Here is a 288358-nt window from a genome sequence, read left to right as displayed (position 1 = left end):
GTGCTAACTAAAATATATATTGTGTTTGCATAACACTAAGACAACAAAACACCACAATTTTCGTGACTAAATATTTGGGGTCACACTTACCATGTCATGGAGGGAATTGACTATATTTATATATATTAAAATACAAATTGTCTCATGTCAAAATACTGCATGGATTTAGCACATAGGTTCCTGTCAGTCTAGTTTCTCCAATGACGACTTTTGATGGAGTTCTTCAATATTTTATTAATATTTTAAAAGATGATACCCTGGCCATTTCTGAATCAAAATCTTGGGTTATAATACATCTTTTGTAGACTCAATTAGCCTTAGAATATCAGCTATTTGCTAAAGGGAAATAAACACCACACCTAAGAGTAAAACCAAATTGTCAGACACCAAAGAACACTCATTGCCTCTCACCATGCTGTTGAGATGACCCTTAGAGGATTAAGATAGAATCATGACTTTCGAGCTATAATAGGTATAAAAGCACATTGCTTTTCTAGATTGGGAAATTGTGGTCCTTGAAAATTGGAACTGTGACTTACCTATGTAGTTATACAATTTAGGACTGAAAATCCAACCTAAACAGGCTTGAGCAGAAAAAGGCTTTTCACTGAACTAAAAAAGTTCAAAAGTAAGGCTGACTTTGAGGTGTGGCTGGAGGTAGGTGCTCAAATGGTGCTAGCAGCGCATGATTTCTTTTTTTTCTTCTTCTCTGGCACTGCCTTCTGCTCTCTTGGCTTTCGTCCAAGACTCCATGTGGTGGGAAGCAGCTGAAACCCCACCCAATTCCAAGCCCAGAGGAAAAGAAGATGTATTTCCTACACATCTCCCCAAAGTCTAGGATTCATTTGGATGGGACCATGTTGGTCACTTACCTACTCTGAACTCTTCACTGGGCCGGACAATAGAGTGTGATTGTCTTAGTCCTGTGGCACAAGATACACCCCTGAAATTGTGAGTAGAGTCCCATCTGGTACACACAGACAGAAGATGCGGAAGGCGTGGCTCCCCAAATGACAGTTGGGGGTTGTAAGGCTGGTGGCGGGCACCCCTCCCTTCCCTAATGAAAAAAGAAGAAGCCCCTCCTATTCCTCAATACCTGCCCTAAAACTGAAACAAAGAAATTCCCCATTCTTCACACCAAAACCTTCCCTCCAGAGAAACTCCCATCCCCCAGCCCTAAAAACGTATATAAACCCACTCAGACTTCTGGGTGGGGCGACTTCTCTGGTCCCACAGTGGGACTGTGAAGCTCGCCCGGGTCCCTCTCTTGGGACTCGTTACCCCCACCCAGGAGCACCCCAATAAAGCTTCTTTACTTATCCCTTTTAACTCTGCTCGTCTTTCTTTCTCTGGCACGGGCCACTCCAAAAAACCTTACATTTGGTGCCTAAACCCGGGAGGGTGCTTTGACTTTCGGCTGCACTGCCTCTCCCGTGGACTCCGGTCTTAAACCTTACAGGGGTTACTGAAAGAAGGGGGAAGAGATACTAGGGAGACAAACATCTAATGAGTCCTATTTCTGCTCTTAATCACTTCCACCTAAGGCAAGCCAGCTCTTTGGGCCTCAGTTTCCTAATCTGTATTTGAGTAGTCGTCTCACACACATCAGCCACATCACTGGGCAGATTTGAAGATCAGAAGACTTAAAAGATTTACATAAAAGAAAAACATAAAATGTAAATGTACATACACACACACACACACACACACACACACACACACACACACACACATACATAGAGCCCTATGGTAGAAATGTGGGAATTTTGCAAAAATACTTGAGTTTGTAAGCAAACAAAATTAATCACTTAGTCTTCATAGTCATGAGTCAGATTTCACACAAAAATAAAAATATTACTTTATTTAGGTGTAACCTACATAGAAAATATATAAGACTCTAAGAAGGAAAAGCCTAAGGATGCTACACTTTTTCCCAAGGAACAGCTCTTATTTCTATGTTTTCTATTTCAGAGAGAATTTAACTGCTTACGTGAGACAGGAAATACTCTTAAAGAAAAAAAATCTTTAGAGTGACAGGGAGCAGAATTCTAGGCAACACTAAGCATGAGTATATGTCTTTTCCTGCTCCAAACAAGAGTGACTATAAACCTCTTCCCACCTCAGCAAAGCACAGTGTTCACAAGTGATCACAGGCAAAAGGCATTCTTTACAGCATCTTCTCACTTTGTCATTTCCTGCATTATTTACATTTGTGCAATAACAAGTGGGAACGGAAATAGCCAATGCAATAAATAGATAGTAGTTGAATTCTAACTGACGGTGAAAGATTGAACTCTAACCAACTAAAATTGTTCTATACTGAGAAAAAACATTCTGACACTGAGAAGCTATTAGTCCAGTGAAGGATATGATTCAACATAAAAGTAAAAGGACAACTGAAAAAAAAAAAAAACCCTCAAATAATCTTTATCTGGCTCAGATCACAGAATATCCACCAGCCCCTTTCAAAAGTAAGCTGCTTGAAAACAAGAACCACAGCTTAGTTAGCTTTACATTCACAATAATTAGCACAGAACAGTTTCACTTAGTAAATGTTTAATAAATATTTTTTAAATATATTTGAGTTAAATGAGCAGAGCTGAAATGAAATGCAGACACTACGTTACCCCTTCTGACTGAGTCATTGCCTGCCAACCAGCCCCAGGCCCCCATCCTGGTCCTATCCATCCATCTACCCATCTATCTTTATCTATCTTTGTGCTCTTTGCACTGTTCTGGGTAAAGTTCTTTTCAACTTTCCCTTAACGGCAGCGGTCCCCAAACTTTTCGGCACCAGGGACTGCTTTCCCGGAAGGCAATTTCTCCACAGACGGGGTGGAGGCCGAGCTCAGGTGGTGATGCGCACCCGGTTCCTAACAGGCCACAGTACTGTACCGGACCACAGCCCAGGAGCTGGGGACCACAGCATGACAGTACTTGTTGACTGTCAGTCTTGTGTGGTATTTAGCCTTAGAAGGAGGTTACCACCCACTCTGGGCTGCATTCCCAAGCAACCTGACTCCAGGAAAAACCGGCCCAGTGCACAGGGCTGCTACTGGCCTCACACCATCCACCGGCTGGGCCTAGATCAGAAGGAGTTTAGTAAAATAAATATAGTTAACTCTTTATTGTCCATTGCACATTTCCCAACCAATCTTTTGTCTTTCAAAATCCTGAGTTAAATGGAGCCCTTTAAGTTTATTGTTACAGAAAGGTACCAGAACCCAGTGGACCAAATCCACATTTTTAATGAAGGCCACATAGTAATTAGGCTTTGAGCAGAAGTGACAAGCAGTCATCCTGACAAAATTACGTGTGAATAGGGGTTTTCTATTCATCTGGGTGAACATCTTACAGGACATGTAAAACAGTTACAATACGTTAGGGTGAATTCTAAAGTCAGCCACCTAAGCCAAACACTTCAGGCAGAACTGCTTCTTTCCAATTCTGTGTGTGTGATAGATATCTCCCTAAGAATAGGAACTCTAAAACCTCAGATACCCATACCCCAGAATTCCACATGCCTCTGCTTCAAATTCCACAAAGAGACTGTTACCTCCAGTTCAGAGCGGCGTGGCACATAGAAGCAAACCAAAGATACATTTAAGGAGGGTAACGTTCATGTGGCCTTTCTACTTGGAGGCCAAGAGGAAGAACCTAGAATCATCTTGATAGTTTTTCACACTTTCCACTCATTGCATCAACCTCTGTGACACCTGAATAAAGCCAGGATAGGCTGGATCACAAGTCACAAGTCTATTGTGCATCTGTTTTTGCTCCTGACCCTTAGTACTAAGATTGGTAAATATAACGGACAGTATAGAGTCCTTGAGGCAGGTGCAACAGCAAAATATAATCACGATCTTTCAGGGAGCAGCTCAACCACCTTTAGCTCTCATATCACTTCAAGCCATGTCTCACCAAGGCTCTGGTTCTAAACGTGCCACAGTCATCAGCTTGACCCGCGAGAATCTGGGTTCTGGTCCTGGCACCACCCGGCTGGCTGAGTAAGCTGAGGAAAAACCATTGACTATCTTGTGCACTAAATTTCCTCCTCTATAAAACAAAGAGGTTAGGTTGATGATATCTGTCTTTTAGCTCAAACCCGACCTCATGTTTTCAATGTCAGGTTGATATGGAAGCTGAAAGGAGATTAGAGTAGTTTAAAACAAGTAAACTATGTATTTTCATAATAACTAACATTTATTGGGTGCTTAATATGTATCAAGCATTGTTCTAAGCACTCTACATGTTTTGACATATTTAATTTTCACAATGCATATAAGGTAGGTTCTACTGTTATCCCCATTTCACAGGTGAGAAAACTGAGGCACAGAAATGTTAAGTAACTTGCCTATGGTGATGCAGCTGATGGGTCTGGGATTTAAACACCAGAAATTCGATTCCAGAACTTGGACTTCCAAATATTATAGTATACTATCTTTTAAGCCACTCCTGTCATTACTATCCCCTCAGTCGGGAATACTCTATCTCCTTCATTTCGACATTTCAAGAAATATTTATTGAATGTTCCAGAAACTGTGCCTGGAGGTGGAGTTACAATGGAGAAGAAGAAAGACAAAGTCCCTTGCCTCACAAGCTCACCTATAGTGGTGAATACAGATTAGAAAGTACATATATACTAAATAACTGGATATGATACAGAATTTAATTATTTTTATATTAATATAAAATATTATAACATATTATTTATGTATTTTTATATTTCATATACCATGAGATTATCAATTATTGGTTGTTATTAAATATTATTAATGTACTATACCATGAGAGCAAATAAGGGAGACATTTATCTCAGACTTGGGTCGTCAGGAAAAGCTAAGGATCTTCTCAAGTGACACATGGAGAATGAATATTTAGCCAGACAGAGGACAGCTCTGGTGAATGCCCCAGGGGAAGACAGAGCATGGCAGCGTCAAGGAACTGCAGGAAACGGAGTAAGGCTCAGCCAGAGGAAGCAAGGGGAGAAAGTGATGACAGATTGAGCTGAAGTTAGCAAAAGCCAACTCATAAGTAACTATATTAAGAAGTTTGGACAAAGGAAGAATTGCCTTAAAGCTAATGAAGCTTAAGCTCCAAGGCCCCACTTCCCTGAAACCTTTCCAAGGCCCTGGGAGGGGCCCTAGCAAGGTGTTCACATATTCTCATGTTGTTGCAAATTTTAAAAGAGAAAGATCCTCTCACTGCAATTGGTAAAGAGAGCTATCTTTTCCACTCTGACTTCCTCCTTCAGACTTCCTCAAGTGTCAGTGGTGGAGTGGCTAAGGCACTTTCTGGGTTCTAGCTAAGGGAAGTAAAGTGGGCTATACATCTAGTTTGAGTTTAGTATTCACAATCACCTCTAAGAACTCATTGCAAGCCATCTCAGTGTAAGAAAGACTTTTTTCTTTTTTTGATGAGAACGGCATGTTTGATAAAGTTCAAACCTACAATTTTTGTTGCCGTTTGGAAAGACATTTGCATAAAACAAGTGAGGAATTACAGATTACTAATTTGGGTATATATGAACAGTACCATCTCTCATCATTTTTAAATTATTTTTAAAATAATTGATAAATTTCAGATTCAAATGATTAAGTATAAAATGAAAGCAAAGATAAGGAATGAAATCAACAGAAATTATTCTGATATTGAAAAGCAACTTGCAACAAAAAGCTTTCAGATCATATCAAATGAAATGATTAAGAGGAAAAAATAAATTTTGAATAGAAGTAATGAATAGGCTTTTAGATATTTTATTAACCTACTTAATGAAAAGGAGTGAATAATGTGAACACATTGGGAAAAGGCTTAAATTTCTTGCTGATTTTACATGAAAATCTTACTTCAGCAAAGATAACAGTTAACTCTTAACACTCTGCTGCAAAGGGGACGTCATTGACAAATTGCTTAATACATGTCATTAACTCTACCAGTACTGAAGAGTCATCACTCAACAAGAAAATGTGAAATGGCCTGAAATCTTAGAAGTCATATTTGGGAGAAATTTAACAGAGCTTTCTCCAGATTTGACAACAGTATCAAATATGTACATAGCATACAAATAATGAGCTGTGAAACTGAAACTTTTCTTAAAATTCAGTTACGTTTTTAAAAAATCACATTTTATGTATGTATACACCCATCCCCTTCCCCTCCCCCGGAGGGGGGGCAAGGGCAGTATACGTAACCTAAACTTTTGTACCCCCATAATATCCTGAAATAAAATAATTAATTAATTAATTAAATTTTAAAAAATCACATTTTAATTACCATGCAAAAGAAAAGATTGAATTATCAGCCTACATTCTACTCTCTGTAGAAAATATTACAAAATCATTGTCATGTGAAAACATCACAAATACCCAGACCAAAAAAAAAAAAAAAAATGAAGAAAATCAAGTATTCTAGGAGTGAGGCAAATACACAATTAATAAAAATATATATACATTTTTTCTAGATTTGGGGATATTTGTGGTATTGGTCAGATTTTTTAAATTGTGTTATTTGTTGTGTTTTCTTTTCTCATTCATAATTATTCACTTTTGTTCTCAATTTTTATAGTGAACGTTTTGTGTTCTTTTTCTTAAAGAAAAATTTAAGAAAATTGTATATACACTGAAATGTGCCCTGAGTTTGGGCATTATTCTAAGACATTGTCTTTCTCTTCTACCGAGTCTACTTATCCTTTAATGCTCAGCCCAAATACCACCTCTACACCACAGTTCTTTATGGTGATGTCTTTTTTCACAAACAAAAGAAGGAACCAAACTATCTTAAGCAACTAGTCTCTGTTGGACATCATGTTAGTCATTCTATGATATTACCTTATTTAATCATATACATTTCTTGAAGGCAGAGCAATTGTTTTCTATCATATTTCCCACAAATCAAAAATAAATGCCGGTTATAATAATTCTTGCTCTCTATGAATGCTATGGTGCTAATTATATATCTTAACAAGTCCTTCTTATGTGTGCTGGTTAAAGATAACATTTAACCCTTTAGGTGGCCCATTTTAAACTCAGCCATAGTTCCCCAAAATGCAGCTCCAAGTAAAAAATGCAGTCTGTGGGCTCTTTGTCCATAAACATAGTCCTTCCAAATGTTACAGTTGGACAGGCAAATGGTTCACTTACACTCCAGATAACCACCTGCCTGTAATTACATTTAAAGTCTTGGGATTTTGGTACACTCCATTTTCTGCACCTCACCCTGCCTGAATATATTCCTTTCCAGCTCATCATAGTCTGTGCCTAACATCCCCACTGAGAATGACACTCTAATCCTCAGGGATTACATAAACACTGCCCCTGGTCTTCAGCATTATATTGTTAATCCATTAGGATTTACACAAGTACAATTCAAAAAAACAAGGAAATAATTCCATTTCCCATAATTTAAGATGGTAAAATCAGATCAATTAAGGCTGCCAACATAAGATATAATTAACACAACCATTGTGTGGAGGGTATTGCAGCACATATGGTATGATATGTAAAACCAAACAATGTTTTTTATAATGTGTGAATATAGATATTATAAAGTTAAAGATCAAGTAGAAACCTCTTCCTTAGCTCTTCTTCGGGCTGCATTTTTAGCACGACCCTGACTGTATCAAGTGTCAATTTTATATATGATGATGAAATTATCTATTGAAATAGAAAGTTATAACCAGTGTTTTTTACTTTATATGTCAGGTTCTTAATAGTTTCCTAAATAACAAGGAACACTCTTAGTCAGTTGGCATTTTCCAGTGTTTTAATTGCCTGCTGTGATATAATTATTGTGACATTTTGGGATGTTTTTAACATCCTGAATTAAATATTCTGACATCCCACAGAGCACTTCATGAAAACAGTCAAACTGTATTCAAGTCATTAGCAGTCTACAGCTGTCCTTTAATATTAAAATTATTTTCCAACACAAAACACAGATGAAAATTAAAAGTATTTAACAACTTTGAGCTTGGGTTAGATTTGAGTCCTATAATACCCTAATTTATCAGGTAAAGGAGTCAGGGTAACTCTTAGATTCTTCCATTAAACTTTATCTCAGGCAGCAAGTGAATTGGGGTCACCTCGTGATAAAAGATAATGAACAGAATGTACTTATTCTACTTATTTCAAAAGCACAATTGGGCCTGGATTGCACAGCCACAAACTCTACATTAGTGATAATCGCCAGAACACTACAGCTCTTTCTCAATTGTCCTGGAAGGCTGGCTTGCTTTATTTTACCCACTTATTTATCTGGCTGTATATTTGTTTCATATGACATATTCAAATAAAATCTGACACAATTTGGATAATTGATGTATTTTAAATAACAGATCCTGTACTGTACTTCTTGTGGCAAGATTCTAATGGATATCCAAAGGGAAGCCTGGCTGGATGGACCAATGATTAGCACGTGGATAACTCACCATCTTCACCTGGATGTCTTATAAGCTTCTCAAATTTACAATGTCTAGAAGTAAACTTTCTCCTTCATTCCCTTACCCTCGCCTCCCTCAGCCTCCCCAATCTCGGGAAGCAGCAACTCCACACTCCTGGCTGCTCAGGCCCACAAACTTGGTATTGACACTGATTCCTTTCTTGCTCTCACACATAAAAATCTAAACCATCAGTAAATCCCATTGGCTCAACCTTCAAAATATATCCAAAATCCAACACTTCCCACCACCTTCTCCTCTGCCTCTTAGTTCAAGCCACTGTCGTGTTTTCTTAACTAATTAATTAATCATCAATTGTGGCAAAATATACCTAAAATTTATCATTTTAACCATTTTTAAGTATACAATTCACTGGCATTATGTACATTTACAATGTGGTACAATCATCACCACTATCAATTTCCAGAACTATTTCATCATGCCAAACAGGAACTGTGTACCCATTAAACAATAACTTCCCATCCCCACCCCTCTCCCCACACCTTACCCACACCCCCCACCCTCTGGTAACCCCCATTCTACTTTCTCTTGTTATGAATCTGACTATTCTAGGTATCTCATATCATCAGAATCATACCCTATTTGCCCTTTTGTGTCTGGCTTATTTCACTTAGAATAATGTTTTAAAGGTTAATCCATGTTGCAACACGTGAAAGAATTTCCTCCCATTTTAAGGCTGAATAATATTCTATTGTGTGTCTATACCACATTGTGTTTATTAATTCATCTGTTGATGGACACTTGGTTTGTTTCCACATTTTGAGTATTGTAAATAATCCTGCTAGGAACATTGTTGTACAACTATCAAAGAATTGAGTCCCTGCTTTCAATTCTTGGAGGTATATACCTAGAAGGGGAATTGCTGGAGCCTACAAACAAGGATGCTATTATTCTACCTGGACCCCTGGCTTCCACCCTTGCAACTCCACAGTCCATTATCCCCACAGCAGTCAAGGTGATATTAATACTTTTAGAACTTTAACCGTATCATGTCATTTTCCTGCTCCAAGCCCTCCAGGGGTGTCTCATGTCGAATAAAATCCGAAGCACTTGGGGATTACCAGGATCCCCAAGACTCCCCAAGATCTGATCCCCGGACGCCTGTCGGATAGAGCCTCCTGACACGCTGTAGCACTGCACACCTCCCTCTTATTCCTCAAACAGCACATGCCTTCTTCTGCCTCCAGTCCTTTGCACAAGGTTGACTTGTCTAGCCCCCTAGTGTGGCCTGCAAGTACACACATACATAGTACCAATCATTCTCTATCTTCTTAACCTGCAATACTTTTTCCATAGATCGTATCATACCTGACACATTATATATTTATTAATTTATAATTGACTGTCTTTGCTCACTCTTAATAGAATGCAAAATTCCTGAAGCCAGGAACATCAAATTGTTCACTGTGGTGTTCCAAGACCCCAGATGGATGCTTAGCACTGACAGGTGCTCAGTAACCGTTGCTAATGATTCTATGTTCACTGACCTTCCTTCTGTTCTGATAGAAGGTTCTGGGTTATATCTGAAGGGTCCTGAACGTCAGGGATCCTGACCATTTGCAGTCAACAGTGGTCTCACTGGAAGCTCTGATTTTCCTAATGATTTTGACTTCTCTTTCTTTGGGAGACGGGGAGAAAAGGGAATAAGACCATTTTTTTTTCAATAACTTATTTTTCCTCATTACAAAAGTAACATGTTATGTTTCTTCTAGAAAGTATAAGGAATCTAGATAAGCACACAAAAGAAATTAGAAATCACCCATAAAATCCTAACCTAAGCATTGTGATTCTTAATGTTCTCATGCATATTCTTCAAGCCTTTATGCTATTCATATTCATCTTTTCTAATCATGGAATCAAAATATTTTATATTCCACTTTTTTTGCTAAATAATATATATCACAAATAGCTTGATCACTAAGTGTTCTAATACAACATCATTCCTGATGGCTGCAGTTATATACATTGCATATAAGCACCATAATTTAATCCTATATATTGGATATTTAAATAGTTCCCAATTTTTCTGTATTATCAACAAGGTGATATTTTTACAGTTAAATCTTCTAGCCTGTTATAGAAATATCCTTCTGACAAATTCCTAAAAGGGGGATTTGGAGGTCAGCAGCTATGCAGAGTTTTAAAGAATTTCCTAGGCTCTGTCAATTTACACTCTCCTGGGCAGGGCAGCAAAGGACAAGTTTAGGGGTGCCTGCGAACTGCTGTTGTCATCTACAGCTACCATAGTCACTCAGTGGAATAAGCAGGGCTGCCCTCAGGAGTGAGCTCATGTGGGTGGATTGGGAGGAGCAAGGGTACGGGAAGTCAGGCTGGAGGGAACAGGCACTCCTGGGACCTGGGTGGAGGGCAGGAAGTGGATACTAAAAACAGACTTCCCCTTTATGATTTTTGCCCTAAACTGACCAAGGTGGTAAACAGTAGTATTGTAGGGGTAGCATAAACATATTTTAAGCATTTTTACATTATCTTGCTCTTCAAAAAATAATCACTATTAATTTTAATGTGTGCAATGCATTATGCAGTCATTATGCATTGATTATATTCTAAAAGCCTTGGTTTATTACTTTGTGACACGGCAATTTGAAGATTTGCTATTGAGTTCAGTTTATTTCAATATGTGATTTTAATGAATTTATATCTTTGTCTATGGCGCTAGAAAATATAGTTCACAAAGGCACAATATATACACAATAAAAAACAAATGGGACAAAGTTTGGTAACACTGTTGGTAACAATAGTGGATGAGATTCATATTTCAAATTGTTGTGATTGTTCCAAGTGTTTTGGCTAACTTCTGGTCAGGTCAAACCATTGTTTCATCATTGTAATGTTGACTGACTGAGAACTTATACCAGAAGGGGAGGAGGTGTTTTCTTGTTCTTTGTAGTTAAATTACTAAAATTCTCTTTGATAATGCAATTTGTTTACAGTAGTATTTTCAAGAAAATTTGTCCATTTTTTGAAGGTTCATTTCATTAAAGCCTGATAATGTAACCTATGGAATTTCTTACACAGGCATAAACTGGAACATACTACATTTTGCTGGAAGTGAACAAACTCACAAGTTCAATACCACCATCTACCCTCTACTTTGTGAAACTCCCACACTTTCCCCACATCACCATACACACTGTTCATGAAAAATCTTCATGGACCAGTGGAGAGCCCCACTCTCAATCCATACATCAAAAATTGGCAAAGCTGTCTTCTTATTACTAGATGAAATTAATATCTACACATTCTAATATTTATTCTTATATCCCACTTTGAAAATCACTGTTTTAGGGAAAGAGCTTGTTATGCTTTCAAGAAATAAAATCTAAATATAATATTCAATTTATAGTTTTCAAAGGACTCAAGTGTCTAGGAAGAGTTGTCCAAACTCACTATCATTGCTCCTCACCATTCATTCAGTCCTCAGCTCCTTCTAAACACCCTTCTACGTTTCTAAGGAAGGTCTCCTTTTGATAGAAAAAAACACAAAGATACTTCTTAGTCTTCATCTGTCTCATTCCTTCTTCTACTGTCAACATTATTACCATGTCTTCTTCTTTTTCCTTTACAGTTGAGATATAATTTCTTTGCCATAATATTCATCCTTTTTCAATGTAAAATTCAATTCTTTTTAGTAAATGTACACAACCATTCAGTCATCACCACAGTCCAATCATAGAATATTTCCATCATTTCAAAAATGTCCCTTGGGCCCATTCATTCCTGTTTTCTTAAAAACTCCCTTTGTTTGGCCCTGTGACAGAACAGTCTTAGTTTTCTTTTCATATATTTTTTTACTATTCTTTCTTACCTTCTTGGTCTATCCCATCTACTCTTTTTAACCTTTAAATATTGATTTTCCTTACAGTGTAGTCCTACATCCTCTTTTCCCTAAGCCACCACACTCATTCTGTGACTTTAGTAACCATCCGTTCTACATCAAAATCTATTTTCCATCTAGACCTCTTTTTTGAGCTCTGAATCTTTATATATTCACTGTGTACATGTTGTCTCGACTTGTATGTCTCATGGACACCTCAGATTAACATAGCTGAAAATAAACTTAGGGTTCTCTGTCTACCCCAAAATATTCTCTGTCTGCTCATCCAGTGTCCCATCTCTTAGTAAGGACCCCATGATCACATCCACTCAGTAGCTCACACCAGAAAACCTGGGCAGCATCCACACCCTTCCCTTTCCCCAAGCAACCACATCCAACACAGCCCTTCTCTCCATCCACAGATACCTCCCTCACCCCAAAGCACAAGCATTTCTTCCCTGGACAACTACAGTAGTCTCCTAACTGGTTTTCCTGCATCCATTCTGAACTCCTTCTAAACTTTTCTTCTAAACTTGTCTCAGTGATAAACACTGCTATCAGAGTCAGATAAAAAAGGTCTTGTAATCCAAATCTACTAAAAATGTTTCAGCGGTTTCTACAACTTTAGAGTAGATTGAAAGTCCCTTTCCACAGCCTGCAAAGCCCTGCACAATCAGACTCCTAAAGGTCTTGCGAGCGTATCCACATCCCTCTCTGGCTCTTGCTCACTGACATCCCAGAACAGCCTTAAGGCACCAAACTCCTTCTTATCTCAGCTTATTTCCTTTTCCTGAAATGTTCCCCCCTTGAGTCTCCCTGTCTCACCCTCACTCATGCTCAGTTCTCAGCTCACAGGACCCCTTCCCAAGAGAGCCTTCCTTCCTCGACTCCACATTCTTCAGTTGCCCTGCAAGGCTCCCTCACGGTACCAAAGAAAAGCCAGAGCCAGAATGTAGTTAAAGGGGTGAAAGCAGATTTTATTCAGAGCTATTGTAATAGGGGGAAAGAAACCTCAGTGCAGAACTGTGCTCAATTCCAAATGCAGCATGGGCGAGTGGAAATTTATAGCCAAGGAGAAGGGTAGGGGTCGGTGAACAGAAAATTACCAGGAGGAAACATCAGTCATAAGGGGGATTCTGGCTAAACCAACTTAACAGGAGTCTTGCTGAAGACAGGCTAGGGAGATCAACCATCAGCTGGGGTGGTGGAGGAGGAGTAGCCCAATTAGATATCAAAGTGTAATCAGGTATGGAGGATGGGGGAGGTTCTTGCTAAACTGACAGCAGAATTCTTGCTAAAACTGGACTTTACAAGGAAGTTAATGGATGTAACCTAGAAGCCTAGGAGAAGGTTCAGGAATGTGATCAAGCAAAGAATCTTTGTAGCTATTACTCTGCTTTTTTACTTGAAGCACTGATCACAACTGTAATTAAATAATAATCTGGATAGACCCTGTTTCTAAAAATAAAGTAATCTTCATTACATCTGTTTCCCTCCCTAGACTGTAATCTCCATGATGACAGGGACAAGCCAGAATTGTTTCATGGATATACCCTTAGGAGCTGGCTCAGTGATGGACACACAGGAAGCACTCAATAAATACTTGTATGAAGACTGCATGGTTTTGTTCAGTCTTTATAGCAATGCTGAAAGGTAATCAAGATCATTTGCACTGCATAGGTAAAGAAACCAGAATTCAAAGAAGGTAGGTAACTTGCCCAAGATCAGTCACAGAGGATTTTGGAAGCATAAATAGAATAATACATTGAGCAATTTAGAATGTCTATTTAATCAAAGCTGAGTAATTATTAATGATGCTCATTGTCATTAATACTGTTCAGCTTTGAAACAAGTCTTCCAGCCAAGGAATGTAAGTTAGTGAGCCTAAGGAAATACCTTAACTATGTATCTAATTTCTAATTCTCCAAAAATGCTTGTGAAGTAGAAATTAACATACATTAAATTACTCCATCCCAGGAAGGCCTAATTCATGACCAGTACACAGCATACGAAGATGACTGGTAAAACAAACCCAGAGCTTCTTCCATTGCTGCACTCAATCACTGCATACTGAATAAACTGATGTCAATCAAGGACTCGCTGGATGCTAGATAAATAGTACCACACCTAATGAGTATGTTATAGATGTTCGTCGACTGGTTAGAGAAATGAGCCAAAATGAACCCCAACTTTCTGATTCAAATTTAACATGTAACTTTTTGAACTTCCTTGTATAATAGATAGGGCTTTATATGAACTAGCTCTTGAATACTACTATCTACCATAACAACCTGCCTCCATTAGTGCTAAAGGAAAGACAATTAATTCATGGTTGGAGTCAGGTGGGTCTAACCAGCATCAGCTTTGCAGAAGCAAGATTTAAAGGAGAAACATGAATCTGCAAAAAGTTCTGCCCTAACAGTGGCAATGAGTGATGATGGAAGCCATCTTTTTGCATGTTTTTTGAGCAAAATCAAATTTGTCTGACTGGAGAAGTATAACCGTTTGTTCCTGTGCCCCAAAGGCAAAGTCAAAATGGACACAATCGTGCTAACTTAAATGACATCTCTGAAATGACAACTTCCACAGAGAGTATTCCTCTCTCATCTCTCTACATGCTATCTAGTAAAGCCAGGGATGTAAAGTGCCTGTATGTTAATTCACTGACTATATTAATAATAAACATTTGTTTTGAACTCTATTTTAAATTAGCAATGAGACATTTAGATTGAGAGCTCACTGGAAGCCTGTGTTTGCGAATAATGCTGGTTAATCATTTAACCATCCTATGAACTTACCAGGTCCTATATAGAATAAATATGTGACTACAGTTTGCCCTTTAAGCCTCTGTGATAGTTAGCTAATAGCAGAGGTCTGAGAGCACGTTCTTATAAATGGTAGAATAAAATATACAAAATAACAATAAGACATGCAAAAAATCTTAACAGATGAAGACATGAAAGGTTAAGGTTGACATTCCTTCTTTAAAGTCATTGTGATGGGGTGAGAGTACAGAAATGTCAAACAGAACGGAGGTAAAACAAATTAAATTTACCACTGTAGCCTGCTTATGTCAAAATCTCAAAGGTGACCAGAAAGGCCTTTCAAGTCTAAATAAAGATGGGCAAATACCAATAATTATGCCTTCTATTTATCAACTTTGAGGAACTGGAGACATTTTACAAACTTTAACTCATTAATCCTCACAACATGACTGTGAGTCAAGTGGATGGCAACTGCTCTACCTTGATTCACAGAAAAAATGATGAGACCCAGGGGACGAGAGGAGTGGCAGAGTTCTGCACCACACCTGTGGTGAAGGGGAAGAGAACCCAGCACTAGCGAGCAATCCTAAGCTCCAGACATGAAACCCACAGAACTCAGGCCCCCGAAAGAAGTCTGCTATTACAACACAATCTAAAATTCTAAGATGGGAAAGCCATTCTCTTATAATGAGCCGCCAGGACTATAATTCTCTGGTCTGTTCTTTCCAGATGTTAATGAGAATTTTTCTTTTTCTTAGAGAATCTTGATGCTGTCAGTAATAAACATGGAACTAAAGCTTTAAGACCCTATGTCATTAGATGTGAAAAATGAGGTCCATGTATTATCCTATACCTATATCACCCTCAAGAAGTCTATATTACTGTTAAAAATATTTGTTGTCATTACCTGAAGAAGACAGAAATCAGGCATGATCTTGTGACTTGTGTTGCCTCTCTGTGAGACAGATATCCCTGCCCCGTGATGTCAGGTTTGACCATATAACTGCCATTAACCAATGAAATGTGAGCAAGAGTCACTTTTGTCACTTTTGAAAAGAAGCTTTAGGAGTTCACACATGGTTAGCCATGTGTATTTTCCCTCTGCCATGAGGCCCACAAGTGCACATAAGAAACTGCTCCAACAGTTTGCTGAGGGTCACACAGCTGGAAATGGAAAGGTCTGGGATTTGAACCCAGACATTTGGGCTCCAGCACCTGTGCTCTTAACCATTATTCTATACTTTTGCCACTATAATAATGTGGCCTGAAAGAATCAGGGTGAACTGTTATGTAGAAACTTTATAATCAGCAATTTCTTTAGGCACTGGAGAGAATCTGGCTTAGAAAGGCAATAATTAATTAAATGTTTTTATTCTCTGTGAATATGTTTGTTCAAGGTCTTTATGCAATAGGTATATTTTTAATGTTAGGTAGAAGCCTATTTACGTTTTGAAAAAGAAATGACCAATTCTCAATCTAATAGGCTAATACCTGCCCTCAAGAGTTTCAATTCTGATTCTTCACACCCAACAATAATCTGACTTCTCATCAGCGCCTTTGTTTCTGCCAACCAACAAGTTCCTGGTTCCAGCTTCCTTTTTGTATAGCCTTTCAATAATAGTTACTCCTTGCTATTAACTGAATGTTTGTATTCCCCCAAAATTCAAGTGTTGAATCTCTAACCCACAATGTGATAGTATTTAGAAGTGGGGCCTTTGGGAATTAATTAAGTTTAGATGAGGTCATGAGAGTGGAACCTCCATGGTGAGACTAATGTCCTTATAATAAGAGGAAGATACCAGAGCTCTCTTGCTCACTCACTCTCTCTCTCTCTCTCTCTCTAATGTGTGAGGACACAAGGAGAAAGCAGCCATCTACAAGCCAGGAAGTGGGCCCTCACCAGGAACTAAATTTGCTGGCACCTTGATGTTGGACTTTCCAGCCCCTAGAACTGTGAGAAATAAATGTCTGTTGTTTAAGCCAACCAGTCTGTGATATTTTCATTATAGTAGCCCAAGCTGACTAAGACATGCTTCCCAATGAAGTGTGTCCTTTGTTCCTCAATTTTTCCTAACCTGTAAACAGAGATCCAAACTACAATTTTTTAATACAGGACCTTACCCCAATCTGCCACATCCCCAGTATTCCCCATCTCAATAATCAGCACCTCCATTAACCTAGTTGCTCAGAACCCACATCTGGAGTTATTCTTGATTCCTCTCATTCCCACCCTTCATTTAATTCAACAGCATATACTGTCACTCAGTTTCCAAAATATATTCCTATGTTCCACTATTTCTTACATATTCTGCCACTATTCCCAATCCCTGAGCCAGCATCAACACTCCCAGGACTATAGCAATAGATTCCTAACTGGTCTCCCTGCTTCCACTCTTGGTCTCCTACAAACTGTTCTCCAAGGAACAGCCAGGGTGATCCTCCTAAAAGGTAAATGAGATTGTGCCACAGTCCTTCTCTTACTCCTCCAAGAGTTTCTCATCTAGTGATATGCTGATCAATGTTTAATAACCAGCATGAAATCATTAAACATTGGCTTGGGAAGAGACGCTAACAATCAGATCTCATGAGTGGTGTTAACCAGCTCCAGGACATCACTGTTCCCATCACACTTAGAAAAAAAAATCCAAAGTCCTTACTATGAACTCATGCTCCATATGGTCTTTCTCGGCTGCCCCTCAAAGCTCACGACTCCTTTTCTTGTTCACTGCCCTTCAGCAGTGAACTAAAGGGAAGAAGAGAGAATCAAGATCAGAGAAGAACAGGAACTAGGCCAGGTCTGGACCTCTTGAGGCAAGAATGCAGCATAATAGTACCACCAGTATTTGCAGTTTCAGTTATAATGTATACTGTACTTAATGTGTATTAGGTACATTCTGAACCCTTTAGATATTCCAACTTATTTAATTCTCACAATAGCCCTGTGAATCAGCTACTATTAATGACTATTTTAGAGATAAGGAAACTGAGGCATAAAAAAGTTAAGTAATTTTCCCCAGCTATGGTCACTTAAACCATAGGAAACATATCTAGCTGTCATCACCTAAACCATAAGTAACTTGCCCTAGCTGTGATCACTTAAACCATAAGCAGGAGTTTAAACCCAGGCTAACTGGCCTAATGTCTCTACTCTTAGCCACTCATTGTACTACATGGCTTTTCTGACGGATAGTCACTTCAGGGCCATAATTAACTTTAGCCATTTTCCTCCCTTTGTGTTATTTCACCAGGACTCAAATTCCCAGGAGAGGCACCACAATTGGAATGGCTTCGTCCCGTGCCCAGCCCTTGGCCATGGGAGATCATGTCACTTTTCTGACAGTGCTCCCTTTTACACAGAAAAGAGCAAAAAGAACTCCCTTAAAGTAAATCATGGTAGCATCACCTAAAGCAACAGGAGGGGATCTTGTCCAACCAAATACCAAAATTCTTTACCTTACCATTTCATTTAATTTTCTAATTAAGTTTTCTAAGATTTCCAAGATCCCTCTCAGTCCACGATGTGTCTGTGATTTTCATAAACTCTCTAAGAGTCAGGCAAGAAGCAGCACAGGACACATACACTTTACAGGAAAAAAAAAGGACAAGAAAGAAAATTAAGGACTATTTCCTGACCTTTTAATGTGTATCAGAGCACTGTGCTATCAGCTTTACATATAATCTCATTGCGTTCTCTCAGTACTCTGGGATATTTCACATATGAGGACACTGAAGGTTAGAAAGATCTAATAATTTCCCCAAGGTCACACATCCAGTAGAGCTAAGACTTAAATTACAATTCGTCAGATTATAATTTTAATTTTCTTAATTTATAAGATATTAAGATATGCTTGACTGTATAAAAATTGGAACAGTTCTTTTGGTAATGAGAAAACAATTCTAAACCTATATAATATGCATAATAAGCAAATTATTTTATAATAAAAACCACAGAAGATTAAATTAGATCATAAATGTGGAAATATCTTTAAAGTTAAAAGCACTAATCAGATGGAATATATTATGCTATAATTGCTGCAAGGGTGTTAAAATCATACATTGATTATAAAATGTACTGACCCAGTAAAATAACAAAAAAGAATTGTTTTTATAATAAAAGCATCATAACCTTGAACTTTTTAAAAAATCTCACATTTTAGGTGTTGACAGTTCTGTGATTCTCCTTCCGAACCCAGGGAAGGAGAATGGGGTAAACAATTGAGAAGGAAAAAAGGCTGAATATTGATGATGCCTTCCAGTCTCCCTCAAATCAGGTGGGTTGTCCACTCAATTTAACCCTCCATTTCCCTTGCAAGAAAAAAATCAGATTAGAAGAAAAGATCAGAAAGATCAAAAGGTTTTGCAGGCAATATCAGTTTTCTGTTGCTTCAAACTATTTCTTTAAGTGAAAAGGAGAATAATGCAGGAAAATTTATTTTCTTCTCAAAATACAGCAAGGAAACACCAAAGACAAAGATACAAATAAATACACCTATAATTAGTCTTACAGATCAATACACATTTGTTTATTTGTTTATTTGGGAGAAAGGGGGTGCTATTTCTACATATACATTATCTATACAACATACAGAATAGAAATATACAGGCTATCACTTTTAGCCACAAAAAAAAACAACAGGTAAGCCAAGTTAAGTCATTAACTCATTACATGATTCTGGACAAATGATTTGATTTCCCTTTGCCCTTTAGTCCACCCGCTAGTTGGGCACTACACAGAAACTCCCTGAAAACCACATTACATGAAAGTCAGTGTTTCCTGGAGGCCAGCCTTGCTGACTTTTTTGAAAAGCACTAAATTTAGAAGTAGCATGCAAATAACATTGTTCAGATTAAACTCGCTTATTAGTAGTCCAGATGATAATCAAAGGCAAACAGATGGTCGCTTAATGAATGTTATTGGAAGAAAGGCATCTTTAAATATAGGATCTATGTGAAAAGTTTGCTTTTTCTTACAAGTCATTTTGATGATTATATTAGAATGTTGGCATCATTTTTCAGAATATAACCTTGTGGGGCCTCACGTAGGCATGTTGAGCCAAGAGCAAAGCTTTGGATAGCCAAAGAGAGGTTTCTCCAAGTCTAGTAAGCAAAACTATGCATTTAAAATGAAGATCGAATGCTTAACAGAAAGCATATCATTGTCAAGAGAGCCAGAGTATATATCTTAAGGAATCAGAAATATCAAGTATACTCTGCTTTTTAGACACCTGACTTGTGAAACCAAATCTATCCCAGTGCCAAAATTGGGAATGGTTGTTTCTTCTACAAAAGATTTATGACACAATACCTTATGACCCAAAGTATCCTAACATGTTTAAAACAGGATTTGATTTTTTTTTCCAAGAAACATGTGTCATCCTCCTTGCTCAGTAAAAATATAGTTAGTGGCTGCATCTCATTTCCTTCTATACAAAGGACAGAATTATAAATGACATTCTAAAACAGGTGAGATCACATTCCACACATGTCCTGGAGATGCAACCAGCATCAACTCTTGTTACTAATGTTAGCTAATGTTAGTAACACAACTAATATTAATTGAATATTTCCAAAATTCTAGGTGTCAGGCAATTTTTACAAAAGATATTTGTCAAAGAAAAAATTACACATATGTACCAGTTTTCCTAGAGTACAACTGGGATTGACAGATAACAACAACCCTACAAGGTTATTGAATCATTCAACATCCATCCAGAACAGAGAAACCACACCAGTTATTTAAATAACTACTATGAAATGAATATGTAACTGAAGGGATAAAAAGAGAACTCTTAAGTAGTGGTGGGCTGCTAAGTGTTTACAACCAGCTCTCTGGTTGGGGAATCTTTACTTGTAGCATTGGCCAACTTCCATGGTGTAAATCCTCCCACCATGGCTGATATCCAGCTACCAGTGGTTTAACAACTACTTGTAAAATTCCTGAAAATTTTGCAGGAGACAGCTAACATCCCTCAGGGCTGGAGAACAAAAAAGGCTGGAATTATTAAAACATAGAAGCATGGAGGAGTGGTCCTGCAGAGGTGAAACTCTCAGGGAGGAAGGAGTGCTGCTCAGCTGGTACTGGTGACAAGTGTTGAGAGAAGGCCCCATGGGCCTGAGACACAGACCTCTAAAAGATGAGGTGTGGCTAGTGCTGGTAACCTGGAAGCAGAGCACAATATTAGCAAGCACCAGAGAAACCGCAAAGTGGATTCAATTCTTACTACAGGAAAGCGCTCCTGGTGCCAGGGTAGAAAAGCACCGCTAGAGTGCAGCTCACAGGAACAGGAAGCAGATCAGAATCCGACAGGAAGCAAACAGGAAGGATCATGCACCTATTTCCTACTCCACTCGCAATCTTCCTCTAGTGCCCCCAAATGGAAGAGTAAGGGAAAACCACTGACAAAGCGGAAATATGCTTTGTAAAGTCCCAGCCCCAACGTTGCAAAGCAGAATCTATATAGAAAAGAGGATTCGGAGTGGAAATACAATAGTTTAATAACTGGCACAGTTAGAAGAATAATCCCTTCTACCGTGTAACTCTTTACAATTGGCAAAGCTTTTAAAAATTCATTTGAAATAATAAATAGCATTTACTATTGAATATTTACAATGTGCCAGGAGCATTGTTAAATGTTGAACATAACCATGCTAAATGTTATACATATCTCGTTCATCAATCTCATGGCTACTCCCAACTGAAAGGGAGGCTGGGAAATGTGTTTTTTAGCTGGACGTATTGCCAACCAATAAAAGAGAAGTTCAGTTAGTTTGGAAAAAAAAAAAATATAGATGTTGGTTTGTCAATTAAAGGTCAATCACAAAAGATAAGTAGCAATGGTGGAATCAATAGCTCATCACCCCTTTACTTTCTGTTGACTCTGTGACCCAGACTTCCCAAGGCAATCTCAGTTAAAAGTATTCCATCCCTCTGTCTCTATAAACACCCTCATACTTGCTAGCCCATGTGTCATGACTTTGGTTTGGAAAATATGCATCAGTGTAAATTGCTTACTTGTTTTCTGGTATATTCTTCAACAACTCTTCAGTTTCTCTTAATTCTCAATTCAGGTATAGCTTACTCTAAATCTAAGGTTCCAGGAAGTTGCCTTGCAGTTTTTCTTTCTTTCTTTTTCCTTCCTTCTTTTTTTTTTTTTTTACCATTTTATCAAATGTTTGTTCATTTTGGTAATTCAGTTTAACATTTGGGGGAGTTTGGAACCACTTTTGGTCCATACTGAATAGCATATGTCAAGAAGACACAGTAAATCTCATATGGAAACATCTCCTTCACCAGAGTAGCTACTCTCCTTTCCATCCAAGGCAATGGCAAATTGAAGAGTGAGGGTTAGTTAGGAGATCCTAAGAGTTTGGACTATGAGCTGTTTACTTTCTCCCTCACTTTCTTTTTTAAGCAAATCCTTTCAGATCCTGAAATCTCTCCCTCAGTCTTACTTCATACTATCTTAACCGTAACAAATACAACCTTAAACAATGAGTCAGTTTCAAGAAGATGGAAAAGTGTTCCAAGCAAACACAGTACCCAACAGCTCCTCTCCTCCCTCTCCCTCCCTCCGTTTCCCTTTCTCTCCAAGAGATCTTGGCCATGAGAAACAGTAATCAAACTCCAGTGGACAAAAACTTACAAGGAAGATATCTGAGATAAGAGGCAGGTGACACATACTAATTACTATGCAATATCTTACCCTTCATTTTAGCAGATTGTCATAAGGTGTTGATGTGTGTGTGTGTGTGTACGTGTGCGTGTGCACACTTAATTCTACATACTTATATAACTATAGCAGGCCCTTATGCCTTCTTCCTTTTCCCTTCAGTTTTTTAAACAGGCTTTTGTAAAACAGTTTTAGATTTACAGATAAATTGAGCAAATAGTACAGAGGTACCATATACCCTTCTTGGCACACAGTTTCCCCTATTAGTAACATCTTACATTAGTACAGTACTTTTTTTGTAATTAATGAATACGTATGGATACATTATTATTAACTAATGTGTATAGCTTATTCAGATTTCCTTAGTTTTACCCAATGTCCTTTTTTCATTCCAGGATCGCATCCAGTATACCACATTTCATTTAGTCATGAGGTCTCTTTAGGCTCTTCCGGCTGTGACAGTTTCTCAGACTTTCCTTGTTTTTGATGACTTTGACAGTTTTGAGGAGTACTTGTCAAGTAGATTGTAGGATGCTCCCCTGTTGGAATTTGTCTGATGTTGTTCTTATGATTAGGCTGTAGCTATGCATTTTGGGGAAGGAGACCACAGAGATAAAGGACCATTTTTTTTACTACATCATATTCAAGGAACATACTGCCAACATGATTTATCACTGTCGACGTTAACCTTGATCACCTGGCTGAAGTAAGGTTTGTCAGGTTTATTCACCGCAAAGTTACTCTTTTTTCCTCCTTTCCATACTGCCTCTACATTTTGGAAGGAAGTGACTACATGAAGCCCACTCTTAAGGAGTGAGGAGGTATGCTCCCCGTCTTTTAGGGTGCAGTATCTACACAATTTATCAGGAATTCTTCTGCTTGGGAGATGTGTCTCATCTCTCCCATTTATTTATTTATTCAATCATTTGTTTGTATTACTATGGACTCAAGAATATTTTATACTTTGGGCTATAATTTAATACTATTTTATTGATCAAATTGTTCCAACTTTGCTATTGGCAGCTTTTGTAGTTGGCTTCTGTGCCCCTTTGACATGCACACATCAATGTGGATTTGTGTTTGGTTTTTAGTACTTCCTTACTTTTTGGCCCTACAAGATGTCCCAGGCTCACTGTGTATTATTTCCTGCCCCAATCCTAGTATTAGCCATTTCTCCAATTATACTGTATTTTCATCTTTACTATCAATTTTAGTTCTTTCAACAATTCTCTATTCAATAAGTAATCATAAGGTTCCTCTTTCCTTTCACTTCCAACAAAGAGATGAGAGGAAGACACAACAAAATAAGCTCAAAAGCTGTAGATTACTAAAGGGAGAAAGAAGAGGTTTTGCATCTCCCTTTCTGTGCTGCTTTCCAGCAAGTGAGTCCATAGTCTCAGGCTACCAAAGGGACAAGCCCATCTGCAGAAGAAAGTCACTACCTGGACTGCCTCAGAACAGCCATTGAGCGAGCACTCTCCCTGGAGAAGAACCTCGGCTTTCTCCTTCCTGCAGGAAAGTGTCTTTGCATCTCACCTGGCAAAGAGAGGACAAGTATCCAGCACATCTGTGTGCACCAGAAATGGTTCAAACTCTGGTGCAAACAAAGAGAAGAATAAAAGGAGCTCAGAGAAAGTCTTTGATAAAAATGAAAATATCCACAATCTCTTCAGTTCAAATGCCCATATGAGAGGTGCCAGCATGTATTAAGTGACCCGTGGATCTCTCGTGAAATAGTCTCAAGCAAGAGGCAGTGAGTGCCATTTCCTAGGGGCACCAGAATGACATTGGTGGGGTTACCTTCAAGAAAGGAGACATAGAATTGTATGTGTTCCTGAAGGTGCCAACAAATGCATGGAGTAGAAGAGAGCCAGAACTACTGATTGACATTTCCTGCTGATGGTTGTCATAGGCTACTTCCTTTAGAAAGCCCTCCCTGGTCCATGGGCCAGCCTTGACTGGGAATCTGTGATCACCTAATGCTGCAAATGCTCATTCACTTATCAATAAAAGTTTTTCAGCCCCTATTATGAGTCAAGCACTGAGCTAAGTGCCAGGGATAAACAAATGAATTGTACTCTGAGGTCTCAACCTCACATACCAGGGGATGGGAAAGGAGGTGGGAGGGATCACAAACATATCAACATGCAATTACAATACCTGTGCCGTGATAGGTGACAACAGGCAGGAGAGAATAAGAAAAACTACCTAGGCAAAGGAAGACTGATTGCATAGATGAGGAATCAGGTAAGCAGAGATATAGAGGATGACAATTCCTTAGACATTTCCATTCTTCAGCCCTTCTTCATACAAGCTATTATTCTATTATCACACTCTTCCTTTCCTTTATTAAGCTACTTTTTCCTCTTTGGCTACTCTTATAGTCACCTTTTTGACTGGCTCACTGTATTGGTCAGGGTTCCACCAGAGAAACAAAGCCAGCAGGATTTGTGTGTACGTGTGTGTTTATGTGTTGGGAGGGAAGAGATAGAGTGAGAGAAAGAGAAAGAGACAGAGAGAGATTTATTGCAACCAATTGGTTTACCACATTGTAGGGCCCTGTTAGGCAAGTCTGAAATTCATAGGGCAGGCTGTCAGGAAGGGAAGGCTGGGAACTCTCTTGTGGTAGCTGATGCCACAGTCCACAGGTAGAATTTCTTCTTTCTCATGGAAACCTTGGGTCTGTGCTTAAGGCCTTTCAGCTAATTGGATCAGGTTCACCCAGATTATTCAGAACAGTAACCCCTTAGAGTCAAATGATTGTAGATGTTACTCACATCTACAAAATACTTCCTCAGTAACACCCAGATGTATGTTGGATTGAATAACTGGGGATTATAGTTTAACCAAGTCGACACAAATGACTGACCATCACATTTACCCATCTCTCCTCCATCTGCCCTGAGTGTACCATTCACATGAGCTCGCAATGAGATGTGTTCTCCCGGGGCTTGTACAATGTGGTAGCCCTCCATCCTGCTTCCCCTCCTCTCTCCCACCCCACCACTCCTGACTACACAGACCCTTTGCCCGGGCTCAGGCCTGGCCATAGATGTCAATCTGGGCATGCCCGGTACACAGATTAAACATGTCCTGGATAAAGAACAAGAGAAAGGATGCCACATAGTCATCTAGAAATGAGGTAAATGGATATAGAAGTTTTTGAATCCAGAAAACCAACAAAGAACTTCCACATCTAACCCTTCCTTCCTTTTCCTGTATTTAGATATACAGAATGGAAATTAAGTCCTCAGGCCCAGTAATCAACTATATTTAAAATCTATGTTATAAAATCTTTGGCAATTTCATAATCACTGTGAATCTCAGTTTCTTCATCTATAGCATGGGGAACTAATAAACCTTACTTCAGAGAGTTGTTAAGAGAATAAAGTAAGAAAATACATGCAAAAGCACTTAGCACAAAGACCATATTATAAAGTTTGGGTTTTTTTTTTTTAAGTTGACTATTGTTATCATTAAGTACCTGCTATGTGCCTGACGGAGAAGAGAATACTGCAATACATAACTTATGACCCCTGACTTTGAGCACCCTAAAATCCAGTGAGAAATGTCAGGCATGTAAACAATTGCACCACAGTGTGGAAATTCAATAAAAGACAGTGAAGTAGAGAAAGAAATAAGTACTCCATCCAGGGGATCAGGAAAGCTTCATTGTAAAAATCCCACATGAGCAGGACTTCCAAGGACCAGCAGTGCTTTCCTGAGCAGAAGAGCAGGGAAGGGCATTGTGAGCATAAGGAATGGTATGTGTAAAGAGGCAGAGGCATAGAGGAGCACAGCACGCCTACAGAAGGGCAAGCAGTCCAGTGCGAACAAAGCATCAGGGTGTGTGGCAGGAGAAGGAGAGAGGAGGTAGAGAAGTGGGAGTGTGGTAAGAATAAAGCCATCTTCTGAAGGCTGATGTGATATGCTCCGGAGCTTGGCCTTTTATCCCGAAGGCAGTGAGAGGCATAGTTCCAGTTCTGCTTTTGGCCACAGAGCAACTGTACTGTAAATTGATAAAGCAGCATTTGTATTCAGTTGTCTACAAGCCAGACATAGCAAATGCACACATCCCCATGGAAATGTTCCTCGCCAGGATCATCAGTAATCGGGGCAAAGCAGGGTCGGAGGGGGGATTACACATCCCAAAAGCAAGTCAACCATGGCGCCCAACCCAGCCCATCACCTTACATCACCACATGGCTGAACTTACAGAGGGTTTGCGAGTGAAGAAAGCTTTCTTAGCTGAAAGAAAGGAATCTATCCCCAAATATTTCTCTCTCCTCTCCCCTTCATGCATGCCAGTTCTGCACCTTTTACACGGTTAACTATTCCTTCCTCCTTCCAGCACTTGTTTCTCTTGGCTTCCAGAACACCCCATTCTCCTGGTTGTCTTCCTGCCTCTTGGAATAATCTTTCTCAACCTACTTGTCTGGTTTCTCTTAATGTTGGGGCCCCAGGTTTCAATCTTTGGACCTCTTCCCCAACTTCACTCACTCTCTCGGTGATTTCATCCAAACTTATTGCTTTAAAAACCATCTATGTGCTGACAATTCTTAAATTTATATCTCCAGCCCAGACCTCTCCCTTGGATTCCAGACTCTTTATCCTATTGCCTGCTCAGTGTTTCTACTCAAGATGTCAGGCATCTCAAATTTGGGATGGACAGACTTTTGGTCTTTCAAGCCAAACTTGCTCAGTAAACATAAATCACATTAATCTTTTTAAAGCATACATCATATCACCCCATTCCTCTGCTCAAAACTGTCCAATAGCTACTCATTTCATTCACAGTAAAAGCCGATGTCCTTACAATCTCCTACAAAGCCCTAATTATCTAATTCCCTTTCCTTTACCTGCCTGAAATTGATCTCCTGCCACTCTCCACCTTGATCATTCCACTCCATCCATACTGGCTTCCTTCTTTGTCCTCAAATATGTCAGGCACCCATTAGTCTCAGGGCCTTTGCATCTGTCATGCCCTCTGCTAAGGATGTTCCTTCCCCAGATAATCTTAGTTCAGATATCACTTTCTCATAGAAGTCTTCTCTTACCACCTTATTTAAAATATTAACACCAACATTACTAATACCCTTTCCAGAATAATCTTCCCTGCTTTATTTTCTCCATAGCAGTAATCACCATCTAATATGTTATATTTTTTGCTTGCTAATTTGTTGTTATTCTGTCTCCTCTGCCACTATCATTAAAAGGTAACAAAACACAAGGATATTTTTTTCTGTTTTATTTGCTGCTCTAATCCTAGTGCCTAAAACAGAGCCTGGCACATAGAGCTCAGTACATATTTTTTTAGTTAATGAATAAATCTAGGGAGAAAGCCCTGGATTTAGAGTTTGAATACCTAAGTTTGAATCCAACCTCATTGGATTATTTGTATATCCTCTTTGGCCTCAGCTTCCTTGTCTGAAAAATGAGAATAATAATCTCCATTTTACATATATGTAGCAACGATTAATTAAGATTATGTATGAAAACAGAATATAGTAGATACTCAACAGGTGATTATGTACTCACGTATCTTATTTAATTTTTCTGGCAAATCAACAAGGCAACCCTGTAATAGAATGAGAGCTTTACCCATTGCTGGCAGTTATTACACAAAATATAAATTGTAAAAACTGAGTTTAAAAATATACATTTTAAAACACTATTTTTCCATGCTCCATATTAACTCCCTAAACTTCAATAGGAAGTTAGGTCCAGATATATTTTTTAATTAAAATTATAGATTAAAATAATAGGCTGCCTATTTTATGTCAGATATTCATTCATAAAATTATTTGTTTCACAAAATTTATTAAGTACATACTATGGACCAGGCACTGTTCTAGGACCTGAAGATAGAGCAATGAACAAGATAAAGTTGCTACTTTCATGGCATTCATATGCGCTATGGAGGAAAAAAATAAATATATTGAGATAGTAATCTGTTATGAAGAAAAAACAGTGTAAGGGGTCAGAGTGATAGTGAAGACAGAGATGCTATTTGTTATAGGACAGTCTGATAAGTTAACATTAGATTAGAAGCCTGAATGAAATAAGGAACTAAGCCATGGTTCCAAATAAGGAACAGCAGCCCACAGCCAATGAAACGGACAGAACATGCTTGGAGTGCTTCTAAAAATCTTCTTTACAAGATAGTTATCATTATTTGACCTGTCTGGAAGCTCCCTGGAAGCCCGCCACGCATAGGACTTGTCTGTGTTTGACCTTACTTGGACCTCGATTAATGTGAACAATCTTTCCCCCAGATCATTCGTTGAAAAAAAAAAATCAATGGTAATTATTTAACATGACAGCTGTCTGAGTTAGGATTAACAGCTGGGACAAGCAAACAAGAGACTAACTAAAAACTTTAATTTTTATTTAAAAGCTAAGTAGAAAGTGTCCATAGGAGGCTTTGAGAAAGCACCACAAGGCTGTGCACAGGCCCAGGAAAGAACTGAGAAGGCTCTTATCTCTGACCTCTGGTGGAACCTGAGACTCTGTGCAAGCAGGAAATGGAGGCTAAGGCAAAATCATAACAACCAGAATGTTGAAAGTGTGCCAAAACAGGCACACAGAACCCTTTGGCAAGGGCTGAGAGAACCAACAGGTTTGAAGCATTCAAGGAAATCCCTGTAGAATCATTAACTGACCACTAAGCTAACTGAGCAGACACTGAATTGGCTACATGTGACCAAAAAAAATACTGACCATACAGAATTCGTTCAGGAAAATCACTACACAAACAAACAGCAACAAAAGCAAACATAAACAATAACAACAAACCATGGAGAAGAGGGGAGGAGGAATCTAGTTTCCAGAGTTCCCACATTACATTTTTTAAAATATCCAGTTTCAGTTAAAAATTATAACACATGAAAAGAAATAGGAAAGTATGGCTCATACATGGGAAAAACAGCAGTCAATAGAAATTGTCCCTGAAGAAATCCAAACATTAAACATACTAGATAAAGACTTTAAATCAGCTTGTGTTGAGGGTCCCCAAGACTATACTCAGGTTCAATGATTCACTAGAAGGACTCTCAGAACTCAGAAGAACTTTTATGATTACAGTTTATTACAGAGAAAAGATAGAGATCAAAATCAGGAAAGGGGAAAAAAAGCACACATAGCAGAATCCAAGAGATACAAGGTCCAAGTTTCCAGTTGTTCTCTCCCAGTGGAATCATACAGTCAGTATTTAATTCTCCAAGCCAAGATCTGTGACAATGCGTACTAAGTATTGCCAAACAAAGAAAGCTCACCCATGGCTTGGAGTCCAAGATTTTTATTGGAAGTCAATAATGTAGACTGAATCATGTGACTGACTTTAACTACTTAATCTCCAGACCCTCCTCCTCTGTCACAGTGGTCAAATGACACAGCGTAGCCTAGGGCCCCAGGCAAACAAAAGCAGGCATTCACCATAAAGCATATTGTTAGCATAAACTATCTGGATTGACACAAAGGCCCCCGGTATACAAAGACAATTTTATCAGTCAGGATATTCTGAGGAATTAGAGATTATCTCCCAGGGACCAAAGGCCAATCCTTTCCCTATAATATACAGCGTTTAAACATCCCAAGTTTACCAGGTTAACTCTTTACTACACACAGCTCAAAGGGTTAAAGGAAATCATGTCTAAAATCCTAAAGGAAAGCATGAGAACAATGTTTCACAAATGGAGAATATAAATAGATTAAAACTATAAAAAGGCACCACAGAGAAACTCAGGGGTCATAAAGTACAATACATTAAATGAAAATTTACTAGAGGGGCTCAACAGCAGATATTAGATGACAGAAAAAAGAATCAGAGAATTTGAAAATAGATTAATTGCAATTATTCAGTGTGAGTAACATAAAGAAATACTAATGAAACACCATTGAGTGTATCATCATACACATAATAAGAGTTGCAGAAGGAGAGGAAAAAGAGAAAGGGGAAGAAACAGTAGCCAAAAAAACTTCTTGAAATTAATGAAAACCACTGATCTACTCATCCCAGAATTTCAATAATCTCTAGGTAGTATAAACTTAAAGAGATCCACTCTTGAACACACCATTATCAAATTATTAAAAGACAAAGGCTAAAAAGAATCTTGAAAGCAGCAAAAAGCAATTTATCATATACAAGGGATCCTCAATAAGATGAACAGCTGATTTTTCATCAGAAATCATGGAGGCCAGAGGGTAGTGAAATAATATATTCAAAGTGTTGAAAGAAAAAGAATGTCAGCCAAGAATTCTATAGCCCTTAAAACTACCCTTCAAAAATGAAAGTGAAATAAAGATATTCTTAGATAAACAAAAACTGAGAGAATTTATCATTAGCACATTTTCCCTAAAAGAAACACTAAAGAGAGTTATTTAGGCTAAAATAAAATGATACTAAAGAGTAGCTTAAATCCACATGAAGAATTAAAGATCACTGCTAATACTTGTAACAAGCACTGACCATTTAATCAATAATTCATAGTAATTATTGCATAGTTCAATACTCCACTTTCAAAATAGGAAAACTAGGCAAAAGACCAACAAGAAAATACAAGACTTGACTTAAACAATACTATAAACTAACTAGACCAAACAGACATCTAAATACAACTCCATCAAAAACATTAAAACACATATTCTCCTCAAGTGCACATGGAACATTCTCCAGGATAAACTATGTTAGACCATAAAGCAGCCATCAATAAACTTCAAATAATAAAATCATACAGAGTATGTTCTCTGACTACAATGGAATGAAATTAGAAATCAACAAAAGTAGAAAATTTGGAAAATTCACAAATATATGGAAATTAAGCAATGCACTTTTAAATGTCTAATGGTTGTAAAAGAAATTACAATGGATATTACAAAATACTTTTAGATTAATGAAAATAAAAATGCAACCAATCAGCTAAAGCAGTGCTTAGAGAGAGATTTATAGCTATAAATGGCTATATTAAAAAGAAGAAAAATCTCAGATTGAATCCTAACTTTCCACCTTAAGAAACTTAAAAAAGAAGAGCAAACTAAATCAAAACAAACACAATTGTTAAAAAGAGTGGAAACAAATGATACAGAGAATCAAAAAGCATTAGAGAAAATCAATAAAACCCAAAATAGGCTCCTTGTAAAGATCAACAAAATTGACAAAGCTTTAGGTAGACTGAACAAGAAGAAAAGAAGATTCAAATTGCTAAAATCAGTAATAAAGAAAGTACCATCTCTACCAAGCTTACAAAAATAAAAAGAATTATAAAAGAGTACTATGAGTTCTGCACAGCCAAAGAAACAGTCATGAGAGCAAACAGACAACCTACAGAATGGGAAAAAATTTTTGCATGCTATACATCCGATAAAGGACTGATAACAAGAATCTATTTAGAACTCAGGAAAATCAGTAAGAAAAAATCAAACAACCTTATCAAAAAGTGGGCAAAGGACATGAATAGAAATTTTTCAAAAGAAGATATAAAAATGGCTAACAAACATATGAAAAAATGCTCAATATCTCTAATCATCAGGGAAATGCAAATCAAAACCACAATGAGATATCACTTAACTCCAGTGAGAATGGCCTTTATGATAAAGTCCCAAAACAATACGTGTTGGTGTGGATGAGGAGAGACAGGAACACTCATACACTGCTGGTGGGACTGCAAACTAGTGCAACCCTGGAGGAAAGAAATATGGAGATACCTTAAGCAGATACAAGTAGACCTACCATTTGATCCAGCAATCCCATTATTGGGCATCTACTGAACAGAACAAAAGACATTCTATTACAAAGACATCTGCACCTGAATGTTTATAGCAGCACAATTCACAATTGCGAAGATGTGGAAACAACCCAAGTGCCCATCGATACATGAGTGGATTAATAAAATGTGGTATATGTATACCATGGAGTACTACTCAGCTATAAGAAACAATGGTGATATAGCACCTCTTGTATTTTCCTGAAAAGAGTTGGAACCCATTCTACTAAGTGAAGTATCCCAAGAATGGAAAAACAAGCACCACATGTACTCACCATCAAATTGGTTTCACTGATCATCACCTAAGAACACATTTAGGAATAACATTGATCAGGTGTTGGGCAGATGTGGGTGGGGGAGGGGATGGGTGTATACATACATAAGGAGTGCGATGCACACTGTCTAGGGGAGGGACACGTTTGAAGCTCTAGCTTGGGGAGGGGGGAGCAAGGGCAATATATGTAACCTAAACTTTTGTACCCCCACAATATGCTGAAATAAGAAAAAAATAAAACAAAATAAAATTTAAAAAAGACTAAAAAAAAGAAAAAGAAAATTAAAATAATTTTACTTAGAATAGCATTAAAACAAATAAAATACTTAGGAAGAAATTGAACAAAAGAAGTGTAAGATTTATACACTGGAAACTGCAAAATGTTATTCAAAGCAATTAAAGAATATCTAAATTAATGGAAAGTTACAGATTTGGAAGGCTTAGTATTATGAATGTCATGATAATACTCCCCAAAGTGATCTACAGAGTCAATGTAATTCATACCTGAAGCCCAGCTGCCATTTTTGCAGAAATTGATAAGCTGATTCTAAAATTCTTATGGTAATGTAAGGCACCCAGAAAAGCCAAATCAATCTTAAAGAAAAAGAACAAAGTTGGAGAGTTTCCTGATTTCAAAACTTAAAATAAAGCTACAGTAATCAAGACAGTGTGGTACCAACATAAGGATAGACATACAGATCAATGAAATAGAATTGAGAGTCCAGAAATAAACTCTTATATTTATGGTCAATTGATTTTTGACAAGGGTGCCAAGACTATTCAATGGGGAAAGATTAGTACTTTCAACAAACGATGCTGGGACAACTGGATATCCACATGCAAAAAAATGAAGTTGTACCCTTCATGCCATATATAAAAATTAGTTCAAAATGAATATATATATACTTTAAAAACACAATACATGGACTGAATAGCATAATGAATATGGCTGAAAATAAATATGTGCGTTGGCAATTTAAGTCCACTTATACTCCCAGAACATAGTACAAAAGGACAAAGAAGGAATGTATAAAAGAAACTTCTAGAAATATGTCAACTAGATTCAGAAGTTTAGAACAAACTTAATACAATTTTCATAAACCATAGCAGAGAGAATGGAGAAAAGAAAACCAACAAAATAAAAGATGAAAATTTCCTAGAACTAACAAAAGATATGAATGTTCCAATTCAAAGAGTCTAAATACATATATTGAATTTTCAGGATTCCAAGGAAAAGAAAAAATCTTAAAGCCTCCCCCCAAACAAAGAGTGGGAGGAATTAATACTACAAAAGACTGAGATTTATAATGGCATAAGAATTTTCATCAATTTTAGATGACAGAGGTAAGGGAGCAGGATCTTCACAGTTCTAAAGGGAAACGATTGTGAGCTAACCAAGCAAGCATTCATATTATTCTAGAATAGTCACATTTACATGCTAACTGAATATTTATAAAATATCACAAACTTCTCAAGAACATAAAACAGAACAGACCAATAAAATGGGATTCATTTAAAAATTAAGGGACACTATTTCCCTTTATTCAACATACATGTATTAAACTCCTACTATATGCCAGAAAACATTACTGTCACCAGTGACACACAGGTGAACAAAGGACAGTCAATCCTCATTTATTCATGGATTCCATATTTGCAAATTCACCATCTCACTAAAATTAATTTGTAACCCCAAAACTGATACTTGCAGGACTTTTGTAGTCATTTACAGGCACGAGCAGATCAGTGAAAAATTTGAATCCTACATTCCTAGCTGAGGTCAAACAAGGCTACACTCTACCTTTTTACTTCAACTACCATACGATAAACAAGTGTCTTTTTCATGGTCTATTTAGTGCCACATTTTTCTCATTTTTGTGGGGTTTTTTTTTTGGGGGGGGGGTAATTTCACTGTTTAAAATGGTTCCCAAGCATAGCACTGAAGTGCTATATCTAGTGCTCCTAAGCGCAAGAAGGCTGTAATCACGGAGAAGATAGGTATGTTAGATAAGCTTCATTCATGCATGAGTCATAGTGCTGTTGGCCATGAGTTCAAGTTAACGAATTAACAATATATATTAAATAAGATGTTTTTAAACAGAAACACACAAAAAACAAGGTTATTGATCAGTTGATGCAAATGTTGTGACCAGAGGCTCACAGGAATATAATCCTGTATATCCCCAGAAGTAATGATTTAGTGTTTGTTAACTGAGTGTGTGTAGTGACTTTATAGAACTTTACTATGAATAACAAAAATTGATTCTATCTTATTTGTTCTTATGTAGAGCACAAATTTTTAAATAATATATAATTTTTCCCAAATAAAAACAACTTAAGCCATCTAAAAGCCTGAAAAATATAGTTCCAACTATATTCTTTAAACTTGACCAGTTGCTTTCCCTATTCTTTTCATATCTAAAATATTCTAAACACAGTCTACTAGTTCTAGCCTCCTTAAATTTCCAAAAAGAGGGGAATCAGTATTTATGTTATGTCAATATTTTTTTCTGGGTATTAAATCACACTTTATTTTTTAATTAAAAAATCACTATTTTTAATTATTTTCCTGGATACTTTTGAAATCTTCTTTAGAAACCTCAGTGTGATGGTTAATTTTAGGTATCAACTTTACTGGATTAAGCAATAGCTAGAGAACATGTAAAGTATTAACTTTGGGAGAGTCTGCGAGAGGGTTTCCAGAGAAAATTTGATGTGAGTCTAAGTAGACTAAGTGGGGAAGACCCGCCCTCAATGTGGGCAGGCACCATCCAATTGGCTGAGGCCCCGGATGAACAAAAACAGAAGTGAGGTGAATTGGTCACTTTCTCTCTCCTGGAGCTGTGATACACTCTTCTTCTCCTGCCCTTGGACATCAGAACACTAGGCTCTCCCGCCTTTGGACTCCAGGACTTACATCAGCTGTTCCCCAGGTTCTTGGGCCTTTGGACTTGGACTGAACCACAACACTAACATCCTAGCATCGCCAACTTGCAGATGGCCTGTTTTGGGACTTCTCAACCTGCATAATCATGTAAGCCAATTCTCCTAATAAATCTTTTTTCAAATATCTACATTTATGTCTATATTTATCTATCTATATATGTCCTGTTGGTCTGTCTGAAGAACTCTGGCTAATATACTCAGTACATCATCCACTTCATGAGGGGGAATATCTCTGTTCTTTAATCAGAATAGTCAACCTTTCATACTTGTTAAATAAATTTTCTTCTTTTATAAATTTTCATCTTTTTAAAGTCATTTTCATCTTTTTTTCAACAGATTTAAGGGGTACAAGTGTTTTGTGTTACACGGATGAACTGTATAAATGCTGAAGTTGCGGCTTTTCATGTATCCATCACCAGAATAGTGTCCATTGTACCACATTTTCATTTTTTTAAAATAAATTCACCTATAATTAACCAGTAAGAGGTAGAAACACACAAAAAATTAAATTAATGGAACAAAAGTTTAGTAACAAGAAATGGTGAACTTAATGAAAACTGTGAAAAATGTTAAATGCTTTGAAAATATGTATTCATACTAATTCTTACAAAATCTTTTTAAATTAAATTTCTTTTTTGCTTTCCTTAAGAAATAAAACACATTTATCTTTAAATAAAAATAACTTATATTGAAATTATTCTCCCTTATTTGCATGTTTGGCAAGACTTTCTTCTGTCAACCGCTTATCTCATAATGCTGAGACATTTGAGAGAGCTAAAACACAAAAGTTAATGCAAGTATCACTCTAACACATACTGAAAGGCATTTCTTATTTTTGGTGTCTTTGAACAGGAAAACAACTAAGGTTGCATGCCATTTTGCTAATACAAGGAGTCAAAGTTCAAATGTGAGAGAGTAGAAAAGGAATTCTAGAACTCTTCAACTGTTCTAAAATGTACCTTACTGAACCCAGATCCTGTTGTCCCTGTTCTTTCTATAGAATAGGTTTTTTATACTTTCTTAAATAAAACTCACTTTCATTTTATACTGTTGACTCACTCCTAAATTCTTTCTTACACAAAGCCAAAGACCCACTTAGACTTCAAGTGACTACCAACATTGAGAGACACTTTCCTGTGCCAATGATAAATAGGAAGGCCATGATTGAATCTAAGTTTTTTAGGGGCAGACTGTCCAGTATATACCAGCATAATTCTTAATAGCACTTCTTTCATTGCCAAAAGTGTCTGAGCAATTGGGGACTGGTGTGGAGGGGGATGGGAAAAGGAGTCTCTTTCCTGCTTCACCTTCCTTTTGGGTGGTCACCTTCTCCATGATCTGCCATTGTTTCCTTCTGGCCCAAAATATCACAGAGTTTTTTTTTAAATCCTAATTCAAAAGCTGCTTCTTTTTACTTAGGAGTTAACTGGAAAGATTTCATCACTTCATGTAACAGTAGCAGAATCAGTTTTTAGTTCATTCTGATATAAAATTATAAGATAATTTTTTTTGTTTTCTGGATCACTGAATCTTAACTATTATAATATTTTATAAGACTTTAACAGCAATTGCAAAAATAATGGTAGAAACAGACTTTTGTATCTTGTCTCATCAACAGCTTGGTCAAAAGGAAAATTTGGTCATCTGTGTCAATATGAGAATTGAGGCTTTTGGGTGCAGACTAAAAATAGCACCATGGACTACAAAGAAACCACAGGTTTCCAAAGTCGTGACCAACAGGAAATTTGGGGTTTTCTTAAAGCTTTATTTGAAGTGCTGTTTTAAATTGATTGATTTGCATTTTATTTAAAATAGTTGATAATATTCCTTGTAGAAGAACAGGCAATAAGGATTCCTTTTCTATATTAAAAAGAATAATAATAATGATAAAAAACACTCCATGTGATGGTTAAAAAAAAATGAATTACTTACACTCAAATGAGATTACATTATAATTATCACAATCACATCTTAGCTACATGTAGAAATAATAGTGAATACATGTGTGAAAATGTGTTTCTTTAATCTATAGTTAGGTTCTGATGTAAAGTGATTTGTATTCACTAATCTCTTGCCATAAATTTGTAACCCTTTTAATACTCGGAAGACCAAAAGCTGGGAAACCACAATCTGTAAGAATAAATACAGGAATTAGAACCAATAAACTCTGGTTTCACTTCCAGCTCAGCTTCATTTGCTGAATTTGGCCCAATGACCTTGACCCTCAGTTTCCTCATCTGTCAAATGGAAGTGCTAGTACATTCCTTACCTTACAAATGAGAAAACAGATGTGAAATCAGATTGAAACTTTAAAAATACTATACAAATTATTCAAATTGCTTATTATTTGAATTCATTATTTCATTAACTGTTTATTGCCTAATTTTAACAAATAAAGCAATACTTGCTAGAAATACATCCAAAGTGAAGATGCGTGCAATTTTTAGGTGTTTTGCAATAAACTACTTTTATCAAGAAATTAGATTCACTGTGATACAGTCTTCAAACACGAATAAGAGGCCCTCATTATTTTAAGTGAATGGAATTATAAACTGAAAATATAGGGTTAGATAGCACTTCATAACACTTTCTTGATACTTACTCATTTTCTACCTTACATCATGGATAAAAGTACATGTCTTAACTCCCATTCAAATCATAATCTCTTTGAAGAAGAAATTCCTGTTTATTCCACCTTTGCAACCTTCACAGAGCCTGTGCACATAGCTGAGAGCACAGTAATTGTAAGCCTCAGGCATCCAACAGAAAGTGAAGCAGCTTAGTTTTAAATCCAAGTCTATTTAACATCAAAGTCTTGTCCTTTCCCAATGCCATCCCAGCACCACAAACAAATGAGTCACTCATTTTGTAAAATCAGTATTGAGGGTTCTATGGCAGCAAGTTCTCCACTTATATGGAAGATATAAATTAACCTATACACTTGGCTTCTAGGTTAGAAATAATCTCAGCTCTCGAACTTGTGTTCCTGACTCCTGTTTCTCTCTCATCCCACCACCATTGGCCCCATCATCTCAAACCTTTGCCTCCTTGGTTCTCATCCACAAAGAAAAGATACTTGGAGCACTTTAACCCTGGATAAATAAATAATAAAAAGTACAAACTCAAATGTTAGATAGATAAGCAGAGGCAGATTAGTTAGCCAGTCTGAACCTCAGTTATTTCATTGTAAAATAAGCATAATTATGGAGCCCAATGTATAGGTTATCGTAAAAGTTATACAAAAATGCTTGACACAGTGTCTAGCACACAGAAATCAGTCAATCTTAGCTTTTATTGTTAGCCCAATCCCTTATTTTCCAGAAGATAAAAATGAGACCCAGACAACATAAAGGATTTGTGCAAAATAACACAACTCATTAGTATCAGAGCCAGAATTTTAACTTATATCTCCCAATCCCAGTCCAGTTACTTTTCTACCATGTCATAACAACAAAAAAATAAGAGTGGGAAAAAGAACTTGAAAAAAAATAAGACTTGATATACAATGGAACTTTAGATTAATATAGCTGTAAGAAACAATTGGCTTAAGAATCTAGAAACCTACTGAGTGAATGAAATGGTCACATTCATGAGGTTAGGCAGGATGGCCATACAGAAAACACTTCCGAGTCATATTTTGATGAAAAGTGGGAAAGATGGAGACGAAAAGGCAGCCAGTGGGAAGAAAAGATGAAAGCAGAAATTTGAAGGCTCTAAACAAACTCCATGGCAAGACCAGAAAACAAGTTTCCCTGCCCACTATGTAGAGTTTGGGACAACCTGGAATAAAGATATTCAGCATGTAATGAGGACCTGCTATGTGTCAGACATTATTCTGAGCTCTTCCCAGTGTTCTCTTTTAGTCCTTGCAAGAACCCAATAAAGTAGGTATTAACTATAATCTTCATTCCCAGGTGAGGAAACAGGCTCAGAGTGGCTGAATATCTTCCCTATGGCCAAATACTCAATAAATGACACAGCCAACAGTTAAACCCCGGTGGTCTAACTTCAAAACCTGAATGAGCTGTTATGGTAGAATGAAAGAGAGGGGGAAGAAAAAAGCAAGGGATATAATGACTTCTAAATGTGTTTCCTCTTTATAGGCTTAAAATTAAAATATTATACTAAAGATAGAGAAAATATGTTTTGCATGTATGTAAGTACTATATATGTACATCTAAGTAACTCATTGCATACATGATTTTTATCTGTTTTCTGGTAAATATTAAGAAAACCATTGAAGTTATTGTGCAAGATTTTTTAAGTCAAAACAACTAAATTGTTTAAAAAAGAGAGAGATTCCTATGGTTTATAAAAGTTCAATAAACTTTCTAATGCTAAGAATCATTCAAATATTCTCAACATAATCACAGTCTATTTTTGAAAATAGCCATATCTGACTGCATTTATAAATGGCGAAGTTCCAGTATCATGAAACTTTAAAGTGGTACAAGGTACAAATGAATCAATAGCAAAGAAAATGATTGGGGTGTTATATCAAAAGGCTTCACAGAATTAAGAAATTCCACTTTAAAGCGTATATTAAAATATGATTAAAATATGGCTGTCTTGCCAAACTTACTAACTCTGGTGGGTGGTTGAGAGCATGGCTTCTGGAATCCTAGAAACATTTACATCCCAGATCTGCAACTTACTGGCTGTGTGAACACAGGCATATCATTCATACTTCATTTTAATAAGTTTTAGTTTCTTTGTATACATAAGGCAGATAATAATATTATCTATTTTCCATACAATAATATACAGAGTGCTTATCCCAGGGCCTCTGCCAAATAGCAGACATCCAAATGAGTGTTAGTTATTATCACAACATAAGTTATATTTTGCTTTGATATTTATAATTTTTTTAAACACTACCAATGACAAATTGAATACATTATACTTAGTTCTTATTCTCCTTGAACACTTCATGATTCATTTGACCCTTCACCTTTTCCTTAAACTTCGCTCCTTCCTTAACATCTATATCATTGAACTATATCATCTTTCCACCCACTTTTGTGAATGCTGTTATTCATTTCTTTCTTTTATTTTCTCACTGTGGAGTAACCCAAAGATTAGCCCTTGCCATTCTTTTCTCTCTTATACTCTCTCTCTCCAGCAAACTCATGCACTGTCATAACTGCTTTAATCACATCTAGGTAGATAACAACTAAATCCACCTTCACTCCTGACTCCTTGCACTTATCCAGCTGACTCCGGGCTTTCTGTGTGATTGCCATGCTATTTGTTTTGTATTCATCGTGACTAAAATGCCAGTCATTGTTGACACCACATCATCATCCACCTTTCCAAACAAAAGAAACAAACTCTCAACTTAAGTAGAAAATGAATTGATTGGAAGATGTGGACTAGCTCAGAGGATCGGTGGGAGGACTGGGGCATCAACCTCAGAAAATAGGCAGAAATCTAGGGGAGCCAAGACATAGCTACAACCCCACCACAGACCTGGGCTGCTGAGGATGCTGCCCTATGTCAGCACCACCAAACATTGACTATCATACTGCTGGACTGTCACTCTGCCACAAAAAATAATTGTTGATCATCCGCTGCCCCTTTTCATCACTCCCTGAAGAACCAAAGTTCCAGACGGGAGCATCGGAGATGCCCAGCTTAGGTCACATACCTAGCTACTGTTTGTAGAAGATTGGAAAGAGATTATCTGCTTCTGGTAGAAGGTAGAGGGTAGTCAGGATTCTCCATAGAGCCAACAGGACATAAAAATGTATATGGCTTGGAAGTCCCACAATTTGTTGCCACAAGCTGGAGACCCAGTGGTGTAGTTCTAGGCTGAGTCCAAAGGCCTAAGAACCAGGAACACTGATGTTATAAGTCACAATCTAAGAGCAGAAAGACTGATATTTCAGCTCAGTCAAGCAGGGAGAAAAAGAGAATTCTCTCTTCCTTGCCTTTTGCTCTATTCAGGCCCTCAACAAATTGGATGAGGCCCACCCACAATGGAGAAAGCCATCTGCTTTACTTGATCCCTGATTCAAATGTTAATTTCACCTAGAAACATCCTCAATGACACACCCAGAAATAGTGTTCAACCAACTATCTGGGCACCCTGTGACCCAGTGAAGTTGACACACAAAATTAACAATCACAATAGGACCATGACTTCCTACTTTGGAATCCTTCTAAAATATGACAGTGTTTGGGTGATGGTCAGCCAAAACCAAGAAATGTTTCTATACCTCCCTATAAAACTAGCTTCCCCTCTCAACCACCTTGCTTTTGTCATCACCCTCAAATCACTCATGCGCATAACCTCACCATCATTAATTGTCTTTTGGGCACTATCAAAATTTTCTCAAAGTATCTCCTTCACCCAGGGTCTTCCCCTAAAAATTACTTTTGAGCTTAAGTTAGTTTTCAACCATAACTCTCTAACAAAACACTATCAAACTAATTTTTCTGAAATGCCTCTTAAATTATATCACTATTCTGTTCAAAAGCTTCCCATAAGACAAATATGAAACTGTTTTAGATATCCTCCAAGGCCATCAACATCATTGTCTCAACATACCTGTTATGGATTTAATTGTGTCCCTCCAAATTCAGATGTTGAAGTGCTAATCCCAAGTACCTCATAATGTGACTTTATTTGGAAATGGAGTTGTTGCAGATGTAATTAGTCAAGATAAGGTCATACTGGAGTAAGGTGGGCCCCTAATCTAATATGACTATTGTCTTTATAAAAAAAGCACCATGTGGAGAGAGACACATACAGAAGGAAGATGATAGGAAGACACAAAGAGAATGCCATCTACAAGGAATGCCAAAGATTGCCTGCAAACCACTAGAAACCAGGAGAGACACATGGAACAGATTCTTCCTCACAGCCCTCAGAAGGAGCCAATCCTGCCAACACCTTGATCTCAGACATCCACCTCTAGAACTGTAAATTTCTGTTGTTTAAGCTGGCAAGTGAGTGGTGCTTAGTTATGACAACCCCTAGAAAATAAACACACTATCTTTCTACATTTAAGCCCCACCACTCCCTTACAAAAATAATTTTCTCCAGCATGAAAGACCATTTACATCCTCACATCTGTGCCTGTTACCACGACATCCATCTTGGGATTTTTATACCGTTATTTTCTTCAACCTAAATCCTACCCAATCTTTAAGACTTAATTCTTACCCTATATCCTATATTTTTATCCTATACATCTTTCCCATCTCAGCCAAGCTTCTCAAAGAAATAGTTTATGCTCACATATCTACATCCATAAATTCTATTCACCCCTCAACCTACAGCAATATATCTTCTGTACCATCATCCCACTGAAACTACCGTCTCTACTATTACTCTGTGCTTTGCACACGCACCTCCCACTATGTGGCATCAGTCCAAACACAAACTTTCTTCTATATTTTTTCCATCTTTCCTGCATTCTTTCCTCCTACCTCTTCCTCATTTTGTGTGAGTTTTGTTAGGATCATTGAAAGTGATACAGCCAGACATTATATTAATATGTATCATGAACTTGAGTTACAGTAAGACTTTAGATCCGAAATTTGAGGGATAGAGAAATAAGGTAAAGGATACCCCAAGAAGCAATTAGACATATATCTGAAATATAGGACATTCTGTAGGACAATTGATATGGTTTCTTCCAGAAATCAATGACATAGAAAAAAAGGTGAAGGAACTCTATAAATTAAAGGAGACTTAAGAAATATAACAACCAAATGCAATATGAAGACCTTATTTGTATTAATATCTTAGATGTTAACAGATCATCTGTAAACAAAAAAGGGGGAAGGGGGAATTAGGGAAATTTAAATATGGACTGTGTATTAGATTTTATTAAGAAATTATTCTTAATCTTGTTAGTCATAATATGGTATCTTGGATATAAAAGAAAATGTACCCTCTTTTAAAAAGATTCTTCCTGAAATATTAATATATAGGACAGAAATGTTAGGACATCTGGAATTTGCTTTAAAATAAATACTTCAGCAATGAAAAAATAGGGAAGCAATATGGGAAATGTTAGTAATTGTTAAATTTAGTTGATTGATACACTGATATATTCAATATACTATTCTCTTTATACTATGTATGTTAAAAATTTTTTATAACAAAAAATTTTTTCTCCATCTCAATAGATTTTTTTCTAGGAACTTAACAAGCTGATTCTAAAATTTATATGGCCAAATAAAGGCCCAAGAATAGCAAAACACCCTGAAGAAGAAAATTACAGTGTGGGAAACTGCCTTGTCAAACACCAAGATTTATTAAGGAGTTATTTAATCTCTGTGTCTTATGAATACAGAGATAAACAAATTGATCAACGGAACAAAATAAAGTGCCAAAAAACAAACTCCTGCACATATGGAATCTCGACTTCTAGCAGAGACAATCGTATAGGTAACTGGAATAGTAGACTTTCAATTAATGATGCTGAGACAACTGGTTATCTATGTGAAAAAAATAAAAGCAAACATTGAATCCCTACTCTATGCCATATGTAAAAATCAAATTATAATGGATTAAAAGCATACATGTAATGATAAAACTTTAAAAGTTTTAGAAGAAAAATATAGAAGAATATCTTATGACCTTAGGCTAATAGAGGATTTCTTAAATGAGACACAAACCATTAAGGAAGAAACTTATAAATTCTGCTATAATAAGATTAAGAACTTCTTTTCATCAAAAGACTCTGTATTGTCTATTCATACTGTCATAATAGCATACCATAGACTGGGTGGCTTAAACAACAGAAATTTATTTTCTCACGGTTCTGGAGACTGGAAGCGTGATACCAGGGTGCAAACATGGTTGAGTTCTGGTGAGAGCTCTCTTCCCAGCTTGCAGATGGCTGGCTCCTTGTTGTGTTCCCACATGGCAGAGAGGCGGGGGAACGAGAGAGAGGGAAGAGAGAGAGAGAGAGAGAGCGCGCATGAGCACACACGCACGCATGTGCCCGAGTACACACTCTCTAGTATATGTTGTTGTAAGGACACTAATCTCATCATGAGGGCCCCACCATCACTACCTTATCTAAACCTAATTAATCGAATAACTCAGTAGAAAAATGTGCAAAAGATATGGACAATCATTGCACTGCAAAGGAAAGCTATCAATTCAACACATGAAAATGTTGTCAACTCCATTAATAACAGACAAATGTAAAGTAAGCCCACAATAAGGCACATGATATACCCAATAGATTATTAGAAATCAGAAAACAGAGGAGGGGCAAGATGGCGGAGTGGAGGTGACCTCCTGGATTTGTGCTCCCGGAAAGGAAGGCGTGGATCTCGACCTGCCACAATGCTAGAGGATTGCTCCTCCACAGGAACGGTGGGGTGAACCCACGGAGAATCACCGTGGGACACAGGGAACAGGAAAAAACAGAGGCGAGTGGGAAATCAGACCGAGATAATTTGGAGAGTGCGGGACGGAAAACAGACAGCGAAGTGCGGGACGGCCGTCCCTGCCTCACCGGACAGTGGGGCGGGTTCAGCCCCACAGCAAAGCGGCTTGATCTCCCCACTGACCCCCACATCCACTCGGTCAGGGATCTGGCTGAAATTGGTGCAGAATCACCGCGGGAGACCTGGAGCTCCGAGGACAGGTGACATAGGCGGGAGAGAGCTTGGACTCTGGCGGGTCTCCTTGGTGCCCTATCTCTTAAAGGGACAGACGCGGACCTGCACCGAGGTGAGGGGCCACAAGCGCGAAATATTAAAGCGGGATTTTTTTTTTTTAATCTCTCTCTTTCTTTCTTTCTCTTTTCTTTCTTGTTTTCTCTTTCTTCTTCTTGTTATTCATATTGTTTCTCTCTTTTTTTTTTTTCCTTTCTTTTCCTTTTCTCCTTTTTGGTGACCCTCCAGCCCAGGAGCTACTGTATACTCCTGAGTGCTGCAGACCCCCAGCTCTGATTCCTATCGGACCCTGAAAATTACCCCCCAGTGCCAGTGATCTGCGGGTGGGCAGCAGCAACTGTGTGGGCCAAGGTCTAACTGCTGCAGAGCCATAGGGTGCCAGGCGGCTCCCCAGGAGGCTCCATCCCCTGATCCATAGACCCTCTCCAGGTCCCCTTCCCAGGTGTGAACACTGAGTGCTTCCCCAGACGCAAGAGTGTGGAGCCCGGACCTTGGGAACACTGGGACAGGGTAGACCTTTGCCCGTGGGAGCTGCAGCAGCTGGGGCACTGAGTGAGTGAGGGCACTGCCTCCTCCGCCTAGCCAGTGTCTTTCCTGCAGAAAGAGACAGAAACCACACATCCAGAGGAAGAACCAAAAGACAGGGGGGAAAAAAAAAGAAAAAGAGAGGGAGAAGAGGCTTTCTGCTTGCAAATAGTGTGAATCCTGCCTACTAACTGAAAAGTCCACAACACCATGATTTAACTTGCCAAACTGGTCTTAGGTCAAGCCAACCCTCTGGGGGTGGACCCATCAGAAGCAGTCCCCCAACTGAGATAGAAAAAAACTCTAAACAACACACAACAGTCTCTCCCTCTAGAGAAAGAAAGCAACATACCTAGACTGTTTCACAGCCTAAGAACAGAGTACAAGACGTGCTGTTAACTAGACTAAAGCTGTGAGAAAAGATCTAACGATAGAGCCAGATGGGAAGGGCTCAGCGGAAAAATATGGGGAGCACAAAAAACCAAATGGAAACCTCGCCCCCAAAGAGAAATACCAACTCTCCTCCAATTGGCACAAGCCAGTTTCAGAATACCAACATGTTAACAGAAGAATTTCAGTCTTGGGTTATAAATAAGCTGAATGATATACAAGAAAAAATTGATATCCAACGCAAAGAAACCGCAAAAAAATTCCAGGATTTGGAAGAAAAATTCACTAAAGAAATAGAAATATTGAAGAAAAACCAAACTGAACTCCTAGAAATGAGGGATTTATTCAGGGAGCTACAAAACACAGTGGAAAGTCTCAAGAACAGGGTAGATCAAATAGAAGACAGAATCTCAGAGATCGAAGATAACTCTTTCCAATTAAATAAGACAGTCACAGAGATAGAGCAAAGAAATAAGAAAAAAGATCAGAGTCTTCAAGAAATGTGGGATTATGTGAAGAAACCTAACGTGAGAGTTATAGGCATCCCTGAAGGTGAAGAAGATAATAAGCAAGGGCTGGATAAACTATTTGAAGACATAATAGAAGAAAATTCCCCAGGCCTTGCTAAAACTTTAGATATACAGGTTCAAGAAGCTCAAAGAACCCCTGGTAGATTCATAGCAAATAGGAAAACACCACGCCACGTAGTCTTCAGACTGACCAAAATATCCACTAAAGAGACCCTTCTTCGAGCTGTAAGGAGAAAGAAACAAGTAACATACAAAGGGAGACCCATTAGAATTACGCCAGATTTCTCAACTGAAACTTTACAAGCAAGAAGAAGTTGGGGCCCCATTCTCACTCTTCTGAAACAGAATAATGCCCAGCCTAGATTCTTGTACCCAGCTAAGCTAACCTTTCTATATGAAGGAGAAATTAAGACATTCTCAGATAAACAAGGACTGAGGGAATTCACCAAGACAAGACCACCCCTCCAAGAAGTACTCAAAAGAGAGTTACACATGGATCATCACAAAAAGACCCATGCATGTAAAACCACCCAAGAGCTAAAGATCAAATTCTAGCCACCACAATGGCTCAAGAGAGAAAACATAGCAATGAAGTTCTACCCAATAAGATAAACAGAAATCTGTCCCAATTATCAATTCTCTCACTAAATGTCAATGGCCTGAATTCCCCACTCAAGAGACATAGACTGGGCCAATGGATAAAAAAACACAAACCAAGTATCTGCTGCCTTCAGGAAACTCACTTAACCGGCAAAGATGCATTTAGACTGAAAATAAAAGGATGGAAATTGATATTTCAAGCAAATGGTAGCCAAAAGAAAGCTGGTGTGGCAGTTTTAATTTCCAATAACTTAGTCTTTAAACCAACAAAAGTAATAAAAGACAAAGACGGTTACTACATACTGGTGAAAGGCACAATTCAACAAGAAGACATAACCATACTTAATATATATGCACCCAATCTAGGCGCACCCAGATTCATAAAGCAAATCCTACTCGATCTAAACCAAATGATAGACAACAACACTTTAATAGTTGGAGACTTTAACACCCCACTGACAGCACAGGACAGATCCTCCAAGCAGAAAATAAGCAAAGACATAGTAGACTTAAACAGAATGCTAGAACAAATGGGCCTGACTGACATCTACAGGACATTCTACCTGAAATCCACTGAATATACATTCTTCTCATCAGCTCACGGGACATTCTCTAAGATTGACCATATCCTAGGACATAAAGCAAGTCTTAAAAAAATTAAAAAAATAGAAAGTATACCCTGCATCTTCTCGGATCACAATGGAATAAAAGTAATAATGAACCCTAACAGGAACTCTCATTCCTACTCAAAGTCATGGAAGCTAAACAACCTTCTCCTGAATAACAATTTTGTAAAGGAAGAAATTAAGTCAGAAATCAAAACATTCTTTGAATTAAATGACAAAGGTGACACAACTTATCAAAATCTATGGGATGCAGCTAAAGCGGTCCTGAGAGGAAAATTCATTTCCATAAATGCCTATTTCAAAAAGACAGACAACTTACAAATAGACAACTTAATGAATAGACTCAAAGAGCTGGAGAAAGAAGAACAGACTGACCCCAAACCCAGCAGAAGGCGAGAAATTATTAAGATCAAATCAGAATTAAATGAAAAGGACAACAAAAATACTATAAGGGAAATTAATAAAACAAAAAGTTGGTTCTTTGAAAAGATAAATAAAATAGACACACCACTGGCTAGACTAACCAAGAGCAGAAAAGAAAAATCTTTAATAACTTCCATCAGGAACATGAAAGGAGAAATCACAACTGAAGCCACAGAGATACATGACATTATCTATGAATATTACAAAAATCTTTATGCACACAAATTGGAAAATGAGGAGGAAATGGACAAATTTTTAGAAACACACAGCCTTCCCAAGCTCAATCAGGAAGAAATAGAATTCCTGAATAGACCAATATCAAGAACTGAAATTGAAACAGCAATAAAAAACCTCCCCAAAAAGAAAAGCCCTGGTCCAGATGGGTTCACACCTGAATTTTACCATACATACAAAGATGAACTGGTGCCCATCCTACATAAACTATTCTTCAATATTGAGAAGGATGGAATTCTCCCCAACACATTCTACCAAGCCAATATAACATTGATACCAAAACCAGGAAAGGATGCAACAAAAAAAGAAAACTACAGACCAATTTCTCTCATGAACGTAGATGCAAAAATTCTCAATAAAATCCTAGCAAATCGTATCCAAGTGCTTATTAAAAAAAATAATTCATCACGACCAAGTAGGCTTCATCCCAGAGATGCAGGGGTGGTTCAACATACGAAAATCTATAAATGTAATTAACCACATAAATAGAAGCAAAAATCAAGACCATATGATCCTCTCAATAGATGCAGAAAAAGCATTTGACAAAATTCAACACCCTTTTATGATAAAAACACTTAACAACATAGGCATAAATGGGACCTACCTAAAAATGATACAAGCCATATATGACAAACCCACAGCCAACATCATACTGAATGGGGAAAAATTGAAAGCATTCCCACTCAGAACTGGAACCAGACAAGGCTGCCCACTGTCCCCATTACTTTTCAACATAGTATTGGAAGTCCTTGCGAGAGCTATCAGACAAGAAAGCAGAATCAAAGGTGTCCAAATAGGGACAGAAGTGATCAAACTCTCACTGTTCGCTGATGACATGATGTTGTATCTGGAAAACCCCAAGGACTCAACCAAGAGACTCCTGGAATTAATTAACGAATTCAGTAATGTCTCAGGTTACAAAGTCAATACACACAAATCAGAGGCATTCATATATGCCAATACCATTCAATCGGAGAACCAAATTAAGGACTCAATACCTTTCAAAATAGCAGCAAAGAAAATAAAATATCTAGGAATATATTTAACTAAAGAGGTAAAGGACCTCTATAAAGAGAACTATGAAACGCTAAGGAAGGAAATTGCAGAACACGTAAATAAGTGGAAATCCATACCATGCTCATGGATTGGAAGAATTAACATTGTTAAAATGTCTATACTACCCAAAGTAATCTATAGATTCAATGCAATTCCTATTAAATTACCAACATCATTTTTCACAGATTTAGAAAAAATAATTATACACTTTGTATGGAATCAGAGAAGACCCCGTATAGCAAAAGCAATCTTAAGCAATAAAAACAAAATGGGAGGTACTGATTTGCCAGACTACAAACTATACTACAAAGCTGTGGTTCTTAAAACTACTTGGTATTGGCACAAGGGCAGGGACACAGACCAGTGGAACAGAACAGAAAACCCAAATATAAAACCATCCTCATATAACCATCTAATCTTTGACAAAATAGACAAAAACATACTCTGGGGACAAGAGTCCCTATTCAATAAATGGTGCTGGGAAAACTGGATAGCCACATGTAGAAGACTGAAACAGGACCCACAGATTTCACCTCTCACAAAAATCAAATCACGGTGGATAACAGATTTAAACCTTAAATGGGAAACGATTAGAATTCTAGAAGAAAATGTAGGAAAGACTCTTACAGACATTGGTCTAGGCAAAGAATTTATGAAGAAAACCCCTAAGGCAATCGCAGCAACAACAAAAATAAACGACTGGGACCTGATTAAATTAAAAAGCTTCTGCACAGCCAAAGAAACAGTCATGAAAATAAACAGACAGCCTACAGAATGGGAAAAAATTTTCACATACTACACATCAGATAAAAGACTGATAACAAGAATCTATTTAGAACTCAGGAAAATCAGCAAGAAAAAATCAAACAATCCTATCAAAAAATGGGCAAAGGACATGAATAGAAATTTTTCAAAAGAAGACATAAGAATGGCCAGAAAACGTATCAAAAAATGCTCAACATCCCTAATCATCAGGAAAATGCAAATCAAAACCACAATGAGATACCACTTAACTCCGGTGAGAATGGCCTTTATCAAAAAAATCCCAAAACAACACATGTTGGCATGGATACGGAGAGACAGGAACACTCATACACTGCTGGTGGGAATGCAAACTAGTGCATCCCCTATGGAAAGCAATATGGAGATACCTTAAACAGATTCAAGTAGACCTACCATTTGATCCAGCAATCCCATTATTGGGCATATACCCAGAAGAACAAAAGTCATTCTTTAACAGAGACACCTGTACCCAAATGTTTATAGCAGCACAATTCACAATCGCAAAGATGTGGAAACAACCCAAGTGCCCATCAATCCACGAATGGATTAGTAAACTGTGGTATATGTATACCATGGAGTACTACTCAGCTATAAGAAATAACGATGATACGACATCTCTTTGGTTCTCCTGGAGAGAGCTGGAACCCATTATATTAAGTGAGGTATCCAAAGAATTGAAAAACAAGCATCACATGTACTCACCAGAAAATTGGTTTCCCTGATCATCACCTAAATGCACATCGGGGAAGGATACCAATTGGATATCAGACTGGGATGGGGGTGGGGGGAGGGGATGGATGTATGCCTACATGACGAGTGCGTTGCACACCCTCTGGGGAATGGTCTTGCTTGAAGGTGCAGACCCAGGGAGGTGGGGGGGGGAGGGGATGGAGGTATGACTACATGATGAGTGCCAGGTGCACTGTCTGGAGAATGAGAACGGACACGCTTGGGACTCTGACTTGGAGGGATGGGCGGGACATGGACAATGTATATGATCTGAACTTATGTACCCCCATGATGAGCTGAAATAAAAAAAAAAAAGAAAAAAGAAATCAAAAAACATAATAATAACAAACTGACAAGAATAATGCTGGGATTATAACTTGGTGAAATTACTTTAGTGTAGAATGTGGCATTGTCTAGTAAAGTCGAACATGTACATATTGACAATCCAGCCATTTAACTCTCAGGTACATATTCTAGAGAAACCAGGAAACATGTACAAGAATATTCATAGAGGTGTTTTTTATAATTTAATAACAAAAATAATGAATATAACCAAAATGTGCAATAATATAAAGTTGGATAAATTATAATACATTGACACATTTGATTTAAAATTCAATGAACTAAATAAAGCTATAGGCAACAACAGGAATAAAATGTTAAAAACATAACCTTAAGTAGGGGGGACAGGGAAAGCAGGCTACGGAAGGCTACATTGAGTCTGATATATTATAAAGCTCATAAAGAAGCAAAATTGAATAATATTTTGTCTATGGACATATCTATGGTATTTATTGGTAATACAAACACAAGCAAAGGAAGGATAAACATTAACTTCAGGATAGTTTATCTGATAGTAGAAGAGTGGAGGCCCAGACAAGGAAGGAAAGGATCCTGGGGGAACACAGATGGTTCTAACAGCATTGGTAATATTCTGTTTCTTCAATTTAATGGTGAGATCAAAGGTGTTCATTCTATGAGTATGCATAAAATTGTACATATATATTGCATGTATTCTTTTTTGTATCAAATATTACCTAATAAAAAATTAAGGAAAATATTCCCACATTCTGAGATCAGATAGGCTGGTTTTACGGTTTCATTCCTTGCATTTACAGCATCAATACTTATGGGGTTTATTTTGCTGTATTACATAGACGTGATTCTCTATGTTTACTTTTTAAAACACATTTAATATATTAGTTTTTTATTACTGCCTAACAAATTACAAGAAACTTTGCAGCCTAAAATGACATCTGTTTATTAGCTCATAACTCTGAGGGTCAGAAGTCTAACCACAGTGTGACTGAGTTCTCTGCTAAGGCTCTCACACAGCTAAAAATCAAGGTGTTGGCAGAGCTGCCTTTCTTTCTGGAAGCTCTGGGGAAGAATCTGTTTCCAGGCTCAGTGAGGTTGTTGGCAGAATGCAGGCCCTTGTAGTTGTAGAACTGAGGTCCACATTTACTGGCTGGCTGCCAACTGCAGGCCACTCTGGCGTCCTGGAGACTTCAAAGCCAACAAAGGAGAATCTCCCTCAAACAGCATCCCGCTCACCCTTAAAATCTCCTTCCGGAAAGAGCTTAGTCCCTTTTCAGGCTCATCTGATTACGTCAGGTGCACCTGGATAATCTCCCTCTTTTTAAGGCCAACTGATTTGGGACTTAATTACATCTGCAAAATTCCTTCACAGTGGCACTTAGATTCAGCTTTGACTGAATAACTAGAAGAATGTTTGTCCATACCAGGAGCCACAAATCTTGGCAGTCATCTTAGAATTCTGCCTACTACAGTTGCCTAATTATCAAGCTTAATGTACTTAATAATTTCTCCCATTGCCACATTTTTAATGCCAGCATCATCATATTGTATATATTTATATATACAAAGATCCCATTTTAGGTCATTTATACTTTGATATTGATCAGCTTATATATTCTTGTAGTATTTCCATGCAATAATTTTTAATTATAATATTTATGATGTATTTTAATATCTAATATGGCAATTTTCCCTCCATTACTTGTTCTTTTCCAAATTTTTGGCTGCTTTGATATTTCATGTTCCCCCCAAATTAAAAAAGAATAATAAGTAGATATACAATAAATAATAAATAGTATTTTTGGAATTGTTATAATAATTGCATATTTTACAGATTTTGGACATTAAATTTGACAAACTTGGAAATTTGGTAGGAACTGAATTTGGGAACAATTGACATTTGTATTAATCTGAACTCTTTCCACTGCTGGTGAAAGAAATCCAGATAAAACTGTTAATATTTGTAAATCATATTAAATATCATCTGGCATATAGTTACAGTATCTGTTTAATAAATAAATAAATTATTATTTTGATCTCAGATTAAATGTTTTCTCATCAGATAGGCCTTTCCTGACATCCAAACTAAAGTAATCCTCCTTTCACTTCTGGCTCCATCATCCTTTTTCATCTTCATCACAGCTTTTATCTCGACCTAATATTTTGTGGTTTATTTATTTATTTGTTTATAGTCTGTCATTACCCATTAGAATCTAAGCTCAATGAGCAAAAGAAGACTTGTCCTGTATGTGTTAGACGTTCAATAAATGTTGCAAAAAATAAAAATAAAGACATGAGGATTTACTGGAAGGAAATTGAAATACTTCACAGAATGAATATAAATTGATAAAGTAAGGAGTAAAATAGATCTAGAAAGCTTAGTGACTGGACCCAGAAATTTGATACCTCTGGGCTTTTGCTGACTTTAATTTTTATCAATGCTTGTCTCTTTGGGCTTCATTTTCTACTATGACAGATTGATTTTCTCCAAATGGTAGGAAACATAGCTGACACGAGTCCCAGATTCACATTCTTTTGCCTCCAAGACCTGAAAACCAGTGAAATGTCTCTCCTAGCTTCAATTTTTAGAAATCCTGAGAAAGTTTCTGAATGCTTCAGTTTGGTTTGAGCACTCACATTTTGGACCAACTACCCCAGCAAGGGGAACAAAATACTATATTTGGCCCAGGATTGATTATGCCTCCACCTCTGCATGCCTACAAATTTGTGTGTACTAAAGCCATCCCATCCATGAACATGGTACATTTCTATTTAAGTCTTGTTTTTATTATGTCTCAACAAAGTTTTGTAGTTTTCTAGATGCTATACTTTCTTGTTAACACTGCTTTTAAGCCTATTTTTTATTGCTATTCTGAATTTTATTTTTTCTCTCACTAATTATTGCTGGAAATAAGGAAATTGTATTGAATAGTTTCTATATTTTTTTATTGGTTACCTTTATGAATTCCCTTATTTGGAATGCCATGATAAAAATTCTCCTGCTTTCAAAATTAAAAAATAATAAATCTGCATCTACTGCAATGATTTTGTTAAGACTTCTTCCTCATATACTTAATTTATGCTACCCACTTACAGTCTTCTATGAATTGTTTGCCCATTAATTCTCTGTCAAATTTTCACAAATTGTAAAGAAGAGGTGACTATAAATAAACTAAACTGACTTTTTAAAGCAAACATTCAAGAACGTATACTTTTAAATGAGTGACCATCTTCCCCAGAGCTATCACCTTGAAAGTCATAGTAAACATTTATGGGACATATAACCAGTATCTGCTTCCTTTCACTAAGGACTTCTCTCATACCACTTCACCCAAAGTATTGGCCTTTGTACTAGGTCAACTCTATTGTCCAACCACAGTGAATTAGATGAGAGTTGACATTGAATAAAGTGGACTACTGAGCTCTCTCTACTGGGAATTTGTCATTGAGGACCTGAGACAATGTACACACATTAGTCATCTGCAGCTGCTGAGTTTGTATACTGAGGGCTGGAACTTCATTTTGGGTCAGCCTCCCTTCCCCATTCCCTCACCCCTACCCCCTGGCCATGTCCATAAAAAAGCAGAAAAACTGAACAGAGAGTGAGAACATGTCTACTCCTATTTGTTCCGTGATGCATATCAAGTTCCAGAGTGCCTAGTATAAGCAGATAATAAATACTGCTTGAATGTGTGAATGCATGTCATCTTCTCTCCCCACTCTGCTTCATCTCCACCAAAATATTCCATTTTCATAAACTTGTCCTTGCTAACATTCTTACCACTTACACCTCACCACCATCATCTACTTCCAGACTCTGGGCCACTGTTAGTTAGTTTGGGCTGTTGGTGCACTGCATAAAGACACTATGCCCAGGGGAGGTGGGGAGCTGAAATCCAGCTTGTCCTCCGATCTCCTGCTGTGAGTCCTGGCAGGTGTCCACCCAGATCAGAGGGAGCATCCTTCCTAATTCATACAGACTATACACAGGCTTGTAGAGTTCTTTTCCTAACAGGACTCATTTCCGCTCTTGAACCTACCCCTTTACACTCTATTATGGGTTAAATTATTTACCACCCCCAAAAAGATATGTTGTTGAAGTCCTAACTTCCAGCATGTCAGAATGTGACCTTATTTGTAAGTAGAGTCATTGCCATTGCAGATATAATTAGTTAAATTAAGATGAGGTCATATTGGATTAGGGTGGGCACCTACTCCAATATGACTGGTGTATTTATAAGAAAAATACCATGTGACGACAAGGACACACAAGTAGAATGCCATATGACAATGCAAGCAGAGGCTAGAGTTATGCAACTGTAAGCTGAGGATCTCCAGAGATTGCCACAAACTACCAGAAGTTAGGAAGAGGCAAGGAAGGATTCTCTTACAGGTTTCAGAGGGGAAAAGGCCCTGTCTGTGCCTTGATTTTTCACTTCTAGCCTCCAGAACTGTTGAATAATATATTTATCTTGTTTCAAACCACCCAGTTCATGGTACTTTGTTATGGCAGCCCTAGGAAACTAATACACATGCCTAATATTATCTCACTTTGTCAGGTGAGGCTGATAAAGAAGAGAGTAAAAAGTGAATACCCTCCCCGCTGCCAATTAGCAATTACCTTCTCCCCGGCTTCATCCTTTTTTTTTTCTTCTCTAATTGAATAGACATCTGCTACTCCAAAGCAGAAACTGCAGTGAATTTAAGGGGGTCCTCTCTAACACAACCAGTGATAGCTGATTGGCATCTGAGCTTGCACAAAAGCATATTGTGGAATCACTTTTTTAGCCTTAGAAATTTGACTTTATGCAAAATTCCCTTCCTGCCTACTACATAAAACTACTCTTTCAAAACAAATCCAGAGATTAGATACTAATGGCTGTCACCAATATGCTTCCGCAAGCAATGAATAGCAAGCTTATTCCTGAGTTTTAAACTCTCAGGAATAGAAGCTTCCTAAACCTGAAACATTCCATGACAACAAAAACTTTCCTCACCCATCTGTAAGATCTTTCCAATTCTCTGTCATAGACATTCTTGGAGAAAAAATAACTAGTTCAAATACCAGTTAAAATACAAAGATTAATGGCCAAAGAAACAATGAGGTATATTCAGGCCAAGACATGAATAAAGACTTTATTTGTCCTCCAACAATAGTCTCCCACTGACAGACAGAGGAAACTATTTCAACAAAGCAAACAAGATGGTGAAGCCAAACCATACACTTTAAAATGGACATGCCACCATGACCATATAAACTTGCATTCCACTAACATTACTGAGATTACTGAATTACCAAATTCATCATTTTATAATAAGAAAGCTTTCAGAAAGAACTCAAACCAAGGTTGTTAAAGCAGCCATGCAGTTGGCCTCATTTCATGGATAGAATCCATAGTGCTGGCCCAGATGGCTTTTTTATTTTTCATCTTCGCCAAATCGCTTAATCAAAGAAGTTATTTTTAATAAAATTTACTATCTAATAATAATTGTTTTTAAACTTTTTAGAAAAGAAAATCATTTGTACAAATACTTTCCAATTCTGGAATGTTTACAAATCCAAGCTTAAACTGAAGCCAGTAGATGTAGTCCAACAAGCAAAGGAAAAAGTCACCTTTGTGGTTGAATTTTTCCATGTATTTCAGGCCAGTCTGTTCTCTTTTGAAGTGAGATGGTTGATAAAAATTTATTTTTTATGGCCTTTACAATATGAAATATTTTCCATTTAAGTTCTAAAGCAGCTGTACTATGAAGTCCTAAACTTTTCAAGCAAATTATCCTGCATGGTAATATTTTTTAGTGAAATAAATAATCTTAAATTAGTTTTCTATGTATTGTAAAGACAAAAATTTAATATATTCACTCAACAATTCCACTTAATAGGAGAACAAATACAGAGCAGATAAGGTATACTTTCATGTATGACTCTGAAACTGACTTAACTATTTAGGAGGAAAAAAAAGATAAATATTTTTAAAACTTCCAGATCTTTCCAAGTGTTCCTTTTTAAAAAACTATTTTCTTTTTATTCACTCTTTCATTCATTCATTTATGCAAATATTTATTGAGTGCTTGCTTTTTATGAGGCATTATTAGATGCTATTGCTTTGTTATTCTTTACATATGAGTTTATTGCTTAAATGTATATGATCTTTAACAAAAGTCTGGTATTTGCCTGTAAAACAAAAAAGTAGTGTTCCTCTCTAAAGGAATTAAGCAAATAATCTAAGGAAAACTATGGTAGTTTACCATAGTCATTGGTACTTGTGGTAGATTGTATGATTGGCTTATAATTTTTCCTTCTCTCCCCATAATCTTTGCCAAGGTTCATCATGGGCATAACACACATCCCACCTCATTGACAATGGCCTTGGCTGTGTAACTTGATTTAACCAATGACATGTTACCCAGTGTGCTATAAGGAGAGGCTTTAAATATTTTATGTTGTCTTGCTTGCCCTTGTGCACTTCTGCCATCTTCATGGTGACAACATGCCCCAGGTAGCCTCGGATCCCAAAATCAGACATGTGGAGTATAAATAAGCCTGACCTGCAACCTGGAGCCGAGCCTACTTGAATCTAGAAAGTCCACAGGTCTATCGAGTTGAGAGAGAGAAAGAGAGATGTTTGCTGCTGTCATAAACCACAGACATTTGGGGGTTAAGTATTACACAGCAGAACTGAAGCAAAAGCTGGCTAATAGTGCCCCAGGGCAAAGCCCTCCACACTCTGGCCCACCAGCTCATCTTAAAATATAGATTGTTATTAATAGTTAAAAAGCCCAGTCTGTGAACAAGTGTTTCCAACCAGTTTTTCTATTATCATTAAGTATAAGGGTATAACTGAGGATCACCAATCATTTAAGGCAACTGTAAGCATGAACATGGGGGATAAGATAAACAAATAGAGGAAAATGGGATCCTACACGGATCCTACAGGAAACAATTCAAGAAGGAGAAGTTAACTTAAAATAAATTTTAATTACTAACCTCAGACATATTTGAAAGGCCAATGTAACATAAAGCAAGAAAAAGATGCTATGAAAAAGGACAGTCATTGTATTACAAGGTACATATAGATATGAAATACAGTTTTGTCAAAGTAAAAAAAATTAGCAGAATAGTTTGGAATTTAAAAGAAGTATTCCACAAAGTAGGCAAAAGGACAGCAATGAAAAAATATAAAAGAAAAATGAGAAACAGAGAATGAATCCTGACTGTAAGGAGTATAAAAAAGGGAAAAGGGAGAAATAGAAAGGAGAAATTTTCACAAAAAATTTTCAAAAAAATTTTCACTTATATATATAAGTTCTCAGAGATGAAATATGAGTCTTCAAATTTAAAGATTCTTTTAAGTATACATATCATTATAAAATTTTAGCACATCAAGGATAAAGAAACATTAAGAGCTTCCAAAGATTTTCTTTAAATGGTTCTTGTTATGGTTTGAATATTTCCCCCAAAGTTCATGTGTTGGAAAGTTAATTCCCAATGCAATCGTGTTGAGAGGTGAGTAGGTCATGAGAATTCAGCTGTCATGAATGGACTGATGTCCTTATCACGGAGCAGTTTGAGTATAAAAGCTAGTTCAGCCCTCTCTTGTGATCATACTTTCTCTGTCTCTCTCTGTCTCTCTCTACCTCTCTCTCTCTCTCTCTCTCTCTCTCTCCTTAGCCCATGTGATGCCTTCTGCCACAGGATAACACAGCAAGAAGGCCCTTGCCAGATATCCAGATATGCCGCTTGAACTTAGCCCTTCCAGCCTCCAGAACTGTAAAAAATAAATTTGTATTCTTTATAAATTACCCAGTCTGTGGTATTATGTTACAGCAGCACAAAATAGACTAAGACATTCCCATAAAGGAATAAAAATCAGAATGCCATGAGATTTTTCATCAGCAATTCAGGATGCTTGCAGACATTGGAGCAAAGTTTTTCAAAGTTCTGTATAAAACATATAAAACATACATAAAGTAGAATAAGAAAACATTTAAAATCTAAAGACTGAGAAAATTTACTTTTCAGATATCTCTTTTCAGGAAATTCCTGGAGAATATAATCCTGCTACATGAAGGAGTACCCAGTCCATATCGGAGTAGGAGAAAAGAGGACTGCCAGAGGAGGTATCTAGAGAAAGCGGAAATTCAGGATATTTGCAAGTATCCTTAAAAATAACTTAAAGATTCTGTTAGGATTCATAGTGCAAGAGGGCAACAAGGCAATTGAAAACTTAAAGAAAATAAAAAATAGACTATTAGGCTATTCAATGAACATAGTCATAATGAGTAACAGCTTTTATTGCTTATCAATACTTAGTATCAATCTATAGATAAAGTATAGATTAAAATATGGTTCTGGAATAGATTCTAAATGTTATCAAACTTGATAAAGTACTTGAAAGTACAAAGAATGAAAAGTAGAACCTGAGAGGGTAAGAAAGAGCAAATGGAAAGGTAAGGGTGCTAAAAACCTTTCTCTTGAGAAATGGAGAATCAAATATTTTGTCTGTGGTTGATGAAACAAGCAATAAAAGCATAGTACATATACTTTTAAAATTTTAATCACTGTATTAGTTTGCTAGAACTGCCATAACAGAGAACCACAAACTCAGTGTCTTAAACAACAGAAATTTCTTTTCTCACAGTTCTGGAGGTTAGAAGTCCAAGATCAAAGTGTCAGCAGAGTTGGTTTCTTCTGGGCCTCTCTCCTTAGCTTACAGACGGCTGCCCTATTACAATGTCCTCACGTGGTCTTTTTTCTGTCAGTGCACATTCCTATTTCTTCATGTATGCAAATTTCCTTTTCTTATAAGGACACCAGTCACATTGGATTAGGGCCCATCCTAATGGCCTCATTTTAACTTAAGCACCTCTTTAAAGACCCTATCTCCCTATACAGTCACATTCTGAGATACTGGGCGTTAGGGCTTCAACATGAACTTTGGGGGGATGTATTTCACCCCGTAGCAATCACAAATGCATTTTAAAATATGTATTAAAATAGTGATATAACTATTTTGAAAGGGAGAAGAAGGGGAAAATGAAAAGTTTGATAATGTCTAAAATTGAAGTCAAGAAACAGTGGTAAATATACAATTTTGAGACACGGAGCTAATCGAGGGCTGCCACATTCAGTTTTGCAGGTTGTTCAGGTACAATTGAATATGGCAGTCCTAATTGACCAGAAGAATAGCCATCAGCAGTTTAAAAAGTTAAAAGTAGTTTGCTCTGGGGACTAGGACTGGGCTTGAAGAAGAAAAAGAGTGGTTTATAATTTATTCATTATAAACCACTCTACTAGTACATTCTTAAATCATGGGCATGTATTACTTTGATTAAAAAATATTTTAGACTCCAATTTAATAAAGTAAATAAATATTTTATTTCTTCTTTACCTTCTCTTTGTCTTGCCCTGTTACAACCTTGTAATTATTGGAATGGACAACGATAAAGACTTCTGTTTTCCTTGTCTCTAGGCTCCTCCGATCCATCCTACAACACCTCTACAGTATTCTGTCTCCAAATAAAAATATGGCCATGTCACTCTCTTGCTTAAAATATATCAGTGATCCTGTTATCCCGTGCAGTGTTCCTTAACCTGGAGGATAAGATCTTCTGTGATCTGTCCTTTGCCTATCTCTTCAGTCTCTTCACTGATTACTCCGTTATTCTCACTTTATGTCCCCCCTAAAATGAACTGTTTGAGGTTTTCCCCATTCATCATGCTGTATCTGCCTTTAGTCTTATATGATCTGGTTAAAATTCTATTTCTTCTTCTAAACTCCAACACTCTTTCCCCCTCAACCTAATTGCCTTCATTTGGCTTGCTTTCTTCCTCTTATCCTTTAGCCCAAGGTTACTGGCTTTAGACAAACTCATTACGGAGCTTGATTTCCCTCTCTCCTTTCAATGAGCTCTGTTCCTTGGTATTGGTTTTGTTTCCAGATCCCATGTAGTTGCAAGATGCTTGTAGCACATTTAGTGGACAAGAGCAAGGGTCTCTTCCCAGATCTCTCGGGGTATCACTGAGAGACATAGACTAAGTAATGTGTCTATTCTCCAACCAACCACTATGACCAGGGGATGCAATGTTCTGATTGGCCAGTCCTGAGGCACCTGCTCAAGTCTACAGTCAGAGGATGGAGTTAATTCCATAGGAAACAGATAAATTGAGAATAGGATAGGGTATGGTCTTCAGGGAAAAATCAAGATATAGTTCACAAAAAGAAAAGTCTACAAATGCAAGAAAAACTACAGACATACATTGTGATTGCAAGAGCAGATTCTGTTTCTTATCTCTGAAGACCCAGCACCTAGTACAGCATTTGACCAACATTAGGTGCCCAAAGTGTTCACTGAATTTTTATGGTAAGGTGTTGCTTTCTGACTAAAAGACATATTTTATGATAAAGTATTGACATTGACTTTTTAAAAATTAAATCCCCCAGTTCATACAAATGCAAGTTGTTTAGGATATGTCTGTGAAAAATGAACTGGATTTTTATAGCTGTATATAAATTCTAATCATACTAAATTTGCAAAATAAAATCCTGTCACATTTTTATATATACTGCAGTTTTGTTTGAACTGAGAAAAATCATGAAAAATCCATCCCAAAGTAGTTGACATTTTGGAGGGCTTTTTATTTTATTTTTATCTTTCTTAACCTAAGGAGTGCTCAGAAACCAATGCATTAAATGAAAATGCTGCTTTGGCAATAAGTTTTACATAATTCTCAAAGTGCCAAAATAAACTCTTGGATCAAGGGATTCATAATAGAAAAAAATACTTCTTTTAAAATATATAAAAAAGGACATCTGAAGATTTAGTCTCAAAAGTATGTGCAAGCAAGACTTCTTTGCGTAATAAAGGTGTGTTTACGAGTATTCTATCTTAGCATTTGAGAGTCCCCCAACAGCATGATGCAACTATTTCATTAGCTGCATGTGGGTAGCTTGATTCTTCTCACTCTCCTTATTCTTTGTAGAACCTATCTGGGCAGCTATTTAATGCTAACAAGCCAAATTCTTTCTTCACTTCTGCCTGCCAAGTAGTACCATAATTGTCATCAAGACATGTTCATCTGTTTCATATTGCTGTAACTCATGCTGAATGAAAGCACCAGTGTGATTTGCCATTTTATTTCAGCTCGTATTCTTGAAAAGTAGAAAATTGAAAAGTAGAAAAGTAGTAAAAAGAACACTTCTTTTTATTCCCTTTTCCAAATTATAAGACTGTGAATAAATTAACCTTGTCCTATTTGATGCATTGGACTGTTTTATTGGAGGAAGAAAGATAACTAGAATGGAAAGGGAGGATGTTTAAGAGAGGAAATTGGTAGAAGGAAGAAGAAAAATGAGGACTTCACTTGGTAGTCTATAAAATCTTTCCCAGTCCAGAACTGCTCTGCACAATATAGCCTCTATCAACTGAGACTATGAAATGTGGCTAATCTGAATTCAAATGTACTGTAAGTATAAAATACACATGACATTTCAAAAAGTACAGAAAAAAGAACATAAAATATCTCATTAATAATTTTACACTGATTAGATATTGAAATGTTTTAGATATATTGGATTAAATAACAAATACTCTTAAATTAATTTCACTTTTATTTTTTAAAAGTGGCTACTAGAAAGCTTAAAATTCCACACATGGCTTGCATTTGTGTCTTACATTATATTTCTATTGAACAGTGCTACTACACAGTTTACACACCAAGAAGTTAGAATGATCAGAGATTAAATAAAAGGAGATATGAGGTCATATTTGACAAGCATTGCCAATACTATTTTCTGTTTTGAAAGACTTATTTGGAGGAGTATTTGTCTCTCTAGTAGAGGTGAGAGTAAAATAGGTGATTTTTTTTTCAATAAAGTTGCTATTTGATTTTGCCTATCTGGGTATATGTATTCCCTTTTTCTGATAATGGTGCCCTGGTGTTTCCCTGAGAAAAGTGTCTCTCCTTGATTTCGAGACCATGTGGTTGGATGAGGCTGACCCATGATTCTGGAGTTGGGCATGTGATTCAGGCCTAACCAATCAGAATATTCCATTCCCCTGGTCATAATAATTGACTCAGGAAATTGATAAAAGTTAGTCAGCTCTAGGATTTTCAGTAACTACAGAAAAAGAGATGTTGCTATTCTGAGGGATTAAGTCTGCGACTACTCATGACCACTTTTTCCAGCACATGGAGAGATCTGACTAAGAATGGTAACAACCAAGAAGCAAGCAGAGGTAAGAGACAGGGGAAATTCCATAGTACACATATACCACATTTTATTAAGCCATTCATGTATTGAAGGGCACTTGGGTTGTTTCCACATCCTCTGTTGAGTTTCAAAAAAATAAAAAGAGAGAGAGAGAGAGAGACAGGGGAAAATAGGTTATTTTTGAATGCCTGGATCCATTCTGTGACTAACGGTACCACCTAGAATTTGTCAGAATTTTAATAAATTCCCTTCTTTGATCAAGCAAATTTAAATTTAATTTCTGTTCTTCAAAACTAAGTCTGATTAATATAGAGGAATTAAAAATGATTAAGTAAACAGTCTGCCTTCATACAATTCAATAAACATTCATAGAGTTTGTCTATGTCCAAGTAACTTAGTTGGGTGCTGGTGGAGGAAGGCACGAAGTTTATTATTATTATTCATTCATTCATTTTTCTCTCTGAAAATTTTTAGAATCTTCTCATTACTTCTGAAATTTCATAATTATGTGTCTTGGAGTGAATAAGTTAATCGAGAGGCTCATTTCTCTCAGTTCTAGGAATTTTATTATTGCTTTGATGATACTCTTCCCTCAGTTTGCTTTATTCTTTCTTTCTGAAAGTCATGTTAGTCAGATAATTGGACTGGATTGGTCTTAAAATTTTCATATCACCTATTATCTATCTTCATCTTTTTTTTTTTTTTTGGTGCTTCTTCGAAGAAATTTCCTCACCACTTCTTTTGAATTTTGTTTTAATTTCATCTGACATATTTTTAAACTTCCAAGAGCTCTTTCTTGATTTTTTCATTGTTCTCTGTTTCTATAGCACCCTGTTTCAAAGTAATTCTTCTTTCAATGATGCAATACCTTCTCTTATCTCTTTGAGATTATTAATTATAATTAATTGGAAATTTTCTTCTATTCCCTGCAATGTCTCTGTTTTTCTCTGAATTCCTTTTATCCATTTGTTTTGGTCTCTCTCTGTCTTTCAAGTTGGATGTTTCCCTCAAATGTCAATACATATGAGTGAAGTCCTTAAAGATTTATTGAAAGCTCTGTGTAAGTGGGTGAGTTTTGATGACTGGGAGGTTTTACTCAAGTGTGATCAATCAGAATGCCAGCTTTTCATTGGGACGACATTCAAATATCAGTATTTGTATGTCTTTTCTCTGAGACTGAGTTTCTCTTGAGAAGGATCTCTGATTTCCTGCTGAAAGGTATAAATCTGGTTATAGATGTTCCGAGAACAAGGCAGGGACAAGTCAGTACATTTTTACTTAATAAGCTGTGTTCAGTCTATAACGTTAGCCCTACCTTCTTCTATGCTTGGCGTCCTCAACTCCATAATCTCTTCAGTTCAATTTTCCACAGAATAAATTTCTCGCAGGGATTGGGATAGAAATGTCTGGCTGCATTATGGTGGAGACAAAGTCTGGAGGAGGTGGTGGGTTTCACAGCTCCTGATACAATATTTCAACCTATCCCCAGGCTTCCATCTCTGACTAGCACCCCTGTCCTCTGCTTTACAATTGTTCTAGTTCCTGGGATCAATGGAGAAAGAGACTGGGGGAGACCACTGATATTCACAATAGATTCAGAGTTTCATAGATTTCTTTTTCAAGTTTCAGGTTAAGAGCTTCATGACTTTAGTATGTAAGAATAAGATCAGGTGATTTTTGACTATTGAATTTGAAAGTCTGTTATAGGATAATATTAGACTGTTCTTTACCTTCCACTGTTGCATAAGTGATTATTAATTATAATTTAATCTTATTATAATTTAAATCTTCAAATATTATATAATTTTGACCAAGGTAAAAGGTACTAAAGCTTTATCAACTCCACATTTTCATTCACATCTTTCCTTTATAAGGGAAAAATCATGACACAATTTAACCTTTTCATTCTTTTCTATCTTTATTTCACATCTATTTCTAGGTGGATATTAATATGGGCCATTATCAGATTTTACAGTCTAAATAAACCTTCCTTATGGTAATATGTTAAAATAAACTTCTTTAACCCAATGTATTTCACATCAGAGCTTTATTGCTTAGCCTCTTTACCATTAAAATGCCTTTTCCATAAGGCATTTTAATAAATAAAATGATATGCTTTATTCATATAAGATATTATGACTTAGTTTGTATCAAGAGTTCCAACATAAAGAAAGGCCAAGTGATGTTAATTTTTTGGTTTGAAATATAACCTCTGTAAAATGCAATCATGTGATCTCCTTTTGTCACTGTTTTGACATCAGGGATGAAAAATAAGTTTGGGTTTACGAGTAGAGTTTGAAAATAGGGGTGGGGTCGGGGTGAAAGAAGTCTTATATCTTCCATGTTTACTTTTTTAAAAATCACAATTTGTTACTTTTTCATTTCAATTCAACAGAAGTTTGTTCGATACCAACCAAGTGTGGAATGCAGGTGTTCAGATATGATGACTACCCAGGCCTTGACTTCACAATCTACAAGGTGGTAGGCAGGAACAGTAAGAAATGTTCACAAATAATTATAATACATGGAAGAATATAGTAGGAGCATAAGAAAAAGTACAAATGAAGTGTTTTAAGAGCACAGAAAGTAGTAATCACTATCAGTTGAAATGTGCTGAATAAGCTTCATGGGAGTAACACAGCATGGAGTGTCAGATGAGGACATCAAAAACCCCAGTTTGATCAAATGACAGATCAAATACTGGGAGACCATAATTTTGTGTATATATCATTATCTTCCCCCAAAGATAGTGATATTATCAGTAGCCCCTTCTGCAAATCAGACAAAATTCAGGTTACTCAATTTCTGATTCCTTACCAGGCAGCTTTATCACTTTCTTTTCTGTTCTCTAATGAAAAGTAGTAGTTAAATTTGAAAAGATAGAGATTCAATTTCTAGTTCCACCACTAAGTAGCTGGGTGATGTTAACTTATTTAAGTTGCTTAACTTCTCTGAGCCAATTTATATTTCTTTCTCTCTGATATGGGGATAATATAATAATAAAAGTACTCAGGTTAAGGTAAAGGTTAAATGAATTAATAATGAGTGTAAGTGCCAAACTACTGACAACTCTCATTATAGCAAAGAGTCAAGATTAGTAATCAGGAAATTGATCTTTATTTTGGGTATGCTACTTATAAGCAATGTGACCTACATAAATTGTTCATCCTCTCTGGGCCCCAATTTTCCTATCTGCAAAATTAAGGGGTTGACCCAGATGATCCGTATTCCTTCTAAACTGTAGTAGTCTAGGTGCTATTGGTGACATTTGTATTTGACTTTGATACTGAACTGTGCAATTGGATCAAATTGGATCAAATTGCCATCATTAGCCCTCTAATACATTGGAATTTTATTAAAAGGTTGAAAATGAGAGTGAAAATAATGTGTTAGACCAGGGGAGTGATTTCAAGTGGACACAAAAAGAATAGTGATAATCAGGTCCTATTATCATGGCTGGGTGCAAGAGAAAGTGGCTGGTAAATGATATTAAATTCAGGCACCAAGGTCAAAGGTATATGATTTTGTTAAAAAAAAATTAGAAAACATGCTTATCCTAATTTCAGTATTAATTACCCTGACAGTTTAGGGCCTGAGTCTTCTTAATATAGTAAAAATTGTGCCCAACTACATGATATTTACTATGAAGATGGTAACAGGGTATAACAGTAATGTATAAAAAAACCCAATGGTTGAACTCAACAAAAAGCACAAAGAACAAAAATTTGAGTTGCCGCTGAGAGATGAATGACAAATGGGACTAGGACCCACTATCATGCCCATTCTTATGTACACTATTATAAAAATGTTGAATTTTTAGTTCAGATAGGATACAAAAGGTAGTCTTGGAATAGGAAGAATATAAATATTTATAATCTAAGAAATGAAGTGTATCACCATTATAATTCTGCCTCTTTGATTATTATTCCCTTTTGTAAAATTTTATCTTTGTTCTTACAAAATGTAAAAAAAGATGTTGATGGCATTTGGAAATACATCCAGAAGACAAAATCATCATCAATTTTAGATATTTCTAACTATTTAACTGTAGTATTATATTAATAAATAAATACATTAGCATGCATATATCTGATATGATGTTTTCCTTAAAGTCCATATTCCCATAAGAAAAAAAAATGGTGAAAAATCTTTGACTCATGCACCCATCCCAGATGACTCCTAGATGTTTTCATAAAGTTTATAGTATAATATGATTATGTGACTGACTAGAAATTTTTTGGAAGGGGGCTTTGTTTCATGTCTTAAATAATTGACTAATCAAATTATCTCTGATTTTTTTATCTCTGGTCAGTGACGTGTATTACAGTTCAGAACTAAAGGAAATATAGTAAAATATGAATTTTTAAAAAGTAGATAATAAAATTTTCTCAAAAGATACTTTCTCAGCATTTAAAGGTTTTTAAATTTTTTTTATTTCAGCATATTATGGGGGTACAAATGTTTATGTTACATATATTGCCTTTGCCCCACCCGAGTCAGAGCTTCAAGTGCGTCCATCCCCCAGATGATGTGCACTGCCCCCATTGGATGTGTATATACCCATCCCTTCCTCTCCCCTCCCATCTGCCTGACACCCAATGAATGTTATTACTATATATGAACATAAGTGTTGATCAGTTAATACCAATTTGATGGTGAGTACATGTGGTGCTTGTTTTTCCATTCTTGTGATACTTCGTTTAGTAGAAAGGGCTCCAGCTCTATCCGGGATAATACAAGAGATGCTAGATCACCATTGTTTTTTGTGGCTGAGTAGAACTCCATGGTATACATATACCACATTTTATTAATCCACTTATGTATTGATGGGTACTTGGGTTGTTTCCACACCTTAGCAATTGTGAATTGTGCTGCTATAAACATTCTAGTGCAGATGTCTTTTTTAAAGACTGTCTTTTGTTCTTTTTGGTAGATGCCCAATAATGGGATTGCTGGATCAAATGGTATTCTACTTGAAGCTCTTTGAGGTATCTCCATATTACTTTCCACAGAGGTTGTACTAGTTTGCAGTCCCACCAGCAGTGTATGAGTGTTCCTATCTCTCCATATCCACGCCAACATTTATTGTTTTGGGACTTTTTGATAAAGGCCATTCTCACTGGGGATAAGTGATGTCTCATTGTGGTTTTGATTTGCATTTCTCTGGTGATTAGAGATGTTGAGCATTTTCTCATATGTTTGTTGGCCATTAGTCTATCTTCTTTTGAAAATTTTCTGTTCATGTCCTTTGTCCACTTTTTGATGGGGTTGTTTGATTTTTTTCTTACTGATTTTCCTGAGTTCTATATAGATTCTAGTTATCAGCCCTTTATTAGATGTGTAACATGTGAATATTTTCTCCCATTCTATAGGTTGTCTGTTTACTCTTGTGATCATTTCCTTGGGTATACAGAAGCTTTTTAATTTGATCAGGTCCCATTTATTTATTTTTTTCCTCTACAAGGAGAATTACAAAACACTGAGGAAGTACATAGGAGAGGACATAACAGGTGGAAAACCATACCATGCTCATGGGTTAACAGAATCAATATTGTTAAAATGTCTATACTACCCAAAGTGATCTACAGATTCAATGCAATCCCTATGAAAATACCAACATCATTTTTCACAGATCTAGAAAAAATAATTCTACACTTTCTATGGTACCAGAGAAGACCCCTGTATAACAAAAGCAATCTTAATCAAAAAGAACATATTGGGAGGAATCAATTTACCAGACTTCAAGCTATACTACAAGGCTATAGTAACTAAAACAGCATGGTACTGGCACAAGAACAGAGACATAGACCAATGGAACAGAACTGAGAACCCAGATATAAAACCATCCTCATATAGCCATCTAATCTTTGACAAAGGAGACAAAAATACACACTGGGGAAAAGAATCCTTATTCAATAAATGGTGCTGGGAAAATTGGATAGCCACATGTAGAAGACTGGAACAGGATTTGCACCTTTCACCTCTCACAAAAATCAACTCACGGTGGATAACAGAGTTAAACCTAAGGCATGAAACTGTAAGAATTCTAGAAGAAAGTGTTGTAAAATCTCGTATAGACATTGGCCTAGGCAAAGGATTTATGAAGAAGATCCCAGAGGCCATCATAGCAACAGCATTTCAAAGTTTTTTAGTTCATTAATGTATCTAATAGTTGTGCTTTACAATTGTAAATATCTAATGTATACAAAATTATTTAGATTTTACTAAATTATAAAATGTATATTTTTGTGTTACACATTGATAATATATAATTTAGTAGGTATTTTACTATCCTACTCGTATATTGGATTTCTTTATTACAAAGTACAAGAAAAGCTTTCATTTTGGGTTAATATCTCAAAAAATATGATTCTAGTCATACCCCTCTGTAGTTTTATATTTCCCTATTATGGAAACATGAATATTTCAAACTAGTCCAATTTATTTGTATTTTTATATCATGTTCTCCTAAAATGTACCCCAGGTTGGAAGTTGACTGCTAAATGGTCAGATAAATCAATCAGCTATTCATTTTCCCAGTTTATATCTATTCTTAGCACTGCTTAAGAACTCTACAGATGTGCTTATCAGTTTTAGGTGAATAATAGTGAACTTGGATGGATATTTGTGGTAGTTTGATTGCAGAAATGACCCCAATTTGTTCATACCTTTCTGTATCCATGCCATTTGTTAGCCTCTTCTCACTCAGACTTTAGATTTGGCCATGTGATTTACTTTGGCCAGAGGGATAGTAGCAAGCAAATATGATGTGCAAAGACTTGAAAAGCACTTGCACATTAGTATTTACCCCTTCTTGTGGTTCACAAGCTGCCACTGTGTAAATTAGCTCTAGCTAGCTTCCGGACAATGAGACACATGGCTCAGTCATTCCCATTACACCAGCAAACAGGGAGCCAAACTCTACACCAGAGTGAAGCCATCCTAGATCATGCAGCTTCCAGCATTAGCAATCCCAGCCAAGATCTGCAGAGCCTCATAAGCAGAACAGCCCACCTGACATGTAAACTTGACAGTAATAACAAATGGTTGTTCTTTAAGCAACTACATTACGGATTGGCTTGTTATACATCAATAAATAACTGATACAACATGTATAGGAAGTAGATAGCAGAGTGAAAACATCTTTCCAAAAAACATTAACATTTTCATTTCATATACCTGTTGTCATATCAAAATCCTTTGTGAGTAATTGGACTATCAGTTCAGGAGAAATCTTGGATATGACCCTCTTTCTATCTTTGACTTGATAAATATCCCAAACATTTATCAAATCATTTAATAAATATTAGTTACCAACTGAGGGCCTGGTCCAGCACGAGAAGCTTAGAGTGCAATGATTAACAGCTAGACTTCTATTTTTATGTTCATTGGGATAATTGTAATATACTCTGTGATACTTGGTGTGGAAAATTCCTTGCTCTTCTAAGTGAAGCTGAATTCCAAAGTTAACTCCATTTGCATATTTCATCACATCTGTCCTTAATCTTTCCCTTCTAGAAATTCTAGAGGTGTGATATTCATTAGCTCTGTTCATATCTCTATTTCTCCTTCTTTTGGAGACCATGGTAACATTGTACTTTTCCAAATGTGATAGACTAGAAAAGTGGCCACAAATTATTTCTTTCCTTCTGTCCGAACCTCTTTGTCTCGTGACTCCCAGATCCTTCTATTAAGAGGTAGAATCTATTTCCCCGTATTGACTCTGTTTGGCCATGTGACTTGCTTTAGCCTTTGGAACTGGAGCAAATGTGACTCAAGCTGAGACTTGAAGAGTGCTTGTGCACCAGGGCTTGCTCTCTTGCTGCTCTTTGGAATTCTGTGTCTGTCACCATGTAAACAAGCTAGGGCTAGGTTCTTGATGATGAGGGATGCCTGGCCTGATGGCTCTGTTGTCCCAGCTGACCGTCAGTGAACCCTCAGAAACAGAGCTGCCTTGCTTACAGGCAGCTGACCACAAACACCTACGTGAGCCCAGTCGAGGCCAGCAGAAATGGCCAGCTGAGCCTAGCTCGTCATTCCACAGAATCACGAGCTAAATAAACAGTTGACGTTTTAAGCTATTAAGTTTTTTGGGGGGGTTGTTATGCCTGCAAAGCTATCTAATATATCACTCCTTTGAAGTTAGTCATGGGCATATAATTTGTTCCATCCATTGAAATGTGTCACTTCTGGCAGAAGCCATTAAGAAAGAGACTTGATTCAGCATCATCTTTCTCTTGTCATGGTGACTGGGGATTTTCCAGATGGCAGAGCTCCCTAAGTCTTGGTCCCTGAATGGACATGGAATAGTTCTTCCCATCTTTCCCCACACTGACCTTTGGAGAACAGATAGTATAGTGAGAAAGGAATCTTTGTATTAAATCACTGAGATTTGGGGTTTACTGGCTTTTGGGTTTGTTACTGAAGCATAACGTAGCCCATTCTGACTAACAGAAAATCTAAAATATGTGCCTTTAACTTAGAGGCTCAGTGGGTGGTGGCAGAGAAATTGTTGTTATAGGCTGCAAAGTTAGTGAGACTGTGGTAAAATATTTGCTAAAACTGTTAATGTGTGTCTCCCATTCTTCCCCTTTTTAATAGCAATGTTTGCCATGTGCTATGGCTTGAATTTTTCCTCCAAAAAGCACATGATGTCATTATTGTGGGAGTGGGTTCCTTATAGCAGGAGCAGGCTCTTTGCATTTCCACCATGGAATAACATAGCAAGAAGGCCCTTGCTAGATGCCCGCACCTTGATCTTGGACTTTCCAAGCATCCAGAACTGTGAGAAATAAGTGTCTGTTCTTTATAAATTACCCAGTCTGTGGTATTCTGTTATAGCAGCACAAAATGGACTAAGCCACCGTGGTTATTTTGTCCCTGTTCCACCAATATATGTTGAGTATGTGTGCATGTGTGTGATTAGGGAGGGTAGATACCGTTCCTTTTTAGGTCTTCATAACAAGAGAAGCTTTATCTAGTTCTAATATAGAGACTACCAAGCATCACCCATAGATGCTGGAGTTTTTGAGAGTAATGCCATTACGGAATAGAACTCTGGATTGTTTCACTTTGTGATGAGTGAATGTATTTTGTCACACAAGTAAAGTGAATTGTAAATTGGTGACTAGAAGGATGCATCACAGTAATCCTTGGTGTTATTCACTAATAAATTCTGGTTATCTTCCTTCTGGGCAAATACTAGCATTACACTTCCTTGCCCCCCTGAAGATAGATATACTGTATAATTGGCTTTGGTCAGTGAAATGTGAGAACTGACTTGTACCACTTTTAGTAAGAACCAGTTTTCTATTCTTTATCTTCCTTTTGTCTACCATGCAATGGGAGAAGTTCCAGAGAGTCTGCCCTCCCTAAGCCACCTCACCTAAGTTTGGTGAGAACCACATGGAATGAAGCTGCCTCCTCCTCCAGAGATGAACATGTAGATAAGGAGGAAACAAAACTTGTTTTAAACCACTGTGATTTTTTGAATCCTTTGTTACTTCACCATAGTTTGTGCCATCCTAACTAATGTAAATTACTATAAAAGAGATCAGGAAAGCTACAAATGTCAAGCATCTTGTCAATTACAATAATGAGGGGAATTGGTAACTGAAACCATCCACTGATAATTCCAAAAGCATGTTCACTAGTGATTTCACCTGCTCTCCAATTGCGACCATTCTAGAAAAGGTGGTTATGAGATTTCAAACTTCTTTATTTTTAATTTATGAAGGTGTAAAGTTACATCTTCACTGCTGAGGTAATGATGAACAATGAAATACTTTCTTATGGGGGGAGAAAGAAAGAAGGTGGACAAGGATAAGCTACAAAATAGGGAAGGTGGTACTAATCTAAAAATGTATAAGCTTCCAGTAAGAATTAAAACATATTTCCCACAGACTTGTGAATAAATTCACCGTAATACACGGTACTTCTCAGTAAACTTTGGGTGGCTTAGCTTTGATTTGATACACTGCTGATACATAGAAACAAACGCACAGTCACTCTGGTGCAAAAGTAAAAACTGTAATCGGAGTCGATATTTAATCAAAAGAGTCCTCTCTCTCTGAAGAAGTTATTTTTTGTAGCACAGCGTAGACTTCATTCTATAACATTTGTAAAGCGCTTAATCCCGTGTCACGCGCTGTACTGGGGGCTGGAGAGTGAAAGATGTCACGGTATAGAAGTCTCAGCGGGTCTCTGCCCTCCAGGAGTTTACCTTTTGTGAAGCATAAAAAAATTTCCCGTCTGCAGTTTTCAGCCAGCTACACTAAATCCCCCGTAAATAATTTTCGGTGAAAAGACCCGCATCTTTTCCCTAATTCTTGCAAATATTCTTCCTTTCCGAGATCTCTTCGCCTTGGAAGCCGAAGTCACTTCGGGATCTCTCTCTGGACATTTGGTAGTTACTTCAGACGCAGCCGAATGACCCGCTTGCCCTTTAAACTGTAGAGTGGCATGATGACAGTGACCCCAAAAAGTTTCCAGCACTTAAAACACAAAGCTTAGCCTGAATCCGCAGGGGTCCGGCAACTCTTGCGGCTTCCACTACCCTTCCGCTGCGGAGCCTAAAGAAGCTAGAGCAGCCGGGCCAGACCAGGCAACGCTGGCAGCGCACGGTCCTGGGCGCAAGGAGTGGGAGGATTAGAGCACAGGCAGCCCAGCGCCGAGAAATCGAAGGCCAGTCCGCTAGCCGAAGTATGCGAGTCGGAACGGTGAGTGGCCCTCTCTGCCGGACTACAGTGACCGGCATGCACAGCGCCAAGGCGTCAGGCTCGGCTTCGGGGCCTTGGCGCAATGGAGCTTGGGAAGTGAAGTCTCTGGACCGTCTCAGTCCCATCGCGAAGGCAGAAGGGAGGCGTTGCTAGTCGGCACGCCGGTTCCTGGCGGGGCTTCGGGGCTCCTGCTCCCACTCAGGGTTTTCGCGGGCGGCGGGAGCAGTATGGCTCGCCTAAGTAAACTCCGGTGGGAGGGGGCGGAGGGGCGTGGCTGGGGAGGCGGGGTCAGCGGAAGCGGCAGGTTGCTTCCTTCTCCTCCGACTCCCTCCCCGCCTCTCCCAGAGGGAGCGGTGGGAGAGGGAGGGAAGGGCAGAGGGAAGGTAGTGACACGTGTCAATCAACCCCCCCCTGGGGGGGGCGCGCGCTCCGGGGCTCGCGCTGAGGGCTCGCGCCCCTGCCTCGTGCCTGCGCCGCTCGTATGTAAATGAGGGCGCGTGACGCGGGACGCAGATGGACAAGGGAAGAGAGAGAATGGCCGCCGCCGCCGCTGCTGCCGCCGCCGCCGCCGCTCAGTGCCGGAGCCCTCGGTGCGCGGCGGAGAGGAGAGGATTCCGGCGGGAACTCGACTCTTGGCGCCACCGTCTCATGCACTGTGTAGGTAAGAGAGACGCGGGCCGGGGCCCCGGGCTCCGCGCGGCGACGGCTGCCGCAGCCCGAGGAGTTTGTGGCTGTGGGTTTAGTTGAATCTCCCGTTCGGGTCAGTTCAATGGGGGAGCGAGCTGGGAGCGGCGGCGGCTCCGGCGCTCGCCTTTTGTCTTGGGGGCTCCTCGGCCGGCGCGGTCCGCCCTCCTCCGCCTTCTCAGCTCTTGGGCTCCCCAGGAACTGTTAGTTCGGACCCGCCCGCCGAGCCCGGGGGAAAGCCGTTCGCTCGCGCTCTCCCCGAAACTACTGGGCACCGGTCGCCGCCCGCCGTCCTCCCTGACAGGGGGGAGAAAGCGGCCCGGCGGGTCGGCGCCCGGGCAGAGGGGAGCCGGCGGACACGGCGGCGGGAGGAAGGCGGGCTGGTCCGCGCCCCCGCCGAGCGCACACACACCCCCTTCTCGCCGCCGGGGGCTGGGCCGGACGAAGCGGCGGAGTTCCCGGGGACCCGAAGCGAGAGACCCCCCCCCCGGGTGCTCGCGGGGCTGGGGCTGCGGGTGGGCCGGCGGGGGCAAGGGGCGGCGGGGGCGTCGCCCGAGGGGCGGGGGGCGCCCCACTCTGCCCTCTCGCGCTCCGCGGCGGCGGCGCGGTGTGTACCCCTTTAAGAAGGAGCCGCTCGAGCGCTGACGGTTGGGATTTGAAGTTCTTCCTCCCTCTTTGGAAGTCTGGACGGATGGGGGGTGTTGCCATGGCAGCGGCACCCTTCCACCCCTCACCCCTTCCTTGCGGACGCCCCGACGACTCTGGTCCTTCTTCACTGTCATGTGATGGACTCTTCCCTGCACACGCACGCATCGCCCTCCCCGCCTCCTATTCCCGTTCAACTGCAGCCCCGTCCTCTCTTTTGGTGGGCTCTGAATCGTTTTGCTTCAAACTTCTGGACTTGGGGCTCTCATTCTGTGGGTTTTTTAGGGTGTTGGGAGGTGGTGGGTGGTGGGACTCCCCACTTTGCTGAAGTCGCTTTTTTTTTTCCCCCTGAGTGAGACGTGTGCATGGAGCTGTTACCCAGCAGGTTAGTTTAGTGGGTTTAGAGGGGCTAACACGGGTTATGGAGATGGGGCGTATTATGGGTGTTTGTCTTAGAAGGGGGTTATGGGTGGGAGTGTAGGGAAGGAGGTAGGAAGGTTGTATTGTGTGAGGAGTGGATAGTGACAACAGCTTGCTTTACTGTCGAGTGAATCTTGGCATTTGGAGTTGGGGAGTAACCTTAGTGCCTTAAGAAAACAGCTCCCTTACCTTATTTGCATCTGTTCTTGCGCCACCTCGCGCCCCTTCCCCTCAACCCCCAGATTTGTTTGGTTAATGCCTTGTGATCTTTCCTTTTCTCATTAGTGGGAAGGAAATCGTAGTAGGTTAAACTACTACAACTTCAGTTAAGAAATGTGCACTGCAGAATGCGATGAATATGGGAACATGTACAAGAAAAAGGTTGCTTTGATTAGGGGCATTTAAGTGATGTTTAAGCAATTTACTGTTTTTGTTTTGCCCTTATAAAATGTATTTTGGTCTTCTCTAAGGAAAGGTTTTGGGAAATAGCTTTAGTCAAGTAGTCATAAGTAGATTTTAGTTCGTAAAGTGTAAAAAACTCCTCACGGTTTTCTTTATATAATTTTTCAAAAAGCTAAATGTTGTTGTGCTTCTAATATACAAAATGGGACCGTTTTTATAATTGCTAACATAAAGATCTTTTCTACTGAAAACGAATTTAGAAATTGCCGAGTGCATTCAGGCAGAATCAGGTAGGTTGCATTGCTCACGATGTTACCAGTGTTAAGTTTTGTCAAAGCACACGGTGATTTGAAGATGTCTTTTGTCAGTTTTTATGTTTTAGAATATTTTGGGTTTTTTTTTTCTTGTCTTCTTGCTTATTTAGATACTTTAAGTATGGCTTTTCATCACAAAAATATATGTACTTTTGAAAAATAGTCAAATTTTAATTAAATGAAACACAAAATCAGATTTGATGGAAAAGGGAACTAGAATATCTTTTCAGCTTACGTACTTGGATACTCAAGTAGCATTAAAAGACATTGAAAATTGAGTTATGTCTAATACAATCTTTATGTTACACTTTTAATGTAATGTATAAGTATATTGTACCGTATGTGAAAAGAAATTTTTTCCCTGAGTTCTAACTGTATTTGAGAATTGTTTCCCACAATCCCAGTCCTAGTCAGGAGTCCTACTGAGACCCATCTCATGCTTTGTTTATGTCATTGTTATTTTTAAATAATAAAATCCTTTTGAACAAAGTGTCCACTTGTTGATTGGACTTTTTCAATTCAATATCCTAGGAGTGAAGTACTTTTTTTTTTTTTCTTTTGAGACAGTTGCAGTCTGTCGCCAGGCTACAGGCTAGAGTGCCGTGGAGTCATCACAGCTTACCACAACCTCAAACTCCTGAGCTCAAGTGATCCTCCTGCCTTAGCCCTCTGAGTTGCCAGGACTACAAGCATGTGCCTGGCTAATTTTTTTCTATTTTTGGTAGAGACAGGGTCTTGCTTTTGCTCAGGCTGGCCTGGAACTCTTGACCTCAAGCTATCCTTCTGCCTTGGCCTCCCAGAATGCTAGAATTACAGCCTTGAGCCACTGCGCCTGGCCTTGAAGTACTTATTTATAGCATGAATTGGGACGAAATGTAGTTTGTGTAATTATTTTAAGTTACCTTTTGCTGTTAATGTTTATGGTCATTGGTTTGTAAACATATTTACAAAAAAGCCATATTCTTTTCACTTTGCATATGTATACCTTTGTAAAGATATATACACATACATAGATATATTTAGTATATGTGTATTGAATATTCAGTGCTTTTATTGCTTAAAATCATTTTTATAAATAATATCCTTGTTGTTTGGGGGGAAGAAAATGACTCAGAAGTCTTATTTTTAAGTGAGAGGTGGAAATTGTAGACAGTATATCATGGTTGTGCAGCAAATTAGTATTGATCCCCTAGTGGAGGTTTGAATCTCAGTTCTTAATTAACTCTTTAAAGTAATCTGATTCATTTTATAACATATAATATTCTAATTTTATGAGGAGAAAGTTAGTTGTCATGACTACTTGTAGTTAGCTGAAACGCTAAAATGTTTAACTCTTTATATAGAAAGAGATATTTACCTTCCTCTAATTGTAACACTCATCTCTTTACCTTAGATTTTTGACTACTCTTCTGATTCATTCTTGGTTTTTTCCTTTTAATTGAAGGGTTGTCCTACAAGCCCTTTGTCCCAATAATAGCTCTATTTACAATGTGATACTTTTTATAATTCTGCTGTTTTCTATAATTATCCTATACTGTGCTATAGTTTTCGGTATGCTCATGTAACAAATGTTTGGGTACTTACTGGATGTAGTAAAGAGTATCCTAGTTCTCATTACGATATTGAGCAATAACAGATGAGATATAGTCCTGAATCTTATGAAATATATGATTAGTATTTGATAAATCATAACATTAAAAACAGGAAAGCCTAGACTAAAAGAAATGCATTAGTACAGTGTAAAACATTATTAGGACTTGTATAAACTGTTAGAATATTTGATTGGGAAGATAAGCCAATTTAAAAAAAATTTATTTTGATAATACTTCAGTCTTACAAATTGGAAGAATAGTACATGGAACTCCTATATATCCTTACCACATTCACCAATTGTTTTACATTTTGCTGTATTTGTTCATCATTCTTGCTCTATATCCATGTGTTTATTTTTTTTTAACAATTTGAGACATCATACTTCTTTATCCCGAAATTCTTCAGTATTTCCTAAAAACAAGAACATTGTCTTACCTAATTACAGTGTAGTTATTAAAACTAGAAGATTTAATGCTAATGTAATACTATTACCTAATTTATAATTTATATTCAAATTTTGGTTTTTTGTCTATTTTCTCTATAAGCTACCCTGCTGCACTCTGGGATCCTCTCCAGGATCATGCATTGCATTTGGTCATCATGTCTCCTTAGTGTCTTTAATTGGGAACACTTCTCAGCCTTTCTTTGTATTTCTTGACCTTGACAATTTTTAAAAGTACAGGGCAGCTATTTTGTAAAATGTACCTCAATTTGAATTTGTCTGTTGTTTTCTCATGATTAGATTGGTTATGCATTTTGGCAGGAATACCAGTGAAGAGATGTTCTATCCTTCTCAGTACATCATATCTTGAGATTCATAATGTTGTTTGTCCCAGTGTTGGTGATGTTAACTGTGAAAATTTGGTTAAGATGGTATTATTCATATTTCTTCCCAAAAGTTATTTTTTATCCCTTTGTTATTAATATGCAATTTGTGGAAAAATAATTTGAGGAATAGTATATTTACATAGTCTCATCAAAATTTTACCCACAAGTTTTAGCATCCATTGATGATTTTCTAACTTCATTCCTTCTGTAATTATTAGTTGACATTCTGTTGTAAAACAGTCTTTTCTATCTCCATTTATTGATTTAGTCAGTACTTTTTATCAGTATGAACTCATGGATTCTTATTTTATTCAATAGTTAAATCCATTACTGTCATTATTTTGATTCTCAAATTGTCCCAAGTTTTGCCAATGGGAGCCTCATCAATCTGTGTCCAGTATTTTTCTGCCATACCAAGATAATTCCAGGTTCATCTTGTATTTTACCTGTCCCAGCTCTGGCATCAGCTGTTTCTCCAAGGTGGCCTCCATTCTTCTGAGTGGAAAATAGATATAAACAAAACAATCTAAGCACTAGGTTTCAGGACTGTTTTTAAATTCTATTTTTCTGATACAGAATCTGATAATCGTGTAATTGTTTTGTCTAAGGTTACAGCAGCAAAACAAAATGATAAAGATTAGGGTAGAATCATTCTATGAACTCCACTGTCTTTCCTATGTAACAGTGTTGTCCAGTAGAAATGAAATGGAATCCAAATACACAATTTTGAATCTTCCAGTGGACACATTAAAAAAGCATATTTTATTTAACCCAGTCTATTCAAAATATTATTGTTTTAACATTAATCCATATAGAAATTAATGGTTAGTTTACATTTTTTAATATTAAGTTTTCAAAATTAGGTATTTTGTACTTGTAGCACATCTCTATTTGGATTAGCCACATTTTAGGTGCTTAATAGCCACATGTGGCAAATGGCTACCACGTTGGACAGTTCAGTTCTATACTTGTAGTGGCTTCAGCCAACTCTTGATTACCGTGATATCACTTACTTAAAATCTGTTGACAGTAACCAAAGCTATAGCTTATTTCATGTTTCCTCACATCTTTTAATTCAATAGTATAGAACAGTGAATAAGAATATAGGCTCTTGAGCTATACTACTTTTGTTTGAATCCTAGTGTTACCACTTACTAGTATAGGTAAGTTGCTTACCTCTTTATAGTTCATTTCCTTTATCTGTAAATTAGAGATAATTGGGTTGTTTGTAATTGTATTAATATATGTTGACATTAATATGTGTTTCCATATAGCGAGGTATTCATTAATGTTAGCTATTATTGATTTACATAGGTTATTAGTAGCTTTGTTTTTACTAGTAGATTCTTTCTGGTGGTAATGCTGATGAACAATAAAAAGATCATGGGACATGTTAGAGGAAAAGAGAGTAAGGGCTCGAATGAGCTGTATTCTAGGGCCATAAAACTCTAGAGTTTTAGAATCATAGAGTATCACTTAGTCTAATCTGGCTTTTTGTATTTGAGAAGACCAGAAGGCATTTGGTACCTTCCTGCATTCTAAGGAATCTTTTGGCTATGTGGTAACTGAATACAAGAACTTAGTTTTAGTTCGTTGAAAAAAATCAGTATCCTGTTAGATCTTCTTAAAACTACGCTTTGTTGGTATCTACTCTCTCTTTTAGTCTTCTTTTTAACCAACTTGATACTTCTTTCTGGCTGCTTCTTACCTCCTGCTCTTTTATCTTACTATTAACTTCTACCTCATCTTGTCACTGTTACCATGTAAATCCCAAAAGAGTAGATTTACTTAGAAATCTGGATTGCTGGGACTGGTATACATGGGTCAACTACCCAAAAACTTTGTACAACTAACTGTTTTTTCAAGCGCTAGCAAATATGTTTTCCATTTTAAAAGGTGAAAATTGTGGCACCATCTAATAATGTGCATTGGACAAATGGAATCTATGATGCTGATGAGTAGTTGGATGGTTAACATATCCATGTTTCTGTGTAAAATAGGCATATTGATGAATTTTGCATACAAATTTTGAAATTTCTCTGTACTCTTGGATCATTTTATACTTGGAAGGCTAAAATTTTGCCATCTTTAGGACCTAGCAGTGTGTAAATTTTATATTTTGTAGATGTTAGATATGGGTTACAGATCAGTCTTAACATGTCATAGCCTCGTTTCTGGGTAGTGCTGTCTCTTTGTGCTTCCTTGGCTGGCTACATGTGTGCGTGCACCTCTTCCTGATCAGCTGTGCACATGAGAAATTTTTGTTGTGTGTCCCCCACGTTCCTCTAACTTGTTTTATTTCCAACCTTGGTCTTCAGTCTTCTACCATGGTGCAATCTTGTGGGGAGCAACAAGGATATGAAAATTTTTTTTCTTCATTAGTAAGTCTTATCTTTGCATTATAATATCCTATATTTTGTGGGAGTGGAGTTGGTATCTTTTCTTTTTGAATAATACTCCTTCTTTTTGATATATATGGCTAACATTCATGGCAGATAGATAACAGAGCACTAAGGTCATAGGTCCAAAATTTTGGAGACCTGCTTAATTTTATTAGAGCCCATACTTAAGTTCTGAATCTATAATCAAGTAATCCTTTCAAGAGTTTTTATTCAGAACAGAATCTAGATAAGAGAATGTGAATGGGCTCAGACCAACCTACTTCTTCCCTACATGGCATTAACAAAATAATGCCATCTTTGTATTTGAAGAATAGTACTTTGTTCTTAATTAAAGCTAAATAAAAATTTTGTTTTGAGAATTTTTTGTGTTTGCTAGAAAATAAAGCAGAATGAGGAATTACTTTTCTGTATCTCATCTCCTTTCCTTTTGTGTAGTTTTCCTTTAATTGAAATCCCTATCCTGCTTGCTTGTGTTTGCTTATTTTCCTTCTTCTTTTTTATTTATTTATATCTTTTACCTTAATCTGTTGCCAAGCTATTATTACTTTCTTTACTGTATCTCATGGATTGTTTTTCTGATGCAGTAGGCACTTGGGCAGATTCAAACAAGATTCTGGTTCATATCAGTGTCTGCATTGCTGGTTTTACTGTCTTGTCTAATTTATAACCTACAGTAAGTCATTGTTTGAAATATCTGCTTTGATTTCATAGTTTACAAAGCAGTAGTAGCTCCCATTTGTCTTTTTTTCCCCATCAAGTAAAATCTCCTGACCATGTTGGTCATAGTTTAGCAGCCTGCTGCTTCTCTGTTTGTCTAGTTTCTTCTTTTGACAACCCAACCTTTTCATCTGCTTTTATTCTTTTTTATACACGTTGCCCCAAATTCTTCATCTTTTTAGTCCTATCTTCTATCCTGCATCCTAAGTCACCTTTAAAATTTACCTGCAACCTAGAGTCTTTTTCAAAGCATTTATTGAAAAACAAATTTGAGAACTTTTTCCATTTATTGAGGTTGGCCAGTTCTTTTCTGATGGGTATTTGCAAGGTGTGTACATAAGAAGTAACTTTGTCCATTAGTTCTCATATGTAAGTAATGAACTGTTTAGGGACAAAGGATAAGTCATCACAAGTGGTAGAAAGGGCTAAATGGAAAGACCATTCCTCTTATCCTCTGTCATTGTAACCTGAGGCACAAGTCATTTCACTTTTCACAGGTGGTGATCTATGAAACTGAGATAATATCTGTCCTAAAATGTTTGCTTTTTTAGTTTTTATGAAAGATGCTATAATATTTATGTTGTAATGATTTCTGGGCTGAAGGTATAAGTTAGGGAATTATCAGCATAAAGATGATATTTAAATCCGTGGAAATGGATGAGCTTATCTAGGGGTACAGGATGGTGTAACTAGAGGGGAGAAGAGGACTCAGTACCACACCTTAAGGAATCTTAACGTTCTTTGGGCAGAGGAAGAGGATCCATAGTGTAAGGCCACTGAAGTTGTACACAGAAAAGTAAGGCCATTGGCTGGGTAATAAAACTAAGGGAGAGTGGTATCACCAAATCCAAGAGGAGTGAAGAATGCTACATTAAAGAGGGATTGTTACATGTTGACTAGATGTCAAGAACCATGGAACAGGGAAGTATACATTGTTTTTGGCAACATGGAAGTTCTAGGTCAGGACTGGGAACCTGTGGCCTTCTAGGTCCTTAAGTGCGGCCTTTTGACTGAATCCAAATTTTGTGGAACAAATCCTTTTATTTTTATCAATACATTTTTGTTCACCTTTTATGTTTTTATTTTACGTTTAAAATGAACGTATTTAAAATGCCAAAGAATAAAATAAGTTTCAATGAAATAATCCTCCCAGATTAACCAGCACAATTAGAACATTAGTAAGCCATAATGGCTAAATTGATGACTCCTGTGCTCATGATTTAGTTCTAACTTCCCCTGCCCAACTGGCGCCACTACTGCATAAGGCTCGTTGACAAGAGTTTATGGGGGTCTAGAACACCAGTTTGTTATCAGCTTGTGACAGCGGTGTACTGTGTTTCTGTTTGAAATGGAATTTGTGAATAGTTGCACAGCTCGACAGTATTTTTTAATTCTGTCTGCTTAATAACCCGTCATGTCAAAGAAGACCAAGAGAATGCTAAAAGAAGAAACCAAATTTTTTAATGAGGATCGGGAATTGCAATATTATCTTGTTTCTGCCAAAGATAAGTTGATTTGCTTGCTTCGTGATACTGCAGTATCAACATTAAAGAAATTCAGTGCACATCAGCATTATAACACTCATAAGGACAACACATATTTTAAACTAGAGAGAGAGAGGCACAAAAGGTTGTATTGCAGAAATTAACAGATGAAAAACAAAGGCAAAGACAATTCTTTCAAGCAGCAGTAAGACCTGGAAATAATGCCAGTGAAGCAAGTTATAAAGTAGCTTATGTACCTGGGGAAAAGGGGAAGCCATTCACTGATGTAGAAATTGAGAAAGAATACATTGTCAAAGTTATAGGATGCTTAGACCCTGATAATGTTTCAGAGTACAAATCAACTGCCTCTTTCAAGGAGACCTATGACAGATGGGCAGCATGATTAGCCTTCACTTAACAGAACAACTTGATACAATACTTGAAAAGGAAAATATATATTATTCAGTTGCTTTGGATGGATCAACTGATACTACTGAGTTGGTGCAGGTTTTATACTTCATTTGGGTCATAACAGAAGATATTCTTTGGTAGGAAGAGTTACTTTAGGCCACTCTTGTAAGCAGAACATGGGGGATAGATATCATCAACAGCTTTCAAGGTAAGTGTCATGAAGTTGGACTGAATTTGGCAAATTTAGTGAGTGTGTGTCAGATGGTGCACCTTCCGTGACAGGAAAACATGAAGGGTTTATTGTACAGATAAAAAAAGTATTAACAGATCCAGATGCTCTCATTTCTTTTCATTGTATCTTGCATCAACAAAATCTCTGTGCTAAAGCTAATATTTTAAGTGACACTTTGCAACAAGTTATAAGTATTGCTAACTGTATTGGTGCAAATGCAACATAGCATGGTCAGTTTCATAGCATGCTAAAGTTGAATGGTGAGGTATTCAGTGTGGATTTGCCTTATTATTTAAAGTGCATTGGCTATAGCAGAGACAGGTGTTAACCAAAATGTTATCTCTGTGAGAACAGATAGTTAACTTTTATGAAGAACAGAATCAGCAATGTGAATTATTGAAAGAAGATTTCTGTAGGAATTCAGCATTTCTCTGTGATATCATGTCAAATCAAAATGACTTGAATATTTCTTTGCAAGGTAAAACTAAGTCTATATATGATATGTGGCAAAAAAATCCAAGCATTTTGAAAAAAACTTATCTTTTTTCAAAACAATTCTTCAAAAGGAAATTTCGGATGGACATTTTTCCCCATTTAGCAAAGGTCATTGATGAGCAGGATGATATATGCAAATCATTTGAAGAATACACAGCAGTTATAGACCTATTAATTGGAGAATACTGTGAAAGCTTCACTGACTTTGAGAATCATGACATCACACTCAAATTAATTAACATTTCTGCCTCACCTAGTTGATATCACCAAGGCACCTAAAGAACTACAGATAGAATTGATTGAGCTCTCAGTAGTTGACATTTTAAAATCATTGTTTTATGCCAAGAAAGATCCAATTGAAATATGGAAAAATGCAGTAGAATACCCATACTTTTGGCAACATGCTCTAAAAATGCTTTCTTGCTTTTCACCCACTTATTGCTGCACATCTACATTCTCCTACCTAACCAAATCAAGATGCCCTTAAGGTCACAAATGACTGATACCCATCTAGAGGATCAACTGAAATTGCAAACCTCCATGCTGCAACCAAATATTCAAATGCTTTCCAACAAAAAGCAGACACAACAAAGTCATTAAAATGTTAGTTAACTTTAAAATTAACAAATAGTTTTTATTTTTTGAAATTATTAACTACATAGTAGTTACATTTTTATAAAATGATGTACATTTTTAAGTGTATCTAATTGAAGTTTCTTGAATGCGGCCTTATTTGATTACATCTAAATTAATACGGCCTTCCAACATGAAAAGTTTCCCCACCCCTATTCTAGGTGACCTTGACTGGATAAATTTCAACAGAGCGATGGAGATGGGAGCCATATTGTAATAGGTTAGAAAATAATGAAGGTATATGCAAGTGGAGATAACATTTCTAGTAAACTGCTACTCATTTAAGAGCTATGTTTTGAGGAAGCACAAATAAATGGAGCACTAACTGGAGGCATCTGGGGTCTGGGGATGTTTGTTTTTTAGATGGGAGACACCGTTTACAATACTAAGTAACATGGGGAATACTTTTTTGAATCAGTGATATCCATGATTCTTTCATATGTGAATTTAATTAAGCTGAGAGCTGATAGCAAAATATTGAGACAGATATATTAGATAAAGAAATAGGTTAGGCTTGGTTTGAGTGTCTAAATATGAACTCTAAATTGATCATTTTTTCTTCAAAAAATGGTTTCCTAATCATGTTAATCACTAACACATGGTATGTGTGGCATTGATACATTATACATTTTAAAGGAATGATTTTTTTTCCCAATTAATTTACCGTTGTCAGTCAATCATCAAATATCTTGAGTCCTACTTTGTGACAGTTAATTAGGGTATAATTCTATGTTTTTTCCTTACTGGCTTCTAAACTGGAAATAGACTTAGAAATCAGGAATCAAAATTGTTAGCTTTTTTAATGGTAAGGCTACATTGAAGAACATGACTTGGAACTGGACCAAAATGAGACATTGGACTTCCTTAACTCCCCTAACCCCCTGAATTGAATTTAACAACCTATCCAGGACAGTATAGCTGAAGCTCCAGGCCTCTTCTAAAATACAAGTAAGCTTTAGTCCAATGAGTTTACCATTCAATTTTCTCATTGGTAGTAGTGAGCAGGAGCCTTGGCCATTAATGAAAAATGACTTTTAAAACATTAATCCATCCCACTAGGGACAACTATGAGGGTGTAGCCAATGTTAATTATTCCTCCTTCCTTTGGGAGGACTGACTAAGGGCTAAAGAGCAGAAACTTCTTCCGAAGTACTTACCCCAAGACTGTGAAAAGTGTTTGTGGGAGTTCTATTTTATGGGACAGGCAGGAACTGTGGGTTGGGTCAGAAAGCTTACTGTTTACACAAGGAATCGGGTTTCGACCTTACTTCTAAAGAGCTCAAAATGATCAGGGATATTAAGTATTAGACTTGGTATAATATAATGGAAAGATAGAAGAGGAAGCAATTAATTTTGACTTGAAGGTTTCGAAATGACTAGCCTTCAAAGGATTGAGTGAAAGCAGGGATTGGCAAACTTTTTCTGTAAAGGGCCAGATAGTAAATATTTTAGGCTTTTAGAGCCACCTGGTCTCTATTGCAACTATTCACCCCTGTGTTGTAGTGCAAACGAAATACATAAATGAACGAGCATGGTTGTGTTGCAATAAAAATTTATGTCTAAAAATAGGTGGATTTGGCCTGCAAGTCATAGTTTGCTGACCCCTGAGTTAGAGGATGCAGCAGGAAAGTAGGGTGGAGGGAACAGGCAGAGGACTAGTATAAGCAAAGATAAATAAGTCTAAATAATGATATATTCTGAAAATATTCAACATTATAGGGTCATTGGAGTATAGGGTGGGAGTAAGAAGTAGGACTTGAAGTATAAATTATGGTCTCTATAAGGAGGAATTATGAGCCTTTGAAGCTTTTTATTTTTTTTAAATGGGTAATAAGCATGATCAGATAAGTCAGCTTATTTTCATTTGGAACATCTGTTGTTGGTTCAGGTTTAAGGGTTTTTTTGTTTGCAATAAGTTTAAGAAGCTCAAATTAAAGCAGCCCTTTTAAGTCAAAACTGGGAAAATGAGCAGTCTTTGCTACAGTATATTAAGACATTAGATTGCTGAAATACTGTCAAATAGCATCCTTCTTTTCTCCCTGGGCTCTGAACAACTTGAGAAATAAAACAAGGAGAAAGATGCAAGCCAAAATATCCTCTATTACTGATACAGGCCAGATTTGAGGAATAGCTTTGTGGGAGAGTCAGGTGGTCTGGGATTGGCCAATTTATCCATCCAGTCCTAGGCACTCTAGAGAAGCATAGCAGAATATGAGTCTTTGCAAGTATGTTCTTCTTTGATAGCTCATTCTCAAGGACAAGAGGAACAAAACTGAGCTTTGTCTGCTCAGTTCTTCATTCCAAAATCATCATCAGGTAAGTCAACTTTACTTACCTAGGAGTGAAAAGAGATTGTGCTTCTGAAACATCCTTTCTCATAGAATCCAGGAGCAAGGAAAAAGTCTTATGCCTCTAACAATCAGGGTTAATTTTTGCAGGGTTGTATCTGGGGATAAGTATACTGGAAACTATACAATCATTATTGTACTGAAAACAAGTCAAACTTACATGTTCTGGATATGTTAAAAAAAATACTTAATTTTAGTGTTTGGAAGAGTTAGCTATATTTTTTAAACTCTCAAAGTAAAATTAGTAGGTTTTTTTTTTTTTCTTTTTTAAACTCCCTGGATTTTCTGTAGGTCTATGTAAGATACTTACGTAAAGTGCATGTTTGGCTAGAAAAGAAAGACAAGGCTTCCTTATGTATCATAATTTTCAAATGACTTTTTAAATTTAGAAGGAATTAGTATAAAAGAATAGAGTACTGTTTCTTTAAGTGGAAAAAAATGTGTATTTTGACAAATACATTATTCTTTTAATTAGCTCAAATTATAGGTGCTTATATAGTTTATTCGCTGGTATCTCCTTTTTCAAAATATCATCAGTTGCTCTTCAATGTCTTTTTCCTTTTTCTTTTCTGAACAATTCAGTACTAAAATTATTAAGTGGAACCAAACAAAGGTAGAGTTATCCATACTGGACAGGATGTGTGGGAGGCAGAGCCACGTTCTGCAGGAGGAGCGGGATGTCAGAGCCTGACAAGGTGAAGAGAGCATCCATGTGGGTTGATGGAGTTGGAAGGGGTGAGAAACATGTCTGCATAGAAGGGTATGCCAACACAGGATGTCAGAGTGCAAGCGGGTATGGTATCTGTGAAGGAGAGTGTCCTGGTGTGGCGGAGAGTCGGGTGGTTGAGCAAGGGGTGTCCAGACTGGAACAGGATCAGAGGATGAGGAGGGCATCTATTTGGGATGGGAAGTGACCCTGCATGAGCTTTCAGGGCCCCACAGATAGCAGGGGGTATTGGGATGTCTGCGTAGGATTGCAGTCTGGTGAGGGCGTATTGAGGCTCAGATGGGATGAGAAGAGAGTTCATGCATGAAGGTATCTGAGTGCAAGGCATCAGAGCCTGGTGGGGGGGCAGGGAGGCATCTTAGTGGAGGGTCAGCACGATAAGGGATGTTAGAGCCTGATTAGGGTAGGGAGGATGTTTTTGTAGGAGGGGTACTAGGCATGAGGGATATAGGGGCCTGAACAGAATGAGGAGATTTTACACATGGGGTAGGGGTGTTGGGTCCAAGAGGGGTGAGGAAAGGTTATCTATGCGGGGAAGAGGAGACAGCTATGATGAGAGATTGGTTACATACTGGGAGATTGATCAAAATAAATAGATATTAAAGGTAGTGGGAGCCAGGCTTCTTATTGTCTGAGAAGGGAATTACAAATACGGAAGTAGGGAAAATTAGAATGCTGTCTGTAGTGTTGGATTGGAAATGAAGTATTGGTGTAAACTTGTGGTTTTCATTATATATAGGTATAGAAATATAGAAGTATTAATAAATGTGTGTGTAGGTATATACGCACAGCGTACTGGTCACTGAGAAAGGGCTTAAGAGCAGTGATACCCCAATAGCAGTGAGCATAATGTGTCCTTGTTAATTTTCTGATGTTAATGGTTGTTTTGTAAGAAAATGCCTTTATAAGGAAATACTTATTAAAGAATTCAAGAGTGATGGGACATTATGTGGACCATTTATTCTCAAATGGTTGGAAAATAAAAGTTTTTCTTACTATATTTAAAAAGTTTTCTATAAGTTCAAGATTGTTACCAAAAAAAAGTGTTTAAAAGCAATTTCATTCCTCTACAAATTATGTTCTTGTGAATTAATGACTTTCAGCCCTTAAAAGTACATAATTAATAATATATAAATTGTCTTACAAGTTTTTTGGCACCAAGAATTGCTCTTTGAAATAATGATAGCTAATATTTATTGAGTTCTTACCATGTCTTAGGTATATGCTAAGTTTTTATGTGTATTATCATGTTTAATTTTCATGTATAAAATAGTAAAATTTTTATCTTCATTTTACAGATGAGGAAACTGAGGCTTAATGACTTGCCCAAGACTTTTCCACTTAGTAAATATGAAGGTAGAATTCACATCCAGGTCTATATTTCTATCTTAACCATTATACCAGGTCAAACGTGGTTAAAAAATTAGCAAGTCTTACCCTTCCTGGTCAGATTGTTTCATTTAAAAGTTTAGTAAAGCTGTTCTCATTTTATTTTAGAACCTTGAATTTCAGGGGTGGGGGTAAAGTATCCTGGATTTAGGTCTCCTTGGCCTTTTCTTCCTGCCCTGGAGTTAGAACAGGGGCTTATGTATTTGAATGCACATTAACAAAGTTAAGGATTCCCTTGAAATGGGTTAATCAGAGAATAATATCCCCAAATTTCTTTCTTGCTCTTACAATTGAAAATGGGTGGTGGTGAGAACGTGGAGTTAGTGGGACAAGGTTGTTCCACAGTAGATTGCTAATGTTAAGTTTTAGTGTGGATATAAAATTACGTTCTATCCCAATTCTAAGAATGATGAGCATCACCTTTTCATCTCTTTGGAACTTTCCTCAAAAATGGCAAATGATCAAATAAAATACAGTCAGATTGTGAATTTTTTAAAATATTGTCGTAAGGGATTTTGTCCTTATTTTGATATTTAGTTGGGATTGAATTGGTAGTTTTGTTAGTTTTTAAGCAGTAGCATTCACAGAAATGCTACTTTCCACATTCCATTCAGTGTAAGAGTTCTCTTTTATACCCACCCTATGCAAACCCTGATTACTCTTTCTTTGTAGAAGATCAAAAGCTTTCCTAGAAGATGTGGGCAGAATTTTTAAAAATCATTATGGAAATTTTTCAAATATGGGCAGAAATAGGAGAAAGCATAGTGAATCTCTGTTTCCGTGACCCAACTTTAATGATATAGCAAATTCTGGCCCAATTTTTAATGTAAAAATTATCAATCAAAACCAAACATTTTATACATTGGTTGTCTAATGTACTATATATAATTCATTCCGTGTTCTAATGTGAGTCAACCGAGATTACACATTTTCTTGCAGTTGTGAATTTACACCAGAATGGTAAAAAGTATTATCATGATGTCTATACTGTTGCTTTTAGCTTGATGTTGACTATTTTTGGTTTAGTTATAAACCAAAAAAGTTGAATGCTAGACCCTAGAAGCTGGGGCGGGGGAAGAGGGTCATAATGAAAGCAGCTTGTTTATGTTCTGTAGTTTGAATAGCTCTGAAACCAGTAAGAAGAAATCGTTGCTTATATCTGGGGTCTATCTGTCTGACATTTTATATTCATCTAGTAAACCAAAGAAGGTATCACTTACTAATAGATTCATTGCTTATGCTGAACAGCAGTTCATTGTTTTTCAAGCTTGTAGAGCCACCAAATTAACAGTGTTGTAGCTAATGTGTAGAAATTCCTCAGAGCATTCATTTTATTTGGTTGTTGTTGAAATAACAATAACTTAATAAAAATATTTTCATACTAGTGTTAAATATTTGTTGGCAATGGTGATAATTTGGTATTTATGTTTTGGATGTTCATTAAAGATCCACACCAAATTAATTTATGCCTTGGAAAATCTGAATTTTGGGAGATACAAATAGAGATATTTTATATGCGTGTGTGTGTGTGTATGTGTGTGTATATGTATATATATATAGATGTGTGTATAGGTCTATATCTACACACACCTGCATAATTTGTAGTTGGTAACAATTATGATGATTCTGGAAGACTTTAAAAAAAGTTTTTAGTTTTGTTTTGTTTTGTTTTGTTTTTTTTTTTTTTTTTGAGACAGAGTCTCGCTTTGTTGCCTGGGCTAGAGTGAGTGACATGGCATCAGCCTAGCTCACAGCAACCTCAAACTCCTGGGCTTAAGCGATCCTACTGCCTCAGCCTCCCGAGTAGCTGGGACTACAGGCATGCGCCACCATGCCCGGCTAATTTTTTCTATATAGATTTTTAGCTGTCCAAATCATTTCTTTCTATTTTTTTTGGTAGAGACGGGGTCTTACTCTTGCTCAGGCTGGTCTCGAACTCCTGACCTCAAGCGATCCACCCGCCTCGGCCTTCCAGAGTGCTAGGATTACAGGCGTGAGCCACCACGCCCGGCCTTTAGTTTCGTTTTAACAAACAGTTTTTTTTTTTTTTTTTTTTTTTTTTTGAGACAGAGTCTCACTCTGTTGCCCGGGCTAGAGTGAGTGCCGTGGCGTCAGCCTAGCTCACAGCAAACTCAAACTCCTGGGCTCAAGCAATCCTCCTGCCTCAGCCTCCCGAGTAGCTGGAACTACAGGCATGTGCCACCATGCCTGGCTAATTTTTTTTCTATATGTATTTTTTTTTTAGCTGTCCATATAATTTCTTTCTGTTTTTAGTAGAGACGGGGTCTCGCTCTTGCTCAGGCTGGTCTCGAACTCCTGAGCTCAAACAATCCGCCGGCCTCGGCCTCCCAGAGTGCTAGGATTACAGGCGTGAGCCACCGCGCCCGGCCAACAAACAGTTTTTGAAAAGAATGTCCTGTTGCCATTTATGTAGAGTTAAAATTATATAGAAAGTATTACATTGTGATGTTGTAGTAAATTGTGATTTTTGGAGTTTATACATTATGTTCATATTGTAGGTGTCGCTTGTTAACTATGTAACTCTGAGAAAATTATAAGCTATTCTCTCAAAAATTGTTACATACTGATTTTCAAATCAGTCCCTTTCTGATTCTTCCTTTCTCTATATATTGGACCTTGCTCTGCAAGATTGTTGATAGCCCCTTTCTTCTTGATATCTTTTCTGTTTTTAAGCTTCACATCTTTTTTTCATTGGATAATTTCCCTAAACTCAAATGTGTTCATATTACTCCATGTGTAAAAATCTCCATTGGTTGCCAATAACCTTAGGATAAATTCTTAAATTCATAATATGATTTAGAAAGCTCAACATAACCTGCTCCCTGTATACTGCTTTAGCCTTTGTTTCTCATGCTACCTTGAGCACCACCATCAAACAATATAGTAATAGTAGCATAGTAATAATAGCAGCTAACATTTAATGACTACCTGTTAATAACATATACCAGATATGAGCTTTACATGTATTATGTCCTTTAATCCTCACAATGATCTTGAATATACATATTGTTTTTAGCATTTTACAGAGCCATGCTGAACTCTTTGAATCCTCAAGCACTGTGCATCTGGGCTTTTGCATATTTATTTTCTCTTTCTAGATTACAATAGCTGCTGTTCCATTGCTGTTTTTGTAAACATGTTTTGTTTTTTAAAATGTAACTACGTAGAAAAAAGTATCAGATGACTAAACTTTCACCTTACTAAACAAAGTAAACATGCTATTGTAACTACCACCATATCAAGAAATAGAACTTCCCAGAAGTCCCCTTATATCCCCACCCAATTACTAATTCCCCCCCTCCCCCAACCAGAAATGTGAATAGTATTCTGACTTCTTAACACAATAGGTTATTTTTGCCTGTTTTGGGGAACTTTCTTTAAATGGGATTATATACTATGCATTCTTTTGTGTTTATTCTTTAACGCAAAGAAGTTATTTTGTTTATGTGGTTCATTCATGTGGTTGCCTATAGATATAGCTTATTCATTTTCAGTGCTCTATAATATTCTAATATATAAATGTAATATTCATCTATTCTTTTAAAGGGTATTTGGTTTTTTCCAGTTTATTACAAACAATAAAGTAAACATTTTTGTACATTATACATTCTTAATTTTGGTTCAACTCCTGGAATATTTTAAAACTTTATTGTAGCTGAGTAGATTTCACTTTTTCCAGGAATCCTTTTTTTAGCCTCTCTAGATTCGGGATTTGTACCCTTTGTGCACTGATATCACTCTCTCCTCTGTCATAAACATTTATGCTATTTTGTGTTAATAATCGCTTGCTTTTTCTCATCAAGTTCAAAGAGAAAGGGTGCATGTATATGTGCATGTGTGCATGTGGGCAAAGAAAAGTTATATTTTCTCCTGCCTTATCTTCCTGGCACCTGCTGAGTACTTAACAATTGTTGAGTGAATGAGTTTTCAATACATTCGCTCTTTCTATGCTAAAAAGTTAGCATAAATGTAAATCTAATGGAAATTGGGTAATAAACTTTCTATGCCTTTGTTCTGTTTGATTAGATGTGCAGAATTAACCTTAAAATGGGTTATTATCAAATTATGTAAAAAATTTTTAATGTGGCAGGCATCTGTGTTGTCCCTTTCGTACATTCATTCTACCACATAGCTATTTTATAAAGTATTTTTAGACATTTTCTTTATAATTCATGGCACATTTAACAACCTTATTTGTGACATGTTTAATATTTGTCCTTCAGGGGTGGTCTTGAGTTTTGGAAATTGCCAAAAGACATTTGGAACCAAGGCTGGGGAATTTTATGAATGAGAAACTATGTCAAAAGTGAGTTGAGATTTTAAGAAACTTTGACTCTCCTCCCCTACCTCCCACCCAGTGTGGCCTTAAAAACACTTTCTTTTTACAGAATTAAGTCACTGAATTTAGGTAAAGTTAAGTCATGGAGATAAGCCAGAGTGTATAGTATATTGTGCTTTTGAGTTTCATATGCCTTGAAAACTAATTACTCTTTCAAGTTACTTATCTTGTATAGTGATGTACCACATAAGAACATTTGGGTCACTGATGGACTGCATATACAATGGTGGTCCCATAAGCTATAATAGAGTTGAAAAATTCCTGCTACATAGTGACATCTTAGCCATCATAATGTTGTAGCATGATGCATCACTCATGTGTTTGTGGTGATGCTAGTGTAAACAGACCTACTGTCCTGTCAGTCATATAAAAGTCTAGCACATACAAGTATGTATAGTACATAATACTTGATGCTAATAAATGATTATGTTACTGGTTTAGGCATTACTATACTATACTCTTTATCATTATTTTAGAGTGTACTTCTACTTACTTTTTTAAAAAAGTTAACTGTAAAAGAAGCTCAGGCAGGTCATTCAGGAGGTATTCCAGAAGAGGGTATTGTTATATCATAGGAGATGATGACTCCATGCATGTTAGTGCCCCTGCAGTCCTTCCAGCGGAACAAGATGTGGAGGTGGAAGATAGTGATACTGAAGATCTGGACCCTGTGTAGACCTAGTTGTTAGTGTGTGTGCTTGTGTCTTAGTTTTTACAAAAAGTTAAAAAAAAATTAAAACTAGGAAAAAGTTTATAAACTAAGAATATTTAAAAAAATATTTTTGTACAGCTGTACGATGTGCTTGTGTTTTCAGCTACATCTTAAAAAAGTTTAAGATAATTAAAAGTTTATAAAGTAAAAGAGTTAAAGTACACTAAGGTTAATTATTGAAAAAGAAAACTTTTTAAAAAATAAAATTAGTGTCGCCTAAGCACGTAGTGTTTATAGTCTACAGTAACATGCAGTAATGTCCTAGGCTTTCACATTCACTCACCACTCACTCACTGACTCACCCAGAGCAACTTCCAGTCCTGCAAGCTCCATGCATGGTAAGTGCCCTCTACAGGTGTACCATTTTTTATCTTTTATTCTGTATTTTTACTATACCTTTTCTGTGTTTAGGTATGTTTAGATATGCAAACCTTACCATTGTTACAGTTGCCTACAGTATTCATATGATAACATGCTGTGTAGGTTTGTAGCCTAGGAGCAATAGTCTATACCATATAGCCTAAGTGTGCAGTATGCCATACTATCTAGGTTTATGTAAGTATACTCTATGATGTTCACACAATGAAAAAGTCATCTAACAACACATTTCTCAGAATGTATCCCATTGTTTATATGGAATGCATGACTGTAATCTGTATTATTTCTTTAATTTGTATGCATATTTTTACATTTTTAGCCCTATTTGTCCTGAATTTGTCTTCTCTGAAATTAAATTTTCCATCTGTTTTAACCATCATGTCCATTACTAACGCTTCTCCCTCACCTCAATTAAATAATAATGGTAGTGTACCTTTTACCATCTTTGTTCTACTTTCTCTTAGGCTTTAGCTCTTTTATTCTTGCTCATCTCAGACGTTGTATGTAATGTTTATTGATCTTGTCTACTTCTTTGTCTCTTTCCCACTAAACTATAAGTCTAAGGCAGTTATTTATTAGGAGCTCTAAAAATGTTTTCTTAGATATATGAAGACTTCCTTTGTTACCTGTTTTAATGTTCTCTAAAGCAAATTGTCATTTGGTACAGATGCTCATTTTTACATTAGTCATCTTTGTTATTATTAAAAACTGTTCTCCTTTATTGAAAAAGCATTACGTTAAGTATAGATGGTCCTTCCCTCTTGTCAGCCAAATCCTCTATCAGCCATAAAATTCAACTACATTTATTAGGTGTATTACTATCACTGTCACAGCAATACAGAGGCAGTAATATTGTTCTCTTTGTCAAGGAGCTAAAAGTCTCCCAAAAGTCTTAAGTTGTAAATCAAAATAGAATGTGAATATGTTTGGAGAGTGTGGTGTTGGTAACAATGAATTCTGACAAATAAGATTGGACAAGACTCCGAGATACCATTTAGACAGTACTTATTTATATACTAGGTCTTTGTATTTTATATATACTGTGAACAAAGTATTGTTTAATATAGTGAAGTAATTGTTAGCTAGTGATAAAACTGGAAGGAAATGTTTTAGATTAGTTTAGAAGACAGGACTCAATTGAACAAAGATGGGGAAAAGATATTTCAGATAGTGTGTGCAAAAGCTCAGATGTGTAAACAACATGTAATGGATTGGTTATTTCTTGTAAGTGGCATGTAATTTACTTATGATGGGATGATACAAAATGAGGTTGGAGAATAGGTAGGAGTTAGATCAAAGAAGGCCACGTATGCTATCTTAGAACATTTATATTATCTTGTAGGCAGTAGAGATCCATTGGAGAATTTTAAGCAGAATTAGAATAGTTTTCTCTTCTGAATGGTAAAAGTTGATTGGAACAATGATTCCAATATCCATTATAAGAGCCTTGATAATAAGAGATTCTTATAAACCTAAAATTTTCTGTTCTTCTGGGAATGATGTTCAACAGAGGTGAATCTTTAAGGTAACAAATTACTCTTTGGAATTATAAAACTTTTTTTTTCCTATTTATGAACTACATCAGGCCTCCAGAAGTTGTACAGATTAATATAATGTACATTCAAGCACCTTCTATCTTAAAGAATAAAATATGATAAATGAAATTGAAATCCCATCTACAATTTGCCAGTCCCGTTCCCTTTCCTCCATTCTGGAGATACATGTTTTTTTCTCGCTATCAGTCTTCTGTATAGCATTCACAGTCTATTTTCTAAGTTATTTCAATGTAAGGAATAAGTTATACTTTATGTACTAGGTATCTTTCATAAAATATACATATTGAGTGTTTCTGTGTCTGATTATTTTCAATGCTCAACAAACCTTTCATTTAAATTATTATAAGTTTCTTCTAAAGGCATATTAACGCCAGATTTTGTCTTTTCATTTTTATATAAATCTAGATTTTTAACTACTAGATTTGCATAAAATGAGGCCTATTGTGCTATAAATATCAATATTCTAGTATTATAGCTTTATAAGAGTAACTTATAAACTTAGTAAAAGATAAAGGGAAATAATATGAGCACAGCTTAATTAGAATATGTCTCCTGAATTTGTGCTTAGGTACTCAGGTAGAAGTAAATTTAGTTCAGACATTTGAATGGTGTATTTCCAATATCTGATAACATCTAGCATCTGTTTATCACCTTACATTTTACCAAGAAATTTCATGCAGAATAACTCTATACCTAGAACACAATGTGTTTTACTAAATGTTTTAATAAAATATATCTTCAATATATGAGGTGTTAATAATATTCTAAGTCTTATAGAAGAGAAATTAGTGATTTGTCCAGGATCACTACAGCTAGTACTGTGGCAAATCTGGGATCCAACCTGTCTTTTAACTTCATATCCATTACCAACTTATATTTTATGAGAGGGCAAAACAGACTTACATGAGATAAAAATCAGGGGATGCTAATGAGAGGGTCAGACTAGTTTCCTCAGTAGGTAGCAATGAAGAAACATTTAAATGCAGGGAAATAATTATTCTAGTGTCAAATCAACTGTGTTTAAGCTTTCAACAGGGTAACCATATATCTTGTACATGTGCATATTCCTCAGTAATTCTCTATGACTGGTTTGGTTTCCATTTGTTACATAAATGTAAATTAGGTAACTAGGTGAATAATTAAGGTGTTCCTTGGATTTTTCTCTTCTAATGTATATTGAGGTATGTTGACCCAATTTCTTTAACTCTTTATTTCTCAACTTTGACACTATTGACATTTTGGGCTGGACAATTCTTTTTTAGTGGGGGGTTGTTTCAGATATTTGGTGGCACCGTTGGCCTCTTCCTACAATTTGCTAGTAGTGCATGTTTGGGATTAGGCAGACTAGGACCTTGTAATAAAGACATCTTATTAATAGAGGCACCATAATCCCGAAGTCAATACAGAAAATATATCTGACATACACTTAAGGAAAGAACAGACCAAACAGGATAGTAAGAAACTGCTTAAGAGAGAGGTAGTAGTTACACTGAAAGTAAATAAATAGAAAAAGCATGAACTAAGCAAGATACAAAGATGGGTTGTCCTTAAGACAAAGTAGGATGTAAATAAATAGAGTACATGGCGATGAATTTCAGAAAGCTACTTGATGTGAAGAAAACTAATTATTAATAACAGGCAATTTTTAACTTATAAATTGGGCTGCATTCTTAAAGTTGTTTTGAAAGACTATACTTTCAGGGATCATTTCTATAGTCCGTTACTAAAAGTTGTTTTGAAAATGAATGTCTTAGGTCTCAGAGTGAAAATTTTCCTCATTTATTCAACATTTTAGTGCCTAACATGGGCCAGGCATTGGGGCTAGCATAGTAAGCATAATGACATGATCCATGCGTCCTTGGTTCTTACAGAATTTTGTGGCATTTATCCAATAAAAATATCAAATGAAGATTTATTTATGTGAAAATTTTTTCTATTACTCTCCTTTCCCCAGTGCAAGTTGAGGGCAGAATTCTTGTCTCTTCTTACTGATGGCTCCCCAACTTCTAGAACAACTGGTAGACATGCAAATATTTGTTAAATGAATAATTGATTAGTTAGGAAGAAGCATTAAAAAATTGCATGTGATTAAGTAGAGTTATGATTAGTACTCCAAAGGGAATAATACAAAATGTTATATACAACAAAACGTGTAACACTGTATCTAATCTAGTCTAAAGCTAGATCAGATTAGATGAAACTTTAAATTGAGGCAATGATTCTTACCAAGATTTTAAAAATGAGTAGGGATTGTCTGTACATGTCTTGGGACTGGGAGTGGGGCTTGGAATGTATTGTAGCTGAAGGAGTAGCTTCTGTGAATGCCTGAAGTGGAATACAGTGTGGCCTTTTGAGGGGTTTGTGTGTTAGCAGGGGTTGGTATGAGGGAGTAGCATGGTATGAGATGGAATATTAATTTTTCTTCTATTATGTACTGAAGTGCTGAATATTTATAATAAAATATTATGACAGTATTACCAATTAAAATAGAAAAACAACTTTTAAATGGTAATTTTAAAATAGTTTGATTCAGATACTTGAAGAAAACTTGTTATAATTAATTTGAGAATGAGGCTCCATCTTCTACCTAGGTTCTGATGACCTCTCAGTCTGTGTAATAAAGGCTTTTTTAATATGCAAATATTTCCTGATTTATTTGTTTAATTTATGCCCACATATCCAATCAAAAATGAACTTCTTTTGTATCTACCACTCAAAACAAGACAAAAAATCCTCATGAATTTTCTGTCTCAGTGAATGTTTATCTACTCTATGTCTCAAATACTTCTCTCACTGCCACCTTAAAAGAATGAGCTGTGTCACTAAATTATTTCCATTTAATTGTATTAATGCTGATCAAATTTATCTCCTTTCACTTAAGTAAAGTTATACTGCCTAAATTTAAGTTCATGTCTTTTCTCTGATGTATTTCTGCAAGCTTTCTAACCATCTTGTCTTCATTCTTTTCGCATTTCAGTCTGTTTGCCACTGCTGCTTGAGTGATTTTTTTCTGAATGCAAAGGTAATCCTGCTTCTTGACTTCTTAAAGGCCTTCTATGGCTCATTCTGGCCCTCAGAATAAAAATTAACTATTTGGCAAGCGTGCTAGGCTCTTCAGGATCTGTGTCTGCACATCTTTCCAGCCTTTTATATTGCCTTTCTTTCACATTGCATTCTTTACTCCTGCCATATTTTTTCAATTTTTAGACATGGACATTTAAGTTAATTAAAACTAAATAAAATTTTAAAATTAGTTCCTTAGCTACTGTATAGAACAGCACAGATTCAGAATATTTCTGTCATTACAGAAAATTCTGTTGGCTAGTGCTATTCTTGAGCATATCAAGTTCTCTTGTCCCTGTGTCTTTATACATGCTGCTCTCCTTTTCTAAAATATGTGATGTGCCCTTCCTTGTTTTTCCTAACTAACATTTACTCATCTGTTAAGACTTAAGCATCATCATTTCTGGAAAACCTTCCCAGGCACTTTCTTTTTGTATCTCCCCCAACCCTAAAGTCTGTGTTGTTACCTTTTGTTTTAATGTCTATTACATTTAAATCTAGGAGTCAGTATTTTTTTTTTTTTTTTTTTGAGACAGAGTCTCGCTCTGTTGCCCTGGCTAGAGTGAGTGCCGTGGCGTCAGCCTAGCTCACAGCAACCTCAAACTCCTGGGCTCAAGCAATCCTTCTGCCTCAGCCTCCCGAGTAGCTGGGACTACAGGCATGCACCACCATGCCTGGCTAATTTTTTCTATATGTATTTTTAGTTGTCCAGCTAATTTCTTTCTATTTTTTTTCAGTAGAAATGGGGTCTCGCTCATGTTCAGGCTGGTCTCAAACTCCTGGGCTCAAATGATCTGCCCGCCTCCACCTCCCAGAGTGCTAGGATTACAGGTGTGAGCCACCGCGCCTGGCCTAGTAGTCAATATTTAATAGCAAACTTCCAACAAAGCATTGAAATTTTATATAAATTATAATTTTACATATATTTACTATGGTGTGTGTATTTACCAGCATGGAAGTAAAAGAGACACTTAAATGGATTTATCATCCAAGTACTGACTGAAGCAGTACTTCATTAGATAAGTATGTGCTTAGGAGAAGACAGAGTCAGTTTGTTATGTAGGTTAAAGTTATCAGATCTACTACTTAAGTGATAATCTCATACATTTAATCACATTTTAAAACATAGAACTTAGAACTGAATCTGGCAACTCAAGAATCTGTTGAAAGGTAAATAGATAAATTTATAGGTAGGTAGAAAAAGCATCGTATCAGAATGATACAATGTAATGAAAATAAGATGAATTTCCATTATGAAAACACAGTATTAATCCCATCAGGTCAGCTTTAATAATTAGCATTATGATTAGCAGAGCAGGGAATTTAGAAAGCACATCAGCATGGTACTTACTCTCAAGTATGATTACTTGTCATTAGTGAGATTTACCTCTGCTCTACTTAGTTACCCCACTACACTCTGTATCTCACCATTACTTGGTATATTTCACTTCTGTAATCATAAATCTAGATATACTTCTGTTTGAGGGTGAGAGTGAGGAGAGATTAGATTCAGCAAAGTTTAGGGCTTCAGAAATGGCATTAGTGGGCCAAAGAGGAGAACACAAGATGATATGATTTTTTTTTCCCCCCGGAGGAAAGGCTACAAATTTTTGCCTGGGGCTGGTCTTGTGCCCTGGAAAAGGGGTAAAAGGCATGCTCTTTCTCTTGCCTATTTGTAATCGATTTGGTGACTATATTTTTCCTACCAGAGATCGGGATGCATCTTCTAAAAAGAGGTGGGTTTTTTGATTGTGGTTTTGGTTTGGAGTTTGTTGATTCATCCAGCAAAATGAGTCTATTGTGGAATAGGTTGAGATGCCAAATATGTATTAGAATGCTACTTTATCACTTGTCTTATGGCAATAATAGATTTCCCAAGGTATTTCTGATTTCAGATATTCAAATTTGGAATGTATAACTGTCAGAACCCAGTTTTCTCAACTCAGTTGAGTTTAGCTACATTGTGGTTAGAAAGGCTTCTTTGATATAGCTTAGATACTTAAATTATATGACACAAATAAGTATAGTAGATATTTAAAGACCAACAGATATTATATTAATGAGGAATAGTTTAATTAGGTGTGCTTTCTTAGAAGACACAGAATTTGAGTTAGGCAAAAGAAGGGATGGAGAGGGACAAGGAGTAGAAGCCTATAAAGGCAAAGAAAAAGGAGTTTGGGAATAAAAGTGAGACAGGATAAGAGCACCTGACTAAAGTGAAGAATTGACTAGTGAGGATGTTACCGCCCAACCAGGTCCCTTGCCCACTGTCCAGATAAAGGCCAATATACTGAGACAACAGGAGTTACAATGGAGAAAGAGTTTAGTAGTGCAAGGTACCAGGCAAGGGCATGAGAGAAATTTCTCAAATCCATCTCTCTGAGAATTTTGGGGCTAAGATTTTTATAGGTGGTTTGGTGAACAAGGGGCTAGAGAATTGGGTTACTGATTGGCTGGGAATGAACTCATAGGGTTGGGAAGCAGAAATTGTCTTCTTGGCAGGGACGTTTCCTGGATAGGGGGTTACAGGACTTGTTGGATGGGTTCCCACGCAAGGGCACTGGTCTGGTTAACATCAGTTGGAAGGCAAACTCTGGAAGATATCTCAAAGACCAGTCTTAGGTTTTATAATACTGATGTTATCTATGGAAGCAATGGGGAAAGTAAAAAATCTTGCCCCTGTCAAGGATACATGACACTTAAGCTGTCAGCAGTTACAGCAGTAGGGAAGTTAGGGAACAATGGCTGGGTAACTTTTAGCTATATCTATACTTTTATAGAAATCAGAGTTATCACATATCACTGTTCTTGCCTTGGGGCCTTATGCTATTTTAATATAGGCAGTTTCAGTCAGAGAGGTTATACTAGGTAAATCCACGTTAACTCTAACTTAAATAAATTCTTTTATTTTTCAATTTTTTAAATGTCATTTCTTCTAATTTTTGTCTAATTTCCATATATGTGCATACATATATATACACACATATATATGTTGATTTTATAGGAAAGGGATTACTATCATCTGATATGAACTCTTCTATAGAATGTCATATTCATATGAACATATCACATTATCCTTACATTTACTCTCAAAAAGTTTTTCTTTTTAGTAGTAGTTTTTCTGCGTTTACTCTGTCTTGTGCTTTTGCTTTCAAATTATTGTTGTACTCCTATACAAAATGCTTTTTTTTTTTTTTTTTGAGGATCCTGAGATTTTTTTGTATGGCATGAGTGTGCTGAAAGCCAGTTATCTTTCTTCATTCACTGATGACTTTGACATCTAATTTTTAGTCTTCCATCTTTACTTAATCCCTGGCATTATTCCTGGATTTGATTGTTCTTGAGGATAGCCCAACAAGCATTGTAACCTCACAGTTCATTTAATTCTCAATAAAGACCTTCATTTTCCCTGCTTCAAAAACTCTCTCTTATGCCATATTTCTTTAAAAATTTTTTTTTTGTTAAGGTTTATTAAAGCATAATTGACAGAGTACAGTTCAATGATTTCTGACGCACAAACATGTAACTAGCTCTTCAACAATCAAGATATAGAACAGTTCATCCCCACAAGTTCTTTTGTGTGCCTTGGTAGTCATCTCGTTTCCCACATCCAGGCACTGACAACCATGGATCTGCTTTTTGATCTGGTAGTTTTGCTTTTTCTAGTATCATGTAAATGGAATAATACAGTATATACTTTTTTTTGTATTTTTTTTATTCTTATTTCAGCATATTGTGGGGGTACAAAAGTTTAGGTTACATATATTGCCCTTGCCCCCCCGCACCCCAACCTCCTACCCCTCCCCCCGCGTCAGAGCTTCAAACGTGTCCATCCCCTAGACAGTGTGCATCACACTCATTATGTATGTATACACTCATCCCCTCCCCCACCCACATCTGCCCCATACAGTATATACTTTTGAATCTGGCTTCCTTTACTTCAAAACATGTGTTTGAGATACATCCATGTTTTTGCACATATCACTAGTTTGTTCCTTTCTGTTGCTGAATAGTATCCCTTTGCACCACAGTTTGTTTATCCATTCAACAGTCGAAGGGCATTGAGTTATTTTCAGTAGTGGGTGATAATTAATGAAACTGTATAAACACTTGTATACAGGTTTTTGTATAAATGTAAGTTTTATTTCTCTTGGGTATATATCTAGGAGTGAGGTTGTTGGATGATGTGGTAGTGTATGTTTACTTTAGAAATTTTCAAACTGTTTTCCATTTTGCATTCCTACCAGCAATTTATGAGAATTCCAGTTGCTCTGCATCCTTACCAGCACACATTATTAACAGCTTTATTTCATCATTCTTATAGGTATATAATGCTCTTTTATTGGGGTTTTAATTTGCATATCAATGATAAATTATATTGGGCATTTTTTGTGTTTATTTGCTGTCCATATGCCTTCTTTTGTGGTGTTTCTGTTCAAATCTTTTGCCTGTTGTTTTAAAAATTTGGTTGCTTTCTTAATGTTGAGTTTAAGATTAGCAAAAACTGTACATGTGCTATATACTCATGACTATTTTTATGTTAGTTGATTATCTTTTAGAATGAGTTGAAAATAGGAAGAAGATATCTTTTATATTTACCTTCATCTTGACCATTTTTTGGGAATCTTCATTTCTTTGTATGGATCTACATGTCTGTGTGGTACCATTTCTTCTGCCTGAAGAATTTCCTTTAACATTTCTTGTAGTGCAAGTCTGCTGATAATGAATTCTCTCTGTTTTTGTTTGTCTGAAATGTCTTTATTTCACCATTTTTGAAAGATATTTTTGCTCAGTGTAGGTAGAATTCTGGGTTGACACTTTGTTTCTTTCAGCACTTTAAAGATGTCACTTCACTGTCTTCTAGCTTGCATAGTTTTGGATATGAAATGTGCTTATCTTTGTTCTTGCTTATATAATCTGGCTTTTTTTCCTGTGGCTGCTTTCAAGATTTTCTTCAAGTATTTATTTTTCTTAATATTCTCTGAGATTCTTCGATCTGTGATTTGAAGTCTTTCATTACTTTTGTAACATTCTCAGTTATCATCTTTTCAGTATTTCTTCTTTTCCATTCTCTTCCTTTTGGGATTCCAGTTACATTTATATTAAGACAATGTGATATTGTCTCATAGCTCTTGGTCATTCTTTTTACCCTCTGCTTTTTTTTTTTTTTTTAACTCTATGTGTTTAAGTTTGAATACATTCTGTTGACCTCTTTTCAAGTTCACTGATTTCTTGGCTGTATTGACTCTATCAAAAAACCCTTGGAAGACATTCTTCATGTCTTTTACTGTGTTTTTATTTCTAGAATTTCCAGTTAACTTCCCCGTAGTTTCTGTTGACATTCCCTATGTGTATATGCATGTTACCTTTTCGCTAGTCTTTACCATATTCATTATAGTTATTTCCATAGTTCCTTTCTGATATTTCTATCATCTGTGTCATGTCTGAAAGCTTCTGTTAATTTCTTTTTTGATGGTGAGTTGTTTTTTCTTTTTGTGTAATTTTTGAATGATTGTCAGATATAATGGGTGCAACAGCAGACACTGAGGTGAATAGCCATTATGTTTGGAAATGGATGTGTGTCTTCTGCTGCTAGGCTATAAGTATTGGGGGTTGAATCTATCTAGTCAAGAGTTGAGCTGGATTTGGATTTTGTTGTTACTGTAGTTACCTTCATTTACCTTCACCAGCTTTAAATTCCTCTTATTTTACCAGATACTTAGGGTGGAAGTTGTTTTTCTGAGTGTTTTTTCCCCCCAAAGTTTCTGATCCACTTAATCTTTATCTTTTCTTCTGCACCTCACCTCATGGAGGGTTTCTTCAAGCTATTACTTTTTCTCCAGTGGTAGATTGTTAATGTTTGTTGCTCTGTGCTTCGTATCCTGGTAGTGGGGTCTGGGGATAAGAGTTTGTCTGATGTCTTCATTCAGCCTCAGTTTTAGGCAGGCTTTTGTGTCCATGGGCCTTAGGGGTGGAGTTTTCTCAGTGATCTCGCCCTTTTCCATCTGTAGGAGACATCTAATGGTCTAGGATGAGGACAATTTCCTATTCCTTCCTCAGGATAGAAAGATTTTTTTTAAACCTACTCCAAGTCACAGTGGGTCTTGTTTGCCTATGCTCTTCGGGTGACATGATTTGCTGCTCTATGCCAAGCAGCTTAAAGCTTTTGCTCCTTAAGGGAGAAGGGACTAGGCAGGGCTTTGTGCTTTTCCCGCAGTGGCATTCTCTCCCTTCTTCTAGGCCTGTAAAACTGAGAGAGACTTTCTCTAGTCTTCTGCTGTTCTTAGACTCTTTCTTGTGAGCAACTGGTGAGGCCCGTGGATAAGAGCCTATGAGTGGATATCTGCAGCTTCCAGGGATTCTGTACTCTCACATTAGCCCTCACTTGCCCTGTAGCAATTTGTTAAAAATTTTAGTTGAATTCTTACCCACTTCTGTATGACAGATGAGTCAGTTTCCATGGCCCATCTGTTTGGTGGTATGTATTTTTCTCATAGATTTCAAGCTTGTGGATTATCTTGTAATATTGGCTCTCCAATGGGTTTAAGAAAAGTTACACTTTTTGTAGATCATCCAGCTTTATCTTAATAGGATGGGAATGACATTCTTTCCAGCTTTCAACATTCTAGGTAGAAGCTGGACCATACTTTTAACAAATGGTCTCCAATGTGTAGTACACTCAGTCTAAGAGATATAGGAAGAAAATATTAGAATATCTTGGTGATACTTGCTTTTTTCAACAAAAAGTGATTATTTTACTAATTTAATGTATAACTTAGTAATAGTTCTGTGTCAGAAGGTCACTTTGGCTACATAGTGGTACATTTACTTTTACATTCACTTTTAAGGTATTGGAGTTTGCCTGGCTCCATCAAGTGTATCTTTTACTGCTTTATTATTTAATTTTAAGTACGGTTCCCCAAATGGACAAGTAACTTACAGAGATTCCTACAAAGAAACCACAGAAGAAAATTTTAAAGCTGACAGTATTTCTCCTATCCTAATGTAAATGCTTTAAATTAGCCCTGTTATGAAGTTTAAAAGCAATGAAATTCTAATTGTTTGAAAAGAAGTGGGACCAAAGAATGGAAACATAAAATAGAAATTTAATATGTAAATTTATAGCCACTGTCATTAACAATTAACCTTACCTTAAGTCTATATCATGACGTAGTGGGCAAAATTCTAAGACAGCCCTCAAGACCACCCTCCAACCCCCCACTTCACTCCGCCACCTTGTGATTAAATTATGTCATAAAGGCACAGTTACATTAAAAGGAAGATTATCCAGGTGAGTCTGACCTAATCTCTTTAAAAGCAGGGAATTTTTTCTCCTGCTGGTAGTAAAAGAGGAAGTGAGAGATGCAAATTCTGTGCACAGTTGCTGTCTTGAAGTTGGAGAGAGCCACATGTCAAGGAATAAAGGTGGCCTCTAGGAGCAGAGGATAGCTTTTGGCTGACAGCAAGGAAATGAGCACCTCTGACCTACAGCCACAAGAAATTGAATTCTGCTAACAAGAATGAGCTTGGAAGCAAATTTTCCCCAGCACCTCCAGATGAGAACTCAGCTTGGTCAACCAGCCACATTGTGCCAGCCTTTGGACCTAAAGAACTGTGAATGAGTAAATTTGTGTTGTCTTAGGGCACTAAGTTTGTGGTCTTTTGTTATTCAGCAATAGGTAAATAATACACATGCCTTGAGTGATCAACTAATGATTATTTCAAAGACATTTAAATTTTTTTTTTTTTTTGCTTAGTAAATTTTTTATTTGGCATACACACATTCATACATTAGGAAGTACATTTGAATTAATTAAGTCTGAGTTTCAGTAAAACTTGAAAAAAAATTTTAAAATCTACCTTATACAATTTGGAGAAAGAGAAAGATTATTCTGTGGTTGGAGAGTACTGCACTCTTGGGTATCCTCTAAACTTCTCTTTGTTTTTTGTTTTGTTTTTAAAATTTCATCTTTATCTTATTTTCTATTTTGAACATATATACAGGTAGTGAGGGTACATAGTCAAATTTTTACTGATGGGACTTGTGTTCCAAATGTTTGAAAGATACTTCCCTAGACTTTGTATCTAGAATTCTTCAACATCTGAAATCTTAAACTTTAGTGTAATTTAATATCCTTCCCACTACTTTCTGTCACTGAATAAACTTGTTTTGATCTCATTTAAATATCTAGTGTCCTGGACACTGCCCATTCCTTTTTCTGTATACCCAGTAAGCAAATTCTGTTACTCTGGAAGAAAACAAAAAGAGATACCACAAAAGGTATCTCTGATACCTGTTCTGATAAAGATATGGTATCTACCAAAAATCTACAGCAAGCAGTACATGTGATTTTGAAACATTAGAAGAATTTCATTTGTAATCAGTAGAATGTCAAGGATGCTCACTATTACCAATTAACATTAACTAGAAGCTATAGCCAAAACAATAAAATTAAAAAAAAGAGAAAACACATGATTTGAAAGAGGAATTACAGTTGTGGTTTTTTGCAGGTATTTGTGTAGAAAAATGTAAGAGAATCTAGAGATGTATTAAAACCAATAGAGTTAGCAAATGTTTGGATATAAATCAGCCACATCTATGTATACCCAAAAGAAACAAGATTTTTTTTTTAAGTTGACATTTTTGGTGGTCTTAAAAACTGTAAGTTAAGCATGAATAATTCCAATAAATGATATGTTGGATCTTTATTAAGAAAATCATAAAATGTTATTGGGAATATTTAAAAAAATTATAAAATGGTGATGTTTAATAGATTGTAGTATCAGCTTAGAAGTGGATGGACAGACCAATGGAAAGCCTAAAAACAGAACCACAAAGAAAAAAATGAATAAATTGGACTTAAAATTATAAATTTTTTGTTTGAAAAGATAACCGACAGGTTTGGAGAAAATATTTGCTGATATACATATCTGATAAGGGATTTATATCCAAAAAAATTATTACAACTCAATAATGAAAAAACAAATGACTCAATTGAAACATGAGCAAAAGATCTGAATAGACATTTTGCCAAAGAATGTATACAAATTGCCAATAAACACACAAAAAGATGTTGAGCGTTGTTAGTCACTAGGGAGTTGAGACAGCACTTTGCATCCAATGGCATGGCTATGATAAAAAAGATAAGTGTTAGTAAGGATGTAGAGAAATTGCTGGTGGGAATGTAAAGTGATGTAGCCACTTTGGAAAACAGGCAGTTTTTCCAAATATTCAACATAGAATTACCAAATGACCTAGGAATTCTATTCCTATGTACATACCCAGTAGGAATGAAAATATATTCCACACAAAGACTTGGATACAAATGTTCATAGAAGCATTATTCACAATAGCAAAAAGTGGAGTTCCATCAGCTGGCAAATCAGTAAACAGATGTAGTGTATCCATACATGGAATGCCATTCAGCAATAGAAAGGATTGAAGTACTAATACATGCTACAACATGGATGAACCTCAACAACATTATGCTCAGTGAAAGAAGCCAGACACAAAACATGTATGATATGATTCTATTTATATATAATATCCAGAAAAGGCAAATCTGTAGAGACAGAAAGTAAGTGAATTTTATGGTAGTAAATTATACCTCAATAAAGTTATTAATTATAAAAATATAGACCCACATACATTTTGGGGATTTCATGAGTAGTAAAGGTGGCCTACTAATCAACTGAGGTAGAATGGTGCTTGGGATAAAATTGGTTATCTGTATTATGCTCCTCATAAAAAGTCAGTTCTGGTGGATTAAGGAACTACATATGAAAACTAAATGTACACTCACACATATAAAATAAAATAATTATCTTTGACTTTTCAAAAATTTTTCTTATATAGGAAAAAATACAAACCATAAAACAAGATAAAAAAAGTTTTACTATGGTACATAAAAACAAACAAAAAAAAAACCACAAAACTATGAAAGAACAAAATGAAAAGTCAAGCCATAATTGGAAAGGTTTGCAATTTATAAAATTGATCATTATTAACCAGAGTACATAAAACTATGCCTAAATTTTTAAAAGGCCTACAGTCTAGTTTAAAAATGGCCAAAGGAGAAATCTGAAAATAGAGTATTTGAAAATATGCTAACCCTTAGTAATAATCAGGGAACTACAAATTAAAATAATAAATATTTTATATTCATGTGTTGGGCAAATATATAGTCTGATAATGCCAACTTTTGGTGACCATTTGGGGAAAACAGGAACTCAAACATTGCTGGTAAAATTGTAAGAATGATTCAACCATATAATGCAATATCTAGTAAAGTTGAAAATGTTCATACCCTGAGGCCAAGTAATTCCACTTGTAGATTTCCACCCAGGAGAAACTCTATAACACTTGAACAGGATGAGACATTTATGAAGGTTTTCAGTGCAGCACTGTTTATAATAACAAAAACATGAAAAGTCACACAGCTCTCAATAGGGAAATGGATAACTGAATGTCTCTATAAATGAACTTTATAGTATAATCAAACTGGATGAACTAGGAATTTTGGTCTTTGGAAGGGTGACCTAAGTTATCTAAATTAACCTTTCTGCTAAAAGCAATAAAAAAATTCTGTATTAAAAAAAGGCTAAAAGTGGCAAAGAACTGAAAAGACAGTTGAGAATACGTAAGCAAATTTTAGAGGTAAGTAGAAAATAAGTAAAAAGTCACTTAAGCATAAGTCATTTGTTAATACCATATATTTGTATTTTCATGGCTGATTAGGCAAGAGGATCAGAATTCAAGTGCCAGGGCCTGTCCAAATAGATAGACCTGTGGAAATTGTCTTTACATTAAGCTGGGATATCAAAGGGTCACACCTTCAAGAAGCACGTAGATCTAAATCATCCTTCCTTTCCCCAGTCCCAGAAGGTTGCCTTGGTGATAATCAGAGCAGGAAGAGAAAAAGTAAAGGGAGAAAAATATTGAATTTGCCACAGACTGGCCCTCTAGTAGATCTGTTCCCTGAGTCAGAGAGGGAACTTCAAGACATGAAGTTAGTTAGACATATGTATGAGTTTCCTATTACTGTTATAACAAATATCACAAGTTTAGTGGCTTAAGTTTAGTGGCATAAATTTGTCATCTTGGAGTTCTGAAGGTCAGAAGTCTGAAATGAGTCTCACTGGGCCAAAATCAAGCTGTAGGCAGAGATATATTCCTTTGTGAAGGCTCTAGGCCAGGATTAATTTTCTTGCATTTTTAAGCTTTTAGAGACTGCCAGCATTCCATGGCTTGTGGTCTTCTTTCATCTCAAAGCCAACAATGGCTAGTTGAATCTCTCTTTTTCTGACTCCTCTGCCTCCCTCTTCCCCATTTAAGAGCCCTCGTGATTACATTGGGTCCACCAGGATGATCTCATTTTAAGGTCAGCTGATTAGCAACCTTAATTCCATCTGCAACCTAATTCCCCCTTTCTATGTAACATAATTTATTCAAGGATGTTGGGACTCTCTGGAGGAGGGCACTTCCATACTAGGCCTGAGGGAATCTAATCTTTAAAGTGAGGGTAAAACCAATAAATACTGAATTAATTGTACAAGGAAGGCAAGATGAGCAAGAACCATCAGACAGCAGAAACAGGCCCACACAGTATAAGTCTTAAGGTATTGAAATGATTGGATACTGATTTAAATTTATTTTAAATACTTATTTTAAAATATTTTATAAAGAAATAAATGACAGATATAAGTATCTGCAAAGAATGGAGCATTATTAAAAAGGTGCTAAATATTTGAAAAAGAGCATAATAAAACTTGTATAAATTAAATGGCTGAAATCAACAAGCCAGAGGATGAACTTCTACCTCTAACTGGACCATATATTTACAGAAATTTTTAGACATTGGAAAACAGCACAAGACTGTGATCCCTGAGAAGAAGGAAGCTAATGATTTAGGCCCTTGATCACTCCAGCTTCTTTGCCTGTATGTAATTTCCAGAATGCAGCCACAAGCAGGGTAAAACTAAAAAGAGCCCAGTGGACTCACTGACTTGAGAAGACAGAGATCAGCATTCAGTGTTTTGTGAGTAGCTGCAATTTGTAGGGCCAAGAAGTCAGTATATGGTGTCCTTGAATCTTGCTGAAGAACAGTCTATGTATGTGTAGGGTGACACTTCATGAATCCTGACAGATAATACCATTGGGAAAGCACGGTTTCTAGGACTTACAATGCAGACAACTTCCAGAACTCACATGGGCCTGGGAATCATTCAAGTTTCCACCACCCAGAGTGAAAGCAGTCATTGAATACAAGAGGTATTCCAAGTGGAGATCTAAGAAAATTAAACTTAGTAATGAAAAGCTTTTCTGCTTCTGCCTTAAAAATCTTTTGTAAAAAAACCTCAAAATGATTTTCAAGTAACTTCCTTCCTGAGTAAACAAAGTCTGATACTCTTAATTTAAAGGAGAAGAAAAACCCTCAGCACTCACGATGTAAATTCACAATATCTGGCATCCAAGAAAAGAAACAGCATGTTAGTCCTCTCATATCATCTACAAAACATAATCAAAATGAGCGATAGACCTAACTGTAAAACTTAAATCTCTGTAACATTTAGGAGAAAGCCTGTGCAACCTGGAGTAGAGGAAGGATTCTTAGAGCACATAAACAACCACTGTAAAGAAAAGAAATCGATAAATTGGTCTTAATCAAAATTAACAATTTTTGTTCATTGGAGGATACCATTAAGAAAACAAAAGGGCAAACCATAGACTTGGAGGAGGTATTCACAATGTGTATTATTAGACAGAGGAATTGTATTCAGAATATATTTTAAAACAAAACAGGAAAAGCACTTACAATATAATGATAAGATGCCAAACAAGCTACTTAAAAAATTATGCAAAAGATGAGAACAAATAGAGATATCTGAATGGCAGTAAGCATGTGAGAAGATGGTCAACAAGGAAATCAAATTAAAACCACAATTAGATATGATGATATTAGAATGATTGTTAATCATTAGAACCTTTTTTAAAAAAACAGAAAAAGCAAACAGAAGAAAACACAACTGACCATACCAAGTGATGATGGGGATGTGAATCAGCCACAGTAACTTTCATACATGGATAGCACATGGCAGGAATGTAAAACAATACAAAAATTGTGAAAACAGGTTGGTTTCTTAAAAAGCTAACCATAAACCTACCATATAATGTTGCTATTGCACTGTTTATTATTTAAACATAAAAATGAAACATATATTCACCAACTTCTGAATAGATGAAAATTGTAGCATATCCATACAATAGAATATAATGGGAAATAGCTAATGTTAACCACATGAATATGGATAAATCTCAAAATTATTCTGCTGAGTGAAATAGACCATGACAAAAAAGTAAAATAAAATCTGTACTGTAAGATTCTGTTTTGATGAAATTCTAGAAAATACAAATTAATCTGCTGTAGTGACCAAAAGCATGTGAACATTTGCCTAGGGTTGTGAGTGGAGGAATAGACAGATTACAAACAAGCACAAGGAAACTTTTGGAGATGTTGAAAGTGTTTTTTTTACTTTGATCAAGATAGTGGCTTCATGGGTATATGCATATGTTAAAACTCTTCAAATTATATATTTTAACAAAACTCTTCAAATTGTATATATTGTCTCCACTGCAAATTAGGCATTGCAGAAGAAAGAAGAAAGGATCAATGAATTTGAAAAATAACAAACTACCCAGAATGAAGCACAGATATAAAAAGAACTACGAAAAAAGTGAACAGAGCCTCGGTTATCCATGGGACAATATCAAGTAGTTTAACAAATGGATAATTAGAATGCCAGAACAAAAGGGGGCCACAGAAAAAAATACCTGGAGAAATAATGTCTAAATATTTTTAAAAATCGTTGAAAACATTAACCCTGCAAGTCCAGTTAACCCAACTTATCCCAATGTATACAAAGAAAACCATACCAAGGCATGTAATAATCAAATCGCTGAATGTCATTGATAAAAAGAAAGTCTTAAAAGCAGCCAGAGATAAAGATATTATATACACGGTAACGAAGGAAAGAAAGACGGTAGACTAGACGGCAACTATGTAAACTATTAGACAGTGGAAGCATATCTTCAGTGTACTGGGATCAAAAAACTATCAACTAGAATTTTATGCTCAAAAAACAGTTTTTTAAAATAGAGACAATATTTTTTTTCCAGAAAAACAATAGCTAAAAGAATCCACTGCTAGCAAACTTTCAGTATACAAGAAATATAGAGGGAAGTTCTTTAGTCACAAGATCTTTACACAAAAAGGTGACACATTGTAAATTGTGAGTAAATGTAGACTTTCTAATGTCTTAATGTATTTAAGGTACTATTTTAAAGTAAGAGTAATGTATTGTGGGATTTATAACAGGCAGATGTGAAATGTATAACCATGCCACACAGGATGGGGTAGAAAATGAATATATACTGCTTCATACATTATATACTAAGTAGTACAATAACATTTGAAAGTAGACTGTGAAAAGTTAAAATGAACATTGTAAACTCTACAACAAGCACTAAAAATACTAAGAGGTATAGCTAGTAAGTCAATAATGGCAATAAAATGGAATTCTAAAAACTTACTTAACCCAAAAGAATGTTGCAAGGTGGGGGAACATAGAACAAGTGGAACAAATAGAAAACAAACAAGATGATAGATATAAACCTAGCAATAAGAATAATTACATTAAATTTTCATCATCTAAGCGTTGCAATTAAAAAGCAAGCAGAGATTTTCAGACTCGTTAAAAATTCAGCATTCAAGTGTATGTTGTCCAGAAGAAACTCAATGTAAATGTAAAGACATAGATCAGTTAAAAGTTAAAGGTGTGGAAAAAGATAAATAGATAAAATGCTATTAAGCATAGGAAAGCTGGTGTGGCTGTTATTAATATAACATTAGACATAGTAGACTTCAGAATAAAGACAAGGAGGAACATTTTATAATGATATCAATTCACAAAAGAGACATAACAATATAAAATATATGTGTATCCAATAACAAAGCTTCAAAATACATGAAGCAAAACTCAGCAGAAGTTTAAAGGAGAAAAACAGGACTGAAAATGAATAGAGATATAAAAGACTTACAGGACATTATCAATCAGCTAGGCCTAATTGACATTTATAGTACACTTCTCCCAGTAGCTACACATTCTTTTCAAGTGCACATGGGATATTTATCAATGTAGATTATATGCCATCCACAAATCAAGTCCCAATAAATTTAAAATGATTGTAATCTTATATATGTTTTATGACCACAATGAATTTCATCAGAATTCACTAACAGAGAAAGATTTCTGGAAAATGCCCAAATATTTGAAATTTATATTTATATTTATACATTTATATTCTGTGGGTAAAACAAGATGTCATAAGGAAAATTATAAACATTTTGAACTAAATGAAAATAAAGAGACAGTATATCAAAATGTGTGGGATGGAGCTAACAGTGAATAAAGGGAAATGTATAGCATTAATTAAATGCTTCTGTAGAAAAGAATAAAGGTCTCAAATCAATGATCTAGGGTTCTATCTTAACTTAGAAAAATAAGTGCAAATGAAACAAAAATAATTAGAAGGAAGATATAATAAAAGTAAGGGCAGAAATAAAAAAAAATAGAAAATGAGTGAACAATCAAAATCAATGAAACCCAAAGTTGGTATTTTGAAAAAAGATCACTAAAATTGCTAAATTTTTGGTCAAAGTGATCAATAAAAAAGGAGAGAAGATACCCAAACCAATATTGGGAATGAAAAAGGTATATTACTACATATTCTATAAACGTTAAAAGGGTAATAAGACTATCTTTTGAACAATTTTTTGCCAATAAACGCTATAAATTGTACACGTTGCTAAACTGACTCAATAAGAAATGGATAACTTGAGTGTTGTTTTATGAATTAAAAAAAACTAGATTCATAATTAAAACCTTATCACAAAGAAAATTCCAGGTGTGGTTAATAATTAATATATATAACAAATACGTAAACTCGGAAATTGAGAAGGATGATCACTTCCTAATTTGCTTTATGAGACTAGCATTACCTTGTTACCAAAACCAAATAAAGATACCGCAAGAGAAAAGATGCTCAAAATCATTAGTCATTAGGAAATTGCAAATTAAAACTGCTGTGAGATAACCATGCACACAGTTGGAATGGCTAAAGGCAGAAATATTTACAGTGTTATATGTTGGTAAGGCTGTAGTATAACTAGATCTGTCATACATTGCTGGTGGGAATGTTAAAAGGATGCAACAATTTTGTAAAACAGCTTTTCAGTTTCTCAAATATTTCCCGCAAATCAAAACAACTCTTACCACTCAACTCAAAAATAACACTTTTAGATATTTATTCAAGAGAAATGGTAATGTATGTTTAGAAACTTGTATGTATAGGATGTTCCAGGCATTTGCTCAGAAGGGCACAAGGGTACTATTTGAGTTGATTGAAATATTCTGTATTGGTTATGTTCTTGGGTAAATGAAAATATGGGCTTTCAAAATTTACTGAACTTTATTCTTAAAATGGGTACATTGTATTATCTGAAAATTATGCCTCAAAAAAGTTCACTTTAAAAAGGATGTATTTGTCAACAGATTGTACAGTAGAAGAATTTCATGAAGTGGAATATATATGGTAGAAGAAATTAACCAAAACACAGTAAGGAAGAAGAGATGTAAAATACAGAAGAGAAAGAGTGTAACATGAATAGGATATAATGAAACCAACTTATGTACCTTTCATCAGTCTTAGGAAATGTGTTATATCAGTAACAGATGCTCACTAAAGGAGATACTGTAGGCAGAAGGAAAATAATCCTAGATAGTTGCTCTGAGAAAGTAATGAAAAAAGAAGTGATAAATGTGTGTGCAAACATAAAAGAACAGCATGTTTAGGGAAGTAAACAGAACAATAACATAAATAGGGAGGAAATCTAAGTCTTGGAAGGATGGATAAAGATTTTTATTAACTTTAGACTTAGTTTTCTAGTTTCTGGGAATAGAAATAGAGGTCATAATTTTGATACTGATAGAAGAAGAAGAAAATGGAATGATGGTCAATTCCAAAGTTTGCAAGAAAGGAGAGAAATAGAACTATAGAACCTTGACATAAATAGAACAAAAGTAGATAGGGAATTTAAACTCAAATATATTGGTAACTATTAAATTACTAAATTCTTATCATCACTCGGTTCTGCTTTCTTCTGAGCTGGCTTCATTCTCAGGTAGAATCTCTTCATAAGGACAGAAGAATACCTGCAAGAATTCCAGCTTGTACAACCTTTATAACTTATGATCCCCCTGAAAATAAAATTGAACTTCTCTGTATGTATCACATATTGATCACACTTAAAATATGACCACTTCTTGGATCAGTCACTACGGTCATTCAGAAAGAGTCCAGCCTGCCCACCTTAAAGGTAGCACCAACTGCTTTATCATACTAACTCTAAGAGATTTAGCATGAAAGAAGTTTATTTCTTTATTAGGTGTGAATTCAAAATGGATATTTCTAATTGGCAGAGGGCAGCTCTGTTCCATGTAGTCATTGAGAGTCTGTCTATGTACTTTATACATATTGGAAAAATAAGTTTTTGAGCAAGGAAATAAAATGACATGGTCTGATGATTTTGTTTTACAGATGAAAAAAGATAGAAAGTAAAAATAAATAATTAACACAAGAATATATGAACAAGTTTTTCTTAACTGTTATATGTTTAATATTATTGCTTTGTCTCCTTGATGCTGGTCCATTGTCCCACTTATTTATTTTTTGCTTAAATATCTCATTATGATCACCCTCTCATACTTATAGTAATATATATATAAATTAGAATTATTTGTCTTATTTCCTGTGACAGTAGGTTCCAAATCTTAAAATGTTTTATTATAATTACTATAAGGCTACGTTAATAAAGCAATATGAAAATAAGTTCTGACAGAAATGTCAGAGGAGATTAAAAAAATAAAAAATGTTTATAGCCATATATTAGACCATATGGTCTAATGCAAAAATCATGGCTAGAAATAGAGGGTCACTTCATAATTATAAAATGTTCTATTCACCAGAAAAATATAACAATTATAGAATTATAAGCACTTAATAACATAGCCTCAAAAACATAAAAGGTAAAAATTTAGAGAACTAAAAAGAAACAGAAAAAGCCACAATCTTATGGAAGATTTTATGTACTTTTCTCAACAATTGATAGAACAAAAATGAGTAAGGATGTAGATGATTTAAAAAGCACAATTAACATGTTACTCTAATGAACAAATATAGAATGCTGTATCCAGCAATTTCAGGGTATATATTCTTTTCAAGCATATGTAGAGAATTTTTAAAAATACTCTATTGACCATGGAAACAGTCTTAGAAAATTTCAAAGGATTAAAATCATATTGGGCATTTTCTGTGCCCTACAATGTAATTAAAAATTTATTTTTTAAAAGGGTAGACTATTTCTCTGTATTTGTTTTTTGTTTCTGGATTTTTTGTTTTTTTGCTTTTTTGTGGGTTTTTCTTTGTGTGTGTGTGTGTTTTTTTGAGACAGAGTCTCAGTTGTCCAGGGCTAGAGTACCATGGTATCAGCCTAGCTCACAGCAACCTCAAACTTCTGGGCTCAAGCAGTCTTCCTGCCTCAGCTTCCCAAGTAGCTGGGATTACAGGCATGTGCCACCATGCCTGTTTAATTTTTTTCTATTTTTAGTAGAGACCGGGTCTCCCTCTTGCTCAGGCTGGTCTTGAACTCCTGACCTGAAGTGATCCTCCTGCCTCAGCCTCCCAGAGTGCTAGGATTATAGGCGTGAGCCACTGCATCCACCCTGTTTCTGTATATTTGGAAATTAAGACATATGCTTCTAAACGCCCATGAGTCAAAAAAGAAGTTGAAATGGAAATTAGGAAATATTTTGACTGAATAATAAAGAAAATATATCAAAAGTTGTGGGATGCAGCTTAAAGGAGGGCTTAGATAGAAATTTATAACTTTAAGTGTTTATATTGGAAAAGAAGAAAGGCTGAAATTTAATGAGCTAAATATCCATCTCAAGAAGACTTAAAAAAAAGAGCAAAATAAACTGAAAATAAAAAACAGGAAGAAATAAAAACAGGAACAGAAATTAATGGATAAGGAAAAAAATACACAATAGAGAAGATTGAAGAATCAAAAAGGAGTTATTTTAAAATACTAAAAATAATATTAAAGGAAATACCAGGACAGTAAACCCAGCAAACATGTGGAAATACCTCCTGATAATAGGTTTTCCCAGGAATGGAAGAAGGTTGGTTTAACATTAGAAATCAATCTGTAATTCATTATATTAAGAGATTTAAAAAAGAAAAAGGACAAAATTATTTCAGTAGATTCAGAAGAAGTTTGATAAAATTCAACATCTATTCATGATAGAAGAAAATTCCTGGCAAGCTAGAAATAGAAGGAAATTCTTTAATGTGATGTGGTATTTATTTTAAAAGAATATAACAAACATTTTATTAATGAGGACCCTTTGAATGCTTTCCCATTTAGATTGTGTGTAAGTCAAGGGTGCCTGCCTGCTATCACCACTACTTTTCAACGTCACAGTGGAGGTCCAGCAAGGCTGTAAGGCAAGAACAAGAAAAGAGAAAGCATTAGGATTGGAAAGAAAAGAAAACCAAAACTGTCATTATCTATAGATGATATATTTATATATGTAGAGAATCTCCAAGAATCTATAAATTATTATAATTAGAGAGTTCAGCATTGTTGGTAGATACAAAGTTAGTGTGCAAACATCCATTGAATTTCTATAAACTTGCAAGAAACAAAACTGTTAACCAAAGATAACATTTACGATAGCACCAACACTATGCTGTGTGAATAAATTTTAATAGGATATACATAGGACCCTGGTCTTATCCACTGAGGAATTAAGAAACACTCTTAGAACAAAAGTATATCTCCTTATTTGCTTTTTTCTCTTCAGTCGTTAATCCAGGAAATGTTTAAATTCAGTGAGTTTATACAAGAGAGGCTATACATTTTGTCTAACATAACATAGAGTAATATCCTAAAACAGTAATTGCAGTAATATTTTTGGAGCACATTGATCACAACAAAATAGAATATCTTAGCAATAGAGTTTGGACTTCATCTGTCTGAGTCTCTACCCAGTATGAAAGTGTTTTCTACAGTTTTCTTGAAAGCTTGCTCTGGTGGTACGTAGTTCATTCACTTTTCTACGTGAAATTTCCACTCATGGGAACTAGGACTAAGTCATTTCCCAAAGATTTTATTCAGTACATATTTACCAAATACCATGATAACTGCCTTACTTTGTCAAATCTAAGATATTAGTTGGAAGATACGTCATTAGTTCATGTTTTATTAAATGAAAAAATGTGGTCACTTTTAGACTATGACACATCCTTGATTCTAAGTTGAATCTTAATGTTTAGAGACGTTAAAATGATTTCCAAAAGCATCTTGTAATTTGTGAAATACTACTATAAAAGTATTACCAGTGTTTTACAATTTAGGAATGCCACTGAGAAAATCTCCTTTTTCTTTCATTTGTAGGGTCTGTCTTGCCACCCTTAGTTTTTTCCTCCCTGAGCCATACATGTTTACCTTATTTCTTTTTCTTGTTTTCCCAATTATTTTGTCATGCTTATCATTTTTTTGAATGCCTGTAGTTCGTTGTTTAAAATTGAATATGATACAGACTTCAAAATAGGAAGTTGTAAAATCTTAGAATTAGTATGTCCAAAAAGTAGAATACTTGGGAAATTAATGAACTAGGGTTTTGTTAACCTGACAAGATTTTCAATAATTTTTTTTCCTAAAATTTGAGGCTGTCCATCGCAGTGAACAAATTGTTGTGTTTTAGGTTTTATAATAGGTTTAAATTTTATATATCATACTTTTCACAGCAGCAGTTTCTCCCCATTGACATTCACTCATTTGTGTAATTGAGGTTAAAGATGCTATTTTTTTAATTAATATTTTTGGAAACAAATGTAATACATGTCTTCTAACTATCTTTCCCCTTTTCTACAAGATGATTACCTAAGAAGTCTGCCCATAATATTTTAACTCGGGAATACTTCTAAATGACAAAGTTGTTTACTTGTTTTTGTAGTGAATATTTGCATTTGAATATTCTGATTTCTTTACAATCATGTCATTTCTAGTAGTCAGCATGTGCCTTTTTATTATGTTGTATATTGCCTAGTTCAGCTTAATTCAAGGAGAGGAAAAATAATACCTACATTAAATTAGTAATTTGCTGATTGATATAGAGTTTATAGTTTTTAATTATTACGAAATGAAGCTTTCCTATGGTTAATATACTTTTCTTTCTTGAAAAACAGGTTTTGAGAGTATTTTAGAAGGGCTTTATGGACCACGGCTACGAAGAGACCTCAGTTTATTCGAAGGTAATTTTTAAAATTTTACTTAAAAATTTTAACCTCCTGCCCAATTTAAAAAATGAAAAATTGTGGCTTTACATCAACTTTATATTAAACATGAATGTATAAACCATTTTAATTAGAAAATATTTTAAAATTAGTAATTAAAATAAATTTTTAGATTACATAATGTCTTTTAAAAATATTTTGTTACACTAAATCATAATAGAGACACTTGTTTGTAGCTAGTGATATAATTTTTTGTTTTATAAATTATGTGCCCTAACTTATTCTTAAATAGAATTAAGATAAAATGTTAATTATATCAAATCTGTTGCATTGATTGATCCAATCATTAAATTTTAATTAATTGAATTGGTAAATTTAAATAAATGTTCACTTAAATAAGTGTCTTGTACAAAGCTGTCATCCAAATTTTTATTTCTGTTTTCTTAAATTCTATAATCTTTTTATATTTTTCTTAGTGAAATACAAACATTGGAAAGGGAGAATCTATGGCTAAGTGAACTAATAATACATTGACTTCCCTTTATCTGTTTTTGTCAGGCTATCTCTTTCTAATACCTAAAAAGCTAGAGGTGTTATAAAACATTTTTTCAATGAAGAATTTATAGAAAAGAATATTGAGGAAAGTCAAGAGTCTAATTTTTCTAGTTTAGGTCATTTAAGCCTTTCAGCGTATTTCTAATCTATAAACTTGGCTCTTTACGGGCATAGTTGGTGAAAATAAGTAGAGCCTTTGTTGCTGTTATTCCAAGGAGAAGTATTCTTGGTGGTGTTATTGGTAGTATTGATGCTGGTAATGATTAATAACAAAAAAAAATTTGTTAACAGGAATACATTTCTTACTAGATGTGACTTGCTTTGATTTTCTTTTCAACTTGTATCTAAAGGGTATTCCTAAGTAGTAATTTCATCATGATGTTACCAATTTGTTTTCAGACTTATGTCTTTAAACCGTACTGAAATGCTTTTTCTCATATTTGCTGAAAATTATGATTTTTTATTTCTGCTATCTATGAGATTCTTAATATTTCTTATATAAATTTTAAAAATTGAATACAGTTTATTATTTTAGGATTAGATTATGTTCCCAAAGTGTTGCAACATGCTTATAAATGTTTTCTAATATGCTTACCATCATATTTTATACAACTTACAAAGGTTTACTATCAAATTGAAAGTAATTTATTTTTAGTGATAAAATTTTAAGGAATGGTTGGGAAAAAGGACTTTTTGTGCATTATTTAGTACAATTAGGGCCCCTATGTATTACTAGTACAATTTTCCTAAAAGAGGCAGTTTGTCAATAAGTATCAAAAACCTAAAAAGAATAAATACCTACATAGTATTTTTACTTTTAAGTATTTTAAGAAGATAATCAGATAAGTGTGCAAAAGATATATTATATATATAAGGCTGCTCATTGTAGTCCATTTAAGGTTATTTCCAAATTTTTTTGCTATTATGTATTTAAAAATAAGGGACTATTTAATAAATTATTATTTTATATCCATGAAGTAGAATATATGCAGACATTAAGAATTATGCAGTAGAGTTTCTTAACGACATAGAAAGATTGTTAGATTGAAGAAAAGCAAGTTACATTGCATATACTGTATACTGATTTATCCTGTTTTTATAGAAAAAAGTATGTTTTTATTGTAAATGGACTAGAAAAGCAAAAAATGTATTCATGATGGTTATATTTGAAGTATAGATTATGGATGATTTTCATTTCTTTTTATGTATGTGATTTTTTTCAATATCAAACATATTGTATAATTTTAAAAATATTAAACTTTTAAAAACACACTTTGTATTTTTCTTGCTGAAACTTATAAATATTGGAAAGACAGGTCTATGGGTGAGTAAATTGAAAGCATTATATATTTTAACCAACTATTTTTTCAGTGATATTAATCATATTATGTATGTAATAATAGACTAGTGCAGAATATCTGATGAACTTTATTCAATTTTATAAATTATAGAACCATAAGGAAATTTCATTTTATTGGGTCTCTCAAATTTTTGAACACTTTCTTTCACACATAACCTGTATTGTCTTAAACTATCTTTGAAGTGGGAATGGGGACTATGGGAATATAGGGACACAGTGATTTTTAATTTTTCCCATCTAGTTTTTAAAGAACCTGTGGATTATCTTAAATGTATTGCCAGTGGCTTTAAGATCTTTGAGGTCCTTAAACATTGAGGTCAGGGACATGGTGTTCAACTGTGTATTCCTAGCAACTAGTCAGAATTCAAAAATGTTTGAATAGCTCGTTGAAGCCCTTGGGCTCCTAGCTCCTGTATGGTAATGTAGGTTACAGGTTTGCAGCTGTTATCTCCTGTTGCTCATGATACAGGCAGCCTAAAACTCAGATTGCCACTCTGCAAAATACTGCCTTGTGTGTTCAGAGTTTTATATTTACTAATACTGTTTGTTATTTGTTATAGCCTCCTCTTCCAAAGGCTCTAGCATAAATACTCATGGAATATTTTGATCTGTGATATAATTGCTATGATACCATAATTTAGCTGTTTTATTATTTGCTTAGAAATGTAGAGCACTAGGAGAGAACATTTTTATAGGTGTATCTGAAATTTTATCTTACAATTCATTTACACGTTGGGTAGTGTCAGTATAAATTTTCTATTTTGATTTTTGATTGAATTATTTCTGAATCTTGTATCTGATCAGTTTTATGTGCTAACTCTGTTACTTTCTATTACACTCTGATACCTTTCTACTGGGACCAAAGGTATCTCTAAGGGTCCTTTTTTGTGTAAGTAAGAAGAGAGAAAGATTTGTTTCAGAGAGGGTCTTGCTGTCACACAGGCTAGAGTGTGGTGGCCTGATGATAGCTCACTGGAACCTCAAAATTCCTAGACTCAGGCGAAACTCCTGCCTCAGTCTTTCAAACAACTGGGAGTACAGATGTGTGCCACCATGACAAGCTAATTTTTAATTTTTTTATTTTTTTGTAGAGATAGAGTCTTGCTATGTTGCCCAGGGTGGTCTGGAACTCCTGGGCTCAGGCAGTCTTCCCACCTTGGCCTCCCAAAGTGCTGAGATTACAGTTGTGAGCTGCCATACCTGGCCTTAACTAAGTGTTTTAAGTTGAGAGAGTGATAGTGGTGATGGGAGTAGTCAAAAGTTTTCTGCTTATTCTTTATTAATGTTGAGCAGGGGTTATTCAGTGATGAATCATAGAGCTAAAAGTACGTATGAACTGTTATAACAACCTGTCTTCAGTCAGATGAATGATATCTATGGAGAATATGACCTTAAGGATTGAAACTCCAAAATGTGCCGCTCCAGTGTTTTATCATTCTTATGGCTAAGGAAAGCTTTTTCTTAAATCTCTTAATTTTAATCATTTCCTATTTTAGCATAGTTTTACACTGAATTAAATATTTTTATCTGATACATAATATTTCTAAGCAATGCTGACTAATTTTAGTTTCTGCTGAGCTTATGAATTAACAAAGGAAAAATCTAAAGAATCAATGATTTAACCTATGCTTGATGTTTCTTCAGCCTTCTTTTCTTACTTGCTGTTCTTCCGTATTCGTATTTGAAGTCACTGTTATGCACTTCCTTGCCTTCTGGCAACCCAGGTTGCAGTTTACTTACTCTTCCGTACTTATTCACTCTTAACTTCCCCCACTTCTGTTTATTTGTTTATATAGTTACGTATACATGTATGTTTATGTTCCTTTAGAAATTAGTTATTATATGAAGGGCTGAATGTTCTAAGGAAATAAATGCCTGTATTTTATTTTTAGAATATTATTTCTTTATATATAAGTAACACATGTTCATTTTAGAAAAATAAAAAACATAGGTAAGCCAGAAAGAAAAAATTACCCCTAATCCCACTACCTAGAGGTAACCTCTATTAATATTTTTATATAAATGTAAAACAAAATGTTTGCATATATTTATTCTTTTATTAAAATCATGTACACTGTATGCATAGTGTGTGTATATATGTATATATACAGAATGTATGTGTGTTTGTGTATACACACACACTTTTATGCCTATTGTGTTTATTCACTTATATATCATTTGGGTATATAAAGTTCTAGATCATCATTTTTAATGGCTGCACAGGATTTGTGGAAATAATATAATTAACTTAGCTAATTAATTCGTTTAATATCCCATTGCTGTATATCCATTCCATTCTTTTTCAGATAGATCTTGTACTTCATGTTCTCTTTTGTGCTTTTTGGAGGGGGGGAAGTTATAAAATTAGCTAAACTTTGAATCTCAGGCATTCTTTTGCTCACACATAGGTACATACTTGCTTCGTTGACCTTTTACCCCAAACATTCAAACTTTGTTTCTCCAGGAGCCTTAGGTAAATTCTTCATCTTTTTTCTAGCTTTTTTGAATTAAAAAAGTTTCTAATCAAAGTTGATAGCTAAAGAGTAATGGTATTATAATAATAAACCTGAATCTGTGCAAGGGTGAAGACAGCTATATGTTTTGAAGGGAATTTAATCCAGTACTATCAAGGTTTAGAGCCTCTTGAAAAAAGCATGTAGAAGCTATTCATTATAGACATCTCCAGCTTTCTTCTCATCCTGTTCTACGTAAGTGTGCTTCCTTTGTTGTTGCCATTATTAAAAATGGTTTATTACTTAGATGCTAGGACTATGAGTATAGATATTCCTCACTATACAAATTTGTATGCAGGAATCTAAATTAGTATATGTTTTTAGATAAACCATTGGAAATCTGAGCCCTTGTTACTCACTATTCTCAACTTAGAAACCAAATACATTAGAGAACAAAGGATTCTTCTGTATCATTCTAAATTACTTTTAATTATGAAATTAAATGCATAGTATTTATATACATTTAATTTAATAGACTTTTAATTTGCAAACCTGCTGTTGTTTCTGTGGAAGAATATATTCTAAGTTTCATCCTAATACCTTAAAAATCAACTTTGGCACACCATGTGTGTGAAAGTTGAAGACTTATGTATCATGTACACTAGTGTTTTGGGAGGTTTACATTTTAATTTTTGAATTTTGATTCAGAACCACGCCAAGTTTGAGTGGTTTTGAAAGAAGGTTTTGAGTGCTGCTAATTTTTAATTTGTTGGAAACAAAATAGGAGTCCTAGTTTTCTATCTTCTTTTGTCTGTCTCACGACTCTGTCCTTTTGAGGAAAGCATATCTATTCTCTCTTCTTTGAGGTCTCCAAAAACCTTTAAATGTCATGAACTTCACACATTTACGGCTCTCAGAAAAGTTCCCAGTACTCTATGCCTCTCTTTCTCTTCCATCTGCCCTAAATGCACTTCTCCTGCCATCATAGGACTTTTTAAGCAAAAATTTACTCAGTAGGAACAGATTGTATGTGACATGAACCTCAGTGCAGTAGGCCTGTGGAAACAGGTTGACAGGTGTTTATTGATTTTTCTCTAGGTGTGTCCACATATCAAAGGGATTATTTATATCAGGTCTACAATCTGTTGCATGTTGGCTAAATCCAGTGTCTTGACTGTTTTGAATGGCCTGTGAACTAAAAATGGTTTTTACTTTGTTAAATAGTTGAAAAGAATTAACATCTCATGACATGTGAAAATTATATGAAGTTCAAACTTAATTGTTCCGTTAATAAAGTTTTACTGGACATAATCCCTCTCATTCATTGACGGCTATGGCCGCTTTCGTATTACAATAGTAGAATTGAGTAGTTGTGGCAGAGACCTAAACTGTAAAAAGACTATGTTTAGATTTGTAAGAAACTGCCAGACTCTTGAAAAGTGGCTGTATCATTTTGCATTTTCACTAGCAATGAATGAAAGTTCCTGTTCCTCCACATTCTCACCAGTCTTTGATGTCAGTGTTTTAGATTTCTAATGATTCTATTAATAATAAATATGTAGCAGTGTCTCATTGTCTTAATTTGTAATTCCCTAATGACACGATATTGAACATCTTTTTATATGTTCATTTGCCATCTGTATATCTTCTTGGGTGATGTGCCTGTTCAGATAAGTTTTGGTATTTGGATAATGATGGAATCATAGAATAAGTGAGGAAATGTCTCCTCTACTTCCATATTCTGAAACGGATTGTAGAGAAACCATCTGGGCTGGTGCTTTATGTCTTGGAAGGTTTTCAGTTATTGATTTAATTTCTTTAATAGATGCAGGCCTATTGAGGTCATCTGTTTTGCCTCGTGTGAGATATGGTATTATAGATTGTGTCTTCTGAGGAATTGGTCCGTTTCATCTAAAGTTGTTAAATTTGTGGACATAATGTTCATAATGTTCTTTTATTAATATTATCCTTTTAATGTCCATAGCATCAGTAGTGACGGCCCCTCTTTCATTTCTGATACTAGAAATTTGTGTTTTCTCTCTTTTTTTTCTTAATTGACTAGCCAGGCTTGGCTAGAGGTTTATCAATTTTATTGATCTTTTCAAAGAACCAGCTGATCCTAATTTTTAAGAAGGCATAAAATATAGACTGGAAGAATCTGTAGCAAAATGTTAATTATTATCTTTGGATGATGGGATTATGAATAATTTTTCTTTTCTCTGTACTTTTAATATAGTTAGTATGTAGTTTCATAATGAAAAATTATTTTTTAATTGCATTGCCCACTGTTCAGTATCTTTCCCCCCAAATCAACACAGTTATAATCAGTGTTTCATGATTTTGATAAAAAATCTCATTTTTTTTTGTTTGTTTTTTTTGTTTTTGTTTTTGTTTTTGTTTTTGTTTTTGTTTTTGTTTTTGTTTTTTTTGAGACAGAGTCTCACTTTGTTGCCCGGACTAGAGTGAGTGCCATGGCGTCAGCCTAGCTCACAGCAACCTCAAACTCCTGGGCTTAAGTGATTCTACTGCCTCAGCCTCCCGAGTAGCTGGGACTACAGGCATGCGCCACCACGCCCAGCTAATTTTTTCTATATATATTTTTAGTTGGCCAGGTAATTTGTTTCTATTTTTAGTAGAGATGGGGTCTCGCTCTTGCTCAGGCTGGTCTTGAACTCCTGACCTCAAGCGATCCACCTGCCTCGGCCTCCCAGAGTGCTAGGATTACAGGCATGAGCCACCACGCCCAGCCCAAAAATCTCGTTTAATATTCTCCTTTTTCATTTCTCATTGGGTTTTGCTTCTGGGAACTCTAAATTTATATCCTATGGATAAAGGATACTAAAAAGAACAGAAATATTAAAAACAGATGAGGTTATTTAGAAGAAAACAAGTTCAACTTTTTACGTGTGTTACATGTTTTAATTTAATTTTTACTACAGCCTTAAGATGCTGTTATTATTCTCTTCATTTTACAAACAAGGAAACTGAAACTCAGGAGAGGTTAGCTTGCCTGACGCCACTTCTAGTATGTAAAGAAGCCCATGGTTCAGTGTGAAGGTTCTCTGATTTCAAAGTCTGGATTAGGCAAAATGATTGTAGCCAGACTTTTAACTATAGGAGAATATATCCGTGGTGGAAGGTTGACCTTTGTCAGTCATTTGTTATCAGTTTTCATTATGACATTGCTTTTTATTGATAAAGGTATTTCTGTAAGGTATATAATTAATGTTTTTTGAACTTATACCTTCACATATTAAAGCTTCAAAAAAAGAGAGATAACTTCTTTTAGAGAAGAACATCTGATTCATTGTCAAATTTTGGTAGATAAAATGAATGTTTTATTCTGGTATTTATTTAATATTTAGTGACATGATAAGATAACCTGGAGAGAGGAGAGGATATCTGGCCTAGAGTTGATTTTTTTTAAATCTGTTTTCCCAAATAGAAAAAATATATCCCGCCATTGTTTATTTTGACTCAAAATCCAACGTTAATGTAGATTGAGTAATTATTAAATATTTGTAAGTTAGTCTGTACATTTTGAGCTCTGCGAAATTTAATGGCCTTTATGTATTCAATTGATTTTTCAGTGCCATTTACTTATGTAGGCATTTATTTTGATTAACATTTCTTGAAGAATTCCTGTTAAAATAACTAAAATAAGTGACATAATCTCAGCATGCCTTGAGTTTTATTTTACAAGTGACAATTAATTAATCTAAAGCTGTCGCTTGAGTCAACATATTTATCACTGAAACTTCTTGAAACCTTACAACTGTTTCAGAAATACCTCTTCTCCAGGTCTACCAGCTATTTTTAAAAAATCCTTTCATAAGGCCATGATAAAAAAAAAAGGGAGTAAGATTTCCTTGACCTATCAAAATTATATTATGCTTGGGATATGAATCATATTTTGCAATAATAATGCTGCATTTCAAACAATTCCAAAGTCTATTATATGCTTATGGGTGATCTGGTTCAGCTGGACTTCAAACTTTGGATGGGGTTAACATCTTCTCCACAAGAACTTCAGGTCCGAGATTGGAGGAGTATAATGACTTAATGGGGCAAGTTCCTTTTATGTTGGAAGGTGGAAACTCAAGAAGACTGGGGGAAACTTGCCATGCCTTTTAAAGCTTCAGCTTGGAATGGCCTGTTATCACTTCTCCCCCATTCATTCCATTGATTAGAAAGCTATGGTTCCTAGTAAGAGACCCTGTGCCAATCTTACAGTCAAGAGTCTGTATATGTGATTCTTTTCTAGACAGGGAGTGAAAGGTTGAAATCTACGTAAGCCTACATAACTACAGTTCTATAAGGACTGGATTTTTAACAGTATAGATTGCTTAAGCTTTTTGATATGTCAGATTGTTTACAGAAAGTGACCAATTTTCTTAAGCATATATTTAATTAAAATTATCTGTCTTCTGCAAATTAACCTTATTAAACACATGTACACTGGTACAGGATTAAAAAAAACAGTGACTAGTAATTCTGCCTTGTTTGTAACTAGCCTTTTCATGGTGTTTTATAGTTTATGAAGTATTTTCCCATTTTTTCTTTTGACCCACAGAGAAGTTAGGTGATGTGATCCTTATTTTACATGAGGTAATTAAAACAAAAAACTGTGTAGCTTGAAAAGTTTACAACTTCGTAAGTGGGATTCCATCCCAGATTTTAAGAGGCTTCAAAGTCACTTATCTTTCTAGAACCGTACACTGCCCTTACATTTCCTTTCCAAGTTTATGTGAATATTAGTATTATATTTGTGTACCACTAAAGAAGTCAAAGGGAGATATTACTGCCCTCTTTATATTCCAACAATTTGTATTATCATCTATTCTGATCTGTATATCTGGCTTGATTCAGGGGGGTCCTATGGGCTGATCCTAACTAGTATTTATTCATTATGATTCCAAAAACAGTAAACTTTATTTTCTGTATAATTTAGCAGAAACATATATTCAAATTCATTATGTATTTCAAAAGTGCAAGAGAAAATTACTATAGTAGAGCAGTGTTTTTCACATTAGTCACAGTTTAGCTGCCTCAGATGATAATAATTTTATGTTTGGAGTTTCATGTATGGATTTATTTGGGGAAAGAATTCAGGGGGAGTTTCTACCGCAAGGGTTAAGTTCAAAAATCACTGTCCATAGCCAAGTATGGTTAGGATGACAATGTTATTATAACTGCATAAAATTCCTTCAGTAGAAATGTTTTTGTTTTCCAGAATTCTCTAATATATTATAATAGTTGAATTATAAGGTATATTCTTCTGAAAATAAAATCCATGTTTTGTATTGAATAATATACTTTGTTTACCTGATTTTTACTCTAACTTTTGCAACAAAGCCTTTTGAACAATGTAACAAAAATCTGATCTGACTTTTGAGCTATAGATTTCTGCTTGTTTCCTTGGGCATAATTTCATTTTCTTAAATCTGCACGCTTTTCTAGTGCTTTCTTCCATTTCCCTATTTTGTGTTGTCTTTTGTGGTGCGCAAAATTTATTCCTTTCCTCTCCATATCTTCACCTTTGTTCTGTTTTCTTTCATAGTGAAAATAAAATTAATGGACAATGATAAATTGAATCTTTCAGAAGGTTAGATGATAATTAAAACCCTATTGTTGGAAAATTATTAATTTATAGACAGCTCATTGTTCTTGCTGTTTTGTCCCATAATAGTGCAAAATTACTCTCCTTACAGCTTTCTCTGTTTATTTCTTTATAGATGTCATCAGTTAATTTTGAAGTTAGTCCTTCTTCCCTTATTGTTTAGTAGTTTTTTTTTTTTTTTTAATATGAGCCATTGCTGTGGAGAGTGGTAATTTTATTTGATTTAATAAAAGTTAGTGTATTTAATGAATTTTTTCCCTCTTTTAAAGACTGTGAACCAGAAGAGCTGACTGACTGGTCTATGGATGAAAAATGTTCATTTTGTAATCTACAGAGAGAAGCAGTCAGTGTAAGTTTTAGTGCTATGAAATTATTTTTAAACTAATGCACAATTGTAAAACAATTTTTTTAATCTAATTTGTTCTGAAAGTTTGTCACTCACAGTGGAAGTTTAAATACTTGATCTGGTAAATGAAAAAAGTATTTTAAAGTCTTATATTAAAAGTCTAACATTAGGCTTAACTTGCAGGTGAAAATGCTAGGAAACTCATCTTTTTTTGCTTATTTATTTCACATTTCTTTCTTATTGTTCCCTGACTCATGAAGTTCAGTTGAGATCTATTTTATATTTACGTATACAGGGGTGAACTTGGAGGCCTACTTTGATCTGAGACCACCCTAAAATCTGATTTCTTAGGAATCAGTAATAAGGGGATAATGTGCTATTTTTTAGCCTTTCACTTATTCTTGAAGTCTTTTGGATGTCATAATTATCTCCTGTGTAAATGATGAAATATTTAAGTGTCTACTGTATACAGGGCGTAACCTATGCAACCAGCAGCATCTTATGTGGTGGGAAGTCCTGATTTCCACTGTTGTGAGAAGGGCTGAGAAGAAATGGGAACTTGAGAACCTATACCAATTTTGTTCAGATTAGTGGGTAAACATATCTGCTTTGTTGTTAAAACTCTGATAGGATTACATTACAGGCATGCTGTGTAGTGAATTTATTCAAGTATATTTTATCTGCTCTTCCCCTTTTTTTTTAATACAATTTTGCTAAAGAATAAGGCTATTTTTGACCCTCTATCAAAGCTAAATTTCTTTTGTCCTGACTCTTGTCCCAAATTTTGTGTTCCCTCTATATAGCTTGATATAATTCAAAAGACTAAATGGGCGTTTAGAGAATTAACTTTTTGGCACTTTTAATGGAATTCCATGTTTAAATAAGTGATTTTGTATGTTGTTGTTTTCTTATACTTTTAGGATTGTATACCATCTCTTGATTCTTCACAGTCAACACCAACGGAGGAACTATCATCTCAGGGCCAGTCCAACACTGATAAGATTGAATACCAAGCAGAAAATTACCTGAATACACTCTTTCGAAAGAAAGGTAATATTGGTATGTTTTCTCATTTAATATTTGCAATAGAAATCTAAAATGTTTCAGTTTTTTCCACAAGGAAGTTTTTTACATGCCAATCTCTCTAATTCATTTTTGATTATTTCTTTATCCTTAAAGTTTCTTCATATTTTTAGGGACAGTAGGATTCTCATTTACTCTAGTGCTGGTCTTGGATTAGGGATTCCTTTTCACCATTTATTCTCAAATCTCTCCCTGACTTTATCTCCCTGACATTTTCCTTGTCTATTAATAGGCCCCTTTTAAAAATTTTTATGCTTCTCATCTTTGTTATTTTATTGCTGTTCTCAAGACTTCAAAAGTTGTATGATATTCAAAAAGTTACAGATATATAATATGATACTGCAAAGCTATTGCTAATAATGTAACAGTTAAATCCTTTATGTGCCTTTTTGGAGTATATTTGCTGGCTCGCTATTTCAATATTTATTTGGTAGCTTGAATATGCTTATGTGAATTAAAAATTCAATGTTACTTTTTACTTCTTGTCTGTCTAAATGATTCAAACCAAATAGTTCTTGTTTTACTTGTTCCCTTACTTGACACACATGTATCAAGCAGAAATAGTTTTTATATTTTAGTTACTTGGGAAAAACATAGAAGTATAGAACCTTTCGTTTTTTGTTCTTGACTGTTCCTACAGGAGTAGAGTGTCTTATTTCTACTACAGGGACCTTTGGAGTGAGTTACAGTGTGTGTTGGGGTAGGGAGGTAGATTATTGTATCTCTCAGCTTCTAGAGATTGAGTAAACATTACCGTATTGTCATTTAGTTGTTAACCCTATTTTTTGCCTCTTTGGAATTAGGTGTCACCAGATGTTTTCTATTAAATTGATAACTTTCGTTTTTTTATTCAATGATGTTAAAACAGTCCTCATCTTTAAGAAAGGAGTCTTTTGTTTAGTCATAAGTGTTATCAGTTCTTTTATGTTGAAATATGGGAATCCTCTGATTAGAAAAATTATTAGTATAATTCAAAGGCCTGAAGTGAAGAACTGTATTTTTTTTTAAGTGCAAAGGACTGAACATCTTTTCCTGTGTGTTACTGAAGTACTTAGTGTTGATAAATTTGCATTATCTTTTAAAATAAATTCTTTTTTCAAAATTTTTAGTCTAAACCATGTTAAAAATATTTTGTAGCCAGGCACGGTGGCATGTGCCTATAGTCCCAGCAACTGGGGAGGCTGAGGTTGGGGGTAGCCCAGGAATTCACGGCCAGCCTGGGCAATATAGCAAACTCTATCTCAAAAAATAAAAACAAGTATTTTACATGCTTTAATAATTTTATAACATTAATTTAGAAGATTGTATTCTGTCAGTATATTTACACTAGGAAGAATTATGTTATCAGACTTACATCACTAAGAGAACTGGAGAAAATATACACATTTACACGTACACACGCACAGTAAGTTTCATTTACCTTGGAACTCATTACTCAGTCTCATTTTCCTTTGAGTCATTTGTAATAGTAATAAGTAGAGTTATCAATAATAGTAATTTTTAATTTTTGATAGTATGGAGTTAGCCTATGCTCCATTCCCCTATTAAGAGTAATCAGTAAAAACTTGGTACTATTTCAGCTGATTCAAGCATCTGGGTCTCCGTGAGGTCTCCTACCAGTGGTTGGGTGAGTGTTCTTGGATATTTAGTGACTTCTCCATTTGGAGATTTCTTGTTTTTTTCTTCAAAATCCTTTGAAAGGTTGCACAGAGTTTTAGTGTTTTTGCTTTATTTCAAGTTTTATCTTTGTTAATTTCTTTATTTGTAGTTCATCATCACTTTCCAGATTTAATTAAACATAAAGATTTTTCTGCTTGTTTTCTTGGATTTGTTTTTATCGTTTTATTAAATTTTTAAAAATTTTCTTTCAGTAGAATTAGAGATTTCCAATATGATCTGACCACAATGGGGCTAGAAGATAATAGCTCCTTTATTTGTTGTTTTTTTAAGTTCTACTATTAACTCTATTTTGAAATAAAAGCCAAGAAATTTGTTTTTAAAGACAGGAAATACTTCTGAGTCTTTGGGGTAGCAAATAACATATGTCTTTTTAGTGAAGATTTTGTTTCCTGAAGATTTCCAAAATTTGGTCATTTTTAGGAATTCTGGACATTGGTGGCATTAGTGTTACTGATACTTTAAATCTGTTGCTTAGTTTGAGGAGCATATGCTTGTTGATCATCTTGTAAAATATAAAGAAATCTTTTAATATCCTTATTGTACCTTATTTATTGTCTTTCCCAACTTATGTTTTTGGAGATGTGCTAATAATAAATGTAAGCTATTATTGAGAATATTACTACTTGGACTAGTGATGATAATTGATGTCATCCATTATGATTGAGCACTAATGCCTTTTTTATGCTTTAATTTAATTCCTTATTAAGATGTAGGTGTTGCTTATTATCATTTTAACAGGTAGGGAGAATGAAGCTCAGAGTCATTAAATAACATGTCTTTTAGCTATGGGTTATGAACATTTGAACCCTCAAGGAAAATTTAAAAAGATGGAAGATGTTCTCTGTGAAGAGCACCTAGATTTTTTTAAGTACTAAGTAGAAAATCTTTGCATTCTCTGCTATTTAGCAGCCTAGGATTAGAATTATTTTATTTGAATTAGGCAGACTAGAGAGGAACTATGAGAAAGGCTCTATATTTCTTATAGGTTTCTATTTTTCCTTTATGTGAACTGTGAATAATTTTAGTGATTAGTTCCCTTGTAGTGTTTAATAATAGATTGTAAGAATGTAACTGGCCTTCGACTTTCTTAGTAATGAAGGAAACTTATTCCTTAAACTAAATACAGGTCAGGCAATCTCTTCTAATTGGAAGCTAATTAAAAATACTCTTTCAGGGCCGGGCACGGTGGCTCACGCCTGTAATCCTAGCACTCTGGGAGGCTGAGGTGAGTGGATCGCTCGAGGTCAGGAGTTCGAGACCAGCCTGAGCGAGACACACTCCCCCCCCCATCTCTACTAAAAATAGAAACAAATTATCTGGCCAACTAAAAATATATATGGAAAAAATTAGCCGGGCATGGTGGCACATGCCTGTAGTCCCAGCTACTCGGGAGGCTGAGGCAGAAGGATTGCTTAAGCCCAGGAGTTTGAGGTTGCTGTGAGCTAGGCTGACGCTTCGGCACTCACTCTAGCCGGGGCAACAGAGCAAGACTCTGTCTCAAAAAAAAAAAAAAAAAAAACCTCTTTCAGGGTTGAATAAATTGAATTGGGGTGAGGGATGTCCTAGTACAGAGGTAAACACTTTTACCTAGTTTTATATATTTGTACTTTAAAAATGTTTCAAAATTGAATTTCTTCTAGAGGTTAACCCTGAAATTAACTAGCATGCTAGAATAGAATGAAAACTTCATGGTAAACAGGGACTTTGTTTTGTTTATTGCAGAACCCTCAGCATCTAGGACAGTACCTTGTCACATCTTAGGTCCTGAGTAAATATTTCTTGAATGAATGAATACTAAGATAAACTATCTCCAGGTGTCTTCCAGTTACTCTAAATATTCAGTGATATTAGTACTTCATTTGTTCTACTTGAAGAAGTATTTAATAAATTATTTAGCATGTACTTATAGTTTACTTTTCCCTGCTTTGTATTTAAGTATTACTGTTTATAGTTTGAATAGCAGTCTGTTTATACATAGGTGTGTAGATATAAAATGCCCTGTCCAAAGCTGTTGCTATGAAATGTAAACTATTTTGGCTTTTCACTTCATATTCCCTGGTCACCTGAAGTATGTAAGTCAGCGGCTTATGATTCAGGAAGATGTCTCATCTTTTATTTTTAAATTGAAGACTGCTGGACTTCACTAAATTGGACAGATAGTATGCACATAGTAGCTAAGTGAATCATACTGCTAAATGTATAATAAAATGAAACTGTCCTTCATCGAAATATAGTATGCTTTTCCTGCTTCATCTTTTACCCCCACACATGGTTAGCATTCATGTAACTACTATTCTGGTGTGTTGGGTTATTGTTTCCCCCAAAGACTTTCCTGATGGATTTGATGCAGTTAGTTGAAAACTCCTATTAACCAACCCTTTCCCCTAAATTAATTGATAGCCAGGTTTTATATATAAAGTTTTCCATGCCTTTTCTGAATTCAAGCCCTTTCTTATTCCAACTCTTAATGTTTAAGTGTTATAGCATGAAATAAATACTCATGCAGTTCACTAACCAATTGGGCTATGACTAATGATAAAATGTTTGGTTTCTTAGAAACAGGCAGTATTAATTTTTTAGATCGCTCTAAATGCAGGTATCCTTGAGTGACAATGTAAATTTGACATGATTCATTCAGGCCTTAAGTGGTTCTTATACAAGCGTTTTTTTGTGATATCATTGTGGTCATTCTTTGGATTTCTCTTATATGGTTTGCCCTTTTGGACTTCTCAGGGAACTAACTGTATATTAGTGCCATAAAATAATTCACATACCATCATGAGCTGCATTCAGAGGTGTTCTTGAAAAGATTTTTCTTCTTTTCTTACCAGGTACTTGTAGGACATTAATCAATTCTAAGAACACACTTAAAATTAGAACTGAGTTTAATACTTCTTTGCATTTCTAATAAAATCACTCTTTTACCTGTGATACCATACAGAGAAGGAATTAAAGGAAACGTACCAGGTCATTCATCATCACCCAGATTCTTATCTCCCTCTGCCTTGTTTATTTCCTAATTTGACTCAGTCTTCTTCCCCTTTATGAGCTCCCAAATTCTTTCTACCATGTCTCCTGGCACTCGTCTATTTTCTGAGTGTTTCCTTTACTTTATTGCTGTAATTGAAACCTATGTATTCATAAAGGATGCTTTTGTAGCCTCTCACTTGCTGATTGTTTTTAATTGCTTACTTTACATAATATAAGGGCAATAAAACTGGCAGGCAACCTCCAAAATATTTGTAGTTGTTTATCATTTATTTTCCCTACTCCCTCAAAACTCTGAGCTCCTTTGAAGCACATGACATCAAAATAGTTCAGCTACATTACCATTTTGAAGATCTCTGCCATCCTTTTCATACTGTTCCCATCCTAGCTCATGGTGACTTCAAATTCTATGTAGCTATTACATCTAACATTTTGACCTTTCAGTTACTTGATCTCTTTATCTCCAATGATCTTTCCTTCATTCTACTCTAGCCACCTCTTCCCACATCCCTACACTTTTACCACCTCCCAAATCTAGTTTCAACCATCCCCTTTTCTGACTATCATCTTATTCCAATATTCTCATTTCAATATTTATAGTGTTTTATTTCTTCATTTATTTTATTGATACATAATATTTATACCTATTTATGGTATACACGTGATGTTTTGATACATGCATACAATGTGTAATGATCAAATCAGGATATTTAAGATATCTATCATTTCAAACATTTATCATTTCTTTGTGTTGGGAACATTTCAAATTTTCTCTTCTCTTCTAGCTATTTTTAAAACTACAATGTATATTGTTAGCTATAGTCACCCTACTGTGCCATCAAGCACTGGGACTTATTGCTTCTGTATAACTGTATGTTTGTACCCATTAACCAACCTCTCTTCATCCCTCTCCCCTTTTCAGCCTCTGTTTACTATCATTCTACTCTCTACCTCCATGAGATCACCTTTCTGAGCTTCCACATATGAGTGAAAACATGAGATATTTGTCTTTCTGTGCCTGGTTTATTTCACTTAATATAATGACCTCCAGTTCTATCCATTTTGCTCCAAATGACAGGATTTCCTTCTTTTTTATAGCTGAATAGTATTCCATTGTATATATATACACCACATTTTCTTTATTCATCCATCCATTGGTGAACATTTAGGTTGATTTCCTATCTTGACTATTATGAATAGTGCTGCAGTCAACATGGGGATGCAGGTGTCCTTTTGGCATACTGATTTCCTTTCCTTTGGATGAATACCCAGTAGTGGGATTGTTGGATCATATGGTAATTCTATTTTTAGTTTCTTGAGAAGCCTCCATACTGTTTTCCATAACACGGTTCTAATTTACATTCCCACCAACAGTGTATAAGAGTTCCCTTTTCTCCACATCCAAGCCAGCATTTGTTATTTTTTGTATTTTTGATAGTAGCCATTCTAACTGGGGTGAGATGATACCTCATCGTCGTTTTGTTGTGCATTTTCCTGATAATTAGTGATGTTGAACATTTTTTCGTATGCTTCTTGGTTATTTTTATGTCTTCTTTTGAGAAATATCTATTCAGATCCTTTACCCACTTTTTAATGGGATTGTTTATGCAGGTATCCAATATATATACATATTTTTTACCTCATTGCAACCTTCAATCTATTGACCACACCATTTCTCTCTGCTCAATGTTTTCTCATGACTTCACTTTTCTTTTTACTCGGTTCAGATACTGTGATTGATTATCATGATCATTTTTTATATAAAACCTTAACTCCCTTCCCTCTTGCTCCCTTTGTCATATTTGGCTCTTAGAATCTTATCTGTGTTTTATTTCAACTCCCATTTATTATACCTTGCCATGGAACAGCTGAACTTGAGTAGAGTAAAACACCCAATCATGTTGTCTTTACAAGTCTCACTTATCTAATCAGTTTTCTTTCTTATAAGTAGTTGTTTTATCTCTCTCCTCAAACCTCCAACAACTAAAAAATCCTTCCTTTTTGTAACACAATAACCTTCTAACATATAGTTTACTTATTGTTTTTTATTTGTCTCCTTCTGCTAGAACATAAGGACAGTAAGAAATTGGATTTTTGTATTTTTATTCACTAATGTATCTCAAGGACCTGGCACACCGTAGATGTTTAATAAATATTCATTATTGTCCATACTTTTACCATCTCCACTTCTTGCCGTCCCTTATCTTTTCAACCCATCCCACTTAGCCTTTCTTTCTACCACTCTACTAAAATTGTTTTATGAATTTCATTGGTAATTCCATCTTGTCCTAATCAGAGGAATACCAATCAGTTGACATCTTATTCAGCCTTTCAGCATCATTTGATAGAGTTGATTACTTTTTTACTTTGATTTCAGGGAAATTATACCCTTCTCATTTTCTTACCTTTCTCAGAAATGGCTTCTTTCGCATACTCCTTGCTGGTTCTCATCTTCTCAGCCTATAAATATTGAAGGGCCCCAGGAGTTAGTCCTCAGCTGTCTTCTTGATATACCTTCACTCACTTAATGGCCTCTTTCAGTCCTATGGCTATAATTACCATGTGTGTGCTGATGATACTTACATATTAAATGTAATCCTGACCTTTCCTCCAGCTTTACCCTCTTATATCTAACTACTTACTTGATATTCTTCACCAGAATGTCTACCAGCCATCTTAGAATGACCTACAAAACACCTAATTTTAATCTATTTCACTTTCCCTACCTTTCCTATCTTGGTAAAAGGTATCACTCTTAACCTAGTTGTTCAGGCTCCAAAACTAGGAGCCTTTCTTGATTTCTCAGTGTCTTTTATACTCCACATCCAAACTATTATCAAGTCTTTACATTCAAATCTATCCTAAATCTGACTTTATCTCATCATTCCCATTGCTACCACCTTAATCCAAGACTTACTATGTCTGGCTTCTATTACTGAAGAGCCTCCCAATTGGTCTTTTTGTCCTTACATTTCTAAAGCTGAAATCTGATCATTATTCCTATGCCTACAAGCTTCTAGTGGCTTTGCCTATCAATTGTAATAAAAATCTATCAAGAACTATAGTTCTGCCTCCTCTTTGACCACATCTCCTACTGTTCATTCTCTTGAAGACTTGTTGGCTTTTTGCTTTTCCTCAAATGTGCTACTCTTATTCTCATATCAGTGTCTTCATGCTTGGTGGTACCTCTGTCTGGAATCCAGTACACATTGTTAACTTCTTCATATGATCAGATATTACCCCTGCCTTGACCACCCTATTTATAATAACTCACTCTAGTCACTCTCTTTTGCATTATTCTTTTTTTTTTTTTTTGTCTTCCTGACCTCTCTTTTAAAATGTGTTTATCTGCCACTTCTAGAATGTAGGAACAGCTTGGGCAGGGATTTTGTCTGTTTTGCTATATCTTTAGCACCTGATGTAGGTAATACTCAGTAAGTTAATTAAGTGCATTTAAACCTTTCAGAAAAGACATATTTTAAAAATCAAAAGCAATCCTTTAAAGTCATGATTGCCCATCCACAACTTTTAAAAAGACTGACAGTACAATATGCTAGACCTTTAGGAAAACATCTTAGTGACTCCTTGAAGGTGACAAGCAGGTATTCTAAGATGTTTGGGAGATGAGCCCAAAATACTAAAAATATAAGTGATTCTAAATTCCTTTCAAAGACGTTTAGTCATTGAATTATTCTTTCAGTGGTTTTGCACAGCCTAAATATCCTTTTGAGGAAGTGCTCTAAATTTGGGGGAAGATATGGTTCTTTTGTTTATCTTTATATAATTCTTTAGGAGTTTGTCTAAATTTGTTTGCATATTCTAATTCATTTGAGAAAGTATAGTCTAGTGGGTGAAAGGGAAAATTGCTGACCTGATTGTCAAAAGAGATGTAATTCTATTTGGGACCCTATTTTTTGAATTTTCATCTGTCTTTGGATAATATTTCTTCCCTGTACTCTGTCTCTAATTATGGGAGACAGTGAAATTAGCCTGTATCCAACTATATTATATGTAACAATCTATGTATATATGCTTTATACTTAAGTGCTAAATAGGAAGAAGCACTTTTATGTGGAAGTAACAGAAGAACTATATATGCTATAAATATTAACTTACTTTTTTTAAATAAATCTTTTTTATAATATTTTCCCGATTTTCTTGAGTAACTCATGAACTCACCAATTGTGTCATCACCTGTGTGTTCTTTTGTAGAATGCTACAAATTTAGTTCTTTCTTTTCCCTAAGCGTGACTTTCCCCTAAGCAAGATTAGCATGTTGGCCTTTATAAAACATATTTCAGTTTTATGACTAGTACATTAATTTCACAAAGATCTGCTGAGTTCCTACTACATGCCAGCCACTGTTCCAGTAAAAAAAAGACAAAAAACCTTCTTGTCCTCATATAGCTATTAGGTCATTAAATATGAAATATCCGATTTCAAATCAAAAGTTTAGTTTATTATATCTCGAACAGGAAGCAGTACAGTTAATCAAAGTATGTACCTAAACTGTCGACACAGTTTTGCCATCTTAACAGTAGCTTGCTTAGGCCAGCAGCGAAGAAGCCTGGAGAGCCGATGGCAATGAAATTGTGAAAGGCGTTTTACACAGCTTGTTAAGAATTGAATGTTTTTCCTTGTAAGAAGTGGTCCAGATCCTGGAATAAGTGATAGTCAGTTGGTGCAAAGTCTGGTGAATATGGTAGGTATCAGAGTTTCCAAGTCCAGTTTCTGTAGTTTGAGCAGCATTGTTTTTGTGACATGTGGTCTTGCAAGAGGATTGGCCTGTCTCTGTTGACCAATCTCAACTGCTTAATTGCAAGCATCCTCATCATTTCATCCAGTTGGTTGCAGTAGACATTCGCTGCAATCAGTTGACCAGGGTTTTGTGAAGCTGTAGTGGATAATACCAGTGCCGAACCACCAAATAGACACTATTAGCTTTTTTTTGATGATTGTTTGATTTTGGACTGTGTGTCAGCACTTCATCTTTATCCAACCATTGTGCCAAACAGTTGTGATTATCAAAAAGAATCCATTTTTCATCACACATAACAACACAGAGTGAAAATGGTTCATCTTTATGTTGTGACAGCAAAGAAAGGCAAGCTTTCAGATTATTTCTTTTCTGATGCTCGTTTAATTCATGCAGTACCCATCTATCCAGCTTCTTTACCGTGCTGGTATGTTTCAAATGGTCCAATAGTGTTGAAATAGTAACATCAGACCTTGCTGCTAATTCACGTGTAGGTTGAAATGGATTTGTTTCCACTACAGCTTTCAGCTCATCATTATCCACGTTGGTCTCAGGTTGCCCATGTGGCTCATTTTCAATATTAAAATCACCAGAATGGAACTTCTCAAACCATCGACATGCTGTGCATTCATTAGCCACATCCTTCCCAAACACTTCGTTGATATTTTCAGCTTTCTGCACTGCATTGGTTTTATGACGGAACTCATTTTTGAAAATAACATGAATTTTTGACTTATCCATGGTTTCACAAAAATTGCTCTAAAAAATATTTGAAAGATAATCACAAAGTAAAATGTGTGTTTGAAAGACTGAGGGATGTACCTTCATGATAAAAATAAAACAAGAAGTGTCAAAGTGAAATGTCAGAGATATCAATTGTCAAATTTAGTACTTAAGAGAATTGGACATTCCATACTTAATAACCTAATAATTAAAAAGTTCATTATATTTGTGGTCAGATGCATGTATATATATATACAAATCTCACACATGCTGGATATACACAAGTATCTATAAGTGCTGTGGAGACAAAGCAGAGAGAGGAACGTAGAGAATGGAGGTGATGATCACTTTTTTATAAATGGTTGTCAGATGATATTGAGTAAAGATGTAAAAAAGCTGAGGTAGCAAACTATAGCAGTCTTAGAAGAAATATATTTAAAGAATTAAAATAATAGCTATTTTGAAAAATTATGGATTGTACATATGGTAGGTGTCTGCCATTCCCATTCTTCAGTAGTATAGAATATTTGTTTTCCTTTAAAGACCAATCTCAAATTATAGCACTCTAAAGCAGGAAGGGGATTTAGAGATTATTTATCTCCCTTTCTTTACAGACAAAGAAATAGCAGTCAAATAATTTGACCCAGGAAACAGGTATTATAATGTAAACAAATAACGAAATGATGTTAGATAATTCATGATCACCAATAGCATTTAGCAAAATAAACAAGACATTTAAAAACTGTTTAATTAATGGATTATAGAATTCCTTGAGTGAAATTTGGTGGTAAGAAAAGAGATGGAGGTTTTAGTTTCTGTTGTTTGGTGGTGAGTTAAGCCAAACCAGAGTGAACTTGTGAAGCAGTGAAATTATAAATTCCTGAGGTTCATCCATGTCGGAATCCATGGAACTAGCTCTGAACCATCAGTTGAAGCATAGACAATGCAATGAGATGGAAAAAAAAAAAAAAAAAAAACAACAACTTCATAGTAACTGAATTTTTAAAATTCCTTTCACTTATATTTTTTTAGCTCCTGATCACCCAAGACTCTGCTTATAGTTTCATTTTTTAATGTGATGAGTTTTCTCATGTCATGATCAGACTCACTTGTAACAGCAAACATTTTATCCACATGATCTAAAATTTTTTAAAATATTTGGTGTCAAGTATCTGTGACTCCTTTATCTTTTCCTAACAATAAACATTAAGTTGAAAGATTTTCTCAGTCATAAACTTTTCAGAGTGTCATGTTACTGATTCTTTAACATTGTCACTCTACATCATTGAATTCAACCTCCTTTAGTAAGATATATGACATTCAACATGTTCATTAACTCCTGGAAGTTAGCAAAAAATGTGCTAGATTCTTTCTTACTCCATTCATTGTTTGTTGTGATTCTTTTCTCCAAGCATGATTGACTTAACTGTATCTTGTCATCAAACTGTTTCATAAATCCTGCATTAAAGAAAGTTCCAGTTGTATTAACACCTCACATCAGATATTTGTCATCTATGTGCTTGAAGTATGTGATATTTCCTTTGCCTACAGGCTGCATTAATAACATTTGTTAATAATTGGTAGGCAAAAAGACCATTTAAATATTATCTTCTAAAACAACTAACTAGAGAGAGATGTACTTAAGCAATGTCTATTACCAGAATAACATAGTTTGGAAGATTTTCCTTCTTTATAATGTTCTTTGATGAATCATGAAGAATAGTTCCACACAACATCATGAATACCTTCTGTACACCCAATCTTTATGATGTGAACCTCATAAAAGAAGTATTCCACTCTTTAACATTACCTTAATGGCTCTGGAGTTTTTGAAGTGGTATACCAAACAAAGGTTTTAGTTTAATATCATCTTTACAATTTCCATTTAAAAAGCAGTGTTGAGCTATCTTTGGACATCCTGATGTTCTCACACTGTTCTTTCTTGTTTAAAAACCATTTGAGGTGGCATTTTGTTCCCCATAAAAGCTGTAGTTCATCAAAATTGAAAATGTGTGTAGTGGTTTAAACACATTTGCCAATACTATAGTTTTTGTTAATTCACCAAGGAATACTGCTGTAGCCTCACTATCAGCAGAAACTGCTTACTGAATTGTGATCTTCAAATTATATCGTTTACACAATTCTTAAATTTCTCAAACCATTCTGGACTTCTTTAAAACTCAACTCTTCACTAAATCATTGCCTCCTTCACCTAAGTTACACAACAATACAATGTGATTGAGGTTTGTTATAAGAATTTAAGAAATTTTTATGGAATTACAAAAAATGGTACAAATAATTCTATTTGAAGTGAGAGCTCAGAAGAAAATATACTGTTGCCAGTTTAGGCTTTACAATAGAGGTAAACAGTTAACCAGAATTTCCCTAGTAGAAGAAAGCAAAGGAATATGGATGTCTCCTATATCAGTGTTCTTTAGCCAAAGTTACTAACTTTGGATGTTAAGTTAAGGAAAAGCAGGGAGTTATTGGGAGACTATGGAGTATTGAAGGTTCTTAAAATTATCTAGAATCTAGAGGACCAAGCTTGGCAAATAATAAGGAACCTAGAAATACAGAGGAACCACAGCCAAGGACAGGTTATAATAAAGAAACATGTCTTGTATACTCTGAGGTTTATGGCTTCCCTAATATGTTTGTTTTTCCAATTCCTGAGAGGAATCATTCCATTGGCTGAATCTAAGACATTTGCCTGCCCACCTGCAGCACCACTGGGACAGAGAGACAAAAGGATGGATCTAGCCTCTTCCACATCTATAGTACAGGTAGTCAAAAGATGGAAATAGCTCTCTAGAAAATGAATATGCCCAAACAGACCAGGTATATAAAAAGCAGAAGATTGTAGAGTTGTCAGAAGTGTGTATGTTTTTTATTAGTGGTACTTTCTACCTACCAGATAAATCCCTGGAAAAAGTGGGGGTTAGGGTGCTAAAAATAGGAGACTTGGATGCTGAAGAGTACAAAAAAAAAGCCAGATATTCACTGTAACCCTTAATTTGCCCATAACAAGGACACCAGACACCTCATCAGCCCTTAGGCTGCTTAGATCCTACAGTCTTTGACTTTGTCAATCAGTCTTTCTTAAAAACTCTTTTTTTCACTATACCATTTTTTGCCAGTTCTCTCTTTACTCCTCTGAACATTTGTTTCCCTTTTTCTCTCCTCTGTTTTTTTCTGTTTAACATGAGGAGGGAGGTACAAGTGGGGTAAGGTGGTTGTTCTTATTCTTTGTTTCATCCCCTAAATGTTGTTCTTTCTTAAGGTTAAGTTCTCAGCCTCCTTTTAATTTTATACATTTTCTCTAGACAGTCTTACCCAATCCTACAGTTTCAAGCCCTCACATTCTGTTGATAGAAAATCTGTGTTGCTAGTCTTGATTTTTCAGGTTCATATTCCTGGCTGCATCTAGATTATCTACTTCCAGATATAACCCACAAGAATTTTGAAGGAAGTAATGCGTATGTATTACATTGAAAAATATTACCCTTTTTTTTGACTTCCACTCCTACGTTCCCCTTTGCCAAGCTGCTAGATTCCTCTCCTGTGAGTTACTGCAATACCATATATTTCATTCTGATATGTTTTATGTGAATTTATCTGTTTCCTTTGTCAAACTGTAAACTCTTTGATGATAGACTCTATCTTTTATTTAACCATTTTAATAATACATAGCACATATATTTATGCTCAGTAAATGTTGAATGAATTTTTCCTCTCCAATTCCCCAGAAAATGAGAAGTCTAAAAACCCTATTCTGTGACCTAGGTTACTTATGTAAGTAACCTATACTCCCAGTTACCCTGACTAGAAACTTCACTCTAAAATACTTGTTGAGGAATTGAATCAACCAAGTCCCCTCAATCCCATTGATTCTTCTTTGAAAAATTAATTTTTTTATTGGCCATGCAGGTGGGTGGTCATATTTTCTTGGCTTTACCAAAGCCTTCCACATATTTATCTTGACACTAATTTTCTTTTTAAAACAAAGCCATTATCCTCTTACTCAAAAAACCTTTGTTTAGTTTCAACAGTAGAGACACACTGAAATCTGATTGTACTTAGATGTACTTCAGTGTTTTTGCTCCTTCCTGTTTCCTCTTTGCTTGATGAGCCCTAAATCATCTTTCAAGGAAGAAATGTTTCACCTTCTCTCCTTTCCTGTTTTTCTTTTTTTCTCCATTACTTCCAGGCAAAAATGAAAGTTTCCTTTCTGGATTTCCTCTAACATGTTGTATGTGCAAAATGGAACAAGAATTTTATGTGCAGGCCCAAAGGGAGTACAATAAAAAATAAAAATCTGTATCATGTGAGCATCTGTTCTATTTGGTCAGAATACAACTTACAGGGACTGTGATATGAGAGATATATGAATTTACCGTTCTTTTTTTAAAAATTTTTTTGTTGCAAATTGGAAACTTATAATTGTATAAATTATGTCATTGTGTAAGTGTATACGTGATGTCATGATTTATGAGTACAATGTGGGATAATTAAATCAAGCTAGTTAACATATTCATCACTTCAAATACTTAACATTTTTGTGGTGAGAACATTTGAAATGTATTCCCTTAGCAATTTGAAATGTATAATACCCTATTATTAACTATATTCACCGCACTGTTCAATAGATCTCCAAAAAAAAAGCGCAAACCATATTCTTCATAACTGAGATTGTGTACCCTTTGACCATTATCTCCCCATTGCTCCCATGCCACAGGCTCTGTAACCACTATTCTACTCTCTACGCCCCCAGCCCCCATCCACGTAAAACTTATCCATAAAACTTAGGAACGGGCTGCACAACAGAGAGAGAGCGGTGTGTGAGTGAGTGAAGCTTCATCTATATTTATAGCCACTCCCCATCACTTGCATCTCTGCCTGTGCCACCCCAACACCCCGCAGTGGAAAAACTGTCTTCCATGAAACAAGTCCCTGGTGCCAAAAAGATTGGGTACCGCTGATACACAGCAATAAAATTCAGAAATATTGTAAAGAGGCCAAGCAAATAAAGGAGGAGCCTATTCAAAAGATGATGCAAAAGTAGTTTCCTGGTCATCATTCCCTTCTTAGTTGCTATATATGCAGATATCTTAACTTTTTGCTCTATGAAATAATATGTTTTTAAAGTGGGTTTTTTCGAATTCCTGGGCTCAAGGCATCCTCTTGCCTCAGCCTCCCGAGTAGCTGGGACTACAGGTGTGCACCTTCGTGTCCGATTGGTTTTGTTTCTTAATGAGAACTGATGTTTACACATTTATCCAGTGCTCCTGCCACAAGTTTTTTTTGTGTGTTAGAGAATGCTGTGAATACAAGAGTTTGGTATTTTTAAACTTCTTGGAAAATCTACATGTCTTTGAGGTCTGCTTTTCTCTGATTTTTCTTTTTCTTATTTCTTTTTAAATTTTATCTCCTTAAGTTTTTAAGTTCTTCATGATATTTTAAATTAAACCACAATGTTTATAGTTTTTATACTTTAGAAATAGTAGTAATCTGTGTCATTATGTACCTAAAAACAGCAGGTTGTTAGATAACTAAAGTAAAAATGCTGTGACAGTTCTTTCACTTAGTGAAAGGTGTACTTTATCAAAGTATAAAAAGAGAAAATTTTGATTTCTCTTATAAATGATGTGTCTAAAACTCTAACCCCAGAGTTCTTAAAACTTATTTCCTCTTGGTATCTTAACTATAAGACTTTAACTTGATTGTAATCTACCTGCAAATTTTAGATAGCCCAACATACTTAATTAGGTGATATTAGAATCTAAAGTTCAGGGCCTTTTAAGAAAAAAAGAAAACTTTTTTTTTTTTTAAGAGAGTATCTCACTGTATTAGCCAGGCTGGAGTACAATGGCACAATCATAGCTCACCGCAGCCTTGAACTCCTGGGCTCAAGTTATCCTCCTGCCTTAGCCTCACGAGTAGCTGGGACTACAGGTGCGTACCACTGTACCCAGCTAATTTCTTTTTATCTTTGTAGAGACGGGTTATCACTATGTTGCTCATGCTGGTCTTGAACTCCTGGGTTCAAGCGATCCTCTCACCTCAGCCTCCTAAGTCTCTAGGATTATAGGCATGAGTCATCACACCCTGGTAAAAAAGAAAACTTTTCATGGTTAAGGAAATGAGCCAAGGACTGAAATATTCCAAGTGTCCTGAACTGAAATAAAAAGAAAGAAGAGGAGGGGTATGTTGATGGGTCAGCTGTTTTTTCCCACATAATTTTCTCTATATACTGTAGTTTTATGCATGATAAAATATAGTGTAAAAAAAATTTAGTTAAAAGCTAGCCTCTGAATCAATCTACCATCTGAACGATTTTATAAAAGGCTAAAGTTCTGTTTTATTATAATTTTGAATCTGATATTTCTAATATCTATTCTGACATAAAGATTATTTTTATAAATGCAGTTTTTGTAGCAACAGTACTTTATTAAACATTCTCTAATATATGAGTTTCCTTTTTTTCTCATTTAATAGTATATAGTTACAATTGTGTTTTAAGAATTACCTAATCTCTAAGGTACTTTGGAACCTCAGTGGCTAATTCTTTCTGAATTTCTCTTATTTGGCATTGACTAGTTGTATATTATATCCTTAGCCTGCTCAGAATGTTTTATAACGTTTTTCTACAGACTTCCCAGCCTCCAGAACTGTGAGAAGCAAACTATCCAGTCTGAGGTATTTTGTTATTGCAGCCCAAATGGACTAAGACAAGTTCTGTCTAAAATAACTTATATTTTATATAAGATATCCACTAAAGTGCAAGGCTTCTATTTACACTGATATATATCCTTCATAAAATAAGGATTCTCCCATAAAAGGAACCATGGCTCCTTGAAGAAGTTGTTGTTGCCATGACTGGGGCTAGGAAAATACAAGATGAGTCTAGAGCATTTTGTGTTGCCAGAAAGTAAGGAAGTGCTCAAGAAAATGGGAACACAGGAACCAACCTGAAAGAGTTCCCGATGGCCAAAGTTGCAACAATTTGAGCAACAAAATATATAGCAATAGTTATGATAATATGGATTATAAACTATAGAATAAAATAAATATCCATGTTTTCCTAGTGATATGGGTGAGTAAATAATGAGAAAGAAGGGACAGCTGTTCCTTACAGAAGAATTCCAATTTTTAAAAGTATTAATAGAAAGAATAAAGGAAATAAAAACTACCCTTAAAACACCATAGTAATAATTGTTGCATCCACCAATGAGTGCCAAAATCAGTGGGCAAAAGTTCAATGAGAAACAGGGTATTTGGATGGTCTAAAAATGACTCCCCCAAGATATTAATTATTTACAAGGAAAGAAATATTAACTTTGCAGTAGAGTAACCCAGCAGACACCAAGCTAGCCAAGTGGTCAAGATTAACATCACCAGGAAAGTGGCATATCATGTACCCCATTTTGATGCACGGAGAAAGGTACATCACATATGTAGTATTTGTGCCAAAAATGTATGACCTCAAACTAATTATGAGAAAACATCAGATAAACTGAGTGACATTCTACCAAATAACTGACCATACTCATCAAAATGTCAAGGTCATAAAAGATAAGGAAAGACTGAGGAATTTTCACTGATTAGAAGAGACTGAGGAAGCATGACAACTAAGTGCAATGTGAGATCCTGGATTGGATTCTGGAACAGAAAGAAGACATTAGTGGAAAATATGAATTTCAAATAAGGTTTATAGTTTAGTTATTAGTATCATACTGGTTTTAATAATTTTACTGTGGTTATATAGGATGTTAACATTAGGATAAAACTGGGAGAAGGATGTACAAGAACTCTTTGTACTGTTTTTGAAACTTTAGTCTAAAATTACTTAAAAGTTAAAAATATTTTAAAATTTTATTATGATTTAAAATCATAATAAAAATAAAAAGTTCATAATGAAAATAAAATGTAAGTTAACCTTTACTAATATTTAATATATAGACTGACAGTGGGCACCTTTACTCCGAAATCAGATGACCCTTGTCACATAAAGGAGGTCATGCTGTCTTGGGGGAAGAAGAGTGAGAATGCAGTTCCTCAATAAGGGATTGATAATGGAGTCCTCATTCTCTGATTTGCATTCAGAGTATTGTGCTATATTGCAGTTTATATGACCCAGTTAAGTGGACATACATATTCTGTTTTTTTATCTAAATTAAGTCTCAAAAAATAGGTAAATGGCTTTAAAAGATTAGATCATTGATAAACATTCCTCCAAGTATATGCTGTGCTTTGAGATGTTTGGCTAGTAAAAGTAGTATGACTATGCATTTTATACATAATATACTTACATTTAAGGTGCATTCTCCGTTTTGTTAACTGATGAGCTGAATGTTTAACAAAGTTCCAAGAACTCTTCTCTGAAGATACGTTTTATTTACTCTTAGAGACTTCCAAAGTCTAGAATCAGTGAGCCTACTTACAAAGACTAACAGCTAAAAGCTGTAATAGCGAAAACTGTAGTCACAAGGGAGTTGGACTTTTGCTTTAACAAGTCTAGGAGATTCACAGATACAGTGGTCAGGTCATGGCTTTAAAGAGGCAAAGAAAAAAAAATGTGGGCAATAGCAAGGGTAAGGAGGGGAAAACTAGATTTAGCACTAAAAGAAGATATCATGTCCATATCCTTTTTAAAGGAAGACTATATAGATAAGTAGCTATATTAAGCTGCGATAGGACATGGCTTTCACTAAATCGTTAAGCAAGCTGTGAGTAAGAAATGAAACTTGAAATAAATGTGTAACTGGGGTACAGCATGAGTTTCCATTATTGATAATGGTGTGGATTCTTATGATAATATAGTTCTCTCCCCTTTACTCCCCCCACCCCCAAAATCCTAAAGTGTTATAAAAGGCAGAGATCCTATGATTTGTGTTGTTTATATTCCTATGATGTGACAAATTTCTCGTTCTGCGTGGACTGTTGAGACCATCAAATTTGTAGATAAAAATGTACTTCAGGAAGCCTATATCTGTACACTTTATGCTTGATTTTGTATTTATTTTTTATAGTATAGGTTCAGTAGTGAAATAGTAAGCCAAAGTGAAAGCAACATATAAGCAATGTATAAGTCTTCATTCTTGCCAGCCTTTGAACCAAATAGCTCATACTCCTTCCAGAAGAGAAATCATTTTTCTTTGGTAATTCCTTTCAATGACTGTTCAGTAACTATTGGTATAAAGTGTGAGAGAATAAAGGAATATTTTCTCATTTTTGTATTTCTGTAGACTAAAAATTTTAAAAGATTAGCTTATTACTCAGTTGCTAATGCAGTCCTTATTCCCTTTGAAGAGTGAGAAATCATGCATTTATGAAATATTTATCAAGTTACCTTGTGGTACCATGGTAGATCACTGAATATGTGAGTTAGACATAGGAAGGAGGACCATTGGCTTGTTGTAGTAGTAGGATAGAATTGAGATACAATAGGGAGAGTAATTCATGTGCTCTTAATTCTCTTGTCATCTTAAAACTCTTATACTATACTCAGGAGTATTGAAATTGAAGATAAAATGAGCCTCAAGGTACTCCTCCATGAAATATATAATCTTTACATCGTATCCCTCCATACTAGATTGCTAACTCCTAGAGAGTAGAAAATATATATTCTTTCTCAGGGTGTCTCTTATTACCCTGAGCAAGTTTCATAGTTATGTTAGAGATGATAATTTATTTTAATAACTTATAAAAACAAAAGGTGATCTTTAGTTAAAATATAGCTCTGTGCATCTGTAGCTATCCTTTTTACAGTATTTTCTACATTAATAACTCTTTAAAATACTTGTCAATAGTACTTTATTTGCATTTTGTTTAAGAGTCTCATGCCATTTAAAATTAGAGATGATAAAGTAGGAAAGCAGCATTTGGAAGGGTTTTTTTATGGCTCATATTCAATAGGCAAGAAAGAGCAATAATATGAGTCTTCCTAGTTGAGTATTAAGCCTCTCTCCTCAGTTTACCTTTCTGTGTGCTACTATAGCATTTAGATATTCTGCATGGTCTTGTCATGACCAGAAAACAATACATTTAAATCCTCTAGTAATCCGTAACAGTCCTTACCAAACTAAAACTTAACTAATTTGCAATAGACAACAGACTTTTTACCCTTATTTGGGCTTCATTCTATTATTGCAATCTTAGATTTTCTTTGGTAGGGAGTCTGCTTTTTATTTTTATTTTATTTTAGTGACAGGGTCTTACTCTGTTACCCAGGCTAGAGTACAGTGACATCGTCATAGCTCACTGCAGCCTCAAACTCCTAGGCTTAAGCGATACTCTGGCTTCAGCCTCCCAAGTAGCTGGGACTACAGATATGTGTCACCACATCAGGCTAAATTTTCTATTTTTTGTAGAGACAAGTCTCACTATTTTGTTTGGGCTGGTATTGAACTCCTGACCTCAAGTGATCCTCTTGCCTTGGCCTCTCAAAGTACTAGGATTATATTCGTGAGCCACAGTGCCAGGTTGAGTCTGCTTTTTAATAATTTTACCAGCTGTAGCAGATCTAAAACTTATCTAAATGTGTTGACAGCCAGGCACAGTGCCTCATGCCTATAATCCCAGCACTTTGGAAGGCCGAGGCGGGAGAATCACTTGAGCCTAGGAGTTCAAAACAAGCCTGGGCAATGTATTGAGACCCCATCTCTACAAAAAATTTAAAAATTAGCCAGACATGGTAGTACATGCCTGTAGTTGAAGCTACTCAAGAGGCTGAGGTGAAAGAATTACTTGAGCCCAGGAGTTGGAGGCTGCAGTGAGCTATGATCACGCCACTGTTTTCCATCGTGGGCAACAGAGCGAGATGCAGTTTCTAAAAAAAAAAAATAACAATAATAAAAGTGTTGACATCTCTTGAGTAGCATATTGGTTAGGGTATGCACAATAAGTCAAACATTGGTGACACTCTCAACTATATTTCCCCACAGTAGCCTCTGGATAATAACTTCAAAACTTTGTTGAAGGTTGCCATGATAGGAATAAGGGCATTATCTAAACAACTACTTTGTTGAGTTAGAGATTGATACTATTAAAACTTAATGGCAAGTGCCATCACTGCTGAGGAGGCAGAAAAACAGCCCATCATGGGAAATTACTCAGCATTCCGAGTAATTTCCAGTTAGATTTTCACTACAGTTCACACTATTATGTAGAGAGAGATGAGCATATCTCAGGATATCCTCAGATAAGGAGGTATTTAGAGTAAATTGCCTGACTGCATCCCTATAAGAGGAAAATGGTTTACCTTTCTTTTTGTTCAGTACCATAGCTAACTGTTTCATATATCTAAGGTAGCAGTTAGGCCAACCAAAAGACTTGTGCCATTATCATTTATCTGTTCTGAACCTGTCTTGCCTGGTAGAATTTTATCAGCAGATTGTATAAGAAGTGGAAGCTGGATGAAGCAGGATGGGAGTAGAATATCTGGGTATGTTGATACAGAATAATTATTGTATGGCAGTGTATGGTTATAGTAGTTATCAGTGATTCCTGATAGGAATCGATTCTTAAAGATTTGTTTTCTTTTTTGAAAATGCTCAGAAACTTCTGAATCTTTTCTACCTTACCTTTCTTAACAAGCTGTTCTCTGATCTGTCTCTGAGACTTTTACTACCTCATAGTTGTAAGAAATGAAGTAATGGATATAGTATTTATCATTGCAATTTAAAATTGGCATATACTACTTTGCTGCTATAATTTTCATGATATTGTTTCTCAGATTTTTATGTCTCTTTAATTTTTCTTTCTAGCTCAGGGTTCTTAACCTGTGATTCACATACTCCCCAAAAAGATGATGGGTAGGATTCCATGGGTCGATGAACGTCAGTGGGAGAAGAAATTAATTACATTTTTATTTTCATTAAGTCTTTGTTGAAATGTAACATTTACTTCAACTGTAAATGTAGACAACAAACAACAGTGGTATTCGTAATACCTGTTCAAGTAAATCAAGACCACATGAATTACTCTCCCTGTTATATCTCTACTGTATCGTACTATAACAAGCCAATGTCATTCTTACTGTGTCTTACATATTCTGTGATATACCATGGTACCACAAATCATAAATATCTTTATGTCATAGCTTGAATTATCATTTATATTCTTACTACTTTGAAATTATGGTGGATATTAGACTTATTACTAGATCTTACATTTTAATACATTAAGAAAGAAGCAGATATACTATATCTCAATTTTTCTAAAAAAATTGACAAGTATATTTCAGTATAATTGGTTTTCTAAATATTCATACATTTAAAAACATAATTCTGAGAAGGAGCCCACAGGGTTTACCATACTGCCAAAGGAGTTCTTGCACAAAAATAGTTAAGTATTCTGTTTGCCTCTTTTACTATTATATTTGATCTTCATGCTGTCCCCAGAATGTTATGCCTTAAGAACTGTGTCCTTAGATTTTACATAAACATATATGTGTATATTTATGTACATAAATACCTAGTCTTTTTTTCTCTAGATTTCATCTCTTCTCCTGGCTTCAACACTTAACCTCTGATGAGCCACAGCCACTTTCCTAATTTCTTAATATTTTCTAGACATTTCCACATATGTATTATGGGAAGAATTTTAAGTTCAGTGAGTCTGAAACTAAACTTATTTTCCTTTATAAACCTGTTCTTTTTCTTTTTATGTTACCCATTAATTAGTTCCATTGACACCTTCCTACTTTCCTGAATTAAATTACTAGAATCATTTTTGATTCTTTGGTCTGTCTTTCTACTGTTTCTAAAAGGAGTTGTTGCTAGGGATTATTAATGAGGCTGCTGTGAACATTCTTACACAAATCTTTTTGAACATCTGTTTTATTTCTCTTGGGAAAATACCTAGGAGTAGAATTGCTGGATTGTAGGGTCAGTGTATGTTTCAAATGTATTAAAAACTGCTAAACCATTCTTAAAAATGTATTACTTCAGTCTTGTTAGCAATCTGTGAGTGTTCCAGTTGCTCCACATCCCTGTTAGCAATTAGTGTTATCAGCCTGTTACTAGCTATTCTGGTTGGTGTCTCATTTTACACATTTCGCTGATGACTAATGATGTTGAGCACTTTTTCAAGTTCTTATACACAATTTGTATATCTTCCTTTTTAAAGGATGTGTTCAAGTCATTTGCCGATTTTTAACTGGGTTTGTTATCTGTTGTTTATTTGTAGGTATATTTCATAAATTCTGGATATAAGTCCTTTGTCAGACAGTTCACAATGTTTGTGTTTGTTGAATAGTGCTTTAACCTTGTTAAAGTACCTTTACACCTCCTGCCTAATATGTTGGGTAGATTAACCTTGTGAGGTTGAAGCTATATTAGTTTTGATACCCTCCATATGGTAGATAAAGAAACTAGACACATAGAAGAAACTAAGCTAAGACTAAGAAGATAAGAAAGGAGGGTTACATGGGGGCTGGCCAGGGAAATGGCAACTTCAGGAGAGAGCGGGACTTCAGGCGGCAGAGGCAGCAGAGAGGAAGCATTTATGACTTTCTACAGTGAGGTGAAACAAATAAAGAAGAGAGACTCGGTTCTAACATCCAAAAATCAAATTAAAAGACTGACCCATCCTGGTTCCTCTTGCTTCAATTTGAACCCATTTGAGGTTCTTCAGATAGATCCTGAAGTCACAGATAAAGAAATAAAAAAGAAATTTTGGCAGTTATCCATATTGGTGCATCCTGACAAAAATCAAAATGATGCTGACAGAACACAAAAGGCTTGAAGCTGTGGACAAAGTTCACAAGTTGCTACTGGATCAGGAACAAATAATTCAGGCAGGAAAAGAATATGTGGAACACACTGTGAAGGAGCAAAAAAAAAAAAAAAAAAACAAGGAAGAAAAACCTATAGTTGTAGAGGATGATTCTGAGTTGTTTAAACAAGGAGTATACAAACAGCCTGTGAAACTCTTTGCTGAGCTGGAAATTAAAAGGAAAGAGAAAGAAGCCAAAGAGATGCATGAAAGGAAACAACAAAGGGAAGAAGAGATTGAAGCTCAAGAAAAAGCCAGATGAGAGAGAGTGGCAGAAAAACTTTGAGGAAAGTCAAGATGGTCGTGTGGACAGCTGGGGAAACTTCCAAGCAAATACAAAGGGAAAGAAAAGAAAAATCAGACCTTCCTGAGACCACCAAAAGTAAAAATGGAGCAGTGTTAGTGATTACCTAGGGTCACAGCCACAAAACCTTCCCCCAGCTGTCTCCCTTCCTGCTTTGAAGGACTCATTCTTTCCTCCCCCTTCCACCACAACATAGAGTAGTATTTACTTTTTAGTCCATTTTGTTTTCAATACAGTTTAATATTGATCAGAGTAATTCTTTTGTACATTGAAATGAGGGGCTTGGTTAAAAAAAGACCCTTCCCCTACCTTCTCCTCCTAGAACAACCAGATTGGACGGTACCACTATTGGTGCTGCCTTCCCTTCGCACAGTCAGCAACTTAATATTTTGTACCTCACTGAATTGTGATGGTTAGAAACTTCATGTATGGTTTGTGGAAATCATCCCATTAAACATATTGCTTAAATGGTGTTGCCGTGACTTCAGGGACAAGCCTCAGCCACCTTACAGAGCCCCTTTAATTCAGTTGCTTGCTTCTGGGTGTGCCATTCTTGAAAGCTCCGGATCTCCGGGGAAGGCAGCATGGGCACACAGACTAGTCACTTGATGCCCTGGTGCTCTGTGGCATTCGGCATGTGCGTTCCCGTATGACTGACCAATAAGCATGGCATGAGGCCCCAAGCCACCTAGACCTGTCCACTTTCCGAAGAACTAACCATCCTCCATTCAATGCCATGGTGTCCTAGTCTGTCTGCATTCATTAGTGGTAATATTCTTTATGTGTAATAAATTTTTATACCAAAAAAAAAAAGAAAAGGGGATTATCTGAAAGTGTGAGAGAGGCTTGGCAACTTTCCTTTTTTAGTGGATTATAAATATTGTTGTATATATTTTAAATGTTTTGTATATCAAATTAAGCTTTAGACATATTTACAAAATGAAATAAAATGGTATTCACAAGATTATAGAATCTATTATATAAAAAATATTAATTTATAATATCCAGGTAATCCAGTAGAGGGATAGAAATTTAAAGTTGTAAGGTTAAAGCCTTCTTTAACCTTCATGCCGCACATAAATATATACCTCATTTGAAAATTATATTAAAATTCTAAACATGTTGCAAATTTGTAAATGTGAGGTCCAGGTCAAGTAACTCTCTTGGCTGCTTCCATGTTAGATGTAAAACTGGACCAGACTTTGTTCTGTTGTATTACCCTTTAGATCTTCTTTTTATTTGAAAAATATGTAGCTAGGCTTATCAAGAGATAAATTGATAATCTAATGACTTTCAAATTTCCTTTTTGTATGGCTCAGCTCTCTCTGTTAGTTGTGGGGGGATGGGTGTGTGCTGCTATTTGCCTTTGTGTGTTCTAAGTGTCACACTTGTTAATGTATTTCCCTGGAGAATGATGGGGAAACAAAGAAGAAATCTAAAAAGTTTTTCATTTAGTATCTTTATCACAGGAGATTTTGGTGAAAAGGGTGAAATCATTAGTGAAAATCAGGTGTTTTTTATAAATCTGAGAAATTGAGATTATTGCTATTCTTGCATTCTATTGTGACAAATATTTTTTTTTTTTTTTTTTGAGACAGAGTCTCACTTTGTTGCCCGGGCTAGAGTGAGTGCCGTGGCATCAGCCAAGCTCACAGCAACCTCAAACTCCTGGGCTTAAACGATCCTACTGCCTCAGCCTCCCGAGTAGCTGGGACTACAGGCATGCGCCACCATCCATGCCTGGCTAATTTTTTCTATATATATATATTTTAGTTGGCCAGATAATTTCTTTCTATTTTTAGTAGAGACGGGGTTTTGCTCTTGCTCAGGCTGGTCTTGAACTCCTGAGCTCAAACAATCTACCCGCCTCGGCCTCCCAGAGTGCTTGGATTACAGGCGTGAGCCACCGCGTCTGGCCTCTGTGACAAATATTTTAAAAAGTTAGATTTATTAATGCTACTCTGCATTGAGGGATTACTGGTTTTTGGTGATGTAATTCAATGATTGTGGAAGATAATATTTATTTCTTAATAGACCCTCGTTTTTTAGTGTCTTTTTCCAGTTGTCTGGTATAATGTGGATGCTGGAGCTTGTTTTTTTGAGACGTATCTAGCAGTAGAAGTGTATTACAACATGCTAGAAAAATGGTTGCAATAGAATGTTGGCAAAATTTGTCTGAAAACTTTAAAATGGCTAGAATGCTATCCCAGAGCAATGTTATTTTGGCATTAAGCAGTAGGGACAAGGAATAGTGACCCAACCTAAGCAGAGGATAAATAACTTTGAATTGTTCAAGGGGATTAAAAGTGAATGTAATATATGTCATCTTTGTAAATTCTTTAACCCTATATATAAATTATATAAGACTATAAATTTAATAATACATTATGAAACTATTATGAAGTAGTGAAAAATGACCCACGAGTACTGAGCATATTGGCATATAACATATATTTATTCAATTTAACCTATTTAATGTACTGTATATACTTCTGCTGGTGGTAATTGGGAACCTTCTATGATATTATATATGAAGACAGGTTTGTAGTTGGGAGAAACTGAAATGATATTTTCTAATTATTACACCATCCCTACTAAGGAAAATAGGAAGAGAGGGAAAGAGGGATAGAATTAGAAACATATGCACTAAAAGGAAAATGATGCATCAGAGTTTTTCTCCCTCACCCTTTTATAAAATATAGGTATCCCTTTCTGAACTCTCATTATCTGAACTCAGGAATTTAATAAATTCAGATACATTTTCAAATAAATTTTTTGCTATTGAAAACTCAGGAACGAAATAGAATCAACTTCTACAATATCTCTTGCTATCTGAACTTTTTCTTCTAAACTATGTGGACTCAAGAGCCAAATAGATTTGAAGAAGGAGTGATACTTGTACTAGTGTTTTTGTGAGTGAAATCATATGGTCTAGTAGTAAAAATACTTATTTGGGAGATATGAAACCAATGTTCTAAGCTTTGCCACTATCTCTGACTTGATCATTCTGGATTTTTGTTTCCTTCTCTGAAAAATTGGATTAGATCATGTCTAAAATCTGGTAGATCCAGAATTCTAGTGGTCCTGAAAGGTGGATGAGAGTCCAGAAGGTATTTTTAACATTTCAAATGGCCTTAAGAAGTCATACATTTACCTGCAGAAAGACTGTAGATCAAATAAAAAAATTTCTTTATATTTGGACCAAATCAATATTACTGTTTAAAATTTGCCAGACCAAGTGACTAATCTCTTATTGGCATGCCTTTGAATTAAAAATGGGGATTATATTATAAAAAATTGAAGATTATTATGCCATATATTTTCCAAGGCGTATTTCCCACTGTGTAGGTGTATGCCAGTAATATGTGATAGACTTTCAGAAGATTCACTTCCTGAATTGGTTGTCAATTACTGTGTACCTAGACTTAACTTCATTACTTATTTTTGTTGTTCTTCAACTATAGTTAAATTATGTTCTAATATTTTATTGACTAATTCATTCAGAACTCTGAGTAGTATTTTTTTCATGGAAATAAATGTTAAGTAGTCATTCTTTTCCAAGATACAAAAGTCTGTATTGGTAATTAATGATTAATATACTTGATTTATATTATTTTAGTGTTGCCATCATTGATAATTTGTTTTTTGGAAACTGAATTCTAAATCTGGAAGACAAGAATACATTTTATTCTTCTCTCCAGATACTACTTTGATTCCCTTCTTTCTTCTGTCACTACCAGTAGTAGTAGGACTTCATTAATGGGTAAAGTACTTAACAAATAAGGACCTGTAAGATCACTTTTTAGTGATCTAAATTAAGAAGATGGGGGAAGAGATTGTTTTATAAGTCAGGACTACTTCATTTGTTCTCTATTAAACTGCGTATTGAGTATGTCAGTTTGAATGCTGGTGGGTGGGTGATTAGTTGATTGGTGGGTAATTAATGTGCTTTCACCCTCTGTTTTTTATAAAGACATGATACTTTATTCTGTTCCAGCCTGAGGAGAAAATAAATTTTAAAATACCTTGATATCATGTTTAGTCTATGGAAAAGACAATTTACTAGTGAGGTACTTGTTCACTAGTAGTCAGGAAGTGTCAGATGAATGTGCTACATGGTTGTCAAAATGTGAGTTGCAATTTGGTTTTTAAATAGCTTTGTATAGCACCTTTTTTATTTACCCATAATGTAGAATTACTGTTGCTCCATAATTCTTTAGGTCTGTATTCCAACATTTCCGTGATTATTGACCTACTTATAGAATGATAAAACTTGAAGATAAATTTGTTTGACTTCAATACAACTTTTTCAGAGTATCAATTATATTATTTATTAATGAATAAATAGGATCTCAAAAGTATGTATCAACATCAAAACTAAGCATTATGAATAGTACAGTGCATCTTGTGATTCTGTAAAGGATCTCTGGTGCCATCTACTGCATGGTTTTTTTAAAGGGAAAATATGTGAAAGCAAATCATGCATTTTCACTTAATTTGACTTTTTCTTTTTTTTCAGTTAGTAAGTTTTACTTTTTAAAGCAGATTTTGGTTTACAGAAAAACTGAGCAGAAAATACAAAGAGTTCTCATATGTTCCCTCTGCTCCTACTCCCTCAGTTTCCTCTATTAATATCTTTCATTGGTATATTACATTTGTTACAATTGATGAACAAATACTGATACATTATTAACTAAAGTCTATAGTTTACATTAGGTCACTTTATATATGTTATGCAACCCTGTGGGTTTTGCCAGATGCACAGCCGTATATCCACCATTACAGTATCATACACAATATCACTTCCCCGAAAATTCTCTGTACTCCATCTGTTTCTCCCTCTTTCCACTACACCCCCAACTCCTCCAAATATTGATCTTTTTACTGTCTCCATAGTTTTGCCTCTCCCAAAATGTTATAGAGTTGGAATCATACAATATGTGGCCTTTTCAAATTCACTTTTTTCACTTAGTAATATGTGTTTAAGTTTCTTCCATGTCTTTTTATGGCTTGATAGCTCATTTCTTTATTGCCAAATAATACTCCATGCTATGTATGTACCATAGTTTGCTTATTCATTCACCTATTGAAGAACATCTTGGTTTCTTCCAATTTCTAGCAGTTATGGATAAAGCTGCTGTGAACATTCATAGGCTTATATGTGGACATAAGTTTTCAACTCATTCAGGGAAATAGCTAGCAGCATAATTTCTGGATCATATGGTAAGGCTATTTTTAGCCTTGTAAGAAACTGCCAAACTATATTCCAAAGTAGCTGTACCATTTTGTATTCCCACTGGTAATGAATGAAGTCCACCTTATCAATTTTTTTTCATAAAGCATGCTTTTGTTGTATCTAAAAAGGCATTGCCAAACCCAAGGTCTCCTAGATTTTCTCCTTTGTTACCTTCTAGTGGATAAAGTTTGTGTTTTACATTTAGATATATGATCTGTTCTGAATTAATTTTTGTGAAAGGTGTAAGAGATGTGTTTAAGTTCTTTTCTTTGCATGTGGATGTCCAGTTGTTCCCCCACTGTTGAAAAGACTGTCCTTTCTCCATTGGATTGCTTTTGCTCCTTTATCAAAGATCATTTGACTCTGTGTGGGTCTATTTCTGGGCTGTCTGTTCTGTTTCATTGATTTGTCTGTTCCTTTATCAGTAACACACTGTCTTGATTACTGTAGCTTTATAGTAAGTCTCGAAGTTGGATAGTGTTAATCCTCCAACTTGGGTCTTCTCTGCTATTGTGTTTGCTGTTCTGTGTCTTTTACCTTTTCTATATAAACTTTAGAATGACTTTGTCAATATCCACAAAGTAATTTATAGGGTTTTTGATTGAGATTGCAATGAATCTATAGATCACATTTGAAAGAACTACATCTTAGCAATAATATATCTTCTTATCCATGAACATGAAATATCTTTCCATTTATTTATAGATTTTTAAATTTCTTTCTTCACAGTTTTATAGTTTTCCTCATATAGGTCTTATATGTGTTTTGTTAGATTTATTCCTAAGTATTTCCTTTTTTTTTTCTGGTGCTAATATAAGTGGTGTTTTTTAAATTTCAAATTCCATTTGCACATTGCTGGTATGTAAGAAAACAATTAACTTTTGTATATTAAATTTGTACCCTGCAACCTTGCCATAATCACTTAGTTCTTAGAGTTTTTCTTTGTTTTTTATATTTTTTGTTTTGGTAAATTCTTTGGGATTTTCTACATAGAGAGTCATGTCATATGCAAACAAAGACAGTTTTATTTCTTTCTTCCTAATCTGTGTATCTTTTATTTCTTTTTCTTGTCTAATTACATTACCTACGATGTCCTTCCTGTATGATGTTGAATAGAAGTGGTGAGAGGAGACGTGCTTGCCTTGTTTCTTATCTTGGGGAAAAGCATCTAGTTTAACACCATTAAGTAAGATGTTAACTATAGGTTTTTTGTAGTTGTTCTTCATCAAGTTGAGGAAGTTCCCTTCTATTCTTAGTTTCCTGAGAGCATGCATTATGAATGGTTGTTGGATTTTGTTGAATGTTTTTGCTGTATCAATTAATGTAATCATGTGATTTTTTTTCTGTAGCCTGTTGATATGATGGATTACGTGAATTGATTTATGAATGTTGAACCAGCCTTGCATACCTAGGATACCTTGGTCATGGTGTATAATTCTTTTTAAACATTGTTGGATTCAATTTGCTAATATTTTGTTTAAGATCCTTGCATTTATGTTCATGAGAGACACTGACTGTAGTTTGCCTTTCTTGCAGTATCCTTTTTTTGGCTTTGGTATTAGGGTAATGTTGACCATAGTTATAAAGTATTCCCTCTGCTTCTGTTTTCTGAAAGAGATTTTAGGGAATTGGTATAATATCTTCCTGCAATGTTTGGTACAATTCACCAGTGAGACCATCTAGGCTGGACCCTTCTGCTTTGAAAGATTATTTTGTTGTTCAACTTCTTTAATAGATACAAGCCTGTTCAGGTTATCTGTTTCTCCTTGTGTGAGTTTTGGTAGGTTGTGTCTTTTAAGGAATTGTTACCAGATTTGTGGGTATAAAGCTATTCATAATATTCCTTTATTATATTGTTAATGTCCATGGAATTAGCAGTGATGGCTCCTCTTTCATTTCTGATATTAGTAATTTGTATCTTCTCTCTCACTTTTGATATCCCATGTAGCGGTTATCAATTTTATTGATCCTTTCAAAGACCCAGCTGATCCTAATTTTTTTAAAGGCATAGAATATAAACTAGATTCCTTACTCTGATCTGAAGTATCTCTGATGCCATCTACTCAGTGACTTTTTTAAGGAAGAAAAAATTCCGAAATTACATCATGGACTTTTGTCTTTAATACAGTTTTTGTTATAATTATTGCTATAGGTTTTTTAGAAGTTATTTAACATTGGAAAACAGAGATGTTCCAAAAAGGAAATAAAGAGATGCTTCTTTTCAGAATGAATAACTTTGGCTCAAAGAGAATTTTACTATGGGGATATAGACATCTCTACCCTTGTCTTACGAGGATCCAATAGTAAGTCTCTGAGAATTGTTGTGAGATTATGACAACATTGAAAAATCACTACATTTTTGTTATTCTACATTTGGACTCTTAAAATTTTTCCATGGCATTAGAGCTGCTCAGAAGAGACCCACAGGAAGTTTAAATGCCTCACTGTATCATTACACTTTAAAGGTTATTAACCATAGTTCTCTTAAGTCACTTCAGTATCTTTCAGTTATCTAAAGAGATAACTCTGAATCTTTATATGAATTATATCTTTTAAAAATCAGGCATGAGCTGAGCGCAGTGGCTGGGGCCTGTAATCCTAGCACTCTGGGAGGCCGAGGTGGGAGGATCGCTTGAGGTCAGAGTTAGAGACCAGTCTGAGCAAGATCGAGACCCCGTCTCTATTAAAAATAGAAAAAATTAGTTGGGCAACTAAAGATAGAAAAAAAATTAGCAGGGCGTGGTGGTGTGTGCTTGTAGTCTCAGCTAGTTGGGAGGCTGAGGCAAGAGAATCACTTGAGCCCAGGAATTTGAGGTTGCAGTGAGCTATGATGACACCACTGCACTCTAGCCTGGGGGACAGAGAGAGACTCTGTCTCTGAATGAATGAATGAAAAAAATTTGCTTGTTAATGGATCATTAGTTACAGTATTTTGGAAATTTGTATGATTAATTACAAATGACCTTTGATATGACAGGGAATTTTATAAACAAGAAAGACTTTTATCTCTGGAAATATGGAAGATTAGAACTAGTCAAGAAACAATGAAAAATCCTAGGTTAGAAAACAGAACAAAACTTTAAATTAGAGAACAAGAAAATATATTTGTATCCAAAAGGGGATAATCTCACCTGGTAATTTCAACATTGGATGGTTGTCACAATGTTTAACTTAAATTCACACTAATTCAAAAATTTCACACAATTGAAAAATCTGGAATTTAAATTTAAAATCATCTTAGGTTCATAGCTCCTCTAAGGTGCCTCATAGAACCAAAAGCATAGCCTCTTTAATAGAGCATACCCAAATTTTAACCTCAAAATATTCCCAAATATAAAGTTCTAAAAAAATTAGCTTACTCCTCCCAAAATAAGATAAATTATAAAACACATAAGCAAATAAGGCACTGTATGAAAGAGTTAGCAGAAATAATAAAGAACAGGACCAAACCTTCAAAGACTGGATTTTGTGATGAAAAGATACAGACTATAAAATGAATATGTTTTACTATATTTAAAGGGATATAAAGTTAAAAATTGAAGGTACAAGGTAAGAGAGACTTTCAAAAACTACCCACCATTGATGAAAAATAACCAAATAGAGTATCTAAAAATGAAAACTGTAATAATGGAAATTAAAAACTTAATGAAAGTTTTAAATGGCTAATTATACATAGTGAGGTTTATTGATGATCTGGAAGATCTGAAGAAGCCAAGAAAAATGCAAGAAAGAGATGAAAACTATTAAAGGTGCTAAGAGACATGGATGATAAAGTAAAATGAGATACAGTGTTATAAATGGAATTTAAGAGAGTCAATTTTAAGAGAGATACTCCTGGAGAATTTTCCAGAATTTATGAAAGATGTGAATCCAGGGATCCTAGTGTTACCTAACAGGATGAATGAAAATAAATTCACATCTGACTTATTTGCAGAAGACCAAGAGAAAGAGAAAAATCTTTAAAACAACCAGAAATAGAAAACTCATTACTTAACAGTGGAACAGTAGACTACTAGCTGACTTCTCAACCGCAAAAATGGACTCCTGCAAAAGAAAGTAATTATTAATTTAGGTTTTTATATTCTGATAAAAACTCTTTCAAGGAACATTTGCAGGTTAAAAAAAATATTTACCTCCTACATACGTTCTTGTTAGAAATAAAACTCTGAGGCTAATATGAGGAAGAATTAAAACAATCCCAGAATGGAAGTCTGTGGTGCAAGGAGGAATGATACTGAAAATTGGTAAACGTTGGGATAAATATAGAAAATCACTGACTGTATAAAATAACAAAAATAATATTCATTTGTCATTTGTGGGATTTAGTAAAGCTGTAATGCTGACAACAGAGCATGTAAACCGGGAACAGTGTGACTTGAATTAAAGCATTGTATATCCCTTTTAATAGGGCAAATACATTGAATTAATGCTACAGTTTGACAAGGAAAAATATGCATGTGAAAATTCCCTGGCTAGGTAACAAAAGAATAGATTTAGAGATGTTAGTTTCAAACCAGTAGAAGGAAAATAATATTTGGAAAAAGAATAATTTCAAAAGAAAAAGTGAGACATAGACAAAGCAAAAAAGCAGGAATAAATAGAAATATCATTTATCTAAATATACACAGTATGGACTCTCCAGTTAAGACAGATTATCAGAATAAAATTCAGATCCACCTATGTGTTCTTCATATAGAACTGCTTGAAATGGTGAAAGGTGGGAAAAAAAATAAACGCTAGTAAAAGACTGTCTGAATATGTGTAACAACATATTAACATCAGACATAATGACTTTTAAAGACAAAAAATATGAGAGAATTTTTATATCATTATCAAAGGTAATGTTCAGCAGAAAAACCATGATAAATCTAAATGTATAGATCACAATAACATAGCCTTAAATTAGATGAAGCAAAAACTGTCCAAATGTACAAGGAGAATATCATGGAGAGTTTAACATCTTAGGCGGTAAGTCAAACAGACTCAAAATTAATAATAAGAAAGAAGATTTGAACAACAAAGTTAACAAATTTGATCTCATGGGCACACGTAGAATCCTGAACCCCCAGTCACTGAAGAACACACATTCTTTTCAAGTATACTTGAAATTTTATAAAAAGTGCATTAAGAAATTATCAGTAAGTAAAAAACTGATATATAGACTGTATTCTGTGATTACAATTCAATTAAGATGATGATCAATAACAAAAATGGTAACTAAATAAATATGAAAATTTTAAGATATAATCTGTGTAATTCATGGGATAAGAAACTCATAATGGCTATTAGAATATATTTAGCACTGAATGACATCAGAAATACAACATTTTAAAATATGTAGGCATAAGCTAACATGGTGGAAGGAAATTTATAGCCTTAAATGCTTACATTAGAAAGAACAAGATTGGAAGTTTAATGAGTGAGCAAAAGATTAAGTGAAGGAGTTAAAAAAAATTCATCCCAAATAAGTAGGAGGAAAGCAAACAAAGAAATTATGAGCAAAAATTAGTGAAATAGAATGCAAAGAGAAGATAAAAAGATCAATATTTTTAAAGGATTATTACAGTTAAAATGTCACAATATTCCAGTATCTGAAATTTTACACTCTAAAATTCTAGGAATTTTTTCTATACCTTATTTCCTACTTCCTTCCCCTTATCTGCATACTCTTTGGAAGGATTAATACAGCCTTCCTTTCTCTTAAGTCTCAGAGCCATCTCCTAATTAAATTACTGTTGATAAAATGCTTTGAGGATTTTGCTCATTTATTAAGTTTTTGATCTACCCAAATTATTGCCTTGTCTGATATTTTTCTCCTGGTAGGCATTATTAGAAATCAGCTATATTGTATAAAAATAAAATAATCTGGCTGTAACTTCTTTTATTTCAAAAAATTTAGGGGCATACAAGTGTTTTTTGTTATATGGATGAATTGTATCATGCTGAAGTCAGGGCTTTCCTGTACCCATTACCAGCATAGTGTACGTTGTACCCGATAGGTAGATTTTTATCTCTCTTCCTCTTGCCACCCTGCCTTCTTCTTAGTTTCCAATGTCCATTATACCTCTTTATAACCATATAAACCTCTCGTTTAGCTCCCACTTATAAATGAGAACATGTGGTATTTGTTTTTCATGTTTTTGTCTGCTTTGTTGAAGATCAGGTAGTCATAGCTATATGGTTTTATTTCTGGGTTCCCTGTTCCATTTCATTGGTCTGTGTATCTACCTTTATACCAGTACCATGCTGTTTTTGTTACTACAGCCTTGTAGTGTATTTGAAGTCAGATAATGTGATGCCTCCAGATTTGTTCTTTTTGCTTAGGATTGCTTTGGCTATTCGGGGCTTTTTTGGTTCCATAGGAAATTTATTTTTTCTAGATCCATGAAAAATAACATTGGAATTTTGATGGGAAATGCATTCAATCTGTAAATCATTTTGGGCAGTATGGACATTTTAACAATATTTGACTATTACTTTTTGAGGACTGCGTGATAGGCCCTGGTAAGCCCTCTGTTTGTTAGTTCATTTAATCCCTGAGGCAACTCCTTTAGACACTATTTAGACCACTTTCAGAAGTGTGGTCTACAAAGTAACTTGCCCAAAGTTATGTAGCCTATAATTGGCAGAGCTGGAATTTCATTCCAAGTATGTCTGACCACAACGATATACTTCCAGCCGTTCTTCCATATTGCCTTCCAGTATACAATTTATGATGGAATAAAAATATATTAAGTTTCTGTAAAGTGATGGTTCTTCAAATGGGATACATGGAACCCTGGGATTCCTAAGACTTTTTTAAGGAGTCTACAGGGTGAAAACTTTTTTTTTTAATTCTAAGATTTTATTGTTATTTTTGCTGTGTTGACATTTGCTCTGATGTTGCAAAAGCAATGTTGGGGAAAATTGCTGGTGCCTTATCATGAATCAAGCCAGTGGCAGTAAACCATACCTGATAGTTCTTGTGTTCTTCACCACACACATTGTAAAAAAATAAAAATGAAAAAAAAAAACCATTCCATTTAAGAATGCACTAAATGAAGGCAGAAATTTTTTGAATTTATTAAATTTTAACTCTTGTTTTAGACATTTAAAAAATATTCTGTGCAATAAAATGCAAAGTACTCATAAAATACTTCTGCTAAATACTGATTTACACTGGTTGTTTTGAGAAAAAAGCACTTGTATTTTTTTTTCCAAGTTGTGAACTGAACTAGCCATCTCTTTTATAATACCATTTTTACTGGAAAGAATGACTGACAGACAAGCTGTTGTTATTCAGGCTTGAATAATAGTTAACTGAATAGCAATCCTTTTTTCAAAAAATTAATGAAGTCAGCTTGTGTCTACAAGGAAAACCACTGATTGTATTTGTTGCCAATAATAAAATTCAGATTTTCAAGTGGAAATTAGAATTTTGGAAGACTTATCTTGCCACCATGAACTTTACAATACATAAAGACTTCTGGTAAGATTGGTGGTGAATTTAATGGATGTGATTTTTTTTATGCTGTTGTATAATGAAATGTGTTAACATTAGGAAGATCTGTATATCACATAAAACAATATTTTCCAGAAGACCAATGCATCAATGTTAGAAAATGATGCAGTAGTAAAAGATCCATTCAAATTGCATGATAGAACAAAGGATTTAGTGTAACAGAGTATGAAATCTTCATTGGTATGGTTTCAAATTCCACGTTTCAACTAATATTTAAGAAACTACCATTCATCAAATTCTGGTGATGTATTAATAGCCACACATACCTAAAATGCCTATTAAAAGTATACCTCTCGTTTCCAACCACAGTCTTCGAGACAAAGATTTTTATTATATACATCAATCAAAACAAAATACCTAACAGACTGAATGTATAAGTAGATATGAAAGTCTTCCATTAAGCCAGACATTAAAGAAATCTGAAAAGTTATTAAGTAATATCACCTTTCTTGCTAAATTCTTTTTTTGGAAAATATTGCTACTTTTCAGAAAATTATATATGATAACATGTAATAGGCTTGTTATTTTCAAGTGAATATATAATTTTTTTCAAGTTTCTCAGTTTTAATTTTAAATATTTTAAATATAGGAAAAAACCCACATAAACAGAAGTTCTTTGGTGTCCTCAGCTTTAAAAAGTATAATTATATCTCTCCATAATCTTCTCTTCCTGTAGAAAGAATATGAATTAATAAAGAGAGAAAATAAACCATACATAGTCCATTTCTATAGCATAATTAGAAAAATGGAATAATTTCAAGTTAGTAAGGAAATAAATACCCACGTTCGACAGCTCTAGAAAGTTTGCTCTGAAAAGTCTGTTGGAAATGGTGCAGAATAGATGAGAAGGTAGTTAACACATAGATGTAGCATAACATTTAATTCACGCCCAGGGAAAAAATGTTCCACATTGAATGGGGAAATACTGAAGTCTGGGTACTAGATACTAAGGGATTAAAAAGGAAGTGTCTTAAAAGAACATAAGACCAGAGGTAGTAATCTTGGCAAGGTACTGCTTCTCAGAGAGACAGGGGTGACTTGGAAGGGATGTTGCTTGGGATCTTGTTAATAAGTAGAAAGTAGAAATTAAGGGTCCTATAGAAACAAAAGAAAATCACAAAAGTGGAAGTACATCAACCGTTCCATTCACTCTGCCATTAAAAACGCACCCCTAATTAAAGAAACTATACTGTACCAGCATAGGAGGTTCTGTTCATCCAGATCCTTTCTGTATATAGCAGGGTTTTTTTTATATTAACAGTTACTGCTGGTCTAGGAATATAAAGTAATTCAAAATGAACAAAACATGGGACATATGAAGAAAAAAATAGTGAAGATCAAAGCATTATCAACTTATGAAAATTCTCAGTAAAAACAAAACAAGCAGAAAAGCCAGCAAACAGAAGAATGCTGTATCATAAACTCTAAAGTGAATTATATAATCTTAAAAGAAGCATTTGCAGGTATGATAAAATGCCTTATACAAAATTCAGACAATTAGAAGTAGACAAAAAGGAAGATGGGAATTGAGAATTGACTAAAATCAGGTATAAAATTTTAGAAAAACAAATCATCTTAGAACTTAATTTTAGGGTACCCAAAGGAGAATAGATTTGACTGAAAATACAATAGGGGTCTTTGGAGAAAGGTATGAAAATGGCTAAGAGAATGAAAATGAAATGATGTGGTAAAAAGACAGATAAAGAAAATTATTGCTTTAGGTGATAGAGACACACACACACACACAAATCCAACACATGTGTAATTAGAGTCCTAAAGAAGAAAACTAAATAATAGAGTACGATAATTATTAAAGCTATAATTTGAGAAAACTTTACAGAAATAAAATATTTGAAACTACATAGCACATTCTATCTATACTTGCAATAATTGACACCAAATAGTCCATTTTAAGACATCCTGGTGGAACTACAATAATGTGAAAAAAATTCCTGTGGGTTTCAAGACAAAAAGACTAAGTCACAAAGGAGTATGAAAATCAAAATGAATCATAATTCTCAACAACATTTAAAGACAGACAACCCCAGAGCAACATTTTCAAAAAAATTAAGGACAGAATATCTGAGCCAAAGTTTTTATATGAAGTTAAGTTGTATTTCAGGCATGACAATGGTCAAAAACATTATGAAACATTTAAGAACTGAGGAAATACCATATTTAAAGCCCTCCTTGAATAGTCTACTGGTGGTCCAGTCAGCACACTTTTTCTGCAAAGGGCCAGATAGTAAATATTGTGTATTTTGCCAGCTATATAGTCTCTGCTGTAGCTTTTCATGTCTGCCATTGTAGCACAAAAACATCCACACCTGGTACCTTAATGAATGAATGTGAATGTGTTTTAATAAAACTTTATCTACAAAAAGTGATGGTGGGGCCACGTTTGTCCCACTCTTTGTTGACCCTAGTACTGTAGGGCAGATTTCATGCAATTAGTAAATGACAAAAGGAGCGATTGTGAGTATTGGTTGTTTTTAATCTAAGGATAAAGCGGGGGAAATGGAGGAAGGGAGTTTATTGAGTGCCACATAGGTATTATGTAGGCATCAAAGGTATCGTTTGAAGGCTGAATACCAAATAGCCTAACTAAGGAAAGGGGAGACTAAAGGTATCATAAGAAATGGTAGGCAAAACTGATAATAAATAGAAAGACAAACTGTCCTAAGTACTAAAAAAAATTACAAGCAAAGAAAATAGAGCACGTGGAGAAAGAAAAATAAATATAAATTGACAATAATAGTCATTGTAGGAAATGTAAAAAGATTGAACTCACCTATGAAAAAGATGTCCAGAGTGGTTCATAAAACCACTTTTAAACCATAAAGACCCACATTTAAATTGTGTATGCATACGAGACACACACCTAATAGTAAATTATTAAAAAAGACCAAAAGTAAAGGAGTGAGCAAAAGTACAGAAGGCAAGTGAAAACAATAAGAAAGCCAAGATTGTTGTAATCCTGATGTCAGCCAGGGTGGAATTAAATAATTTTTAACCAGGCAAAATAAATAAATAAAAATTAAAAAATAAAGAGGGCTACTTTATAATGTTAAAGACCATAAATCATAATGTAGATATAACATTTATTATTATAGTATCTATGTGCTAGGTAACATAGCAACCACCTTCATAAACACAAACTACAGAGAATTCAAAAGGGCAAACACAGAATTAAAAGCATCACTTTTAGTCCAAGATAAGTGAATCTAAAACAAGTAAGGATATAAAAGATGTAAAAGCACACCAAGGGATATCTTATGAATATATATAGAATTCTATTCCCAAATAATGTACAATCTACTTTCTTCTCATGGAATATTCACAAAAAAGTTTTATATGTCAAAGAGAAATTCTAAGTTTCAGAAAGTAAAAAGGATACACAAAAACTTTTGTTAAACATAATGCAATAAAGATGAGCATAATTGACAAAAAGTTTTTACGTCCTTTCCATCTCCAATGTAAATACTTTTATAAAGAGCTTTAGGGAGAAAAGGAAGAAAGCAAAGTTGCAGTATTTCTTAAAAATACAGATAATGAAAAAATTACATATAAGAAGCTAGGGGATATAATTAAAAGTGACTAGAAAAAGATTCACAGTCTTATAAATTTATATTAGTAAAGAATGAATTACATTCTCATCAAAAAAAAGCTGGGAAAAACACAACAAAGTAAATCAGAATAAAGAACAAGGAAGGAAATAATAAAGATATTAATAAAAGCAAACTTAATGCAGAAGAAGACAAAAAACAATAGGACTGAAAAGTAAATAGGAAAAAAAAATGCTGGTTGTTTGAAAAAGTCAACAGCATAGACAAACCAGTAGTTAACCTAATTAGTGAGGGTAGGGATGGGAGGAGGAGAAGGGGGTAGCAGAGAGGGAGAAAACATAAATATACAAAACATGACAATGGGGGAAGAACTATTGAAACAGAATTTTAAAAGTCATAAGATTCTGTTTTGCACAACTTATATGAAATGGATTATTTCCTTAGAAAATCCAGTTTGTGAAAATTATTCCAAAAGAGATAAAAAGCTTAGACCATTTTCTTCAGAAGAAATAGAAAAAAGTATCAAAGTTCAACAAAAGCTCCAAGCCCAGGTTTCAAAGGAATATTTTACCAAAACTTCTAAGATCAGATAATCTCAGTGCTCCATAAAGTTTTCCAGAACATAGAAAAATAAAAGTTTCCAAATCATTTTTGAGTATGACATTAATTTAGATAAAATCTTGGCTAGGTGCAGTGGCTCATGCCTATAATCCCAGCACTTTGGAAAGCCGAGGCCAGAGGACTGCTTGAGGCCAGAAGTTTGTGACCTACCTGAGCCACGTAGAGACACCGTATCTCTACAAAAAATAAAAAATTTAACTAGTTGTGGTGGTGTGTACCCATAGTCCTAGCTACTCAGGAGAGCTGAGATAGAAGGATCACTTGAGCCCAAGTTCAACATTACAATGAACTGTGATTCCACCACTGCACTCCAGCCTGGGTGACAGAGTGAGACCCTGTCTCTTAAAAAAAAAAAAAAAAATCTTGTAAAGATAGTTCACACACACAGCTATAGAATGGTCACACGTATATCAACACAAAAATATCAAACAAAATTTCATACCAAATTAACAAAATGATAAATCACAGTCAAGTGAGATTTATTCTAGTAATGTAAAAATGGTTCAATTTTAGGAAATCCTTTAATATAATTCATCTATTAATCTAAAGAGGAAGAAAAAAATGAAGTACATGTCCCCTGATACTGAGAAGACCTTTGACACAATTCAATATATGCTGCTGATAAAAATACTCAGTAGAACAGGAATTGATGCATCTTCCCTTAACATAATAAAACACATATAATCCTAGGTTTAAGTCCAACATAATACTTAATGTGGAAACACTGGCAGCATTCTCACTAAATTTAAAACAAGACATTATTGTCCTCTGTCTCCACTATTTAACATTGTATTGGCGGTTTGGGCTTGTGCAATTAGACAAGAGAAAACTGTTTTAGAGTCATAAAGTTGGAAGAGAAGAAATAGATCTAGTTCTATTTGCAAATGATAATAAAAAACTAAGAGAATTAATAATAGAACTAACTCAAATAGTAAAAGAATTCAGTGCAGTATCAGGATATAAAATGAACATTCAAGAGCATTCACATACACATAATCAGATTTTATACTGCCATTTACAATAGCAGTAAAGAGACAATTTGAAATAAACATATAAGAAATTTCAGTTCTCCCAAATTAATATATAAATTTAATATCCCTTTAGAAATACCAAGGTCCCCTCCCTTCAGGAGCTGGCATATGGAAAAACAAATATGCAAGAGTAGATTTTTTTTTTTTAGCAAAAATAATATTTGGTGATAGGATTCTGGTTACTGTAGGTATAGGGAGAGTGTAGCTGGGAGGGTATGATGGGGGGTTCTGGTGATGTTTTATTTCTTAGTCTGGGTAGTAGTTTTACACATGTGTTCACTTTGAGAAAATTCATGGCAATGAACACTTAGGAATTTTTTCCTTTTCTGTGTATGTTATACTTGAATTAAGAAGCTTATTTTAAAAAATAGGTTTTCTTTTTTAAAGCTAATACAGGCTAATCAAGATAATATTAAACCTCTATAATTAAAACTGTGTTTCTGGCACCTGAATTGGTAGGCAAACTCATTGAGAAATAATACACAGGGAAATTTGTATATGATATCAGTGGCATTTTAGATCACTGGGGAAATGATGGACTATTTATTTAATAAATTGCTTTAAGAAAACTGGAAAACGAATTGGAGAAAGATAAAATTAGATCTACCCCTCATGTGTACACCAGAATAAATTTCAATTAGATAAAAGATTTAAATATAAAGTAACCGTATAAGTACTAAAACAAAATTTTGGTGAATTCTTTTGTAACTTGGATGTAGGGCAAAGGCTTGCTTTGATTTAAAATATTTAACTACATTTAAAAGATTAATTTATATTAAAAATAGAAAAAATAATTTGTCTAGCAATAAAGCCCAGTAATCAAAATTAAAAGCCATCTGAAAAACTGGGAGAAAATACTTGCAATTTATATTACAAGTAGAGAGTTAATCTTCATATTACATAAGGAACTTTTAAAAATTAAGAGGTGAATAAAAGACAAAACATCAAATAGGCAAATGGACAAAAGGCACAAGCAGAGTGTTTACACACAGAAAATAAGATATTCACTTGGCCCCTTACATTTATGAAAGAATTGCTAATTTAAACTATGCTGAGGTACCATTTTTCCTCTATTAGATTGGCAAAAATTCAAAAGCCTGATGACACTCTGTTAGGAAACCTAAGAGGAAATAGTTACTTTCATTGCTGTTTGAAGTACAAAATAGTACACTTCCTACAAAGAGGTATTAGGCAATGTCATAGTCTGTTTTGTGCTTCTACAACATAATACCTAAGACTGGGTAATATATAAAGAACAGAAATTTATTTCTTGCAGTTCTGGAGGCTGGGAAGTCCAGAATCAAGATACTGGCAGATTTGGTGTCTAGTGAGGGCCTCATCTCTGCTTTCAAGATGGAGCCTTGAACACTGCATCCTCCAGGGAGTAGGAATGCTATGTCCTTACATGGCAGAAGATGGAAGGGCAAGAGAAAGGCCAAGCTCCCTCTGTCAAGCCTTTTTATAAAGGCGTTAATCCTTTCATGAGGGCAGATCCCTCATGACCTAATCACCTTCCCAAAGGCCCCACATCTTAAACTGTTGTGTTGGGGATTAAGTTTAGAGCACATGAATTTTGGGGGACACATTCAGACAACAGCAGATAGTATGTATTAAGACTGCATATGTAGTTACCCTTTAACCCAGTGATTCCACTTTTTAGAATTTATCTGAAGGTGCTTGGTTAACAACATGAAAATAGATAGGCACAAAATTACTCATTGCCACATTATTTATAATAGCAAAATATCAGAAATTAACTATATACCCATCCATGGAGACAGGCTGAATAGTCTGTGGTAGAAATATACAACAGATTACCATGGAGCTACAAAATAGAATAAAGAACATCTCTGTAAACTGAAAAGAATGATTGCTTAGATATGTATTAATGAAAAAGGCAAGAGTCAAAAGGGTATGTATAGTATGTTAACTTTTAAGAAAGGAGAAATAAGAATACATAAATCTGTTTACTTATTTTTACTCAAAAGGATAAACTAGGATCTAATGAAATTGATTACTTTGGGAGTGAAAAGATGGTATAAGGTATAGGAAATAAGTGAACTGTCTCTAAGTTTTGACTTTTGAGATGAGTTAATTCTGTACATTTTTAAAAACTAAAATTAAATCAATAAGGATGGGGAGAGAACCCTGTGATGGCATACAAAAAAACAAATGAACCTAACTGTATATCATATTGATAATATAGTACACAGGAAAAAATAATTCAAATAATTAATTACTTTGTCTTCTCGATGCAGTTTATTCTAAAGATAAACATTTTGAACTTTTTTTTAGTAGATTGTGTATCAGAATTGCTCTTGCTGTAGTAATTCTGATAGAGTGCCTGCTGTGGGAGAAGGAAATAAAAATATGGAAAGGGGAAAGGAAAGGAAGAGCCTGTGCTATTAGATTGGTATTGGAGGTATTAATAAGAACTTGTGATTTCATATATATACATACATACACACACACATATAATTTATTAGCTCAACTACTGTAATATTATAGACACCATAGCAATGACACCACTTAGCAGTGACCACACTTAGCATCAAGACCTCAGTGCAAACCAGGTGCAGTGGCTCATACCTGTCTTAGATGATTTTAAGAGCAGCTATCACTCTTATTAGCTCAGTAATGGCACTAAATGCTGCCTTTCAGTGTGGAAGAGTACTAAACCAGGGCATGAATGCAAGGATGTGGGACTCAATTGATTTATATGTCTCCCATACGTAGAATGCACTCACCCTTGCCCAAGACCTCTAAAAGTCTTACCATCTCAGAGGCCACACTCTTGTTATATAATTCACTTCAAGGTGCAAAGGAAGTTACTTGGGTGTAGTTCCTTAAGTATAGCACTTACAGTTTCTCTTGATCTATAGAACTACAAAACTAAAAACACAAGTTATCTACCCACACATGCCTTTTTGGGACAGGCATAGGATAACCACTATAAACACTCCTGTTCCAAAATAGGCAATGGGCTGTGCAATAGGATCACTGTTCCATAGCAATTCTAAAATACACCTTGGCTAAAGTTGGATGTTCTTTGATTAGGTTTTAAGGCCTGGGAATAATCCTCTGTGGTTCTTGGCTCTGCCTTCTGGGCTTGAGGTTCCACCCTTTGCATTATCCTTCCTTCGTTTTCTTAAAAATTGAAATGTAATTCACATACTATAAAATTTATCCTTTTACAGTGTGCAATTCAGTGGTTTTTAATATAGTCACAAAGTTTTGCAACCATCACTACTATCTGATTCTAGAATATTTCGTCACCCTGGAAAAGAAACCTCATAACCATTAGCAGATTAGCAGTCATTCCTCATTTTTCTCCTACCCTTCCTCAGGCTCTGGCAACCACTAAACTACTTTTTCTCTGTATAGATTTACCTATTCAAGGCAGTTCATTTCATATAAAAGGAATTCTACAATGGACGTCCTTCATATAGCATAATGTTTTTGAGGTTCATCTGTGTTGTAGCATACAGTAGTTCTTAACTCCTTATTATGGCTGAATAAATACTCTGTTGTATGGATATACCTCATTTTATTTATACATTCACCAGTTGGTGGACATTTGGGTTGTTTCTACTTTGGGGCCATTATGAATAATGCTCTGTGAATATTTAAGTACACATTTTTGTGTGGACATATGTTTGCCATTAACTTGGGTATAACCTACCTAGGAGTGGAATTTACTGGCCCATATGATAATTCTTTTTTTCTTTCTTTCTTTATTTGGGAGAAGGGGACTTGCTATATCACTCCATCTATACTCAAACTCCTGGACTCAGTCAATCCTCAGGTCTCAGCCTCCTGAGTAGCTGAGACTACAGGCTTACACTACTGTACCCAGCTTATGTTTACTATTTTGAGGAACTGCTGCTCTGTTTTCCAAAGCAACTATACCATTTTGCATTCCCACCAGCATTGTATGAGGGATCCAGTTCACATCCTCCATAATACTTGCTATTATCTGCAGTTTTTATTATAGCAATCCTGCTGGGTATGAAGTAGTATTTCCCTGTGGTTTTGATTTTCATTTTCCTAATGACTAATGATGTTTGTAAGCATTTTGGTATGTACTTATAAACCGTTAGTAATATCTTCTTTGGAGAAATGTCTACTCAAATCATCTGCCCATTTTTTATTTGGCATTTGTGTTTTTATTGTTGTAAGAGTTCTTCATATGTGGTGGATATTAGATCCTTATAAGACATATTATTTATAAATATTTTCTCCCATTCTGTGGACTATCTTTTCACTTCTTGACAGTGTTCTTTTGAGCAAAAAATTTTTAATTTTGATGTTCAGTTTATCCATTTTGTTCTTGTTGTTTGTGCTTTTAGTGTCAAATTTGAGAAATCATTGCCTAAACCAAGGTCATGAAAATTTATTTATACATATGTCTTCTTCTAAAAGTCATATAGTTTTATCTCCTATATTTGTCTTTGATCCACATTGAGTTAATTTTTGTATGTGGTATGTGGTAGAGGTCCATCTTCATTATTTTGCATATAAATATCCAGTTGTCCCAACACCATGTATTGAAAAGACTGACTCCTCTATTCCACTTTGAATTTTTTAGGTACTCATCAAAAATAAGTTTACTGTATATGTATGGGTTTATTTTTGGATTCAATTCTTTCTCATTGATCTATATGTCTATCCTTATCCAGTAACACCTAGTCTTGACTATTGTACTATGTGGTAAATTTTAAAATTAGGAAGTGATAATCCTCTAATTTAGTTCTTCTTTATCAAGATTTGTTTTGGCTATTCTGGGTCCCTTGCATTTTGACATGAAATTTAGGATCAGCTTGCCAATTTCTACAAAAATTCCAGCTGAGATTTAGATAGGCATTGTTTTGATTCCTTTGATCAAATTTAGAGAGTGTTCCTATCTTAATAATATTAAGTTTTTCAATTTATAAACACAGGATGTATTTCTTTTTTTTAAGTATTATGTTTGTAATTTTCAATGTACAACTCTTCCACTTTCTAAAATTTATTTCTATAAATATTCTTTGTGATGCTGTTGTGTGATTGTTTTCTTAATTTCATTTTGTAATTTTTTTGGTACTAAATAAAATTCGTTTTTGTATATTGGTTTGGTATCCTGTAACTTTGTGAACTTGATTATTAGTTCTTAATATTGTTTGTGTGTACAGATTCCTTAGAAATTTATATGTACAACATTATATACAAATATATATGTATATATATACACACACAAGATTATGTTACCTATAGAAAGAGAGTTTTACTTCTTCCTTTTTAATGTGATGCCTTTATTTATTTTTCTTACCTAATTGCCCTGGCAAGAACACTGTAGTACAGTATTGAATAGAAATGATAAGAGTATCTGTCTTTGTCTTGTTCCTGATTTTAGGGGGGAAACTTTTCCGTCTTTTACCATTAAGTATGATGTTATCTGTGGATTTTCTATAGATGCGCTTTATTAGATCGAGGACGTTTCTTTGTATTTCTAGCTTGTTTGGTGCTTTATCCTGAAAGGATACTGTATTTTGTCAAGGGCTTTTTCTACATTTATGGAGATTATATGGCTTTTGTCCAGTATTCTGTTAATATGTTGTATTACATTGATTTTTATATGTTGAACTAACCTTGCATTTTTGGCCTAAATCCCTCTTGGTCTTGGTATACAATTCTTTTTATGTGTTGTTATATTCTGTTTGATAGAAATTTGTTGAGGACTTTTGTGTCTATACAGGCAAACTTCATTTTATTATGCTTCACTTTATTGAGCTTTGCAAATATGGCTTTTTTTTTACAAACTCAAGGTTTGTGGCAACTCTGCATTGAGCAAATCTGTTGATGCCATTTCCCAATAGTATAATATGTGTTTACTTCATTTCTCTGTGTCGCATTTTGGCAATTCTCATAATATTTCAGACTTTTTCAGTATTATTGTTGTATCTGTTATGGTGATGTGTGATTAGTGATCTTTGATGTTACTATTGTAATTGTTTTGGGATGTCATGAACCATGTCCATATAAGAAGATGACTTTAATAAATGTTGTGGTATTCTGACTGCTCCACTCATCAGCTGTTCTTCTATCTCTGTCCCTTTCCTTGGGCCTTCCTATTCCCTGAGATAAAACAACATAGAAATTAGGCCAGTAACCCTACAATGTCCTCTAAGTGTTCAAGTGAAAAGAAGAGTCACACATCTCTCATTTTAAATCAAAAGCTAGAAATGGTTAAGCTTAGTGAGGAAGACATGTCAGAAGTTGAGATAGGCTGAAAGCTAGGCTTATTGCACCAAACAGCCACAATATGAATGCAAAGGAAGAATTCTTGAAGGAAATTAAAAATGTTACTTCAGTGAACACACAAATGATATAAGAAAGCTAAACAGCCTTATTGCTGATGTGAAGAAAGTTTGAGTAATTTAGATAGAAGATCAAACCAGCCACAACATTCCCTTAAGCCAAAGCGTAATCCAGAGCAAGGTCCTAAGTCACTTCAGTTCTATGAAGGCTGAGAGAGGTGTGGAAGCTGCAGAAGAAAAGTTTGAAGGTAGCACAGGTTGGTTCATGAGTTTTGAGGAAAGAGGTCATAAAATGCAAGGTGAAGCAGCAATGTAGAAGCTACAGCAAGTTATCCCGAAGATCTGGCTGAGATCATTGATGAAAATGGCTACCTTAAACAACAAATTTTCATTGTACACAAAACAGCCTTATATTGGAAGAAGATGCTATCTTGGACTTTTATAGCTTGAGAGAAGAAATTGTTGCCCGGCTTCAAAGCCTCAAAGGATAGGTTGACTCTCTTTGGAGCTAATGCAGCTGGTGACTTTAAATTGAAACCAGTGGTTATTTGCTGTTTCAAAAATTCTAGGGCCCTTAAGAATTATGCTAAATCTACTCTACCTGTGCTCTATAAATGGGACAACAAAGCATGAATGATAGCACCTCTGTTTACAGCATGGCTTACTGAATTTTTTAAGTCCACCGTTAAGAACTACCACTCAGAAAAAAAGATTTCTTTCAAAATATTAGCACTCACTGACAATGTACCTGGTCACCCAAGAGCTCTGATAGAGATATACAAGGAGATTAATGTTGTTTTCATGGCTCCTAGCATAACATCTATTCTGCAGCTTATGGGTCAAGAAGTAATTTCAACTTTCAAGTCTTATTATAAAAGAAATATATTTTGTAAAGCTATAGCTTCCATAGATAGAGATTCTTCTGATAGATTTGTGCAAAGTACATTAAAAATATTCCAGAAAAGATTTATCATTCTAGATGACATTAAGAGCATTCGCAATTCATGGGAGGAAGTCAAAATATCAACATTAACAGGAGTTTGGGAGAAGTTGATTCTAGCTCTCATGGATAACTGAGAGGTTTAAGACTTCAGTGGGGAAAGTAACTGCAGGTGTGGTGGAAATAGGAAGAGAACTAGATGAGAAGTGGAGCCTGAAGATGTGACTAAATTGCTGCAATCTCATGATCAAACTTTAACAGATGAGGGGTTGCTTTTTATGGATGAGCAAAGAAAATGATTTCTTGAGATGGGATCTATTCCTGGTGAAGATGCTGTGAGCATTGTTGACATGAAAACAAAGGAGTTAGAATACTACATAAAGAGTTGATAAAGCAACAGTAGAGTTTGAGAGGAATAACTCCAATTTTGAAAAAATTTCTCTTGTGAGTAAAATGCTATCAAATAGCACCACATGCTACAGAGGAATCTTTTGTGAAAGGAAGAGCCAATTGATGTGGCAAACTTCATTGTTGTCTTATTAAGAAATTGCCACAGCCACCCCAGCCTTCAGCAACCACCACCCTCATCAGTCAGCAGCCGTCAACATCGAGGTAAGACCCTCCACCAGCAAAAAGATTACAACTCACTGAAGACTCAAATGATTGTTAGCATTTTTTAGCAAGAAATTTTAAATAAATTAAAAATAAATATTTTAAAATTAAAGTGTTTTTACTTTTTTGGACATAATCCTTTTGCATACTTAATAGACTACAGTATAATATAAACATAACTTTTATATGTACTCAGAGGCCAAAAAGTTTGTATCACTATCTTTATTGTGGTTTATTGTGGTTGTCTGGAGCCAAACTCACAATATCTCTGAGATATGTCTTAACAATGGATAGTTTTCTTTTGATTTGATAGTTTTCATATGCTTTCTTTGTCTGCTTTTGCTATCAGGATAATGGCCTCATAAAATGAGTTGGAAGTGTTCCTTCCTCTTTTTATTAAAGGGTTTGTGAAGGATTAGGATTAATTTTCCATTAAGTGTGTGGTAGAGTTCACCATTGAAGTCATCTGTTCCTAGTCCTTTCTTTGTGGTACATTTTTTCGTACTAATTCAGTTTCTTTACTTGTTATAAGTCTATTTACATTTTCTATCACTTCTCAAATCAGTTTGATAGTTTTTGTCCTTCCAGGAATTTGGCCATTTCATCTAGGTTACGTAATTTATTGAATTATCATTTTTTACATTTTTCCTGATAATCTTTTATGTTAATATTGGTGGTATCTCCTTCTTTGTTCTTGATTTTAGCAATTTGAGCCTTTAATTTTTTTCATGGTCAGTCTAAAGGTTTGTAATTTTTTTTTTTAATGTTTTCAGAGAATCAACTTTTGGTTTTATTCATCTTCTCTATCTCTTTTTATTCTCTTTCAATTATTTCTGCTCTAATTTCTTATTTATTTCCTTTTTCTTGTTTTTGGTTTAGTTTTAAGTTTATTTTTCAGCTTTCTTTTGTGTAAAATAGGTATTTTCTAGTGTACCATTTTAATTCCTTTTACAATTTTTTTAATAAATTTTCTTAGTGATTACAATTAACATCTCAATTTACACAATCTCGTTTGGGTTAGTACCAACCAAATTTTAGTAGTATATAAAAATGTTCTTCCTTAACCCTAAAGTATAGCCTTAGTGACATGGTAAGTGGCATAGAGTCTAATTTTGTATGTTCCTTTCTAGCAAATTTAATCATTTTGAATTGATAAGGTGATGTTGTTAATAAATTGCAGGTCAGTTAACCAAAATGCCTAAAAGTAAAGATGGTATCTCCTTTAAATACATAATGAAAAGTAAGATTAGGTTTTTAAAAGGTAGCGAAGAAGGTTCATAGAAGCCTACAAAGATTTCTGAAATGACATATATTTAAAATTCTTACGAGCAACTTGGAAATTTTCTGTTTTGGTAATTAACTTTAGTTACACTTGCTAATGCTATCTACTCTGGACAAAGAAAGTATCACCTGGGCTTATAAATTGTGCCCTTTATATTTTCCCAGTTACCAAACTACTTAATAAATATGAGGGGACTTCCAAGCAAAAGGAAAGCCCTGTCTCTGCAAGGACCTTTGCAGTGTATTATGAAATGAGAGTCTAGGGTCGGACTTTGAGTAGAAGTAGGATGACAAGCCACCTAAAAGCAAGACTTAAAGGAAAACCATTTAGGCCTATTTCTTCTGCCTGTGCTTCCTTGTTAATATCAAGGTATCCCTTGAGATACAGACTTAAATAAATAACTATTTGTGGATTTTGAAAAAAAAGTTCAAAAAGTTTGTGGGAAAATGGAATTAAAAGATAAAAATAAAAAATATAAACTTTATTTCTCAACAGCTGCTCCATCAAGTTCAAGACACTTTTGTAAGCAATGATACTAGCCATTTAGTCCGTCCCTAAATAACTGAGAGTCCTGCGAATTTTAACCATGTCATTGTTGTCTTTTCTACATTATTAACTGTCCTTTAAAGATTTTTTAAGATTAGAAAACAAAAAGAAATCATAAGAAGCCAAATCAGGGCTGTAAGGTAGATGCCTAATGATAATCCCATTGAGATTCTTGCAAAATTGCGCTTGTTTGATGAGAGGAATGAGCATTGTCCTGGTGGAGAAGGACTCTGTGATGATGCTTTCCCAGGCATTTTTCTGCTCAGGCTTTGGCTAACTTTCTCAGAACACTCTAATAGTAAGCAGATGTTATTGGGCTTTGGCCCTCCAGAAAGTCAGCAAGCAAAATGCCTTGAGCATTCCAAAAAACTGTTGCCATGACCTTTGCTCTTGACCAGTCTGATTTTGCTTTGGCTGGACACTTCCACCTCTTGGTAGCCATTGCTTTGGTTGTGCTTTGTCTTCAGGATCATTCTGTTAAAGCCATGATTCATCTCCCATTACAGTTCTTTGAACAAATGCTTCAGGAGTTTGATTACATTTGTTTAAAATTTCCATTGACAGCTCTGTTCTGATCTCCAGCTGATCTGGGTTCAACAGTTTTGGAACCTATTGAGTGGAAAGTTTGCTTACTTTAATTTTTCAGTCAGAATTGTACAAGCTGAATCATTTAGGATGTCTGTGGTATTGACTATTGTTTTTTTGCTGTTAATTGTTGATCCTACTCAATTAGGATATGAACAAGATGAATTTTTTTTCCTTGCAATTGATGTGGATGGTCTGCTGCTCTGGGCTTTATCTTCAACATTGTCTCATCCCTTCCTAAATGAGTTATTCTTTTGTAACCTGCTCATTTCTTTGGGTGCATTGTCCCCATAAACTTTTGGTAAAGATCAGTGATTTCACCATTCTTCCATCAAAGCTTCACCATAAATTTGTTGTTTGTTCTTGCTTCAATTTTAGCAGAATTCATGTTGCTTGCACAGTTCTTTTCAAAGGGATGTCTTATTCTTTTTAGTTCCCTAAACTAAGTCCTTTCAGACCTGTTATAACAAGTTAGTAAGAATTTGTTTTGGTGCAAAAAAATTTTCAAATCCATGCATAGTTTTCTCATAATATGCATTTTCTGTGAACTTTTTGAAGACCACTCATATTTTTGCTTATTTGCCATTTTGTGATTTAAATAAAATAGAAGTGCTTAGTCTGCATCTTTTTGTTTCTCTTATTTCCTCTATGACCTCTGATAACAGCTAACATATACTGAAATGTTAATATGCCAGGTACAGATTTAAGTATTGTATCTACAATCTCATATAATCTCTACAACATCCTGTGAGCAGCCCTATTATGATTTCCCAGTTCTGTTTTAATAGCGAAACTTAAAACGTGGAGAGAATATGTAACCAGCCTGTGTTCATAAAGATGGCTAAGATTCTAACCTATAGGTAGGTCTTTACTCCAGTGCCCCTCTTCCCTGCCAGGTTCTAAACAAAGAATAAAGGGAAGGCTAAAATGTTATTTTTTCTTATAGGCCCTTAGTCCCTTGACTCAGATGTTTTTCACAATTCAAAATTCTTTGTTTTGAAAGAGGTAATACAATGTTTATTGTGTAGTATCTGCAGCAGGTCTGAAATAGCACCCTATGATCAAATACATTGACATTTCTACAGGATCATAAATAGACTTATATCAGCTTAAGTCACATTTTGCTACCAATTGTGATGGTGGTTGTGGTAGGGGTGGATTTGTTGCCTCTCCTTACCTCTAAGTAGTGGATTTTCAAACTTTGCATTTTAGAGTTTTGGACTTATTAACGATAGGTACTGGTTAGAGAACTTTCAAATCTTTCAGACAAGTGTGTTAACTAATACTGAAACACAAAACTAGGGTGACTTACCCCTTCAGTCTCCAACAGGCCTGAATCAGGGCAGGCCTATTCACGTAACACTGATCTGCCTGCCTGGGTAAGCATTTAGACATTTAAGGTACAGAGAGCTAGTATCTGTAGAAGTAGGTCTATTTCTAAGAGAAAGAAGTAGGGAGTCTACCCAGGTATCCCTAGTCATCCTTCCCAATTTACCAATCACTCTACCTCTAAAGGGGCAGAATAAATAAAGGGATTGCAGCTAGGCCAGAAATTTGTGTAAAAAGGCCAACACTACCACCCGCAATACCAAAACTCTATATCATTATTATATATTGTGTATATAAGTGATCTGTCCTTATCTATGCTTCTTATTTTAAAATCATTTAATTGTTTTTTACCTGTTGTGCAAGTTTCACGTGGAATTATTTATTACTGCTGAACTTCATTATAGTTGTAGTTGGTCAGCATGTTTTGGGTTTGAGGATTGATTAAGACTCTCAATAATGGTACTGTCATTTTACAGGAGAGTCTTAGGAGATGCAAGCTGAAATATTTAGGATTGCAATGTCATGATTCTACAATTTCAGAGGTTCTAGTAGTAAAAAGAAAGCAAATTGGGCAAAATAGTAACAATTCTTGAATCTTGATGGAAGCTCTCAGTATCATACTGTTCTTTAATTTTTTCTTTATGATCAAAATTTTTGTATATAAAAAGTTGAGGGAAAAAACATCCCTGATGATGACATTCAGGATATATATGAAATGCACATTTGACAGAATTGAGAAATTCAATGAATACAGAGTTATGAATTTAGATGTTTCCTTAAATAATTAATGCATGTTCTTACTCTATATTAAGTTAAAACCACTTGTTTATGGTTACTTAATATATAAAATTTATGTTCACACACTAAATGTTTTAATATCAAATAAAATATATATGAATGAATATTAAAACTCTCAAAATAAGTCATTCTGTGTAATTCGTTGTCTGTATTTTAGTTTGTGACAGAGAATATTGTAAGAAATGATTAAATAGGCCATGTTTTTTATCGCTGTATTATCATAAAGCTAAATCTATGAGGCTTCTATTGCTAAGTCTCAGAAACTATTGTCAATTATAGACTGATGCTAAAAGATTTCTGCAATCATTAATTTGTAATAAGATAAGTTTAAAGATTGGTAATTTGCATTTCTCTTTTTTTAATGATTATTATATTTATTTCTTCCCTAGATCTTCCTCAGAACTGTGATCCTAACATTCCCCTAGTTGCTCAGGAATTAATGAAAAAGATGATACGTCAGTTTGCAATTGAGTACATTTCAAAAAGCGGTAAAATTCAAGAGAATAGAAATGGTTCAATTGGACCAAGCCTAATATGTAAAAGTATCCAAATGAATCAAGCGGAAAACTCCCTCCAGGAAGAGCAGGAAGGCCCCTTAGACCTCACTGTGAATCGAATGCAAGAACAAAATACTCAGCAAGGTAAGAATTCTTTTGTGCATGTGATATAGAATTTTATGCTTTAATATCCTTAAATATATATATAGAATTTTTTATATGCATAAGAAAATTTGTTTTAGATGTAATATCACTTAATTTGTCTATGTAATATGAACTATAGAGAAATGCAAATTTAGAGCTTTTTTTGTATTGCATCTTTAATTGTTTATAAAAGAGGAATTTATTTGAGTTGTTCTCATCGCTTTTCACAATAAACTGTATTGTAAGAGAATCCTAACAAACAACTTAAAAATAAAGGATACTAGTAAAGAGATGTTTATGAGAAAAATTATTTTTATAGCTAAAAACATTAATTATGTACTAGCTGTTCAGTTTTTTGTACTTAGGTCAGAAATAAAATAGATGATTTACCTTCCCATTGTTTATGATGTAACTGGGAACCAAAGGAAAGGTAATATGTGTGATAAATATAATGTAATTATTTAATTTACTATATAGAGACGTTTTTTATAAAAGCCTTTCATGATGAAGGCCATGTTGGACTTGTCTAAGACAGTTTAATCAAAGGAAAACCATGACTTCATAGGGGAAGTCAAGAAAAGACTTTTAAGTGTTAATTTAAGGATGCTAAATTAGGGTTTGTCTGGAAGAGAGAGAACAAGCAGCTTTTGTTAACATCGATTAGGGATAGTGTTGTCAGTCCTTGAAGCCATAAAAAAATCAGCTATCAAATTTGATCCCAAAAGGCAGTGGTGTTAGTTCAGGCTCTAAAGAAGAGTACTGTAGTCAATGTTTGAAGAAGATAGCCTTTTAAATGTGCTAAACAGATCAATAAAATTTAGAGGGGCTGAAATATGGGAATAATTTTCACCTTTTTATTCCCTAATTTCAGGTTGCATGAGTTTATGTGGAAATATCTGAGAAATATTAAGATAATGATTAGATAAGTTGTAAAACAGAGAAAGAAATATCAGCGATAACTACAACATAAGGGCCCAAGGGAAAAAAATCAGTACGTAGAATTTTGGACATTGGAAAGCAGAGGATTTTTAGAATTTTTAATTTGCTTTTCCATGCTTTATACTCCCTTATATCTCCTCTCCTTTTGGGAAGTTCTAAAGAGACTAGAGCATAGGCTTTGGTATGTGACAGACCTGGGGTCGAAATCCCAGCTCTGCTACTTAAGTTACTTAACAAGTCACTTTACCTATCAGAACTTTAATTTCTGCATTTATAGTTTGGCAATAATAATAATGAAATCACTGAAGCAATGTGAGGATTAAATATGTAGCAACAAACTCATAAAAGATACTCAAACACTTGTCTGTCCGTACTCTTCACCTCCCATTCCTTACCACTACAGAAGAGAAGCCTTAGAAGTAACATGATAGTGATCTATAAGTATTTGTACAGCTGTTACACCAAAGTAGGACTGAGCTTTCTCTGAATGGTCCATTGATTAGAATTAGGATCACTAGAAGTTAGAGGGAAAACTAGAAGTTAGAGGGAAACAGTTTTCAGATCTGTATAAGAAAGAATATTTCTACAGATTGCACATTTCTTAAAATAAAAAGGAAAATGATTTCTTGATTAGGTTGCCTCATCATTGGAGATATTGAAAAGCATCAGATGAGTGGTTAAAATAGATGGCATTTTAAAACTAAATTTCTGGTCCTTAGAGTCTGTGATTCTATGAATTTAAGTAGTAAGATAGATCAAAATATATGTATAATAGAACACAAGGAAATTATTTAAATTATTGTGATATTCTAGGCAAAGTATAGAAATATGTGACCATCCTGAGGTTGGAAAGAGTAATGATAGTGGATGTAAATTTGTAAATAATCATCTTCATAATTTTAATTTTTGGATGACTTTTGGTCATATGTGATCCCAGTATTCTTGCTTTGGGACAGAAATCATTTAGTTTATGTGGTTTGTAGTATAGAGAAGAAGGGGGAAAATGTTGATAGATGAAACTAAAGAAATAGGGACCAAATTATGAGAAAGCCATGAAATATTAAGGATTTTGACTTTTCTTGGGGCCACAGAAAGCTACTAGATTGTTTTGAGCAGAGAGTGACAGGATCAGATTTTCTTTTGTAAAACCATTGGTAATTTCTTACAATGTGACTACTTGCATACCAAACAAACAAAAATGGAGCACATACCCTTTGGTGTCTGTGTGCGTGCACGTGTGTGTGTGTCTGTACCCACTAATACATGCTATGTACTGATCTTTATATAAATTAAAATGTTCCAAGTTGGAAAATAAAGATGTTAAAAATTTTTAAATGTCTTGCTAATCATGATGACTTCACTGCCAACATCTTATTAAACAATATACACTTTGGAAGAGTTTCATTAGCAATGATAAAAGGTATAAACCCATATTTCAAATAGTTTCCTTAAGAATTTAAAAAATTTTGGGCCCAGGCCGGGCGTGGTTGCTCACACCTGTAATCCTAGCATTCTGGGAGGTTGAGGCCGAAAGATCTCTTTGAGCTCAGGAGTTTGAGACCAGACTGAGCAAGAGCAAGACCCAGTCTCAACTAAAAAATAGAAAAAATTAGCCAGGCATGGTGACGAGCGCCTATAGTCCCAGCTACTCGGGAGTCTGAGGCAAGAGGATCGCCTTGAGCCTAGGAGTTTGAGGTTGCTGTGACCAAGGCTGATACCAGGGCACTCTATCCCGGGCAACAGAGTGAGACTTTGTCTCAAAAAAGAAAAAAAAAGCTATTACGTTTCTCTAAATGTCTGTTTTCCATACAGATCTTTTCAGCTTTAATTGTTCTTCATAAGACAGTTTCCTTATACCTCAGTGTCCTTGCCTTCTCTTTCACAAACTCTATGCTGACTTAAAATATGGTTGTCCTGAGTAAAACATTCCCATTTGCCCTCTCCATTGTACTTTCTCTCCGGGTGTTTCAAATATTAGAGGCTGTTTCTTTGTGCGTCTTAAATTCTTCAGATTTGTATAAATACTCTGAGCCTCAGAAACTGGTAGGAAAGTAAGTCTTGCATTGCCCATACCAGTGATTCTTTTTTTGTCCTAGTACATTAATTTTAAAAACAAATATAAATAATCTTAGCATGTAAAAGATTTTTTTTTAAATCAGTTTACCACAGCAAAAACTTTTCCTAAATTCCAAAGTACAGGAAGAAATTTGCAATTTAGAAACTTTATCATTATTGTGACAACCATGAAGAATTTACCAGTCCTATACAAAACAAGATCAGATGTGGGCAGAGATAGAACAGAAACACTTCATCAGCCTTGTTGGTATAGTTTTCTACTATGAAGTCCAGTGAATATTGTGGTAGAACTTTCCTTATAGTAAACTTTTCACTGCATTGTAATTGTTTGCATGTTTATCTCCCCGTTGTAATTTTCCTGTGGGAGCAGGAAGCTTATCTTTTTTCACTCTTGTGTTCCTAGTGCTTAGTATGATGTATGACATACTAGATTTATTTATTGGATTAAAAATCTTCACTGTTCTCAAATGCCACTGATAACTAAAATGAGAATTGAGATTTGACCGTTGGATTTATGATATTTTAGCAATGAAATTTTACTTTAAACATTTTGGATGGAAAATATTCTGAAATAACTTTATGCTTTTTAGAACAGCATGTGGAACATTAAGTGTCATTATAATGAATGTCATAATGCACATGCACTTGCACTGCCTTGTAATGACTTGAAATTTTTAGGATTTTTTTCCCTTAAGGTAATTAGCAAGAGATAATTAAGATTTTTTTAAATTACTTCACAATATTATGAGTAGATTAAACTTTGGAACCCTAGTTTAAGATTTTTTAAACAAATTATGTACAGGGCTAATGCTAAAGTAGGCTTCAAGTGAACAATTGAGAGGCAACATTGAATAAGACGTGAATTTCAGAGATATATTTAGTTGTCATTAAGTATCCCTTGTTGCTGCTAGCACTGTTGTGTTTTCTTGGCTGTGATTAAGGTAGGTGAACTCCTCAGCTGAAGTGTTAAGAGGGCCATATATCTGTTATTCTTAAGTATGATGTTTATAAAGTAAGTCTGTTGTGACTCTGTTAGGAAAATACTTAACGGTTTTTAAAATTCAGTTAAAAAATTTTCTGTATCCCCTGATAAAGTTATATATCTTGTTTTTCTATGCTGACCTTTTGTTTTCTGAAGCTAAAGACTCGTGGCAGAAAATTTTCTGTTCCATGCTTGAGAAGATGCCATGTTTTAGTAAACCTAAAAAATTAAAACCATATGTCTAGATGATCTTGTGTCCCTTCTAATCTAACCTTCTCTGACTGTAAGGATAGAGGAAACAGGTAATATTTTAAAATTCCAGATCTAGGCCTAGGCTCACCTGCTGAAAACAATTAAATGGCTTCCCCTTGCCCTCAGGGTAAATTCTAAAATCCTAACTCCAGGAACCAGTCCCTGCCCACCTATCTAGTCCCATCTTGTGTCTCTCTTTCCCTTTAGTCTTCATACTGGCCTTTTCTCAGTTTCTTGAATATGTCATACACTCTGACTCATGTCATTGCTGCTACCTTCAACCGCAACCAAGTTTTTCCATATACATCTTACTCTTTTTCCAGGTCTTGTTTTAAACATCACTTCCTTAGGAAAACCTTCTCCACATCTCCAAATTGGATACACACACGCACACATACACACAGCGCCTATATTTGTATTAATTATGAACTCATATTTAGTTTGGGCCTCTTACTATATTTTTCCACGTTATCCTGTACTCTTCTGTAGCACTCTTCACCTTTGTAACTATTTGTTTCAGACATCTTATGTGCTTTCTATGTCCTATTTATTATGCTTTTTTTTCCTCCTTATTTTCTTTTGGAATAAGTTTCTTCCCTTTATTACATTTTTTTCTTTGCTTATTTTGAGGTTATATACTCTACTGTTATTCTGTTTGTAGTTACCCTAGAAATTTTAAATGTATAGTTAACACAACAGTAAATATAAGAAATTTAAAGTATTTTAACTAGTCACCTGCCCTAGCACTTATAGCCATTATATCAGTGCTGTGGTTCTCTTTTTGTGACATTACAACTTAAACATAACTATTTGTCCTATGTCATCAATTTTTGTTTAGAATCACATACATGATTATCATTCCTTTGTTCATCATTCCTTCCTATATCTCAGATTTTCTTCTGGATCAGAAATTCTTTAAATTCTCTCTCTTTCTCTCTTTTGCTTTTGGTATTCATCAGGTTGTCTTGGCTATGTTTGGAAGTGGATTTCTTTTATTTATTCTACTTAGGGGTCATATGGTTCCTAAAACTGAGGATAGATATCTCTATCAATTGTGGAAATTTTTCAGTCATTATCTTTTCAAATGTATTTTAACTCTTTATTTCCTGTCAAATTCCATTGAGACAGGATCGTCTCTATCTTACATATCTCTTATCTTCTCTTTCATATTTTCCACTTCTTTGTCTCTTTGTGTTACATCCTAATTAGTTTATTCAGAAGTATTTCCCAATTCACTAATTCTCTCTTGAGCTATTTTAATCACTTCTTAACCTGTGTCTTGAGGTTCTAATGTGTTATCATATTTTTTATTTCGAGAAGTTGTTTGTTACTTTTTTCAAAAATGCCTGTCAGCATGCCCCTAATTTTACAAAAGAATCAATCAGCAAAATAGCAAGAGTGACTGGGGAGGATTGTTTAGGTAAGGTGGTCAGGAAGGCCTCCCTGAAGAAGTGATTTAAGCTAAGAATTGAATAATGAGAAGTCCTGCATGTGAAGATCTGCAGTCAGGGCATTCAAGGCAGAAGAAATATCAAATACAAAGACAAAATATCAAAATTCAGAAGGCAGGAATGAATCAGGTATATTTGAGGAACTGTATGAAGATTGTTTCAGTCATTTATAATCAAGAGATTATTCAAAACTTTTTCCATAGATTATAGAGTGTCAAAAAATATAATTGTTATGGTATATATAAGCTGGATTTTTCTTTTTTCTATTTCATAAAGAAAATCATTATAAATAAAAAGTCATGCACTTTAAATTCAGAAGTTCCATAAATGTTACCACCTAAAACGTCACTTTAACTTAATTAAATATATGAAGAAAAAAAAAGAAATCAATGTCCTTTGTAGCCATTCCATGTTTTCCAAAAAATTTGTCATACAGGTTAAGTATCCCTTGTCCAAAATGCTTGGGACCAGAAGTATTTTGGATTTCACATTTTTTTTTGGATTTTGGAATGTTTGCATATCTATAATGAGACATCTTGGGAATGAGACCTGAGTCTAAACACAGAGTTCATTTGTTTCATATAGACCTTATATACATAGTGTGAAGGTAATTTTATATAATTTTAATAATTTTATACATGAAACAAAGTTTATGTTAAGTACTTAATGGGTGGAATTTTTTACTTATGACATGTTAGTACTCAAAAAGTTTTGGCCACCCACCACATGGGTTTCCAAGTGACAGTTCATTAAGATTTTTCTCTTTTCTTGTAAATTTTCTCATGTATTCTCTTCCCAAGGAGATAATTTTCATAATATCTACCTTATAACTTTAAAATTATCAATGTGCCCAAATAGGGTTCTTATGGTCATGTTGCATTTAAAAAAGCTGATATTCTATATTTAAAATCTTCCTCTTAGTTTTCTGTTACATTAAAGACAAAATTTAAATTTCTTTCTGTGGCTTACTAAACTCTACTAAGATCTCATCCTTGCCTACCTCTCTGGACTTGTTCCTTTCCCTTTCTTACTGGCTTAGTAGATGCAAATCACACTGTTAGTCTACTTCTGACACTTAAACCAAGCTTATTCCACTTCAGGACACTTCACTGTTGCTGATCCCTTTGCCTGGATCACTCTGCTTTCAGACATTCATATTTCTTTGGCTTGCCCCTTTCCATCATTTGTATCTTAGCTTAGAAGATCACCTTAATAATAAGAAAGTCATACATTCCAATATATAAAAATAAGAAACGTCTTCATGACACAGAAGAAAGTACCATTAGAAAAATCAAAAGACTATGCCAGTCTGCAAAAAAATACTTACAACTCATATTACAAAATAAAGGACTAATATTCTAATCCATTAAGAGTTTCAAAAAATTGAAAAGTAAAAGATGAACAATGTGATAGAAAAATTAGCATAGTTATACTGTCAGTTCATAGAGGAAATTTTATAAGCACTTAAACATAGGAAAAGACTCTCAACCGTGCTGTTATGTGATTCACACCTATCAGACTGATAATAATTCAAGTTTAACAGTACACCCTGTTTGGGGAGGTTATTAAGCAACAGGCATTCTCATGGGTTATTGGTGGAATAAAAACTGATACAGTCTTTATGGAGGAGAATTTACAGCATCTATTAAAGTAAAGTATGCATTTACCCTTTGACCCAGCAATCTCCTTTCAAGGAATCAAGCTTATAATTACGCTTGCACAAATATGGAACAATATGCATTCAAGGTTATTCATTGGGACATTATTTATAATAGTGAAATATAGAGAATTACCCATATATCCATCAGTAGTGGACTGGTTAACTAATTTATATCCACACAATAGAAGACAAACATCTGGAAAAAAAGGTGAGGATGATCTCTTTATAGTGACATTTCTGGGTTTTATTTTTAGGTGATAAAAGCAAGATGCAGAAATGTATATATTACATGATCTCTTTTGAAAGATAAACCAAAAATTAATGAACATGGTTACCAAGAAGGATATGAAGTATTAATAAATGAGGCACAGGGGACAGGAATGGAAGTGCTCTGAGCAGAACTTGTCATGTGGTTTTATGTAAATGTTCTATGTATTCCAAAGAATAAAAATTTCTAAAAAGTAAAGCAATCCCTAAAATTTGAAAAAGAATATAACAAATGAATAGGCTGCATCTGATTAGTAGCATAATGTTGGTAACATAACATCGAGAAAATAATTTTGCCAAGTAACTTTATGCAGTATTTTGACGGTACATTCTTAGTGGAATGAATATATTCTAAAGGCAAGGAATGCTTTAAAGAAATCCTAAACTTCCTTTCAGTAAAATTAGTAATAATATTGCCATTGTTATTTTGAATCTATAGGACAAATCAAATATGTAATCATGTTAACATTGTTAGGAAACCAATAATTTCAGGGTAAGAGAAGAGATAGCCAAGAGTAAAATCAAAAAAGTAAAAACCTTATATTACATGTAGATTGGGAATGTCAGTGTGAACCATGAATTTTTTCTTTTCAAAAATATGCATTTCCTAGTCTGACAACTGAAATAGCCTAGAAGTAATGAAAACTCAGTGGCATTAAACCTAGACCTGGATTGTGGTCTGTAAACATTATTTGTCTTTAAAAAGAAGCAGGCCTCTTTAGAGTCCTGGTTTGGACCAGAAAGTGTACAAGATAAGCCCAAAACATCTTGTGTCAGCAAGCAAGGAAAGTCAACATTTGTCAAAAGAATACAGGAGCCGGTATTAAATTTTTAAAACATATTGAATGTTTTAAAATCCACAGTTTATGAGAATCTCAGTCTCCAACCAGTAAATGAAAACAATGTTATGTTGATTATTAGGAAAATTTTGACATATATAGAAAAATACAACATAATAATTATGTACCTGTCGCCCAGAATTAATAAATGTGTTAATCATATTTACTTCTGATTTTTTTCTTAAAGAATTTCTAGAAATAACAATTAAAACACCTTTATATCTTTTTATTTACCCTTGGAAGCAACCTACCTATTTATATATCTATAAACAAAATAATTTTTTGTGCTTTAAAAATTCACATAAATACTATACTAAATGGACTCTTTTATTCATTTAATCCTGCAGTTTACTTTTATTCGTCAAACATTAATAATTTCAACAACACCAAGTGTTGTCAAGGATGTGGGAAAATTTGGTAATATCTACTAAAGTTGATTAATATACATACTCCACTGTTCAACACTTTCACTTCTAGTAGTATATCTTAGAGAAATTATTGCACATGAACACAAAGAAGCATTGAGAAGGATGTTCATTTCAGCATTGTTTGTAACAGTGAAAAACTAAAACAACCTAGACATCGACCAATAGGTGAATGGGAAATAAATTACAATATAATAAGATAGGATGCAGGGAATGCACTGGTGAAAATGAATTAATTACCTCCCCCCATCTACTCAGTTTAAATAACCCTATAATAGCATAATAAGTGCTTAGTTTTTATCCATTGAGTTAATTATTAGTACCTTGGAAAAATACACACAAAATAACCTAGTTATATGCTATCTCCATTGTGAAGGAGTGATGTAATCTCCATTCAGTTAAATATAAATCATCAGCAGGAGCAAGAAAATATCTTTCACCCCCATTCCTGATCTTCCTTTTTCTCCATCCTTCCCAAGCCATCTCTACCCTTCTCTTTTACTGTTTTTGCTTTTCTAATTCAGATAATTCTAGGGGTAACTTATTTTGATTTTTCTAGCTCTTGAGCTACACAGGCTTTATGATACAAAAAGGAATCATGGATACCAGCAAAATACTTTACTATAGGTGGTTAATACCGCTAACAAAAGGTGAGATTTTTCTATAGATAACTAAGATTTATCTAAAAATCCTTAATACATATTAGAACTGTTTACTTACATATTTATGTATCTTGTGTTTACTATGTAAATGTTTATTGATGAGAGAATTTTAATGTGACAAATATGTTGAAGGAGTACCTTTTTCCGTTTTCACTAAATACAAATTATAATATGTGATTTTAGCTATCAATTCCTCTTAGAACAAAACTTTTAACATAGATATGGAGAAAGGGTTGTAGAAAAGAGATAAAAACATTTTCCACCAGGTCATTGTTTACATCTCCTAAAGAGAAAGAATCAGAAATATAGACCTAATTTGGGTAAGTCCCTTAAAGATGGAACAGGGCTATGTCTAACTCATCCGGATTAAAATTATCTATAACTAGGGCTTTGTGTAGTAGTGGTCCAAAAAGGAAAAGAAACTTTTATTGCCCTAAGTAGGGAGCTCCAGCCTAGCTTACATAGTTTATGTAAAGGAGAGAAAAGAAGTGATTATCTGTACCTCCTTTTATTACTTCCACTTTGTGGAATAATTAAATTGAGCATATCAAAAGTCTAGAAGATTTAGAGTTGAAGAAATTTCATTAATTCGTTCTGAACTTAAGAATAACTGAATTAGCAAAAGTGTTTTATATGCTATAAACTGTACATAAAACATGAACAAAATCAAAATTAGTGAATACAATGATAATCGTTTCTTGAAGAAGATGGTCTTATAAGTTCTCAGAATAGTAAAATTTTGATTTCTAAAAAAGAAATGAGAGTAAAAGAAAAGACAGTCTTTCTTTCTTTTCTTCTTTTAATAGATTCTAGCATTCTACTAATGTTTATTGAAGTACAAATGAGTAACTCAAGATCTCGGACCTTGAAGAATTCAATCTTTTGGGAGAAAAAGCTACATAAATCAGTAATTGCATGATAGTGTTATAAGTGGTTACAGGATGCTGGTGACACGGGGAGACGATAAGTAGTTTCTGTTTGGGGGGATCTGGATCTTCAAGGATGAGTGGAAGTTTGACAAGTCGAATAGGTGAAAAGAGCATTCTAGGCAGAGGGAATGATGTGCTCCAATATGATAGATAGATATGACATTGCATAGCATGTTTGAGGAGCTGCAAGTGGTTAGATACATGAGAAATGTGAGGTTTGAGATGAGTCGGAGACTAAGCATAAAATTAGGCTGGATAGATAAACTGAGGCAAGATATTGCCTTTAACAATTTTGTTAAGGTATTATGTGTCAGGTAGTTTGCCTCTCCAGTCTCCCCTTTACCCTTCTAATCTAGGCATTCTAACCTCTAGCCACACTGAATTTTCTCTAGTTCTTTGAAATTCTTTTCAGCGAACATTTATTGAACACTAATATTAATAATATATTATACCAGACACTATTCCAGGCAGTGGGGATATATTGATAAATAAAATATACATAGTCTCTGCCTTCCCATAGTTTACATATGTGGCTAACACTGGTAAGTATATTTGCAACTAGAATACAGCCTAGATGCTTAATAATAGAGGTAAGTTTTGTTGGCATAGGAACCAAGTCCAAGTTGTGTCCTGAATGATTGAATGATGAGTAAGGTTTGGTGAGAATTAGGATGAATGCAGGGGGCGGGCAGAAGGAGGACAGAGGTAGGAATCTTCTAGGCAGAGGAAACCAACTGTGACTGGGAAAGCCCAGAGATAAGAAATAGCATAGCACTTTGCCAACCGGTTTCGCTGTTCCACCTTTATAGTCCCTTTCAGTCCATTCTCCCCACAGCAGATTGACCCTTTAAAATCATGTCAGTCTTCTGTTTAGAATCCTTCAGTGGCTTCTGTCTCTCAAAATAAAATTTAGAGTTTTTACCATGGCCCACATGTCCCTGTGTGACCTTTTCCTACAACATTTCTAATCTTATCTCAGCCTGGCTTAATGCCACTTCAACCACCCTTGGCTTCTTTGCTGTTCCTTGTACATTCTAGATATGATTCCATATCACAGCCTTTGTACAAACTTTTTCTTAGACACTTTCCCCAATATATGTGCTTGATCAGTGACCCTCACCTTGTTCAGGAACCTGCTCAAATCAAAGAGGCCTACACTGATAACACTATATAAAACAGTAGCCTCCTCAGCCCTAGCCTCATTAGTCTATCAGCTTATTCTGCATTATTTTCCTAAGTATCACTATCATAATTGGTGGCTGTGGTGGTGGTGTAGGTGGTGTATCAATTATCTTACTAGATCCTAAGCACTATGAGAATAGGACCTTTATGTGACTTTTTTTTTTAATTGCTGCTCTCCTAATGCCTAAAATAGTATACATAGTAAGCACTCAATAAATTATTATTGAGTTCTACACAGGAAGTTATGGTATGATGTTTTGTTTTTTCATCTTTGTATCTTCCCAGGCACTTAAGTGTTAAATAGATTGATAGGGTAACAATAAAACCCTGTTTAATTTTTTTAACCCCAGTTGAATTTCTTAGTATATTTTTAAACATTTTCTTCATAATTGTTTCTTTCTTATAGAAAAAATTTTCAGCTTTTTATCTGCCAGTAAAAACATATATTTTATCTATCTATCTGAGAGATGGGGTCTTGCTCTGTCGCTCAGGCTGGAGTGCAGTGGTGCAATCATAGCTCACTGTAACCTCAAACTCCTGGGCTCAGGAGATCCTCCCAGCTCCTCCTGAGTAGCTAGGACTACAGGCACGTACCACCATGCCCAGCTAATTTTTTTACTTATAAATTTGAAAAATCATTGTGGTTTTATTTATGTAAATTCATTATGATAACAAAAATAACCGCATTTTAATAACAAGTGCTTAGGCAGTTTTATAACAGGTTATTTTTTCTCATGTTATATTGTTATATGTCTTTATCCAGTCATATATGTAACCATAATACATTATATAGGCAATGATTCAACTATTGTACATTTCAATAGTTTAATATAGTAAAATTTTACACTGTGCATTCTAGAAAATACATTGGTTATACATAGAGTCACTGTTTACCTAAAGTATATGTGCCAAATATTACTAGTTCTAATAAATGCTAATTGTTCAGTTCTCTTATGCATCATCACATTTTCTATTCTCTCTGTTTTGTGTAACTTATATCACTCTTACCTTCCTCAAGCATTATCTGGGCAGCCTTTAATGGAAAACAGTCATAAGTGAGCAGTCAAATGGCTATTTACTACAAAATGGTGGGAGAGATGACCAAGAGTTGATTTTTAAACAGATTTTATATCATATAGTCTGTTAATTTCTTTTATATCACCTGGCAATGCCAGCTCCTCCTCTGTTCTTATTTTTTCCTATATAGTGCCTTCCCAGTCATTTCCTGTTGCTAAAACCATGTAAGATGAGAAAGTAATGGCCACATATCAAATACAAGTGTTAATATGTAGATCATGAACAAGTAGATCACAAAAATACGAAATGTTAAAATATAAGGATTGCCTATCTGTTACAAATATAAAGTTTTTTCTCTTGCAAAAATTATAGGGGATGGAGTGTTAGATCTCTCTACAAAGAAAACCAGCATAAAATCTGAAGAGTCATCCATATGTGATCCTTCTTCTGAAAATTCAATGGCTGGGTAAGCAATATCTAGGAAATATAATTTAATATAAAATTATCTCTGCAGAGAACTCTTAATACTATTCCGAGTAATATTGACATAACATAGTTTTCCTCCAGAATTTTTGTCACTCATGAGTGTGTCTCTCTCATACCTTTCATTTGTCCTTTCTCTTTCTTTTTTATTCTTTCTGTTAAAGAAAAGTTATCAGAACAATCACCAAACTTTAGTTCATGTTACTAAAATGAACTACCAACTTAATCATAGAATACAAACTAAGAAGCAGGACAAGTAAGAGAATTTTAAATTAAATATTCAGGAGGCAATTTTAAGGGAAATATGTAATTCAATATTTAATTTTTTTAAACAATGAACAAATTCTGAAAAGTACTGTATTTACTAATTCTTAAAGCTAGTTTATAGTGTTTACATTTTTTCCTTGTGTTTAGATGTGGTGGCAAATGATTTAACCTATCTAGTAATCACCACAAAAAGTCCTTTCATGTTTTGAAAATTGTCATTAATTTAAATAATCAGTAGTGAAATGCTGTTCTGTTGGATATTTGGATTTTTTTTTATAACTTTTGCATCTTCCCATTAACTAACTATGTAGGAAGCTTTTTTTGTCACATTTAAATCTTAGATGTAGAGTGTAATTTGTTTCAACTAAGGCTATCGTAGTTTTGAGTCATAAGGTATAGTAAGCTTTCTGTTGAGAAACTTTGAAAATTACAATGATACATTTGAAATAGAAATAACATTTATAATATCTCAAAATAAATTATTTTATCCAAATATAACTTATCTACTTGTTTCAGATTTTAAGTTTTTGTCTAGAGAAAAATTAGTCTTGTAAAAATATGGGATGTTTGTGTTTGTAAATATTCTTGCTGCTACAAATTTCCTTTAAAGGGGTTGACTCTTTTATTACTTGTTTAGCGGTAACGTCACGTTTCTACTAACAAAAACTCCTTTAGGATTTGGGTATTTATTATAATGGAACTCTAATTGTACAAATAAAAATTATAAGTGTTGCTCTGCAAGCATCTGTCAGAGGAATAGCAACATCATGAGAATATTTTTATAAATACTGAGTTAGGATTTTATGTTCTTGGAAGGTCTGCCTGTTGAGGCCACCGTATCTTTGACACATTGTCCTACCAGGACTGTAGCGTTTGCTTTGATAAGGAGTAACTACCACATCTCACAGACTTAAAAGTGTCATAAGCAGTGATGTTACCTAAGCAAGGAGTATAATAAAGGAGTGGACCCTTCCCTTCCATAGCTGTGTGAGAGTCTCTCATGCATCAGTTTACCATCGTTTCATTCCATCCATCCAGGAGACTACACAGAAACAGAGAGGACTATGTGGAAAGAAGTGCTGAGTTTGCAGATGGTTTGCTCTCAAAAGCTTTGAAAGACATTCAGTCTGGAGCACTGGACATAAATAAAGCAGGCATACTTTATGGCATACCTCAAAAAACTTTACTTCTCCACTTAGAAGCCTTACCAGCAGGGAAGCCTGCATCTTTTAAAAACAAAACTCGAGATTTCAATGATAGTTACTCATATAAAGACAGTAAAGAAACGTGTGCAGTGCTGCAAAAAGTAGCCTTGTGGGCAAGAGCTCAAGCAGAGCGCACAGAAAAAAGTAAACTAAATCTACTTGAAACCTCAGAATTAAAATTCCCAACAGCTTCCACTTACCTCCATCAGTTAACTCTACAGAAAATGGTTACTCAATTTAAAGAGAAAAATGAAAGCCTACAATATGAAACTTCAAATCCTACTGTACAGTTAAAAATTCCTCAGCTACGAGTAAGTTCTGTTTCAAAATCACAACCTGATGGTTCTGGTCTGCTGGATGTTATGTATCAAGTTTCCAAAACCTCTACAGTCCTAGAAGGATCAGCTCTCCAAAAACTGAAAAATATACTCCCTAAACAGAACAAAATAGAATGTTCTGGGCCTGTAACTCACTCAAGTGTTGACTCTTATTTTCTACATGGGGACCTCTCTCCTTTGTGTCTTAATTCTAAAAATGGAACAGTTGATGGAACCTCTGAAAATACTGAAGATGGATTGGATCGAAAAGATAATAAGCAGCCCAGGAAAAAACGTGGCCGCTATCGGCAATATGATCATGAAATAATGGAAGAGGCTATTGCAATGGTAATGAGTGGAAAAATGAGTGTTTCCAAAGCACAAGGAATTTATGGGGTACCTCACAGCACTTTAGAATACAAGGTAAAAGAAAGATCTGGAACACTGAAGACTCCTCCGAAGAAGAAACTACGATTACCAGACACTGGGTTATATAATATGACAGATTCAGGGACTGGCAGCTGCAAAAACAGCAGCAAGCCTGTGTAGATTACTTGTTAGGAAAATGTTTGTGTGTATGTGTGTGTGTTTGCGTGTGTGTGCGTATGTGCACAGGTGTGTATTTGTGTGTCTATATACACACATGTGGGAATTACAAATGCTCACTCTGACAGGAGACATGAAATTTTACAGTTCAAAAACCACTTACATGCCTTTTGAAAAAAAAAGTTTTATTCAGGGTTTTCACTGTGGACAGAATTATATAGTTGCTTACTTAATTCTGATAGTTTGTATTTAATCCTTGTATAAATAGGTGAAAAAGATTCAGGTTTTCTTTAGTAGTCAATAGCATAAAGCGTTGTGGGAAAACAAGTAATTGTCAAGTGAAACATTTTTATTGGTGAAAGACCATTCCAGCCATTCAGTTGAACCATCTTATAATAGAAATATGATATTAATAGTTTGCAGACATTTTATATAACATACTTACAGTTATTGTAAGTATGTCAAACAACCAATCAAAGCTAAATAGACAGATATCTCCATAGTAAGAAAAATTAATATATACAGTATTATTACACTACAGTGCATTCTATGAAATACAAAATGCACTCAAGTGCATCCACCAGGAAGAGAAGAGAAAACCTTAAAGGATATGTATAATGAAATTTAATATTTATCATTTAATAGTTGATTTAGCAGGAAGTTGGGGTTTATAAGGTATATACTTTTTAAAAAAAAACTGACACATAGTTAACCCCAGCAGCTATAGAATCCTTTAATATAAGATGGAATACTAAGAACAAAAAATAATTTAAATTTAATTATTAAAATAATTTAATTTTGTTTTTCATTTGAAAAATAAGCTAATGTGTAAGGTTAGAAAAGAAAGTTGGAATGCAACTTAGAGCATGTTTATGATGTGCACAGAAAAAGCTTGAGAATGATCATTTTGGTTTAAATGTGCTGGTTAGTTGATGTTATGACTACTTTAAATTTTAAGGATTGTGATACACTCCTACTATTGAAAAACCTCAGTGTAACTTTAATATATTTGCTGCTGTGACATTTCAAAACATTTTCAGTTTATCAAAATGAATTACAGATTTCATTTTGGTGGGCGATACATTATCATTTTGCTAATAACCAAATTTGCAGTTTGTTCAGGGTCTTGAATATATTTACAGATGTTTAACACTGAAGCTGTTTTGAACTTTCAGTAATGTAAACTCTACTAATTGGGTAGTTAGAAGCTGGGCAGTGCATTTTAACTTTTACTAGACTCATAAGAGAGACCAGTAATTTTTATATAGCAGTTTTAAAATATGGGTCAAAGTATCCATGTTGGATTTATGGAGTATGCAGTTTTAGTGGTAAAATATTATAAAGCATGTGCCTCCATATAAAGAATGGGGATTTGCTTTATATATTCAGAATTCTCCGAGCGCCCCTTTTCTGTTAAAATTCAGGTTCTGGTCATTTTTCTAAGCCAGTTTTCGTAAGTCCAAAAGGAATAATTATAGCTGAATTTTAAAAATAAGTGCACCTTGTCAAATACTTGTGTTTTTACACTTGTGTTTGTGTGTATTTAATAATCACATATACATGTAATACTAAAGAGATTTTTGGCTATTACATTTAAAAACTGCTTACATATGTTTAAAGAAACTGAAGAGAAGTTACACAACCAAGCAGTTATTTGGTCTCTGAGATCTATACTGAACCCTCTTCAGCTATTAATGTTACCTGCATACTAGGGTATGAATCCTCTTGCTCTTTTTTTGCCCCCCGAAGAAAATATACATAATAGATTACAGAACAGCAGATGTCAGGGTCATCTTCCTTTTTAAAGAGTTAAGCCATATTTTGTGAGGGTCAGAACTTGGATTATTTAATATATTTACCCCTTCCCCCACTGAAAAACAAAGGTAAAGTAAATGTTTCAAAACAATTTTATTGACCTCTTTATACAGAATTTTACTTGCAAAACTTTGGGGGCTTGAATGCATTGCATAATATTTATATTGTATTGAGCTTTTTTATTCCTCACACTATATTTACATTAATAAATTGATTGAGAAGTTTATAGTAAAGGGAAACTTACAGAACACTTTTGTATCATTTAAAAGATGACCTGACCAAAAACTTTACAGGATTCATAAATCAGGGATCATTTTGCTATTGACTTCACAGTGATCAGTAGTTTTATAGGTAATATTATAGTTAATTTGCAGCATTTTAGTACTCGTATTATTTATTTTTGGTCAGAAATAGTAAATTAAATATTTTTTGATAGTTTATAGGTAATGTTCAACCCATAACTTTTAAAAGAAACAAAATGTTTCTATTATTGAGTTAACTTTTTGATTATACAAACTAGGAAAGGCAGGGAAATTTATGGGTTCCCCTTCTCCCCAGTGATTCTATTAAGTTGTTCTTTATGTTAAACTTTCAAAGTACTTTATAAATTTAGTTACCAGTTACTATTTATTAATTGACAATTTTCTGAAAAATCCAGTTTCAGCAGACTTTTAATGAAGGTGAAAGCAACCCTTATGTGCTTTCTACTTATTTGAATGTTCCTCAAGTATTTTATATTTTAAAAAAAAAAAGAAGGAAAAAAAACAGTGCCTCTGTTTTTAGAAAACTACTGCTCAGTAAAGTTGTTTAAACCATTTCTGGTAGCTAATGACAATTTTATATTAAATTGTATACTAACTTTAGTGAGACTGATTTTTTAGTTGTTTACAGTACAAATACTTGTATTTGTTTTTTAATTGCAGTATTTCCATTGTCGCAGTAATTTGGTAAAACTCTGTGGCTGCCTTGATTTTGACAGATTTTGTTAATATAAACTGATTGTTAGGCAATTAGTTATTTATGCATAAATCAATTGCACTATAATTCATGAATTATTTATTACAATATTTTCTAATGAATTCATGTATCTGTCTTGTGTTGTAAATGTACTGTAATTCTGTTCCTACTTTGTGTTGTTATATATCTAAATCTGATTGTATGAATTTTAATTGTTCAGTTAACGTGTTTCTAGGTTGTAATTTGTAGTAAAGCACTTCAATGCTTTTGCACTTAAATTTACAACACTCTTGGTGTGTGATTGATTTACTCATGCAGTAAAAGAAAAAAAAGAAAAGCAAAGAAAAAAACCTGACTACAATGACTTCTTTGATTCATTCTAGGCAGTTTTATTAAAAGTAGTATTAGAAATTGGCTTTTTCTGAAGAACTATTTCAAGAAGCTTCTAATGGGCAAAATGGATAGTAAAACTGAAAAACAAGGATGTTTTGGTTTATGAATCAAACAGGAAAAGGTTAGAAAAAATTGAAATTAAAAATCTGCAAGGGATCTATGAAATATATAATTTTAGAACCTTTATATAATTTCAGAATAAATTCTAGATTGGAGACTTAGATGTGTATTCAACTATTTTTTATTCATATATTAGACTTTTCTTTGAGACTCTAACATGCAAGAAATACAGAAAAGAAATAATTAGAAGCCAAATAAGCATATCATGGAGTTCTATAATTTGAGAACTTAGTTATCTAATAACTGATATATAAGATATAATCTAATATCTGAATATCTAATTGGTACCTTTATGAAGCTGTTCTTCATACAGCATTAGATGGGAATTACTGGCTACTGTGGTATTTTTGAAATTCCATTATTAAAAATAATAAACTCAAGAAGAAAACTTTTAAAGTATAAACTTATAATGTCAAAAAAGGGATATAAAAATCATAATGTTCATAATTTTGTGAATTTAATCAAATTGAAATTATAACATATTCAGAATACTTAACACTAGTCATTAGTTTTGATTATTTCTACTTCATACCTTACTTTATTAACAGAATAAAAGCCTTTGAGCATTTTAGAAACAGTTATAAAAAGATATTAATCTTTAAAATACAGTACATTTTTCTGAGAAACATGTAAATTCTCTTTAATTATTAGTTAAATATGTTTAATAGGCCATAATATCACTTTAGAAACTGTTGAAGTGCGTCTGTCACAACATTTTGGGATTTCTTTTGTTATATGAAAATTATCACTTTCAATTTGCTGGAAAAGAATATAATTATAGCTTAATATTTGATAGTAATTTGCTCTTGCCTTTGCTGTCTATATATATTTTTTTGAAGTATCTAATTGAATCCTGGGAGTCAGTTCTATCATTTTATACTCCTAAACATGACAAAATTTACAAAAACTTATTTTCAGAAAGGAAAGGATTACTGGGGTTGTGTCCTATCTTCATCTGTCTAGAGGCAGCAGTGGACTTAAAAAATTTTAATTTCACATCTCTTCTCACTTTGTTTGATAGCTTCTTTATTTCAAATCTCATGCTAGTTTTAGTGAAACATTGGTTGAATCTAGTAAAGTTAACTACTTTGCAGAAGTTTTGATCAAATTTTGTTTTAAATTTGCTTCCATAGTTTTGCTATTCAAATAGCTAATTTTTATGTAAATGAAATATTGCATACTTATCTGTGAAACAGGTTATGTCAGTTTTAAGCAACAAAATAAAAATATTCCACTTTTTGTTTTAAAAGAAAAATCCTTTCATTTTTAATGTGCATGAACACAATAATCCCTTATTTAAACAAAATATATTCTTCAGTAGCAATTCATAATTAGCATATCCCAATTCCAATCCTAAATAAAATTTCTGTAAACCAGGAACTATTAACAACAACAAAGAAATGTAACGAATCACAAGTGAAAGGCTATTTTTCATGTACAGAGTTTGGTGATATGTTTAATTAAAATAGATACTTTTCTGAAACAGAATTCTTTAAATATATTTTATGCTTCTTGGTACTGGTATTGGATTAAAAATTTTTTTGTAGACTTTTATATTGGTTGATAAGCAATCCTGAGTCTTAGTTAAAGTTAGATTTATATTAGTTTCTGCAGGGGGACATTTTCCAGGGGGACATTTCCATTTGAAATTTAATAATTAGGTAAGTAATGCCTTTAGTTTTCATGTAATTACTTCAGTATTTAAAATCAATTAAAAATACACTTCATTCTTAAATAGCTAATGCCTACAGCTTAATCTTAGAAAAGACATTCTGTTATTTATATGAAACATAAATCCCTTCATTTTCCTTGTGACTATGCAAAGCTCTCTTTTAATAATTTCATTTTCACTGCCTTGAGAAAATATCTATTTTAAATAAAGATAAGATTTTACTCCTAAATCTTATTTTCCTTATTTGCACTAATATGGACTGATAATTATCAAAATAACTTATAAAATGTCTACTTTACAAAAATTTTAACTCCTGAAGCACTTCCCATAAAATATTAGTATCTTCAAAGCACTAAACATTATCAATATTTAAATGTAATCATATATAATCATCATCTTTTATATTGCAAAAATAGGGCTTTGCTTTGACTCTTATATTTTGTCATAGGAAATTAATTATCATCAGTGTTTCATTATATTTTTGCTAAACAATAATCGAGAGGTTATTATTGCAGATCCCCAGGAGTCAGGAATCCAGCAATACCAAAATATCTTTTGTTCAAACTCTGTTAAAATTATAACTCCTTATAATGGTATTTTTGCTGTAATTCATTTTTTGTTTGATTTTTATTTTTAGTTCAACTGTTGATGCAAAATCAGAGGAAGCTACTAAAATGGAAAAAGGAAAATCAGCATTAAGCAAAGTTTTGGAATCTTTGTGCATACATCACCAGCAACAAGTTTTGGCTATGTTGAAATTTCTAGTCCAAGAGCAGAATGCTGCTTCTCTTTGCTGTTGTAATACATCATGTGTTGTGGCTTCAGAATCTCAAAAGCCTTTAATTGAAGATGATTTACATGGTCTGTTCTGTAGTTGTGAATATAGGCTGGCAGAAAGAGGGTGTTTACAAAATGAAAGACAAAGCCCTGGTTTAGAGCCTCTGTCAGTCTGTATTAAAGATTTGCATTGTTTATCGTGCCAAACTGTAACTATTGAATACTTTAAGACAGTAGTGAATAGAGGAATTGCAAACAGTTGTAGTTCTCACAGGTGCTCTTCTACACTGTTACCAGACATTCACTCTGCATCATCAACCTTTCATAGTCCTCTTTTGTCAAGGGAAGTATGTGACCTTTCAGTCAGTCTTAAAGATGTTTGTAGATCTCGAAGTCCCTCACCCCCACCATTATCACCTGTAGAGACTGAAGGATTTGAAAGATTGAAAGATGTCATCTCAGAGATTTCATCCTTAGAAAATAAACTTGAAACAAACATTAACCAGCCTCCATCTCTCACACCAGCAGAAATAAGCAGCAACAAGGGTGATCATGAAGGTGAAATACATAAAACTAAAAAATCCAGTAACTCTGATTCTTTGCTCTCAGATGACAGCAATAATTATGCTACAATTCATGAAAAAGGTGAAACTGCTGTAATTTTTCAAGATTTAATGGATCGCATTAATGAAAAATTAAAATCAATAGAAACCACAGAAATGACAAACCTTGTAAAATTAACTAGCAGTGATTGTAATACAGATAATGACTTAAAATTGGGAGATTTAATAACCTCTCTCTTGCATAATGCAAAGGCCAGTGATTACAGTTTTATGGAATTACTGAGTCAACATGATAAAAAGGTAGAAAATAAAATTATTCAGACAAGATTTCGAAAGCGTCAGGAAACCTTATTTGCAATGCACAACTCCTCTGATTCACCCATGTGTAGAAGGCAGTCTTTACAGAGAAAAAGAGAACTTGCTAATCTTGGTGAAAATTTTATAAGAAAAAAATACACTGAAAAAAATTCAAGGAAATTGATTCACAATGATGAGATGCTTTTATCAGACAAAGAAGAATTCTATGATTGCCAAGGGCCTTCTTTACAAAATTCTAAAAGCCTTCAAGATAAAAATCATGTAGAAACATCATTTTCACCAAATTATGCATTACAGTCATCGGAACTACCTCTTCCTAGTTTAGAAACTAACCTGGCTTTTGATACATTTTCAGAAAGCTTAAAAACAACTTTCCCTGAGAAAGTAAGCATAAGAAAATTACAAGAGAAATCTGCAGCTGGAAAAAAAAAATTGCAAAATCATAGGGGTAATCCAAAATTAGAGAATACTCAAATTCCTTTGAGAAGTGATGTGTCCGGACTTTTGAACAGAACTAAACGAAATATTGTGCCTCCAGGATGGTATTCTATATATGTAACAAATAATTATGTTTTTAAAAAATCCCCTAAGGCCAAAAAAGTATCTGAGTCCACAAAAGAAAAAGATCCAATGAAAAACATTCCAATTGAAAGCTCACCCAATATAGATCTAAACAAAATTGCAATGAATTCTAATTTACAAGTTGTTGTAGAGCGTTTGGAAGATACAATAAATATGGCCAAAAAATCTTGGAATAATCAGCCATTATCAGAAGGATGTAAAACATCCAAGAGAATGATAGAAATTGATGGAAAAGACCAAAATGCTGGGAGAAATATGACTCTAACTCTGAATAGAATGGCATGCAAAGAGCAGAGTTTATCGAAATCTATGGTAGCGTCCAGCAATATCAAAAGTCAGCATATGCCTCCAGTGGATTTGAATAACAAAAGACTTGACAATCTGAAAAAGTCATCTATTTTAGATATGGGTAGCTTGATTTCCAGTGTTGAAAATGTGTCAACAAAATATGAAGGTATCAAAAGCTCTTTTTCCAACTATTCCAGCCCTATTAAACTCATGTTTTTATCTGAGGTTAAAAGCAGTGAAGGAGTCAAATATACTTTAACTTCAGTTGGTACTTCCCAATCAAATGTTGATCTTCCTTCTGAAAAATGTACAAACCACCATGTAATTGAAAAAAAGCCAGAAACAAATGAGGATATCCAAAATGCTAACTTTGGAAATTACAGTTCTAATCATTATACTGACACCCTTCAAATGGAACTAAACAAATTTAATTGTGCAAAAGAAAATACAGAATCCTCTGCAATGTTTATAGATAATATAAATAGTGATAAGCCACAAGAAGAACCTAAGGACAGTTCAAGCAGTGCTATTGATTCATCTTTTAAAAGAAAACCAGGTAGACCAAAAAAAATAGGTCCCCAAGTTGTGAAACAGATCAAGCGACCAATTGGAAGACCCCCAAAGCCTAAAATAGATCAAACAGACATCACCATTTGCCAACGTGACTCCTTTAGTGCTGGAAGGAAAAGCCCACAATCTGTCTTATCAGAAGTAAAAGAAGGTATTTATAAAAAAAGTATTACAGTGACTGTTATTTATGGAAGGTCAAGAAGAACTAAAAGGCATGTCTCTGAAGGAAGTGTAAACATAAGCAATATTATGTCTTTAAGCAGTAATGTTGCTGATTTTCCAACTGAATATAATAGTCTCAGAAATATTAAAGAACACAAAATTGACTTGGGTGAAAGAATAAGTGCTGTATCAAGCTTGACTACTGAAAGTGAGGTCTTGGGATCTGGCTTTGAATATGTTAGACCCATCAAGAACAAGTCTGTGATACCTCAGCCTTCCAAGAACATTATTCGACCAAATCATAAGCCTTTGGCAATAAGTAGGAAGCCTGGTAGACCCGCAAAAGTGAAAATTTCTGGCATATCTGTGACTATTAATAGAATTTCACCTCAGGAAAGAGAAGTAAGTATTAGCAGCTGCTTACCTCCTTTAGAAAACAATATGTTTGAAAAAAATCTGCCTGAAGAAAAGCATGACCAACAATGCAATAAGATGGATAAAACAAGGCACACTAAAGCTGACATATTTAAGAATGGATCAAAAAGTATGGTTGCTCCTATACCTTTGAGACATTCTATTAGGGATAGAAAGCCATCTCTGCATTTCTTACATTCATTAGCATCTTCTAGCTCATTTATTTATAGAAATGCTGTGCTCCATAAGTCATATAAACTCCATTTGCAAAAAGGTAAAAGTCAGAAGGAAAAACATAGGCAGTCAAGGACAAAAATAGCTTCCAAAGATACCCCAAGAACTAGATATTCAAGGAATGCAAAAAAGTGTTTGGAAGATAAATTAATACCCATTTCTGAAGTATCCTTGGACCCTATAATTTCCTCAAACCCTCTGCTCAGGTGGTGGGCTACTTCTACTTCAAATGATTCCTTATTAGAGGAATTAAACAATAGATTTGAGCAAATAACAAACACTTGGGTGAAAGTGAGTGGAGATGAAGTTGAAAATTGTGTTCATAAAAAAAGAGAATACATTGGAAGTGATCATTTCAAAATAGGAAGCCCTTTGGAAACTTGTCTTTTAGAACTTGAAGTTTCACCAGTAAAAATGCTTTTTCAGAAAAAGTATGATTTGAATGAACTCTGTACCTGGTTTATGCAAACAACAGAAACACAGTCTCTTTCACTAGTTAGAAAAGCAAATGCTCGAAATCCTTTGGAAGTAATAAATACTAAGGGAATCAAATTAGGGATGAAATATTCTGATTTTAATACCAGCCCCTTCAGAAAGCACTTTAAAAAATTTGCACTCTCTTCTCCTTCAAAATCAGCAGAGAAGTTGCATATACTACATAAAGTGGTTAGCTCTCCACTCTTAAATGGGAAAAGTAATTTAGCAATAGCCAGATTTAAAAGGACTGAGTTTAAGAGGTTGCATCATGAAAGGTGGAGAAGAGAGGGAAAGCTGCACAACCATGGTACAGTTGGTTGGAACTCTAAAAGGAGGAACTTAAGATTTTTCTGCCAGAACAAATTTTTAAATAAGACTGAGGGGGCAACAGATGCTGACATCCCACTCCAAGGAAAAAACACAGTAGATAATCAGTGTGTTTTGCCACCTGAGATCAAGGAGGACTTTTTGCAACAAAGAGTGGCAATGCCTGACTTCAAAATAGATGCTAGTTTAGAGAATAAATTTAAGTCAGAAGCAAAAGAGAATGGAATAAATTGCAGCCAAAAAGATTTTGAAAAAGGACTAGGAAATGTATGTCCAGATAATTGGAGGTCAAAAACCTTAAAAGATTGTAGAATATTTTTGAGGAAGCTCAACTGCCTTGAACACAGAAATACTTTTAAGCTAAATACAATCATTTACTCTCCTGAATCTATTGACAATGGAAGTAATCACCAGACTCAGATAGAGGAATCAAAGCAATTTACTTTAAGATCTCATTCTGCTAGGCAAAATTCTTTTAAAAAGCAATCTAAAGAAATAGAAAATGTTAAAGCAAATAGTTCTTCAACTGATAAATTTGCTGGCCAACTTGACAATAGTAAATTAAGTAAATGTGTTAACTTTGACAAGAATCCTGATAGTTTTGAAGTTCTTAGCAATTTGAACAAAAGAAAAAGACCACCATGGAAGACCACAGAAATGTCAACAAAAAGACATAAACGACAGTCTTGCAACAGTGGACAAATGGCAAACTATTTTTCAAAATCCCTAGGTAAGTTCTTCTCTAATTAATTTTAAAGTTTCATTGTAGGTGCCTTGAGTCAAATATACGATAACAGGTAGAAAAAGAAAAGCTGATTCAGTTTTAATTTGTTTCCAAAATATTTGGACAACCTAATTTCTTGGCACCTAGTATGAAACTCATGAAATTAGGTGCTGCCAAATGTACCAGTATGTTTCCCCACCTCTTAATTTATCCAGAATTTCAAACAAATAAAAATATGTTTAGTAGAGACCTAGAAAACATCTTTAAAATATATCATTAATGTAAAAGTTACATCATCTGCTTTTTCATTTGAGAGATCTGTATAAAATCAGAAAACAGTTTGACAGATAAATATGACCAAGTCACTAAAAATTAGCTGCTGTACTACAGGCTAATACATATTTATTTTCTTGATAAATTAATAACTATGAGACCATGTAGAAGAAATAAAGGCTACCTCATTGCTGAATTGATAAAGGCTATCACATATTATAATCCTAGAATATCAAGCTCATATCCACTGTCAAGCTGTTGCCATTTGGAACCCACTTTAAGACTCTGATTATTTGAAGAGTGGTACAGTAATTTTTTTCAATAAATCAGAAAACTTGAGGGTTTTTTTTTTGTTTTTTGAGACAGAGTCTTACTCTGTTGTATAGGCTAGAGTGCTGTGGCATCAGCCTAGCTCACAGCAACCTCAAACTCCTAGGCTCAAGTGATCCTCCTGCCTCAGCCTTCTGAGTAGCTGGGACTACAGGCACGTGCCACCATGCCTGACTCATTTTTCTGTTTTCTAGTAGAGACGGGATCTCACTCTTGCTCAGCCTGGTCTCAAACTTCTGAGCTCAAGTGATCCTCCCGCCCCGGCCTCCCAGAGTGCTAGGATTACAGGTGTGAGCCACTGCACCTGGCCGAGTAGGTTTTTTTTCATATCAGACATTGAGCTCATTTCTGCAGATATTATAAAGATGAAGATGCCTTTCCACAGATAATCCATAGCTTAGTAAGAAAGAGTAACATATAATTCATTATTAAGGTAATGCTGAAGTCAGAATGTACACCAAAATTACTTTGGCAAGTAATTATGTGCTTTACTAAGTTATGCTGACCTGACCTTGGTACTTCAGGGAGAGACTGTTATCCTTTAGAACCTACCAAAAATACCGTAGGAACAGTGTAGTTGCCGGCATGTACAACTCTGCTTATTGATAGGTACTGGACAATGCAGAATATTTAGGAGTGTAGGAGTGCTTTATTAAATTACTTCCTTAACATCAAAGAGTGTCAAGTTACATTTGGCAATTTAAGGATATTTTATCATATGGTTGCCTTGTTATATTGTCTTTTTTAGGGGTATTTTTTGAGGGTTGGGAAAGTATTGGTGGCTTTATTTTTGTTACCTTTTATAAAACTAATTTAAAAGCTAAAATAAGTAATAGCAGGTTTTAAAATATTAAAAGCAGTAAATTCTAGACTTTTAATAGGTTAATGATTTTTGTGGCCTCAAAAACTCAATTATTTAACTGAATAACTTTAAAATGCTTATTTCAATACTATCTAGCGTGTAATGAGTAAAATTTCAAATATCTAACATGAAATGGGTAAAATTTTAAAGGTGGTCAAGTAGAATCTACATTATAAGAAATGAATCAAAACTAAAAAAAAAATGACCTTTCTTTCTTGCCCTCGGGATAAATAAAAATAACATAACAAATGACATGTCAGGAAAAAAAGGGAAAAAAACCTGATAGTGATTTTTTTAAAAACTTCATCTAAAAATATACACACATTTTGTAAAGACTGTCATGAATGGAGAATAAAATGTATAGTTTCATTTTTAATTCTCTATGTCATCCTCATTTCATGCTGTTCCAGTTTAAGGTAATTTACATTAATTCACTTTACAACAGAACCGTATTTTGTCCTTTCAGTTTCTTAATCATTGTGTCTTCCTAAGAAATAATGCTAAAGTTTATTTTAACATGATTCTTTACCCCAATAAATAAATATGAAATCATTCTAGAAAAGTAAGATGGAAGATGCCTAATTACTACTTTTTCAAATTAATTCCAAAATCCTTTTATTTTTTTAGTATTATATAAAGAATTGTTTTTCATCTTTCTCATCTTTAAAATTACTAGTACTATTTCCTGTTCTGCTTAAAGTTTTATTTATCTTTTACTGATAACTTTCCTTCTTTATTTAACATTCTTTTTTTTTAATCAGTCAAGGACATTATTTTTATAAAGTTATATTTATAGCAATATTTGTTATATTTACATGATTTTTAAATGTTTTCTTAAAGTGTTTTTTTTTTCCTCATTATTCTTGGTATTTCATACTTCTTTTTGCCCTTTTAGAAATGATGCTAAAACTCATTATTTTGTATGTGTTTTTCTTCGTCATATAATTAGTGACTGGTGACGTAAGAGGCTTTTAACAACAGGACTTTTCTAGAAAAATTTTTAGGGCAATGTATGTAATGAAATTTTGGAATATTTCTATTGATGAAAAGTTTTGCTTCTACCATGAACGCCTTGTTTTTTGTACATTTTAAGATTAACTGTCCAGACATAGTTTAATACATACGAGTTTTTAAATTTGTACTTTACCGTATTTCAACTGCTGTGTATGTCAAGCATAAACGTGGAAAGGAGGAAGAAGAAATGCAATTCCATTCTATGCTTTAGTTCAACAAATATTTAATGAATGCCTACAGCTCCTAGTTCCCTTTCCATCTAAGTGAGAAAACAAGACCTACATCATTTATTTATTTGATAGAATATATTTTATGTTTTAAGTGGGATTTTATGTTTTAAGGGGATAGAATGGTTAAAGCCATGATTTTTGCTCTTATGGAGCTCACCATCTCATGGAGGATAGAAAAATGAATTAGCAATTTCAGTAGGATGAGTGCTATGATCAGAGAGAAAGATGGATTGTGCGAGTATATAGGAGGGAAATTGAACTCAACTTAGGGAATTAGGCAAGGATTCCTACATTGTTACATCTAAACTGAGGCTTGAAGGATGCCTAGATATTAGAAATCAACCAGCCTGAGCAAGAATGAGACCCCATCTCAACTAAAAATAGAAAAAAAATTAGCCGGGCAACCAAAAATAGAAAAAATTAGCCAGGCGTGGTGGTGCATGCCTGTATTCCCAGCTACTGGGGAGGCTGAGGCAGGAGGATCACTTGAGCCCAGGAGTTTGAGGTTGCTGTGAGCTAGGCTGACGCCACGGCACTCTAGCCTGGGCAACAGAGCAAGACTCTGTCTCAAAAAAGAAAAAAAAAAGAAGTCGTCGAAAGAGGAGTATTTCAGGCAGAGCAAATTACATGTGGAAAATTTGGGTGACAAAAGAGAGCAAACTTATTTGGAATATTGAATAATTTATCAGAACTGAGACATAAAATAGGAATCATGGGTTGGAGGGGAGTGGGAAAATGGTAGAAGATAAAGCTACTGAGGGAATCATAGCCCAAATTGTGAGGTCAATATCAGTTAACAAAATTAAAAAAAATTTTTTTTCGTTTTTCATAGAACAGTATTACCTTTATAAAAAATGTTTTAAGCCCTAATAGTGTTATTAATGGAAAAGAATAGATTTGAGAGAAAGCTATGAAGTAAAATCATTGTCTTAGAGAGTAGAGGAATAAAGGGATAACATCCAGGTTTTTGCCTTGAACGTCTCGGTAAATGATAGTAAGATTCACTGAGAGAGAATGCTCTTATGGGGTTCAGTTTTAGACATAAGGGGTTTGAGGTGTCTAGTGGGATATCCAAGAAAAGATATTTAGGAAGCAGGTAGGTAGTATGGATCTGTTGCCCAGGAAAGAGGCCTGAGCTGAGATAAAGATTTGGAAGTCAGCAAATAATTGAAGCCAAGAAAGTGGAAGAGATAGTGTAAGATTGAAAGAGCCTAGGATCTCAGAGCCCCAACAATATAGGGAAGAGAAAAGATGTGTACAAAAGAGGACTGATGGGAGTTGTCAAGAGGTAAGAGGAAAGCCTGAAGAGTGTGATGAATGGAAATGTGTTTTAAGAAGGGAGAAGACAGCAGTGTAAACTATTGATAAGGAGTCAGTTAAGGTGAGCCCTGAAACTTCCATTGAATGTAGCAGCAAGAGGTTACCTAGTGATTTGGGAGAGAGCAGCTTTCGTGAACTAATAATAGAGCCAGAAATCTTATTCAACACTAGATGAGTAATTATAGGAAGAAGAAATAAAAATTAGCACAGAAATGCTGTAAGTGGCTATAGATGGAGAGGAAATAGAGAGGTAGCTAGAGTAAGCTGGGGTTGAAGGCAGGTTTGAAAAAGAATATATTTACATGCCAGCGGGAAGAGGCCAGTGGAGAATAAAAGGTTGAAGATACAGAAATGAGATAGCAAGCAGTGGAAATGGAGTGAAGCCCCTACATTGATTATTAGGTGTGGGATCTGGGGCATTGTTAGAGAGATTGGTCTTGACCAGAAGGGTCACTTTTCTCTTAAAACAAGAGGGTTGTGAGAACAATATGAACAATATTTAGGGATGCAAAGCAGTAATTTGTAGTCAGAATATTGAGGTATTAGAGTCCATTTTCTATGAATCAAGAGATAATCTAAGAGTAGTATGGTGGGACTGGGTAATTGGGGAAGGTGGATAGGTTTGAAATAGCTGTCTCAAGAAATATAGGATTGAGTAGCTGTGTGATTTTATCTCAGCTGCCAGGATGTAAGCTTGGAGAAAGGTGGGCCCTTAAATTTAATAGTAGTTGGTTTCACCAAATGGATATAATAGAAAGACAAAGAGATCAAGCTAAGAATGTATTCATTCTGTGACTAGTAAGAAGCTATATGATCAAAGTAGAGTTCTAGAGAATCTTTCCTAATAGCAGCAATGCAATATAGATTTTGGGGGTGGAGGGCAGGAAATGGGATATGTGAAGTGCCAGTTGCAGCAGATAATTTTTGAGGTAATAATGGCCAAAAATGGAGTGTGACTACTGAAAATAACACTATAAACCTTTTTAATAGCAGTGTCTATCGAGTTCTCAAAGCAAACGTATGCCTTTTCCTAATTGATAAATATCTGGATGTAAATAAGCTGACTTTGGAACCTCTGAAGAAATTTTTAAGACAAAAATAACTTAATGTGGACTTGAAGCTACTATACTAATAGTACTCATCCTAAAACATTAAATTTTCCCATAAAAATTCATAATTCACTTGATACTTTGAATTAGATTCTGACATGACTGAAAAAAAAATGTTCAGTTTGTCAACTTGTTTTGTCATCTGTCCTCAAAAATAACTGAATACACATTTTTTCCTATTCAGAATTCTGGTTTTCACATAGGATTATAACTGGTGAGGTGATTTTAAAATAAGTAATATACTCCTTCAACTACCTGAAACCAAGACTGCGATCTTGCTTATGAAAGTTTTACCATATATTTTGAACATTCAACACAATGTTTTTTTAAAAATTAGTATGGTTGACACCACCCGTTGCACAGAATATCCTTAGACATTATCGTATAAAATTTACAGTTAGAGTTTTTCATGTGCTGTTATTTAACATCATAATTATCATTCATTAGAAAAACTATGAAGCATAGAGTAGATGATTTTCTAAATTTGATTTTGATAGAAAAACATTTCTAGGCGATTCAGTGTCACCTTATTCTAGTTTGCTACATAAGCATCCCGCAGATGGATTCCAGGGAACAGCCCCCGCCCGAGATGCTCTGTGTGCAAAGGGTTCTGTGACCAAAGAAAATTGGGAATGCTCCTTTCTCTTACCTGTTCTTATTGAGTCGCAGTGCCCCATTAGCATGTTAAATTTCGTTCCCCAAACTCTGTATAAAATTACAACTGTTTGTATCCTACAGAATACTATATGGGGAACATAATTAGATACAGTACTCTCTATATAGTTTCCTGCTAAAGAGTCTCTATATTTTTCTATGATATTCCCAGAAAGAATGTAACAACTGCAAAAGTATTAATTTATATATTAGATTTGTTCATGTTGTACATAAATTAATTTAGGGTAATTGAAATTGTATTGTAAGTACTTTATTAACATTCCCCATTAAAATAATGCTGTAGTAAATATCTTTAAGCCAAATATATTCACATTCTGATCAGCCTGTTGTATTTTTGTATGTTAGTTTTTTTTTCATGTTGAGTAAAGAACAGAAAAGCTGTGGTAGCAGTCAATTCATGAGGCCTTACTATCTATGTTATAAACTATGAAAAATCTCTTACCGTGAACCTAAGGAAACAAACAAGATCAGTGTTTCCTCAAGCATATATCCATAGTGTTAATTCCTCAGAAAGGGATGAAATGAAGATAGATTAATGTAAAAATTCATATGACATTCTTTTTTATATGAGTTTCATATTGCTGCTTTGCTAATTGCCAGTGCCATAAGTAAGACTAATAAAAGTTGATTCTGTTACTTAAGGTATTCTAATGAAATCAGAAATTTTTAAAATATCCATTCTGTTTACAATTCAGTTTTACCCTATAATTTTCCTCAAATTCCCATAATTTTCTTAGAAATTGAATAAAGTGAAGAGTTTTAGGTTTTAAAGTCTCTAGCTTTTGCCATAATATATATAAAATATAAAACATATAAAATATATAACAACTACTATATATAAAACAACTACTTTGACAATCTTTGTCTTGGTAATTTTTCTTAGAGTTTTTCTTGAACGTTTTATACTCTGTTACTTTCTCAACCATTACTGAGTTTTCAGGATATTCTGTTTTATTAATTGCCCCATATCTTTCATAGAAAACCATTCAACTTATTCAACAAACATTGGATACCTTTTCTTCTGATTTACTAAGCATTCTATTCAATATCAGAGTCGCAAAGAAATTCAAGGAACTCACCTAAAAGATATTTCAGTTTGTTTTTACTTTGGCAACAGAATTAGTATAACTTAAAGAAAGATAATTTGGTTAATTCACCATACTAGAAGTTGTAGAATACAGAAGTATTTTTGAACATAGAAGTCTCTAAATCAGGAAGTCTGGCCCATGGCCTGTTTTATAAATAAAGTTTTGCTGGAACACTGCCGTGCTCTTAAACTTACATATTGTCTATTGCTGTTTTTGTGCTGCAGAAGGTAAATTGAGTAGTTGTAACAGAGACCTTAAAGCCCACAAAGTCTAAAATATTTCCTACCTGGCCCTTTGCAGAAAAAGTTTACTGACCCCTGTTTATATCACTACAATTTTGATACGAGGTGGCTAGAAAAAAGTGAATAAGGTATAGGCTTTTTAAAGATTGTAATATTAAATCTATTTAATCTTAAATAGATTAAGATCATTCTATACTGTTCATCCCCAACACCCCATCCACTCCCTTCTCCAACATGATGCAGTGTATTCGACGTGTTAGTTCTTTTTGTTTTATCTCTATGGGACAATATCTGTCTATCCAGCAGAGTGGTGCTGGGGAAGCCATGAGCTCCAGTTTTATTCTGTTTTGTAAATCTTTATTCTCTCCCTACAGCCTCCCGACCTGCTTTCTCTATCTGAGGTAAGTTCAAGGGTCACCCGTTTCTTCCTTAACCAGCTGCTACTACCTGTTAGGAAGAGATTAATTTCAATGCTTCATACCATGATAAATTCCTGTCTCAAGGTCCAGTTGTTCCCTTCTCTTTCTCCTCCTGTTTTCTTCCTTCTCTGTTTCTTCACTTAAGAATTCAAATTCTTAGTTCAGCCCTCCTGGCTACCATATTTTCCCCTCATTTTTCCTGGACAGTAAATAGTTTTCTTTGTTGTGAAGCTGAACATTCTGTAATTATCATAATGTTAAGCCTAGTGAATTCACCTACAGTTTAATTACCAAACCAAAAAAAAAAAGAAGAAGAAAGGGAAAAAGAAGGCAGGGTAGGTGTCTGAATGATTTCATCTTGCTGCTTTTTTTCTCTTGTTTGTATTTGTTGTATTTGAAACTGAACCTTGGCTTCTTTTTCCTAGTTCCAGGCAACTTGGAAAATACATTTGTTTACTACTTTATTTCTGTGTTATAGAAGCATAGAAGGCTATACTCTAAAGCCTATATCTACATACTCAATTAATTTATTCAAAAATGTTTATCTCCTATGTGTTAGGAGTATGCTAGACAATGGGAAATAATGAGGGACAAAACCAGATACAGTACCTGCCCTTGTGGCTCAAGTTTTTTTGAAGAGACAGACATTGAGTAAATAATTACACAAATCTGGTAAGTTCTCAATTACTATGTGGTGCTATCAGAATTTATTATAGGGAGATTTTGTCAAGTGAGGGAAGACTTCCTTAAGAAAATGGCCATTAAGCGGAGCTGTGATGGGTGAGTAGGAATTAACTAGGCCAAGTGGCAGAAAAGCAGTAGGATAGGAATGACTTGCTAGGAAGAAGGAATTGCATGTGAGAAAATGCTGAAGTGTGAGATTCTTGGCAGGTTAGAGGGATAAGACATGGCCAGTGTGTCAAGAGAGGAAGGAAGAGAGGATGTCAGGTTGCTGAAGATTGGGGAATAATAAGTAAAGGAATGGACTGTGCAGGTTCTTGTAAACCATGCTTAGAAGTTTATGTACTTTCGGTAGCTTCTCATTGCACTTAGAGTACAGATTATAATTGGAAGTGGTTGGAGAAGGTATATGACGTTATCAGATTCTCCTTTCTAAAAGATCTTTCTGCTTGCATTGTGAAGAATGAAGGATGTAGAGCAAGAGTGAAGGCAGAGACCATTATGGTAGCCCAGATGAGAACCTTTCTACTTTAGAACAGTGGTTCACAAACTAGAGTGTGCATCAAAATCACCAGGAGGGCTTGTTTAAAAAAAAAAGAAGAAGAAAGACATTGTTGGGCTCTACCCACTGAGTTTGATGAGTAGGTATGGAGTGGAGCCCAAGTGGTACTTGCACTGCTAGTCCAGGGACCACACTTTGAGAACCACTGGTACAAAGTGTTGTAGTGGTGGAAAGAAGCTTAATTCTTTACTAATACGAACATAAGTTTATTTATTTCCCTCTAAGCACTACTTTAGCTATGTCCCACAAAGTTTGCTCACCTATGTTTTCATTTTTGTTTCCATTAAATTTTAAGTATTTTCTAATTTCTCTTGTGATTTCTTGTTTAATCCATGGATTATTTAGACATATGCTGTTTAGTTTCCAAATATTTAGGGATTTTCCAGACACTTTCTGTTACTGATTTCTAATTTAATTCTGTTGTAGTTGTAAAATATTCTTTATATGATTTCAATCTTTTTGAATTTACAGAGATTTATTTTATGGCCCAGAATCTATCCAAATCTTAGTAAATGTTCTGTAGATTCTTAAAAATAATGTGTATTCTGCTGCTGTTGAATGTCTATCAGTGTCAGTTAAGCAAGTTGGTAGATAGTGCTGTTCAACTCTTTTCCATTCTTAATTGAGTTTCAGTCTACTTGTTCTATCAAGTCTTGAAAGAGGGTGTCAAAATCTACAACTATGATTGTGAATTCTTCTCTTTATCCTTTCAGTTCTGTCAGGTTTTGCTTCATGAATTTTTCTGCTCTATAATTAGGTGCATACACATTTAGTATTTTTACGTACTTTTGATGAATTGACTCCTTTATCATTATAAAATAAACCTCTTTATCCCTGCAAATGTTCGTTACTCTGAAATCTGTTTTTATCTGGTACTATTATAGTCATTCAAGCTTACTTTTCACTAGTGTTATCATAGTATATCCTTTCACATACTTTTATTTTTAACCTATTTGTGTCTTTATATTTAAAGCAAGTTTCTTTTAGACAGCATATAGTTGAGGCTTGCTTTTTTTATCCAATCTGACAATCTCTGCCTTTCAGTAGACCGCTTACATTTAATTTGACCATTCATATGATTGGGCTTAAATCAGCAATCTTTCTATTTTCTGTTTATCCTACCTATTATTTCTTCCCCAATTTTCTCTTTTTCTGCCACCTTTTGGATCAGTCCAGTGTGTTTTATTATTTTATTTAATCTCTTAATTAGCTTTTCAAAAAGTAGTTGCTGTAAGGTCCATACTGTACATCATTAACATATCAGTGTGTACTTTCAAATAATATTATATCACTTCATGGATAGCTTAAGATTTTTACAGCCATACATTTGCATTTCCTTCCTCCAAGTCTTTGTGCTATTGCCTCTTACATTTTGCTTCTGTAAATGTTATAAACCCCATAATACATAGCCATTATTTTTGCTTTATACTGTTATCTTTTAGAGAGATTTTTAAAATAGAAAAATAAGTACTTTTTCCACAAATTTGCCATTTCTGGTGCTCTTCCTTCTTTTGTACCGATCCAGATTTCCATCTGGTATCTTTCCTTATGCCTGAATAACTTCCTTTAACATATCTTGTAGTGAAGGTCTGCTGTTGGTCATTTCACTCAGCCTTATTTTTGTATATCTGAAAGTCTTTATTTCACTTTTTTTGTAAAGATATTTTTCCTGAATGTGGACTTCAAATTTGACCATATTTTTCTCTTAGTACAGATGCTGCTTGACTTACAATGGGGTTAGTTCCTGATAAACCCATCATAATTTAAAAATAGCATAAGTCAAAATGTATTTAGTACACCCAACCTGCCAGACATTATAGCTTTGCCTAGCCTACATGTTAAACGTGCTCAAAACATTTACATTAGTCTACAGTTATGCAAAATCATCTAACCCAAAGCCTATCCTATAATAAAGTTTTCAGTATCTCATGTAATTTATTGAATACTGAAAGTGAAAAACAATGGTAGTATGGGTACTCAAAGAACAATTTCTGATGAATGCCTATCACTTTCACACCATTGTAAAGTTGAAAAATTGTTAAGTTGAACCACAAGTCAGAGATCCTCTGTATTTGAAAGATGTTGCTCCACTGTCTTTTAGCTTGTTGTATTTCTGAAGATAGACGTGCTGTCATTCTTATATTTGACTCTTCTGTGTGTAATATTTCATTTCCTTCGAGTGCGTTTAGGATTTTCTCTTTATCTCTGGTTATTAGCAGTTTGATCATAAAGGGACTTGGCATGGTTGCCTTCATGTATATTCTGCTTGGGGTTTGTTGACCTCCTTGAATATGTGAGTTTATAGTTTTCATCACATTTGGACATTTTTTAGCCATTACTTTCTTATATATACTTCTATCCCTTTCCACTCTCTTTCTGAGATTTCAGTCACATGCATTAGGTCATTAAGTATGAAATGTCCGATTTCCTTAAGTACTAATTTTGACAGTATCTCTGACATTTCACTTTAACACTTCTTGTTTTATTTTTATTGTGAAGGTACATCCTCTGCCTTGCAAATGCACGTTTTAGCTTGTGCTTATCTTTCAAATTTTTTTAGAGCAATTTTTGTGGAACTATGGATAAGTCAAAACTTTGTGTTATTTTGAAGTATGAATTCCATCATGGAACCAATGCAGCACAGATGGCTCTAAATATCAACAAAGTGTTTGGGAAGGATGTGCCAATGACTGTAGTGGAAGTGAATCCATCTCAACCGACTCGTGAATTAGCAGCAAGGTTTGGCATTACTATTCCACAATATTGGACCATTTGAAACAAATGGGCAAGGTAAAGAAGCTGGATAGATGGGTGGGTACCACATGAATTAAATGAGCATCAGAAGGGAAATGATCTTGAAGCTGGCCTTTCTTCGCTGTCTCGACATAAAGGTGAACCATTTCTACACCGTATTGTTACGTGTGATGAAAAATGGATTCTTTTTGATAAGTGTTTGGCACAATGGTTGGATAAAGAAGTACTGAAACACACTCCAAAGCTGAATATTCATCAAAAAAAGCTAATGGTGTCTGTTTGGTGGTCCAGCGCTGGTATTATCCACTACAGCTTCATGAAACCTGGTCAGTCAATTACAGCAGATGTCTACTGCAACCAATTGGACGAAATGATGAGGATGCTTGCGATTAAGCAGCTGAGATTGGTCAATAGAGACAGGCCAATCCTCTTGCAAGACAACGCTCAACCACAACGCTGCTCAAACTACAGAAGCTGAGCTTGAAAACTCTCTGTCATCCAGCATATGCACCAGACTTTGCACCAACTGATTACCACTTCTTCCAGGCTTTGGACCACTTCTTGCAAGGAAAAACATTCAATTCTCAAGAAGCTGTGGAAAACACCTCCAGGCTTCTTTGCTGCTGGTATAAACAAGCTACTGTTAAGATGGCAAAACTGTATTGATAGTTTAGGTGCATGCTTTGATTAATTGTAGTGCTTCTTGTTTGAGATATAATAAACTACACTTTTGATTTGAAATCAGACATTTCATGTTTAATGACCTAATATTTTTATCCCACAGATCACTGATACTCTCTTCATGTTTGTTCACTTTTTTATCTTTTTTTTTTTTTCATTCTGGATAGTACTATTCCTATGATTTTAAGTTCACTAACCATTTCTTTGACATAGTCTAATCTACTGTTAATACCATCCAGGATATTTTTAGTTTCATAAATTGTATTTTTCATCTCCAGAAGTTCAAATTTAGTCTCCTTTGTATGTACCATGTTTGTCCTCATGCTCGTGCTTTCTCAACTTCTTGAACTTATGGAGTGTATTTCAAATACCTGCATTAACATTTTCATGTAGTAATTTTATAATGTTATTTATTTATCTGTTCCTGTTAATGATTTTTGCTCTCATTATGGATCATACTTTCTTATTTTTTGCATGACTGGTAATTTTGGATGCCAAGCCCTGTGAATTTTACATTGTTGTACACTGAATTTTTTTGTAATGCTTTAAATGTTTTGGGGCTTTGTTCTGGGACACTGCTAACTAATTGAGAAACATTTTGATTCTTATAAGTCTCACTTTTATGCATTGTGAGGCAGAGCCAGAAGAGCTTTTAGTCCACAACATTAGTTCACAACTAGGGGTGATTTTGCCCAACAGAGGATATTTGGTAATGTGTGGAGACATTTTTGATTTTCATGTTTAGAGGGTGCTGTTGGCATCTGGTGGATAGAGTCCAGGGATGCTACTAAACATTCTACGATGCATAGGACAGACCCCCACAACAAAAGAATTATCTGGCCTCAAATGTCAGTGGAGCTGAGGTTGAGAAGCCCTGCTCTAGGGCTAAGTTGACTGCACTATAGAAGCAGTCCAGGCAATTCTAGTATCTGCTTAAGGACTCTACTAAATGCCCCATGTGTTAGGAAGTTTTTCCATTATCTCTTTCTTTCTCTTTCTCTCTCTCACTCTCCAAACTCTCTCCTCAGCTCAGGAGTATTTCCATGCTCTCTTGGGTTCCTCTGTCTACCATGCAGACTGGAGACTTTCAGGCAGTAAGCTAGAGTGGTTTTTAGGGTGTCCCTTTTGTTTCCCTTCTTTCAGGGATCACTGTCATCTTGCACTTTCCGTCATCCAGTGTCTTAAAACCATTATTTCCTATATTTTATCTTTTTTTAAATTGTTTAAAGTGAGAGGGTCAATCTGATCCCTGTTACTTCATTATGGCCAGAAGCAGAACTCCCAGATTTATTCTTTCAACAAATATTTGTCTAGTTTCTATATGCTGAGTACTACAGGTAAAATGCCAAACAAGATCAACAAGGATCTCTACTCCCATCAAGCTTGTCTCTCAGTGAGAGAGAAAAACAATAAAAAAGAAAACAAAACAGTGATGAATTCTGTGTTAATGAAATTGGACAATATAAGGAGTTTCTAGGAGGAGCTACATTAGGTTAGGGAAATCCTTTCTGAATAAGTTATGCATAAGCTGTGGATGGAGTAGAAATATCTAGGACATCACTGATGACTGTGACTGTGAATATGAACAAGGACCTCTAAGGGAAGGTATAGAATAAGAAAAGAAAGCCTAGAACTCATCCCTGAGAAATTCCAACATTTGGCCCGAATCCTAGCACTCTTGGAGGCTAAGGCAGGCTGATTGCTTGAACTCAGGAGTTCGACACCAGCCTGTGCACAAGGGAGACCCTCTCTCTACTAAAAATACAAAAAAATCAGCCGGGCATTGTGGCAAGCACCTGTAGTCATAGCTACTCAGGAGGCTGAGGCAGAAGGATCTCTTGAGCCCAAGAGTTGAAGGTTGCAGTAAGCTATCATGAAGCCACTGCACTCTACTCAGGGTGACAGAGTGAGACTGTCTCAACAACAACAACAAAAAAGGAAATTCCAACATTCATTATCCAAATAAGTAGGATGACTTGCAGTGAAAGAGGCAAGAAGAAAGCCACTGGTATGTTTTCTCTCAAATGCCAAAAGGAGTGAGTTTCAAGAAAGAGAGGGTTCCTTAGTCTGCTTGGACTGCCAGACGCAGGAAAAAAAAAAAAGCCACAGACTACATGACTTAAACAGCAGAAATTTATTTTCTCAGAGTTCTGAAAGCTGGAAAGTCCAAAGTCAAGGTCCAGCAGGTTCAGTTTGTGGTGGTGATTCCTCTCCTGGCTTGTAGATAGCCACCTTCTTACTGTGTCCTCACATGAAAAGAGGACTCTCTGGTGTTTCCTCCTTCTCTTACAAGGACACCAGTCCCATTGGATTAGAGTCCCACCCTTATGACCTTAATTACCTCCTATAGGCCCTATCTCCAAATACAGTCACATTGGGGGTTAGGGGTTCAACATATGAATTTACAGGGGACACAAGTCCATAGCAGAAGAAATGGTCAACGGTGTTGAATGTTGCCAAGAGGGCAAAAGGTAGAGAACTAAAGTTCATTGGATTTATCATTGTGAGGGTAATTGTTGGCTTTAGGAAGTGTTGTTTTCATGGAGTGTACTAGAAGCCAGATTCAAGTAGGTTAAGGAATGTGTAGGTAAGGAAATGGTGACAACAGGTAAGGATAATTCACTAAAATAACCTTAGCTTTTAGAGATTAAAGTGTTAAGGAAAATGAAAGATTGAGTAAAGTCTTAGTTTTTATTTGCTTTTTTATTTGCTTTTTTAAAGAACAAGGGACCTTGTAGTTGTTTTAAACATCATGGTGAGGGTCTAATTGAGAAGGGATGGTCTATTCTTTATCTGTTGCTGTATTACAAACCACCCCAAAACTTACTAGTGTCCAAGGATCATTTCTAAATTGCATAGCAGTACAAACTGTGTTCATTGATTTCTGAAGACTATTGATTTTGTGCCCTTGATCTGACTATAATTTCTTTCATTTCCATTTGACTAAAAATTTGGATACCCCATTTCTCAGTAGAAAACCGTTCTTTCCATTTTGGATATTTTGTTATGAGTTCTTGACTACCATGGTTTGCTCTAATAGTCACAGCACTTACTAGTTATTAAACACACTTACCAGTGTGCCAATCTTTGTCATTTTTGTATTTTAGAAAAGTTAATATAATTTTCCTAAAATTGGCTGTAGTAAATTGCAGATTTAGGATTATATTCCAAGACTATTGGATTTCAAAGATTTGGTCTTAAACACCATGCTGTTCTACTCCAAGTAATCACATCGGATAATTATAAGCAAGTAAAAAAAAAATCTATAAAATCTCCCACTGAATCTACCAAAGCCTTTAACATCAGTAGCCTATTGAAGAAAAATTTCAGTCTTGCAATAAATTATCTTTAAAAAAAATTAAAAAAGCACAATCTAAACTTAGGTGATTGCCAACCAAGAGAAAGGATTTACTCAAATTTTAGACCTTGTGGTCACCAAGTAATCACATCGGATAATTATAAGCAAGTAAAAAAAAAAATCTATAAAATCTCCCACTGAAACTACCAAAGCCTTTAACATCAGTAGCCTACTGAAGGAAAATTTCAGTCTTGCAATAAATTATCTTTAAAAAAAAAAAAAAAGTGCAATCTAAACTTAGGTGATTGCCAACCAAGAGAAGGAATTACTCAAATTTTAGACCTTGTGGTCACCCCAACAAACCACGTTTACCTGGGTAGATCCTGTGGTTCTTTTACATTTGACCCCCTTGAAGCCCAGGGATTCAAAATTAAACTGTTGTGTTATCTGTCTACACAAACTAAATCATTGTATTATCTGTCTATAAAAATTATAGGAATACCTAATATGGTGGACATTGCAGAAACATACACAAATCTGCCGTATTTTATCCCCAGTGAAGACACATGTGCCTTTTGATTTTCTTATGTTTTGTTAATAGTACTAACATTAACTCACATTTATTGAGTTCCTACTATGTGTCCAGTCAGTGGACCAGGCATTTGAGATGCATTCCATTCTTTGTGCAAAGTGCTTTACATAAACTCATTTATTAGTCATATTACCATTAAGAGGTGGTGACTTTAATCTTCACTCTCCAGTTAAAGCTTAGAAAGATTGAGGAATGTCCACTCAGCTGGTCAGTGATTGGACTCAGGATCAGAACTCAGGCTCTACAAATCCTCCTTCTGTCCCAATTTACTAAAATCTTCATCTCTAAAGACCTTTTTCAAATGTTTCTTCCCCTAGTCTCCTCACTCTGCTGGGGATTAATCTTCCCCTATTCTGTGATACCTTAGTGCTTAGTCACTCTTTTGTATTTATTGCATACTGTTTTTTTTATTCTGGTAATATATGAATACTTTCTCACCCTGCCTCCTTACCAAGCTGGAAAACCCTTGAAGACAGACACCATCACATTCATTTTTATATTCCTAATATACTAGGTAGGTACTAGTTAAGAGTTGGAGGGAAGGATGAGTAAATTCTGACTGCAGTCACCACACAGACCTGCTGATGAACACTTGCTGGCTCCTCATAGAACTGAAACGTTTTGCTTTGTGGCAAGGGCCTCTGGACTTCCTGGAACCTAGGAACCATCAAAATCAGTCTAGCAGACTAATGACTTGTAATTTTTATAACTTTTATTGCATCAAAAATATGGGAATATACTTATCTACTTCATGAAGTTTCTCTCATCTAGTTTTGTGCATTTAACAACCCTGTAAGATGTTTGAAAAGATTTGTGGAGACACCAGGCTGCAGGACAGAGCTAACCATAATAACCAAAATAGTGAATTTTTACTCTGTTAACATTTAGAAGACACCATTTCCAGAGGAAAGTAAACTGTCATGCAGAATATGGATTTAAACAGATGAGTTCAAATTTGATGGTGTTTGGTATATTAGAATAACTATTCAAAGTCCCAATCCTATACCGGAATCCAGTTTATCTGTGCATACGAGTTCACTTCTCCCTTTGAAAATATGAACTTGTGTTTCCTGAAATTCTTTTTTTCTTTTTTTCTTTTATTTCATCTCATCATGGGGGTACAAAAGCTCAGGTTATATACATTGTCCATGTCCCACCCATCCCCCTGAGTCAGAGCCTCAAGCGTGCCCATTCTCCAGACAGTGCGCCTGGCACTCACCATGTAGTCATACCTCCATCCCCTCCCCCGACCCCACCTCCCACCTCCCCGAGTCAGCACCTTCAAGCATGACCATTTCCCAGAGGGTGCGCAACGCACTCATCATGTAGGCATACACCCATTCCCCCCCCCCCCCCGTCTCAGTCTGATATCCAATTGGTATCCTTCCCCAATGTGCATTTAGGTGATGATCAGGGAAACCAATTTTCTGGTGAGTACATGTGATGCTTGTTTTTCCATTCTTTGGATACTTCACTTAATATAAGGGTTCCAACTCTCTCCAGGAGAACCAAAGAGATGTCGTATCACTGTTGTTTCTTATAGCTGAGTAATACTGCATAGTATACATATACCACAGTTTACTAATCCATTCGTGGATTGATGGGCATTTGGGTTGTTTCCACATCTTTGCAGTTGTGAATTGTGCTGCTATAAACATTCGGGTACAGGTGTCTTTGTTAAAGAATGACTTTTGTTCCTTTGGGTAGATGCCCAATAATGGGATTGCTGGATCGAATGGTAGGTCTACTTGAATCTGTTTAAGGTATCTCCATAATGCTTTCCACAGGGGTTGCACTAGTTTGCATTCCCACCAGCAGTGTATGAGTGTTCCTGTCTCTCCACATCCATGCCAACATGTGTTGTTTGGGGACTTTTTGATAAAGGCCATTCTCACCGGAGTTAAGTGATATCTCATTGTGGTTTTGATTCGCATTTCCTTGATGATTAGGGATGTTGAGCATTTTTTCATATGCTTGTTGGCCATTCTTATATCTTCTTTTGAAAAATTTCTATTCATGTCATTTGCCCACTTTTTGATAGGGCTGTTTGATTTTTTCTTGCTGATTTTCCTGAGTTCTAAATAGATTCTTGTTATCAGACCTTCATCTGATGTGTAGTATGCGAAAAATTTTTCCCATTCTGTAGGCTGTTTATTTTCGTGACTGTTTCTTTGGCTGTGCAGAAGCTTTTTAATTTAATCAGGTCCCGTTCGTTTATTTTTGTTGTTGCTGTGATTGCCTTAGGGGTCTTCTTCATAAATTCTTTGCCTAGACCAATGTCTGTAAGAGTCTTTCCTACATTTTCTTCTAGAATTCTAATCGTTTCCCATTTAAGGTTTATGGTAGCTCTCGAAAACATGTCAGTCTATGCCCTAACACTTTTATTCTCCTTAAGGAAGTGAAGGATACAAGTAATAGCGCCTTATTTGGGTAACACCATGAGGAAAATTCATGTGCTACATATATAGCTTTCCTGGATAGGGGTATAGCTATAGCCCTTTTCTTCTAAATCCTGTAAACCACACACTTGTTCATAATAATCTCACATGTTAAGTATTCTGAAGAAATATATAATTGAGTACTAACATGAAGGGAGAATCATGACAGAATTAGAACAAGCTAAAAGTTACTATGCAGTACATACAGGGTAATAGATCATAGCTGCTGAAAACTTCCATTTATTATTAATAGTTATATGACTTGGATAAGTCATTTTACTTCCCTGAGCTTCAGTGGGTGATTGTTAGGATTGAATGTGGCAATGTAAAAAAGCCTTTTAACATAGTGCCTGGCATGTAGCAATTGTTCTATAAATGATATTTTCAGACTTGTCTTGGTTGCACCAAAATGTGTCTCCTGCAAGTTGACTAGCTAACATTAAAGTTTGTATGACAGAAATGAATCATCGCAATATCTCCAGTGATAAGTAAAACAAGTTTAAATTATTAGAGCTAGATGTATTACATTTGTAGTCATTAAATCACAAATGATAATTGGATTTCCATGACCCTCAAAAGATTTCCATCTTTTACATTTTATAAATGCGTATACTCTATAAACTTCCATTCAGAGGGTAGAGCTGGACTCCATCTTAGGGTCCCTGTATTGGTCCCATCTTAGGGACTGCAATATTGAAATTAGGCTTAGATGTTCAGATAACCATTTTAGACCTTGTTTAGCCTTCCCCTACCATTTAGGTTCCTAGTTTGACAGAGAGAGAAGAGGCCTTATTTATATGTACCTGTCCTCCCACTTTCTCCTTTCACCAAAATATGCAATGGTAAACTAAACCTTCGCATTTGTATATAGCTCCTTAAGGTTTTAAAGCACATTAATTGGCTTTCATTAGATTGTCACAACTCTATAAGGTAAGTAGGGAAGGTGACTTTTTTTCTTTACAGATGAAGAAAATGAGGCTGAAGGCTAAGGTTAGTTGTCCAAGGTCATAGGCTGATTATCAGTATTGGCAGAACTTGGACCCAGGTCTTTACATTCTTTTCCCCAACTCTGTACTCCCAAGAGTATGACGACTGTATATACTAATGCTGAGCTTTCATTAGAATACAGGATATATAACGACATTCTCACAGATGACGTAAATGCTGCTTCTTCGGCTTTCTAATCATGATATAAAACAAAGAAGCCAGAAGACTAATAAATCTGATGACACAGAATTTAGAATGGATTTATAACAAAGTCACCATAAGCACATATAAACAACTAATAAACTGGACAGGATGGGAGGGGAGTGGAATTGTAAATCACTATAGAACAAAGAATTTTTGTAACTACGTATCGACAAGATCATCATCCCAACTGGCAAAGAATATAGAAGAGGAAATACAAAAAGCTTCTAAATCATGAAAATATGCTTATCTTTTCTCATAAGATTAATGCAAATTAAAACAATGGCATACCACTTTTTAACTTACCAGATTTTTAGAGATGTGTAAGTTTTATTATACATTATTGGCTAGTGTGTGATGGAAGAAAGACATTTTCACACATTGTTGGTCAGAATATAAAATGGTACACAGTCTATATAGGACATTTTGGTAACTTTTATCAAAACTTTAAAAGTGCCTTTTGGTCCAGCTATTCTCCTAGACATCATCAGCTCTATAGATATACTTGCTCACATGCAAGAATATTCATCATTGCTATTTTATGCAATAGAACTGCCAAAAAGTCTATCAGTTGTGGACTAATGAAATAAATTATAATTTATCCACAGAGTGGAATATAGCTGTTAAAAGAATCAAGTATTCGTTGTACAGATATGAAACAATATCAAAAATATTTATTAAGATCCTGAACAGTATATGGAATTGTGTAGGGGGAAGGGAGTTAGTTTAAACACAGATGTGTACATATTTCAATGTGAAGAGACTATCTGGAAGAATACACAAGAAAATGGTAATAATAGTTGCCCCAGAAGAGGGACTAGGAGTAGTATTAGAGACTTCTTTTCATTGTATAACATTTTGTACTGATTGGTTTTAATTTTAAAAATGTGTTACCCATTTTAAAACATGTGAAAGACAAAAAAAAACTTTAAGTTATATCAAGAAAAGTTGAGCAACATTTATCTTTCACACTGTATAACGTATGATTAAACCACAAATTTCTGACATTGAACCTAACTAGTCAAAATTTTAATTTCCAAACATAAAAGAATTATTAAAAATTCCTCTAGACCACAAACTCTTTGAAAGCATGGACTATGTCTTCCTTATCTTTGTATCCCAAAAGTACTTTCTATCAGGTACTCAATAAATGTTAAATAACCTGACTCGGGTATTGAAAATGGAATTGAAAGGTGCTCTGATTAAGTACTAGATTAATCAGAAAACCAGTTTCTTTCTTACATTAGTCCACATACATCTGATTTTAAGACACCGTGAAAAGGGTAGTTTATTTTTCTATACCTTAGTTTCCCTATCTCTTAAAAAAAATTCTAGAAAGGTCCTTTCTAGCTCTAATATTCCAGTGGCTCTGGTTCCAGCATTTCAAAAGATAGCTGTGTTCTTCTATCCTTAGAATTCCATAGATCAGTAATACCCAAATTTTGGACACTCACTGGTTTTTCTTAAAGTATATATATATGAATTAAACACGTCAATCTGTGTATTACTAACATCTGGTTCTTTTCATAACTAATTGATATTTTCTTCCCATACATGTATATAGTTTTATGTACCCCTAGGGTCTCTGTACCCAAATTTATAGTATAACAGTCTAGAAAAGTTACTTTAGAAAAAACTGCCAAGGTACTGAAAAGAATAATGTTAGTACAGTATTATTATTCTCTGATGAATACATCTTAGTCAAACAAATAGCAAAAAAATCAAAATTTGTTTTTATCTATGACCATGATTTATTGTGCTATGCCTTCATTTTCTTTTTTTGGAGTTTAATACTTTATATACTTACCTACCAAGCTATTTTGATTAAAATAGTTGTATTTTTATAGCTTGCCTTAGAGTTTCTCAGAAAGGTGTTCATTAAACACTTTTGCTTTGCAAATACAAATTATAAAAATATGAAGACTAGCAGTCCTTGAAGGAAGGAAAATATTAACGCTTTATCTGTTTTGCTAACTTGAAAAACAAAAACTTGAGGTCCCTGAGAACCTCAATCTAACAATCAATGTAAATTTTTTCAAAAGTCAGATTTCTGATACAAGAATATTGTATTTTAAGTTTCTTCCACTTGTCACATATCAAGCCATGATTTATTTTAAATATTTATTAATCGCCATCTCTGTTTTGGTTTTTAAAAAATGATTCACTATTTTTGATGTGTGCTAAGCTCCTGGTAGTTTGTCATTTTGTCTAGTATCTAACTTATACAAATTGAAACCCTGTCATTAAGTGGAAGTTAAAGTGGGACTGTTTTCCTGGGAAGAATATGATACTGGTGTTAATAACAAGTTTGACTTGTTGAATGGCAAATGAGTCAGTTGGTTGAGGTTGCAAGGAGCGATCTACTAGAGTCTGGATGCTGGACTTCCCAACTCTGTCATGTCACTTATATACTAGATACCTGTTTGCTCATTACTAATAGATTTGTACACCTGCAGTTGGAGAAAGCTTAGGAGTGATGTAGTCTAATTGAGCTAACCACAGTTAAATGTCAAATGACCAATGTATAGAAACCTATTAAATAACTTATAAACATTCTGAAGATGTGAATTATAAGTAATATTTACAACTAGCAATTACATGTGCTTTACACATAGGTGAACTAACTACTCTTTTGACTCTCAAGTTTCTGTTATTCTAAAGAGTAGCACTCTGTCCCAGATGTTTTATTATGAGTTTTATATTTATTGAATTTTTGAGCAGCTGTGTATTCAGTACTGCTTATTTTAATAGAGGTAAGAATGTTTTCAGAATTGATATTAGACTAAGCAGAAAAGAAAAAAAGAATGTTATTCTTTTCTTCAGATCTAGAAGAGATTAATGTTTTACTAAATACTAAGAACAAGTTTAGAGATGTGAGATTTGGGTTAGGCTTTGAAGCATGGGTAAGATTTGCTTAAGCAGGGTGGAAGACAAAATTTTTTAGGTGGAAACAACATTCAGGAACAGAAGGGACTGTGCTCCTGACCCCACTGTGTCTGTGAACTAAGACACCAGTCTGCCCAAAACAGAGGGTGTATATTAGGGTACAGTGTTGAAATCTGACCAACCTAGTATAAATCCAAATAAGCCAACTTTTCCTTTAACATAAAATTTTTTTTGAACCAGGCAACCAGAATTAGTATTCAGTGGATGCCATATGTGTTCCTCTGATGAGCTGGCCTCAAGTCTAGACAACTTGTTACTCTTTCACCATCAAAATCATATCTTTTCTCCTGATGACTTACCAGCCTCATCACAGATCTAGTAGACAAGCACAAAGGAAAGAGTAAGAGCTGTATTCTAATTCCAGGCAGGTGATTGCATATTGGTATTTAACTGAGACTTGATTTTTTTGTATATTTTGAGGATGAATATATCAACCTTGCTTTTGTGAAACTCAAATGAGATGATACATGTGAATGTGGCTAGAACACATAGAAGGTGTTCAACAAATGTTAATAATTCCTTCTTTTCTCAAAGTGGCTCTGGTCCTGGTCCATTAAAAGACAAGTTAAAATGGTTGAATCCTGCTATGCTCAGAATGTTAAATAATGTCCTTTCTGATATATAGTGATGTAATTTTTATATGCAGTGAAGTTTTTTGTCCAGTGGTGAGTGACCTCTCAAGATACCAAGCTTACATGGCATTTTTCATTGTATTCAGTTCAGTAAGGAGGTAGGAGATAAAATTCTTGTACTTTCAGGATGGTAAATGTTTTATCTATGATAATGGTTAGTGGTCCAATGGTATATTACTGAATGTTCTTTTATAAGATTGATAATTTCTGAAATTAAAGTAAAACTAAAATGCCTTACAATTTTTCTTCTTACAGCATGCTACAAATGAAAGCTGATGAGAAACTGAATTTGTCTGATGGGAATACAGCAAGTTGCCCTTTGAGCCCCATTAAGATGTGCCTTAATCGTCCCATTGAATGGAATCTCAATTTGACAGCAGCATCTCTAGCGAGCTGTACAGTTCATAACCAAAATGTCAAAAGTGAAGAGAAATAGAATGCAGTTCTTGCACTATCCTTATTTTGTATGTCAACATTCTTTCTGCTGAACAATAAGCGTTTATCAATTGATCTTGAAATATTTCTAGTCCTGTGATGTCTTTATATTAAATCATTAGCATTAATCATTGATTATATTCTTTGTATTTTTTTTACATGTTCTACACCAGACCATTGTGGAATTTTGCAGTACAGATTTTGATGTTTCTCTTTTTAATGGTATTTTGTGAGTTTTTTATGCCCTAAGTTTAAATACATAATTGTCCCCAGTTTTATTTCTGTGCACAAAGTTTTAATATATAACACATTGTGATTTAGAAAGCTAGTATTGTAAAGATTTGTGATGATGACCTGACCCATGAACAGTTGTAAAACAGGTGGATACCAACTACCTCGAAGCAAATTGGTAAAAGTATTTCTTGGAAGTAAATCTCTTTCAAAGTTATATATGTATAGAAAAGAAATCGATCATAGTCTACTATCATCAAGTAGCATGTTTCCATTCACAGGAGAATGAGCTCATGCTTCTCTTTCTCTGTATTTTAAACCTATGGTATGTGGGCTGTAAGAGCAATGGCACAATTTCATGTTTACTCTTCAGCAAATCTGTGCCTCTTGACTGATAGACAAGAATACTGTTTGGTTTCTGTAAGTTACCAGTTTTAAATGAAAAATGATAAATGGATTTACATCTGTATTTTAGCCATTTATTTTAAAGTTTAAAGGAACGTCTTTATAGATCCAGAATATTCCCTACCTTTAACTCTTAATAGTACAAAGCACAGCTTCAGTAATGGCTACATGATTGTGTCTAAAAATCAAATAGTAGGAACACTAAAAGTTTGGTGCTTGAGTTTATGTTTTTTATATTACAGAAAGCAAGCTTTGGTATGTTGGTCCATAAAAGAACATGGCTCCTTTCCTTTTGGATGGCCTGGCCATGTGTAAATGGGATTTTACTTTATGTTTCTAAAGACTTTTCCTTATAGCACATTTTATGTACCTTTTCAGTCTTTCTTTCTCCCTACCCTCCCCCCAATTTTTAAAATGACAGGGATTTAACAAAAGACAACTCCTAAGGAATTTAAAGCACAGGAAGACACAGAGCCAACAGAATGCAGAACAATCATCTACTTTTCATTGACTTACATCATTACGATGTTTTCCTTTTGCTTAATAAGCATTCTTGCTTTATCACTTTGACTCTTTGTATTTCTAAGTTCCATAAAAGCACATATGTATATAATATAGCAATGTGGTTCTAAAAAACAGTGATCTTACTTTAGCTCCATCTTAGCACGTCATTTTAAATAAATGGCCTCTGGTAAATAATTCCTAAAAGCACAATTATTAAAACAGATCCATGTTAGGACATTTCTATTCTGAATAATAAAGAAAAAAGGTAATTACCAGAGGAATAAGAAAAGTATTTTGCTGGGTCTTACAGAAGGAAACAGGACCAATTTCAAAAGATGGTAAATGAAACTGACAGTGAAGGAAAGTGCTCACAAATTAGTGTATAAAGAGGATTGCCTGTCACATCTTCTCCCACTAGTATTATTTATTATCCACAGCAAATAAAACATTTTGTTATGCCAAAAACATAGGAAGCAGCTTCATGATTTATATATATTTATGCAGATATCCCTAACCCAGGAAACAATCACAAATAAGGGCTCCCATATGCAAATACTCTAGGAAGAGGCAGGTAGCATTATCAAATTGTCAAAATAACTGTTGAACTTTACACTGGTCCTCCTCACTGATAATAAGCTCCTTTCTAGCCAGTTTGTAGTACTTCATTTGCCCTTAAAATATCACTTGTTAAATGTGTTCTGAGGTGTTTTCATCTAGGTTGGATCTGCCCACCTAAGTCATAAGCTTCCCAATGCAAGCTACTAGTAGCTAGGTACACTGAAGTTTCCTATAATGCCATGATATTAAAGTTAAGAGTTCATAAGAATCACCTGGGGAGCCTATTTAAAAAACAGATTCCCAGACCCACCTTAGATTCTAATAAACAAATCTGTGTCACTGATGCAGATGGTCTTTGGACCACAATGACAGATGCTATCCTAATGCTTTAGCCCAAGTCAAAATATTATGGATTCACAGAGCAGAAAGTCTTCAGAAAGACATCAGGCTTTTTCTGATTTTGATACAAGGATAATTTTATTAAAGCAAAGAAATGAACATAATTTTAAAGGATTCCATCTCCATTACCGCTCCTCATTTATATCTTCATTGAGAAATTGTGCAAGGTTAAGTTTACTTTTTTCTAGTGCTGCTGTTTTGGCTCGTCTTGGTAATCTCATTCTCATTTCTGATTCTGGTTCAGGAACTTCATGATCACTAAACAGATGTTGAAAACATACCAATTTAGATACAAGCTTTAAAACCAGTTTATTTATAAATAAAACTTTTTTGTTTCAGTCTCATATTCTATCAGTGTGTAATTGATACCCTGATTCCATTAACTAAGCTTAAAACTAAACTTTCAAACAATAACCAAAAAGCACTGGCTGGCTATCCAGCAAAGTCAATCACTGAAAACCTAGCTAATGTTTTTATATACTATATGGAACCTGATGTTATACAGGAAAGAAAGAAAAAAAAAAAAAAAAACACCAAACTTTTAAAATGAAACTTGTAATTAAACAGGGACCATAACTATCCAAAAGAGGTTTCTCTGGAACTCAGGAAGTGAAAAACAAAGTTAAGTTCTCTTGATTTAGGCAATAAATTCCTCAAACACAGTAGACATAAAGTTTCCTAAAAAAAAAAAATACTTTAATCAAGACAATCTAATGATATGTACTGAAAATATACACAATACAATTTTAGCAATGAATAGATGAATGCAAGACAGCTACAAACTTTCAGCTCTAACAAGGGCTTAACTGACAGAAACCAAAATAAACACTCTACCACACAATAAATCCAAATTAAAGGTGGAATTATTCTTCCATTGTAAATGTAGAGAACCCAAATGTCTAAATCATTGAGTTTGCTAATTCAAGATTAAAGGTCTCATACATGCAAAAGTCATATAATTAGAAGTGGTAATATAAACTGAGACAACATATTAAAGACAGTACTACAACACCATGCCAACTAACAGGCAAATGCAAACAAGCCATAAGTCAAATGCTCTTGATAATGTAATTTTAGACTACACATCCAAGACATAGCTATTTACAGTTTTCACTATCTTGTTATATACTGAGTTTCTCACATTCACAAGAAAATTATAATTTTTTCTACTTTCAGACATAAAAAATGAGGACAGGCCACTTTACATATTCTAGACAAGCATTACATACCTTTCAGAGTCAGTCCCAGCAGTCTGACGTTTCCTGTTCATCCTAGCTGAAGCTGTCACTTTTCTCTGTCCTTTAAGACAGTATAATTATCAAAATTTATTATTAATTGCTTATTATTTTTAATCTAGTTTCTGGGCTAGCTAAATTCTTTGTTTTTAACACATTTCCTCCTTGTTCCCAGCCACCATAACACCATAGAGAAAAGGAACCCAAGCAAGATTCAAAGTTACATTAATTTATTTTATAAGCATTTATAAGGGGGCAAGGGAAAATAGGGAAATTTTGAGCTAGTCAGGAGGAAGCAAATTTTAGTTCAATGTATTTGGGGACAGAAGCATACAAAAAACATGTTATATAAAGAAAGTATGTTTATTATGGCTATAGCACAAGGTGTGTGGAGAAACTAACAAATATTAAGGCTAGAATAGAAAGGTAGGTTAGGTCCATAAACAGGTCCTAAAGAAATAGAACTTTAATCAGTAAGGTTATAACGGCTTCTTGTGAAATATTTAAACATGTACGTGGCCAATTCAAACATGTGTTCTAAAATATACTTCAATGTAAAAACTAGGAAGAACCTTGGGGGCTGCATCAATTATACTTGTTAGAAATTTACAAGGATAAGATGACAAAATTGGCTTGTGATGTTCCTCGTTTATGAGAGCATGAATACATGAAGTTTCGACTATTAAAAAAAAAAGATGGCGTTCTTCCGGTATATTATCTGACTAAAAGCAATCTGATCAAAACCAAATTGTTCAATATGACAATTTGTTTGAAAATTATATACCCTACTCACTCATGTTAGACTTGTTTTTGTTTTTTTACACCTCTTATTTGCTTTTACTACATTTATCCCCAAGAAAACATCCAACAATATGGGACAAATTTGGAACAATATCCAGCAATTGATATTTAAATAATTTATTGGTAAATATTGAGGCCAGATTCCATTTTAGAAAAAAAATTAAATCTACATAGAAAAAAATTGTAAAAAATAGTTTTCAAAGGTTAAAATCATGGTTGGCTCATGGGTGGGATTATTAGCGTTCTTTATAGTAGTTTGCTTGGATGTACTTTGATTCTTCTGTAATAAGCATGCATTGCTTTTGTAATAAGGAAATAATAAAACAATAAAAAGATCTTGAATTTCATATTTTTTTCCATGTGATTCCCTAGTAGTCAATATTTACTTTATTCCAACAAATCCCCTATTGTTGGATATCCCTTGGGAAATAAATTAAGTTGGGAAAATAAGAAAAAGATGAGAAGGAAAACACAGCCCAGAAAAATACTATGGGGATAAAAGGAAAATAATGCTTAGTCATATCAATGATGGAACACAAATAACTGATAATATAAAACCATCATTTAATCAAATCTTAATTTAACCCAACTCGTCCTTTATAATATGACCTTTCAATCAAAAGCACTTTGGGCAACAATGATTTTATAATCTTTAGGCACAAAGGAAAAATTGATAACTGAAAGAATTAAAAAGAAAGTTAAGGATACCTAAGATATTTAAAAACCTTTATCATGAAGGAAACAAAGACAGGGAAACTGCAAAATAAGTATTTAATATTTTTCATTGGAAGATAAAATTAAAAATTGCTCATTAAGAAACTAGTCAATCCATACACTACCTCTGTTAATCCTCAGCTGAGTGGATTTTGACGGTCGGGCTGCCTTTACATCCCTGAGAGGAGTCATATATACTTCCTTATTCTCTTCTATTAAGGGAAATAATATAACAATATGAATAAAAGTTAGCCTCATAAAACATTTTAAATGGTCTTTTCAAGTCTACTTTTCATAAAACTAAAATGACAGTCCCATAAGCAGCTATTGAAAGGTTATCATAAATCACTATTCCAAAAATTGTGAATACTAGAAAACAAGCAAAACTTAAAAGATAGTCATATAGTGAGAATCATATACAAAAAAACTTGAAAAGCAGAATAAACACTTATCAGTAATACTGTTTCCCAAGGGGATTAATTAGAAAAAATGTTCAATCATTTCTGAAATCCAACCAAACTCGTTAGGAAAAAAAAAAATCTCAGAAAAGATGAAAAAGACAGAATCTTATAAATATTCAGGTCAGTATGTCGTTACCATCTTTGTTTTGAAAAATAGTTGTAGTCGAGTTAGTATCCTGTGCTGCTAAGATTTGGTCACCAAATTCTTTATTTCCTTTTTCTAACTGAATCTTGATTTTCTCCACAGCTCTCAGACATGTTCTATCTTTTACTTGCTATAAAAGAAAACATTAACATTTTGTAAACATGGCATTTTGTAATCCTCTTTTAAAAAAAGTTATATGCCCATACATATCAAGTTGTTTAAAAACATCCTAAAAATTATATGAAATTTACAAAGGAAATATTTACTTCAAATGAGCAAAAGTCACAATATGCTAACATATGTATAATTTGATACAACTACATAAATTCTACATTGAGGGATATAAACACACACTAATTCGAAGTAATTAGAAACTACTTTACCTCCAGAATCTCATTCAATAGAACCAGAAGGTCTTTTGCATGATTGCTACTGAGTTCTAAAGAACTCAAGACTTTTGTATAGACTCGAATTTCTGGTGAACATGGACTTGTTAAGATCTCATTGCATATTTTTAGAGCCAAATTGTCATGTACTGTTAAGGCCTAGAAAATTAAGAGAAAATTTTTTGTAAATTGAAAATGATATAATACCATCCTACACATCTAACAAACATTTCCAACTAATTATCTTGCCATAATCCCAAAAGCAAAATGTCTAAAACCAAATTTAACATCCCAGCCCAGTCCAGCCCCCAAATAAACTCCACTTTCTTGACTTCTTGTAGTCGATGCTGTGACATAGGGCCCAGATCCACCACTCTTTAGGAATGAAGCACTTACACTCCAATTGCTACGTGTTTGAGAGGTTAAAGGTTACCAACTGCAGAACTGATCCGGACAAAAAAATGAGAGGAAAAAAAAAAAAAAACTGATCTGGACAGGCTTTTCCCAAGGTCGCACTTCTTCCCCCAAGGGTTAGTCCACGTCCAATGACTGGCCGATGCACAGGTACAACGGCCCAGCTTGTCTGACCTGTGACAACTCAAAGCAACATCCCAGGTCTGGAACTAGGATCAGCTAGAGCCTTTGCTTGCAGGGCAATTTAACTTAGCCCTGTGCCACAACCTACTTCCCTCACACTTCCAAAATGCTAACCGTTAGAGTGCTCCCCAATCAAACTATGTCAACAGCTCCTCTGAAGTCTTCTGTTACCCATACTTAAGACCCTAGAGTTTTCTAGGACTCCTCCATTTCCCTTGCCTCTCAAGCTTTAGATTCTTCTATTCATATTTCTTTTTACTATGCCAATTTCTATTCTTTCTACTGGTCTTTTTCTATAAGCTAATTATACATGCTTTTTAACTGCTTTCTTTATTCTTTCCTTTCCTCTCATCAATTCACCTCATATAACCATACTGACCACCAAATTAATCTTCCTAATAAGTAGCTTTCATCCCATTAACTCTTTCACCATAACCCTTTCATCATAAGCCCTGAATAGTTATTCATTCCCAAATTCCCTACCTTGGCCTTTCATGCAATCTATAATCTACTCACAATGTTCTGCCTTAATAGTCCTATTCAGAATCCTAAGCCAGAATAATTTTTCTGGCTTTTCTGGCTTTCTTTCCAACATGGTTTGGATAATCATCCACATTTATCACCTTTACTAAAACATCTTTCTTCTCTAACTAAACCAATCCCCAAATCCCAACAAGGCCTAATTGAATTTTTTACTCAATGAGTTCTAATGCTGTACTCATTCCTCCTACATGAATCTTGTCCTTCTCTATAAAGTCCTAAAGCAGCAGCCCCACACTTTTTGGCACCAGGGACTGGTTTCATGGAAAGCAATTTTTCCAGGGATGGGTGCAGCAGAGCAGCCCAATCCTTAACAGGACCAAGGTTGGGGACCACTGTCCTAAAGCACTTAGTAGCAATATCACTGACTCTTATCATATTTTGCCTAATATTCTATGTAATTTTATCTTTCCAATAGCATGTAACATTGTGACTTGAACAGAGTATGCAGTCACTAAATATTGAATAGATATTGAAAAAAATGGCAACACTATCATCTTAATCAGCATCTGAAATCATTAATACATTAAATTTCAAAAGTGGTAACAAGTTTGACCAAATGCCATTAAAAGATTAAAATATTCAGTGTAAGTTCAATTTCTGGGTCAGTTTGCAACTGACTTATCTTCTTTCAAGTACAAAATCGGAATAAGCTTCAGGTGAGTTCTAGTTTTTGAATTCTCCTTCCTTGTATCAGCAGTATAGCAGGTAAGCCAATGTTTGAAAATTCAACAAGTCCTGGATAACATAGATCATTACTTCTGAGTGGTTACTAGGTTGGGAGGGGGATAGTGAAGGTGATGCATTTTTGGTAACTTATTAACAAAAATGTTAGCATTGATTACTTGAATTTTCATATGAGTTCTCTATATTTCCCAAAAGATTTCCTTCATTTTTTGTACTTTGTGTTATATGCTTGAGACAGAAGTCTCAAGACCAAAAATGCAGCTCCTCGCTATTTCAAAGAATCTTTGAAAGAAATTACTTTACCAAAACAACATTAATCTACATGCATAGGCCAACATACTCACCCACCTGATAATCTTGCGAATTCTTGGCCTGAGGATTTAATGTACTTGGTCTTGTCAAATCTACAAGTAACTCAGCAACATTTGTAATATCTATTTCAGCTAAAGGAGAAGATGCAGGGGCATTGGCCAGTGTTTGCACAGTTGGAAGAAAGGCTTCTTCAAAGCATTCCTGATTAGTCCTATTGAAAAAATTTGAAAGTATGTTGGCAAAACATTATTTGATGACAGAAAAGGCATGATTCTAAAAACTTAGGTATAAAATTCAACCAACAAGATAAAATACATTTTCATCTAGGAAAGAGCCAAGTAACTTAGGTAGATAAAATCTACGTAAGTTCTTCTCATTTCATTATTTATCCACTGAAGAAAGAAAGAGTAATAACAAAATGTCATTATAGATATATCTCATGGGGGATGTGAATTTGACTTCAAATCAGATTTGGATTTATCAGTATGACTCAATACCTGCTTGCATAGGCAAACATGGGGAAGAACACGCCCAGGCAATGTCGAAGTCGAACATCCTCTTCAGTCACAGGATTGTACCATAACAAAATAAGACGAGAAAGAATCCTGCTACTGACCAAAAGCCCAGAGAACATTAGCTTGGCTAGTCCTTCTGCAGCTCCTGTCCTAAGTTCAGATACCTAATAAAAATGACATTCATTAGAAGGAATTTATTTGTATTTCCTTTTTACATAAGCCTCACAATGTAGCCAGTCCTATAATATTTTTGTATGAACTAATCCAAAAATGTTACTATGAATTTGTTAAAGGCACATAAAAAGATTTCGTTTCTTCATGGCTGGACTAACAATTTTAGACACATTTAATAATTTTAGACAAATCTTTAGTCTAGCCATGAAAATTTTGATTCCCTTAAAATTCTTTAGAAGAACTAAAAAGGCTTTTATAAATGTTCGGAAAACAAAATATGTATTTAAATGCTTAGCATTTCTAAGACATAGAAAACTCTCAGCAACCATGCCTGTCACCAGAGGAAGGTGCCTATAAACAAGAGCTCCAGAGGCAGGAGAAGCAATGTGTCTGAATAATGGGTAGAATGTGAACAGAAGATGTACAAGTAGAAAAAGGCATTCCTAGAAAGAGTAGCCAAAACAAAGAAAAAAGAAAAGCCAACTGGATGCACACAGGCAAAAGAATGAATTTGGACCCTTACCTGACATCATATACAGTATTAACTAAAAATGCATCAACAGCCTAACTATAGAAGCTAAAACTATAAAACTCATAGAAGAATATAAAGGGATAAATCTTCATAACTTGGGCTTGGTAATGGATTCTTACATGACACCAAAATCACAAGCAACAAAAGGAAAATAGTCTTCCTCAAAATTAAAAATATGTATATATCTAAGGACATTATCAAGAAAGTGAAAAGATAGCCTATGATGTAGAATATTTGCAAATTATATATCTGATAAAGATCTACTACCCAGACTATATAAAGAACTCCATAAAGACAACCAATCCAATTTAAACATGACCAAGGGCCATCCCCAAACAAGATATACAAATGACCAAGAAGATGAAAAGATATTCACCATCGTTAGTCATTAGCGAAATGCAAATCAAAACCACAATCAGGTATCACAATTCACATATACTAAGATAGCTATTAATATAAATTTTAAAAATTGGAAAATAAATATTGACAAGGATGTGGAGAAATTAGAAACTTTGTACACTGAAGGTGGGAATGTAAAATGGTTCAGTCACTCTGAACAAGTTTGGCAGGTTCTCAAAAAGTTAAAGAATTTCTATATGACTCAGCAATTTGACTCCTAGGTACATACCCAAAGGAATTGAAAACAGGTACTCAAACACATATACACGCATGTTCATAGCAGCACTATTCATAATAGCCAAAAGAGAGAACAGCCCAAATGTCTAATGGATGAATGGATAAACAAATTGTGGTATATACATAAAAGAGAATATTCAGCCATAAAAAGGAATGAAGTACTGATGATACAAGCTACAATGTGGATGAACCTCAAAAACATTATCCCAAATGAAAGAAGCCAGACACAAAAAAATCACATATTGTACAATTCCATTTAAAAGAAATATCCAGAACAGTTAAATCCATAGAGACAGAGTGCAGATTGGTTGTTGTTAGGGGCTGGCAGAGGGGGAAGGGGGAACAATTGCTTAATGAGTACAGTTTCCTTTTGGGATGATGAAAATGTTTTTTAAATTAGAGATGGTAGTTGCACTACACTGTGAATGCACTAAATGCCAATGAATTGTTCACTTTAAAATTGTTAGTTTTGTTTTACCACTTTCACCTCAGTGAAAAAAATACAATCTGTATAAAAATGTTTAAATCAGTTAAATGCTTATATTTGCTATAAAAATGGTAGTTCAAGAGTACCTTAAGAAGAGAGATCCAATCTCATAACCTATGTTACATCTTCTACTAACCCAATATAAAATTATCTAAACTATTTCTTAAAACCCTTGGGGAAAAAACTTAAAGTCCCTAAATCACAAATACAGGGTAAAAAATGAAAAATCAATAACCTTTAATATTAAGTCATTTAATTTTTGTTTATACTTTAATTCTTTGCACACACAATTTGATAGTGAGAAATTAGGTATGTTTGAAGTGAAAGTTGGGATTTAATTAAGATACTCAAAAAGCAAAATAAAAAATTTTGGTCCACGGTTAAACTTTAGTAAAAAATAAAATATAAACAGCATAAACAAATACATGCTGAAAATGAAATTTCATAATCACAGGGCTGGATTACTTCTTACCTCACTATCTAAGAAATCAGAAAGGAGTTTCAGAACATTCTTCGCTGTAGCAGTCTCTTCAACTTCTCTTGACTCTTGTTGATCATCACTGCTTATTTCTATACCTTCATGTTGAAGGTCTTTGATTTTTTTAGTTTTAAATGGTTCGATCCCAAACATCATCAGTTGGTCAAAGATTGCCTTTAAAGCACTTAGTTTTATTGTGACATCATCAATTTGCAAAACCTAAATTGAGATATCCCCCACCAAAAAAAGTAAATTCAGTATATATTGTTTTAATTCTATTTACCCTGCATGATATATTTTTCTTAGTCAAATTTCAATGATAGTGTCAAGTCTACAGAAAGCATTACTTTTCAGAAATATAATTTAAATTTCAATTTTTAAAAGGTACTATTTTTATTTATTTGTATTATAGCATTTAGAGCTATATTCTTTAAGAAAAAAATTAATCTTCACAGTCAAAAAAATTCCTGGAATTACAGTCAAGATGAATTATATTATTTGTTCCTTTTATTTAAAAAAGAATGAACTATACTTTCATCTATGAATTTATTATTTTCTTAAGAGCCAGAAAAACTATTCCAGTATATTGAAATTGTTTTGGCCCATCTATCAAGAGAAAAACATTGCATTCTAACCAATAAAAAACATTCATTGGAACAACAGTATTCTTCTAGGTTATCAAGATTCATTAAAGGCCGGGCGCGGTGGCTCACACCTGTAATCCTAGCACTCTGGGAGGCCGAGGCGGGTGGATCGTTCGAGGTCAGGAGTTTGAGACCAGCCTGAGCAAGAGTGAGACCCCGTCTCTACTAAAAATAGAAAGAAATTATCTGGACAACTAAAAATATATATAGAAAAAATTAGCCGGGCGTGGTGGCGTATGCCTGTAGTCCCAGCTACTCGGGAGGCTGAGGCAGGAGGATCGCTTAAGCCCAGGAGTTTGAGGTTGCTGTGAGCTAGGCTGATGCCACGGCACTCACTCTAGCCGGGCAACAGAGCGAGACTCTGTCTCAAAAAAAAAAAAAAAAAAAAGATTCATTAAAGATAAATTTTCCCTTATTAGCTCAATAAAATCAGAAGTCATTAAATGAATTCAGTTTTCAGGTGGACTCCTTTGCAGACGGAAGTAAACCATAAAACCCAGCAGTTTGTATGAGTCTATCCTGAGTTTAAAAATGCACACCAAATTTCAAAGTCATTAAAAAAAAAAAATACTGAGCTCAACATTCTACTATGAACAATTTACTATATTCTTTAATGCAATTAAACTTAGGTCATTGATAAATAACTTGGCCATATCACCTGGCCTTAAGTATGAATAAAAATCACCTGCAAGTTGGTCAAATTAGTGAAGTGAGAAAAATGGCTCAAATTTTCAAAATTTTGTAGGATTTCAAGAACATATCTGGCTAGGTACAATGGCTCACGCCTGTAATCCTAGCACTCTGGGAGGCCAAGGTGGGAGGATCGTTTGAGGTCAGGAGTTTGAGACCAGCCTGAGCAAGATCCCATCTCTACAAAACAGAAAAAATCAGCTGGGTGTGGTGGCGCATACCTATAGTCTCAGCTGCTTGGGAGGCTGAGGCAGGATAATCACTTGAACCCAGGAGTATGAGGTTGCAGTGAGCTACAATGAGGCCACTGCACTGCACTAGCTGGGGCGACAGAGAGACTGTCTCAAAAAAATAAATAAAATAATCTTTTCAGCCAGGCACAGTGGCTCACACCTGGAATCCCAGCACTTCGGGGGAGCCAAGGTGGGAGGACTGTTTGAGCTCAGGAGTTTAAGACCAGCCTAGGCAACATAGTAAGACTGTCTAAAAAACATAAATAAATAAAACAAAATAAAATAAAATAATGTTTTAAATGAAAAAATTTAGTTAAAAAATAAAAAATTAAGATGTAATAATTTAAAATAAATCTTCTCATGAAAACGGTGATCCATGTTGTAACATTATTTTCCAAGTTGAGCACACAAAGTTCTCTGCCACTTTAACTTAACCTGCTGACAAGCAATTTGCACCAAGTTCCTTGCAGGGTTTTTATCCCATTACATTTGGTAATGCCAGAGGCTACATGAATTTGTTTTTTTTTTAACATGGGGGAGGTGAAGGAGGTATATTTTTCAAGTTAAGCTAGGGGAAATGTTAAAGACAGATGTCCAAAATCAAAAAGTTTACAAATCAAATGCATTCCACTAGTACACTTGATTCCATCCCCTCTTCCCTACTCAAGAGTATCATTTCAGCAGTTACTCTCTCTCTCATGTCATCAGTTTTTTTCCTTTCAACTATATTATTCTCCATAGCATTTAAATATGCTGTAATTTCCTCTATCTTAATTAAAAACAGAAAGGCTCCTCTTTTTACCCCATACCCTTCTCTTGTTGCCACTTTACTTTATTTATTACTCCTGACAGGGAGAAGAAAAAAAATCCTTGAGACAGTAATCTATACTGGCTGTCTCTAACCACTTTCCCATAATTGTCTCTTCAGCCCTCTCCAAGTTTTGTTCTCAACTTAAACTACTCTCACGAAAGTCACCAAACACTTCCCTTACTTGCCAGAAATGTATGAATCCTCATCAACATGTCAGCAGCACTGGACAGTTGGATCATTCTCTCCTCTTTAAAATATTGTCTTCACTTGCCTTCCAGGACCTCACTCTTCCTCCTCCTGTCTACTTCACCCTAGCCTCTACTGGTTCCTCTTTATCTCCCCTAAATTTAAAACAGCCCCTGTTTCCTGAGCTTTAGGGTCCTACAAAGATGAGATCTCTTCTCAATCTAAACTCATTCCTCAGGTAACATCTAATCTCTAAGCATTAGATACTATCAGATATTATCAATAGAATAAAGACTTCCAGATTCATCTTGCCAGTCTATACCTCTCCCCTATACTCCAGACTCACACACAGATGCCTATTCAGCATATCCACCTGTATCTCAAACTTCAAATTTACCACACTCAATACTGAACTCCTTATTTCATCCTGCTGCCACAAAACCTCCTCCATAGGAATGGGCATTTTCATCCCTCCAGTTATTCTGGCCCAAATCTTTAGTTACCTTCAACCTCTTTCTCTCACATGCCACATCAGATTTATCAGCAAATCCTACAGACTTTAATTTTCAAACCTATATTACTCTTCTCATGTCCCCAGTTACCACAACCCTCGTCTAAGCCTTCACCATCTCTTTCCTAGATTATTGAATACCAGCCTTATTCAGTATCCCAGCTTCCATACATGTACCCCTACCTACTACTAGGGATCCGTTAAGTATGTTCCACAAGCCAATCCAGTCTAGTTAGGAATAATTTCACATTTTCAAACGGTTAAAAAAATTTCATTACAATGTCATATATATGAAATACAAATTTCAGTGTCCATAAATAAAGTTTTATTGGACAACAGCCACACTTATTCATTTATGTATTATCTGCAGCTGTTTTCACACCACAACAGCAAAGCTGAGTAGTTGAGACAGATCATACGGCCTGCAAAGTCTAAAATATTTACTTTCTGCCCCTTTACAGAGGAGGTTTGCCAGCCCCTTTCTGGTCTACACCAACACTATGCCCAGTTAGATCATAATAAGCCTCTATTCGAAGCCCTCCAATTCCCTTCTATCTCATTCACAGTGAAAGCTGACATCTTTATAAGTTCCTAGAAGACACTGACATTCTGCTGCCTGCAAATCCTATTTCCCATTATTCTCCCCTTTGCTCAGTCTTTTCTGGTCATATGTCTTCCTGCTCTTTGATCATGGCAAGAAAAGTCTTACCCCATGGCCTCCTCTTCTGCCCTCCCTTCTTCTCCCTGGAAACCCAAATATCCACATAGTTCACTCTTCTATTTCCCTCTGATATTGGCCCAAATGTCAACATATCAGTGAGGGCTTTCTCAACCAAACAGCTCATTCTCCTCCTTCCTCGTCTCTGTTTTATTTTTCTTCATCTGACATATTACGCATTTATTTTTTACTGTGTGTTTCCCTCTTCTAGAATGTAACTTCCATTAGGACAACTTTTACTTGTTTTATTCACTACCCTCCCTACCTTATTTTTCCTAAGCCTAGAACAGTGCTGGCACATTATGTACACTCAAAAAATATTTTCTATATGATTAATTAAAAGAATATCTTAAGTAATTGACATTTCATCTTTTTTCTCTGAAGATGTTTTAATAAGAAATCAAAAGATTAAAATTACTGAGTCCCTAAAGATTATTCATAATAATTATCATCAATAAGCCCCAGAATAAATTCAGAGTATTAGCATTATCACCATGGAATATTTCAGGAAACACAATTGAGATTTTATCACAAAGTAAATCCTACCTGTAATAGTAATACAAAGTGTTTACTTGCAAAATCCTGATTCTGCAGTCCACAGCATCCCAAGCATAAAACAGCCAGATTTCTCACTACAGGATGAACACTTATTATTCCAGGAAGAATCTAAAATGAATTAGAAATTAAAATAATTTTGACCAGGGCAAGAAATTTATAATAGTATACTAAAATCACGTTCAAAATGGTAATTTCTATATGATTCTGTGGATCTACTTCATTTCCATATTGTCTATTAACTCAAAGAAGTCACTTTCCAGTTAAAAAAACAAAGGCAATATTACCTTGCTTAAGCAGAAAAATACAGCCAGAGTGACCTTCCTGAAATATAGTCTGATCATGAGATACCTCCCCTCTAGTTAAAAAAACAAAGGCAATATTACCTTGCTTAAGCAGAAAAATACAGCCAGAGTGACCTTCCTGAAATATAGTCTGATCATGAGATACCTCCCCTCTACCTGATAAAACTAATTCAGTGGCTTCCCAACACTCACAGAACAAGATAAAACTCCTTAACATGACATATACTATTCCCCATTGTGTTGTCTCCCAGTCTCATCTTATATCATGTTAACTCTTATTCTCAGTTTGTTCAACCAGTCTAATCTTGATGCCTCTTATTAATGCTGTCTGATAGAAATATAATGGAAGCCACAAATGGCAATCACTTATACCATTTTCAATCTTCTAGTAACATTAAAGTAAAAAGAAACAAGTGAAATTCATTTTAATATTTTAACCCAATATAACCAAAATATTATCAGTGCAGTATGTAGTCAATATAAAAAACTATTGCGATAACTTACATTTTGTTGTTTGTACTAAGTCTTCAAAACCCAATGTGTTTTTACCCTTACAGCACATCTCAATTTGGACTAGTTTTTAACAGCCTCATGTGGCTGGTAGCTACTGTACTGAACATTCTTCCCTCTCTTTTTCATATAATTAATGTCTACTCAAAGATCAGACCAGAGCCACCTTCCATGAATAGGTCAAATCCTGTTATTATTAAGTTCACGACTATATAGCTCTTCTTCATAGCAAGCATCAATAGCATAAGCTTTCACTTATTTGATGTTCCCCTCACTTGATCAGAAGATCAACAAAGGTAGTCTATGTCTGTTTTGTATACCATATATACTTTATTACCAGCATTTAATATGTAACAGACATTCAGTAAGTATTTGCTCAATGAATAATTTATGATTTCTATTTAAAATACACCATCTTCATAAAAATATAATTCTTTTGTACAAATACCTTATTTGTTTACATTCCTCTATTAGTCTTTCAATCTTTAACCATAGATTTTTATACATTTAAAATCATTATGACCATTCAGTTTTCCATCCTTTCTTCGCTTAACATTGTATATCCTTTCCCACATATATACACAGTCTTCATATTTACTTCAATTGTGTAGTTAATTATACCATAATTCACCATCCTCTTATAATAGTACCATCCTCATAAAGTACCCAAGTAGAACTTAAAAAGCATCACTTTTCACTAAGTTACCTGCTTCTCTAAAAGAAAACTAAATTCTAATGACTGAGCAGAACCCAGTTTTTAATCAGAAGCTCTAGGCTGTTACAAATTGATTTTCTTTTTCATTTACATTTTCTTTACATTTAGAAACTCATGACAAGCCTAGGAATTAGACTTTAGATAATATTCATTAGCTATTTCTCACTAATCGCAGCAAATACAATTTTGGGAGAATCCTGTAAGAGCTTGGGAACATATAGAATTTGCTTTGGATAAGTGGCAGCACCAAAACAGAACAAAATAAAACTCTGTATTGTCTGATACTGTAGCCACTAACTAGCCACATTTGGCTACTGAACACCTGAAAAGTGACTAGTCCAGTTTAAGATATGCTGTAAAGCTTAGTATAAAAACCAGAATATAATATCTCAATAGTTTTAATATTGAATAAATAATAAAACATTTTAGTTACAATACAAATGATAAAACAGTTGGATATATAAAATATTTTAATATATTAAAATTAATTTCACTTGTTTACTTTAAATGTGGCTACTAAAGTTACATATGATTGCATTATCTTCTTATCAGAAAGTAATGTTCTAGAGTTTTACAGTACTTGTGTCCCTATGGTCAATACAATGGAGAATACCTGTGTATGGCCATACCACCCTGAACACGCCTGATCTCGTCAGATCTCGGAAGCTAAGCAGGGTCAGACCTGGTTAGTACTTGGATGGAAGAATACCTAAAGGTTAATTATTAATATAATAACAAATTCTTTTCAGGGCTCACAATTTAACCTTCTCAGTCTTCCTATATAGTAAGACTCTAGTACTTAAAATATTCCTGATGTGCTTCAGTATCTCCTCTTACTATTCAATGAATGAAGATATTCATATCTTCTGTATGCATAAAATAATTTTTTCAAACTTTTCAAAAGATAATAACTTAAGTACCAGGAACTTTACATAAGTTATTTAATCCTCACAATGTGAAGTAGCCACTTATATATATTTTCTTTTCCCATTTACATTTATCATGTATTTAAAATAGTAATCTTTTCATTCTTTTGAACCCTAAGGAACACACCACTTATAAAACGAGAGAGGAGTGGGCTAAAATGAAGCCTCAGAGGCCAACGTACCAAAGACTCAATGATCCCATTCATGGTTGCACCTATACCTGTTGAAATTGACATCTGCTTCAACAGTTCATAGCACAAAATAAGACACTTTTGCAGCGTTTCAGCATCATTCTAAAATGAAAGATGAAATATTCAGCATTAGTAAGAATATCTTCGGCCCATCCCTTAAATGTTTGCTTTCTCAGGGGCTCTGTCTAGGGCATATTACTCTACACACACTCCCTGGGTGATCTTAAGTCATTTAACTTTATTTATCATCTATGAGTTAGCCCAGCTATTCATAAGTTTCAGATTCATATATACAACTGCTACAAGACATTTCCTTTTGGATATTTCACAGGCTCCTCAAACTCAACACGTCCAAAAGGGAGCTAACTCATCATTACCCAAATCTCTTCTCCTCCTGTGCTTTCTATTTTCATATCATCACCATCTACCGAGCTGTCCCAACTAAAAGACCTGGGATACATTCTTGACTCCCTTTTTACCCTGTTACTAATTCCTAAATACCTCTCAAATTCATCATTACTTTCCATATCCACTGTCAGTATCTTATTCAGGCTGCTGTAACAGTCTCCCAACTATTACGCTTTTCTAAGCTTTTACCACTCTCCAATCCATTTCCTGAATAAGCCATAAGACTCATCCTAGCACTTAAAATACTTGTGGTTCACCATGATCCTTAAGTAAGATACAAAATCTATAATATTGCTTACACCAGGCCTTACATGACCTAGCTCTTAATTTTTCCCCAAATTTATCTCTTACCTCTTCCCTTCAATTCTCTAGTCACATGGACCTGAAGTTTTAAAACACAACAGGCATGCTTCAACTTCTGGACCATCACACATGTCATTACGTCTGTTTACAACATTCCCTTAATAATTCATCAAGGAGAGATAGCACAGAGTGCATTCACAAATCTAGAGCCACTGCTTGGGTTTGAATCCTGCCTCTACCATTTACTATCTGTGTGACTTTGGGGAAGTCATGTGCCCTTTATAAAATGAAAATAGTAATATTAATAGTACCAATCTCATACTGTTATAGTGAGAATCAAATGAATTCACATTTGAATTACCACAGGAATAGCATCCTGTAACTGTTAGATTATATTGTTATTTTTATTCAAATCTCAGATTAAAACATTTCTTCCTCTGGGGAAGCCAACAATGTTCTACCTGGATTAGATATCGCCCCATAAAACCTTTATACTTCCCTGACCATAGCATCTATTATGCTATGCTATAATTGTATTATAATAGATTTACAGCCCTCAAAATGACAAACACATAAATGGTCAGTCAAGTTAAAGAGATGATATTAATCGTAAGAGATCACCTTTGCTAATTTTCTAATTTTCCTAATTTGGACCTGCAGTTTGTCATTTTTCAGGTTTATATTTTCAGTTTTTGCTTTAAATTTCCTTCCCAAACTTAATAGCATATAATAATGCACAGACATTGTCAAATAAAAGAAATAAGGTACTAGCTATGAAAATAAAGTTCAGGCATACTCATTGGGAAGGTGGGGTATTAGAGTAGGGATGTCTATGGCTAGAGAGCCCAAGAACATAACATAATTCATGAAACTCTCCTATATAGTAAACTCTCCCATTCAGTATTCTCTATGAGAATACTCTAATCAGCACTTCCCAGACTAAAAGTACAATAATAAATGATGTTCACTGCAAAAGGGAAGATCCTAAAAGACTGAATTTAATATCAAATATATTAACTGATACCATCCTATCTTATTTTAATGTATCTATCATTTATGTGATATGATAGAATGGTATCAATACCATTAATGAAAAATTTCCTCATAAGAAATAATCCATTTAAGAGACTAATGTATCAAACAACTAAGTTTAAAAAAAAGACTGCTGAAAAGCTTTAAATGTTACTACATGCAGGTTTAGTATTTCATTAAAAATAACAAAGCTCCTTAGCTTTTTCTAAAAACATAATAATTAAACTTTAAAATGCACACATGATGTTATAGTTACCACAGAAATTCTTTTCCTAACAGTAGAAAGGCCATGGGTCGTCCACAAATAAGGGAAAAATGAATGCGTTTTCCTTTTTCAAACCATTCAAGACACAAAAAACAAAACGCACAAGTAAACCACTGGAAGCTAGTTTCCCTGGCAAGGAAAAGACTTCAGTTTCTAGAGATTACCATGACCAGGGAGAAAATAAAGTCCTAGCTACAATAATTAAAAGTAATTAAGGCCTTTCAAAGTCCAAAAATAGAACAGGAACAGGAAGGGAAAAGGTTTCTTTGTCATTTTAATTCGTGTTGCCTTTATAAATCCCTCCAAAGTGAATATATTCTCGTAGGTTTATGAGTTAAAGAAAATAATGTTTAGTTGAGATGATTAATATCAGCTGAGATTTAGTATGAATAAAGTTATTTATACCTTTTCTATGTGGACTTCTTTAATTTCAAGTTGTTCTGTCTCTTTCAATAGGTTTACTTTGGCATCTTCTAATGCTTTTATTTCTTCTTTTAATTCTGATGCCCGATTAAAATCTTGTACAGTAATGCAATTTTCCAAAGCTTCTTTTGCTTCAATAAGTTTAACTTTTATTTCAGCCATCTAAGGAAAGATATAAATTGTTTCAACACTAAACAAAAACTATTAATGTGAAAATCTGTAGCAAATTCAAAAGTATTATTTAATAACTCAATGACCCAGAATTTAAGCAGTCAGGCATATAAAGTTATAATTTTCCAAAAACAGATTTGTAAATCTTTCAGACTCAGTCTGATAACACTTTAGATACTCTTATAGTTGAACAATTAAACAATAATTTGACTTTGGGAGAACAATTTCAAAACTGTACAGCAAGATGAAATAATAAACTTGTACAACTCCACTACACGTAAGCCTTTCTTTAAATTTAGAAGAGACTTACCCTTAGTTCGTTCTTTCTTACATCAGCTGGATCAGCATTAACACCAACAGTAACAATGGGTGCCCGAATCTCTGAGATTATTTCTGTAACCTGAACAGTAAAGTTATAATTCAGAGTACATGCTTTTATATATCTACTCTATCAACAAATAATGCCAAAATGCTATATAAAACTCCAAGTTATTATTGAAAAATAGAAAAAAATATACAGGTAAAAATAGTACACATGCTGTTTGCTAGAAAATTTTAGGAAAAAAAGACCAAATAATACATCTGACTACAAACTGTGAAACTGTTTGAAAGGAAGGTAAATAGGCACAAAGATGTTGAAAATAAATTATCCCCCATAATGTTTTAAAAAAAAGAAAACCAATGAGATGCCATAAACTAAAATTCTCTGACTAAAATCCTTAACTCCTCCCTTCTGTAGCTCTGTGGGAGTTAAGTATAGAAAAATTCAATATCCTTTTATTCTTACTTTGGGTACACATGCATACATAATGACAGCGTAAGGATGGACTTTTCCTTTCGGAACCACTTGGATATTGGAGTTCACTGATTAGGAAAAGACTGCCTCCCAAATAAAAGTACTTAAGCAGATGCTGAATAACCAGTAACAAAGAATGTTGTATAAGGGATATATGTACATGCATGTATAAGGAGAAGTTGGAAGAGATGACCTCTGATTTAATTTGCAGCTCAAATTATATGATTTTTATGAAAAAAATGATACAGATCTGTCTTTTTTGGCTACCCCAGAAAAAGATAACCTTTTTGGAAATAATATGACAATAGGTAACATTTATTTCTGTATTTATCAATTTATGAACATTATCTTATTAAAAACTGAAAGATGGGTTTCATTACTGTTCTTATTTTGCAGACAAGTAAAAAGGCTAAATAAATTGCCCAAAGTCCCAAAGCCAGAAAGTGTCAGAGAGGATTTACATTCAGGTATGTATGACTTGGGCAAGTGCTCAAATACTCTAGTGTCCAGTATCTCACGGGAAAAACCTCATCCCACTTATCACCTCCTACCAAACCTGCTGCATTTGACTTTGATTCAATAAATAATAGGTACACTAAGAGGAAGAACACAATATTTTAAAAATATTGTGTGATAGAAATTTGGTTTTAAGAAATTTAAAAACTTGTTAGAAAGAGACAAAACTAAAAACAAAGATGAAACAAAGTTCTAAAGAAAAAATAAAACAATCTTCAATGTCATTGACCAAACCTCTTATCTTTATCAACAATGAGGAAAATTACTTACAATTTGTATTCTCTTATTATCATCTATAATGATGTGGAGTAATCTCTCAACAAGAAAAGAAACCAAGGATATTGGGGTTCTGGGTAGAGTAAGAATCTCCTGTAAAATAGCCAGCAGTTTTTTTCTGCAGTCAAAAAGAACCATTTTAATTTAAATATCATTATGACAGAACACATTTTATCTCTAACATTTTATCTACACTGCAGACTAAATTGAACTAAATTACATTTGTCTCAGTTCTTTATCACCATAGGTACAAAAAAAACCATATATAAAGACTTCAGGTCAAAATTGTGCATTCTGCAAAAAAGCAACATTCATAAACCACCCTAAAATTTAGTAAATCAACACAATAAAAATGACAAAAATACAACTGAATCAAACACTTTAGATGCTACTAGCCCTCTCTAATATAAACAATACAAATTTTTTTAGCAAAAAAAATGCAATTTTATGGATTTATTCTGAAGAAATTAAACTGGAAATATGTATATTATACATATACATATAAATAAATATATAGAGTAAAAGGAAAAGAAAAGTTTTTATAGTACTTTAGAAAGCTAGGGTAAACATATAATCATGTTGTAACAAGACTATATTTCAATACAGGAAATTAGAAGAGCAAATTTTGTTTTTGTTTTGAGACAGGATCTCTCTCTGTCACCCGGGCTAGAGTGCAGTGGGGTCATCAGAGCTCACTGCAACCTTAAACTCCTGGGCTCAAGTGATCCTCCTGCCTCAGCCTCCCCAGTAGCTGGGACTACAGACATGCGCCACCATGCCCAACTAATTTTTTTCTATTATTAGTAGAGACAGGGTCTTGCTCTTGCTCAGGCTGGTCTCAAACTCCTGACCTCAAGTGATTTTTCTGCCTCAGCCTCCCAGAATACTAGGATAACAGGCGTGAGCGATTGCGCCAGGTCTAGAAGTGCCAATTAGAACAAGTGTTAACATTTAGACATACCTTCCTCCTTCTTCATTGGTATCCAAGGACTTGATAATTAGAATTAGTTGTTGACCTATGAACTCTTTTGTCATCAAATTTCCAATATAGTAAAAATCACTTCTCTGTTCCTCATTAATAACTGGAATACTCTGGATATAACTAAAATAAGCAGAATTAATAAAGTAGAATCTGTTAAGAAACATCAGATACAAGCTGATTCCCACCATTAAGTTAGAAAAGGGTCATTTTTCAGTTCCTATTAGTCCAAATACACACATGTTTACACCACAAAATACTAATTTGGGCTGTAATTCTATGCTATTGTTGTGAACTTGAGAAATCAAAAGAATTTGAGAAATTTTATTTTCATTAATGATTCAAATTTTCCATGGGAAATTTTCAAAAGGTACATATTTATGTCTCTCAAGTTGATCGCTAATTATTTCAGTGTCACTAGTATTCTCCCAATTACAGACAGTTCCCAACTTATGATGGCTAACTTAATGATTTTTCAATTTTACCTGAGGTTTATCTGGGAATTAAATGCTTTTGACTTATGACACACAGCCCCATTGTTAAGTCCAGCAGCAGTTTTAAAATTCCAAAACCCTTGCCCCAAAATCCAATTAGTCATGAAGATCTAGTCTTCCCTCATGTCTAATTAGCTATCATTCTTTTCTTTAAAATAATAGAATAATAATAGCAATTACACAAGTAATCCATGAATGCAATGATCTCTTTCTAAAAAAAAAAAACTCAGAAAAATATGGACAATTTCAGAAATTTTTACTACCCTATCTTAGGGGTCCTACTAATATCTGCATTGTTCTTGTTTTAGGGTAGAGTCTACTAAACAAGCACCACCTTTTATTCTTACTACAGGCAACATTACCCAAAACGAAAGCCCTATACCAACTCTCACCAATTGAGTTGTATATTCAATAGCCTACCACAAAGGTTTCCCTTTTTTGTGTGGAACATAAAAAAGCTACTTAAAAGCAGAATTAAGAGTTTAAGCTAGTTGCCTTTAGGTTGGAAGTAATACGAAAAACAATTCTGGTAAAAAATGTCATTTAAAAAATGCAAACAAAAACCAAGTTATAGAAACTGCAGTATAATGTACGATAAGAATACTTTTGTCTATTATAAAGTGATAACCAAGAGTAAATAAAAGCTCATGAACCAGATCGGAGGAATAGCCTCCACTCGTACTCGCTGTCAAATTGGCACTACGTGTGACCAACACTATGGTGCTCACACGGTAGTAATATTCTCCAGGGATTAGGGGATTGGTGGGGGGGCGGGTATACTCACAACTAATGGACACAGTGAGCACTGTAGAGGGGAAGGGCATGCCACTAAACCTTGCTTGGGTGAGGCAAAGACATAAAATGTAACCAAAATGTTTGTACCCTCATGATACCCTGAAATAAAATTAAATTAAATAAATAAATAAATAAATAAATAAATAAATAAATAAATAAATAAATAAATAAATAAATAAATAAAAAAGCTCATGAACCTCTGGCCATGAGATTAGGACTTTCAAGACCACCCTCTGGGTTTCAGCAGGAAACTATGGGAAAACTACATGAGTGATAAAAATTAATAGATCCACAGAGTTACTGTTTTCTGACAGGCTAAAAAAAGTCCTTCAATTTTACTCATCTTTGAATCCTTCCCTATGTCTCCACCACAACTTTAGTACAATGCATAGCATCATGACAGAGGGTATTTTTTAAGTAAATTCAAACAGGTTAAAAATCCTCGATTGCATAAATACAACTTAAAATTGACCCAATTTTAATTACCATGAAATCTCTTCTTAACCATTTTTAAAGATATTAGGTCATTAAATATGAAATGTCCAATTTCAAATCAAAAGTGTAGTTTATTATATTTCAAACAAGAAGCAGTACAATTAATCAAAGTATCTGTCTAAACTATGGACACAGCTTTTCCATCTTAACAGTAGCTTGTTTATGCCAGCAGCAAAGAAACCTGGAGAGTAGGTGGCCATCAAATCGAGAAATGCGTTTTCTACAGCTAGTTGAGAATTGAATATTTTCTCTTGCAGGTGGTTCAAAGCCTGGAAGAAGTGGTAGTCAGTTGGTGCAAGGTCTGGTGAATATGCTGGATGACAGAGTTTCCAAGTCCAGCTTCTGTAGTTTGAGCATTGTTGTTTGTGCAACATGAGATGAGCATTGTCTTGCAAGAGGATTGGCCTGTCTCTATTGACCAATCTCAGCTGCTTAATTGCAAGCATCCTTATCATTTCATCCAACTGGTTGCAGCAGACATCTGCTGTAATCAACTGACCAGGTTTCATGAGGCTATTGTGGATAATACCAGCTCCAGACCACCAAACAGACACCATTAGTTTTTTTTGAAAAACATTCAGTTTTGGACTGTGTTTCAGTACCTCTTTATCCAATTGTTGCGCCAAACACTTGTGATTGTCAAAAAGAATCCATTTTTCATTCACCACATGTAACAATACAGTGTAGAAATGGTTTGCCTTTATGTTGTGACCGCAAAGAAAGGCAAGCTTCCAAGACAATTTCTCTTCTGACATTCATTTAGTTTATGTGGAACCCATCTATCCAGCTTCTTTACCTTGCCCATTTGTTTCAAATGGTCCAATATTGTTGGAATGGTAACGTCAACCTGCCAGTGCATAACCTATTCATGCATAGGTTGAGATGGATTCATTTCCACTACAGCTTTCAGCTCATCATTATCCACCTTGGTCTCAGGTCAACCACGTGGCTCATTTTCAACATTAAAATCACTAGAATGTAACTTCGAAAACCATCCGCATACTATGCGTTCATTAGCCACATCCTTCCCAAACACTTCATTGATATTTTGAGCTGTCTGCACTGCATTCACAACAGAACTCATATTCGAAAATAACAAAAATTTTTGACTTATCCATGGTTTCACAAAAACTGCTCTAAGAAATCATTTAAAAGATAATCACAAGCCAAACCATGCATTTGAAAGACTAAGGATGTACAATAAAAATAAAACAAGAAGTGTTAAAGTGAAATGTCAGAGATATCAGCTGTCAAATTCAATACTGAAGGAAATCAGATATTTCATACTTAATAACCTAATATTTATAATTAAGAGACCACTCAAGAAAGTCTTTTTTTAATGCTCTAAAAATTTATATTTAAGACAGCTTTCTAAATATTTTATTGGTGTCCCTTTTACTTACTCTAATTTGATAAACCTCATTTAATATCCCTGATCTCTCTAAGAGAACATCTCAGTTAACAAGAAATTGTTTCATATCAGAATTCTTAGTCACTGAATCTCCTGCCTGAAATATACAAGATGCCTGAAAATGTATTTCTTGGATTATCAGGAAACAATTTTTCAGTTTAATTTTATTTCTGTACCCGAGTAAACTAATCCTAACAAATGATGCTACTCCCCCACCCCCCAAAAAAATCATTCTTTTCTTGAGTAATCTTTCAACATCCATTAAAATAAGATTTTTAAAATTTCCCTGCTGGGTATGGTGGCTCACGTCTGTAATCTCAGTACTTTGGGAGGTCAAGGTGAGAGGATCGGCCAGGCGCAGTGGCACATGCCTGCAATCCTAGCACTCTGGGAGGCCGAAGCGGGTTGATCGTTTGAGCTCAGGAGCTCGAGACCAGCCTGAGCAAGAGCGAGACCCTGTCTCTACTAAAAAAAATAGAAAGAAATTATCTGGACAACTAAAAATATATATATAAAAAATTAGCCGGGCATGGTGGCGCATGCCTGTGGTCCCAGCTACTGGGGAGGCTGAGGCAGTAGGATTGCTTGAGCCCAGGAGTTTGAGGTTACTGTGAGCTAGGGTGATGCCACAGCACTCTAGCCCAGGCAACAGAGTGAGACTCTGTCTAAAAAAAATAGGTGAGAGGATCACTTAAGGCTAACAGTTCCAGACCAGCCTGGACAACATAGCAAGACCCCATCTCTAACAAAAAAATAATTAGCTCAGTGTGGTGGTGTGTGCCTGTAAATCCTAGCTATTCAGGAAGCTAAGGCAGGAGGATCACTTGAGCTCAAGAGTTTGAGGTTGCAGTGAGCTACGATCGCACCACTGCACTCCAGCCTGGGTGACAGAGCAGGACTCCACCTCTTAAAAAATAAATAAATAAATAAAAGAAAATACAATAAAATGAAATTTTCTTCTTTATAAGTGAACAAGTTGATTAGGTTAAAATTACTTATTTCAAAGCTCATAGACTAAGTATGACAAAAAAAATGTTAAGAATCTCTGACCTCTTAGAGAGGAATCAAGCTCTTTATATGTCAATTAATGGATTTCTGAAGTATTCCTTGAGAACTTCTCCCGCTTTGTGCCATTTAAATATTAACATTGCCTCATATTTTCTTATATTTTTACTATCCTCTACAAGCCTCTTTTATATTAATACATATTATTAAACTTTGCCTCAAATTCCTACCTTTTGGAAACATTTCAACATGGCCCAAACAGCACTGTAATGAACTAATTAAACAGCCTGAAATAATTGCCATTAAAATACTTATTAGATTCACACATGCTCTTCATGATGTTAATATGGGCTGAAGCTATAGTTTCCATATTGGCTCACATTTGGGGTATTTATCCTAGATTCGGGATTTTGCATGGGAAATTCAAAGGTATTCATAGCTTTCCTCCCTAACTTATATGTGGGACCATTATAGCAGAAAACTGTATGTCAAACAAAGAGAATCCAGGCACATAATTCATATTATATAGAAGCTCTTTTAAAAAATGCTTCAAAAGCATAAAGTTAAAAATCTACACATTAATATCAAAATACATATATCCTTTGGCCCAGCAATTCCAATTCTGGGAATTAACCCTACAAAGTCCCAAATGTATAGGGAAGTTTAACACACCTCTGTTTTCATCAGTGAAAACTGGAAATACCCTAAATGTCCATCAACAGAGGAATAAATTGTTACCACCATACTATGGAATGATATGCTGTTAATACTGTAATAGATTTACATCCACTAACACATAATGATCTCAACAGTATACTTGGAAAGAAAGATAAAACATGCAGAACATGCTATATTTTTAAAGAAACCTATGTATATATTTCAAAAATATATGTAAGTACAGAAAAAAAGTTTGCATATAAACCCTAATTTAGTTAAAAGGGAGAATTACACATTTTATTCTATATATTTCTGTATTTGAATTTTGACAAGATGCATTCACGTTTTATTTGCATAATTTTAAAGTGAAATTACAGTTATAGTAATTAAAATAAAAAAGTATACTCTAAAAAAATTTTAAAACAGTAAGTTTTAAATTAATGAAACTGCCACAAAGGTCCACCCTGTCAGTTGGAAAACTATGGCCCATGCACCAGATCTGGTCTGTTTTATACAGCTTGCAAGCTAAGAATAATTTTTATGTTTTTAAATAATCATAAAAATTTTTTAAATCAAAAAAAGTGTTTCATTACACATAAATATATCATAAAGTTCAAATTTTAATGTCCATAAGTTGATAAAAGTTTCATTGGAAAACAGCCACATACATTCATGTACATTATCTTCACCTGCTTTTATAATACCACAGCAGATTTGAATCATTGTAACAAAGATGGGTATGGCCCACAGATCCTAAGATATTTATTATCTGGTACTTAACAGAAAGAGTTAGCAACAAATTTCAAAAAGTAACACGTCACTATCAACTTTATGGAGAAATGTTCATAATCATGTCTTAACAGTTTTGAGGAAATGATCCTAAAAATACTTTCAGTATACTGACCAGCACAGGATATTCTTTCAAAGACTCAACACATATACCTATTTATCCCTCCATGTCCAAAAAAGGGATTTTTAACTTATTCCCAATTAAGCGTGACTTTGAGGAAGGGGTTTGGGAGGCTCACACAGCAACACAAGCACAGTCCAAACTGAAAGAAAAAATTTTACCTCAGTAAATACTCTGCATATACTGCAGGCTCTGGCAAAATCTGCTCTAAAAATTCTTCACCTTCATCTCCTTTTGATTTCAAATATTCACAAAGGACACACCAATACAAAGCCATTTCAGGAGTTAATGTTTCCACTGGAATCAATTTCCTTCATGTAAAAGGAAGAGAAAAAAAAAAAGCATGATCTTTATATCCAGTTAAAAGATTGCACTGAGTACAAAAATGGGAATGTGAGGCAAATTTGCTTTATAACCTCCATCCTTTTAATTACAAAGTTATTAACTTACCCACACAAAAATGAAGAAATTTAGCACAAAAAAAAGAATCAAATGAGCAAACATACACTAGGGGTGTATGTTGTTGGATTTTCTCATGGTAGGCTAATGGAAAAATCAAAGTAATAAAATGACGGGGGGAAAAAAAACACAGCTAAAGTAGATAGTGTATGATAAAGTAATGAGTTTTTATACCAGAGGAAAAAAGAAGAGAAGGATATTCATCAGAGTAAAGCAAACAAAAGAGGAGCAGATAAAAGGTATTAATACAATCAGAAGTTACTGGGCAGGAAAAAACTAATTTTAATTGCAAAAGCTCACCAATATCATATTTCAAATAATGAATCTGTTATGTACCTGCCATCGTTGTTTTTACAGATTCCCACCAATTCATTGAGAGGAGTCACTGAAAATAAGGCATTGAGAACAGAGACTGCCACTTCAGAAGAATTTTCCACATCCAATCTATGAAGCAACTCTAAGATACTTCCTTCAGAGAAACGTAGCCAGCCTTGCAGAAGATGCTTCTGCACTGCTTGTTTCACAGCATCTGTTGAGTCATTTGAAATATAGGTGAACAAATGCTCCCTCTAGCTTCCAATTCCTGTATTTTGTCTGTTTTAATTAATATAAAGTCAATATTTACAATGCAAATAAGATTTAAAGGTACAACAAAGCATACTGAAGAAAAAAGTATTATATTAATACAGTGATACTGCAAAAGTCACTGTGATGTTCATTTCCAAATAAAAATTGAAAAGTTTCAGCACCAAACCCAAACACTACCACATATATAATACCTATTATTTTACTTGTTGCCTGACTTCATCTATTACATATGACTGCTATTTGCAGTAGTGAATCATACAGGCATTCATCACTGAACAAACCTTATTCTTAGCTTTTAAGGTCTTTGTCCTTTGACAATGTTTTCAAACTCAAGTTGGTTTTCTTGCTACAGCACAATAAAGCCATCTTGGCCTTCTCATGGGAATTGGAAATTTTAAACATATCATTCCTGTAAGTAGATTCTCTAACAGACAGGGAAAAAAAACTTAGGAAAATTATACTGGTCTGACCATTCCTAATTGTTATTTCTGATGCACAGAATACATTCATATCAAGGTATACAGAGAGGGGATAGTATTTTTTTAAAGGAAGAAAGAGGGCCAAAAAAGACATCTTGTCCTACTTCTAACATGAATTAGCTCTAAAGACTTAAGTATAGTTCCTCCATCTATAAAACACAGGAATGTTGAAAGAAATAAGCTCATTCCTCCAAAATACTAAGATCTGTAAACATAGAAAATGTTTTTTACATAACACACCAAGATAAATTTTACCAGGTTTATGGGAATGACAGGCTTACATAACCTAATTTATGACACGTTTCCTAAACCTTATTAAGTCTGACCTCAAAATCTACTGAAATTTTATGTATAAAAATGTATACCTTACCTGATCTGTCATTAAGACCTTGTTGAAGGAGCATTACTCTTTGAGCAATAGACATAGCTCTCATATGAACCTTTTCAGCTAAAACCTTAAAAAGATAATAAAAAGATGGTCATTAAATTCAATAATTTATAGATTAGATAACTTGTAACATCGCCATCATAGAAAATCACCCATAATCTCCAAAAAAAATTAATATCTGGTAACACATTTAATACAGTAAGATTCTACCTAAATTACCTATACTCTCCATAAAAAAAATCTCAATTGGAGAAATTACTATGCACCAAGTATTTTCAAAACCACATTAAGAAAATGGCTTCTTGTCCTTTGAGGATATGTCTACACAAGACATTAGACTTATTTACCTGATAAGCCAGCTTTCTGACAGCCTCTTTTACATCCTTGGTTCGACCTACAATTTTTGGCAAAGTCTTTGCTGATGGTGCAATACATGATAACACTGCTCGCCTAACTTCTGGATTTGGATCATTTTCAATCAAAGCAGCATATGCTAAAAATAAAGCAGTATAGTTTAATACTAAAGAAATTATTTAGCTATAGTCATAAAATAGCTCACATTTTGATATTTTAAAATGTCTTTAAAATGATAAACACACGATTTTTTAGTCTTACACATTTAATTTTAGTTGAAAATTTTTTCCTGCAACTTCTCTTCTAAGGAAAGAATGAGAAATTAGTCAATAGACTGGGCCTGAAAGATAAAACTGAAAACAAATAGCCCTAAAAGTCATGGAAAATCCATAGTTAAGACTGTTATCTTCACTATTCCTCAATATTTAGGAGAAAGTTTAATACAGCAGGCAGTTAAGGGACCATTGTTTTGATTTTTTAATGAGTCCTAGAAAGAAAAAACTTCAGTTTTACTCATTGAAACAAAACCCATTACTTGTATTTAAATATATTTATTCATCTGTACTTCTTACATCTTCCCCAGCTTTATTATCCAGAACATGTTGACTATCAAATATCTGTTTATTACACAATATAATGTGTATGACTTAACACCAAAAAACACCAACTACTACAAGTTATCAAAAGTGATTATAAAACCAGTAACAACTGTGGCAAGTGCCCACAGTCACAGCTACTCAGGAGGCTGAGGCACAAGGATCATTGAAGCCCAGGTGTTCAAGGCCAGCCCAGGCAACAGAGCAAGACCCTGTCTCTTAAAAAACAACAAACTGGTAACAAAGAGAACAATGAAATAGAAGAGTACCCAAACTATACCTAGGCATATATGGAAAAGAGAAATATGACTATTTTTATGACCCTAGAGGTAGAGAAAGATTTCTTAAGAGATAAAAAGTATAAATCATAATGCCAGAGATTTATGTTTGAGATTAGAATTTCTGTTCAACAAAAAATACCCCAAAGAGAATGAAACAATGAGCCACCTAAAGTAGGAAGAGATCTATAATCGATATAACCCAAGGGTTTCTTTTCAGAATGTGTAAAGAATGACAATAAATCAGTAAAAAATCGATTTTTAATAAAAAAAAAACCCAATAGAAAAATGGGCAAAATACATTGTAACACATTAGGTAGGGATGAGGGCATGCAGATGGCAGGGCAGGCGATAGGGGATGTGGTCAAGGGCCGAGGACCAATAAAGAGAAAAGAAACTGCAACAGCAAGAACTTGAGGTTAGGGACTTTTCCTGACCAGAAGCATGCGCAGAACCGAGGAGGTAACCTTTCCCTCATTAACATAGTAAAACTTACACCCCCTAGCACCATGACAGTTCCAGAGCCAGTCATACAAGGACAGAAAATGGGAGGGTACATGATTCCAGGAATCTCTATCCATTTCCCCAAAAATAGATGAATATTTCACCCCAAGCTTGACATATTATTAGGGATTACCATAAAGGACAGACCCTAACCCTGGGATGATGCTGTTCCTTATTGGAGCAGTCCCCACTCTCTACTGAACTTAAAAGAGTGTACTATAGTTTCTAAACTGTCTTTAAACTGAAGGTCATCTCCACTCACGGGGACAGACCTGTTCCTCTTTGGGGACTTACTTCACTTTGCAATAAAAGCTACTTGTGTGGAAGTGCTTTGTGTCTGTCAGTACTCAGTCCCACCAGCCCTGCTTGCGATTCTACCAAGCAAGGAGCCAAAGAACCAGGACAACTCTCCTTAATCATACCTGACATAACATATACAATATAATTAATAAGCAAAGTATATAAAATATAATTAGATGCTAAATATGTGAAAAGATGTGTAACAATGACATATACCATATATACCAACACCTTTTAAAAATCTGATAATACTAAACACTAGAAAGGATAAGGAACAATGAAACTTTTATGCCATTGTTATCGAGAATATTAACTGATAAATCGTTTTGTGGCAAACTTGCATTTTATCTAATAAAGCTGAACCTGCACACTGTATATCCCAACAAATCCACCCCTAGAAAAATTCTTTAACCTTCTTAGACTAGAAGCCATGTCTAAGAAAGTTCATAACAACACTGTTTTTAAGAGCAGATGAATGGGAAACAACTACAGGGTCCACTGACATTAGAAATAATAAACTGTTACACTCATACAACAGAATGCTATAACACAATTAAAAAAATAAATGTATCAACGTGGGTTTACCTTAGAATAGAAATAATTTTGAGGAAAAAAAAAAATCACAGAAAAATAAAGTATGATTCACACAAAATAACAGGAAAAATTTAACATTAAGATGAATATGTGATTAAGTAAATATTAACACATAATTTAATTAAAATCTTTAAAGAAATTTTTAAAAGAATAATTAACTCAAAGCTCAAAGTTCAGATAACAGCTACTACCTCTGAGGGAGAAGGATGCAACTGGGGTGGGATACAATCAGATTTCAAAGGCACTAAATTTTCTTTTTTTTAAGTTGGGTGGTTGGGCAGTTGCTACTTGGTTTTTATTTTTATTTGAATCATATATTCATTACCTATACTCTTCCATAGTTCATTATAAAAATTCAACTACTGAGAATTTAACAAAATCAACAAAACTGAAAAAAGATTTAGGAAACTACACATACCATCAACCACCAGGCATTCATCATCCTTGGGATCCTGAAGTCGTGAAAGCGCCAGAACTGCCTGTATTCTCACATTTGAAATCTTATCTTTCAATCTAATAAGCATGGCTTCATTAATTTTATCAAACACATCATCATCAATCTGGGCATTTTCTGGCATACTTCCCAAAAGCTTATTTATGAGCTGACACACTCTAAATCTCACTGCATGGCTGTTTGCTTCATGAGACTAAAACAGACACAAATGAAAATTCATTCACAGTTACATACCATTCCTTAATAGTGAATACTAATCGAACTCTGTATGTTCAGAACTCAAGAAGTTAGAACAGTAATTTATTACCTGAAGAGATACTATAATGCTACCTTGGTCCGTATGTATACTGAATATGTAATTTATACAATCTCAAAATAAACAGTCTGAAAGAAGTATTTGCTAAGTTACAAAAGTATATTCCTCTTTGTAGGAACTTCTAAAATAAAGAACTCATTTAAAACAAACAAGAGAACTGGTTTAAACAGGTCATTAGAAATTTAATGCTGGAGTTATAAGACAGAGTCATTCACAGACATTTTCTCAAACACCAGATACTGCACTATCTAAAACATACAAACTCCCACGGCCCTTTTAATATGGCAAAATTTTCTACAATACTTCCCTGGAGTGCTAGTTTTCATAGTACCTTTAAGAGAAAAGTAAACAAGTAATTTAAAATGCCACCATCTTCCTCTTCCTCATCATCTTCCTTATCTGACTGGTGAAATGAAGTAACAAACTTTGCTGCAAATTCTACTACTCTCTCCACAGCTGGTTCACGTTTATAGACCACCATAGCGTATTTAAGGTAATGAACGAACTCCTCATGAAAACCTGTTTTATCATCCATCTGAAAGACAAAAGAAACCATTCATAAACTGCACTGATAAAAATCCTTTATCCCCAACATTACCCTAAAACTGCTGAAAGCACTACTCATAACTCAAATTAAAAACTTTATTTAGTAAACTCTCAATTAACCAAGCCAGCAAAAGGGAAATGCATTTGCATGAACTTCTCTCCAGGCTATGATGTGCACACAAGCTTGAATTTTGACAATGAAAAGATTCCTTAGATTTTTTTTTTCCCCCAATACCCTTGAATTCTCAATATGCCTTTAGTATCAGTTTTGTAAAAATACGCTTCTTCATGAACAACTCAAAATCAACACTGGCTTTTATATTTATGCCTTCCTATCACACAGCAATTTCTTCTGGATATAACGTTCCCATCCTATCTAATATCTTCAAAGTCCTATTATTTGTATTTACTATTTTTCTTGGATCCCAAGATGTTCCCAAAATTCATTGTCCTATTCTTCCCACTGCTCCACTCAAAAGGAATAAACAGTAGTTACATAAATAGAAAGAGCCAGGTTTTAACGATTAATTTGGTGTTTGGTTATTGGATCAATTCAACCGGGGGACTAGGTTAGAATAATTTGGCCGTTTACTGTGAGTGGAGACCGAGGGCAACAACCATCGAGCCCCGCGTCTAGGATCCAATCTAGGGCTCGATATCGGGTGCCTGGTCGCCTTGGTGCTTGTCAACGTTTCCCTCCCAATTCAGTCAAACTACGGGTTAACGGTCCGCGCCGCCCCGCCCCGGAGGCTGGGGGTATCAGGGCAGAGAAACAAAGACCCGACCCGTGTGGACGGCGCCCAAGCTTCGGGGTCTTTCCGAGCTGGGCCCAGAGGACCTGGGGCAAGTCGTCAGGCCTCTCCGAACCTCAGGTCTCTGAAGCGGGTCGCGAAAGTAAACCAGGTTGGAGTCCGGTGCGCGAGTCCGAAGGCCACAGGGAGCCCCTGGGGAAGGCTGCGCCCGGAGAGGGCTGGGGCGGCGGGGCCGGCCGCGCTTACCGTGCAGTAGGTGCGGCTCAGCGCGACCACCAGCTTCGCCTGGTTCTGGTGCGGCTGCTGCGCCAGCCGAAAGGCCTCCTTAATCGACAGTAGTCTCTTTTCCGCTCCCATGGCGCCGAGACTCTGCCGGGACAAGCCCTGCCCGCGCGCGGCTGCGGCTGGCACGACCACCCCAAGGCGGAGCTCCCAGCACAGACTCCTCAGACTCCCGGGAGCCGCACATGGGGCGCCCAGGGCGTGGTTACCGCCAGAGTGTTCAAATAACCCTCGCGGGAGGAGGAACTACCGCGAGACTGTCGCGAGAGCGTCGGGACACGAGAGCGGGAAAAAACGGGGTCCACCCACCCTCAAACCGCACGGTATGAGCGCATGCGCGCGGTGTCTGTCGTGCTCTCTTCCCGGAGGTAAGTGGCTTTCTAAGGGGAGGTACCATTGGCTCCCGTGGAAGTAGTGTCGGCTGGGAAAGCGGGCGGAGGAGCGGCCGTGAGACAGTCGGAACGGGGTTGGTGGCGGTGGGCCTAGTGAGTTCGTGCGGCTGGGCGTGAGTTGAAAAAGGAGAAAGGAACCTTCACGGTGAGAACAGGACATCTGCTGAGGGGAACAATGTCCGCTCCGGCTGAAGGAGCGGGGGATCCCAAGAGGAGGGTACGTTTCGGGCGACGTCCAGAAAGAAACGACGGAGCGTTCGGGAGAAGGGAGCGTCGCACTGAGAAGGGAGGCACTGCAGAGTCGGCGGAGGAGGGCGTTCCGGGGTCTCGGGGACGGAGGCGTCTTTGCAAGGCCCAGTTCCTGGCCTGGGGAAGGGCCGTCTGGAACCGCTGCGAAGAGACGCACGGTTCAATTTGGCTGCAACTGGTTCCAGATATTCCAGCTGTCCAGACCCACTTTACAAATGTGCATAAGGACAGTGTATTAAACAAAGCAGAACTTAGAATGGAAAAGTCTTTAGGGTAGTGATTGTGATAAAGAAGAGCAGTAGCTAGGTCTTTTAAACCTTTTTTTAAAAAATGAAAATAGACCAGACGAAAATGAATACCTCTGTTGGGGCCCAGGATGTACCATCCCAAAAATGTGACTGTAAAAGACCAGAATGTGCCACTCTAAAACATACTTCTGGGGCATATTTTGAGGCGAGAGACTGCAGACAGAGTAGTTCTGAAAATCTGTCCGTTTGTAAAAGAAATATACATCTATAGGGAAAATCTGTTTAGTAAAATGTCTATTAGGGAGAGGGCTGCTCTGAGATAACTTTTATTACCTGAGAGACTGTCTGCGTAACAAGACAACCTTTATTCATCATTTATTTTCTCCCCTCACTTTCCCACAACTTATGTGGCCACAACCCCCACCACCACCAACCCAAAGCCCCAAACCTCTAAGCCCCTAACCCCTATTCCTTCTGTAGCTGAGGATGTTATATAAGCGTCAGTCATCTGACCCGTGTGAGATTCCCCTGCATATGTAGTTAAATATGGCCTTTTCCTGTTAATCTTTTTTGTCAACTTAATTTGTAGCCCAGCCAAAGGACCTGGGATGGTGAAGGGAAACCGTTTTTCCCTCCCCTACACCTCAGTACCCACTGCCAGCTGAAGCAATAGAACATTACTAAAGCCACCTGTACACCTTTCTCCTTTTGAATTACCTTCCCTCAGAAGAGGTAATGGATTTTCTGAATTTACTGTTAACCTTTACCATACAAATTTTTATATATTAACAACATGAATAAATCCCTGAATGAGTATATTGTACTGTTTTGCATGTTTTAATCATTATATGAACAATTATATGTACAACTTGATTTTTTCAATGTTATTGAGATTTATTCATATTGATATGTTAATAATAGTAACTTGCACTTTAGTGGTCCTTATCATTTGCCAGACACTCTGCTGAGCACTTTACTTCATTTTATCCTTACAAACAACCCCTGTAAGATACCTTGGATCTACTTTTAAATTAAAATGAGGAAACTAAGGCACAGACAGGTTGCTATAATATTCCATTGTATGAATATGTCATAATTTATTCATTCTCCCTTATCTCCCTAATTTCTGAAACTTTGTAGGTATTCAAATGCTAAAGTAATGAATGTGGTAGCATTTGGTTTGCTCATAATTTTGAAATTATTGAGATGTCTAATTTCTTTTCTCTCTCTCTCTCTCTCTCCCCCCCCCCTCATCTCCTTCTTTTCTTTTTTTTTTAAGAGATAGGGTCTCACTCTGTTGCCCAGGCTGGAGTGCAGTGGTGTCATCATAGCTCCCTGTAACCTGGAACTCCTGGGCTCAAATGATCCTCCTGCCTCAGCCTCCCCAGTAGCTGGAACTACAGGCATGTGCCACCACCATGCCCAACTAATTGTGTGTGTGTGTGTAGAGAGACAGGGATCTCATTATGTTGCCCAGGCTGGTCTTGAACTCCTGGCCTCAAGTGATGTTCCCTCATGGCCTCTCAAAGTGCTAGGTGGCATGAGCCACTGTACCTGTCTAAGATATCTAATTTCTGAAAAGACAAGAAGAGTATTTCAGGTTAATCAGCTACAGGAAAAGCAAAAAGGCCTAAGAATGCATGGAATATACTGATAAAATTTATAATTTCACTATAACCAAAATATAGACTGCCTCAAAAGCTGTGGTAAATGAGAAATGTAGAAAGGACATTGATTTTTTAATTATATATGCAAAATATTATTTTAAAATGTAATCAACAGAAATTCTTGAGATGCATTTTTTTTTCTTACTATGTCTTCCAAATTGGGTATTATTTTACACTAACCACATTTCACATGCTGGGTAGGCACATGAGGCTAGTGATGACAGTATCAGATAGCATAGAACTATTCTATACTTTGAGAAACACTGCATATACCATTTGTTTTTAATGTAAAGTAGACTGGTAAACTAAGAACATAATAATGTTAATATTTGGTGGCATTTTTCTTATTTGTGGCCTTTAATTGCTCAGCTCTTTTTATACTTTGGGTACTTACTACCTTTATTGCTTTGTAAAGTTTCTAATATTTCTTTGTTGTATTTTATTTGGTTATCTCATCACCAAACAGAGACTTCATTACCATTTTGTCGTTACTGAAGGATGAAGCATCTGGCCACCAGAGGTCAGCCTAACTATATTATCTTTTTTTTATGATTAATACCATATATTTTTATTTGGTATTTTTTTTTACTTTATAATCTGAAAAAAAATTAAATATGCTAGAGTAAATTTAAACATCTTCGTCTCACTGCCTTAAAGCTACATGTTTCCTGACTTGCTTTTAGTATTATGGAAAAGAAGAACAAATAGTAGCAAGTAGCGGAATAAATCTCTTCCTGTCCTTGGTGAACTTAGTTGAAGAAATAACAAAAACTAAAGAATAAGTATAGTAAGGCTATTTGGTTCTGAAATTTCAAAGTAATCATTCTTTAAAGGTAAATTATGCATGGCAGTATAGAGAGTGGGTATGGTTAATTTAGTTTTGATATGGAAAAATCATATACATGGAATATAAAGGAGTAACAGTGATGGGCACACGGTTAATGTCGTATGTCTAGAATTTACATATGCCTTCAAATAGACTTTTCCTGTCTTATTGCTAATAAAATAAAAAGTACAGTGAGCCTTTTTAAGGTGCTCTGAGTAACACAATAGCTGAAGGATAGCCAATTAATCTTGCAGATACAATCGGGTTGAAATGAAAATATGAGAGGACAGAGCAATTAAAAGCAAACACCTTCGTCTGTCTCAATTATAATAATAAAATCAACACTTACTGGTCTGTGACAGAGGTTGAATATTCTTTCCAGATTGGACTAGGTAATGGTATTATAAACTTAGAAGTATTTACATTCCTGTTCTTCTGAAAGATGAAGTTAGGAGTAGTTTCTTTTATATTAGCGTAGTAGAATCATATGTGTTGATGCTGCCTCTAAAAGTTATCATATTGTCTTTGTCCAACATATCATTAAATCACCTACCTATAATTTGGAGATTTTTCTCTCTCTGGAATGAAGTAGAACATGGTTGTGGTAGTTACCTACTGCAGATCTTCATTATCATTCTCTCATTAATTCTTTGAAATACACTTACTAAGCCACTAAGATGTGCCAGACACTGTGCTAGGAACTGAAGTAAATAAAAAGACTGTGCAGAAGCCAGAGAAATATTCTTAGAGGAAAATTACTGACCTGAAGCCATACCATATGACCTTATTAGCACAACTCAGTGTACTTGACACTGGAGATGTTCACTGATTTCCATCCTGGAAGTCACCCCTACAGAATAGTGTAAATGAGATGTTGATACCATTTCTTTTTTCACTTAGAGCTGTGCCTTTAAAGTCCATCCATGTTGCTAAGTATAGTTCTAATGTGCTTCCAACACATTTCACCTATCCACTCCTCCCGTGATAGTAGCCTAGAATCTTCTAACTCTTTGTCATCACAGATGACGCTTCAGAGTATATCCTCATACATGATGGTCTTATGGAGAATTTCTTCACTATATATGCCTAGAAGTAGGATTGCTGGATCATGAGATGTGCAAATAGTTAATTTGGCTAAGTAGTGCTGCCAGATTGTTCTTCAGAATGGCTACCCCAGTATATAATCCCAGTAGCATGCCACTTCCAAAAGGGAACTCACTAGTAGTTTGCATTATCCAGCTCTCTTTTTACCAAACTGATGGCATAATGTGATTATATGGTTAATGCCTCTGGATTTTCTCTTCTGGAAATTGGATATTTTTGTCCTTTTCCCATGTCTTTATTGAAGTTGCTACCTTTTTAAAAAAATTGATTTGTAGTTAACTGTTTCTGGTATCTTCAGTTCAATCCAGAAAAGATTAGTTTTAATGTGGTAGAATTCATCATGTTGCTTTATGCTTCTTTATTTAAGAAGTCTTTCCCTAGCCTCAAGTCACAAAAATATTCTTCTGTACTATATCCAATTAACTATATAATTTTACCATCCCCATTTAGGTCTTTAATCCATCATGAGCCCTCCTCTATATGTATCATTATACAGGTATATGATTTTACTTTTCTTCATATAATGAGCCAATATAGTACCAATATTATATAGTAAATGTATCTATTCCCCCTTGATTTATGTGCCAACCTTATTTTACATCCCCAAAATATATATGACTCTATTTCTGAGCTCTATTCTGTTTTGTTAGACTATTTGTTCTTACACTAATTCAACCCTGTTTTAATTTCTGCAACTTTGGTAATAAATCTTAATATCTTTTTTTTTTTTTTTTTTTTTTTGAGACAGTCTCAACTCTGTTGCCTGGGATAGAGTGTCGTGGCATCAGCCTAGCTCACAGCAACCTCAAACTCCTGGGTCAAGCAATCCTTCTGCCTCAGCCTCCCAAGTAGCTGGGACTACAGGCATGCACCACCATGCCTGGCTAATTTTTTCTATATATATTTTTAGATGTTCAGCTAATTTCTTTCTTTTTTTTTTTTTTTTCAGTAGAGACAGGGTCTCACTCTTGCTCAGGCTAGTCTCAAACTCCTGAGCTCAAAGGATCCACCCACCTTGGCCTCCCAGAGTGCTAGGATTACAGGTGTGAGTCACCACACCTGGCCAAATCTTAGTATCTTGAAGGGCAAGAACTTTCTTACTCTTCTGTTTAAACAATTGGTTTGACTATATATGGAATTTAATTCTTTCCATATAAACTTCAAAGTTCATTTATAGAGTTTCTTAAAATTTTGATTGGAATTATATAAATTAGTATGGAGAAAGTTGATATCTTTACGGTATTTATTTGTTCCATCTAAAAGCATGGAAAATCTGTATTTTAAATTATGTTCTCTGTCTTTTATTAGGTCTTGTATATTATTGATTAGTTCCTAGATCCTTTATAGGTTTAGGGTGTTTTCTCCCTTCTGTGAAATGTACTTTATATATTCTAGTGAGTATCGCTGGTGTAGAAGTTAAGAGTGCCTAGGTTCAAACCCTGCCTCTGTCACTTGCTAGATGTGTGACTTCAGTCAGGCAACTTAATTCTCATGTGTAAGATGTGGACAATAAATGCACCTACCTTGTAGGGTTGTTAGGAGAATTTTAAATAAATTAATATTTATGCAGTTACTAGAGTAGTACTGGCCAATAGTAAGTGCTATATAAGTAACTAAATTAGTGAATATTTGTAAGTTAATCTCAGATCAGGAACCTTGTTGGGCTCTTATTAGCTCTAATAGTTTTTTGTTTTGTTTTGTTTTGTTTTGAGACAGGGTCTTGCTCTGTCACCCAGGTTAGAGTGCAGTGATGCTAACGTAGCTCACTGCAACCTCAACCTCTCGGGCTCAAGCAGTCCTCCTGCCTCAGCCTCCTACTATCAGCACATGCCACCACGACTAGCTAATTTTTATTATTAATATTTTTTTGTCAAGATGGGGGTCTTGCTATGTTGCCAGGGCCAGTCTCTAACTCCTGGCCTCAAGCAGTCTGGCCACCTCAGTGTCCCAAAGTGCTGAGATTACAGGCATGAGCTACCATGCCTGGCCTAACTCTAATTGTTTGTATGTTAGCTTTTCTTAATTAGATGACCCTGTCTGTCATCTGTAAATTAATAGTATTATCTCTTCTCTTCCAATTCTTAACACCTGCTGTTTTTTTTTTTAATAATAACAGAGTCCTGCTATGTTGCCCTGGGTAGAGTGCCATGGTGCCGTGGCATCAGCCTAGCTCACAGCAACCTCAAATTCCTGGGCTTGAGCAATCCTGCCTCAGCCTCCCAAGTAGCTGGGACTACAGGCATGCACCACCATGTCTGGCTAATTCTTTTTATATATTTTTAGTTGTCCAGCTAATTTCTTTCTGTTTTTTAGTAGAGACGGGGTCTCGCTCTTGCTCAGGCTGGTTTCCAACTTCTGAACTCAAACGATCTGCCTGCCTCAGCCTCCCAGAGTGCTAGGATTACAGGCGTGAGCCATTGCGCCCAGCCAGTTTTGGTAATTTATATTTATAAATATTCTGAAGTTTAGCTACTCTTGCTTTCCTGAAAAATAGGCTCTATATGATTATAACATATTCTTTTTTTTTAATGTACTGTTGGATTCTGTTAAGTGTATTTACAATTTTTGCAAATGAATTGAGCTTTACTTGTTTGTCTCTAGATTTGGAATTTTTTATTAATCTCATAAAAGAAGCTGGTCAATTTTCATGCTTTTTTTTTCCCTGAAACAGCTTACCACAACCTCTGAGGGTCCCAGCAAGAATCCTAACATCTAGCAGCTCTACCACGAGGACACAACCCCTAAAACTAATCCTAACAAGCACATCTAAAGGTAAAAAGATAGCTATATAGCCCTCTATTTGGAATTTGAGGCATAAGGGATCTACTTTTGTAAAAATAATTTTTTGGGCTAGTACTGCATACTTTAAAAACAAACTAGACCAGTTATGTACCAACAAAGGATTAAAATGGCCCCAGATTCTCCATCCCAATTTTGTGATTGTAAGAGCTATTCCAAACAGGAAAATTGGCCTAAGCCTATGAGATAAAATGGTGAAAATCTATAAGCCTTCTTGTTTAGCATTCATGTTCTCGAATACTCTAAATTTAGATGGACAATAGTGTTTACCCAGGCTTTAATATCACATCTCAAGTCTTCTCATTCACAGGTTAAGGCTACATTTCCAGATAGTCCAACAGCCAAGTCATCAGTTTCCAAGGCATTGGCATCACCTATGGAAAACATTGGATCCTTGCACACCAGACGTTCTTGACAGCTCATCCCGTCATTCGCCCTGCATAAAAGTTGCTTCACCAGCAGGCAGCCAAGGCAGCTACTGAGCATATTTTCATTGCCAAGTAAAGACAATATCACTGCCAACAAAACAGAGTACACAAAGTGTCTCTTCACAGTATCACTGCCAATTGAGACTGTGCTAAGAAAATCAGCTTGCCTAGATGAGGACCCCTTCTCTTCTTGGGTAGTCATGATTTGAAGGAGATACTCTGTGACCTGTGCCACTGGTAAGTGACTAACACTTTTACACATTGAACTGGTCCTGAGAACTGAGATGTCTTCCTTGTAAGTGAAGAATATACAACATAATCTTGAAGAACTGCATGGTGGTGTGGGCCAAAGGCAATACTTTGTGTGTGTCATGAACTGAGAGACCAATCTTGATAAAAGGATTTTTCATCTCATTTCTATTAGTCAGTGTTCTGCTGGCTTAGATTGTTACCTTTTTCTGGTTCCTTATTCTGTTTTACTCTAATGGGTCCCAGAAATCCCTCTCCTGATCCCTTATCAGAATCAGAAAGTGAAGAAGAAGAAAACAGCTACTTAAATGAGAGTTCTGGGGAAGAGTGGGATTCCTCAGAAGAAGAGGACCCCGTGGTATCCAACTTAACGCCTCTTGAGAGTCTTGCCTGGCAGGTTAAGTGCCTTTTAAAATATTCTGCAAGGCCGGGCGCGGTGGCTCACGCCTGTAATCCTAGCCTTCTGGGAGGCCGAGGCGGGTGGATCGCTGGAGGTCAGGAGTTCGAGACCAGCCTGAGCAAGACCCCATCTCTACTAAAAATAGAAATAAAAATTATCCGGACAACTAAAAATATATATAGGAAAAATTAGCTGGGCATGGTGGCGCATGCCTGTAGTCCCAGCTACTAGGGAGGCTGAGGCAGTAGGATCGCTTAAGCCCAGGAGTCTGAGGTTGCTGTGAGCTAGCCTGATGCCACGGCACTCACTCTAGCCCGGGCAACAAAGTGAGACTCTGTCTCAAAAAAAAATAAAAATAAAAATAAAATAAAATATTCTGCAAGTTGGAAACCTTTAAATCCTAATTCCTGGTTGTATCATGCTAAACTCTTGGATCCAAGCACACCAGTTCATATACTTCGAGAGATAGGCCTGAGACTCTCCCATTGTTCCTATTGTATCCCCAAACTGGAACCAATTCCTGAATGGCCCCCTCTGGCCTCTTGTGGAGTCCCACCTTTTCAAAAGCCTCTTACAAGTCCCAGCCGGCTCTCTAGAGATATGCCACCCTAAATGGACCACTTCAGTTTGCCACTAAACAGTTAAGCAGAACATTGAGTAGTGCCACTCCCATACATGAATACTTAAGACAGATCCCTAATTTATGCGTTTCTCATTGTTGCTGTGGCTGGCTAACTAAAACAGTTAAGGACACAACTCGCACTGAACCCATCAACACTACTTACTCTTACACTGACTTCCAAAAGGCAGTTAACAAACTCCTAACTGTATCACTATAAAGATCCACCATTTGCTCTTATATCTCAGATGTTGCTAATTGAGAAAGGGGTACAAAGTTAAGCATTACACAGACCACGGTGGAGAAACTAATGCCTTCTCAACCGAACGATTGTGCCCTGGCAAGCCTAAGTACTACTAAGTACTGAACATACACCCAAGGGTCCTATAACCCAACTATAAAAAATGCATTGTGAGCATACCCTTTGACAGACCCTGTGGATAAATGAGAACTTCAATGGAGAATTAGTCCCAAGAGACCATATTACAAAAGAAATTGAATGTTCTCCACACTCAGTTCACCCCCCCATCACCCTCCACATGCCAATTTACTCTGCCTATCTGAATGGACTTTAACTAGGTATCTGATGATTATTGGGAAGAAAAAAGTAGACCACCACCCCTTTTGTTACCCAACCTTTAGAATAGTCAAGTGGAAAACAAGAAGTTGGCTACCTCCAATAATATGTTTCTGAGCATACTCTGACATTTCTTTCTAAGGAGACGAATTATATTGAATAACTGCACAAAGGAAAATGGCAGGAATGTGGGTTTTTTTCTCAGCTTTTATATAGGTATGCCTACATATGACAACCTTCAGGGGGTTCCTATTTTTTTGTAGGGCAGTGCAGTTTGAAACCTAGCCTACACTACTGCTAACCTATTATGGCACCTGTAATTATAGGATGAACATTGTATATTATGGGCTTCCATTAGGTTGTCTCTGGCTAAATTGGCTTATAAGATTATCCCTTGGGATTAGACAGACACCTGTTCTGTAAGGAATATGTTTCCTGAATGTTGGCACTCAGACTATTGTCAAGAGCAAATAAAATACATTCCCAAAAGATAAATGGTAAAGGACTGAGAGAGCATTTATGCTTCCAATATTAACTGCTAATGGATTTCATCTGTATAACATTTCCTGGAGCAGAAGTTTATGTACTTTCCACATCCATTGCAGACTTTTCAGGAACCTAATTTTAAAGAACCTTCTTGTAGAAGAAGATCTCTGCCTAATGCAATCTGAAATTAAGAGTTTTAGTACCATTGTTTTTCTAAGTAGATTGGCTTTAGATTTTCTTCTGGCTGAACAAGGAAGGGTATGCGCCCTTTTAAATGAGCCTGGCTGTGTTTACTTAAATGAGACAAAACAAATCAACATACATAAAATAAAATGCATGAGACCATTAAATCTTTTCATATACCCTTAAATAAAGTGAAATTTGTGTGTGGTCCTGGTTGACTGGGCATCTAAAGGGAACCAGAAAACAGATTGTTAAAAGTGTATCATATATCCTCTTTCTTTTTTGGTTATCCTTTTTCCTATTCTCTATAATTAAGTGCTGTATACAAAGTGGCATCAAATAATTAAAGCAGTGATGGAATCACAAATTCTGTAAATATATAGCAACTTAAAAGAGAGAAGAGAATGTTTATAATCTAATGATTATTTCTGCTGAGCCTTATAGTTATCCTATCTTAAGGAAAAAAGAGGGAATAGTAGTAGGTAGGAAAAAAGTATGTTAGTGAAAATTACTGACCTGAAACCATATCTCATACTGTTAGTGTCACTGAATGTATCAGAAAGTGTTCCTATGTAGATGTTCTGTGGAATTAGTTTTTAAAATGTTACAAGTACCTGTTTCCTTTTTTTTTTAAGGGGGGTTGGGAAGAGATAGGGAATAGGTCTGAAAATTAAAATATGTTGATGTTTGTGTATCCATAATATGTTCCTTTCTGTGTGTGTGTGTGTGTGTGTGTGTGTGTGTGTGCGCGCGCGTGCGCGCGTGCATGTGCGTATAAGTAAGTATAAAAGTGCCTTGCTCATGAATGCTTTTTTGCTATTTACTCCAAAAGGAAGCCTTTCCCCAGCTTGGCAGCTGAATAAACCAACAGCTTTGTACATGCTGAACAGAGTATGGTCATTTGTCCTCAACAAATGAAATAGTTCCTACTTTGCTTAAGGGAATTTCACCATTCACTAAGTACTAAATAGTTAATAGATTTAGTATCTGTATCTACTTAATATCTATAGCTATATAGCATGATAGGGAGGTGCCTCTGCAGCTCTAGGAAAAAAAACACACTTGAAGAAGAGTCTGATACTCAGTCAAGACCCAAATTTGAACCTGTTTGTTTATATATTTTAAGTAATCCCAGGTTGCACACAATGATAGGTACCTAAATGAGCCTAAGCCTTTACTTGTTTTTGTGTGCCATGCACTTTGGGAGTTAGGGGTGAATTTATTACCTTTACGCTTTGCTTATGTGGGCTTCTGGTCAAATAAAGCCACCATAATTAGAATAAAGGCAGATGAATTTATTCTCTATTTATAGAAATATTTATCAAAGGAATAAGGAAATATTTCTAAACCCTTGGACATTAATAAATTTTTTAAAGCTATTTTTCTTTCTCAGTGCAGATAGGCAGCGTTTTTGTTAAAGCAGTCCCGATACCTTGAGCCTCGAAGACCATAATTATGTCTTTTAATCCCATCTGCTTCTTGAGAAAATGAAAAAATCCATACATAACAGTGGATGGTAGGTCCACTTTAGGGGATATTCCTGCTGGTGCTTCTATACATTTATCCATATAAAAAAATTTCCTCCATGATGAAAACAATGTTTTGATATTAGCTTGTTAAAACAATTAAGCATGTTAGAGGTTGTTTGGCTTATATTCTTACTTAGGCATAAGTTGCCTTACATCTGGCTTTCTACTTTTGGCTCCAGTGTTAGAAAATTCAATGTCTTTTGGAGTGGCCTATAATTTTTAAATATCTCTTGTTAGAAATTTAGTAACTGATCCAGTAGTATTATGGAGGAGTGCCAACTATAGCTCAGTCGCTGGGAATGCAAAATTAAATCAGATACTACGCATAAGAAATTAGTTTTAAAATCTGTGAACCAATATACATTATCTCAAGCCATTTCTACTCTCTGGGGTCACATTAAATAAGCCTAAATTCTATCCATATACTGGCCTTTCAAATATTTGAAAATGGCTTGCTGTGGAGGATCATGTAACATAATTGAGTGGAGCAACCATCCAAGTGTAGTGGAGATTCTTTGGGAGGGCACACTCCAGCAATTAAACCCCACAAGGGATAGTCAGCCAAGGAAATAGATAAAATATATAAATATCTTATGTACAGATAGTTTTACATGCTAACTGTATGCTCAGTGCAGTTTTATATGCTAAATTCACAAGGCAGTGGTACAAAGATCAGGGCTAGAAGTGTTTTGCTCAGATGGCTAGAATATATAGAAAAATCTGGATAACTCTCAGACAGACTTCATGAAATGGCTTTGTACAAGCTGCTAGCATATTAGTCCACCATGAGTAAAACCCATTGAATTGAGGGAACTACACTAACTGGCACTAACCACCAGGTACTCCTGTCTCAACCTGTCAAAAGGAAAATCTATGATTATTTCTCTGGCAATTTTAAACAAAGTTTAGTTAATGGCTACATATTTGAGTCTGATAATTGTATCCTGTCTGCCAAGCTCTTCTTTTCCAGTGGTAGCAGCAGTGAGATTATACACTTTATAAGAATTTTGGAAGTGAGACCAATACAATGGAAAGGATGGGGATACCACAATGACCTGACACTTGCCTGATTCCCACCTCCTGTGAGCTGAGAGAGCTGATCAGCTTTTCTCAGTGAGATGTGGAAAACGAATGCCTGATATTAAAAAAAATAATAATGTAGCAGGGAGACAGCAACAGGGTTGTTGCTTCTAAACAATATGGGGTCAGAAATGTTAGCAACAGTTGAGGGTTGAATCATAAAATAATAAATTGACTGGAATTTGGGCAGTTTATTTGGGAAGACAGATGACTCTGACACATTATATGAAAATTCCTGGCATCATTTAGGGTGTTAGGCTCTATAAAACCAGTAATTATTCAGTAGGAGACTCAGGATCATGGTCAGCCTGATAAGATTAAAACTGAGTTCCTAGTACATACACAAACCAAGCTGGTGTATCAAATTAGATTCAAACAAACCTGATGAAAGAATCTTAAAGAGAGTGTTGCAGTTAAATTAAGGAGCTGGTAGTATATTCTTATTTGGGGGAAATTATTATGTTTAAATTAACTGCTAAGACCATGTTTAATATTACCCTTCCATCTGTGGTATCAGCTGTGAAACTCCAGTATATCAACTGCTGTTTTACAGTGTATTAATTAGGCAATGGTCCAGTAGGGGCAGCTTCCTTTGGGAGGTACTCAAAGTGGAGCAGTCCAAGGGTATGGCCATCTTCCATCAAAAAAGAGCCATCAATCTAGGCTTTGTGGTTGCACTCTGAGTAACCAGAATGGCTTGAGAGAGTCTCAGAGCTCTGGTGACACAATGAACAGGGCAGCCATTACCTGAAGAACCCAAATTCCTAAATTAATTGAAGGCTGGCATTAACGTTGGCCACAACCAATGCATTCCAGGAAGACTTAATACATAGTATTGGCCCCTGTCTACCTATTTGGTAGTGAAGTAGACTTTGCTGGTGGTTTGAATGCTTTGGTCTATAACCGTGTTTCCTTTAAACCCAGCTTTTTTATGTTGGTCACATTCTACTTAGGACACATTTCTTTAAATGTGTTGGGTTGCCAGATTTAGCAAATAGAAATACAGGATGCCCAGATAAATTTGAATTTCAGATAAGCAATGAAATAATGGGATATGCAACTCCAAAAATTATTTATTTATCTGAAATTCAAATTTAACTAACTTCCTGTATTTAGCTTCCTTTTTTTATCTGGCAACCCTAGTGTGTTAGTTAGCATTGATTAAGCTTTTGTTGTAGTCATATGGTCATTCCCAGGGAACAGTCTACTCTCCCTGTCGTGTGTTCTTATCTCTAAATAACTGGGAGTAAGGAAGGCTTACACATAGTTGATGCAAGGTTAGTACCATTGAGTGGTGGAGGAGGAGGTCCAATTGCAGCAGATAGGAGATTTTTTTTATAAGAGACACATGGTATTTAGTTAAAATAACCATATAACCATTACAACATTTGCAGACATACAATTTTCAAAATGCTGCCTCAGTAGGCAGTTGGGGGTTGTTTTTTGTTTGTATATATTTTAAGCAGTTACTTTCTCACTCTACTATGAAGGGAAAGATTAAGTGTATTCCTCTTTTTTTTGTTTTTTAATACTTGATAGGTAGCACGGTGCTGGCAGCCATTCTTCATCGCAGAAAAGGTCTACAAATTTGGAACACCTGTCTTTACCTTCTAGAAACCCCAAAAGACTCAAGGATTTGAAGGCACAAGGTACCCTCAAACGTGGGGGTGAGCAGCAAAGTGGAAGACAAGGGAATTATTTGAAGGTTTATTTTTGCCCTCGCTTTGTAGTCAGGCAACTACCTCTCTTTCTACCAAAAGACTGAAACCTTATTCTCTGGAGAAATTAAACCAAATAGACTTAGGACTGAGGGAGGGTGGTGGTGGTAGTGCTGTACTGAAGACAGGACAATTGAGAGAATGTCAGTATCGTGAACATTATGAGCCTCCAGTCAACTTTCCCTACC

General features: G+C 35.1%; 3 protein-coding genes and 2 pseudogenes across 12 annotated transcripts; 4 read left to right on the top strand and 1 right to left on the bottom strand.

Moving 5' to 3' along the window:
• Window positions 1-74835: 74835 nt before the first annotated feature.
• LCORL (ligand dependent nuclear receptor corepressor like) lies at window positions 74836-238136 on the top strand. Of its 9 annotated transcripts, XM_045550434.1 has the most exons (8): window positions 74836-75159; window positions 121662-121727; window positions 131967-132046; window positions 132964-133093; window positions 188086-188337; window positions 201391-201484; window positions 209431-212455; window positions 237819-237937. In XM_045550434.1, exons 1-8 carry the CDS (start codon window positions 75012-75014, stop codon window positions 237837-237839), a joined length of 3816 nt encoding a protein of 1271 aa, XP_045406390.1. In that variant the 5' UTR covers window positions 74836-75011; the 3' UTR covers window positions 237840-237937. The 9 variants fall into 9 exon arrangements, with proteins under 9 accessions (XP_045406390.1, XP_045406394.1, XP_045406393.1 ...); XM_045550438.1 differs by lacking the exon at window positions 209431-212455 and having other exon boundaries at window positions 237819-238136; XM_045550437.1 differs by lacking the exon at window positions 209431-212455 and having other exon boundaries at window positions 132964-133102; window positions 237819-238136.
• LOC123637524 lies at window positions 98914-98990 on the top strand (annotated as a pseudogene).
• Window positions 156437-157736, top strand: LOC123637328 (annotated as a pseudogene).
• A 2012-nt stretch (window positions 238137-240148) lies between the features above and the next one.
• Window positions 240149-273879, bottom strand: NCAPG (non-SMC condensin I complex subunit G). 2 transcript variants are annotated; one of them, XM_045550444.1, is made up of 21 exons: window positions 273581-273879; window positions 272368-272571; window positions 271685-271913; window positions 268988-269133; window positions 268623-268707; window positions 267522-267714; window positions 266888-267037; window positions 260942-261082; window positions 259975-260098; window positions 258703-258792; window positions 258204-258383; window positions 255782-255892; window positions 253135-253254; window positions 248790-249014; window positions 246471-246652; window positions 246010-246184; window positions 243835-243996; window positions 243443-243581; window positions 242971-243057; window positions 241325-241394; window positions 240149-240353 (listed from the first exon to the last, which is right to left on the bottom strand). In XM_045550444.1, the coding sequence occupies exons 1-21, from the start codon at window positions 273689-273691 to the stop codon at window positions 240221-240223; spliced, it is 3057 nt and encodes a 1018-aa protein (XP_045406400.1). In that variant the 5' UTR covers window positions 273692-273879; the 3' UTR covers window positions 240149-240220. The 2 variants fall into 2 exon arrangements, with proteins under 2 accessions (XP_045406400.1, XP_045406401.1); XM_045550445.1 differs by lacking the exons at window positions 240149-240353; window positions 241325-241394; window positions 242971-243057; window positions 243443-243581 and having other exon boundaries at window positions 243879-243996; window positions 246006-246184; window positions 273581-273815.
• A 252-nt stretch (window positions 273880-274131) lies between these two features.
• Window positions 274132-284726, top strand: DCAF16 (DDB1 and CUL4 associated factor 16). The gene is given in 6 exon segments (XM_045550433.1): window positions 274132-275237; window positions 278553-278598; window positions 280774-280874; window positions 281212-282004; window positions 282362-282576; window positions 282579-284726. Coding segments are annotated over 3 exon segments (645 nt in total). The 5' UTR covers window positions 274132-275237; window positions 278553-278598; window positions 280774-280874; window positions 281212-281813; the 3' UTR covers window positions 282818-284726.
• The last annotated feature ends 3632 nt before the right edge of the window (window positions 284727-288358 follow it).

Source organism: Lemur catta, chromosome 4, assembly GCF_020740605.2.
Source record: "Lemur catta isolate mLemCat1 chromosome 4, mLemCat1.pri, whole genome shotgun sequence".
Lineage (NCBI taxonomy): Eukaryota > Metazoa > Chordata > Mammalia > Primates > Lemuridae > Lemur > Lemur catta.
The sequence above is the reverse complement of the archived record's forward strand: the minus strand, read 5'-3'. Positions and strand labels throughout refer to the sequence as shown.

Bases quoted from the DNA above. Each gene is read 5' to 3' on its own strand.
- NCAPG (XM_045550444.1), bottom strand. From the start codon at position 273,691: ATGGGAGCGGAAAAGAGACTACTGTCGATTAAGGAGGCCTTTCGGCTG. The intron at 253,255-255,781 runs GTACGTTGGCCT...AATTCATTTTAG, and splicing joins ATGGGATCATTGAGTCTTTG to ATTCTTCCTGGAATAATAAG. The intron at 241,395-242,970 runs GTAGTGTATGGA...ACTGTCTTAAAG, and splicing joins TCAGCTGAGGATTAACAGAG to GACAGAGAAAAGTGACAGCT.
- LCORL (XM_045550434.1), top strand. From the start codon at position 75,012: ATGGACAAGGGAAGAGAGAGAATGGCCGCCGCCGCCGCTGCTGCCGCC. The intron at 75,160-121,661 runs GTAAGAGAGACG...CTTGAAAAACAG, and splicing joins CCGTCTCATGCACTGTGTAG to GTTTTGAGAGTATTTTAGAA. The intron at 212,456-237,818 runs GTAAGTATTAGC...TTCTTCTTACAG, and splicing joins TTTCACCTCAGGAAAGAGAA to CATGCTACAAATGAAAGCTG.